This window comes from Pongo pygmaeus, chromosome 13, assembly GCF_028885625.2.
Source record: "Pongo pygmaeus isolate AG05252 chromosome 13, NHGRI_mPonPyg2-v2.0_pri, whole genome shotgun sequence".
Taxonomy (NCBI): domain Eukaryota; kingdom Metazoa; phylum Chordata; class Mammalia; order Primates; family Hominidae; genus Pongo; species Pongo pygmaeus.
In genome coordinates, this window is record NC_072386.2 from 89,261,181 (window position 1) to 89,549,538 (window position 288,358).

General features: G+C 44.4%; 2 protein-coding genes across 4 annotated transcripts; both read left to right on the forward strand.

Moving 5' to 3' along the window:
• The first annotated feature begins 28,755 nt into the window (after window positions 1–28,755).
• COL15A1 (collagen type XV alpha 1 chain) lies at window positions 28,756–156,301 on the forward strand. 2 transcript variants are annotated; one of them, XM_054501944.2, is made up of 42 exons: window positions 28,756–29,252; window positions 29,342–29,430; window positions 70,522–71,069; window positions 72,247–72,321; window positions 74,127–74,207; window positions 81,961–82,108; window positions 85,853–85,965; window positions 88,457–88,591; window positions 89,898–90,050; window positions 100,373–100,522; window positions 100,935–101,078; window positions 105,355–105,408; window positions 107,057–107,116; window positions 108,327–108,419; window positions 109,835–109,960; window positions 110,865–110,927; window positions 119,495–119,530; window positions 119,940–120,080; window positions 120,276–120,344; window positions 121,092–121,127; window positions 121,238–121,321; window positions 123,585–123,650; window positions 125,446–125,481; window positions 127,754–127,816; window positions 130,286–130,354; window positions 130,453–130,488; window positions 133,494–133,547; window positions 133,649–133,708; window positions 135,168–135,236; window positions 135,332–135,373; window positions 137,881–137,926; window positions 140,073–140,153; window positions 140,595–140,644; window positions 140,755–140,865; window positions 141,753–141,897; window positions 145,383–145,447; window positions 147,476–147,604; window positions 147,750–147,809; window positions 148,555–148,614; window positions 152,403–152,588; window positions 154,069–154,184; window positions 155,188–156,301. In XM_054501944.2, the coding sequence occupies exons 1-42, from the start codon at window positions 29,242–29,244 to the stop codon at window positions 155,399–155,401; spliced, it is 4,167 nt and encodes a 1,388-aa protein (XP_054357919.1). In that variant the 5' UTR covers window positions 28,756–29,241; the 3' UTR covers window positions 155,402–156,301. The 2 variants fall into 2 exon arrangements, with proteins under 2 accessions (XP_054357919.1, XP_063505826.1); XM_063649756.1 differs by lacking the exons at window positions 105,355–105,408; window positions 107,057–107,116.
• A 33,992-nt stretch (window positions 156,302–190,293) lies between these two features.
• Window positions 190,294–245,251, forward strand: TGFBR1 (transforming growth factor beta receptor 1). Of its 2 annotated transcripts, none has more exons than XM_054501746.2 (9): window positions 190,294–190,503; window positions 214,357–214,602; window positions 218,012–218,242; window positions 229,447–229,677; window positions 234,104–234,271; window positions 236,314–236,470; window positions 238,066–238,190; window positions 239,237–239,367; window positions 240,765–245,251. In XM_054501746.2, exons 1-9 carry the CDS (start codon window positions 190,407–190,409, stop codon window positions 240,888–240,890), a joined length of 1,512 nt encoding a protein of 503 aa, XP_054357721.1. In that variant the 5' UTR covers window positions 190,294–190,406; the 3' UTR covers window positions 240,891–245,251. The 2 variants fall into 2 exon arrangements, with proteins under 2 accessions (XP_054357721.1, XP_054357720.1); XM_054501745.2 differs by having other exon boundaries at window positions 190,306–190,503; window positions 218,000–218,242.
• Window positions 245,252–288,358: the final 43,107 nt, after the last annotated feature.

The window sequence follows — 288,358 nt, forward strand, 5'->3', positions numbered from 1 at the left end:
TTTCCATAGTGGCTGTGCTAATTCACATTCCCAGCAACAGCGTGTTAAGAGTTCCAAGGTAGTATTTGCACCACTTTGGTTTCAGCATCAAGGAGGAGTTGGTGGAAAGTCAACAGAAGGAGCCATGGTCTAGAGCTGGGATATCTTGGTTGGCAGAGGAGTCCTATTTAGGGTAGCTGGGGATAGAGGTCACTGAAGCATATGTTCGGGAGGGTAGGGCCCATGTCTGTCTGGTCCTTTGTTACATAGCATGGGATCTGGCACAGTGTGGGATCTCAATGAGTTGTTGATTAAGAGAAAGAATGAATGACATGAGAGAAGAAAGAAAAGATGGGACCTAGACATCTTTCTGGAGGTTTTCTTGGCAACTATAATGGATTTCATTGCCTCCCCTTGTCTGGAAGGAGCCTTAAGCCCCACCCCCATTACCTCCTTAGCACTCCACCAAGCGATCATCTCGCTTTGGCTAGGATGCCTCTCAGTGATGGGGTTCTCAATCCCTCCTGCACAACCGGTTCCTTTTTTATATAGATCTGATTATTAGAATAGCCATCCTTACACTCACCACAAGGAAGCAGAACGGCGGCAGGGAAAGAGCACTCAACCTGGAGTTAGAAGACCCGGGCTTGGCTCCTGAGCCTTCCACTGTCTCACCGTGTGGTTCTCGGGCAGGGGCAGGTGTAGCCAGTGATTATGAGTGTGGGCTTGGACATCTGGCAGATCTGCCTTAATTTCCTTATCTGTAAAATGGGAACAGCAATAATGCCTACCTCATAGGGCACTCGTGTGGATTAAATGAGGTAACGCATGCAAAGTTCTTAGTGCCTTACTTGGCAAATTAGTGAGTGCTCAATGAAAGTTAGCTATGGTTTTTCATATTATCATCTTCTTGGCTCTCAGTTTCTTCCTCTGTGTAATGGGAATAGAAAGCCCTGCCTTGGATGTCTCTGGGGCTTGGTGTGAGGAGCCAGACAGAGAATGGGCACGAAGGATCCACAGAGGTGAGGGATTCTGCGTCATTCCCATCACATTGGCTTTTTCTGCAGGAGACTCCACTAGTGTGTGGTTTACCCTGAGATCACTCCTACAACACCGAGATCCTGAGGTTTTTCCCTCCCTTTGATGGCTAGGTTTCTGTTCCTTGACGGCCTGAATCATGGCCTCCAAGATCTTATTTACTTACTTATTTATTTTTAGCAATAAATAAGTATTTATTTATCATCATTTGTATGATGATCGTGTTGGATTGTCACCCAGGCTGGAGTGCAGGGGTGTGATCATAGCTCACTGCAGCCTCAAACTCCTGGGCTCAAGCAATCCTTCTGCCTCAGCCTCCCAAGTAGCTGGGACTATAGGTGCATGCCACCATGCCTGCATAATTTTATTTTTAATTTTTTTTAGAGTCAAGGATCTTGCTATGGTGCCCAGGCTGGCCTTGAACTTCTGGCCTCAAGCGATCCACCCATCTCAGCCTCCCGAGTAGCTGGGATTACAGATCTACATTTAGAACAGGATTGCAAAGAAAGGAAAGGAGAAATGAAGAAAAGGAAGCAGGCAAAGTTCTGGTTTTCAGTTCCTTGGGGAGCTCAAGACTCAGACTCTCTGACCCTGTCTGCAAAGGGGGATCATCCAGCCTTTGAAATAACAATTTCCTTCCCTCCTGGCCTTTTTCAGATCAGAGAGGTGGGAGGGGGCATGGAGATTTAGCTCCCGGATGCACTGAACAGGAGGCTGTGAGCTTTCCTCTGATGTGCGACTCTTCTGCAGGGGCCCTGGCCCTGGGAGGTGGGGCTCTGGGCTGCGGCGGCTCCTCCTGTGGTCTACCTTGGCCTCACTGCAGGCCCAGCTGCTGCTGACCACGAGGGTTTCTTTTAAGAGGCACAGCTGAAATGTTCTGAGACCTTGAATGTCAGACATGGAAGCAGCTTTATGATTCTCTGGGCCAGAAGTTCCCAGGCTGGGGTCCCTGGACTTGGGGTGCTCAGACTATTCCCGGTTCTTTCAAAAGCTGAAAAGAAGCAGTATATAGCCCCTGTGTGAGGGCTCATGGGCTTCTAAAAGTATCCTGTGTCTTGACTTTTCTCTGAAATCAGCTCCAGCTGGTCCCTCTGTACCCTGGTGTTGCTGGTGACAGTGATAGCTTACCACTGAACTTAGCTGCTAGAAGCAAGGTGAAGCCCTTCATACATCATCTCACTGATCTTCAATCCTGTAAGACGGGTATGTTTATGAGTCCTATTTTGCAGATGGAGACACTAAGTGCCGGAGGGGTTAAGCACTGTGCCTGAGTTCACACACCCAGCAGCCTGACTCCACAGCTCCAACCCCCAACTACTAGCAAAAAGTAGCTCTGAAAGCTCAGTTATATAGCTTTGAATACTGCAAAACTCATCATTATTCAGGGAAGAGAATTTAGTAGAGAAAATGTTGAGATCTAAGTACTACGCATAGGAAGAATAATAAAAGGATTGGTGGAATAGTTGAGGATATGCCATTTTTAATTTTTTACTGATTTTGTTTCGTTTTGTTTTGCTTTTCTTTGCTCTTGAGAGATGGCACATGCCACTTTGTTTTGTAAAACAAAGGCCTAGAGAAGGGAGGGTCCTGCCCAGTGTCATCTTGGGAACTGGTAGCCGGGACAAGAACTTGTTTCACTTTGAGTGGACTCCTTGGGTCTGACTCCAGAGGGCCTCCAGGGCAGCAGTGGCTTGTCCCGAGCTGATGGCATATGCCTGGGGGTTCCCTGGAAGGGTCTCTGACTTCCCCCTGTCCTGGCAGGCCACTCCCCAACAAGGGTCAGACCACACATCCTGACTAGCTTTCCACCAGTCCCCACCTACCTCCCACCAGCTGCACATTGCCTTGGCCTTGCCAGACCACAGAGCCGTTTAGAGCTGGCAGGGGCCAGCAGAATTCATCTTCAGCAAACTCTTCCTTCCAATCCCATCATTGTACATGCACTTTATGATTTGCAAAGCGCTTCTACATCTTCCACATCATTCAACTTGAGACCCAGGGCTGTTCTGGGAGCTGGGTAGGGGAGGGATGGTACCCCATTTTACAAAAGGAGAAAAGGAAGTTCTAAGAGGCAAAGTACCTTGTTCAAGGTCACACACTCAGATAAGAAATGTTGGAGTCAGAAGTTGGAGCTGGGTTGACCTTTTCCATTCCAGTGCCTGTTGCACCAAACAGCCTCCCTGTTTGGAATGAGGAATTGCAGGAAGCAGCGGTAAGTCACATGCCAAGCTGGGTCGTGCCAAGAACTTTATATTTAACTAACAGCATCGCCATTAACCATATCTTTTTTCCCATAGTGGACAAATACAGGTATCTAAATTAAAACAACTTTATCTGTGTCAACCAAGATTACAGGCCTGCACTCTGAGAACTCATGATGTGATGAATAGACACAAATGTTCAAGGCAGAAGTGGTTTATATTCTAGACTCATAACTGTCTCACTGTGACCCTGAGAAAATGTTATGCTCTGGGCCCCTGTTTTCCATGTGTACAATGAAGATAATAATACCTACCTTGCTTGTTATGAAAATGATTAGGGCCATCATATACAAGCTTCTTGGTAAAATTTTAAGAAGTGTTATACAACTATTACACATGACCATGAATCTTCGTAAACACCTAAGGCAAGGGAAATTCACACACATACACAGACACACACACACACACACACACATTTATATATAATTAATGATTAATAAGTACATCCTAAGTAGTTTATATGGCTCATTCTATTAATTGGAACAACAGCCTTGTGGAGGCTAGTACCATGATCATTCCCATTTTATAGATGAGGAAACTGAGACCCAGAGATCTTAAGTAACAGGTAGCAAATGGCAGAAGCAGGATATGAAATCTGGATAACAGGTAAGCTCTTTAACAGCCAAGGTGCATCAGAATCACCTGAAGGGCTGGTTAAAATATGAAATGCTGAGTCCCACCCTGTGATTCTGATGCAATAGGTTTGGTGTGGGGCCTGAAAATTGGACGCTGATACTGCTGGATCAGGGACCACACTTTGAGAACCACTGTGTTAAGCTCTGTGCTCAAGACCACATACCCAGCAGTCTGACTCCACAGGTCCAATCCTCAACTACTAGCAAATAAATAGTCTTTTAAAAGCTCAGTTGTATAGCTTTCGATACTGCAAAACTCATTGTGATTCAGGGAAGGGAATTTGGTAGAGAAAATGTTGGGGTCTCAGTACTACATGTAAGAGGAGTAATAAAAGGGTCTCACTGCTTGTAATCCCAGCACTTTGGGAGGCCGAGGCGGGCTGATCACGAGGTCAGGAGATCGAGATCATCCTGGCCAACATGGTGAAATCCTGTCTCTACTAAAATACAAAAAATGAGCCCGGTGTGATGGTGCATGCCTATAGTCCCAGCTACTCGGGAGGCCGAGGCAGGGGAATCGCTTGAACCCAGGAGGCAGAGGTTGCAGTGAGCTGAGATCGTGCCACTGCACTCCAGCCTGGCGACAGAGCAAGGCTCTGTCTCAAAGTAAAAAAAAAGTGTCTCACTGTGTACAGAGCTCTCCTGCCCTGCCAATGGCCCAATCCAGGCCCCCTGAGGCCTGTGACACAGGTTAGCTGGACATCTGTATGCACTAGATGCTTGACTTATGTCTGGTAGATATATGTTATGCTCATGGAGAGGTGTGGAAGTGGACGGTGATGCCGGGGAGACCTTTCCTCCTTCGGAAACCAAGTGAGAGAAGTTACCCCATGCATTTGCCTGTGTTTGAAGGCCCTGCAGGTGCCTGAATCTTTGTGGCTGTGGCTACTCAGGCCCTTCCCCAGGGCCATCCAGCAGGAGGGAAGGCCATTTGTCTGGAGAAGGCACAGGAGAGAATTCACATGATGTCCCCCCCAGCTCCCATCAGTCAGGGTTTCCCTTTAAGCTCCTCACACTCCCAGATTTCAGGAAACTGTCTATGAATGGAGAGAAAAGGCACAGCCTTCAAAAACAGAAAGCACAGACCAAGAATATTTAAATTCAATAAACCTAATTTAATTTATGTTTTTGAAAAGGAATAAGAAACCAACTTCCAGAAGAACAGAAACATTTCAGAAAACAGGGGTTGAGCCAAAAGCTGTGGTCACAGATATAAGAGAGTAAAAAATCAAGGGCATATGGATATCCACTTGTTCCAGAACTATATTTGTGGAAAAGACTATGCTTTCTCTACTAAATTGCATTGATATTTTTGTCAAAAATCAGTTGTCCAGACCTAGAATAGCCACAACAATCTTGAAAAACAACCAAGTTGGAGGACTCCCACTTCATAATTTCAAAATTTACTACAAATCTGCAGCAATCAAGACTGTGTGGTACTGGTGTAAAGACAGACATATATCAATAACACAGAATTTGAGAGTCCAGAAATACAATCTCACATTTATGATAAGTTGATTTTCTGCAATGGTGCCAAGATCATTCAATGGAGGAAAAAAAAACAGGATCTTCAACAAATGGTGTTGGGGCAACTGGATATCCACATGCAAAAGAATGAAGCTGGACCCCTGACTTACACCGTGTGAAAACATTAACTCAAAATGAACCAAAGACCCAAATGTAAGGGTTAAAACTATAAAGCTTTGAGAACAAAACATAGGTATAAATCTTCATGACTTTGAATTAGGCAATGGGATATTTCCTCATTTAGTTTGGTCTTGTTTAATTTCTCTCAGCAATGTTTTGTAGTTTTCAGTATAAATCTTGCACAGCTCTGGCCAGATTTATGCCTAAGCATTTCATATTTTTGTGTTACTGTAAATGGTATTGTCTTTGAATAGCAATTTCCAATTTTTTTTGCTTGTGCATAGTAAAAAAAATTGACTTCTTTATGTTGATTTGGTATCCTGTAAACTTGCTAAGCTGACTTATTAGTTCTAGCAGCTTTAATGTAGATTTCATCAGATTTTCCCCATTGACAATTATGCCATCTGTGAATAAAGACAGTTTCTGGTCTGGATGCCTTTTCCTTTACTTGCCTTGATGAATTAACTAGAACCTCTGATACAACATAGAATAGTAGCGAATGCAGAAGGGGAGATCTTCCAGTCTTTCACATTAACTGTGATGTTAGCTGCGGGTTTTGTAGATGCTCTTTGACAGATAGAAGAATTCTCCTTCTATTCCCCTTCTAGTCTTTTTGTTTTTTTTTTTTTTTTTTGAGATAGAGTCTCACTCTGTCGCCCAGGCTGGAGTGCAATGGTACAATCTCAGCTCACTGCAACCTTTGTCTCCCAGGTTCAAGTGATTCTTCTGCCTCAGCCTCCTGAGTAGCTGGAACTACAGGCACCTGCCACCACGCCCAGCTAATTTTTGTATTTTTAGTAGAGATGGGTTTCACCATATTGGCCAGGCTGTTCTCGAGCTCCTGACCTTGTGATCCGCCCACCTCAGCCTCCCAAAGTGCTGGGATTACAGGCGTCAGGCACCACTCCCAGCCTTTTTCCCCCTCTAGTCTTAATTTGCTGAGGCTTTTAATCAGAAATTGATGTTGGAGGCTGGGCACAGTGGCTCACGCCTGTAATCCCAGCACTTTGGGAGACTGAAGCAGGTGGATCACCTGAAATCAGGAATTTGAGTGGTCTGGCCAACATAGTGAAACCCTGTCTCTACTAAAATTACAAAAATTAGCCAGGTGTGGTGGCACGTGCCTGTAATCCCAGGTACTCAGGAGGCTGAGGCAAGAGAATTCCTTGAACCTGGGAGGCGGAGGTGGCAGTGAGCCGAGATCGCACCACTGCACTACAGCCTGGGCGACAGAACACGACTGTCTCAAAAAGAAGAAGAAGAAGAAGAAGAAAAAAAAAAAAGAAATTGATGTTGGATTGTCAAATGCTTTTTGGATATCTACTACTAGAGAAAACACAGGGATCACAGACGAGAGAGAGTTCAAACTTGAGAGTGGCCTATGTTTTCTCTCAGAAAGAAGATAAGGGGAAGAAAGTGCCCTGCCCAGTGAAAGGAGCCTTTCTTAGGGAGCCACGTGGGTGTGTGGGGAGCCTCTGTTCTGTGTCTCTCTCCTTGGCCAGCCTTCCTAGGGTCCAGGTCCTGGCCTATGGACTCCAAAGGCAGTGCTCTTTCCTCTACGCCAAACTGTCTAAAGACTTTGACTCCAGAACACTGCTTGACCAAGGCCCCTAACATGAATAAAACTTTAGATTCCTCAATAATATAAAATAGTAGGTAATAATATAAAATAATATAAAATATATATTATTAATATATATATAATATATATAATAAATATAATATAAAATAATATAAAATAATATAAAAAAGTGCTGAGCACTTTTGGAATATAAGAAACAAGGCTGGAACTAGGGTGAGGTGAAGGAGCCATCCACGGATGCAAAATGTAAGGGGGTACTCGCTTGACCCTATGTGCCTCCCTGGCCTCACCCTCATCCAGGCTCTGCAAAGAGCAGTGCTAAACACTTGACCTGCATTTACTCCCTTAATCCACAAAACAACACTTTAGTGATAGGCGTGATTATCGTTTTTGTTTGTTTGTTTGTTTGTTTTCTGAGACGGAATCTCGCTTTGTCACCCAGGCTGGAGTGCAGCGGTGCAGTCTTCAGCTCACTGCAACCTCCACCTCCCGGGTTCAAGCGATTCTCCTGCCTCAGCCTCCCAAGTAGCTGGGATTACAGGTGTGTGCCACCCTACCTGGCTTTTTTTTTTTTTGGTATTTTTAGTAGAGACGGGATTTCACTGTGTTGGTCAGGCTGGTCTTGAATGCCTGACCTCAAGTTATCCACCCACTTCAGCCTCCCAAAGTACTGGGATAACAGGTGTGAGTCACGGCGCCTGGCCATGATTATCATTCTTAGTTTACAGGTGAGAAAACTGAGGTTCAGAGAGGTGAAAGTGACCTGGCCAAGTAATTAGTGGCAGAGCTGGCCTTTGGAGCAAAGTCTGTTCATGTTTTGTCTGTGTTCTTAATCAGTGGTTCTCAACTCTAGTGACCCAGAATCACCTGGAAGTTTGATTGAAACACTGCTGGCTGCCCCCCAACACCCCCTGCCCACCGCCACCGACCCAGAATTTCTGACTCAGTAGGTCTGCTATGTGGGTAGGAGAATTTGCATTTCTAACAGGCTCTGGAGGCTGTTCCTGCTGCTGGTCCAGGGACTGTCCTTGGAGAACCACTTCAGTATGCCTTACTTCTTCCCCTACGACCCCTGTTCGCTGGAGCTCAGGGGGCATGAAGATTCTCAAAGTAAAAGAGAGAAGTCTAAGAAGTGTCAGATCCTTCTGGCTTGCGAAAAAAATGAAAGCATCAATTTCCCTGGACTGGACCAAGAGTTTCCAATGTCACCCCTGCTATGCTGAAGCCCCAGCTTCATTCCAGAATGCCCCAAACAGAATCAATGAGCGGCTATGAGTTGAGTTGGGGGATGAACTGACCAGTAGTGAGAACCTCTGTGGGGACTTATTCATCTGAAAAGAATGCCTGACATTTATTCTGAAAGGCTTCTTTCTATAGACCCTCAATCCTTGTAGTACAAAATGGGCATTTTCTTCTTAAATATATTTCAAATGTTTTCTAATTTATTCTGAGACATCTGTATCAGAGGGACATGGTACACCAGATTTTTAAAGCCTTTGAAGAAAGGCCATTGCAAAATAACAGACAGCAGGGATAAAACCAACACAGAGCTATTTAACATGTGATAAGGAAAGGCAGACTTAAACTGGGCTTGCTGAAATCCCCAAGTTTTAAACATGTGACATTTCCAGAGTTGACCCTAGTGTCTGACAGGCTAAATTTTTCTTTAATCCTCCACATTTTTGGTCTCTAAGAACCCCTATCCAGCTGCACATTGCCCTAAAGTGCAATAAGAGAAAAGCTGATTTTACTCCTTCACTTGATCTTTATTGGGAGTATCACAAAGCCCCGTGGCAGGAAATCCCAGCCCTGGCTATACCTTGGACTCACTTGGGAAGCTCCTAATAATCTCTTTGTCCCAGTTACGCCCCAGACCAAGCACAGCAGAATCTCTGGGGGTTAGGACCAGGCATGCCTGCTTTTGAAGTACCCTACCCTCCACTGTGACGCCATTGCAGCCAGGGCTGAGAAGCTTTGCTTTAGACAGTGAATTCCTGGAGAATCCCCACTGCTTTCTTCTTGCTCTTCCTCCAGGAGCTACAGTTGATAATGATGCTTCACACTCTGAATATCTCCTCCTGGAGTTAAAGCCTTCCTTAGAACGTGGAGGCAGCAGCTGCCTGGGCTCTGATTTGAATGGGAAGGGAATTCCTATTTCTTAAAGATCTTCCCAGTGCCAGCCTAGTTTCATCCACCTAATCACCCTAGGAGACAGGTACTACTGTCTTCACTTGGTAGAAGACACGACTGATGTTCAGAGAGGTGAAGTGACTTATCCAAGGACACTCAGCTGTCAGGTGGCACAGCTGGGATTTAAAGCCAGGCTTGTCTCCCCTCCTCCTTGGGAAAGATGGAAGAGTCCCTGTTAGCCACAGGGAGCCCCTTCCTTCTCAAGGCAGCTCATTCCTCTTTCAGGCATCCAGGAGCCCTCATCCAGCCCCCTTTCACCCCCATCCCTGTCTCAAGCCCCAGTGTCTCCCCCGGTTCTGCAGCACGGCTCTCTCAAGCAGTCATGGTGAAGAAATGCGCTCTGGCCAGCGGGGTGGGGTGGCCCTGAACAGTTCTTATGCTTGCACTTCCCGTGTCTGTCTTTTTTCCTGATGAAGAATTGCCCTCTGGGGGAAAGGGGACCTCCGAGCTTACCTGGAGGTCAAGGCCAGCTTGCCTGGAAAGGAAGCCTAAGGAACCCCTTTAACTTTGGGGACCACTGGAGACCAATGCACTGTGCCTTTGCAATTCTGTGCTTGCTGGTCCTGCTGTTTCTGCCATAACCTACTATTAGGAAAGGAGTGGGAGGGAGGATCTGCTATTGTTTCTTAAGCCGTACTTCACAGGTAGAGAGCATCAGGAGAGGGTGCCAGGAAGCAGCATCATCCAGCAGAAATCAATAATCCTGGACCAGAAAATGGGCCCCTGGTTTCCCGTCTCAGCCTTGCCACAAACTGAGTGATTTTGCAGGTCATGACCTCTTTAGATCACAGTTACCTTATGTGCAAAGCAAAGCATTTGACCTAGAGAATTTTTTTGAGCCCTCAGGTTCTATGAGAATTGTGCTTCTCTAGTAACAACAGCAGTTAGGGTGACCCGCCCCTCCTGGTTTGCCAGTTGGAGCACTGAAGTCCTGTGTCTCAGGAAACTCCTTAGTCCTGGGCAAACCAGGATGGTTGGTCACTCTAACTGCTGTCATCTTTTCAGTATGTGGCGTGTTCGGCCTCTGGCACACGACAACAGGAGCAGAGGCAGCAGTAGGCTGTGGTCTTACTGCCATACCTTTAGATTCCTTCCCTCATCTCAGAGTGCTGAGAACAGAGGCTGCAGTTCCCTGGAGGCCCGACCTCTCTCTCTGCTTTGCCGTGGTCCTCGAGGCAAGCTCCTTTCTGTCTGCCCTACCCTGGACCGTGCGTCTGGCCTTGTAAACAGTTCCTGATTTTCTCCAGTTCTGAGGCCCCTTGTTTCTTTAGCTAAAGGTCAGGGGCAGGATGGCTCTCTTGTCACTGTGCTGTTGGGTGGGGCACGACAAGGGCTCTGCTGGGCTCCTCCCCAGCTCCCTGGCATCGAGCATCCCCTCCACAGCCCCTTGGTCACTGGCAGCCAGAGTCACTATGTGTCCACTCACAGACCCAGCCAGGCCTGGCCGAGAGTGGGTTGGCCAAGTGCAGTTCAGGGTGGAGCTTGTGCCTCATTGTTGCTCCTAATGTGTGTGCAGTGCCCAATAGCCACCCTGACTACAGCTGGTGTGAAGCAGCTTCCTGGGTGCTTCTCAGAGGAGCCTCACATCACTGTGGAAGGGGAAGGTCTTTCTCCTGGGTTAATGGCTGTGGACACTGAAGCTCTGAGAGGCACATGGGCTTGAGGTAGCCCATTCAGGGCCAGAACCAGGGTTCCAGTCTGTAAGAGCCTCTTTAGGTCTCTAAGACCCCACCGCTCAGGCCTTCCTTGTTTCCAGGCTTCTCATCCATCCTTCAATGCCACCATTGGCGTCATCACTCCACAGCACCGCCTGGCTTGTCCCTTCATTAAACAACCTGAAAGGACTTTGAAAAGCAAACAAAACCACCTTTTACTTACAGAAACTTTCAAAGAAATACGGAAGGGAACAGTGTAACAGCACCATCCCCCAATACCCCCAGCTTCGGCAGCCACCTCTCCTCTCATTCCATCTGGCCCCACATGCTCCTGCCCTCCTTGTTGTTTGAAGCAGTCCTAGATCTATCATTTGAACCACAAACATTTCTGCATCAATCTTAAAGATGAGAACTTGGAGAAATAACCACAATACCATTACCATCTTTAACAAAATAAACAATAATTCCTTAATAGCAACAAAAGCCCTGAGTTCAAACGTCTCCCAATGTTTCTTAAATGTTGTCATTAGAATTCACTTGTTTGGCTCAGGATTGAAATAATGTCTGTGTATTCCAACTGATAATATGTCTCAAGTTTCTTTTGACCTCTAGATTGCCCTCTTCTTTGCCTTTTCATTTGTAATTTATGTTTGAGGTGAGGAGTATCCCAATTACCCAGATTTGACCATTACACATTATATACATGGATCAGAATATCATATGTACCCCCAAAATATGCAAAACTATGATAAATCAATTAAAAAATACAAAAAAAAAAAGAAAAAAGAGAAACTAATCATTTGGCTGGTAGAGTTAGTGTCTCACAATCTGGATTTTGTTGTTAGTAACCCTTGTGGTATTGTTTAATATGTTTCTCTGTTCCTTGTGTTTTAAAGAAAACATAATTACCTAATGCCGTTATCTTTTTTTTTTTTTTGAGATGGAGTCTCCCAGGCTGGGGTCCAGTGGTGCGATCTCGGCTCACTGCAAGCTTCACCTCCCGGGTTCACGCCATTCTCCTGCCTCAGCCTCCCAAGTAGCTGGGACTACAGGCGCCCGCCACCACGCCCAGCTAATTTTTCTGTTGTATTTTTAGTAGAGACGGGGTTTCACCATGTTAGCCAGGATGGTCTCTATCTCCTGACCTCGTGATCCACCCGCCTCGGCCTCCCAAAGTGCTGGGAATGCCGTTATCTTAATAAAACTGTTTTTATTCCTTCCCATTCCCTTCCTTTTTTATTTTTTAGAGACAGGCTCTTGCCCTGTCACCCAGGCTGGAGTTCAGTGGTACCATCATGGCTCACTGCAGCCTCAAACTCCCGGGCTCAAGCAATCCTCCCACCTCAGCCTCCTGAGTAGCTGGGACTACAGGTAGACACCACCTAAACTGGCTAATTTTTAAAATTTTTTGTAGAGATGGGGTCTTGCTATGTTGCCCAGGCTGGTCTTGAACTCCCACCTCAGGCTCCCAAAGTGCTAGTATTACAGGTCTTACTCCCTTCTGACCACTGTTTACACTCATATAATCTTTCAGGGTTTTTCCTGTTAGTTTGATTAACACTACTCTGTAAATATGTTCTAGTTTTTATATAGAACTTTCATCATTAACATTCTTAATAGTTACCTACTAGAGTTACGTTAAGCCTTAATCATTCTTCTATTGCTGAACTTGTAAAGGTTTTGTCTAGTTTTATCACTATGATAGATAACACTAAATCTTTCATGTCTCTGGTATAATTATTTATGTATGAACTCTATATCCGTGCCTTTGTCTGTGTTGGGTCATGTGTCCACACTGCTCCCTCCCTGCAATTTTTGTTTCCAATTTAACAAATGTAAAATGATGCGTGGTAGATCCAAGATGACCAAAGATTCTTTGTTACCTCTCCCATTGAGAGGTGGAGTTTAATTCCCCTTCCCTTGAATCCGGGCTGGCCTTAGTGCCTTGCTTGACCAACGGTATGTGGCAGAAGTAATGCTCTGAGACCTCTGAGCTAGTTTGTAAGAAGCCTTGCAGCTTCTGCCCAGGTCTCTCAGAATGCTTGCTCTAGGGCATGCTGGCTACCACGTGAGAGATCCGGCCACCGAGAGGAGACCGCGTACTAGAGAGGCCCTGAATAGGAGCTGGGGTCCATATCCCAGCCAAGCCCAGCCTGCCAGCCTCCCCAGGCAGCAGCCAAGAGAGTGAATCCTTGGATTCTCTCAACTCATTGGCCAGCTGAGTATCACAGAGTGAGCCAAGCCTCGCCTCAATTCCTGACCCTGAAAATCATAAAATACAATTAAATGGTGGTTGTTTTAAGCTGTCAAATTTTAGGATACTTTATGTAGTAATAGGTAACTGGAACAGGTGCCTTTATGTGCTTCCCCTAGCTCCGTTTTTTTAAAAAAAAAATAAGAATAACTTTTTTGCTTTTGAATAAGAACTACGTTTCTTTGATTTACATTTCCAGTGTACATTTTCGTAGGTATTTGGATTTGCATTTGTGATTTTTTTTCTTTTTAAATTAATTGCCTTTGTAAATTGGCCTTGTTTTGTTCTGGGGTAGGACTCTGACTCCAAAGCATGTCTGGGACCCTGCACATCTAACTCCCACCTATGTCGCTGGTGGAACTTATGCTCTTAACAAGGAGATTTCTAACCGAATGTCCTGGGAGATGCCTTCCAATTCTTCCATGATTGCATCTCTTGGATGGTGGAGTGAGAAATGAGATTTATCTTCTGAATCCAAAACCCATATCTAACTGATCATGGCATATTTAGTGCTACAAATGAAATACAAATAGAAAGACATACTAAGCATCCTTTCAATTCTTCATGACAGGAAGACCCTTCTGCATCCATAGCAACCAGGAAACACACAAACAAGAACCTCCTTCAACCCTGAATGATTTCCGCAGTAATATCATTTCAGATTTTGTGCCTTGAACACAACTATATTTTTATGTTTGCTTTTTGCATATATTTTGTATTTATTTCATAAAACATGAAAGCATTCTAAAAACACTAAATAATTCTCATCTTACCCTCACCTCTACTAATGATGTTTCTTCCTGCTTAAAATATTCACAGCATCTATTGTTATATTTCTGAAAGATTTGAATTTTTTAAAAGTAGAGATCTAATAATGTGAGAGAAATTTGAAAACAAGGTAAAAAGCCATAAGCCTACCACTTTGACAGTGACAACCATATTTTTATGTCCCCTTGCTGTTTTTACAACTCACGTGTGTTTAAATATTTTTTCAGACTATTTCACCTAATATTTTATCAGAAGCATTTTCTACAATCCTTCATAAACTTCATACCCATCATTTTTAAGGGCTATAGAATATTTCTTCAAGGTTTATACCATAATTTACTTAACTACCCTCCTTCTCCTTTTTGCATATTTGGGATGATTCCAGTTTTTCACTAAGCAGCTCTTTGATGAGTATTTTTCTGCATATGGCTTTTTCCATATTTCAGGGTATTTTCTTAGGCTAGCTTCCCAGAAGGGGATTACTGAGTCAAAGCATATTAACATTTTTATGGCTTCAAAGTATCTTTTGAAGAAGGTAGGTGTTCCATTTCATGAGGTCCACAAACATAAAAGAGGAAATTTGGCTTCAAAAACTCCCTTGTAACACATGTACATTAAAATTTTGTCGTAGAGCTGTTCTGATACTTTTCTAAGTAATTAAAGCTTGCCCTTTTAAATTAAACAAATATAAAAAGTTATTTTTCACTTTATTTGTTTTTGAGAAGAGTTTTCTAGGATGTTCTACACTTCTGAGCTTTTCTAGAAAGAATCCACAAAGCCAGCTCTGATCTTTCCCCTTTATTCATGGACCACAGGCAACTACTGGAACTGGGGGTCTGAGAAGCTGATCCCAAGCAAACAGCCAGGCATCCACATCAGCAACGATGTGTTGGGATTTCTCTGGTCTCACCTTGCGGCTAGAAACTTTCATTTCTTAGAGAAGTCCCCCAGTACTTCCGCATGGGCTCATGCGAATGTGAAAAACCTTCAGGTGGCTTTCCCTGGATCACCCAGATAGCAAGTTTAGGTGGCTGAAGTGAATAAAGTCTGCGTGCTTTCCTGAAGTGTAGGTGAAATGGGATGTGAGGCCAGAAGACCCAAGTTCCAGCTCCAGCTCTGCCCTTTATCAACCAACTGACCTTGTGAATGTTTGCTGCTTAACCCCTGAGTCTGTTTCCACACCCCCGGGGCTGTTTTGATAATCATGTGACGTAAGTAGTGAGGGAACTTTAAAGGTCCAGACAGATGTGGGTCAGCGGCATCTTGTTTAGATTGTAAGAACAGAGGCCATTGCGCACCAAGGTTGTATTTTGTCAGCATTTTGGATGGGAAACCTACGAAATCTCATGAGTCATTAAGAACGGGAGCCCTGGTAGGGCTGGGTTCCTCAGGGCCTGGAGTGGTGGGGGTAGGGTTTGAAATGGGGTGGGGTCTGGCTCCTTGGTGACACCAGGCTGCTGGCAGAGGGAATGTGCGGCACTTTACATGAGGGCTCTACATGTGGGAACACTGAGCCACAAAATCCGAGAAGCAGAAAAAGCATAAGCCAAGCTAGGGAGGAATAACCATAGAACGGTGTGGGGAGGACCACGTTTTCTGAACATGGTGTCTTTAAACACTTTAACAATAACATGTTGATATGGTGGTTGTTAAGATCATGGTAAAACTATTAGGAGGAAGCAGCTGGAAGAAGGGATCAGAATAATTTAATTTGTGATGAAGACTTTGACATGGTCAAAGAGTGGCTGTTTCTTCCACCAACCACTGCCACAGGCTCCACCCCTTGAACCTGGTCCAGCCCTCAGCCTCCTGGGCAGCATCTATTCCTGTGCTGTTTCTGTCTCTTTAGGACCCGCATAGCTTGCCTGTGGGGTAGGGAACTTTGCAATGGGTTTGGAGAACCGGGCTGCCCATCTGGCATAAGGTGCTGTGGCTCGATGTTGCTGAGAAATACTCACTTAAGACCTTTTGGCTTAATTCAGGGTCCTCAGCCCCCACTCCCATTGTGGCTAGCTTCATCGTCCACTGTGATGCAAGAGCCTTTGAATGGGTCGGATCCATCCATTCGGGGAAACACAAAACACATGGGCCACCCGCTTCAGAGAGCAGAGCCCTGAAAGAACCACGGCCCTCAGCAATGCACGATTGTTTGTCTCTCTTTGGCCATCTGGTTGTGGGAGACAGAGCAAGTCAGATTTAGCTCATTAGAAGTCACTGGGGCTTTCACTTTAGCCCTGAGATTTTTTTAGGTCAGCTAGTGTGTGTGAGAGCAGACAAACAATTCCTATGGTGAGTTTCACTCCACATATTTCCACCCTCTCGGGCTGATGAAGAGTTTTGAAATCATCACACCCTAATATGGGTTGTGGCCTATTTGTGCATCATGAAATCTATTGAACGGGTTTTGATCAGCCTTTTAAAAAAAATATAATGGAGCACAACAGAGTAGAAAATATCTGAATGTGTTACATGTAGTATGGGCAAATATTGCTACATTAAACCTTGGTTTCAGAAGTGTGTTTTTGAGATTGTGAGACCAAGGGTCTCGGTCAAGAAAGATTAAGAGCCACAATCTGGTAGCATTTCTCAGTGGAGCACAGTTGGTATTTTTGCTGGACTAGTTCTTTGTTAGATAGCCTGCCTCTTACATTGCAGAATTTAGCATCCTTGGCCTGCTGAATGCCACTAACATCTGCATTGATTGTGACAAAAGAAACTCCCCATACCCTTATATTTCCAAGTGCCCCCTAGGAATGCTACTGACCTGTGGCAAACTCTTGAGTCTCTAGGCTTGAGGGAAGAGGAAGCTACAACCTGTGGCAGCTCTGAGTGACCACACTTCACAGTCATGTCCAACAGAGCTGTTTCTAACAGTTGATGGGCAGGAGGCAGTGAGGCAGATAAAGGGGAACAGAGAAGGGCTGTATTTTTTGTCAGCTGTACCACTGGCCACTCTCAAGAGTAGGGTGTGGCCCTGCCATTTGGGAACATGAAGACTTAATCTGTGATAAAACTCCTATCAGGGCCAGGTGCGGTGGCTCATGTCTGTTATCCCAGCACTTTGGGAGGTCAAGATAGGTGGATGGCTTGAGCCCAGGAGTTTGAGACCAACCTGGGCAACATAAGGAGGCCCCGTCTCTACAAGAAAATCTAAAAATTAGCTGGGCGTGGTGGCGTGTTCCTGTAGTCCCAGCTACTTGGGAGGCTGAGGTGGGAGGATTGCTTAAGCCCCAGCCGTTGAGGCTTTAGTGAGCTGTGATCACCCCACTGCACTCCAACCTGGGTGACAGAGTAAGACCTTGTCTCAGAAAGAAAAAAAATAAAAGCCAAAAAAACTATCACTTTGGACAGATTTTATATCCTGCCCTCTCTGGCTTATCTCAATGACACATTTATCAACTCTCATCCTCCTTGAGACAAAAATAGCAGTTAAATGTAGTGCTTTTTACATTTGCCCCATCCTTCTTTACAGATACTGTGGAAGTGGCAGCCATTGTCTGATGCGCTGATGAGGGAGCTGGGGTAGAATGGAAGGCAAGCAGCCCACACGTGTGGCGTTTTGCCCACAAACTCTTTGACAGGCCTCCTTCTGTGGTCAAATGGTACCTAGAAGATTCCTTAGTTGTCTTATTTCTTTAAATTAAATAAATTTGTACAGCAGAGCCTCTGGTTGGATTGGGCTTGGGATCAGGTACAAGGTCCCTTCTAGCTCTTGGCTGCTTTCTTTCCGAAATCTTGGATCCTAAAGGCCTTAACTCAACAGAATACATTTTTTTCTTGCTTTTCCAAGGGTGTGGCAAATGGGAAAATCCATCTAAGAGAGGTCTTGGCAGTTTGTCTGAGCTAAAAAGTGCAAATGCATCATCGTAGGAGATAGTATTAAAAACTCCAAACAGGCTGGGTGAGGTGGCTCACGCCTGTAATCCCAGCACTTTGTGAGGCTGAGGTGGGCGGATCACCTGAGGTTGGGAGTTCCAGACCAGCCTGACCAACCTGGAGAAACCCCATCTCTACTAAAAATACAAAATTAGTCAGGCGTGGTGGTGCATGCCTGTAATCCCAGCTACTCGCGAGGCTGAGGCAGGAGAATTGCTTGAACCCGGGAGGCGGAGGTTGCAGTGAGCCAAGATCGCGCCATTGCATTCCAGCCTGGGCAACAAGAGCAAAACTCCTCAAAAAAACAAAAAAACAAAAAAACAAAAAACTCCAAACAGAGCATTAGACTTCTGATGTCTCAAACGTTCTAGGGCTACCCCCAAGCTGGAATACTATTTCTTCCTAATGCAAGAAATTCCAAGATAGAATTCAGGAACCAGGTGCCATGAGAAATAGAAGTGTAAAACTTTAGGTCAATGGCAGTGAAGCTGCAGTGTGCATAAGAAAGACCAGGGAGCTTCTTAAAATTGCAATTCTCGAGCCCGCACCTATAGACATTCTGATTTGATAGGTTTTGTGTAGAGACTAGAAATCTGTACTTTTAACATGCCTTCCACAAAACGATTCTGATGCAGGCGGGCCACAGGTAAAAAACACTAGTCTGAACCGTGGCTGACCAATGCTGTTTGGTGGAGTGACACCCTCTAGGGCAGTGCTTAGCAGAGCATACAGAGACTTGAAGACACATGGTAAACATGGAATATGCATTTTCAGTTGTCCTTTTTATTTGTAATGGTCTTGACCCTGAATGCCTGGGGAAACTGAGCAGGAGGCCCAAGAGGCATAGAAAAGAGCACTGGATAGGAATCAGGACATTTGGCTCTGGCGGTGCCCTGGATTAACAGTGGCCCTGGGCAATCCCCTTCTTCTCTCTAGGCATGAGTGGAAGCTAGGCTTGAAGATCTCTGAGCACGCTTCTAGATCTGATATTCTTATATTCTTTTTTTTTTTTTTTTTTTTGAAACGGAGTCTCACTCTGTAGCTCAGGCTGGAGTGCGGTGGCACGATCTCAGCTCACTGTAATGCAACCTCCGCCTCCCAGACTCAAGTGATTCTCATGCCTCAGCCTCCTGAGTAGCTGGGATTACAGGCACATGCCACCATGCCTGGCTAATTTCTGTATTTTGTAATAGAGATGGGGTTTTACCATGTTGGCCAGGCTGGTCTTGAACTCCTGACCTCAAGTAGTCTGCCCACCTTGACCTCCCAAAGTGCTGGGATTACAGGTGTGAGCCACCATGCCCGGCCTAGATCTGATATTCTATGACTACATATTTGGGCCTTTTATTTGTATTAGACAGATATTTGTATTATTTAATGCTAATAAACATTATTATTTATTATTTAATTTATTATTATTTAATACATTTAATATTATTTTATTATTTTTATTATTAAATAATAATTAAATAATAAAATTAAAAAATGTTTAGTGACACGTTATATGCCAGAGTCATTTAATTTCACACATTCAACAATTTTCTACTATTATTACTATTTTTTAATTCATGAAACTTGAGGCACAGAGACTGAGCCATTTTCTATGTTGCCCAGGCTGGTTCTGAACTCCTGGGCTCAAGTGATCCTCCCATCTCAGCCTCCCATCACTTATTTTCTTTTTCTTTTCTTTTTTTTTTTTTTTTTTGAGACGGAGTCTTGCTCTGTTGCCCAGGCTGGAGTGTAGTGGCTCTATCTCGGCTCACTGCAAGCTCTGCCTCCTGGGTTCATGTCATTCTCCTGCCTCAGCCTCCTGAGTAGCTGGGACTATAGGCGCCCGCCACCATGCCCAGCTAATTTTTTTGTATTTTTAGTAGAGACGGGGTTTCACCGTGTTAGCCAGGATGGTCTTGATCTCCTGACCTCGTGATCCGCTCGCCTCATCCTCCCAAAGCGCTGAGATTACAGGCGTGAGCCACTGCACCTGGCCCCATCGCTGATTTTCTAAGAAGAGGGGTATAGCTGCAGCTGGTAAAGAACAGTCTGTGGATTTAAACCCGTGTTGTCTGATTTCGGATACTTTATATTGCTCATTTATCAGATGTTGGATGGGGGGGGGGGAAATCTTCTTTGTCCCTTGGGAATGGCCTCTATCTCCCCCTATTCTGTGGTTTTTGGAAGCCCATAGTCATTTTCAATATTTATGCACATTCCCAGAAAGCTTATCTTCTTATGTTCACCTCTGATGCTGGGCTCTTGTTTCTAAGTTCTGGTTATAACTCATCACAGCATCCCACGTGTGCAACCTTTGTTCTGTTCTATTGACCAAGACATTGTATTAATGTCTCAATTGATATCCACAAAACTCCATTTTTATAAAGCATTCATGTGTCAGGTAAACTTGAGTGAAGGTTGTTGTTGTTGCTGGGGGAAGGGTCATTGCAGGAGGGCTTTCCATTTGCTGGAATGCAAACAGCTGCAAACCAAGCATTAGATTTAGGATTTTGCAAACGTTCTGGGGGCACCCCCATGCTGGAAATATTTCACTGGCTGCTTCATCACACAGAACTTCTGGCCTCACACTATCTTGATGGTGCTTATCAGCTCTTGCCGCTCTGCGTTTAGCTGGGTTTCCCAAAATGCAGAGCCTGAGGCAAAGACTTCTGTGTCACTTTATGAAGTTCAGTCCCAGGAAAGAGGGAGGGGGTAAAAGAAGCAGGGAAGAAGGAAGAGCAAATAACAGGTCTTATATATAGATGAGTCCTCAGTCTTGTGGGACTTTTTTTTGAGAAGCTGCTGCTCAGGGCGGCGGATGTGTGATAGGGAGGGAGAAATAGTCATTCACTGGTTTCCATCTCTCATTGTTCAGAAGCTGGCCACATATTATTTCCTTTGCATTTCCAAATTGCTTATGTGTGGGCACTAAATGAACCCTACAGCATCTCATGTCTCAGGATTGATATAGAAGTCCCTAAGTAGGAGTTGAGAGTTTTACACTTTGTGCATAAATGAAAGCACTGCCAGGTTTACCCGTAATTGATTGGAGTCCCTGGTGAGTTGATCTCCGCAGCAATGGCTGTGGCTAGAATGAATGACCACTTGGAGGCAGGAAATTCAGAGGATTTGAAGTGGTGCATTAGAGATGTGTGGCATAGTTTACTTCCTGCACTGCTTAGGTTTGCCTTCCCAATAGATCTAGCTCCTATGCTATCATATAGGATCTTCAATTTTGAAAGAATATGATGTTCTCACTTATTTTCCTTATGTGTGGTTGGGAGGGGTTGGGGGCAGGGTCTTGCCCTGTTTGCCATGTTGCCCAGGCTGGTTTTGAACTCCTGGGCTCAAGTGATCCCATCTTGGCCTCCTATCACTTATTTTCTAAGAAGAGGGGTATAAGTCCAGTCAGTCACAGAATCCCTTTTAAGATCATAGCCAATTAAGATCTCTGAGAAGATTTTAGCCAGGAGAGTGAAACAAGCCGAAGTCCCCTCGGCTGTAGCTAGTGCCATGTCCCTCCTCCCCAACCCACTCTGATTTCCTTTATTCTCAGTCCACACTTTGGATGATCCGGCTTGCTAGCCTAGTGAGGTGACCTAGACCTTTATCCTTTAAGGGTCTGACCTCTCAGCTGCCTTGATTGCTTCATGTGCCCATTTGCTATCATTACAGGATATGCATGTACCAAGAAATACACCAGGACATTCCCTGGATTGTAAATATATCTTCTCTGCCCCATAAAGTAGGTGCTACTGTGGCTCCCAGTGGCTGTCAGGGCTCAATAGCCCCACTTATGCAGTCACTCTTTTTTTGCCCACTTGCCCACTGGCCTGAGGAGCTCAAGGTGACCAGATAGTGGTCACAGCTTCAAGTTTAGTGGCCTTATTGTATCTTTTGGAGGAGTTCTTCTGCTGAACACCAGCACCTCTACCCCACCAGAGCTTAGTTTCAGTGGATCACTGGGAGAGGAAAAGGACTTAATTCCACCACTACTCCTTGGTTTCCAGACCCAAGTATTCTAGTTTTTGGAGACACAGCAACATGTATTGGCCATTAATTCAGTGACTATCCCAACCACATTCTGGAGGAAAGTCCCACAGCTCGGCACCAGGTGGTCCCTAAGCTGGTGCCTTAGCTGAGCCTTTAACAGGCCTTTCCACCATTGTATTAATCTAGATGTTTCTGGGGTATGTGCTACATGATCAAGTCAATGGAGTCCTTGATTATTCACTCATTGTCACACTGCTTTTACCATAAAATGAGTCCCTTCATTTGAGGCAATGTTGTGCAGACACCATGCCGATAAATCCAACATTCTGCAAGTCTTTGGATGGCAGTGCTGGCAAAGGCACTTAGTCAGGGAGGGCAAACCCATTTCCATTTGGGTACTGATGCTGAAGAGGAAGACATACTCAGGACGGGGTTTGAGGGGATCAACTTATCACCAAAGGGTTGGCTGGCGTCTCTGAGGAATGGTGCCATATTGAGGGCTCAGTGTCAGTCTTTTCAGCTGGCAGGCTGGGCATTCATCAATGTCAGCAGCTATATCTGCTTTAGAGGGATGGGGCCCATGGTGCTGGGCCTGTGCTTAGCATTTACCCCTGCCATCATTGTCACTGTTTAAGGCTTCTCTGTGTCAGCCCCTTGATAGTCAAGGAGAGAGACTGGCTGACATCCACAAGATCAGTCACCCTGTCACCTGGCTGTTGAATTATCTCCTCTGTGGTGGATGGTTTCTCGTGAGCATTGAGATACAAAGACCAACACATGTGCTAATTTCTGTAGGTCAATCTACATTACATTTCCCTAGATCTCCTGGTCCCAGATCATCCAATCTTGTCTTTCAGGCCTCTGGCCAACATCGAAGACATTTGCGCACTGCTCAGGTATCTACATACATCATAATACTATACTACTTCTCTCTCTTTCAAAGAGGTTGACCAAGTGCCCCACTCATAGTTCTACGCCCTGGGAGGAGTTCTCTTCATGATTGTCCTTTGGGGCTACCCTTGAGAGGGTTGCAATGCAGCAACAGTTCATTTCAACTAGCACTGACATATCACACAGGCTTATGTGTGAAGCAACCTGGGTTCTTTCCTTAACTGATAACTGGTTGTAGGAAACCACCCATGAAGCCCTAAGTGTGAACTGAAGAAGGGGTGTTGGTGCAAAGAAGTAGGTGACCTGGGAGTCTGTGCTACCTGTTCACATAATTTACTTATGTTTTCTAGACCTTTTTAGGCCTGACCTCAAATATATAATTGGCATAGATAGTCTTAGCTTCTGGCAGAACCCTTACATTAGCAACTTGACTTGTAGAGTCTGGTAGGAAAAGTCAAGTGGAAGTCCTTGAAACTACCCCCTTTCCTCCACTTCAAGATAGTAGATCAGAAGCAAAATCACCTCTCAGAAAGTATTGCAGAGGTTAGAACCCCTATCATGACTTAAATGGTGCAGGTATGGTAGATCCCATTACATTTCCATTAATTAGCTTGTATAGGCCCCTGTGAAAGCCAAATCTATTATGGCATGTGATAGTGGATTTCCATAAACTTGGCCAGATGGTAGCATCCATTGCAGCTGCCATGCCAAATATGGTATCTTTACTGGAATATACCAACATAGCCTTTGGCACGTGGGATGCAGCGTGACCTGGCAAAGTGGAATCACAAGGAAGATAAAAACCAATTCACTTTTACATGGCAGATACAGTAGTATATAGTCACTGTTTTGCCCCAGGAGTATCGTAACAGCTCTTTGTTATAATATAGTATCATAACAGCTCTTTGTTATAATATAGTCCATAAGGACCTTGTCATTCCAACATGTCATGGACTATCCTGCTGGTCCCTTATACTGGTGACATCATGCTAACTGAAGATAGTGAGCAGGAAGGGACAATTGCCTTAGATACTCTGTTAAGATGCATGAGTACGTCAGAATCTGAGAGATAAGCTCCGTCACCTGTCTCATCCTGGGTTATTCAGATAGTAGCATCTGAGGCTAAGTCTTGTGTGCCTCTATGGCATTAGGGAGTGTGATCTTAGAGAGCAGAAGTGAAAAGGAAAGGGAGGCAAGGTAGGAGGAAGAGCCCAATAAGAGGCATTAGACATGACGGACTGCTCTGCAAGCATTGTGAGACCAACTTCTGAGATGCCTTATAAATTACTTTCTTGGCACAGTGCATCTGGAAGAGGAAGGTAGAAAAATACATCTACTGGCTTCCATTGGCTGAAATTTTGCCCCACAGGGTGTTATTTGCACTGCACTTCCAGGTTGCTCATTGCAGGCACTAAGGATAGCGCTGAGGATATCATGCCTTAGCATCGACAGGGAAGCCCTGGGATGGAAGTGAAAGGTGCTCAATGTGGACATGAGGACAGGAGCTGTGAGTTGTATCTGCCTGAAGGTGGTGAGAGTCCAGGTAGAGTTGGTCTCCACAAAGGGGACTGCTGTTAGAACAAGTGGCCAAAGACCCTGGAGACAGGTGAGACTAAAAGAATTTCAAGCAGCTGTCTTAATCTGGATTCCTGCAGCAGAAGACTTGGAGGCAAGGATTCCACTGCCAGCAGTTCACTTGGTCAGTTTTCTTAAGAAGCACTGGAAGGGGAGTGGGGAAATGAGGTGGCCAATAAAGAGTGCACAATATCCCGTGGGAAACCGGAGCTCAGTCCTGTGGAAACTCTGGATAGAAGTGTAGAATGTGTGCCTGCCTAGGTGTTCCCACCAGCTGGGTAAGGGTGCTGAGATTCTCATCCACCAGCTCCTGACCATCACTGATTGAGAGCTGCTTGGGGAAGGGGGTTGCTCCATTAATTTCCCAGCACTTCTGGTCTTCTGTGCTTGTGGGCAGAGCAGGCTCCAGGGGCCAGAGAAAGTGCTCAGGTGAAGGGATGCAGGTGCTGGCAGTTGGAAGACAGCCACCCTGCACATAAATGATCAAGATGGAGGGGATCTGGACAGGATGTTGCGGTGGCACATAAAAGGTGTCTGATACATTCTCCCTCCTTTTTCTTTTCCTCTTGGATTGTCAGATTTTCAAATCCATCATTTTCTCTTATGTTGAACCAATGACTCTTGTCTCAGCCCGTGGCCCCTCTTTGCATATCCAAACACATCAAGATGCTCAGCAGAACAAATGAGTCCTCCTTGGAAGGTAGTTGTGGGCTTAAACAGTCATTATTTTCTCTTGGTTATCCCAAAGGCAGCTGTCTCTTTAGTTATTCTGGTAAATTCTATTCTAGTTAGCTAGTAAACCTATTGCACTTTTTCTGCACATTAATTCAGATGATATGCAAGCTCTAACTACCTCCTGTAGACGTTCTCACCACAACTCCACAAGGGAGGCATTGTACCCATGTAGTGAATAAACTGAGGTCTAGAATGACACACACTATATTCTTGGTAACTTCTTCTGAAACCAAAGTTTTAGATGATTTCCACAGATTTTTGTGCCCCTTCCAGCTGCTTGAGACAGTATGGAGAATGCTTTTGGATACTGAGCTATCAGGGACATTGGGTAGATTATGGGAAAATGGAACAGCCTATTAATTTAGTCGAGTCCTGCAAGAGTTGGGACATAAGATCCCCAGTCTTCATACATCCCAGTCTCACAGATTACACTGAACGGTGGTAAACAATTTAGATCAGCTTGGGTATGACACAAAGCTTCCTCTTGGCTATTTCTACAACTTAACATTGAATGGAGGGAAATCACTTAAGCCCTAAAAACACTGTCTGGCAGGAGGTAAAATGCCTTGCTTGGCTTCCTGCCCCATCCCTCCCACACCCACAGCTGGGACCATTTGGCCCCCACTTCAGCTTGCAGGCCGGAGACCCTCCCTGTTCTTCATCTGCCTGAGTTCAGGGACAAGCTGCAAACTGAGAGCCCTTCTTGAATACGAACATGGTCTGGCTTCCCAGGAGAAATAGGTGCAAAATCAACAACCTTAACACGAGTCTATTTCCAGTCATTTGTAGAGGAGAAGTGTGCTTTGGGAACCTTCATTTTTAGATTCCAGTGAATTGGGTATCATCAGTTACACAGAACCAACAAAATATGAAATGTGCACATAGGACTTCCCTGCAAGAGTAGAAAGGAATCTGTTGCCTTATGTGTATGTATCTTGGACTGATAAATCGGATCACAATCAAGCCTTCACCCTTCAGGTTATATATGTAACTGAGCAGGCCAGGTTTGTTTCATAATGGCACCTTCATTTTCATTTTTTTCAATGTACACACTTTATTTGTATATTAAACAAGTATAAATATGTTTTTCCCCATCTTTCTTTAAACATGTTCTTCTCCCCATATATCTTCTGTTTACCCATTTTTAACAGGAACATGAGCATTCAACCTATTCCATTTTTTCTTATATGCAAAGGCAGAGTGCAACTGTGATAAGGGGCAATTGATTCTTAGCTTTGGTTTTGGGGACAATAGGGAGTGGTGGGAACTACGGCAAACTGGACAGTACTGCCTTAGCTGAAGGCAGCAGCCCCTATTCAATGCCAATCGATTGTTGGCACAGAGAATGCAGGCCCTATGTCGCCAGGTTTTCCAAAATTTCAAAAAGAATCCAGAAGTCTCAATTTTAATGTGCAATTTTCTAATTATCAAATATTGCTAGCCAATTTAATTTGGAGGTTGACACCCTGCAGACCAGATAAAACATATCTATGGGCAAAATTGAAGGCTGGGCATGGTGGCTTATGCCTTTAATCCCAGAACTTTAGAAGGCTGAGATGGGTGGATCAACTTGAGGTCAGGAGTTTGAGACCAGCCTGGCCAACATGGTGAAACCCCGTCTCTACTAAAAATACAAAAATTAGCCTAGCGTGGTGATGGGCGCCTATAGTCCCAGCTACTCGGAAGGCTGAGGAGGAGAATCACTTGAACCCGGGAGGCAGAAGTTGCAGTGAGCCACCATTGCACTCCATCCTGGGTGACAGAGCGACACTCCATCTCAAACAAAAACAAAAACCAAAATCAAAAATGAAACAAAATTAAGCCCATGGCTGCCAGTTCACAATCTCTGGTTTTAAAATTGTCAAACAGAACCCTAGATCTACTATGTAGCCATAACTGATGTGGTTTTTCTAAGCAGTACAGAAATATAGTTCTAAGAAAGTCAATTATATTCCTAGTTAATGTGGTACTTTACAAACAATAGAGAAATATAGAATTACGAAAGCAAATTCCCTACGGTTAGTGAATCAAAATAAAATAAGGTTAGGCCCATCACAGAGTGGCGGCAAGTGGGAGAGAATTTACATTCACAGGGAATGTGGACAGATTAGGAAAGAGGCCTCAAGTGGACAGTTCTGTTGGGATGCACTTTGCCTTATGTGTTAGCTCCACATGAGGCCAACCTGGCTCTCGAGCTGCTTTGGCTACTGGAAACTCAATCCCTTAAGAGGTTCATCTAAGGTCCCCCCTCTGTCTTGCCAGTTGTCCGCCTCCACAGGCTGCAGCCCTGATGAGAATATCCACAACCTCTAATAATAGAAGCCAAAATCCAATGGACAGAGAGCACTGTGGTGTACCGGTAGGTGGTCCCATCAAGGGACTCACAGCCACCATTCAAATCAAGGTAGTTGTGTCCATTAACCAGGTGGAGAAATAAAAAATCAGACCAAGGGCAAGATTTGCCCAACTTCACCCTGCAGCCAGGGCCAGCATTGGACTGGAACCCAGACTCCTGATCTCCAGGCCAACCATCTCTCCTCTGAGCCCTCACCTCCCAGGCTGGCATGAACCCTTTCATATCTGAGTGCTCTGTGTCTCCACTGCGATTTTGCTCTTGAGGGTGGAGAGTGAGTCTAACCTTCTTGCTTTTTACCGGCAGGCAGCATGGCTGAGTGGGGAGGAGCATGGGTATTGCATCTGCCATTTATTAGCCTTGGAATGTTTTGAACCTCAGCTTTCTTATCTATGAAATGGGGATCATGACAGTATCACCTTTCCATGGCTGTTGTGGGTATTAAATGAGATAACACAGCTAAAGCATTTAGCACAGGGCTTGGGACATAATCCACACCAAGTAAGCATTAGTTGCTATCTCCATTCCCATGCCATCTCCTCTGCAAGGCTAACTCCCTTGGCAAGAGGTGACCCGTCCTCTAGAGTGGAACTGAATCAAAGACAGGAACTGACCACAGAGCCACGGCCCACTGTGGCTACTTGGTGCGTCAGGAAGAGAGGTTCCTAGTGTTTGCCTGGCTTCAGAGCTGTCCAGGTCTCAGCCAACTTCAGCGGTGCCTCTTCTCACTCGAAGATCTCACACTATGTGCCTGGTGGTAATCTCAATAATAAAAAGCAACTATTGGGGTTTACCCAGTGCCCTGCGATAAGCTCTGCACAAATGGGTTAGTCTGCCCTGCACCGCCTCACTCCCATTGAGGGCTTTTGGAGGCTGAGCCTGGTTCATGACCCCCACATCTCATCACAGGGCCTGGTGTGATGCCTCACCCAAGACTGTGCTCCTTCGTTCATCCAGCGTTTATTGGCATCTCCTACTACCTGAGCTGTTTTAGGCAGGGAACAAAGCAAAGATAAGCCCTCCTGGAGCTTACATTCTGATGAAGGGGGCAGGTAAGGTATAGACAGGGAGGAAAGTACATTAAAAATTTTATTAGGACTATCTCTGCTGCATTTAGTTGTATGTATCACTTATGGCCCCCAGGCAGGTCCACTCCTGGGCATTCAAGTCGGTCCATGTGTCAGGCGTGCAGGGTGGGTCACAGCATCTCGGAGCTCAGTGCAGCTTGGGACTTTGGGACATACGCTCCACCTCTCTGAGCCTCAGTCTCCTTGTCCATCATATAAGGAAATCACTGATTCCAGCCTCCCTGAGCTGTGGAGAGGATTCCCTCGGCGGCTGTGAAAGAGTGCTTTCTTGCGGGTCAGCCCCGCCAGGACAGACTTAAGGGCGGGAGGGAGCCCATCCCGCTTGCCCCAACGAACGCGGGCGCGGGGCTTTCCTCGCAGCTTACATAAGGCAGCCGCGGGTGGAGGCAGCAGAGGGGAGCGCACGTCCGTCGAGGGGGAAAGGGGCGTGGGGAGGAGGCCGGGGCGGCCGGTATCCCCGGGGCGTGAGTGCGCCGCCGCCGCCCGAGGTGGGGCGCAGCGCGCGGGGGAGCGCAGGGAGCGGCGGAGTCGGGTTTCAGAGCGCGGGTGACTCAGGGCGCGGGCCAGGAGCCGGGATTCTGCCCGCCGCCGCCGCTGCCGAGCTCCGCCTTTGTTCCCTGCAGGAAGGGCGAGCGCGGCGGCCTGCGCTCAGCGACCCTTCGTCCTCCGCTGAGCTCCAACGCTCTGCTCGACTCGCCGCGCGCCTTCCGGGGCTCCGCGGACCCGCGAGATGGCACCAAGGTAAGACTCGCTTCTCTGCTTCCTCGCGTCCCGGGCCCCTCCAATACTCTTGCCCGCCTCACCTTTTCTCCCTCGGGCACATCTTGCAGGAGGAACAACGGGCAGTGCTGGTGTCTGCTGATGCTGCTCTCGGTCTCCACGCCCCTCCCTGCCGTCACCCAGACCCGCGCTGCTACAGGTAGGCAACCCGGTCGGAGGGTGGCACCAGCTGCCTCCGCGCCCGTGGGGGAAGTCGGTTTTGGCGGCGGACGCGGCTGCGATGCGTGCCTCATTCCTGGACATAAAAGGGAGTCTTGCCACTCCGTGCGCACTGGCGGTCCCGCGGGCGGCTACCTCCTGGCAGTGCAGGGGTTATAGCTGTGAATGGGATCCCTGGGCAGCTGGGGCGATTGGAGTGCTGTCTGGGCACCCGAGATGTCTGAGCTGGGTGCGGAGCCTCCAATCTTAGGCAGAGAGGGACTTCGGAAACAGCGCCAGCGCCAGCGCCAACGCCAACAGCCTCAGCGCACCCAGCGCCAGCGCTTAGGTTGTGCGTGCTGGCTGGTTTCTGGTAAGGGCAGGTCTGGTGCCTCTCCGCACACAGGTGCGAAGCATGAACACCGGGAGGGACATCTGGGGCTTTTGCTGCTCAAGAAATAACGGAACTGAATTGCTCGGATGCTTAACCAGCTCTGAGTTACCTAAGCGGTCACGTCTATCATGGGCAGTGGCTCTACCGGTGGTGGAAAGAGCTGTGGCCTGGAAGCCAGTGATCTGATCCCTTCCGTTCCCCGGGCCTCAGTTTCTCCAGCAGAACTCAGGCGGTTGGCTGAATAGTAAGATATAAGTTAAAGTAGACCTAAGTTAAAATGGGCCTCGGTTAAGGTCAGACTGCCTGGGTTTGAATTGTGGCTGGCTGAGTGATCTTGGGCAATGGATTTCATCGCTCTGTGCCTCAGTTTCCCCATCTAAAAAAGGCGATTAATTAGACCATTTTATCTTCCTAGAAATGCTGTGAATATTAGAGAAATTAGAAATAATGTGCTTTCCATGATTCCAGTACATACTAGGCACAAAATGAGTGATAGAAATTACTGCTTGATTCTTGCAGTAACTATGTGTTGGAAAGCAATGCAGGTATTTTTATTTTTATTTTAGATTCAGGGAGTGGTCATGTGTGGTTTTTTACAAGGGTATATTGCACGGTGCTGAGGTTTGTGCTTCTATTAATCCCATCACAATGCAGGTATTTTTATAACATTGAGATTGAGAGAAGCTTAGAAAGTGGCCAGTCCAAAAGCCAGGACTTGAATCCAGGTCTGTAGGCTCTTGCTCTTGCTCAGCTCTTTCTCCATGCAGTTTTGCAGAAGAGCCATGCTTTCTATAGCTTCTGACCCCTTCCCCTTTGAATTTGGGGGATTAGTACACAGCTTCAATTGAATAAGGGAGCAGAAAGTCTAGGAAACAACCTCTAGTCGGCCCAAAGGAAACGGGATTGAGAAGGTGGCCTTGGTTAACTCTTTGTTTGCCTGAAGAAGCCCAAGACAGCCCATTGTCTCCTGGGCAACAAGACCCAAATCCGATGATAGCTTTTCCTGCCAGAGCTTCCAGCCTGGCATTTGTTGCAGATCAAAGGGCAGCTGGAGTATAGTTTTAGCTTCTCAGCCCCATGGCTCATGTCAGAAAGTTGCAATTTTGCATATGATATAGGGCCCTGCCAACTCAGTGGCAGAGGCCAACTTTGGGTTCCATGGTCTTTTGTGAACTTTGCTGCAACTTCCAGTTTCCCAAAAGGAAGACGGATCTGGGGATAGGAACTTTGGTGTTTCTTTCTCCTCCTGTGTGTGTCGCTGGGATCCCTCAGTGTCAGGGCTGTTGTTTCTAACACAAAGGAAGTCCTATTCCCATTTATAATGTAAAAAGGGAGGGCCAGCAAACCTTCAGGAACTGAGAAGGGTCTAAGGAGGGCCATTTGCAACTGATAGGTTTTCAGTGCCCCTTTGGGGATATGAAACGATTCCTAAAAATGTAAACTATCCCTCTGCAAACTGAATTTTTAATGCAATTTAATATCCCTAATACTTATAAAACACTTTGTATATCCAGGTGGAGGTGTGAACATGTTCACATTTCATTCATCCAATCCTTACAACCACTCCAGGAGGTGGGGACTGAGAACAGTTACTATCTCTGTTTTTCAAATGAAGAAACAGAGGTCCAAAGTCACAAGACTTCTAAGTGGCTGGGGTGGGATTTGAACCACACAGTCTGACTCCAGAGTCCTTGCTCTCAACCATCCTAGTGTGCAGTTAGAGGAGCTTCATGGATGGAAAAGGCTTTAAGGGCTCCATGGTCTCCAATGAACCCCACAATCTGAATGTCACAATTGTAACGTGAGTCCATTGTGTCTGCATGGCATTGTGCAGTCTTCAAAGCACAATGTCACCTTCACCAAGTCCCTGGAATCACCACCCAGCAGTGCTGAGAACTAAATTGGGCTCTGTCCTACAGAGAGGATGTGACTTCTTCAAGGCCACATGACTGTAACTGGGTAGATCCATAATAGCCCTCTCACATCTGTGAACTTCAGGGCTGGTGCTGTTCCTTCCATAGGGCCACTGCTCAACTGGCTATAAAAAGCAATCGCCGAGACTTCATAGCACTATGAACCAGCAGTGTTCTAAGTGCCCTGCCATGAATGAGCTCTGTCAATCATCACAATAACTCCATGTCTTATCCCCTTTTACAGATGGGGAAACTGAGGCACAGTCATTTGCCCAAGGGCATGTAGCCTTCAGTAATATAAGCACAATTTGAGCCCAGAGGGTCTGACTCCAGAATCTGCACTTGTAACCACTACGCTGTATGCTTAAGTGGGGTGGCTTCTGAAAGCATGTTTGTAAGTGGGCTGTTATGGGCGGAAATACATGTTCCCAACGATTTGGCAGTTTCTTAAAATGTTAAATATGTACTTACCCTACAGTCTAGCACTTCCACTCCTAAGTATCTACTTAAGGGAAAGGAAAGCATATGTCCACCCAAAAACTCATATGTATGTTCATAGCAGCATTATTCATAATGGCCAAAACTGGAATAAAGTTAAATTCACCATTAGCTGGTGAATAGACAAAGAAATGAGGTGTATCCATTTAATGGAATACTACTCAGCAATAAAAAGGAATGAAGTATTGATCAATGCTACAACAACATGGCTAAACCTTAATACCATTAAGCTAAGTGAAAGAAGCCAGACATTAAAATGCAATACATTGTAAGAGTCCCTATATATGAGATTTCTGTAAAGGCAGAACTACAGAGACAGAAAACAGAAGCAGAGATTGACTGCAAAGGGGCATGAGGAAACTTTTTGGGGAATGTTCTAAAACTGGATTGTGGTGGTAGTTGTGCAACTCTATAAATTTACTAAAATAATCTAACTATACATTTAAAATGGGTGAATTTTATGGAATGTAAGCTATGCCTCAATAAAGCTGCTTCTTAAATAAAAGAATGCATTTTCCCAGAGCATCTAGGCCCCAGATCTGGTGGGGCTTCAAGGTGGGGTTCCTAGCCAGCCTGGTACAGAGCTGGCACACAGCTCACAACTTAAAAGCTGCCGGCCTCTTAGGGCATTGATTCTCTCAGAAAATGGGTCCAGAGTTCCGCCTGCACCTCCAGGCCTCTGGATCGACTCTCCCTACCATCCCTAAATGCCATTGTGGGCCCAGGACAGGGCTCCTCAGGTAGGGGTAGAACATAGGCATATGGCTTTTTTGCAGATAGTTGATCTGTTAAAAAGTGGGTCTTTGTAAACTTCCTGATATCCTGCATGCCCTAAAACAGCACAAGTTCAGGTATTGGAAAACCTGGGTTCCAATCACTGACTTCCTCCGTGAACTTAGATGAGTTGCTTTTCCCACTCTGAGCCTGTTTTCCCATCTATGAAGTGGAGAGGCAAGAGTCACTCATCTCTGTAGTCCTAATTTAAAATGTTGGGAAATAAAACAAAATAATATTTTTCTAGTTTGAGGTTTGATTATTTCACATAGTTTAGTTCAACAAACCCATTCTGTGCTGGCCCTCATGCTGGCTGGGTACAGAAAGGATTTGGGCACAGAGCTGCCCCAAAGGGGTCATAGTTCACAGGAAGAAAGAAAGGGCCACAGACAACTGTAAAGCCATTTTTCCTGAAGTCTTCTCATCTACCATCCAGAATGTCCTGTGTGCAGCCAATCCCATCCTTCTACACCATCCTGTTTAAGGAGACACTTGTCGGCCGGGCGCAGTGGCTCACACCTGTAATCCCAGCACTTTAGGAGGCCAGGACGGGCAGATCATGAGGTCAGGGGATCGAGACCATCCTAGCTAACACAGTGAAACCCTGTCTCTACTAAAAATACAAAAAATTAGCCAGGCGTGGTGGCAGGTGCCTGTAGTCCCAGCTACTCGGGAGGCTGAGGCAGGAGAATAGCTTGAACCTGGGAGTCAGAGGTTGCAGTGAGCTAAGATTGCGCCACTGCACTCCAGCCTGGCAACAGAGGGAGACTCCGCCTCAAAAAAAAAGAGAGACACTTGTCAGTGGGTGTCACCCACATGGCCTCTTGTACCTCCAGTGGTCAAGGTTGAGCTGGAGGACAGCACCAATCCCTCCTTTTTCTGGTAAAGTTTCAGTGTCATTGGAATACCCAATATTTTAGAAGATAAGGGGGCTATTGTCCAGGTAGGGATGGTGGTGTCACAAATAATTTGCTTTTGCTAATAAAGTGTTGATGATTGCAAATTATTTGCTTGTGTTTAAACTGTTTTATTGTGAAATACAACATCCATTCAGAAAAGTGAATGCTAAAGGTACAGTACAATCATGTATCACAGAGCAAACATGTAATCCAGATGAAGATATAGGATAATCCCCAGAAGCTCTCCTGAACCCCTTTGCTGTGGTTTTATTTTCCCTTCTTTCCCTCTGAGGTAACCATTACCTTGACATTAATAGTCATCACTTTCTTGCTTTTTAAAAATAGCTTTACTATCTAAGTGTGTATCCCGAAATTCTGAAGTTCTGTTTTACTCGATTTTGAACTTTTTAAATGCAGAATCTATTCTTTCGTGTCTGATTCTTTCAATGAATAATAAGTGTTTGAGATTTATTCATGCTGCTGTATGTGGCTGTAGTTCATTGCCATTGCTGTATAATAGTCCATTGCATTAGCATAGCATATATTACTTATCCATTCTTCTCCAACATTTGGGTTGTTTCCATTTTGGGCTAATGTAATAGTGTCACTCTGAACATTCTTGTACATTTCTGTCAGTGCACATGTGCATGAATTTCTGTTGGTTCTATACCTAGGAGTGGAGTGCTGAATCAGAGTGTGCATATCCCCCAACTGAGTAGACAATGCCAGCATGTCTTCTAAATGGTTGTACAGATCTACACAGCTACCAAGAAATGAGGGCCTCCATTTCTTCACATCCTCATCAGCACTTGGTCTTGTCACTGAGCTTAACTTTAGCATTTCTAATGGGTGCATATTTGATCTTACTGTAGCCTTAATTTCCATTTTCCTCATTGTTAAATTAATCACCTTTGCATATGTTTATTGACCATTTAGATATCCAGACTTACTTTTTATTGAGGTGAAATTTACATTATATAACATTAACCATTTTGAAGTGTACAATTCAGTGTCATTTAGTACCTTCACAATATTGTGCAATCAACGTCTCTATCAACTTCCAAAACATTTTCATCACCCCGAAAGAAATCTCTATGCCCATTAATCAATTGCTCCTCATTCCCCCCTTTTCCCAGCTTCAGGCAGTCACTAAACTACTTTCTGCCTGTATGGACTTGCCTATTCTAGATATTTCATGAAAATGGAATCATACAGTATATGACCTATTGTGTCTGACTTCTTCCATTTAACATAAAGTTTTCACGGTTCACTCATATTGTATCCTGTGTCACTACTTCATGCCTTTTTATGACTTCATGCCTTTTTCATATTCCATTGTATGTATATACCACATTTTGTTTTTCCATTCATTTGTTGATGGACATTTGGGTTATTTCTACCTTTTGGTTTTTGTGAATAGTGCTGCTCTGAACATTTGCATACAAGTGTTTGGATGTTTGATGGCCTGTTTCTACTTCTTTATACCTAGGAGCAGAATTTCTGGTCATATGATAATTCTGTGTTTCAAGTATGAGGAACCCCCAAACTGTTTTCCACAGTGGCTGCACCATGTTTTCATCCCCACCAGCAATGTATGAGGGCTTTAATTTTGTACATCATCGCCAATGCTTGTTTTCAGTTTTTAAAATTATAGCCATTTTAGTGGATATAAAATGTCATCTCATTGTGGTTTTTATTTGCAATTTTTCTCTTTCTTTCTTTCCTTCTTTCTCTCTCCTTCCTTCTTTCCTTCCTTCCTTCTTTCTTTCTTTCTTTTTTTTGACAGAGTCTCACTCTGTCGCCCAGGCTGGAGTTGGTGGCTCATCTTGGCTCACTGCAACCTCCACCTCCCAGGTTCAAACGATTCTCCTGCCTTAGCCTCCCAAGTAGCTGAGACTACAGGCATGCCCGGCTCATTTTTGTATTTTTAGTAGAGATGGAGTTTCACCATATTGGTCAGGCTGGTCTTGAACTCCTGACCTCATGATCCGCCCGCCTCGGCCTCCCAAAGTGCTGGGATTACAGGCGTGAGCCACTGTGCCTGGCCTATTTGCAATTTTCTAATGACAAATGACGTTGCGCATCTTTTCAAGTACTTCTTGGCCACTATCTTCTCTGGAGAAATCCTGATTTAATGGGAAGCATATGAATCAGAGCAGTGCAGAACTTCCCTCTAACCACCCCACTCCCTGGCAGTCTGACGTGCTTTTCTGAGTGAGAGAGATGTGGGTAGAAGTCACACCTGAAGTTTTGCCTCATTGGCCTGTAGTCTCCATCTCCCAAAGGACAATTGTCTAGAGCTAGCCACTTTGTCCAGAGCTGGACTTTAGCCATTTGTCATTATTATAAATAGTGCTGCTGGGACATCTTCAGACAAATGGCCTTTTCCTTTTGGATTATTTCCTTTGGCAATATTTGCCCCCAATGAACTCATCCTTCAAAGAACAGGACTGCTTGAACAGTTCTTACTATGTATTTAGATGGATTTTTCTTATTCAATCATGATGCTTCCTAGTTTAGTTGCCCTCACTGGGTTCTCATTGTACCTGAGATGGAGTCATGCTTCTGGCCCCAGAGGACCCTGCCTTCCTCCACTAAGTCCCTATGGACTTCAGCTCACATCAAATCACTGGCAGGCTTCTGAATGAGACATGCAATGTCCCACATCTGTGCTTTTGTGTAGGCTAGTGCCATTTTTATTTTATTATTATTTTTTGGGACAGGGTCTTCTCTGTTGCCCAGGCTGTAGTGCAGTGGTACAATCTTAGCTCACTGAAGCCTCAAAGTCCTGGGCTCAAGGGATCCTCCTTCCTCAGCCTCCTGAATAGCTGGATTACATATTCTCATACCCAGCTAATTTAAAAATTTTTTGTAGACATAGAGTTTTGCTGTGTTGCCCAGGCTGGTCTAAAACTCCTGGCTTCAAGCAATTCACCCTTCTTGACCTCCCAAAGTGCTGGGATTACAGGTGTGAGCCACTCCACCTGGCTACCAGTACCATTTTAAAAATGCCTTTCCCCCACAGTACCTGGCGACCCCCAAATCATCCTTCTAAGATTCTGCTCTGGGAAGCTGTCTCTCCTCTCCCAGGCATCATGAGCATCTCTTGGTCTCAGGGCTTCTCAGACTGTACTGTGACCACGGATTAGTTGCCTGCCTCCCTAACTGCTAAATGGGAAGTTCTACGAGGCAGGGATGGCCCTGTCCAACTCTGAATCCTGGAACAGGGATCCCAGGTGCAGGGACTGGCATGAAGTGGGTACTCAGCATACTTTTTCAATGAATCAAAGAAGGAATGAAGGGGTCAGTCTAGCCTGTGGTCTAATGCACCAACTTACTATGTTCTCTGTGGTGCATAAGTCATCCCAATTCTTCCATGGCTTTGTCAGCCGTAGGGTGACCTTGACTGAGTACTCAGGAAACATTATAGGGCTGTCGTTTTCTTCAATAGAGTAATAACTAGTTAGGCTGGAATTCACACTAATGTTAATTTTCTCTTTATCTTTCTTATTACATTAATTGGATAAAAATTTATTTTCCAGCTTCTCTCTACTCATCTTATTCCTGATTGCCTCAGTTTGTCAAAAGTTGTGCATTTATCTTTTTTCTTCTAGCTAAATATTAAGTTGATTTTCCAGTTTTCTTTTAATATCTACAGCTTGATCACTTAAAATGAACCATAGATTAGGATATAATCTCTCTTTTTTTAAGATAGGGTCTCGCTATGTTGCCCAGGCTGGTCTTGAACTCCTGGGCTCAAACAATCCTCCCAACTTGGCCTCCCAAAGTGCTGGGATTACAGGCATGAGCCACCACACCTGGCCAAATTAGGGTATAATCTAAAGCCAGTTCTTTTCCAAAGTGGTCCCCAGGTTTTCCCAAAGTACTAATTAAAGTGTGAGCTATTGCCCCATCATTGTACTGCCCATCATTGTTGTGTGATATCTTATCATATAATATTTTTTCTTTTAATGGTATACTTTTATTTCTGGTATCTCTGTACTACTGATCACTTTCTTGTGCTAACATGTGTATGTCATTTTAAATCCACACAATTTTGATGATTGTTACTTTGTGTTGTGTTTTACAGTCTGGTAAGAGAAGTTACCCCTGCCTGCCTCCTTCATTAAGCCATGAATTCTTTAGTATAGGTTGGCTTATTCCACAATTTCTGCATGATATGATTAGATAATGGGAGTACACCAGTGGTAGTGGGTAGGTGAGGTTGTAAAAAGGAGGCAATCTTACAATAAGACTCAGTTTAAGGCATTAATGTCTAGTGTGGAGAATGGATAAGCAAATAAGACCTCAAAGTCAGAACATCAGATTGTGGGGTATGACCTATTGCTGTCAACAAAGCACCCAGGGGAGCTGAGGTGGTATCAGAGGTGTTGGGAGGAGCCAGGTTTGCTGGCTGATTACCTTCTTCTGCTCTATCCAAACCACAGAGAGGAAAAGTCTAGGGTTAGAGCAGATACCGGTCAACATCTAATGAGAGAGACAGGGGGCCCTGGTCACCTAATGAATGCAGCTCACTCTTTAGCCCCATTATAACCAAACTCAACCCAACCCAACCCTATCCAACCCAACTCAACCTAATCCAATTCAACCCACCTAATCCAATACAACCTAATCAAACTCAACCAAATCGAACCCAACCCAACCCAACCTAATCCAATCCAACCCAAACCATCCCAACCCAACCAAATCCAATCCACTCCAGTTCATATTTGTTGCATGCCATGGGTGATTTAAAGGACTGAACAGGGCAAAAAACTATTCTGAGGGCCCTGGTATCTCTCTCAAGTGACCAGGACCCCTAGATGCCAGGGAACCCCTTTCTGGGTTTAGAGAGCTTGGCTGGAGTCTGGCTTGCAGGCAACAGCCTGGCCTTAAGCCTCTCTAAGAGTTACTCTTCCCATCACTGAGGGACTCAAATGTGGCCCAGCTTAAAACCCCCCTCCCATCTAGGCAGTCTTTTGTGACTAGCTTCCTCCCAAAGGGAATTTCTGTTGAAGTCTTCAAAATGGTCTGTCTGTTCTGTATTATGGCTACTCTTACAGATGTCTGTCTTCCTCCTATTATTCCTGGCTTCATGCTGTCCCAGGCACTCTCTGGAGTGGGTGGCAGGATGGCTGAAGAGCCGCATTAGACTCAGTGCCCATCCTGGAGGGACTCATAGTCCAGTAATAGAGATAGTGTGTGGAAGCTGGCTTGCATGCTAAGGAGCTTGTCCTGAGTTTCCTAACATAGTGTAAGCAAGCAGCTGCACTGCCAAAGTAGGGATGTCCATTTCCACCAGGAGATGGGAGAGGCAGAGGGATGTGAGAAGTGTTTGTAAGAGATTCATTTTTTCAATAACATTTAAAAAATTAGTAATAAAATAATACATAGTTATTATGAAAACTGGGGCCAAAAAGAGGAGTTTAAAAAGATCACATATTATCATGTGACTCAAGGATAAACCCTGCTAGCATTTGATGAACTGTGTTTCAAGTTTATTTTCCACCCCTAAGTATGTACATAGATCATAATATGAACAGAACATTCTGTACATTGCATTTAGTATTTAGTTGATGGGTTTTTCCCCCTTAACAATCATCTAGACACCTTCTCTGGAACATTAAATACTCTTCTCTGATATTTTTTGTCTTTGTAATAGTATTTCATTGTTTGGTTGTCCTGTAATTAAACTTTTAGGCTGTTTCTCATTGCTCACTATTATGAACACTATTGTGACGATCGTAGTCTTGTAGCGTTGTATTTGACTACTTCTGCAATTATTTCCTAGCACAACACAATTTCCTAAAACAAATAGTTGGGTCTAGTGCATGCCCGTTTTTAAGGCTTTTGTTGCATTGTTCAGAAAGGCAATAATAATTTATACTCCCTGCAACAGCATATGAGAACGCCAAGCCCACCCTGCCTTGTCTACTACTGCTGTGTCTCTAACCCGAAAGGAGCAAATGACAAAAGGTAAGGGAACAGTGCCAGCATCCTTCTCCAAATGGTGGCCTTACTCAAACGAGCTGAGGGCCCCTCCCACCCTCCCTCTCCACTCTTCTCCTTCATTCATCCATTTTGCACGTGTCTGTGGAAGGGCTAAAAGAGTGTTTTTCAGGAAATCAGAATGTGAGAGCTCATGTCATCAGGACCTTAGTGGTCGTCAGGCCTCCAGTACCTTGGAATCATTTTGGGGATTCCAAGGGGGCCTGGTGCCCAGTCCTCCAGCTCTTCAGGGATTCTTCATACATCTGAGATAAGGTCCAGACAGCAGCACGTTTGAAAATCTCCGGGGTGGAGTCTAAGATGCAGCCAAGGCTGAGAACAACCAATGCAGTCCAACTGCTTCCTTTCAAAGGTGGTGATGCTGAGTCCCGGAGAGGGACTTCTTGTCTTCCTTATCTGTAAATTAGGGCAATTCCTACTCTAAGGATTAGTGAGCATCAGGCCTGTCACTGGTGATCAGTTCAATGCCTCCTTAGTTCCCTGCTCCCACATCACTGTGGGTTCCTTGAGGGCAGGAAGCCGTTTTTATTTATCCATGTTTCCCCAGCATCTGACATGGCACTAAATGGACACAATGAGCATTTGAATAAGTTAATGAATGAATCATTCAAAGCCTGGGACTGTGGAGATCTTAGTGAAAACCCAGCATTATGAACCTTTGACCAGCAAAGTCTATGTGCGCCTCCAGCCACACTGAAAGACCACCCTGCAGCCATCCACTGTGCAGGATGATGGGGCTGGAGCAGGGTGAGAGTAGGCACTGCCTATAGTATATATGTCAAGAATAGAATGTTTCATGAAAGAAAAGTTAAGCTGTGCTTTTTCTGGCATAGGAAAGTTACAACCATTTCATCCCACAGAACATAGAGTAGAGATTCTAGCTGATGACGAGCTGAACCCAAGTTCTTGCAAGTTCAACAGCATTACACACAGAACTTCTGAAATAGGCCCAGCCAGCTGCTTCTCCCCTCCAACTACAATCTTAGTGGCTGGCTAGTTCTGACTTGATTGTCTAGCTCAGAGAGGGAAAGTGACTAGCTCATGGTCACAGTTCAAGTTGGCAGGAGAGCCAGATCTAGAACCAGGTATCCTTACTCTCAGGCCAGTGCTCTGATGCTTCACGTGAACCTAAGAAAATACCAAGAGTATGGCTGGGGTACGGTGGCTAACGCCTATAATCCCCGCACTTTGGGAGGCCAAGGCAGATGGATCACCTGAGGTCAGGAGTTTGAGACCAGCCCAGCCAACATGACAAAATCTCGCCTCTACTAAAAATACAAAAATTAGGCAGGCATGGTGGTGCACGCCTGTGGTCCCAGCTACTTGGGAGGCTAAGGCAGGAGAATCTCTTGAGCCCAGGAGGCAGAGGTGGCAGTGAGCCGAGATCACGCCACTACATTCCAGCCTGGGTGACAGAGAAAGGCCCCATCTCAAAAACAAAAACAAACAAAGAAAAAACAACAACAACCAAAAAACAGTATGATCTGTGCTAATAATTATATAGTGCTTTTTATGTGCCAGGTGCTGTTTTAAGTTTTAATATATAGGATATACATATATGTTATATATACACACACATATATCCACATACACACATCTCTGTGTGTGTATGTATATGTTTTATATAATATACATTTTATATATACTTTTATATATATGTATGTGTATCTGTGTGTGTATTTAATATATGAAATTCTCACCACAGCCTTGTGAAATGAAGAAATTCAATTACAACTTGACATCAGCACACAGGTCTGTCTCCCAGCCTCCATCCTCTCCACCCTAGAACCCATCCTCCACACTGCAGCCACAGTAATCTTCTAGCTTCTTGCTACTCAATCTTCTTGCTTCTAGCTTCTTGCTACGTGTGGTCCATGGACCAGCAGCATCAGCATGACCTGGGAACTTGGCAGAAATGCAGAATCTCTGGCTTCACCTCCAGAACTCATAAATCAGAATCACACCATCTAGGGGACTGAGGATCACATTTTAACAAGATCCTCGGTGATTCACGTGTACTTTTAACATTTGAGCAACACTCTAAACCAGCTCTGATTGTGTTGCTCCCTGCTTAGAACCCTTTGCCATCTTCCCACGATCACCATCTGTGGTAGGCAGGGTCATGGCCCTCTGAAGGACCCACAGCCGAACCCCCAGGATATGTGACTCCATTAGGTTCTATAGCAAAGGGAGTTAGGCTGCAGATGGAATTAAGGTTGATAATCAGCTGACTTGAAATGAGGGAGATTATCTCAGATTATCTGGTTGGGCCCAATATCATCACAAGGGTCCTCAAAAGTGGAAAAGGGAGGCAGAGGAAATCAGAGTGGTGTTGTGTGAGAGGACTTGAGCATCCTTGTTTGCTAGTTTTGAAAATAGAGGAAGGGGCCGCAAGCCAAGGAATGCAGGCAGCCTCTGGAAGCTGCAAAAGGCAAGGAAACTGATTTTCCCTTAAAGCTTCCAGAAAGAAGCATGATCTGCTGATACCTTAATTTTTATCTCAGTAAGACCTGTGTTGGACTTCTAACCTCCAGAACTGTAAGATAAAAAAACTTGTGTTGATGTAAACCACTAAGTTTGTGGTAGTTTGTTATAGCAGCATTGGAAGATAAATACAGCCTTCTACTCCTTAGTGTGGCATTTGAGGCCCTCTGAAGTTCCACCAAGTGCTGTCCTGGCCTCATCTCCCAGAATATCCCTTCCCACACCCTGATCTCAAACCAACAGAGCCTCCAGAGTAGCTAGAGTATGGGAAGGGGCACTCTGAAAAAACCAGACTAGGGTTATTTCTCTCTCTCTCTCTCTCTCTCTCTCTCTGTGTGTGTGTGTGTGTGTGAGACAGGTTCTCACTCTGTTGCCCAGCCTGGGGTGCAGTGGTGCAATCACAGCTCACTGCAGCCTTGACCTCCCTGGGCTTAAGTGGTCCTCCAGCTCAGCCTCTCAAGTAGCTGGGACTGCAGGTGTGCGCCACCATGCCTGAATAATTTTTCTACCTTCTTTTTTTTTTTTTCTTTTTTTAAGAGATGGGGTTTCACTGTGTTGCCCAGGCTGGTCTCAAACTCCTGGTACAGGCACCATCACACCTGGCTAGGGTTGTTCTCTGTACCACCAGCACCTAGCCCTGTGCCTGGCCCCTGGCCAGTAGTCAGGCAATGCCTTTTGAAGTAATAACCCAGTAGAACCCTATTACGTTCAGGTTGCCACCAGCCACGGAGGAGCCCATGACATGCCGGAGGCAACTATGGCAACAGCGCGGGACATGGTAGAGACTCTCCCAGAGCCTCAGCCTTAACAATCCTTTGCTCTTCTTCTGCTGTGGGCAAATCACTGTACCTCTCTGGGCCTCAGTTTCCCCATCTGGGAAATGAAGGGGTTGGAAAGGCAATTCTAAAAGCATCGTTAGCATGAACATTCTAGGATATCTGAGTTCAATTTGGCCACACTTCGTGGCAGTTGGTGGCAGTGATTCGGCTCAGCTCTGCTCAGCCCTGTTCATCTCACTGCTGAGCACATCCTTCACTGTCATCCCATTCACAAAGTGGGATACAAAACTGCCCAGCAACTGTGTGTATTTGGTACAAAACAGAGACTACAGCTGCTCATTCCCCCTGTCTAGTTAAAATGCCAAATTACTCACTCTCCCATGGAAAGAAAAAAAGGAGGGGTGGAAGAAACCATTTCTCACTGCAGAGTTTTTCCATGTGACATATTTTCTAATTTTATTTCAGGTCTAACTGTCTGCAGTAGATGGCTCCATTTCAGGGTCTTCCCCTCCCCTTTTAGGATGTGAGCTTTCATTAAGGAATGAAGTGGCTTTATTTGTTTAATATTTGCAAGTGTGGGCTAATATCAAATTGCAACTGAATGTCTTCATTTTCTCGGTGGAGGGAAGTTCTCTAAGATGCCCCGCACTGGTTTAGTGGCTCGGATTCCTTGGTTCTAGGCCTGGTCACAGGAGCTTTGCCAAGTCCCTTCCATTCTCTGGACTCAGATACTCAATCCGCAAAGTGAGGAAAAGGCTGGCTTATCATGGAGATAGGGTGGCTGGATTGGAAGCCGTGGCTGATGCGCCCCATTTCTAAGAGTGGTTCCATTTGAGACTGTATTGGAATGGTATGCAGCTCAGTTTATATCTGCGCTCAGCTCCTGTCATCTCTGCATTGTTGCTTTAGTTCATGGAATGGCTGAGAAATTTTTCATACCTGGAAAGAGTACTGTAGCTTTGTTTTAAAGAAATTAATTCTGGCCAGACAGGGTGGCTCACACCTGTAATCTCAGCACTTCGGGAAGCTGAGGTGGGAGGATCTCTTGAAGCCAGGAGTTCGAGACCAGCCTAGGGCAAACGAGACCCTGTCTCTACAAACAAACAAACAAACAAACAAACAAACAAAAAAAACCTAAAATGATCTGGGTGTGGTGGCATGAACCTGTAGTCCCAGCTACTCAGGAGGCTGAGGCAGGAGGATCGATCACTTGAGCCCAGGAGACCACCATGCCCAGCCAGAATTAATTTCTTTAAAACAAAGCTACAGTACTCTTTCCAAGTTATGAAAAATTTCTCAGCCATTCCATGAACTAGAGCAACAGTGCAGAGATGACAGGAGCTGAGCACAGACATAAACTGAGCTGCATACCATTCCAACACAGTCTCAAATGGAACCACTCTTAGAAATGAGGCTGCAGTGAGCTGTGATTGTGCCAGTGTACTTCAGCCTGGGCAACAGAGTGAGACCTTGCCATAAAAAAAAAAAAAAAAAATTAATTCTGCCCTTGCAATGTCTGTTGCATGCAACCTCTCCCTTCTATCTTCTTGCCCTACCTGGCTTCAGGCCTGTGCTACTTCTTTCTGATGGGTTGCTACAGCAGCTCCCTGGCCAGCAGGATCTCCCATCTCTGTCCTCTAGCATAGCTTCTCACTGTGAGTCAGAGCAGCTTGTCTAAAATACAGGTCCCATCATGTCACATCCCCTCTCAAAACCCTTCCATGCTTTCCGTGATGCACAATACATTCCACACTCCTTGGGTTGCAGTTTAAGGCCTCTTCTCCGCTCACATCCCTCCCCGTGCCCTGGCTCTACCACCCTGAACTGCTTGCTGGTCTCTGAATTGACCATGCTTGTTCCCTTCTCCAAGCCTTTGCTTGCGCTGTTCCTCAGCCTGCCCTATGGAAATCCTCCTTTGCATTTTCACCTTGATAGACTTGTTGCTTAAACTGTGGTCCCTGGACCAGCAGCATGGGCATCATCCAGGAGCTCATTAGAAACAGAGTCCCAAGGCTGGGCATAGTGGCTCACACCTGCAATCCCAGCACTTTGGGAGGCCAAGGTAGGGTGATTGCTTGAGGCCAGGAGTTTGAGACCAGCCTGGGCACCATAGTGAGATCCCATCTCTATAAAAAATGAAAAAATTAGCCAATGTGGTGACATGTGCCTGTAGTCCCAGCTACTTGGTACCCTGAGGTGGGAGGATCGCTTGAGCCCAGGAGGTTAAGGCTGCAGTGAGCCGAGGTCACACCACTGAATGAACCGCAGCCTGAGTGACAAAGGGAGACTCTGTTTCAAAAATAAAAAAGAAAAAAAAGAAAAGAAATACAGGGTCCCAAATCCTGCCTCAGACCCACAGCATCAGATCTAGACCCACAGCATCAGATCTAGACCCACAGCATCAGATCTGTACCTTAACCAGGCCCCCAGGTGATGTGTGTGGCACTCAAGTGTAAGCTGCAGTGCTGTGTAGCTTGGTGGGCAAGTGCTGAATCTGGACAGTCAGATAGAGCTGGCCTGGTTCCAGGCTCTGCATGTATCAGTTGGTGACCTTGGACAATGTACTAATCCTTTTGAAACCTCAGTTTCCTCATCTGTAGAGCAAGGAAACTATAAATAAAATAATGCCCCAAGCTCTTAGCACAGTGCCTGGCACACGGAAAGCCCTTAATGAAGGGGAGTGGCCAGTAACAAGGTTCCATCTCAGTGCTAGCTGATGTTGTGCCTAAGCTGTCCTGTGTCCTCTCTCAGCATTGCTTGTATCGGGTTTATTCCATCAGGGGTGAGAACTCATTTGTAAGTCCATCTCACTGAGCACGGGAAGGGCCAGGACCATGTCATTTGTGTTTGGAGTTTAGAATCATTGACCTTCCAGTGGAGGGAGATAAACAATCATAATCTGATGTGGGGAAAGTGAAACATAGCTAAACAAGGACTTTGCAAAGTGAGTGGGATCGAATTCATTCCAGAGTTTCTGCCCTTGATAGAAATGGCCATTCTGCCTGTTGTAACCTGGGGGCTTTCTCATTCATCCATTTGTTCACCCAGTTTTATGTAATATAAAAGTGAATACAAGCAATGTGTGACATCCTAGGCAGAAAATGAAAAGCAAGGTAGGCTTGCTGCTTGCCCTCTAGGATCCTATAGTCTAATGGGGGACATTGATGCTAAATAAAGGATTGTACAAAAAGACTCTTTATGTTTATAAATGGTAGAAAATGTTAGCGCAATGGGAGCTATGAAAGCACGTGCCAGGACCCTCTCATCTGTACCAGGGTGTCAGGAGAGTCTCCCCAAGGAATGAGATTTAAGATGAGATCTGAGGGGTGAACAGATTTAGCCAGGAAAGGAGGTGGGGCTGATGGGCTGGAAGAGGATTGGAATGTTCCAGATACAGAGAAACAGAATGAGGAGAGGATGGAAGAGACAGCCTGAGTGTGGCTCGAACATGTTGAGGGAGGAAGGCAGGGTGAAGTTTCTGGGATGAAAGCAGGACCTTCACCCAGGAGCCGCTTTTCCTAGCCTGGCCCTGGGGGAGCATCTTGGCTTCCCACCGTCCCTCAGTCCTGCAGAACTACTGCCCAGGGCCACCCGGGGTAAAGGCCTTTGGTCTAGGTAGAGTGCAGTCAAGCCCTGGATTCTACTACTTGCCTTGCTCCTGCCTCTGCTTATCAGACAGTGAATTGCTTCAGGGCGGGGGCAAAGGGTCTCTACCTTTATATAGCGTAAGAGAAGAGAATTTAGGAGACTTGCAGTAAAATGTCAGGAAGGCAGAGTCAGAAGAGAGCCCGGAGCCAGCACAAAGAGCCCCTGGTCCACCTTGGCCTCTCAGGGCCTCCTAGGCCATGGCAGCTGCCTGGCAAACAGGTGATGGAGGCAAGTGAGGAAGGTTTCTAACAATTGCTGTCAGTGGTTAGACTCCAGTCAGTCCTGGCTTTGCAAAGCTTCCTCCTGTCTATACAACGAAGAGGTCAGACCAGCGCTAAGGTCATCCAGGTCTGACATGATCTCTTTTTATTTTTTATCTCTTCTGGATCTCTGTATTGAGTACGTGCATCTGTGAATACAGGAAGAATTCTCTTGCCAGGGAACAGAAATGCGGTTTGGGGAGGAATAACTCGGGTGGGAGGTTTTTAGATGCTTTCACTCAGGGGAGCAATTCCTTTAGACATGGTTGTACCCGTGAGGCGTGGGGGATGCATTACGCCTCTCCTGTCCAAGCCATTCCTTTGGAGACCTGCTTCTCAAATGGGTGTGCTCACAGTCCTTGGCTGTGTGACAGTGGCATGCGAAGAGCCACATTGTTTATTTCCTGGAGCATTTTACTCAGTGGTTGGTAATTTGTGGTGAGGAGACCAGTAACAACTGGGGAATAATTTGGAACATTTTTATATTATTAAAACAAACACACACACATGTTTGGAGTGGAATTCAAAACTTAAGTGCTTTTAAAGATAAAGCAAGAGAATTAAATTTTCAAGGTCCTGGGGGGCTCTTTGGCTAGACTCAGGCCCTCAGGTATATCTGATGACAGAGTGCTTTAGCAGAGATGATGTTATATACAGATTTGAGGTCCCCAACTTGTGGGGGATATTTAGAATTATTGCAAAGGATACATGGACATTTTCTGTCTACAGATACCTAACACCTGTGTGGAGGGGGCTATTAATGCTTTGATATTGACAAGATGGAGATGGTCACTGCCCTCCAAAGCTTTGGATTAGAACTGTCAACTCCAAGAGGGAAGGAACTTGTCTATCACTGCTGGATCTCCGGCACTTAGAATAGTGCCTGCTATACAGCAGGTGCTCAATACATGCTTCTGGAATGAATAGAAATGTGTGTGTTGATGGCCATGAGAAGCTTTCATTTCTCCATCCACGCTTACCTTTCCAGGAATAGTGTGTGGGGCTGCTTTAGCATGGAGATCTTGGGTGGAATGTGAAGAATGCTGTCATACATATGCATGTGGGAGGCTGGTCAGCCTTGCTCTGGTTCAAGATTTCTAAGAATCACTCTTTGGAGGCAGCCTTCCACCCAGCGTGGTCCATGCTGCATAGCGTAGGCTCCTTGTGTGAGAAGGCACAGCTCACCATTTACGCACCTTGGGTAGCTAGGACCCCCTGGGCCTCACTTCTCACAAGGCCTGCAAGTCCCCCCAAACACCTTACTCCCATCAGAACCCGCTGGCAACCTGAGGCCTCAGAAAATGCTGGACTTTGGGGATCAATTATTCCAGCTCCCCCAAATTGCAGATGGGAAGATGGAGGTTCAAAGAGAACAAGGAACTTTCTGGGAGTCACACACATTTTAGCTATGTGACTCCCAACAGGTTCCTTGTTCTAGAACTGGGTCTGGAACTAGGTCTTCTGATATCCAGGTGGGTGGCATCACTCCATTTTGAAATTCCCCAGTGCTGCTTGATCATATCCGTACCATTCTCAGGGATGTGCCTGACAGTAGTGTGTGGTTAGAGCTGAGCTTTGGAAACATCACATGAACTTTAAATCCTAGTTCAGCACTTTTTTTTACTATGTAACTTGGGCACATTGCTCAGAAAGAGCGTGGGTTTCCTCATCTGGATGGTGGTGGTGGGTGGTGGGTATAGGAGTCCTACCTCCTGGGGCTATATGAGCTACACAGCAGGCAATGCCCAGGAGTGCTCAGAGCCAGGGATGGGGAACCCAGTGCTGAGCCATACATCCCACAAAGTAAAGGTCATGCCCATCCCCTTCACCCCAAATCTCCATCACTTGCAGTGCCAGGCATGTGACAGTGTGTGCTTGATTGTCATTTGTGAATGAACAAAATGGACAGAATATGCTTAGCACCTGACATTTGCCCTGTGCCACCACCCTGAGAGCTAAGTATTGCCACCTCTATTTCCAGATAAGGAAGCTAAGGCTCAGAGAAGTTAAAGAACATGCCCAAGATCACCTGACTAGTACGTGGCTGAGCAGGGACTTACACACAAGTTTCTCTGGCATCAAATTCCATGTCCTTTGCCCTGCACCATTCTGGGGGAGGATGATCTTCCTGGGGTTCCCCCGAGGTCACCTCGCCTCCCACCCCTCCATTTCTGGTCTCTAGTTAGGAGGTGTCCACTGGGTTTTCATCTTGGAAGGTCTGATTCCCTCTCCCATTATTCTGGTGGTCCACAGGCTGTTCCTCCAGCAAACATTTGGAGACTGTCAAGCTGCACTTTCATCTAAATTAAACAAGAGTCAGCCTGTTTCAAAATATGACTTCAGGGTCACCATCTGTTCTGGCTGTTCCCTTAAACTCAAATCCCAGTTTGGAGCCAAATGGGGCTCCAGCATCCCACAGAGATTGTGTCTCTTTGCACAACTGAGCAGGAAAGTCTGTAGAAAGACGCAGTGTATTTGATAACAACCCTCGGACAAATTTCTCTGGTTATTTCTTTTCCCCTACTCAGCAGCATTGACGTCATTGCATGTGGATCACAGGTCCCCACCACAGATTCAAATGCATTCCTTTCTACATTGGGTATCTAGTGTGTACCAAGCTCTGTATGAGGCCCTTTCCCATGCCATCTTCTGGGTCATGGGAGAGAGTGGCCTGGATCTTACAGTGGGGGGAATACAACATGCCAAAGCTGCTCGAGCTGGTCACACCATCAGTCTGGGCATTAGTTTTCTCATCTTGGGGACATTGGACTGGCTATTTTCTGAGGTCCTTCCCAGCTCTGAAGGTTACCCTGATTCTTCATCAGCGCCTTGGCCAATGTAGGCGAGATTTCACGGTGCCCACTGAGGCTATGAGCTCGTTTTGACTGCGCTGCTTGTCTGCCCTGGCTGAATTCACACAAGCTCATCTGTTGGGACGCCCCAGGCTGTTCCCAGGGCAGCTTGATTTTGCCCAGGGCATAACATGCCAAGTGCTGAGAGGCTGCAGAAAAGTATGTCTCCTGCTGTTGCCAAACTATCGCCTTCGCACCACATTCCAGATCGCCCACCCTCTCCTTGGCAAGAAAAAGAAAGGGGACCCAACTGCCCAGGGCAGCAGCTTGGGGTGAAATGAGGATTCCTCCTAAAATGGTCAGCTAGAACCTTCCTCAGGAATCTGCCAAGGCACCCGGTTGCCTGTTGCATAAATTTTAGTCTCCTTGGCTGGACATTCGAGGCTCTCTGACTCCAGTCTCCTAAAGGAAAAAGAATTGAGAGTAGCAAGAGCTGGGAAGTCCCAACCACTGCAGTTAGGTCTTAAGCTCCTTCAGCTTTAGTCCTGTCATCTGAAAATGGCATAGCCACAGTCCCCACCCCATCAGACTGCCTTGAGGTTAGGTGAGCTAATGCACCTAAGTGCTGAGCTCAGGGTTGGCCTGTTGTGAGATTAACATTTCTAAGTCTGAATCTCTCTGGATCCATAATTCTCTCTTTTTTACTCCAATGCTAGAAGCTATCTTGGGGTCCCATTTCTCCCATCCTTGGAATCACTCACTTGGCCCTTGTTTTCCTAATTGTGTGGGTTTGCTCATGTTCTGCTCAATCCACTGTGTTCACCTGTGTGAAGCCTCCCAGGCCTATCTCCATTGGCCGTTCCTTCAGGTCCCCTTCCCAGTGTACCCCGGTGGGCAGGGAGCGCTCCCTCTTTAAGCCCCTGCAGGACTTTCCTGTCCTTTGCTCATGGCTCCAAGCTCAGGTTACCTGTATCCGGGCCCTGTGTTGGTGTCTGGTCCTTTTTTTCCAGGGGCCCCAATTCCTTGTCCTCTTGATCCCCCAGAGCCCAGCCCAGGGCCAAGTCCAGACAGGGTTGGAAAGTGGATGCTGGTTGTGGACAAGGCCAGACTGGGCCCAGGATAGAGTGAATGATAGTAAGGTCCCTTCTGACTCTCCTTCTGGGAGGGAAGAGAGGGGACCATTCTCCCCCAGGGAGATGTAAATTATGGCTGCCTTGAGACCTGTGGATAACAACTCAAGAGATTTCACTGACCACATAGTATCAATCATGCCAAAGAAATCAAGAAACACCCCAGGCCATGTTTCACTTAGAGAAAGACTTAGAAAGCTCAGAATTAAAATACTCTTTCAAGCTCCTCCTATCATTCAGTGCTCCTCCCAACCCAATGCTGCACCCCCATGGAGGAGATGGGGGGCCTTCTCCACGCAGGAGGACCAGGGATCTTACCATCCTGCTCCTGGGATCTCCAGGGCTGGCCTGTCCCATCCTACCTTGCCTCATGGCCCCAGCTCATGCTCTGACACCCGGATAGGCCATGAGCAGCCCCCCTGAGGCCTCTAGCAAAACCTCAAGGACCCTAACAGTATATAACAGAGAAGGGGAAGCACTGTTGTTCACATTCTCCACCCAGACCATGTTGCAGGGGAGAGGAAGATGGAGGCAGCTGGAAATGAGTCTGAAGTCTGAGAAGCCAGTGTGTTTAAGAGAGTCACTCTCATCTCAGTGAAGGAGAGCCGAGGGCAGCCATTTTGCAGAAGGCTGCTCATTCAAAGCCTCCTGCTTAGGGAGAGGGGATTGCAGCCCCCAGTAAAGCTACAATCAATTCTGTGTGGTTATTAATGTTATATTATATCTCAACAGTGAGGATCAGGTGAGAGCTAAGCTATTAAGTGCATATTAAGCTAAATGGTGCTGGTGGGATTACTGTGACAACTATTGGCATTCATTAGAATTCTTTATGATTGATGATAAATGTGATGTGTTAAGACGGGCATACAACCACGATTGTCTAGAGTCCATTAAGCTCATTCATTCATGCACATGTATATTATTTGTACATTCATTCATTCATTCATTCATCAAATGCTCAATTTATGCCTACTTCAGGCAAGGTCTCACGTTAGGGAGGTGAGGGTGACACTGGGAGATATGGAGATGAAACAGAACATGCTGCCTACCTCCTGAACGGCTCACAGGCTGCTGAGGGACACAGGTGAGGAACAGATAACAGAGTAGTGAGAAATTGGAGCTTTCTGTGAAACTGGCCCTGGGGTGGAGTGGGGGTTCCTAGGGAGATAGTATGACTCATAGACCTGGTCACCGCAGGCCCCTCCTGGAAGGTGTGTGCCGACCCTTCTCTGTATTGACTTTCCCTGGGGAGCCGCAGCTCTGTTGGAGACCACAAGTTTCCCCCTGCCTGCAGAACCCTCTCCTGACAGGCCCTGCCCCAGGGGGCTGGAGTGCCCAAGCCTCTCTACATCCACTTACCTCCAGGGGCTGACTTGGACAGGCTTCCTGCTGGCCAGCCTTCTTCCCCCACAGCTGGGGCCACTTGGCTGCCTCACCCCAGGCCCTAGGACATTCCTGTTTTCCATCAGTGGGATCTAGTGATTCAGGGGACTTAGCATCCCATCAGCCTGGCTGGGAGGTGGCTTGAATGCTGTGCTATGATCACAGAAAAGCGCCATCTCTACCATCTAGTACTGGGGCCCTGCCTGGGTTGGTCCATGGTGGAAGCAGTTACAATCCTGCCCCTGCACCCTGTGCCTGTGTCTCTGGCCTCTGCACCAGACGTCTGTGCTGCTGGCTGCCTGCTCTTGTCTCCAGGTCCATGACTGCCCATGACTGGCCTCCATTCAGGTAGTAGGATGCCATCTTTGCCTCAACAGCACAGCAGTTCTCAAACTAGGGTGTGCATCAGAGACACTAGGGGGCTGGTTAAAACACAGGGTGCTGGGCCTCAGCCCAGAGTTTCTGATTTTGTAGGTCTGGAGTAAGTCTCGAGAATCTGCATCTCTAATAAGTCCCCAGATACTGCTGCTGCTGGTCCAGAAACCACACTTTGAGAACCACTGGCGTCATGGGTAAGCAGACGGGCTATGGAGTTTGAACCCAGGTTGTCTGGGTCCAAAACCTGGCCTAGCCACTTACTAGCTGTGTGACCTAATCCCTCTGCACCTCAACCTCATCTATAAAACAAAGGTAATAAGAACACCCACCTCATTGTTACTGTGAGTATTGGATGACCCAGTCCAGGTAACTCACTTGCAATCGTGCTTGGACACAGCACGCAGTAAGTAAGCATTCAGTGAATGTGTGAGTTTCCTAGGGCTGCGGTAACAAACGACCACAAACTCATTGGCTTAAAACAGCGTAACTTATCCTTGTCCAGTTCTGGAGGCCAGAAGTGTGAAGTGGAGGTGTGTGGGCTGGGTGGCACTCCTCCTGGGGCTCTAGCAGGGAATCCATTCCTTGCCACTCTCAGCTTCTGGTAGCTGCCAGCAATCCTTGGCTTGTGTCCGCTTCATTTTAATCTTTGCTTCTGTGGCCACATTGCCTCTTCCTCTTCTGTCTGTCAAACCCCCTCCATGTGTCTTATAAGAACACCCGTCATTGGATCTAGTGCCCACCCAGATAATGCAGGATGATCTCTTTATCTCAAGATCCTTAACTTAATTATATCTCAAAGACTCTAAATGTAATGAACATATTTAGAAATGAGGACATGGGCATATCTTTTCTGGAGGTCACCACTGAGCCCACTTTAGGGAACACAGGCTATTATCATTATTAAGTTGTTTCTTGCAGTTCCTGCAGTTGGGCCTGACCTATAGCTTCCTTCCCTGGGGGCAGGGGCGGTGGGAGGAGGAGTAAGCTGACTCCTAGGTTCCAGCTTCTGGTCAGCTGCACTTTATTCAAGACAACCCATTTTCAGGCTGGGGCAGAGAATTCTGCCTATTAAGCTATACTGGCTATGTTATAGCATTTCAGCATGTTCAGATTTCATTGATCTGAGAAAAAATGCCAATCCCAGCCCCCCAGACTCCTGTCTGGAGCCCTTTGTCCATGTTAATTGTTCCTCATACCCTGGCAAGTTATACTTGGCAAAGCATTTTCTCATTCAAAACCCGCTGGATCCTCACTGCAGTCTCGTGAGAAAGATTGTATCACCCTATTTTGCAGATGAGAAAACTGAGGCCCGGGGGAAAATTGCACAAAGCTGCCTTTCATGGCAATTCTAAACAGTAATTCATGGGAGAGAAAAGAAGGCTAATGTCACTGATAATACTAACTACCACCACCGCTATGCTTCATTCATCATGTGCCTTTGCTTGGCCCTCTGCTCAGTGTTTTATGTCTATTATCTCAGGTCATTCTCAAAACTCTCTCCTGAAGTAGGTAGCATTCCTCTGTTGCGGATCTAGAAACTCTGGCTCAGAGAAGTGAAGTATCTTATCCAAAGTTGCCTATCTTTTAAATGCAGAGTTGAAGTTGAGTCTTTCTCCCTAATATGAGGTTGCTCAGAGATCCATCTCCTAGCTCCGAAAAAATGTCAGGGAAGACAAGAAGAGAATAGTGGCTGCCCAGTGGCCAGCAAGACTAGAGCCTCCTGCCCTCCCAGAACTGGTCAGAAGACAAAGCCTGTGAGAGAACCCCTCTCGTTGTCAGCAGAGCCCGGTTCCTGGTAGCTGGTAGGGAGGTGCCCAGTGTTTATGCCCCCAGCCATGGGGAGAGAGTCAGGGCAATGGGAATAGAGAGGCAGATGGGCCCAAGGTCACTGAGGGCTGGGACAACAATAAGGGTGTGCTTCCTGGAGTGGGTCAGGCTTGGGTTGAAGTGACATCCCTGGAGAGCAGGAGAGACAGACTCAACGCCTCGCATCAGACAGATGAGGGCTTAAAATCTCCAGTCTGGGATTTGATAGCTGGGTGCCCTTGGGCAAGTTATTTAACTTCCCAGTGCCTCATTCCTTCATCTGTAAATTGGGAACAATAAGAGTGGGGTTGTTGTGAAGAATTCAGGGGCTATAATTAGCTTCACCTGGGAAGTTTGTACAGCCTCCCCATGCCCAAGCCACACCTGAACCAGCTCAGTCAACGTCTTTGGGAGTGAGGCATAGGCATTAGTAGTTAAAAAAAAAAAAAAAGTTTCCCCAGGTGATTCTACTGTGCGGCCAGGGTTGAGAACCACCACTATGCAAGTAAAGCACTTCGTGCCCAGAACATAGTAAGGGCTCCGTATGAAGGAACTATTGCCCATTCACTCATGCACAAAATAAACATTTATTGAGCACTTACCTATGCCAGGCTCTGGATTACATGCCAGGCATCACCTGTTCACAGCAGCTGTCTGAATTTATTTATGTACTATTTCTAGCATAGCTTCCAATAGAGGGATCATGAAGTTCAGTGCTTTGTGAAGCCAGGACCCCAAGTCCATAATTCTGGGGAGAAGGTTTCACTGACAACGAGGAAAGGAGGGAAATGCAGAAAATGTACCCAAATCAGAGAAACCAAACCCTGTGTGTGGGAAGAGCAGTCTGAGCTCTCTGAGCCCTTAAGGAGGTAGCAGGAGAAGACAGTGTGGGCTTCAGACTTTCTGTGGGCTCCTCTGTAAATATCCGCCCCTACAACACCCCAGCTTCCACAGCTGTGATGTGGAAGGGCTTTCAATGATTGGTTTGATTGTTTTTAGCCACAGAACTCTTCATTCAAATGAGACTTAATGGAACCCAAATTATTAAACAAATGAAGTCTGAATTGCTTGGGTGTGAGTATGTATATGAGTGTAGGTGAGTGTGTGTGGACGTGGGTTAGTGTGTGAGAGAGGGTCTATGAATAGATTGTGAGTGTGTAAGTAGGTAAGTGTGTGCATGTGTCAGTGTGTGAGTTTGTATGAGTTTGGGATGAGTGTGGGTGGAGGTGCATGAGTCGGTGTATATTGGAGTATATAAACGTGTGTGTATTTGTGTATCTATGTGTTAGTTTGTGTGGCGTGAACCTTCGAAAGTATGTGTATGAGTGTGTTATGAGTATGTGAACCTATGCGTGTGTATGAGAGAGTGGTAAGAATAACAGATTTGTACTGCGTATTTGTGGATGTATCCGTGTGTGCATGTGTGCCTGTGTGTTAGGGGGCCAAGGGGCAGGACTTCTCCTGCTAAGGCCTCCTCTATCCCCCTCCCTGTCTCATCCCCAGCCCTGGAAAATACTGCTTGAAACCCCCTGGTCTATGTGTCTACACTGGCACTGCCAGCAGTCCTGTGTCCCCTTGGAATGCTGGGCCTGACGGCTTCCAGGAGCCATGGGCTGTAGAGCATCCCGTGTCCAGCAGGTCACTGCAGGCTCCCATCCCATGCCCCTCACGTGCCCCTGACAGGCCCTTCTTCTCCGTGCCATTTTCCATGTGTTTTCCTCCAAGAGCCCTGAGCTGAGCCCTCTAGAGCTGCCTGCCGGGTGGGGGTGATGACTCATTTCAGTTGATGTCATCCTCAGGATTCAAGGCCCTCAATGCACTCAAAGAGTCTTTGTTCCCCAAATGGAAAAGGAAAGTCCACACACCGAGAAGAGCTGACAACGAAACTCTTCCCAGATGCCCATGGATGCTCACGCCTGCCTGCACCTGCTGGCCTTCACTGTGCCACTAGTCCACATGGTCCCTGGGGTGGCTCTGTGCCCAGGATCCAGGAACCAGCGGTTGAAGGAAGGGGGTAAAGGAAGGGATGTAAAGACTCCCACTGCAGCAAGACAGCAGGAACCACTGCTTCTTCCTGAGGTTGGATATGGCTCTTGCACTGCGGCTAACTGCTGCCCGGACTGAGGGGTCCGCGTGTGTGGGCATGCACGTGGGCATGTGTGAAGGGAGCGGGGCGAGCAGAGCCAGGTCACAGGATAGGATAGTCGCCCCATGCTCTCAGCAGAGCCGGGTCTCAGAACGGGGGAGGCACCCCACGCTCTCAGCAGAACTGGGTCACAGGATGGGGGAGCCACCCCACGCTCTCTCTCTCCAGGCTGCTCTCCTCAGTTCCTTATCCACTGGGCCTGTTCATCAATTATGTTGCTAATTCTCTCATGGCTAGCAGGTGGTTGTGAGGCTGAACGGAGGTGCTGTGCACTGACAGCTTGAGAGTGCCCGGCCCTGGTCAGCACCCAACCCAACAAGCGAGGACTCCCAGTGTTTAGCAAATGCTCACTACACACCAGGCCCTGTGTGAAGTAGGGTTCTCACTGTGTTGTCTGTTCTCACAATGTCTCTGTGAGCCAGGTCCTAGTGCTGCCCCACTTTATAGATTAGGAGGCTACAGAGGGGCGAGGTGATCTGTGGAAGGCCCATGAGTGGCAGACCCAGGACTAAGCCTAGGTCTGTCTGATGCCAAAGCCCAGGCAGTTAGCCCTTACCTGTGGCTGTCACTTGAGAGTGGGCATCAGATCAACACAGGTGAGACCCTGAAAGACTCTGATTCCATAGGCCCAAGCAGGAGGGGCAGACCTCTGACTTTTAAAAGCTCCCAGGGGTGACTCTGATATGTGGCTAGGGCAGAAACCTTCACACCAGGCTACCTTACCTAGTCCCATTTGAATCTTGACTCCAACTGCTTATTAACCTCATGGACTTGGAACAGTAATTTAAGCCTCAGTTTTCTAACCTGTAAATGGGGAAAATAATATCCATCTCATAAAGAATCAAGTGTAAGGATGACTGATTTGTGGAAAGCCCTTTGAACAGCACTTTGCATGCTGCAAGCCTGCAGAAAATTTTAGCTGCTGATGCTGTTGCTTCTTGACATTCTGTTCATTCAGAGTCCCCTTTGCCAGGCTCTGTGCTGGTGCTAAGGACCGAGAGATGAGTTGGCATGGTCCATGCCCAGGGCCCATGTCTAAGCATATGAGAGCAAGGGGAACTGGCCACTGGACTGCAGACAGATGAGGGTGTCTGGGAGGAAGGATGGAGGGGGACTGAGGGAACACAGAGGTATGCAGCTGCGCCTGGGAGAGCCACAAGGAAACCTTGAAAGGCAATGGGCTATAACAGGCAGAGCCCAGCTTCACATCTTCAGTGCTGGCTGCTGCACTGAGGATTCTGAGTGAGTGACTTCCTGTCTCTGGGGCTTGATTCCCTGCTCTGCAAAATGAGAGAACGATCCCTGCGTTGCCTCCCTCCTGGCAGAAGGAACAGGTAAGAGGATGCTTTGGAAACAGGAGAGGATACTGGACAGGTGAGGATTACTTCCTGCTGGGCTAAGTGCTTTTCAGCTGCTGGCCAAGAAAACCAAGCTTCAGCCAGGACCCCAGCTCCAGGCCTCCTCAAATTGTCTTCTCCAGTTTAGGTCAGAGGCTCGAGAAAGCAAGAACGAGAGAACAAGAGAGCAAGAGAGAAAGAGAGAGAGGGAGAGAGAGAGAGAGGGAGGAGAGCTTATACAGTAACTTCATTGAACAGGAAAATTCCTGTGCTATATATGAAAACCGGAAAAGAGAAGGAGGCGTTCTAAGTCTACATGTAGAAAAATGCTCTTCTGTAATTCAGAAAAATAGGGTCTTTGATTGTGGCCGAGCCAGGTCTCCTTTCTAAGTTGATCCAGGATTTTTTCCCTGGCAGAGAAACAGTTCTTTTTCTAAGAAATGCATCGGGTGATAGGTTTTTCTAAGAACCTCTCACATCTTTGCTGGGTGCAGATAAACCCTCGGGCACCGTGAGTTGTGTTGTGTTCATTTTCCTCAGAAAGGGAGTCAGGTGGAAACAGGAGCCCCTGGAGACTCCAGCCTGGGTGGGGCTGAGTTTCCACACAGGCAGAGAGCTGTGACATTTTCCTGAGCACAGTGCTCCTTGCCTCTGGCCAGGCCTTGCTGGCCAAAGACAAGGAAGTCTGTGGGGAGGGCTGGGTTTGTCCCGGCCCCTGTTGGAGTCATTCCTTCCAGGCCTGAAGGCTGTGGACTGAAAGAACTGGCAGTTAGGGGCAGTTAGAAAAACTGAAACACTGGCGGGAGACAAGGAGGAGGCAGACGATGAGGCTGTCAGACCTGGCAAGGGCCTTTGGAAAATATTTAGTCCAGGGCTCTAGTTTGACAGATATTGAACCTGAGGCTCAGAGAAGGGAAGGGACAGCTCAAAGTCATATGCCAAGTTGGTGGCAGAGTCCACCTTGCAGGCTGAGGCCCTTTCCACCACCCCATGCAACATCTGAGAGGTCAGGATGTAGAAGTTGAGGCCGACTTGTGTGTGGTCTCAGAGGGGTAGAGAGCTAGGCCCAGCCAGGTGGGTGGGAGTTGCAGGGGCGGTTGCCTCAGTTCAACATGAGAAAGGACTTCCGAAGACTTCAAATTGTGCAGCAATGGTCAGGCAGCCATAAGTGGAGATGAGCAGGTGGAAGCCAGGTGGCTTTGGATGGGTCAGCATTGTAGGAAGCTCCTCCCCAGATGGTGAGCTGCACTGTCCCACATAGTCTGCTGTTGCTGAACTCCTGTCCCTCCAGGCAGGTGGGAGAAAGGGAAGTCACATGCCAGAAGGTGTGATTTAGACATACCCAGGGTCCTTGGGGACCACCTCTCTGTAGGGGTGTCCAAAGGGAAGGGAAAGAACAGTCCTAGAAGATGCAAGAACCCCACCCTCCCAACTTGCTGGCAGGACAAGCTGACAAAGGGCAAGGAGGAGGGACACGTGGCTTCTCCAACGCTCTGCCCCCCATGCTGCAGGCGCAGAGGAGGGGGACTGAGCACCTCCTCTTCTCCCCAGGGGCTGAGTGCCAGGAAACTGAGGCAAGAGGAGCCCTTCTGGGGTCCCAAGGTCAGTCCCCCCACCTTACCCTACATACCCTCATCCTACTGGTCCAGCCCCAGGCCACAGGCAGTATAGGGTCATCTGGACCCTCTCAGCCCCGGCCCCCCAGTGGGAATACACCCACCCGCTTGCAGGAGTCACCGTGGCCCCGTTTAAGCTGACTTAAGTGTGGCATTGGTCTTTAGAGGCGTGCGTGGGAATGGTAGAGACCGAGGAAGGGCACCTTCGGCCTTTCTCAGCACTCGGTGCTCTCTTAGGTCCCTTACAGACCGTTGGCTTTGAGTCTGTTGTTGGGATCCCGGTTCACAGCGCAGGTGGAAAGCCTTCCTTGCAGTTGGTGGAAGCGCAGTTCCCGTAGAGACCGCCAGGGGCCGCTGCCGCGCACGGTCCCGGGGCGTCCTCAGCCTCCCTCGCGCCTCCGTCGGGACGTCTCCGCAGCGCTCCTTCACCTGGAGCGAGGAACGCTCCTTAGCCTCCTCCGGCCTCAAATGCTAACTAGCGCGAGCGCTGGGCTCAGGTCCCGGATGATCATCTGTGAGAGGGAGCTTTGCAAAGCCAGCTACAGTTCTCTAGGGAGGCAAGGCTCCAAAGCTCAGGCTAGTCCCGGGCACTGCTTCAGGACCCCACAGATGGAAGGACTGATCCAGCACGGAAGGGGAAACCGAGGCCCAGAGGGGTAGGGGAGGTGCCAGATGATGTCCCTGAGCCTGTGGCAGAAAGGAGGAGGAGAGGTGAGAGTTCGCTCCTGTTCTTCATCTCTGGCCAAATCGCTGTCATCTGTGTGGAAGGAAAACCTGAACCCTGCTCTGTTTGTTTCTTCATGGCTGGGATTCCGCCTGGTTTCCATGGAAACTGGCTTTGGACCCTTGGGAGGAAAGTCGCACCCTGCCCTGACTGCTCAGATTTTCCTCTGCCTCCTCTGTCTCTGAAACCGTCTGATTTCTCCTCTCTGCGCCCTGAGGAGGGGCCACCCCAAAACTGCACTTAGGAGTCTGAACTAGATTTGAGGGAGGGAAGCTCAGGTTGTCTCTCCCTGTGTCCGTTCCTTCACAGCATCCCCTTGGCTCTGTGGATGTTTAGAGGAGGGGGGATGACTTTGGCCCTTTTTGCAGAGTAAGAGTGGAGCCCCTGTGTGTTGGGGTGCAGCTGAAACTGACTGGAAAGATTTAGATGTAAGAAGATGGGGAAGAGGGATGTCACTAGAAGGAATAGCATGAGTGAAGGCAAAGACACGGGGGGAGAATGAGGAGATGAAGCAGACGGTGTCTCGAGTGGAATTTTGCTTTTATGCTGATGGCACTGGGGAGCCATTGAAGGCTTTGGAGCTTGTAATAGGAGCAGATGACTGCTAATGGTCACCTAGATAGTGAGCTGCTTGAGCACACATGTTCCAGGCTTAGCTCCATGTCTCCAGCGCTACACAAGGCACAATGTGGGAGCTTTAGAAATATGATCAAATTCATGAATTGGAAAAGTAAGTTGAAAAACCCCCATTGGAAATGAAGCTATCTCTAATCATTAATGAAGTGAGAGAATAAGACCGGTCAGATGTAGCCCCAGGAAGTATTTGAAGGCAGTGAAAATACATAGAATAAATCACAGTGGATGTGGCTCTGAGAGTCTATCTGGTCTAACTCTCTGATGGGGAAACTGAGATCAGGGAGGGGGAGCAGCTGGCCCAAGATCACAGACAGAGTCTTGAACCTGAGTCCTTCCTCCCCTCCCTGGGTCTCTCATTGCCCCATGGATTCATGCCTCCCAAATGGGCTCCCTGGGCCAGTGGATCCAGCATCGTGGAGGTGGGCGGGAGCCTGGACTTTCAGGTGATGGATGGGCATGCAGTGAGGTCACTGTTCGATGTCGGACTGGAGCCCGACCTCAGTGACTCTCACCAGGGCCTCAGACTGTGAGCCTGGCACCTTCAATTCTGGAATGCCTAGGATTTAGTTCAGCCAGCAAACACTTCCTGAGGACCTGCTCAGGAACAGAGCCTGGGTGTGGGGGAGACAGGGAGAAGTGGACGCCGGTTCCTACACTTAAGGAGGTTCCAAGATGGTAGGGTCCAACACCTCCGTCATATGATGCCATATATGCTACATAGAGTCAGGGCCAAGTGCAGGAGCAGGAATGCCCAGACTACTTGGTGGAGGAATCCAAGAAGACTTCATGGAGGAGGTGATGACATTGAAGTTGGGCCCTGAGATGTGTGGAGCAGTTCCTCAAGCGGAGGGAACAGCATACACAAAGGCTCGGAGGTGTAAAAGGTAGGACCCATTCAGGATACCTTGAGTTTTCCAGTATGACAATTGCATGGGAAATAGCAGGGTAATAATAATAGTGAAAGAAATGGCAGCTACCATTTATTAAGCACTCTGTGTGCTAAGCAGTGTGCCAAACATTTTAGGTATATTATTTTATTTAATCACACAATTGTCCTCTAAGAGAGGTATTATTATCTGGGGATAAGTGTGGGCTGCTTCCAAGAATCCTCAGGCTGCAGAGTTCCAACAGCATGCTCCGCGCCAGTCTCCAATCCCCTCCAAAATGGTGGGATGTCTTCCCACCAGCTGTGATTTCCACCCTCCTCCCTTCTTGCCCAGCACAGAGCCATCCGAGGTCAAGCCCATGGACCCAGTTGCTGGGCCTGTTTGTCTTGGCTCCCTGGCTTCTCCTCCCCTCCCTGGTGGCTGCCTAAGCAGGTGGCCCTCCTGCTAGAGGCCAAAGGGAAATGAGCCAGCAGGCCCAGGCGCAGCCACGAGTGAGCGTGGGTCACTCCAGGCCAGGGGTCGTCCCCTACCACACCATGCCATGGGACAGTGGATGTGGAAGGATGTGCTGGGCTTTGCTGAGAGCAGGGCTGGGCTGCTGGGGCTGACTTGGGCTTGCTCTACATTCATGGCTGGGCTCCCTCTTGGCAGACTCTGTGGAAACAAGGCCTGCGGGCCAGCACCTATCCATGCGTCCTGTCTTGAATGGCTGAGGTCTAGGGGGATGGAGGGCGGGAAGGTTAGGAAGGGATCTTTTTTGCAGACTTTGGTTTTTGTTAAGCTTATACCTTGCATTTCCCACCTGTCGTCTCATTGAATCCCCACATGGGAAGTGGGCAGGAACCTCCCCTGATCACCAGGAAGTCATCGCCTAAAGGCTTTGTGTTTCGTAAAGGGCAAAGGAGGGATCTCATCACAGCTGTGTCCAAGGAAGAGGATGTTCTCCACTGCAGGCTGCCTCCTTTGCCCCCTCTCCAGCTGACCAACCACTGGCCAGGGCCTGGAGTGGTCGGGGGCTGTGGGAGGGCACCAGCTCTGGGACTCGTGGTACAAAGACTCTGTCCACCCTTGCTTGGCTGCCCCATCTGTCGCTTCCTGGCTGTGCTTCCTGGTCATGGAAGTCTCCCTGAACATCAGTTTCCCTGTCTAGAAAACAAGGATGTTGGATAGATTCATGAGTTTTTGTTTTTAAGCAGACTCCTGGGCATAAGAATTCCCAGAATTGCCATGCGCAAGCCTGGATCTACTGGCCATGGGAAGCACTAGGCTGGTTTAAGCAATGAGCTTTCTGAGTGGGAGCCTCTCAGACCCTTCTCCCTGTGTCCCCTGAATGCTTACCTGGCCCTGGATCCCTCAGAGACACCACTTGGAAACAGGCCACAGGATGTGAAGCTCTGGCGCTTTTACTCTCTGTGGCACCAGGAATTTTCCCAGCAGAAAGAGGCTTCCCCCTCCTGTTCCCAGCAGGAAAGAGAGAGGAAGTAGAGGAAAAGCTTTTTACTGGATTGGATAAGTGAAGAAGAAAGCAGAGCTCTCAGTAGGGTGTTTGTGGTTTTGTTTTGTTTTTATCTTTAAACCGTGGAGGAAAGAAAAGAAATCTCAGTGGGATGTGTGGTTTTCTTTGTTTCTTTTCCTTCTTTTTTTCTTTCTTTCTGTACAAAGATAAGCTGTATCTGAGTGAGGAAAAGCAAGAAGAATAGGTTTTATGATTTCTATAAGTGGATGCAAGGAATTAATCTCTTTAAAACTATGTAAATGTCTTTACTTTTCATACCATGTATATGCTGTAAAATAGAAAAAAGTATAAAAAGATATCCAGTGAAAAGCAAGTCTCCCAGCCCCCAGCCAACCAGCTTCCTTCCCTGGAGACAACCTCTGCCCCCAGTTTCTTGTGTATTCTTCTAGAGATATTGTAATATACCATGTATATTTAAATATATCTTGTATATTTAATTTGTATTAGTACATACATTTCCAACTGATAGCAATTCACTTCTGCACCTTGTTATTTTGTCTGTTTTTACATAGTACATCTTGATTGTTTCATATTAGTACTTAAGGAATCACATCTTTTGAAATGCTGCCTTGGATTTCGTTGTGTGAACCTGTCATAATTTATTATATTAATCATTCTCAAAGATGGGAATTTTAGGTAAATTTAAACCATGATGCTGTGAATATTTTTGTATGTACTTTATATTTCACATATGTAACTTTATCTGTCAAAAAATTCATAGAAGTATGACTGCTGGGTCAATGAGTACATGCACATTTGCCATTTTGATAAATGTTATCAAATTGCCTCCCACCACGTTATACCAATTTATGCTCCTGCCAGCAACGCAGGAGAAGGCCTGCTGCCTTAAACCCTTGCCAACACAGCGTATTCTGATCTTTGTCAATCTGATGGGGAAAATGGTATCTCTTCGTAATCTTAACTCGTCATTCTCTCATTGTGAATGAGGTTGAGTATTTTTCATATGTTTAAGATTTTAATTTCTTTTACCGTGTCTAGAATTTTCTATTCTTTGCCCATGTTTCTTTTGGGTATTCATTTACTTTGCATATTAGAGAAATGAGTTTGTTGCTGTGATTTTTGTAGCAAATATCATTTCATGGTTTTGGGGTTTTCTTTGACATTGCTGGGATTATCTTTATTATTATTTTTTGCTCTGCAGAACTTTTTTTTTCCATGTGGTCAAATTTAACAAAATTTACCAATTCTTTAACTAAAATTAATTTCTGTTTTAAAGCAAGTTGTAAACTGGAGAGGATAAGCATTCAATTGAGAATCAAATCTGAGTTCATGGCCAGCGAACACTTCCTCTCTATTAACCTTAGTTTAGTGTTTTCTAAAATGAGGTGATTGGAGGCTGCACGCGGGGGCTCACACCTGTAATCCCAGCACTTTGGGAGGCCGAGGCAGGAGAATCACTGAGTCCAGGAGTTCGAGACCAACGTAGGCAATATAGCGAGACCTGTCTCTACAAAAAAAATGAAAAAATTAGCTGAGTGTCATGCTGCATGCCTGTAGCCCCAGACATTTGGGAGGCTGAGAGGTGGAAGGGTCATTTAAGCCTGGGAGGTGGAGACTGCAGTGAGCTGTGATCATGCCACTGCATTCCCACCTGGGCAACAGAGCAAGACTCTGTCTCAAAAAAAAATAAAAAAAAGAGGGGACTTGAGAATATGTACACATTCATTCATTTGTTCATTCATTCACTATAAGCCCTGGGTTGGTTACTGGGAACACAGATGGCCCAGTGGGAAGAGAGGCAAGTGACCCAATAGTGACATGCAGGGGCTATGATGGAGGACCCTGTGTGTACAGAGAGGGCTTCTAATGCAGCCCCCAGAGGGAAGGGTATGAGTGCAGGAGGTGAAGCGAGATTTCAGGGGAAGCGAGGCCTGGGCTGATGAGCAGGAGTCATTCAGTGAAAATAACTGGGCTGGGCTGGGGCAGATGGCACAGAGGAAAGCATTCCTGGCAGGGGTGGGAGTCCCTGGGACAGCATGGGGCACACTGGGGCTGTGTCAGGCATGTCAGGGAGTAGGGAGTGCAGCTGGGTCCTGACCACAGAGGGCCTCTTGAGCCAGGTGGCAGCAGCCTAGTCAGCCCTGGCCCTGAGGGCCATGAATAATCCTATTTCATAGAAGGCTTCTAAACAGGGCAGCAACAGGATCAGATGTGCTCTTTTGTCGAGGAGGGGTTAATCATTTTCATAAAAATTGTATGAAATATTTTCCGTGAAATTTGCTATAAAGAAAAATACAATGAATATTTCTTTTGAATACCACCTAAACAATTAACACTATCACTACAGTTGAAAAGCCCCGTGGACCTCTCCCAAATTGCATCTCTCTGCCTCCCCTAAATGTTGGCAAGAATATGCTGCTGGTGAGTGTGCGACATGACACGGTTGCTTCAGAGAACAATTTTGCAACATTCAGGGAAGTTGTAGGTGCACATACCCATATTACCCAATAATTCCACTTCCAGCTGTGGAATTACCTGCACAGGTAAGCAGGAGGAGATGTGTATAAGGGAGTCCATGGCAGTATCATTTGTAATATTGATGGAAACCTCACTTTCCACCAACAGAAATGTGAATCAACCCCTTGTAGCTTATTTATACCATAGAGTACTGTTGTGAAAATATAAGTCCAGGCCAGGCCAGTCGCGGTGGCTCACTCACGCCTATAATCCCAGCAATTTGGGAGGTCAAGGCGGGCGGATCACCTGAGGTCAGGAGTTCGAGACTAGCCCGGCCAACATGGCGAACCCCATCTCTACTAAAAGTACAAAAATTAGCCGGGCATGGTGGTGGGCACCTGAATCCCAGCTAGTCAGGAGGCTGAGGCAGGAGAATCGCTTGAACCCAGGAGTCAGAGGGTGCAGTGAGCCGAGATTGCACCACTGCACTCCAGCCTGGTCAACAAGAGCGAGACTCTGTCTCAAAAAAAAGAAAAGAAAATATAAGATCAGAGCCACATGTATCAACAGGGATAAATCTAAAAAATACAATGCTGAGTGAAAAATAAAAGCAAGTTTCAGAAGAATGTGTGCATCATGCCACCATTTATATGAGGTGTAGAATGCACACCATGGTTCTACATTCTGTTGGAAACACATATCGAGTGGACACACAAATGCGTGGGCGTGATAAACACTAAATTCACAAGAATGGCTCCTGCCAGGGAATGGGCAGAGGAAAAGGACCGAAGACAGTTCATGGGAGCTTCAGCTGAATTGATACTGTCTTTCTTAAGTGGAGTGGTGAGCACATACTTTTTCCTCATAATATTATAATTATTTTTTTAGAGACAGGTCTCACTCTGCCACCCAGGCTGGAGTGCATTGGGGTGATCATAGCTCACTGCAGCCTCAAACTCCTAGGTGCAAGTGATCCTCCTGGCCCAACTTCCAGAGTAGAAGATTACAGGCACGCACTACCACATTCTGCTAATTTTTAAATTTTTTGTAGAGATGATGTCTCTCTATGTTGCCCAAGCTGGTCTCAAACTCCTGTCCTCAAGCAATTTTCCTACCTTGGCCTCCTAAAACACTGGAATTACAAGCATGAGCCGCCATACCTAGCTCTATTTTAAAATTTTTTTTAATGATATATATAGAGAGAGACAGGGTCTTTCTTTGTCACCCAGGCTGAAGTGCAGTGGCATGATCGTAGTTCATTGCAGCCTCAAGCTGTTGGGTTCGAATGATTCTATCACCTCAGCCTCCCGAATAGCTGGGACTACAGGCACACATGACCACACCCATTAATGTATAATGTATTTTATTTATCCATTGTTTTTCAAAATGATTTCAACATATAATCAATGTAAACAGTATTGAGATATTTTTCCAAACTAAGTCTTTGAAATTTAGTTTGTAGTTTACATTTATGACACATCTCAGTTGGGAAGACCCATTTTTCAAGTGCTCAATAGCCATATGTGGCTACTGGTTATCATATCAGACAGGGCAGGGTCTGGTACGATAGAACCTTAGAGGTCACTGTTACAACCTGATACAACTTTATCAACAGATAGAGTTGTGTCAGGTGACCTCTGCGGTTCTTTTCTAAACCAGTAAGTCTAGATGACAGTGATGATGGTGATGATGATGATGATGATGATGATGATGATGATGATGATAATGATGATGGCTACCTTTTTTCTTTTCTTTTTAGACAGGGTCTCGCTCTGTCACCCAGGCTGGAGTGCAGTGGCATGATCATGGCTCACTGCAGCCTTGACCACCTGGGCTCAAGCAATCCTCCCACCTCAACCTCCTGGGTAGCGGAGACTACAGGTGCACACCACCTGGCTTTTTTGTTGTTTTGTGGAGATGAAGTCTCATTATGTTGCCCAGGCTGGCCTTGAACTCCTGGGCTCAAGTGATCTGCACTCCTTGGCCTCCCAAAGTTTTGGGATTACAGTTGTGAGCCACAGTGTGTCCAGCCATGATATCCACCACTTTTTAGGCATTTGCCATGTGCCAGAACTTTGTATTATGTCCTTTAATCCTCACAACAACCCTATAGGCTAATTACTCGCATTTTTTAAAATTGTGGTTAAGCATACATAGCATAAAATTTGGTATTTTAACCATTTAACAACCAAGTGTCTCATATTGTTCTTTATACTGTATTTTTTTTGTGTAACCTAGGTATCTCATAATAATTGAGGTTAGTACTGGCGGTGAGCAGCCTTCTCCGTGAGTGTTGCGGAGTCGAGATGGGGGCACGGCAGTCAGGGCATCTCCCTCTCCCAGCCACTGAGTATACATACCCATTCATGGGAAGTTTGAGTTCCTGGACCGCCTGGAGTCTTGACTCCATCCTTCTTGCTGCTGAAGGGTCACTGATATAGTAGGCAGACTAGGTGGAGCCCCACCCGCAACCCTGGTACAGACTCCCCCATCTCAGTGAGGCTGCAGCAGTGAATCAGCCAGAAATCACACCAGCAGTGGCTCGAAAATGTCCTGCCACTTACTAGCTGAGTAACCTCGGGCCAGTCATCTCATCTTCCCAAGGGATAAGAGCAGTTAATTCCCAGGGCTGCTGTGAGGACTAAGTAAAACTATGCATGAAAACCACATTGTTATTATTCTTTATAAGGGAGCTCAAGGGCACAGAGGCAGGCTCCCATGTCAGCCTCGCTTTCCTGGTCAGTGCTGCAGGAGTGATTATCCCTGCCCATTGACCTCTTGAGATTGTTCAGTGGATATAATAAAAATAAAGAATAGTGAATGTTTGTTGCATTGCTACCATTATTAACCAGGGGTTTCCATGGACGGTCTCATTTAGTCATTCTTTTGGAGCCCATTTTAGTGCCTGTATGATAGAGGAAGACACTCAGACTTGGAGTGGTTCAGTGACTCACTGGAGGTCACACAGCTACGTAGTTGTGTCCAATAAGACGGTTGCAAGTTGGGTAAACTGGGAATCAGGCCAATTCCTTAGGTAGGGCTTTCCTTAGAGGGCCCCTCGAGTGTTTGGGGTTTTCTCTGGAGACCAACCTGCCAAGTCCCCAGAAACCACTCAGGTTCTCAATGGCCTCTGGCTTTTGACCATACCCCAAACAGCCACCAATGAATCTGCCCTGCCCTCTGGCCTCCAGAGGAGGACACTGCTCGATTCTGATCCTCACTCATTCCAGGCCTCCTCATCTGGTTGAATCCTCAGGATCCGGCTTCACTTCCAAGGCCAAAGGGTGTTACTTGTCCATTGTCCTGGCTACAGTGGTCTTGTCCCCCTCTCCCTGGGACCTGCCTTCCTGTGTCACAGCTAGTACCTTGGATATCAACTCAGAAGTGGGTGCATGTTGCTGCAAGCCAGTCTGCAGCCTTCTCCTGGGGAAAATAGTTGGATGGGCCAACATTCTCAAGCCTGGGGTCCTTTTCAGGACACCATAATAGAGCTCCACCATTTCTCCCTGCAAGGTGTGGTGGCATAACCTCTGGGGTCAGATGCTCTGGGTTTGAAACCTGCATGCAACTTACCTTGAGCAAATTTGTTAATTTCTCTAAGCCTCAGTTTTCTCAGAAGTAAGATGGGGATAAGAGTACCTAACCTCATAGGCTTGTTTTGAGGATTACATGAGCTAATGTATGTAGAGAGCTTAGAGCAGGGCCTGGTACAGACAGAGCTTGGGGAATGTGGATGATGATGGCAGTGATGTCAAAGGCGATGACAATGACACAAATTTCAATTGCCCTGAGGCCTGGGAACACTTCACTGTGTCCCTGATTTTCCCCTCACACTCAGAGGCACTTAAACAATAGACCTCATTCAAAACAAAACAAACCTATCCAGTTTTTTTTTTTTTTTTTTTTTTTTGAGATGGACTCTCCCTCTGTCACTGAGGCTGGAGTGCAGTGGTGCGATCTCGGCTCACTACAACCACCACCTCCGGGGTTCAAGCGAGTCTCCTGCCTCAGTCTCCCAAGTAGCTGAGATTACAGGCATGTGCCAGCACCCCTGGCTAATTTTTGTATTTTTAGTAGAGATGAGATTTCACCATGTTAGCCATGCTATCCTCAAACTCCTGACCTCAAGTGATCCACCTGCCTGGGCCTCCCAAAATGCTGGGATTACAGGCATTAGCCACCATGCCTGGCCCCTATTCAATTTTATAGTGGGGAAAAAAAATCTCCAAGTTGATGGGGGAACATTATATATTCTAGAGATTACTCATAAGTGTTTTCCAAACTGCAGATCATGAACTATTAGTGGATTATAAAATCAATTTAGTAATTAATTACCAGCATGTTTTTAATAAAATGAATCAGAAAAAGAATAATTAAATGAAAAATATTTGAGTGCCTGATGAGTATTAAAAGTCAATCATGTTCTATGAAACTTCTGTTTCAGTGTTACAGATATCTGTCTACACGTGTGTATATTGGGTTGCAGTGCAAATGCATTTCTTTTTGTGGGTCGTTGTCGAAACGTTTGAAAAACAACCATTTAGGAACTATAGTTTCGGTAAGGTTCCTGAGTGATCCCGTTTCATTTGTGACTGCGTTTCTTCCTCATTTTCAAGCAAAGTGGAATATACCTGTAAAGCGTGGCCTCTCTCTCCCTCCCTGCAGAATCTGCTTCCCAGGGTCACCTCGACCTCACGCAGCTCATCGGTGTCCCGCTGCCCTCGTCCGTATCCTTTGTCACAGGCTATGGTGGCTTCCCGGCCTATAGTTTTGGGCCTGGTGCCAATGTCGGCCGCCCAGCCAGGACTCTCATCCCATCCACCTTCTTCAGGGACTTCGCCATCGGCGTCATGGTGAAGCCCAGCAGCACCCACGGCGGCGTGCTCTTTGCCATCACTGACGCATTCCAGAAGGTCATCTACCTGGGCCTGCGGCTCTCAGGTGTGGAGGACGGCCACCAGCGGATCATCCTCTACTACACGGAGCCAGGCTCCCATGTGTCCCAAGAGGCTGCTGCCTTCTCGGTGCCTGTGATGACCCACAGGTGGAACCGCTTCGCCGTCATTGTCCAGGGTGAGGAAGTGACCCTCCTCGTGAACTGTGAGGAGCACAGCCGCATCCCCTTCCAGCGGTCCTCCCAGGCTTTGGCTTTTGAGTCCAGCGCTGGAATCTTCGTGGGCAATGCAGGAGCTACAGGGCTCGAGAGATTTACTGTGAGTTAAAGTCCCACTCCAGGTAGATCAGGGAGGTAGATGAACAGACTCGCCATGCAATAAATGGAGCAACTATTATTGTTATTATTTTATTCTTACATCCTCAAAGAAGCATGCATGTTACGATGGGAAATAACACTAGGCCTGGAACCCCAAAACCTAGATTTCCATCCTCAGTTTTCAACTTACCTTGTGGATTTGAGACGGTTATCCAGATTCTCTGATCCTGTGTTTCCTTATCTGTAAGTGGAGATAAGAAAACCTACCCCACAGTCTTGTAGGTCAAATAAAATAATCTGTGTGAAAGCACTTTGTACGTTTTAAGATTTTATATAAAAGAGCCAGGTTTGTTATAGCCCTAAATGGTTTGATCTTTGGATACGGGTGGCAATTGCACGTAAGTAATTTCTGAAAAGGTGGGATACACTAGAATACCAGAGTGAGAGGTAGCTTTTCCCGCCTTCTAGGCAATGTGCACTTAAAAAAAAATTTAAACTGACTTTACTGTCAAAATGGGCTTTTATGAATAAGGCATTCTAAAGATCGCTAAGTTATTGTAGTTACTCATTTAGTCAGTACATGTATTTACTGGTGTCTCGTTGGTGAACAGGACAGCACCACGGGGTGGAGTTTGGGTTTATCTGGAGTAGAGTGAAAGACATTGGAGCATGTTAAGAAGTTAAAATCCAAAGGGCAATTTTTAAATGCTCACTTTAGGAGCCTCGTGGAGAGGAAGCTGTTAGGTGTGGGGAGAGGGGAGGAGAGTGGAGGCAGGGAGGCTGCAGTAGCCTTCTTGGGATGAGGCCTTCAAACCCAGAAGCATTGAGTTGCAGGAGAAAGAACTTTCTGGGAGAGGGAGATGTGCGTTTCAGGGCCTGCCACTGACAAGCTGGGGACCTGGAGATAGGAGGCTGCTGTGGTGTCCACACTTGAACACAATGCTCCCCAGGGACCTCTCTGGCCCAGCGGTCAGTATGATACTGGCCCAAGGAGAGTCCCCCCATAACTGAGAGTGGGCCAAGAGGTGGCCTGGCTTTGTGGTTGAGACCGCAGGCTGTACATCCTCACTCCCACGCTTTTACCTGTTCTTCTCCATTACAAAAACAATCATGTCTTCCACTGGCAGTCATGCTGTGTATGTGCAAACCGTGGCTTCTGATCCCTCTCTTTTCCCCAGGGCTCCCTCCAGCAGCTCACCGTGCACCCTGACCCCAGGACTCCCGAGGAGCTGTGTGACCCCGAAGAGTCCTCGGTGAGCTCCCCTACTATCCCACAGTGGGCCCTGCAACCCCAGCAGCCGCAGCCTGGGGAGGGCTGGATGCCCAGACAGTGGCGTGGAGTTTCTGAAACCTCTCATTTTGGCAAGTGCTGCCTCAAGTCCTATTTTGGGCTTTTGGCGTGATTTCACTTTTTAAAGAGCGTCAGCCATCTCTGGTGTGGGGAGCTGTGTTTCTTATAAGGTGTCAGGATCTTCCGTGGCTGTGGCCGTCAATGGCCTGCTTTCCCACCTTCTTGCCAAGAAATGGTGTCAAGATTCTAAAATCAAAGTTTAAACTGAGATATTCTGGGAGTAAATTTCTATAAAAAACGATCCTCAACTTAGCTTTTATGCTTGGCAAATGAATTCGTTCCTAAGCTGGGGATGGAGTGGCGGGCAGGAAAAAAAAGATGACTCCTTCTTCCCTCCCTCCTTCCCTTCCTCTAAGGATTGACTGAGCACCTGCTGGGTGCCAGCCCTGGGTAGGTGCTGGAGATAAAGGGATAACTGGGAACTGTTTAATAAGCTGCTCATATGCACTTCCATACGCACATACAGTGGCAGAGCTGAGTGTGATGGGAACACGGGGAGATCCTCAAACCCAAACTCAACGTGTCAGGTGGGAGCAGGAAGAGGAAAGAGGAGGAACCCGAAGCCAGTTAGGGAGCAGGTGATGCCTGACCAATGACAAGGGTGAGGCCTCCCAGGGAGAAGGGGTCCAGGATGCAGTCAGAGGTGAGCAGAAGGTAGCACATTCCTGCAATTCCTGTTGCCCTTTGGGTGGCGTCAACGCCACAACAGAACATAAATTGATTTTGTTAACTTTGTAAAAAACAAAATGCTGTCGATTCTGTTGGAAAGCCCCTGAGAAGTGGAATTTGGGCCCATGAGAATGCCTGTGTTCCATGAGCCAGTGGTCCCAGCCTGACAGTCATGTGATGTTGATCAGTGTAGTCACGCGTTAGTCTCTGCATTGCCATTAATACTGAAAAAGTAGAAACAACCCAAGGGTCCAAGAACAAGCGATTGGTTACAAAATCACAGCACTCGGGCTCCTTGTCTGCCTTTAGGAGGCTAATTAGAAAGATTAGGTAATGCCAGGAAGTCATGCTTCGGCTGTAATGGTTCCCAGCGCAAGATTCCAATGACAGCCTCACAAAGGTTGGGAGAGTGGTGGGGACCTGGATAGAATGAAAGTCGATATGTTAGAGAGAGTGAGAAATCATTGTGTATTCTGTTATAGCAATAGAATGTGGAAAGAAATAAAATGAACAACCAGGCTGGGCGCAGTAGCTCACGCCTGTAATCCCAGCACTTTGGGAGGCCGAGGTGGGTGGATCACTTGCGGTCAGGAGTTGGAGACCAGCCTGGCCAACATGGTGAAACCCCGTCTCTACAAAAAATACAAAAATTAGCCCGGCATGGTGGCGTGTGCCTGTAATCCCAGCTACTCGTGAGGCTGAGGCAGGAGAATCGTTTGAACCCAGGAGGCAGAGTTTGCAGTGAGCCCAGATCGCACCACTGCACTCCAGCCTGGGTGACAGAGTAAGACAGACCCTGTCTCAAAAAAATAAAAAAATAAAAATAAAAAAATAAAACAAATAACCAACCATGCACACTGCACACACGCTGTCTCCTTAACCCCACTCCGTCTCTGACACACACACACACACACACACACACACACGGTTTCTCTGTAGGAGAGTCGGTTTGTCAGTTTCTGTGACTTTCCCCGTCGTCCAACTCTTATGGGCCCTGCCCGCTCTGCCCGGTGTGTGGCACAGTTTGTCTCCACACAGGCATCTGGAGAGACCAGTGGGCTGCAGGAGGCAGACGGAGTAGCTGAGATCTTAGAAGCCGTCACCTACACTCAAGCCTCGGTGAGTACTGGGATGCTGTGCCATGTGATCTTGCTCAGCTTTTAGCAGGCTGAGACTTACTAGAGGGGGCCCAGAGTCCTGGGTCTGACCTCTTTGTTTTCAGACCTGTGAGCTTAATCGTTGACTCATCTGGGGAGGTCAGGAAAGTAACGGCCAATGGGCACTTTGCAAAATCCCCTGGTGAACCAGAACACCAGCTCCCTCAGTGCCACCCTGTGTGTGTGGCCATCAAAGGGCTGTCAAGGGCTAACACTGTGCTCTATTGCTTTGGAGCCTTGGGTAAAAAGCCTGTGGCCTTAGGTAACTTACTCAACCATTCTGAACCTCAATTCCTCTTCCAAGAATGGTGATTCTAATAGCCCTACCTCTTAGGGTTGTTTCCAGGGTTAGATGATGAAGTGCAGGGACAAGCCTCAGCCCAGCATCTGGCATGAGGGAAACGGCCCTGAACGATGGCTCTTGTTACATTTGCTCAGTGCTCCAGCTGTGAAAGCAGAGTCAGGACCCCAGTCTTGTGAGTCACAGAGTCCTCCAGGGAGCTCACTTCTGATGCATGGGAAAGGCAATCCTAACTTCCAGGGGCCTGGACCTCCTCCCTCTTGGGAATGCACCTTGTGGCTGAGACATGGAAGTGGTTTTGAAAGCACTGAGTCAGACTGTGGGGACACCCAGGAGCCCGTTTATAATGAAAACAGCAGCAGCAGCAGAGTCACTAAATACAGCAGAGCTTCAGCCATCTCCTTGCCTGGTCGGGCTACTTTGTAAACTTATCTCTTAATAGAAGAAATCAGGGAGATGGAAATAAGGCAGTGGCTGGAGATTACACACCTCGGGCAGCAGGGCTGTGGATGCAGCAGAGCTGTGGATGCAGCAGAATAGAACTAGACTCTGTTAGCACTGGAACGACCTAAAAGTCCTGTACATCTCTTTCTGTACAGAGGTGTACAGAAAACTGCCCTTTGTGTACAAACTGAGCAAACCAAGGCCCAGACAGGGGAAAACACTGACTGAAGGGTGTATGGGAAGGACTGGGGTAACAGCATGAGTCTCCTGATGCCCATCCATGGGGTCATGGCCTGAGTGGTATTGCAAAAGTCCATCCCAGGACGGCGGCCAACTCTTGGCCAGTTGGGATGAAGTCAAGGGTCCAAGTTGCCTGCCTACCTGGTGATCGGGGAGGGCAACTGCTTTGGGTGGTGTGGCTATCCTGTGTGCCCACCAGCGCTTGGCCATACCACCAGCATGTCCCAACGTGGGGCAGCAGGGCACAGAGTGGCCTTCACAGATTGATGCTGCCCTGTGCACCAGTTCACAATTCACAGCGAGGCCAACTCAGGCAGAGGTGCCAACAGCCCAAGGTGGTCCGGAGAGAGGGACAGGAAAGGAGAGTGGAGTTTGAACCTGAGATGATCACAGGGGACAGGAGTAGGGCAGAGAAGCTTGGGAGGGGGTACCGGAGCTGGGCAGCTTTGGAAAGAGATAGAAAAGTGGGAGGGGAAGGAAGAGAACTGGCATTTCTTGATACCACTGTGTACCTGGTGCTATTGTGTCTGGAATTGGGGGGTTCTTGGTTTTACCAACTTCAAGAATGAAGCCGCGGACCCTCGCGGTGAGTGTTACAGTTCTTAAAGGTAGTGTGTCCAGAGTTTGTTCCTTCTGATGTTCGGACATGTTCAGAGTTTCTTCCTTCTGGTGGGTTCCTGGTCTCGCTGGCTTCAAGAGTGAACCTGCAGACCTTTGCGGTGAGTGTTACAGCTCTTAAGGGGGCGCGTCTGAAGTTGTTTGTTCCTCCCGGTGGGTTCGTGGTCTTGCTGGCCTCAGGAGTGAAGCTGCAGACCCTCGCCATGACTGTTACAGCTCATAAAAGCAATGCCGACCCAAAGAGTGACTACCAACAATATTTATTGCAAATAGCTAAAGAACAAACCTTCCACAGTGCTAAGAAGACCCCAGTGGGTTGCCGCTGCTGGCTCAGGCAGCCTGCTTTTATTCCCTTATCTGACCCCACCCACATCCTGCTGATTGGACCATTTTACAGAGAGCTAATTGGTCCACTTTACAGAGAGCTGATTGGTCCGTTTTACAGAGAGCTGATTGGTCCATTTTGACAGGGTGCTCATTAGTGTGTTTACAATCCCTGAGCTAGACACAGAGTGCTGATTGGTGCATTTACAATCCTCTAGCTAGACATAAAAGTTCTCCAAGTCCCCACTAGATTAGCTAGACACAGAGCACTGATTGGTGCATTTACAAACCTTGAGCTAGATACGGAGTGCTGATTGGTGCATTTACAATCCTCTAGCTAGACATAAAAGTTCTCCAAGTCCCCACTAGATTAGCTAGACACAGAGCACTAATTGGTGTGTTTACAAACCTTGAGCTAGATACAGAGTGTTGATCGGCGTGTTTACAAACCTTGAGCTAGACACAGAGTGCTGATTGGTGTATTTATAATCCTTTAGCTAGACATAAAAGTTCTCCAAGTCCCCACTAGATTAGCGAGACACAGAGCACTGATTGGTGCATTTACAAACCTTGAGCTAGATACAGAGTGCTGATTGGTGCATTTACAATCCTCTAGCTAGACATAAAAGTTCTCCAAGTCCCCACTAGATTAGCTAGACACAGAGCGCTAATTGGTGTGTTTACAAACCTTGAGCTAGACACAGAGTGTTGATTGGTGCGTTTACAAACCTTGAGCTAGACACAGAGTGCTGATTGGTGCATTTACAAACCTTGAGCTAGACACAGGATGCTGATTGGTATGTTTACAATCCTTTAGCTAGACATAAAGGTTCTCCAAGTCCCCACCCAACTCGGGAGCCCAGCTGGATTTGCCTAGTGGATCCCACACCAGGGCCGCAGGCGGAGCTGCCCGCCAGTCCCACACTGCCTCCTTAGCCCTTGGGTGGTCCCATGGGAACAGCCCCCGCAGAGCAGGGGGCGGTGCCGGTCAGGGAGGCTTGAGCGCGTGGGAGCCCACTACAGGGGGGCTCGGGCGTGGCAGGCTGCAGGTCCCGAGTCTTGCCCTGTCGGGAGGCGGCTGAGCCCCAGTGAGAATTCGAGAGCGGTGTGGGCCGGTGGGCAGTGCTGGGGGACCTGGCACCGCCTCGGCAGCTGCTGGCCTGGGTGCTAAGCCCCTCACTGCCCAGGGTTGGCAGCGCCCACTGGCAGCTTCGAGTGCGGGGGCCCGCCAAGCCCACGCCCACGCCCACCTGGAACTCTCACTGGCCCGCGAGCACTGTGCGCAGCCCTGGTTCCTGCCCACACCTCTCTCTCCACACCTCCCCACAAGCAAAGGGAGCCAGCTTCAGCCTCTGCCAACCCAGAGAGGGGCTCCAACAGTGCAGTGGTGGGCTGAAGGGCTCCTCAAGCGTGGCCAGAGTGGACGCTGAGGCGAGGAGGCGCTGAGGGCGAGCGAGGGCCACCAGCACGTTGTCACCTCTCGCTATTGTATACATGATTTCACTTTTGTTTCTTGCCACCCTGCAAGGTAGGTGGCATCAGCCCCATTGTGCAGATTCAGAAATGAATGCCCAGGAGGTGGGGTGCCTCTTCCAGGGTCACAGGGTAGTGAAGTCAGGACTCAAGCCAGGCCCCACTCACTCCCCAGGCTTGGACCCTCCCCAGGACCATGGCACTGCAGGCCCCCGGGGCAGATGTGGGGCACGTGTCAGCCAAGGGGGCCTATGAAATCAATCCCCAGACTATCTGGAAAAGTGAAAAAGAAAAAGTTGTTGGTGATTTGATGGACTTGGTGGCCTCTGGGGAACCTCAAACACTTTCTTTCCATGCTTCCCCAGCCCCACTTTTCTTAGTGGTTTTATGGGAACTGGTGCAAATCAGAGTTCCACCAAGCGTAAATCCCAGCTCTGCCACTTACTAGCTCTTGACCTTGAGCAAGTGACTTAAGCTCTCCAAGGCTCAGTTTCCTCCTTGATTACAATAGAGCGGACCTGCCTCATAGGGTTAGTGTGAAAATTAGACGAATTGCCCTGTGCAAAATGCTTGGACAGTGCCTGTTGTTGCTACTGTTGACCAATGGGCTTGTGAGGATTAAGGGAGGTGATGTGATGTGTCAGAGAGCAGCTCAGTGCTGGACTCAGCACCGGGCATAATACAGATGCCTCGTTCCTCTTGGGGCCTCCTGGTTGGCCAGTGGCTTGGGCTGACAGGCATGCCAAACCCCTGTGGCTGCCTTCAGTTATTAAGGGATTGCCCTGGGCTGTGCCTCGAGGCCTGGTGGTCCTGACCTTAACCTGTCTGTTCCTGATCATCAGAATGCCTTCCCTGTGCACCCGTCTGTCTGCGCCACAGTTCACGCTCTTCCACATGCTTCTATTTCCTTTAGTCTCATTTGCAGGGAGGTGTTTGGGGTCTCTTCTACATAGGAGGGCACTGAGGCCGTGGAGATGGTTGCTGGAGGCCCCCAGCCTGGAGGTGGCAGAGCCAGGTCTCCAGCTTAGGGTCCAGAGTGCACTCAGTCATGCCACCCCTGAGCTGGGGACTTCCCCCTTTTAACATCTCCTGGAAGGGCTTTATGGCATTTTCCGGCAGCCACCCTCTAGGACGGGGAATTTCCCTCTTCATCTCAGACAGTCCCCTCCCGCCCCTTGTCTGTCTGACTTCTTTCTTGGAATGAATCTCACTTCCCCATCCTCAGCCTTTCCAGCCTGCCACCCTTTGAGACATGAGCGGTCGCCAGTGAACTGAATTGCAGACTTTCTGAGTGGTCAGGGACTACAAAGTCTGCCCCTCCTTGCCCTCTTCCCCATTTAGGATCGGGGTCCTTGCTATCCAACTCTTTGCATTTTCAGAAAGTTCTATGCTGTTCGAATTAACATCCCTGTGGTTTCAGCCCTGGCTGTGCATCAGGGTCATGTGTGTGTAAGTGTGTGTTGGGGGTGGGGTGGCATGGGGGGTTGGGGAGGCACTGTGTTGGGGGGGATTGGTCTTTAAAAGCAGATTCTTGCCTGGGCTGTAGACCTGGATGTTCAGCTTCGGTAGATCTGGAGTGAAAGATCCTAGAATCTGTATTGACAAAAAGCTCCGCAGGTGATCCTGGTCCTTAGCCAGGGCCTCTTTCCCAACCATACCCAGATGCTCACAGTTCTCTGGACAGACCGAGCACTTTCTCCCCTCCATGGCGCCTTAGTTCCTGCGGTTCTGTTTGCCTGGAGGGCCCCTCCCAGCTCCCATTTCTGCCCGGCAAGTTCCTACTTAGCCTTCAGGATCCAGTCCACATCCTCTCCTTGGAGGCCATTATTTAGCTAAGCCCCCTTCTCGCACTTGTCTCTCACTCCCGCCATCCCATGCATCACACCGAATCGTGGTTTGTTGCTTCTGGTCTAGGTCTGGGGATCCTCCATCGCCTGACAGCTTGAGGACAGACACGCTGTCTTAGTTATTCATTTCTGTGTCCCCAGGGCTCAGCCAAGGACCTAGCACACAGTAGGGCCTCTGGAAATATGTGCAGAATGAGTAAATCTGATTGTGTGGACGTGAGCCTGGGCTCAGCAAATTGCAACACTTTTAATAGCAAGTCTTCAGACTTGAGATTCCTATTTTGTCACAGGCCACACTGGATCCCCATTCACACTGACCTCTGAAAACCAAAGCCACCTATTTGAGGCAGGTCCCCTTACCCTCACTCCTGAGGGTCAACTCACTAGAACCATGCTCTGTCCTTGCAGGGGAGTTGGGATGCCTTGTTGGGAGTTTGACAAAAGAAGTTTTTGGCTGACGGGATGGATCCCAACTTCAGCCACCCTGAGTTACAGAGCGCAGCCCCCATCTCGTTGTCTTCCTATGTTTCCTGTACCCTCACCTGCCCTGCCCGCCTCATCCCAAAGTCCAAATGCCTTATAGAGCACCTTTGCTACCAGCCACCAGCAGCCTCACTCCAGCCTAGAGATGAGCATTCAGGGGCTTGAGCATTGGTTCCTGAACCAGTGATGGAGTGGCTTCTGCCTTGATCCCTCACAGGGAGAGGAGAGGAACCTCCTGGGCAGGGGTCTTTATCTACCCTGCTAGATGAACATCCATCTGGGTGAAATGGAGACATCCCACCTGGTCTTGTTTACAACCTCCCCTGGGGAGGTGCCTGCTCTCTGCTCCCACTGCTGCCCTGGTTCCTGCCTTGTGGACTTCTTTAGTGCCACCCCCCAGTCACCTGGCATAAGCCTCAGCTCCCCTAGTCCATGATCACACTGCCACCAGCGAGGACTCTCTCAAACACACAGCTGTCCCCAGCACTCCCTCGCCCGATGCTCCCCAGTGGCTGCCTGTGGCCCTTGGGTTCAAGCCCATTCTTCTCCCCATAGAACCAGCCCCTCCCTCTGCCTGCCTCCCTGGGCTCTGTTCCACTGCTTCCCTCCTCAAGCCCTAGGCTCTTGCCAATCTCAAGTTGCCAGGCCCTGACTTTCATCAACCCTCCACCCCTATGTTCTGAAACCCTGCTCATTCTCCAAGGCCCAACTCCTTAAAGCCTTTCCTCCCACCTCCACCCTGAAGATTTTACAGTACAATAGAATCCATGGTGATTGTTTCTGGGTGTTAGGACTCAAGGTGATTTCTCTTTTTGCTCATCTGCACTTACAGTGTTTTCAGTAACGAATATGGAATATTTATGTACTAAACATAAAGGTGTGCTTAGCCCTTCCATGCATTTTCTATTTCCTGCCTTCAAGTAGTTCTTTATTGTCCTCATTTTTACAGAGGAGGAAGCTGAGGTTCAGTGAAGCTCCATGACTTGCCCAACATAACTGAGCTTATAAGTGGAGAGCTGGGATTTGGTCCAGGTCTGAATGTAAGAACTGAACTATTAAATTCTAAATGATGAGGCTTCCAAGAATCCTCCTTGTTCCATGGACCAGAAATTTATTGATTTACTAGATTCTGAATTAAGGAAATAACCTTCTGTTATTTAGTCAGGAAAGGTAAGTGATGCTGCAGTAACAAATTAACCTTAAAAATCTTAGTACCTTACAAAACAAAGATTGGTTTCTTGTTCATACCACGAGTTCAACACTGATCCGCAAGATTCTTCCATGCACCCCCAGCCCCTTGAGCTTAGAAAGTGATGAGGCTATCTGAATGCTGACAAGCGCTGAGTCCCGCAAGCTGCTGCTTGGGTCCAGGGGTGATGTTGTGACTTTTGGAGCCCATGCCGGGATTTCTGCCTAGATCACTGAAGCACTCTGTGTTTCTGTTGGGTTTTTGTTTGTTTGTTTTTCTCTGGTTGGTAGCGTTGGTTAAGACACTGACTGGCTTTGGGAAAGCTATATAGATGCTAAAGCTTCCTCGGAAGGAACCATACCCATCTTTCATTTTCATAGGTGTTTTCATATCTGGCATTGAATTTATATGCAGTTTATTGAGTGCAGCCTGGTTCATTCATTTGTTCACTAATTCATTCAATCATTCCCTCATCTAACAGATCTTTACTGGCACCTCCTCTGGCTGACCTGGGATTTGGGAATCACAGAAACGTGGTCCCTGTGCTCAGAGAGCTTTGGCTGAGATGAATAGTCTCACTGTCAACTGAACAGAATCTAATGACCTCTAGTAGGCACCTCTTTCAGGCCCTGGGAGGTGCAGCCATTGCCCAGGTAGACACCAAGTGGGGCCAAGCTTTCCCCTTGGTTTATTCAGCATCTCGTGGATATATTATTTTCTCCAGTGATATTCACTGTCATTTCTTCTGCTTTACTGCCAAGTAAATCATTTTGCATCTCATTTTTCCTCCCTTCAGCCCAAAGAAGCAAAAGTTGAACCCATAAACACACCTCCAACTCCATCTTCCCCCTTTGAGGACATGGAACTTTCTGGTGAACCTGTACCCGAGGGGACCCCGGAAACCACCAACATGAGCATCATCCAGCACAGCAGCCCCGAACAAGGCAAGTCCGGATGCACATGCCTACATAGTGGCCTTTTATTGGGTGATTACTATGTGTCCAGCCGGGGCCATGTATGTAACATACAGAATCTCATTTAACCTTCCCCTCAACCCTTTAAGAAAGGGTGAGAACCACCCTCATTTTACAGACAAGATGAGGAAATTGAGCCACAGAGAAGTTAAGTAACCCAGCCAGGAGCAAACAGCTTGTGAATGGCAGAGCTGGCATTTGATCTCAGATAGCAGAGCTTCTAACCCCCAGATCTGGAGCATCTAACTCCCAGACTCTATCCCTTCTGGGGTTTAACAGAAAAGTTTGTAATAATCCTTGCTGTTTGTTGAATACCTACGGTGTGCCAAGTGTTTGGATATTTTGTCTCCAACACCGACAGCATACCGCCTACTCAGTAGCACTAGCCACTACTTTATAGGTGGAAAAACCAACACTTGGAAGAGCTAAGTCCAGAGTCCCCACCCTTTCTGACTTTTGCCACAAACTCCCCAACTCTCAGAGGATCAGCTAAACTCCTGTGTGGCACAAGTAAGAAACTGATGGCCAGAGAGGGGCCAGTTACCCAGCAAGGCAGCAGCAGTCCCTAGGAGAAGAGCTGGTCCCCTGGCTGCCCATCCAGGGCTCTGGCCCCTGCCTCTTGTCCCCCTACCCGTGCAGAGGAGCACGGGTAAAGGCCCGGCATCAAACACTATCCCCCAGGCACTAGCTTGGCATATGTCCAAGTCCTGAGATCGCTTGTGGTTTCTGTCATTTCTCAGAGGGGCCGTCACTTCAGACTGAAGATGTAAGTACAAGATCATTCCTGGCAGCGCTGTTCTTAGGAACAAAAATAACCCAAACTGCCCACAGTAGGGATTGGTCGGCCAAATTGTTTCATTCATACATACAGCACTGACATTGGTGATACAGAAGATTTAATGACCCAGGGACAAGATCGTGGTATATTCCACCAAAAAAAGCAAATTCCAAAATTATGTGTCTATGAGCCTAATTTTGAATATATGTTATTTATATCTATTTACATATAGCTATGTAGAGCGATGTGTGTGTATTAGATACATCACATATTAGACGTAATATTCATCAAAATGTTATAAGCAGTTATCTCTGAGTGGTAGGATTATGGATGGTTTTTACTTTTTTTATTGTACTTCTGTATTTTATTAATGCAAGTCTTCTACAATAATACGTATCACTATTCTTTTTGCTTCTGCCATCAGTTAATGAGTGTTATTTTAACAACTAAATTTGGGGAGTCTGTGGGTCAGAGAAAGTATAGAGAACTGGAGAGAAAAAAATGTAGGATAATTTAATAACGTCATGACAGAGCCAAGGAGGCAGGGTGTTGCTGTGGAAATACTGCCCGCTGGGGAGAGTCAGACAGCTTGGAAGGAGGCCCTGCCTAGCCCCCTATTTGCTGTCGGCCTGGGGCAAGTTGCTGATCAGTTTCCAAGCTTCAGATTCCTTAGCCGTCCTCTAGGAGCATGAACAATCCCCACTGCTGGGTGGATGAGAGGGCTGAATCTGGCCGCAGTTGTGGAAGTGGCTTCTGAATTGCGAATGCTTTTCTCAGGGGTGGAATTAGGATCTCTCAGCAAGGGGTTAAGGCGAAGGGGCTGGGGCGAGGGCTTTCCTAGACTGAGAAGATGAGGTCCACGTGGGGACTGGGCTCTGATCCCAACACAGCTGGCCTGTTCCCGGGATCAGCCACACTCCTTATCTAGCAGACAAAAGGTCAGTTGAAAACAACGGAGCTAGCCAAAGTGTCCTTTTCTTCTTGATGTGTAGACAGCCCGGATGGTGGGAGAAAGCCCTGGCTAAGCAAAGCCCCTAATATTTGCATTCGGAGCTTCCCTGACACCATCTTGGCCCGTGGAAGGGGCCACCCCACCTCCTTCTTGGCAGGGGTCAGGCCTTGGAGGACAGGCAATCGGCTGCTTGCACGGCACCCCCTGGTGGTCAGAGCAGGGAAGACGCGAGTGCTCGACCCGAGCTGGCCACTCTTCCATCACAGGATGGGACAGGAGTGGGTGGGGAGGGGGGCAGAGTCCTTTGGAGGATTTGGCATCTCTTCCAGAGTTATTGTGACCATGAGACCTGCGTGAGCACAGCGTATGTGGGAAGGGCCTGGCCCGGGGACAGGCTGACCTGGCTTCAGGGCCCTTCCCAGCCTCAGTCTCATTCCCAGGGTTAATAATACTGAGGTATTAATGTGTGGATCTGGCAGGACACACCTGTCATGGGGTGATAGTGGGATCCCTACCCAGGATCTGCCCACCTGCAGGAAGGTGATGGGAGGGGTCCCGGTGGGCAGGACAGGTGGGCCAGCAGGAGGGTTGCCGGAGGGAGTGCATGGGACAATCTTGGCATGGGCCCAGCCATAACAGGCGTGCAGTCATGGTAGTGCAACTTCTTCTTCTTCTTCTTCTTCTTTTTTTAGACTGGGTCTTGCTCTGTCACCCAGGCTGGAGCGCAGTGGCACAATCATGGCTCACTGCAGCCTTGACCTCCCAGGCATGAGCTCCCTCCTTAGGCTCCTGAGCAGCTGGGTCTACAGCCACATGCCACAATGCCTGGCTATTTTTTTTTTAATTTTTAGTAGAGATGGGGTCTCGCTATGTTGCCAAGGCTGGTCTTGAACTCCTGAGCTCAAATGATCCTCCTGCCTTGGCCTCCCAAAATACTGGGATTACAGGCATGAGCCACCATGCCCGGCCAATGAATAACTTTTCTTTGTTTCAAAACTCCATTTGCTTTTTTTTTGAGATGGAATCTCAATCTGTCACCCAGGCTGGAGTGCAGTGGCGCAATCTCAGCTTACTACAACCTCTGCCCACTGCAACCTCTGCCTCCTGGGTTCAAGTGATTCTCCTGCCTTGGCCTCCCAAGTAGCTGGGGTTACAGGCATGTGCTATCACACCTGGCTAATTTTTGTATTTTTAGTAGAGATGGGGTTTCACCATGTTGGCCAGGCTGGTCTCAAACTCCTGACCTCAAGTGATCTGCCCACCTTGGCCTCCCAAAGTGCTGGGATTCCGGGCTGCTTTTTAAATTGCAAAAGAAATATATGCATGTGGGAACAATTAAATTAATGCTTAGTTGTATAAACCAGAAAAATAATAGTTTCCTCTTCTTACACTCCTATCTTCTGGAAAATATCAGTACTAAACACTGTGGTTTAGCCAAGTATATAAATATATAAGCACATACATATACATATACATATATATGTATATATTATATATGTCATATAGTAATCATTATTACATAATATGAATATGTTATATATATAATAATGATAAGACATCTATACTTATACTTTTTTTTTCTATTTTACACACATAAAACCATATCAACAATGAACATTTATCAATTGCTTACTATATGCCAGGGGCTGTCCTCAGTGCTTTATTTGCATTAACTTACTTAGTCCTTGTGACACATAGTACTCAAAACAACCCTATGAGGTAGGAATTATTGTAATTCCCCATTTCTAGATAAGGAATTTGAGGCAGAGGTTGAGTGACTTGCCTGCAGGTGGTGCCAGAGCCTGGAATGGAAACCATACATGCTTTGCCATGTATGTTGTTCTGCAACTTGTTTTTTTTCCCCCTCTTGACCCTGTGTCATGGTATCTGAACATCTTTCCAAGTTAGTTGGTGAAGAGATACCTCATTCTTTTCCAAGACTGCAAAATGTAGTTATTGATAGCAGAATGTCTGCTTCCTGTAGGGTCTGGTGAGATCCTGAATGACACACTGGAGGGGGTTCATTCTGTGGATGGTGACCCCATTACTGACAGCGGCTCAGGGGCTGGGGCCTTCCTTGACATCGCTGAAGAAAAGGTGAGTAGATGGTAAATTTCATTTGATTAGTCAGTAGTGGGCTTGTTTTCTTATTTCAAACTTGATGATGATTTTATTGAGCACCAGAGAGAACCACACGGATTTTGGTTGAACAGCATCAAGATTGCTTCTGTCCTCATGGTACAGAGGAGGTCAGAGTCCCAGGGCCACAGAGGCTCTCCAGGGATGCACAGGACTGGTGGGGAATATGCAGTGCAAGCTTGTCCTCACACTTGCCTGTGAGGAGGGTCCAGGCCTCACCAACACACCCCCGCCCTCCTGCTCAGTTGTGAAGGCACATAGCTTTATCAGCCCTTTGAATCCCTTTCAAGACAGAATCAGATTAACTGCAGGTGCGTTCATGCTGTTGTTTGGTAATTGGCTTTTACACCTGCGAAGCCAGTTTTTGAAATGCTGGGCTCCCTAGGATGCAAAATTAAAGCATAAATAGTTTTCTCTCTATGGCCCCTGCTGAAAACCCACAACGCCAGCTCATTCCTTCCCTTCTCCTGGGATGAAAACTTAAGACAGTTCTCACAGCTCTCTCAGTCACTATCTGGTAACAGTCAATTTTCACAGATATTTAAAAGTCAAGCCCAGCATAATATCAAAAATTCAACAAAATGACAAACACAGTTTCCCCCCTCTATACTCAGGCCTACTGTAGACTAGGAAACTGCCAGGAAAGGGTGGCATGGTTAGGGGGTTCCTCTCTATTTTCTCACTTCTCTCTCCTCCTTATCCTCATGATCTCCGCATCCTCTAGAGCTATTTCTAACATCTGCAGGGGCTGACCCACCTGGAGAAATGGGCACAGTTGTACTTGGCTGGTCAAATTGTGATCTGGGCTTTTGGTGTGGAAGACAGACCTGATTGTTGGAACGCTCTCTTATGGGGGCTTTTGTGGTTCCTGGGAGGTCTTCTTGCAGGGGATCTAGGATCAAATTTCCATAGTTGGCCTTGTAACTTCTGCCCGGGCTTCCACCCCATACAGGTTGCCCAGATCTTCTGCATGGCCCTTTGAGTACAGCCCATTTCAGCCAGCTCCCTTTGGAGAGATTTTATCTTGTCTATCTCCAGCAAAGCAACTGCAGGACAAATACCCCTCCCTTCTCCATCCCCCTCCCTTCCTCCCCACTTTGCCTCTCACCTCCTCCTTCCCTCCTCTCCCCTTTTTTGTCTCCCCTCCTCTCCCCTCCCCTTTCCTCCCCTCCCCTCCTCTTCCCACTTCCCTCCTCTTCTCTTTCTCCCTCACCTCCCCCTCCTCTCCTCTCCCCTTCCCCTCTCTTCCTTTGTCCCTCTCTCCCAACTCTGAATCTAAAGGGCTCCCTCCTTTCACCTTTTGTCTCCCTGGAGAAAATCAGACACCAGACCCTGAGCCTCCCAAATTCCAGGAAATACATACCCAGCTCACCAAATGGTTTGGAGTGAGGAGAGGGGAGGAAAAGAGCCGCACTACACTGAAAATTCTTTCCAAAGGAATTCTTGCTCTCCAGGCACTGAACCCCAAAATGAGTCCTGTGTGGTTTCTTACACAGCCTAGAGGTAGGAGATGGGCACGAGCTGGTAGAACGGGTGCCATTTCCTTGTTTTAGCATGGGGAGATTACCTGATGCCTGTGAAATTGCACTTGCCCTTTGAGGCTTTAGCTGACGCTGAGTTAGAAAGAGTCTCATTTTAACATCCTGGGACCTCAACTTTCCTCTAACTGTTTTTTGGGACAGTAATTCTGCAAGGATTTAATATGTTTTATGAAAAAGGGGCTCTGTGGTCAAATGACTTTGGGAAATGCTGCACTCTACATTCCTCTTTTTATAGATTCTGAGAAATCCTGCAGCAAGGAAATCTTTTTAACTTTGATTAGCCTGGTGTGTTTTGTAACCAAAAGAACCACATTTTTGCAATAAATAAATAAACAAACTTTGGGAAATGAAGATAGGACATAGTTTGCTGTCACCAGCCCCAAAGCTGCTCTCTCTTTCCATTTCTCCCATTGCTATGAAACCTTCAGAGAATCTGCCTGTGCATTCCCAAAGGAAACTGAGTCACAGGGAGAGAGAAGAAGCAGGGATGTCTCTGTCTCCCAGCCTAGAGAAGGCTGAGGAGGACAGAGGGGCTGCCTACACATTTCTGAAGCACCTTCATGGGCAAAGACATTGTCTAATGCCTTCTGGATGGGTACGTGGGGAGGTCACAGGGAGGCGATGGGTCTCAGTAGAAGTATCTAGAGCTGGACCAGGCTGACACAGGAGCAGTGATTTCCGTGTTACTGGAGGTGCAAACCGACAATGGGAATCAAACACCAGACATAGGTGCCTGGGCAGTCTTTCCCATCCCTGGATTTATGAAACCATAGATGTGAAAGTCCTTGAGGGAAAGAAGCTACAGAAATGCAGGTGGCTGGAGGAGGATAGGCAGTCTCTTCTCTCCAGCCACAGGCATGTTGATGGGAGCCCAGAGACATGGTCTCTTGTGATGCCTTTGTTTTCAGAATTTAGCAGCGACAGCAGCGGGGCTGGCCGAGGTGCCCATCAGCACTGCTGGAGAAGCAGAGGCCAGCAGTGTGCCCACCGGGGGACCGACCCTCTCTATGTCCACCAAGAACCCAGAGGAAGGGGTCACTCCAGTAAGTAGCTCAGAGTGCAAGCTCCCCTTCACCTGTGCCTGGGGTTGGGGGTTATGTTGGGTGGGAGCAGTCACTGGCTTTCCCCATCTGTCTGTGAAACACAGTGACCGTCTCATGGGGCCAGTCTGTCAGAGTAAGCGCTAAATAGCATTGACCCATTCAGTGGCAGTGTGCAGAGTGCTACACTGTGCTGGGCACTAGGCCTGGTTTCAGGGATGGATAGTAAATAGGATAGACCTGATTCCTGAAGACAGGGTGGTAAGAGGGGTTGTGGTCAGTGGTAGGTGAAGCACAGGATGCCCTGGGAGCACTGAAAAAGGGGCCTAGAGCCCAGACTCAGGGGCACAGAAGTTTCCTGGGGAAAGGATGCTGAAGGCGGGCCTGAGAGGGTAAGTAGAAGTCGCCTAGCAGAGTGAGTGAAATAGGTGTTTCAGCAAGGTGGGCTGGCAGAAGCAAAGGCCTGGAGCCTGAGGAAGGGCAGCATACCTGCGGGGTCAAGCGTGAGCCAGGGGTCGGGGAGAAGTGGCTAGAGAGGCTCTAAGGACACAGAAGATTCAGCAGAAGTGGGGAGTCACTGAAGGGTAAGAAACAAGGAATGGATGTAGCCAGATTATAATTCCAGAAAGATCACCCTGACTACTGAGAGGAGAAAGGGTGAGGAAGCAAACTTGGAGAAAGGCCGGGCTTGGGGGCTGTGTTGGAGTTTGGGTGAGTGGTGGTGCCAGCCTGCCCTGGGATGTGGCCAACAATGTCAGATCCTCCCAGAAGTCCCAGTGAGCAAAGGAGTGAGAAACATCCATTGAATTTGTCCATTCATGGTGAGTGGCCTTGGGGAGAGCAGCTTCAGGGCTGTCGGAGCGGTGGAAGCCAGATGGCACTGGGCTAGGGAGACAGTGGGACAGGGAGTGGTCCACGAGGGTAGACTACTGCTTCAACAAGAAAGCTGTGGAGTCTGAGGACCTAGACTTTTGTTTCAACACAGTGACTTAAGCACCAGTAGAAGCTGCACTCTCTGATTAGGGGACACAGCTTGGAAGGGCTATTGGTGAGCACATGCCCCTCGGGGTTGGTAGGGAGTGGCTGATGGCACACCACATGGGTGGGATGCTGGGGTGGTCTCGCAGCATGAGTGGTGTGAGGAACCAGGCTTCTGTATTTCTGTCTGATGTGTCACTGTGGGTTTCCATGTGAAGTGAGGTCTTGGTGTGCAGGTGCTTTGAGGGGCCCTGGCCTTCTGTTCCTCACCACAGTGTGGTGGATCAGCATCATGGGGCACTGACGTGATTCCTGTTGACTTTCTATTCAGGGTCCAGATAATGAAGAGGGTTTAGCAGCAACAGCAGCAGGGGAGGCCGAGGCACTCGCCAGCACGCCTGGGGAAGTGGAGGCCAGTGGTGTGGCCCCCGGGGAGCTGGACCTCTCCATGTCTGCCCAGAGCCTCGGGGAAGAGGCCACTGTGGTAAGGATCGTACAGTGCCCAGAGGTCAAGGTCATGGTGGGAGCAGCTCCTGGCCTTCTCAGAGTGTGGGGCTCCTGCTCAGCAAACCCATGGAAGCCTGAGGCACAGGGATCTCTGACCAAATACTCACTCGGGGGTGGAGTTTGCCAAGGCCTGGGTGAGTGTGGTGAAGCCCCTGGAGGTCAGTGAGCAGCTGGGCCCTGGGGATGGGTGAGTTGGAGAGGTGGGGTATGTCCCAAGGCTGCGTGCAGGACCCTGCTGCCTCCACCCACAGGGGGTGGGAGCCAGAATGGAGGAGTGGCAGGATCCTGGAGGTTGGTGGGGTCAGGCTACAGGTAGCAGGCCCCAGCAGGGGTCAGAGGGCACGGCCAGGCCTTCCCAGCCCTCTCTCATGCAGGGCACAGACACTGTCCAGCTCCTGAAGGTAGGGCACATCATCCCAAGGCACTTGGCCAGTCTGTCCCTGTGCTGTCTCTACTATGGGTGCCCTCAAGTTCTTCCAGCTCAGCTGATTCAAACCTGAACTTCTCCTTTCCACTCCTCCTATGTTCCCACCTCAAATGAATGAGACCATCATCCTCCAGTCGCCTAAACCAGAATTTTCTTCTCTCTTCCTTAAGTTCTACATCCCATCAAGCATCAAGTCTTGCTGATTTTTCTGCGCGAACACATCATGAATCGCCAGCTCTGTCCTCCTCCAATGCTGGCCCCTGTACTGAGCTGCCGCGTCCACAGCCCAGGCAATTGCTAAGGGCCCTGTCTGGCCTCCTCCATCCTCTCACAGCTTGTCTCCAGTCTTTCAGCCACACTTCTTGGAAGCTTCCCATCGCCCTTTGCTGCAGACCCAGCTCCCGTACCTGGCCTGAGAGCCCTTGCAGGGTCTGGCCTACCTAGCCTTGCTGACCACCTCTTGGGCCCCTCCTCTCTGCCTCTCAGCAGCACTTCAGCCACACTGACCTTCTTCTAGTTTCTCCATCATGCCTCTCTTCCTCTTGCCTCATACCCTCTTCTCTCTGCTGAGAACCTTTCTCCCTTCTCTCCTCCTTTTAATTCTAGCTTATCCTTTAGAGTTCAGCTCAAGGAATTCCTCAAGAAGATGTCATTCCAGACTGTGAAATCTCCCCATTCTTGTCCTCAGAAGGCCTCATCATCATTGTAGTTGATAATAAACTTGGCAAATAGTTCATGTCTGGCTCCCTACCAGAATGTAAGCTCCGCTAGAGCAGAGATTATAGATATAGTATTTTGTTCATTGACATACCTCATTCCTGACCAATGATAGGCACTGAATGAGTATCTGCTGAGTGAGTGAATGGCTGGGGTCATCAGGACATCACAGATCAAGAATGCTGGCCTTTGATGTCATTGCACACACTTGTGCCCCTGGTCTGTCTGTGCTGGTCAGGCAGCCTTCAGCCTTTTAGCATCCATGCCGGGAGACCTTGCAGTGTGTGGGGGGGGTGGAGGTGGGGGACATGCACTGATGGTGCCTCAGGCCACTGGGCAGTTATATGGATTCTTTCAGTGAACAAAGTGGCCGTCTCCTTCTCCTTCCTCTTCCAGTTGCCCTTTCCTTTCTTCTCCTCTTCTTCTCCGCCTCCCCTCCCTTTCCCTGTCCTCCCCTTTCTTTAATGTCTAGGCACTTATGACAGAGTGGGAAAGCCAGGGATCAGGTTCTACCAAGTCCTAGCTTAATAGAAACTAGAATTTGACCAGCAGGGTTGTCTGAAAATAGAAGGGCTGTCTGTAGAGGTGGTAAGATCCTAGTTACTGGAGGTGTATAAGCTGTAAAGCAAAGAGTATTTGAAACAAGTCTCAGTCAATTTTGGAAGTTTATTTTGCCAGGGTTAAGGATGCACCCGTGACGCAGCCTCAGGAGGTCCTGACAACATGTGCCCAAGGTGGTTGGGGCACAGCTTGGTTTTATGCAATTTAGGGAGACATGAAACATCAATCAATATATGTAAGGTGGACATTGGTTCGGTCCAGAAAGGCAGGACAACTCAAAGTGGGGAGGGGGCTTCCATGTCATAGGTAGATAAGAGACAAACACTTGCATTCTTTCAAGTTTCTGATTAGCCTTTCCAAAGGAAGCAATCGGATATGCATTTATCTCAGTGAGCAGAGGGATGACTTTGAGTTCTGTCTGTCCTTTGTCTATAAGGAATTTCCTTAAGGACAAATTGTGAGGGAGGTATTTACCTTTCTTATCTTAGTAAATATCTTTTAAAGGAATAGAATGGGAGGCAGTTTTGCCCTAAGCAATTTCCATTTTCATTTTTCCCTTTGGCTTAGTGATTTTGGGGTCCGGAGATTTATTTTCCTTTCACATTTCCCCCTTTTCTTTTCAAAATCTTTCAGATAAAGCATTTTAAAGAAAATGAGTCTCTAGTCTCAGGTTTAGTTGATTTCTCATGGCTAGGAGGGTTTATTCCTAGATAGGTAGGTCCCATGTTATTAGGAAAGTTCATTTTTAGCAGGCTGTGAAGTCTCATGCCCTACAAGAGAAAATAGGGGAAGGAAGGGAGAAAAACAACAAATAAAAAAAGAACAATCCTGGAAAATTGATATAGGTCATATTACTCTGAAGTCCATACATCAGTAGGCAGGTATGAAAGTGGCTTATTATGTAAATAGGTTGCTGTTATTTTCCTCTGAAGTTTAAGTTGTCTAGCTTCAGTTTCCAGGGTTTTAAGAAAGCATGGCTTAATTTTAGTGATTTCAAAAATGGGGAAAAAATGGAAAAGAAGAAGAAAAAATTTTGAAAACATTATTTTGGAGACTTGTAGCCAGTACAAATTTTAGAATTCAGTCCAAACTGTAGACAGTAATAAAAATTGAAAAACATTAGGCAAGACCAAAATCTAACAACAGGTGTTCTATAGTTTATTTTAAAACATAAATTTTCTCTTCCAGTCCCATTTTCACTAAAGAAAAATCATAGGACAATTTCATTTGCAAATTAAGTTTTAGTCTTATTATACTTGGCCTGAGTGTTTGCATAAAGTCAGCAAGAATAGTTATTTGCCATATAGGCTCCTCTTTTTTTTTTAATTGACTTTGGTGGAGCTTTATTCCATAAAGAATCTCAGATTTGACTTTAATGCCTTAAGGACAGCCCATGCCTGCAAATACCTGTATTAATTGGGTGAAGGCCTCACCTTGAGGTCTCAAGAAAACTTGGAGCTCCTGGACCTCTCAGAAAGTGACATTCTTTACTTACCACAGGTCAGGAACCTGTACAGAGATTGTGTAGACAAGGTATGAGGCCAGCTTTCCCAAGGGGCTTTTATTGGCTCTATAAATCAACTTTGGTTCCTTAAAGGAGTCTGTATCTGATAGCATGCCATTCCAGTCAAAACCATGGTAAAATAACCAGTGTCTCCAGTTGTGCTCTGTTACAAAAGAAAACAGATTGTTATCACACTTACACAAATAACTATATTATAAGTTGAGAATACTCACAACTAATTACCAAATTTTTGGAGAGATCAGGTAGAAATATGCTCCAAATTTTGTTTATATGAGTATATTTTACTCATTTTTTTTGAGGCTGAGTTTCTCTCTTGTCTCCCAGGCTGAAGTGCAGTGGCATGATCTCGGCTCACTGCAACCTCCGCCTCCTGGGTTCAAGCGATTCTCATGGCTCAGCCTCCCAAGTAGCTGGGATTACAGGCATGTGCCACCACCCCTGGCTAATTTTTGTATTTTTAGTAGAGATGGGGTTTCACCATGTTGGTCAGGCTGGTCTCAAACTCCTGACCTCAGATGATCCACCTGCCTCACCCTCCCAAAGTGCATGAGCCACTGAGCCTGGCTACTCAATTGTTAAAAGCTGTAAATAGCTCAAAAGAAAAGTTTTCTTGGCTCTGATAAACAAACAGAAAAAGGATCAGCAATGTTTTAAGCAAAAAGTTATAAAAGGATTTTCAGTCTTCTAAAAGTCCACAGTTAACTCCTGTTCTGCATGTTATTCATGAACATTTCAGCTCTTCATGGGAGCCTTGGAAGTTTTTTTTCTATTCTAGCATTACAATCTTCAAAACTTGCATTGAAGAGCACCTATCAGAGTCCTATGCCGATTATAAAACCACCTTTTGAAAGGGATAAAAGCAAAACAACTGTAGTTGACAAAAGTGTTAAAACAGTCATAGTTAAAGACACAATTGACAAGGAAACTTGGTTACTTCTGTGGCATACAGCAATTTTACATAATAATTACTACTGATAATATATGCTAAAACATATCAGAATCACAGAAATTTCATACAGTTCTGAGCACATACTAATAACACATTTATGTAAATATAATCCAAAGAAGGTTAAACACTGTTTCATATTTGAAAATACTTCCTGTATGATTTTATTGTATCAAATAAGCCAAATATGTCTCTTTTGGACTTCAGGGGAATAATAGCTCAGAAGAAAAGTTTTCTTGGTTCTGAAAATCAAAAAATTAATGGGACCTAAGTTCAAATTTGACTTTGGAAAGTTTGTCAAATATAAAAAGTATAAAACGCTTGATATCACAAAATAGGATCACGGGTCATTGTAAAATAAGTCATTCATTTAGCCAAAGTGATACCTCAAAGATTTCAAAAAAAGAGGCAAAAATATTTATTCTTTGATTGAGGAGATTGATTTCTCAAACAATTAGCCCTAATAGAAACAACAGGCGGCCAATTAAATTTGTTTTTCAAAAATTTTTAAACAATCTATAAAATTTTAATCATCTTGACCATAAGATATAATTTCCATAAGCCTTTTTATAACCTTTATAACCTTTATTAAGGAGTGGGTTAATGCTCCAAGAAAACCTTGTTAATCTGACACAGGGGCCAATATGCTGGTCTTGCATCAGCATGCCTTTGACATTAATGGTTAATTTATAGAGAAACTAAACTTATTTTATCTCTCAAAATCTGCCCTTATAATCTCATGTGCCCACTTCTTCCACAATAGTCTTTGGACCTTGAGGAGTTGAATAGCTTTAATCTTTGGCCCTATGTCTCACGAACACAGTCTATTTTGGTTGACACCTTCTACAGGATCTGTAGGTGAGGCTTTAACTGCTGTCAGTGTTTAAGATTTAGCAGGACTTGGTGTCCTTCTTAGACCCAGGAATCAAACCCCTGTAACTTAATGGCACAGGTACTTTAAAAGCACATACAGAAATGTAGAGAACCTGATTCTGTCACTGTTCTGGGTGCTACTATGTAACCTGCCACGATCCCTGGTGGACTGAACAAATGGGGGCAAATGTGGGAATAAAAGACAAGAGACAAAAGAGTATATTTGGAAGAAGGGGTCAAGGGAAACTTGCCTCTAGTGGACAAGGGCCCTGAGCTTTACACAGCCCTCCATATTTATTAGGCAAAAGAGACAGTGAGAAGGGGAGTGGAAGAAGGGGTCAGCTGCTCAGTCCAGAGTAGGCTTGCAAGACTGCATTCCTCAAACAACAGGCTCTAAATGTTGCAGTAGATAACCTCGGCACCAGGGAGTGATTGCCTCCAGCAAAACTTCTGTCGGCAGGAACACTTGTGAGTTTGCTCATATCCTGCATTCACGATAAACAGTTTGCTGTTCAATCATATAGCCTCCGGTGGAATGCTGAGTTGGTCAGGTCCCATGGGCCTTTGGCTCCCTTCACGGAAAGTTATATGAATGTAATAACCTTAATTAAAAAAATATTCTGTTTGTTAATCTGAGTCTTTTCTAAACAAACTAAAACTTAGTAATAATGACATAGGAATTATTTAGATAAAGTGCAAGATCTGATTATTAGGCCAGTTACCCAAAGGCAAAAGAAAAGACCTTCTGCAGTGCGACTGCTGTTCTCTATGGGTAATATTATATTGGAAGAAAATATTCCTTTTAGATCTCTAAGATAAAACATTTTTTTAGTGTCAGGCTACAACATTTAGAACCAGAGGGAAAAAAATCTTACAGGAGCTGAAAATGAGTTGAAGATTAGTTATTATTTCAGGCCTTTTAAAAGGCGAGAGAAAACAGAAAAGAGCAAGATGCAATAAAAGTGGAACTTTGTGTAAAAAACTTTATAATGCCTTGTAATTTATTAAGAGTAAAGCAATACCTTAAGAAAATTTTGTAGTTCAAACCAATTCTTTAGTGTATAAGTGGTTTTTTTAAAAATTAAAACCCAGTCTCTGGAAAGACCATTTTAAATAATTTCCCTTAATTATAGACAACTTGCTCATATGAAAGTTTTTTTTTTCATCAGTCTTCTTATTATGATGTAAACAGACCATTTCTGACATGCTTGGACTTTCTAGTTTTCCTGAGCATCCGTCTTTCTTAAAAAAAAACAGTCATTTTATTCTAGGACAAAATTTACCATAAAAGATCCTTTCTTGTATAAAATTATTTTTCTTTAAGCTTTCTTACCAAAATTACCTCTTTATTTCTATAACTTCCTTTCCATCTCTCTCATTTCCTGATTCCCTTCACCTTGTTTTATACATAACCTTTAAATAAGCTTTGAATGAGACAAAAATTATTCACCTTTTAAAAAAAACACACTTTTTTTAGAAAGAATGTTTCCTTACAATATATTTTTAAATTGGAAAATACCCAACTAATGAAATATCTATATTTAATTTAACTTTAGATTCGAAATTATGACATATTTGTCTATAAGTATTTATGCCATTACATTTACCTAATTATTTTTAATACTGTACCTAGATTACTGTATTTATGAAAACTGCAATAGTCATTATTTAAAGTTATTTCCCTGCCAACCGTTTTATAGCCTGTGAATTTCAGGAGTTTACCTAAGTAGAACCTTAAGATTAAATATATGGTTGTTTTACTAAATGAAGATTTAGCTATTTTCATTAAACTAATGTTCTTGTCTTATTTATCAGACAGTACACAAGCAAAGGTTATCCTGTTTTGGGCTGAGTTTATAGTTTTGTAACCCTTATGCCAAATTTTTACACCTTATAGTATTTGGCAGGGATGAGTATGAAATTACTTGATCAATAAATGCAAACAAAAATGTATGCTGGAAATTCTTAAGACATTTCTAATATTGCTTTACCAGTAATTTTAAAGCTAGCTTATTAAAGACTTAAGTCATGTGAACTTGAAAAGCATTTGGGTTTATTATTTAATTTATGAGTACTCTTTAAGCCAATGTCATACCTTGTAGCGAAAAACACAGCAAAATATGTGTATGTACACATAAACACACACATACACACTCATACAACCAAAAATCCTATAGCTTTTACTTCAGAACTCTAGCCATGAAATATTAATACAAACGCATTGTCCTGCAGAAACAATAACAAAAATAAATGTCTGGATGCAAACAGTGGATTTTATCTCAGGAGAAATGTAACATCAGACTTAAAGCAGGCAGAGGCAGAGAAGAAAGCAGAGAGATAGAGAACTTAGGAACTTCATAGTTGCAGATCAACTTTTGGGCTCTGAATTTTTCTTGCTGTAATTGTGCATGAAAATGCCATATATGTCAATTTTACAAAAACACTTGCAAGAAGAGGCACCATAAAACCAACAGAGTGCCTGAAAGAGGGTCATTCTCCTTGTTTTTCCTTATTCTTAGATTGTTTGTTTCCCACTTTTTTTTTTTTTTTTTTTTTTTTTGAGACAGAGTCTCCCTCTATTGCCCAGGCTGGAGTGCAATGGTACAATCTCGGCTCACTGCAACCTCCACCTCCTGGGTTCAAGTGATTCTCCTGCCTCAGCCTCTTGAGTAGCTGGGACTACAGGTGCATGCCACCACGCCTGGCTAGTTTTTTTTGTATTTTTAGTAGAGACAGGGTTTCACCATATTGGCCAGGCTGGTCTCGAACTCCTGACTTCATGATCCCTCCCAAAGTGCTGAGATTACAGGCATGAACCACCGTGCCCAGCCTTTTTTATTTATTTATTTTTTATTTTAAGGGATGAACTGAGCTGTGACCTAGGATTTTAGTGGAGTGTGTCAAAGTGTGCTGGTTGTGGGTGAGACTCTACAGTGTGTCACCACTGAGCCATTTCCACCCTCTTACGTGTCTCAGTTTCTGTCTGTGTAGTTCTAGCACCTCCAAGAGGGCTCAAAATCAAAATGCAGAGTGACCAGCTCCTATATGCCCTTCCTGAATGAGGCTTTTTAAACTAATTTTGTTGGGGGTTCCCTGTAGGGTTGCTGCATGTCATGAGGGGGTCAACCCCCCAGACACTCCCACTTGGCCTCCAGTCACCCAGGGGCACCTTTCAGCTGGGAGGAGCAAAATGCCCTTTCTCTTTGAAGCTGAGGAAACTCATTCTCCCATTTATCTGTGAAAACAATAGTTCAGTTCCTCATGCAAAATGCTCACACTAGCCAATCGAGATTAATTTCAGGAGGAAAGGCAATGGAGAAGACACCCTTTAGAATGTACCTCTGAACTAGAATTAGGGTCCTAAACAATAACTTCCTAGGAGAAAAAAAAAAAAAAAAAAACAGCTAAGACCACTTCCTGTAAATTGTCCTCAGCCACCTCTAACTTTGTACTCTCATCCACCATTTTACACCCCAAGGTCAAATCCTCTCCCAGTATAAGGTAATCTCTGGTACCCCCAAAAGCCAAAGAGGTCAGGTCTTACAACACAGGAGAGCAGAGCTTTAGACCTAAGAAGAATCTGCTCGTGACTCTTGAAACTCCACAAAGAAAATGGAACTCCCCAAAAAGGGGCGGGTGGTGCCTTTGTTCTGAATACTTTAAGGGGTTTGAGTGATTAGAAGCCTCTTCTAGGTTTTTGTTGGTACTAAAGATAGTGAAGGGAGAAGGAGGTATAGGGCGGAAGAAAAGTAAACGAAAGAAAAAAATTTTTTAAGACAGGAAGCAAAGATAGCAAACATGCATGTTGTGGTTTTTTTCCCCCTCTCTTGTAGCTGTGAGAAATTTTAGCCAATTCAGAGAGGCCTTGTTACCCATAATTTAGAATTCTCATTCAGATTTGACCAAGTCAGGTAGAGCTGGTCAAATCTGATGGGAGAAAGACCAGAACAACAATCAAAAAAACCCTAACAACATGATTACTGAGCACTTTAATAGTAAGGAGAAATTAAGAACAGCTGGTTGTTAATCTTAACTTCAGCCAAGACAAAACCCCAATTCAGCTACTTACTAGAGATAGGTCTTACGCGGAAGATTGCTCTCTACCATCCTAGAAGCAGGAAAGAATTTAAACTTGCCTTCCCTGTTAGAAATGAGCTCAAACTCCAGAAAGGAGTTTCGTCTTTCCATCATCCTAGAAGCAAGAAAACTTGCATTCCTTGTTGGAAGCAAGTAAGACTCCAAAAAAAAGAATTGTACAGCAAAATAAACTTTAGATCTTGACCAAATTTTGGGAGATCAGGGATTCTCTGGAGGGGAGGCTCCTAGGCCTCGGCAAATTGTCCTATTGGTTTGAACCATAAAGAAAGCTCAAGCTGGTATCAAGCACCACTATGAGATTTGTCAAAGGTCAGCGGCACCTCCACTCAGAATCCCTTCTTGGTTGCCAAAATGTGAACCCCAAATATCTGAGACAGGTCTCAGGAAAGTTAGGAAATTTATTTTGCAAAGGTTAAGGACACGCCCGTGACACAGCCTCAGGAGATCCTCACAACATGTGCCCATGGTGGTTGGAGCACAGCTTGGTTTTATGCATTTTAGGGAGACATGAGACATCAATCAATATATATAAGGTGTACATTTGTGCTGTCCGGAAAGGCAGGACAACTCAAAGTGGGGAGGGGGCTTCTATGTCATAGGTAGATAAGAGACAAAAGGTTGCATTCTTTTGAGTTTCTGATTAGCCTTTCCAAAGGAAGCAATCGGATATGCATTTATCTCAGTGAGCAGAGGGGTGACTTTGAGTTCTGTCTGTCCTTTGTCTGCAAGGAATTTCCTTATGGACAAATTATTAGGGAGGTATGTAGCTTTTTTATCTTAGCAGCTATCTTTTTAAGGGCTAGAATGGGAGACAGGTTTGCCCTAAGTAGTTCCCAGCTTGATTTTTTTTTCCCTTTGGCTTATTGATTTGGGGATCCTGAGATTTATTTTCCTTTCACAAAGCTAAGGCCAGAGAAGCGCTTGGCAGAGATGTGCTAGAGGGGGCTCTGGGGTGGGTGGGAGGATGCCCTGAAAGGTATGTTCTAATGCTGGAGCTCCAGGCGAAGGTGTGGTCCTGGAGGAGTGAAGGAAAGGTAATCATGGAGCCTCCAGTTATCTGAGGCTCCAGCGCTTTCCACCGCCCAGCCTCACACCCACTGAACCAGGGGCATGGGCGAAGGGGCACAGCTCCTCATGCCAATTTCATTTCAGGGTCCAAGCAGTGAAGACAGTTTAACAACAGCTGCAGCTGCAACCGAAGTGTCCCTCAGTACTTTTGAGGATGAGGAAGCCAGTGGGGTCCCCACAGATGGCCTGGCTCCCCTCACAGCCACCATGGCCCCTGAGCAGGCAGTCACTTCTGTAAGTGTCGTCTGGTGTCCTCTCTGGTTCACAGGGGAGAGACAGGTCTGCATCATGCGACAACAGCCATTCTTGGCCTTGGCAGGGGCACCTGTAGCTTGGTTATGAGCACATGTCTGGGTGGGCAGCTGCTGGAGGGAGGCAGGACACAATGCCGGAGTGTAACAGAGACCACAGCCCTGCTCCCTCCTAGCCTTGCCCAAGAATTTACTCAGAGATGAGTGGTCCACAGTTGGCACTGAGGCTTAGAAGAGATGCATATTTCAGGAGGGGTGTGCTGGGGGTAATGATGGTCATAGGTAAGAACGTGCTTTGAAACTGGGCTGGCACCACAGAAACGACTGTTACCACAACTCCCCAGCAGCCTCGTGAGCGAGGTGAGGTGGTGCCTTAATGCTGGTTTTGTTTTCAGGGTCCTGGTGATGAAGAAGACTTGGCAGCAGCCACAACAGAGGAGCCCCTCATCACAGCTGGGGGTGAAGAGTCCGGCAGCCCTCCCCCTGATGGGCCACCGCTGCCCCTGCCCACAGTGGCTCCTGAAAGATGGGTCACTCCAGTAAGTGGCATAGAGCTGTAAGATTTGACTTGGCAGACCTTACAGGGGAGAGAAAGAAAGGCCAGAGTTGTGCGAGGGGCTGGCCCCCAGCTTTCTCAGAGGTAGGTTTTCACGTTGGTTTGCAAATTTGGGCATTTGAGGAGCTTTAACCTGGGGAACACTTGAGGAAACTCCAGCTCGTAGAGAAAAAGCAAGAGATTAAAATCAAGGGGACCTAGCTTTGTGTCCCATACTGATCTTTGGATTGAAATGAGATCTAACAGTCAGTGCTCTTCTGGGGACAAAGCTGACAGTAAGATGTGGCAGGTCTGTAGAGGGGATGAGAGCATCAGTGCTGTGTGTGTGTTGGGGGGTGACCTCCAAGTCCCTGCCAACATGAGTTTTTATGACTCTTGGCTGCAACTGTGTGACCTTAAGCAAATCCGTTGATTTCTTTGGCCCTCCGTTTCCTCATCTGTGAAAATGAGTGGCTGCAAGGCCAAGTCAGAGAATACAGGTTGGAGAATGTTTACAGAGCTCTGTACACACACCTGGGGTTGTCACCACTTAAGGACTATAACTGTGTCTCTTAGAAATAGGAAACCCAGACCTGGCCCTCAGCTTGGGCTTGTGTGAAGAGGGACTGCTCTTCCAATGTGAACACATTTTTAAAGGAAACTATCTCCTTGGTGACCAGCACAGGCTCGTCAGTTCCCCAAACACCACTTGGTTGTGCACACTTTGAAAGCCACCACTCAAGCTACAGTCATGTGGCCCATTGGCCACGGTGCGGCAGGACTGACCTGTGAGGGGAGGGGCTGTGGGACGGGGGATCAGGAGAGCCCCCTGAGGTCCTGAATGCCCCTTGTTCCGGGGCCTCCTCTAGCGGTTATCACGCTGCTTCCTGTCTCTTTAGAGTTGTCTTGCATTCATTTGTTGATTCACTCATTGACTGGACACATAGCGGCTCTAGGCTCTCAGTCAGGACACTTGTAAATAGAGATGAACGTGACCTCACTCCTGTCCCCAAACAAATTCACAATCAAGGGGCAGGAAATAAGCCATCTGAACTGACATTGATTAATCACTCTGTGCTCCAAGTTTATCTGATTCCCTTCACCACACTCCTCTCCAGTATAAGGTGAATGGGAGATAAGATGTGGAGAGGTAAAGTCACCTGCCACTGTTGCCTGCCTCTAAGAGGTGGAGCTGGGATTTGAACCTGCATGCTGGCCTGCAGAGCTGGAGCTCTCGAGCTTCACCCAGCTGAAGTCCTCATCCGTGAGAGTGTGGTGTGGTGGGAAGATCCTGGACTGGGGGCCAGGAGTTCGAGGTTCTGCTTCCAGAGATGCCGCTGACTTGTGGTAGGCCCTGGGCCTCCTTGTCATCATCTATAAAAGGAAAAAGGTGAACAACAACTCTGGTTTTTAACTCTGGTCACACGTTAGAGATAGCTGGGAAGCTTGAAACAATGCGGGTGTCTGAGTCCAGTGCTAAACCAAGTAACTGAGACACTGGGGCTGGGGCTTTGGGCTTGCAGAGCATCCTAGTGGGCAGCCAGCTCTGGATTGACCCGCTCACGCACTGTGACTTCCCAAACAATGTCCCCCTGCTCTTCTGTACCTCACCCCAAGGTATACACAAAGCACCAAGTTCAAATCTCCTTAGTGATGCCACATCAGGCACAGATAGAGCCGGTTCTCCTTTTTCTTTCTCTTTTTAACTTTTTATTATTGAAAACCTAAAAATGTCACAAAGGAGCTTAGAATAGTATAATTAACCCCCACATACCCATCGCTCAGTTTGGATAATTATCAACACTGACATTCTTGCTTCATCTGTTCCACCTCCTACCACCATCTTTTTTGGAGGGAAGGGGAATACTGGAGTATTCAAAAATCAACCCCAAACATCCTATCATTTATTTAACTGGTAAATAATTCAATGTGTACGGCTGATAGAGTGATCTGGTACCTTTGTTTTGGTCATAGCCACAGTATCACAATGCATCTAACAAAATTAGCAGTGGTTCCTTCATATTATCTAATGCCCTGGTTATTTTGTTTTAAAATACCTCTTTCCAGTTAGTTTGTTTGAATCTGAATCCAAACAAGGTCTGCACATTGCATTTGGTTGATACGTCTCTTAAGTGTCTCTTAATCTCTAATTGTCTCCCGCCTTCTTTTTCCCTTTTGCCGTTAATCTGTTGAAGAAACTGGGTCAGTTTCTTCCTTAGACCCTTTGTGTTTTCAGCTTTGAGAAGTCGGTCTGGTAAGGCTGGCTGTGTTCATGGGAGTGTGAGGGTTACTGCTCCTGGGAAGGTCTTTGTCCACATGTATTAACAATCATAAGAGTGCATATTGCTGACCCAGAAACTTTTCTTCTAGGAATTGATTCTAGTGGAGATAGTCTGATAGCCTTTGTTGTTGTCGTTTTTAAAAAAAAAAGGCTTTGTTTACAAGGATGCTAATCTTGGTGTTGTCCATAATAGAGAAAAATTGGGCAAATTTAATTAGCCAACAATAGAAGATTAACTGAATTAAAGTATATTCAAACAATGGAACATTATGTAGCTAATAAAATTATACTTGTTAGAAATATTTAATGATGGGGGAAATGCTTAGCATATAATGTTAAGTGAAAGAAGCTGGTTGTAAACCTGAGTATATTGTGTGGTTAACTATTTAAAAATACACACATGCAAAAACACTAGAAGGAAATACCCTCTGTAAATGTTGGCAGCTGTTGCCTCAAAATGGTGGAACTGTGGAAGGTTGTTAGGTTTTTAATACATTGTGGTTTAATACATTTTCCACTATGGTGGCTTACAATTTTTACGATAGATTTTTTAAAGCTCTGAGAAGGAAGAGAGAGAGAGAGACAGACAGACACAGAGAGAGTTAGAGATAGAATGAGAGAGAGAAAGAGAGAGAGAAACGGAGACATGGTTGATGTCTGATGAAGACAGATTCCTGCTAAGTCCCAACGTTAGGGATCTGCAATGAACTCAGATGAATGCCCCGATTCCTGAGCAGAGTCTAAAAGCACAAGATTGTCAAGAAGGCACCCACCCTGGGATATCTCTAGGATCAGTTTTTTTGTTTTTGTCTTTGTTTTCTTGAGACAGGGCCTCACTCTCTTGCCCAGACTAGAGTGCAGTGGTGTGATCTCGGCTTACTGCAACCTCCGCCTCTTAGGCTCAAGAGATTCTCCTGCCTCAGCCTGCAGAGTAGCTGGGATTACAGACAGGCATGTGCCGCTACCACCCGGCTAATTTTTTTGTTTGCTTGTTTGTTTGTTTTTAGTAGAGACAGGATTTCACCACGTTGGCCATGCTGGTCTTGAACTCCTGACCTCAGATGATTCACCTGCCCCAGCCTCCCAAAGTGCTGGGATTACAGGCGTGAGCCGCTGCACCCGTCCTCTAGGATCAGTATTGGCCCAGCCTCTAGGATCAGTATTGGCAGATATGTGACAGAGCCAGGCAAGCTATACTGCCATGGTGACTCTAGGTCAATTTGAATCTCAGAGTCACTGTGGCAGTATAGCTTGCCTGGCTCTGCCACATATCTGTTGCCAGTTTTCTTCACTTCTCTCTGTCTCAGTTGACTCATGCATAAAATGGGAATCATAATCATAGAACCTACCTCTTGATTTGTGAGGATAAAATGAGTTTATACATGGAAAACATGACCCAGCACATAGTACATGCTCAGTAAATTAGCTGTCTAGAATTATTTTGCAGATGAGGCCCAGAAAGGATTAGAGCTTTGCTCCTAGGGGTCCAGTAGGAGTGACAGCCTTTGTCTCTGGACTTTTTGGTGCTTTGGTTTTCTGCACTGTTTACAACCACTGTCTTCAGACGGGAGCCAGAAGTTGATTAGCAAAGCCCACACTGGTCACAATGATGTCATTACATTTCTAAGGACTGACTAATAGATCTTAGCAAATATATGGAGAATGTTGCCCTGGAAATGAAGTAATATATTTAAAAATCTGTGTTGTGGAACACAAGTGAGAGAGAAGACTGATTGTCAGGTGTGGGTGACTCCAAATGCCAGGCTCTTCCCACTAGTCATTTGGCAAATAGGTACTGACAGCCTATTATCTGCTGGTGCAGGGGACGCTGCAGTGATCACGCAGCGTCTCTCTTCATGGGGCTCACTGACTTCAGCCCGGTACAAGCCCTAGCTCATGCCCAGCTCACTGACCAGGACCAGGGAATGTCATCGGAACTCAGCAGCCCCATGTCCCAAATATGTTGTGGCCACGTTTTAACCAAATCTTCTTGTTTTAGGCTCAAAGAGAACATGTGGGAGTGAAAGGACAGGCTGGGCCCAAAGGAGAAAAGGTTTGTGCTGTGACCATCCTGGGGAACACTTTGGCTCCTGATCAAGTGTCCTGAACATGTTATTTAGGTTTGATTTAGTCCACTCTGATCAAGGGGATTGCAGAAGCAGCAAGAGGGCTAAGCCCAAAAGAAACAGACTTGTAGGTCTGGGAGAATCACGAAAAGGGCACCGGGCAGTTCTGACTGAGTATCTTCTCACCACCTGGTGACCGTGGCCAAGTCCCTTGACCTCCATGGGCCTTTGCTTCTGTCGAGTATCAAAGGGTCCTATGATTCCATACCTGGCTCTGCCACACATCTGCAACCAGTTTTCTTCACTTCTGTGTCTGAGCTCTGGGCTCTGCCCCTGATTTTCTTCCTGGGAAAATGTTGGGCAGAAAAGAGCTTCTGAGGACCACAGGCCTGGATTTGCCTTTTTGTAGCTGTGGGATCTCCTGAAACTTCTTCACTGTTTCTTTGCTCCAGTTTCTCCGCCTGTAAAATGGAGGTGGTGATGATGACCCTGTGGTGTGGGATGACATGAGGGGATGTTTATAGAAGTGCTTTAGATGGTGTCAGTCACCGCAGGAATAACAAATTCCTCTTACCAAAACACCTACTGGTGATAAGCTGTTCCCGGGGGGGATGTGTCCACAGTGACCCCAGTCAAGAGATCCTGCCCAGGGAGCCTGCTCTGGCCATAGGCAGGAGCTTGGCCGCCTCTGGGAGCCTTCTCATCTCCACCGTGACCCTGGTCCTCTGCCTGCCTCACCTCCCTCCGGGCTGCACAGAGGCCGTTCCTTGCAGCAGATGATGCTCCTGTCCTGGGGCCTCCTGAGTGCCCACCGGGGTGTGGGGAAGGGAGGGCCAGGGCTGGGGAGGGAGGTGTCCTGACTTCTCTCTGCCTCTGGCCACCTCAGTGGACTTCAGATGCCAGCAGGGCTCTGGGGTGCAGCAGGAGGCACACAGATTTGGGGACCTTACTGTGGACATTTCCACTCTCCTTTTGGTGGATCTGGCCATCCTGTCACCTTATTTGTCAGAGAAGCCACTTCTCTGGGCCCTTTTTGACAGCCAAAACCTCCTGGGATGCCACTCTGTCATTTTCTTTCATCTGCCTCCTTTCCAAATGTGTGCTTCTGTCATTCGGAAAGCATTTTCTGGGGCACCAGCCTTGTGCCAGGTGCTGGGACCTGGAGGTGATTCAGGCACTGTGCCTGCCCTTGAGGGGCACACGGTCCCAGAGGGGCAGACTGTGAGCAATGATGTTCCTGTAAAGGTCACAGGCCCTGGTGAGAGGAGCAGGTGGGCAGGGCAGGCTTCAGAGGAGTCCATATTGGGCCTGAGCACTGAGCACTGGTGCTCTAGCGGGGCCCAGATCAGAGGGTGGGGATAAATCCTGGAAGAAGGGAGGGTGTGTGTGATGCGTGCTCATACTGGTCAGCTCCTTCCACCACAGCCCATGCCCTCCAAGTATGGCACAGAAACAAAGGGCTTCTGAGCCCTGGGGTGGGACAAGGCATTCCCTTAAGCTGTCTCTGCAAAGGACAATGCCATTTTTCATTCCTGTGTGATCCTGATTTTAAAGATGAGCACGATTTCTACAGAAAGGTGGGGAGATGGTAGGAACAGGGTTCCAGCACTTCACTGACCATTTTGTTCTCTTTAGGGTGATGCTGGGGAGGAGCTTCCTGGCCCTCCTGAACCTTCTGGGCCTGTTGGACCCACGGTGAGGTTCCCATCTAGGCTTGTCACACACACAGGTGTAAGACCAGGGATGCAGCCAAAACAGCCACAAGCTGAGGACTCTCCTTTTTGGCTCCCAAAGTATCTTGCAGTCAGACCCCAGGGCTTTCTGCCTCTGCTAGGACTCTGCAGTGTGCAGTAGCAGAATTGATTTCTATCCAGTTTAAATCCTGCACCTTGAGCGTCCCAGAAGTTCTTTGAACTCAGCACTTCCCAAGCTGGACTCATTACCCATGCCCCAGACCTGCTTCTCCTCCTGGATTCCCCATCTCTGGGAATGGCACCCCATCTATGTGGTCACCAAGAGAGAAACATCCTTAAGTGGTCCTCTGCCTTCCCCAGCCCTGCCCAGTGTGTCCCCAAGTCCCCCTGAGTCTAGCTGTGCAGTGCCTCCTCCTCCTCTCTTGGGCAATGGCACTAGCCTCCTAACTGGTCTCTCCGCCTCCATATCACCACTTCCCTTCCCCCACACACGTGTGCCCACCACTGTGACTTTCCTAAACACAGCTGTAACCCCCAAACCCAGCTTTTCTTGGTGCCTCTCAGGGGTGCTCAGTACACACACGTTCAATGAATGAATTAGGCCCTGCCTGGTTCCTGTCTTCAGGAGTTAAGTGCCAGAAAGATGTTTTGAAGATTCCCCTTGTTCTTCGGATACATTTGATGCCATTCAAGTATGCACAGAGGGCTTTCTGGGTGCTAGGCTTCCTGCTGGACTCTGGGCACCCAGTGTGTCTCAGGTTTGGGCTGGCTCTTGAGCCCTAGTTTAGAGGAGCCGACGGACACACGCACAACTAAGCTTCAAGTCAGATGGTCCTAGCATCTCACTGAGACCTTGACAGAGGCTAGTGGGAGCACTGAAGAGGGAGAGAAGAATTCTGCCTGGAAATGGGGTAGGGAGGGCTTCATGGAGGAGGACACTACGGAACCGGGCCTTGAAGGATGAGTCCGGGAATTGAAAGGCAGGAAAGGAGGCTGAGGACATGAGTGGGCTGCACAGCTGGGAGGCAGCAAGGGAGAAGGGTAGCTGTAGAGGGGAGTGGGAGAAAAGTCAGAGAGAAAATGGGGAGCAGAAGTTTTCGGGTTACAGGTATAGGAAAAATTTCCCCATTTTGGAGAAAACTTTCAGTGACGTGGCTGTCCTTGTAGTCTGGCAGTTAAATGCAAGTTGTGGCAATTTCTTCTCTCTCCAGGCAGGAGCAGAGGCAGAGGGCTCTGGCCTGGGCTGGGGCTTGGATGTCGGCTCTGGCTCTGGTGACCTGGTGGGCAGTGAGGAGCTGCTGAGAGTGAGTGTGAAGGAGGACATGACCTGGTGTCTGGGACTGCCTTCAAAATAACCGCAGAGGGAGGGACATGGGGGCGGGGGACAGATGAAACTGGATTGGCCGCTGCTGGGGTTGCTGGCAGTAAGCTCATGGGGGTTCATTCCACTTTTCCCTGTGCTTGTATATATGTTTGAAATTGTCTACTTTGATCAGTTGCATTGTAAGTGAGTACGAGCCTACATTTATCTTCAGGACCTCCTCGCCCCACCTTCTTCCTTTCCCTGGTGGGCTTCTTGAGCAGGCTGCCCTGCAGCAGGTATGCCCAGTGCCCTTCACTTCTGCCAACTGGCTTTCGATCCTCCCTCCCCCTCCTCTCACCCTATTCATTAAAGAGACCTGCTGGCCTTGTCTCTGGGTGGCTATTCTACTTCAGCTTCCAGAACCTTCCTGAAATCTCCTTCCCTTATGCATTCCCTTCCTGCCTCCCTCTCCAGACTACTCTTTCTCTTTGGTGCCTCTTGCTCCCCTGGCCTCCTGCCAAGGCTGGGGCTCCACCAGTCCTTTCTGAAATTGCCCCCTGGGGAGCTTCTACCTTCTCCAGTTGCCCCTGGTGCCTCTGTCCAAGAGCGCCTGTGCTGAATCCCTGGTTGAAAGCTCCACTTTGCTGCTCCTCTGCCCACTCCTCATGGCCAGGGCTAGAAGGGTTCTGGACTCCGTGGTTAAATGGAATGGGAGCCAAATGAATCTCCCAGCCTGGTGGGATCAGCCAACCCAGCAATGGGCTAAAAACACTAGTGCACTTCAGAAAGAGTTTTAAAAACAAGGCTACAACACAAGCAGTTTTTTTTTTTTCTTTTTTTTTTGAGATGGAGTCTTGCTCTGTCGCCCAGGCTGGAGTGCAGTGGTGCGGTCTCGGCTCACTGCAAGCTCCACCTCCCGGGTTTACTTACGCCATTCTCGGGCCTCAGCCTCCCAAGTAGCTGGGACTACAGGTGCCCGCCACCACGCCCAGCTAATTTTTTGTATTTTTAGTAGAGACAGGGTTTCACCGTGTTAGCCAGGATGGTCTTGATCTCCTGACCTTGTGATCCGCCCTGACTGACCTCACTGTTAATCAGAAAACTAAGTTTACCAGAGCACCTCTCAGAATTCCAACTAATTGGGTCTTTCTTGTATTCAGCCTTTTGGGAGAAAACACGATATGATGGGCTCAGAAAGACCGAGATTCGAATCCCAGTTCTCCTACTAATTAGCTGTGTGTCTGAGAGCCCTTGAGTCGCATGGTCTCATTGAGCCTTAGTTTCCCCATCTGCTAAGTGTTAACACCAAACCCTACATGTAGGATTATTGTAAGAATTTGAGATTGTGTGAAGCACATATTCAGTATCTCATTCGGTATTCCCCCACTGTTTCTAACAGAGTCTCTGTGTTTTTAGGGTCCTCCAGGACCCCCAGGGCCACCTGGCTTACCTGGGATTCCAGGAAAACCAGGAACTGATGTTTTCATGGGACCCCCTGGATCTCCTGGAGAGGATGGACCTGCTGGTGAACCCGGGCCCCCGGTGAGCAACTAAAGTCTTCTCCCCATCTCTGCGGCTGTGGGGCTTCCTTTAGCTGGGGAGGGGTGTACAGATTGCAAAACCCAGCACTGTCCAAGGTTCGCAATGGGGAGAGAACAGCTAGCTGTTTGTAAACAGAAATCCTCCTCATCTGAATCATTGCTGAGATTTGAAAGAAGCAGCAGCCAAGAAAAACATCATCCTACATACTGTTTTGCTGCTTTATCATAGTCAGTACAGATGGTCCCCCACTTACAAATGGTTCCGCTTAAGATGTTTTTGACTTTACAGTGGTGCAAAGTGATGCACATTCAGTAGAGACTTTACCTTGAGTACCCATACAGCCATTCTGTTTTCACTTTCAACACTTTATTATAAAATAGGCTTTGTGTTTGATGACTTTGCCCAACTATAGGCTAATGGAAGTGTTCTGAGTATGTTTAAGTTAGGCTAGGCTAAGCTATGATGTTCAGTAGATTAAGTGTATTAAATGCATTTTGGACTTAAGATATTTTCAACTTACAATTGGTTTATCAGATGTAGCCCCACTGTAAGTCAAGAAGCGTCTATACAGGAGACACAGATACATAAAGGATCTTGGAATCATAGGCCATCAGGGCTGGGCCCGGCATAGGAGACCCTTGGAGACCATCTGGTCCAACCCTGTCTCTAACTTCCCCATAGAGGAGGAAATGTAATCCAGAGAGTGAAGGACAGTTAGCCACATGTGCACAGTCAGCAGTGACCCAGCCTGGGCCAAGGACTAGGTTCCTACCTTGCACCTGACGTGAGGCCCTGGGCCCACCAGCCTCACCTGCCTCCCAACCCTGCCCTCCTTTTCTAGCAAGCGTGTGTATGTGATTCTTAGCAGAAATGTTGTGGGTTGATTGTCACTGATGTTCCCCAGGGCCCTGAGGGACAGCCTGGAGTTGATGGAGCCACCGGCCTTCCCGGAATGAAAGGGGAGAAGGTACGGGGAACACGGGAGGGTCCCACCACATGGGAGCCACCAGGCCCACACTACTCTCTCTGACCCCTAAGCCTGACCTTGCCTCTTATGTGACTGACCCCTTGGCCTCCTGAAATCCCCTGCTGGCCACTTCTGCTGGATGTCCCCATCATGGGACTCATCATGCCCAAGCCTGAACTCAGCACCTTCCCTGCCCACTCTTGCCTGCCCCTTGCTTCAGTGAATGGTGTTGCCATCTACCTGGTCACCTGGAGCCAGAAATGGAATCTTCTCTAACTCCTCCTTCCCTCCCTTTCCTGCTATGATTGGTCAGTGCCAAGATGGCCCAGTCTGACCTCCACATCTCTCACTTTTTCTCCCCACTGAGCTGGACTCAGCTCTTCTCACTTGCACGGTAGCCTTGGGCTCCCCGTCGCTGTCCCGTTCTCTCCACCCACCCTCCAGCCTCCTGCCCAGTTCACCTTCCTGTAGCAGGCTCTCATCAGCCCCTGCCCTGGCTACTGAGAAAAGATCAAGGGCTCCACTGCCTGCAGGACACACCCTAGCTCTGTGCAGACATCTGGCCATCCCTGATTCGCACGAGCTGCCTCTCTAGCACATCCCCCAACTCCTCACACGGCCTCTTGGCCAGTGGGCTGGTTCTGCCCAAATGCTCTGGGCACGCTCTTCCCTTCTGGCCTCCTGGCCTGTGCACATGGTTTTCTCCCTGTTTGGGATGTCCTTTTCCTTTTCTCATCCTCGAAGACCCAGTTCAGATACATCCTCTGGGGAGCTCTCCCTGACTCATTATGAGTAGAAAGCACCCCTCCTTCCTCCCCTTTCTATGAGCATCATAGGAAGTTCCCATGCTACTGACAACCTCCCTAGCCAGTGACACTAAAGGTGTTAGCTTACCTGTCTGCTCCTCACCCCCACCCTGACACAGAGCATGTAGTACTGCCTCTCTCTCCTTAGAACCTAGCACAGGCCTCTATTAGTGTTTGATGCATGAGTGAAACTTCCTTCAGACACCATTAGTCTACTTTTTCCCAGAGTTTGGCCTGCCTTCATCCTCTTCATTCTCTGTCTGTAAGCTGGTCCTGCCTCCTGTCTGCAAGCCTGTGCTGGTGAAACCTGGGGTGTTTATGTGTAGGGGGTGGTTCCTGCCTCTGCAGTGTTCCCAGCTTGATGAGATAAGCCATGTCTGTCAAAGGAAGGCAATAAAGACAAGGTGAGCCCTGTGCTAGGGATGCGATCAGTGGGTTTTACTGGGGTCTAGAGGAAGAAGAGAGATCTTAGCTGGGATCGGAAGTGGGGCCTTCTGTGAACCTCTTATGGATAAAGACGTGGAAAATGCTGACTCTGTAGACACCATCATCATCACTGAACTGAATTTCTAGTTTCCGTCAGCTCTGGAGTATGTTTACTTTAATTGGAGCCATAACTCAATTTTCGTGGAAAGCTTATTTCTCAGAAAAAGATACAATTGTCAAGCTTTATAGAACTCATTTTACATGTACCAACAGTTTCACAGAAATTAAATTTTGCAGGAAGCACCACAGACCTACACTCTTCTTACCTGTTCTTTTTCCAGGCTTCCCCCCACCCACCCACACACACCCCTCCCATACTCTGTCTCGAACTTAAAGATACCCACACCCACAACTGCATACAAAACACCCTTGCACACGCACTCTGCAGCTGCTTGAAGAATCAGCAGTGCAAGGAGCAAAAGGCTTGCCTAAGGTGAATGTTGGAGATCAATCACATTTGTTTCTGAAATTTGCTATGCATCTCAATTTGTTGCACTGTGCACATATGAGGTTTTCTGATCAAGTAAAAGCAGACTTGGAAGAACTTGGAAATTTGCATCTGGAGATCTGGCAGGAAACCTTGCACATGATATTTACCTTAAAAACAAAACAAAACCAAAAAAGCCCCCAATAAACCAAGGTGCATATTCAGTATGTAAAATAACAAAAAATGTGCTAAAGGAAATGAACAGCTTCAGGGCTGTAATAGATCATAAGATCCAATGATTCATTTGATCTTTGACTCCCCATCAACAATATCTGTCCTTCAACTTGCATACCTCCAGTGACAAGGAACTCATCTCCTGCCCAGGCAGTGCCTTCCACCGTTGGATAGATCCACTTATAGGGAAGTCTTTCCATTTGCTGTGGTGAAATCAGCCTCCTTTCTCTTTAGCACAGCACATAGACCAATCTAGGCAGTTATCTAAAGTGGAGTTTTCCCTACAAAGAATAAGGTTCAGGTTATTTAGCTGGAAAAAAAATGTTTTTTATATAATAATAATTATTATAAAATATGAGATTGAGATCAAAATATGATGCTCATTAAGAATTCATCAAATATCTTAAGTATGAGCTAAGCTATGAGGACACTATGAGGACACAAAGGCATAAGAATGATATAACAGGCTGGGTGCGGTGGCTCACACCTCTAATCCCAGCACTTTGGGAGGCTGAGATGGGCGGATCATGAGGTCAGGAGTTCGAGACCAGCCTGACGAGCATAGTGGAATTTCATCTCTACTAAAAATACAAAAATTAGCCAGGCGTGGTAGCACACACCTGTAATCCCAGCTGCTTGGGAGGCTGAGGCAGGAGAATTGCTTGAACCCAGGAGCCAGAGGTTGCAGTGAGCCAAGAACGCGCCACTGCACTTCAGCCTGGGTGACAGGGTGAGACTCCATCTCCAAAAAAAATTAAAAAAAGATTGATACAACAGACTTGGGGGAAGGGTGGGAGGGGGTGAGGGATAAAAGAGTACAGATTGGATACAGTATACACTGCTCAGGTGATGGGTGCACCAAAATCTCAGAAACCACCACTAAAGAACTTACGTAACCAAACACCATCTGTTCCCCAAAAAACCTATTGAAATTACACAAATTAGAATATTTTTTAAATGATACCTCAAAAAGAATTTATCAAATAGATTATTCTATGCTGAGTTCGATGATAGAAATATTCCTTACTTTATTTTTCCCAAATCAAGATGAGCAACTAACTCTTAAGATCTTTAGCCCAAGAAGGAATAGGTGAGGAGTAGCCTGCTTTCTCAGCAGTAGAATGTTTCTAGAAAGAATGCAGAAGAACTTGCTGGAGAAGATGGATCTCTGAAAAATCATTCCTTTCTGCTTTTGCACTGCAGATTCTGCCATTCAGTTCTTCGGAACACACCTAGTATTAACAGTTGTTGTTGATTTTCTACTTTCAGAATCTAAGTCATTCATGTTATTCTGCAGTCTCAAAAGGTACTGGGACACCCGGGCAAGAAAGAGTTTGTGCTTGGAAATTTTCTTCAGTGTCCAGAATTACTGAGGAATGCTGAATTGCCAGTAATTGCCTTTGAGTAATTTCACTGAGCTGCCAAACTGTCATTGTAAAATCAGCTTCTGTCTTTTCTGTTGATGTAAGAGAAATACAATTAAATCATCATCACCTTCCCTTTCTCCAAGCAATCCCAATTGGTCTTTGAACAATTCTCTAAACCTTGTATAAGAAAGAATAGAGAAGTAAGCTGCTTTTGCCTGGGATGCAGTAATGGGTTTAGACCTTCTAATAACATGTTTAAATGAAACACTGAAATAGTTGCCTAATTTCCTATTTTATATCTTCTTTCATCATCAGAAGTGTTTGGTTCAACATCTGGATTATAGGCCTCCATAAAATCAAATAGATGGCTGAGTACAGTGGCTCACACCTGTAATCCCAGCACTTCAGTAAGCCGAGGTGGGTGGATCACCTGAGGTCAGGAGTTTGAGACCAGCCTGGTCAACATGGCAAAACCCCATCTCTACTAAAAATACAAAAAATTAGCTGGATGTGGTGGCAGGCACCTGTAATCCCAGCTACTCGGGAGGCTGAGGCAGGAGAATCACCTGAACCCCGGAGGCTGGGGTTGCAGCGAGCCGAGATCGTGCCATTGCACTCCAGCCTGGGCAACAAGAGCAAAACTCCATCTCAAAAAAAAAGAAAGTCAAGTAGACCATAGTCAATTGTAACAGAAAAGAAACTGGTTATCAGTATTACAAACAGCAGAAGGAAAACCAACAGACATCCACAAGGCAGTAAGATGTGCTGTCCGACCACACAAGCAAAAAGAATTCTCATCTCCATTAGATTCTTTGAGGTTCCTGTGTGCTGAAATTGAATAATGTCCTTAGAAAATCCAATTCACCACAGTAAGCCAACATTTTGAATCAATTCTAAACCACGATGTTGTAACATACGGCACTATTGTACCTCATTCCTTTGCAATGTTTCCATTAGTGAACTGATACCTTCATATTTCATCACTTTTAAAACCATACTTGCAGCTCTGCTATTTGGAATTCCAAGATTGCATGCATGCCGTCACTGCACAAAAATTCTCTCACTAAGAAATAATGTACAACTCCAACATCACCATTTTGGGAATAGGAGCCTTCCCTCTGCCTGTTCATTGGAGCTCCTCTTTTTCACCCTGCCTGTTCACATAAGTTCCAGTAAGGTGGACTCTTCTACCCACAAGTTAATCTACTCATGTTCCAAGCTGATGGCCATCTTATCTGTGAGTCAATGGAATGGATTTGAATACTCTCTTTTTACCATGTCTAAGCTGGATGAAATCATCTAAGACCATAAACCAAGGCCCATGATATCTTCTAAAACTTCCTTTGAAACTCTATAAGATGTCCTCTTGATTGGAAAGGAATGAGGAAGGCAACTGAAACAATTCAGTTTTTCACTTTATGGACATAATTTTCTGTAACAAGATCAGTCAGCCACGCAGCTACAAGGTTTTTAGAGGGAGGCTACTTTAGTTTCTGTTTCACAACAATCCTGATGGTAGTTTGACTTGTTACTGAAAAGAAGCACAAGACTGGCACTTTCATTGAAGACAGATTGCAATGGGCAGCCAGCAACAAGCCAATCATACCCAAGAGAAGCAGACATAGCAACTGTAGCCTCTGGGTTAGGCAGTAAAATGGGCATCCAGTTATTGGAGTAATGTTTCCACTGCAGGTGGAAGGTCACGCTTAGTTTCTCCCTGATGAGGCTGGCCAGCAGGGAGGTGACAGAGCCTAGTCACTGTCACTTCCTTCACCGAGCACACCTTCTCCTCCCACCTCCCCAGAATGGCTGGAGTGTCCCTGCTGGCTCCTTTGCCACAGAGGCACCAACTTTCCATGAAGCTGCCCCTGGAGACCTTATGGAGGGCTTCGCTTGCAGAAATTCCTTGCCACTCCAGCCTCAGAGCCTGCCTCCAGAGCCTGGTGCCTCACCTGGGAGTCCAGACCACCCTCAGCCCCTGTGATCCCCATTCCTAGGCCAAGAACTGGGTAGTGTGTCCCAATAGGAAAACACTGCAAGAGATGGGACCTTTCCCATGCCCCACGCATGCCCCCAGATGAGAGGCATTTGTCTTCCTCCAGCATCAGGTGGAAACCCTCACCTAGCAAACCCATGAACCTCACCCATGGGAGCAGCCAGTTCCATGAGGAAGGTTATCACAGCTACCAAGCAAACGGCATGGGCTCGAGTCTGTGAAGGAGAAAGGGGGAGATTGTTGCATGGTGGTTGCCTATTGTGTGCAGGCAGTTTTGCGGACACGTCATGGCCTCATCTTTCTCATCTATCCTGAGAGCTTTGCTTAGGCTCATACTCAACTAGAGTCCCAAAGATTCAGAGCTGGAAGGAACCTGGAAATTGCTTTAGTCCCTGGTTTTCTGTGCCCTGGCAGAGCCATAGGACTTTGTGGAAGTGCCTTAGGGCTGGTAGGTGAGGGACAGAACAACTCTACTTCAAGCATTTATTAAACTTAAAATTAAATTTTAATTATAAAAGTAATATATGAATATAGTTTTCATTGCCTCCTGTGTCCTATTTCCTCTTTAATTATTTTTGTTAGAGTAGGTCCTCCAGTCATATTTTCACAGACTGTAGATGGCAAACTTTCTGAGACCCTGGATTTTTTAAAATGTTCTTATTTTCTTATTTGGTTGAGTATAGAATTCTGGGTTGAAAGTCATTTGCCCTTGATGATTTGAAGATGATCACCATCATCTTCCAACATCTGGTGTTGCCAACACTCTGGTTCTCACTCTATTGGAGCTCATCTGATTTTTCTCTTTGGCAAATTTGGGGATTTATTTTTCTTTATTCTTGGTGTTTAAACATTCCTCTGCATTGTTACTAAATGTGGATTATTGTTTTTATTTTTATTTTTTAATTTATTTTTATTTATTTATTATTATTATTTTTTGGGACGGAGTCACGCAGTGGTGCGATCTTGGCTCACTGCAACCTCCTCCTGGGTTCAAACAATTCTCCTGCCTCAGCCTCCTGAGTAGCTGGGATTACAGATGCACACCACCACACCCAGCTAACTTTTGTATTTTTAGTAGAGACGGGGTTTCACCATGCTGGCCAGGCTGGTCTCAAACTCCTGACCTTGTGATCTGCCCACCTCAGCCTCCCAAAGTGCTGGGATTACAGGCCTGAGCCACCGCGCCTGGCCAATGTGAATTATTTTTTAAATGTATTCTTTCATTTATCCTTCTTGGTACTCTATGGACTTTTTTTTGGGGGGGGTGCCTTTTAATCTGGAGACTTCTGTGTTTTTTTCAGAAAATTTAAACACTGCATTCCTTCTTTCTCTTTGTTCTCTCCTCTGCCACTCCAATTAAACCGATGTTGGAACTTCTGATTGTGGCTTCTATCTCTCTTACTACTTTGTCATTCTGTCTAGGTCTTTTTACCCTCTTGTGTTGCCCTCTGGGAGAATTCTGTAGCCTGATCTCTGTATTAATTCTTTCTTCAGGTGTGTCTATTCTGTTATGCAGTCCTTCTGCAGAGTTCTGCATTTCGACAGGTTTTTATTTATAATTTCCAAGATCTCTAATTGGTTCTTTATCATAACCACTGTTTTTATTTCATAATAGCGTGTCTTTGTTTCATGGCTATGTTATCCTCCCTTTTCTCTGTGAGAACGTATGTCTTATACTCAATGTCTTGACTGGATTGTTTTCTTAACTCCATTTCCTTGGATGTAAATTCTGTAGTTGACTTAGTTGTTTCTCAAAGTATTGCCTTGCCTCAGATGTTTGTGTTTCTTTCTTGTGTGTTTACTTGTGAAATTGGGATCCTGCCTGAGTCTGTTTTCTGCCTCTGTTGGTGCAGACTGTTGGGAGGTGGGCAGTAGCCCCTTCTGAGACATGCAGGGTTCAGGAAGGGGATGGAAGGAATAAGATGTGCCATCAGGCAGGGTACCTCAGCAGCTGATCTTCCGCGTGTAGGTTGCCCTTGGACCTCACAGAGTTTCCTAGTCATCTGGGGCTCTGCCCTATGTCTTTGGCCCGATAAACAACTCTTGTTTTTCTAAAATTAAGGTACCCATATTTTCTTCTTGGCAGGAGTGAGGGTGGGAGGGGAAGGGAGATGGGCGGGGCTGGACAACTAGCCTGCTGCAGAATTTCAACCTGTCTCCCTTCTGGGACCCAGGGGCCGCATCATGCACCTGACTTCCATCACAGCTTCGCAGCAGACTTTTCTCCCTGTGGTTTCTCTTGATGGCTGAGGACCCTGTCTTCAACTTCTCTGTTTTCCCTTTGGCATTTCTATTTGGATCTAATGCCACTCCCCATCTTATTTTTGAGCATGGCTATTTTAGAACTATCCATTCTCTCATTTCCATGGATTTGATATAAGGAGGAGACTGTAGCCCAGGAACAAAAATGACTCGGGGGGAAGGACATAGTCTTTGATGGCTGATACATCAGCATCTCTCTCAGGACCTCCTGTGTGGCCATGCAGTTGCTGACTTCATCTCTTGCAGGTGCATTTGTGGTTTCCTCAGAGATTCTCCATCTGGGGGCCCCCTACCACAGTCCTCTGATGTAGGCCACTGTCCCCATTGCTGACCACTCCTGACCGCCCACGTGCTTTGGTCCTCTCCTCTGCTTGGAGCTCACAGCCAACTCCTTTCTGTGAGATCTAACCCCCCAGGAAACTGTAGTTTGGTCCCCACTGGGCGTGGACATGCAACCTGCTCTAATGCAACCTCCTCCCCAGTTCTGTCTTCTGGGGACTACTCCAGCCAGCTTTGGGTCTTTAGCTCTTTCCACAAGAGAGCCAGTCATCATCCCCCATATATCCAAAAGTCTAGGGGATACATTTCAGATCTTGAAGCCCCTTCTCTCACTTTAGAGTGGGTGAAGTACCCTCTACCTCCGTCATGGGAAGGGTGGGGAAGGGGACCAGTCCAGTCCACTGGCAGCTCTCCAAGCGAAGACTTCTATGATCTCTCCCTCATTAATCTTTAACTTCTCTGGTTTACTCCTGAGGTAGGTGATGAGCTGATGGTTGAAAAGTGGGTTTCACAAGCTTTCAGCATGAGCTGCCCAACAGACTGGCACCTATTGTAATGTGTTTGGTTTGGAGACACCAATCTGAGACAGAAAGAGTCCTATTTTAATATCCTATTACCTAAGAGTCCGTAATTGTGCATTGTCTTCAGAACATGCCTAATGAGATATGCATTAATTGGTCCTTGTTTTTGTTTTTGTTTTTTTTTTTCAGGGAGCAAGAGGGCCTAATGGCTCAGTTGGTGAAAAGGTAAAAAAAAAAGCTTTCTTCTCCCTCCTCCCCTTTCTTTGAGTTTACTATAATTGGACTGCTGGGCTGGAATATTGAACATATAAATGTCATGGAACAGAGAGGAACACATCTCAAAGGAATTGCTCAGAGAAGGCAGAACAGCTGGGGATGGTGGGGAGTAAACATCCTTCAATGTTTTCTCCTTCCTCACCCCTCCCTCCAAATGCATTCAAATGAGTGCATCAGCTCATCTCCAAGTGAAATGTCAATTAGCAAGACAGCTGTTTCTGTACCATTAAGCAGTACCGATCGGAGAATTCATCAACCTAATTAACTTCAAAGAGTGATTTTCTGATTCAGGCATGCATGTTGTTCCTTCCATGAGTGAACCCAGGGCTGGATAATCAACCTGTCCTCTTTCCTACAGGGTGACCCTGGCAACAGAGGCTTACCTGGACCCCCGGGGAAAAAGGGACAAGCTGGCCCTCCTGGGGTCATGGGACCCCCAGGGCCTCCTGGACCCCCTGGGCCCCCAGGCCCTGGATGCACAATGGGACTTGGATTCGAGGTACTTTTCCCCTTTTCTGTGGTTATAAAAATGATGTGTTCTAAGGGCTACTGGAAAGACCAGCTAGCTAAACCTTGGTCTCAGAGCAGAGGCTGTGCGGATTCCCCTGTGAGCCGCCAGCTTCCAACACCACACCTGGCACAAGTAGGTGCCCAGGGACTGGATCTGAAATTCTCATTCTTGCTCCTTCCCCAGGATACCGAAGGCTCTGGAAGCACCCAGCTATTGAATGAACCCAAACTCTCCACACCAACAGCTGCAATCGTAGGTCACCTCTGAAACCTTCATTAGGAGGGTTGTCACACTGTCACACTACAGTGAAGAAGCTGTGGGCTGCATCCCGGCTCTGCCACTTTCAATAACTCACCTTCTCTGTGCCTCCAGCCCCCAGCTGTGCAATAGGGAAATGAGATGCTCTTTACAGCTTGTGTCTTTGAGGAGCAGCACAGAAGTTTTGCAGAAAACATGATGTGGGAAGAGAACTTGAAAATCATTTTTATCTCTCTTCATCTATTTCTCTCCCTCTGCCTCTTCTGTCTCTTACCACTAAGCATCTCTACTTTATTTCCTCGCTCCGGTTGCCCCATTCAATGCACACACTTTGCCCCAGGTCAAAGCCCTGTGCTCCTGGCAGGTGCCCCTCCCTACTGCCTCCAGCCCCTGGCAGGTGTTGTCCATCTCCTGACATGAAGCGATGTGGGCTCTCAGGAGGACCAATCCCCTGGATTTCATTCTCTTTGTTAAATGGGACGCAGAGCTGAGCCCTTCAGTCTAGCACAGATTCAGGGTCAAGAGGACCCTCACCCAGGGCTGGGAGAGGGCCGCTGATTCTCTCACTCTGTGGAGTGTTGCTTCCTTCTGACTCCAGAAGGGGCATTTTTCGCTTAACCTTGGTTCCCATTGCCTGGGACAAAATAAGCATAAAAGCTTTGGGGGAGATGGTGAGACAAGAGGCTAGATGGAGGTGAGCAAAGTGACTAGAAGAATACTTATGTTTGTTTATTTTTCCAGGGTCCCAAAGGAGAGAAAGGAGACCGGGGACCCAAGGTGAGGTCACAGAGCCAAGGTGGGGGTGGGGGGGGGGGCTTTCCAGCCTGGTTCTAGGAACATTATCCCTGTACAGTGAATTTTTTCTCACTTCTTGCTGCTTTGACCAGGGAGAAAGGGGGATGGATGGAGCCAGTATTGTGGGACCCCCTGGGCCGAGAGGGCCACCTGGGCGCATCGAGGTCTTGTCTAGTGTGAGTATCATCCAGGTCAGAGCTTGTCTACATATTTTCCACCTTTGCCAAAGGGAAGAGAACGTTGTCCATGACTTCAAAGCTGCTGGCTATGCAGGGGGCATGTAGCCAGTGCCTGGTGTTAGAACTTCCACCTGCCAGCACCTGTCTGTTCCTCCCCCAGTTCCACTGTTCTCTCACGTGGTGCTTCCAGATTTGTCTCTTCTGATTAGCAGCATTTGGGGTCAATTGAAAAAACAGGCTAGGAGCATTAGAGATGTTGGGGTCTTGAGGAAGCCCCAGATAAGCAGTGCACACTTTCCCCAGCCAAGTGCAGAGCACATTGAGAAATAAAGCCAAAGATGAGGAGGTAGGCCCAGATACCACCTTGATTACTGTTGGAGGTTAGGTGGAAGGCCTTTACCCAGTGGGAGAGCCACATGTTCCTGCCAATCAGACGGACTTGCCCATGGGTTGCCGGATGTGCTTCCCGGAGGCAGGCAGATCTGAAGGAAAGAAGTGCGGCTGAGGTGGGCATGCCCCTTAGTGCTTCCCAAACTGCCTATCAGGAAGGTCCCTCCACCTCACCACCGAGGGGTTACAGGAGCCAAGAGAAGCCAAGGATTACACCCTTCATGTCACAGGAAACATCTTTGTGTGCTCCCTTTAGATGGCTCTTTGATAGTCTATTAAAACTAAAACTAAAAATACCCATTCTCCAAAATCCCACATGGGAAGATGTCCACACAAATGGAGGAAAGCATCCTCTTCCCAACTCTCCTCAACAAGGAAGGCAGTAACTTCATCCTTCAGACCCCCATCATGGTACAACAATGGCCTATTTACATGTCTGAATCCTCCACCTGCCCTCTGGGGCTTTTTTTCTTCTCTGTATCCCCACCACTGGCCTCATAGCACTGGTTTAATCAGTGTTTGCTGGATGAAATGTTGGGTGTCATTGAATTCTCCATTCCTATAATAAATACTCTGGCATAAGCACTCATGGGCATGCACTCTGCATCAGGTCCATGCTAGGCTCTGTGGGTATAAAGATAAGTAAGGCCAGGCACAGTGGCTCACACCTGTAATCTCAGCACTTTGAGAGGCTGAGGCAGGAGGATTGCTTGAGCCCAAGAGCTTAAGACCAGCCTGGGCAACATAGCCAGACCCTGTCTCTGATATTAAAAAGTTTCTATTTTAAAAAATTAAAAATAAGTAAGACAGAGTTCCTATCTTCAAGAAGCCTCCAGTGAAGTCAGGAGAAGGGCTGTAACAGAGCTGTAACTGAGAGGCAAATGAACATAAAGAGGGGAACAAGGGAGAAAAGACTGTTTGGGTTATGAAGAATCAAGGAAGACTTCCTAGAGGAAGTATCTTTGAGCAGGGTTTGGAAAGCTGAGAAGGATTTTACCAGGTAGGCACGGAGGACAGAACTTCCAAAGCTCTAGTGTCAGGGATGCCCTGAGCCAAAGCAGAGAGTAGGACAATGTGGTGTGCTCCAGGTACAGGGAGCTGACTGGCAGAGGATAATGCACGTGGGCATGTGTAGAGAATGATGGAAATTGGAGAGAAGGCTGGAATGTGGGCTGGGACCAGATTGCATCCATTTAATATTAAGACATCACATCATGAAAAATCCTGGCCCTTTAGAGAGAAATAACATCATGCTGGTAGACCACAGAAAGACAAGCCCCAAATAACTGGAAAAAGGATGACTAAAGTTAGAAGAAAAAAAACACATGATTTTTAAAAATCAAATATGTGTAAGGGTGTGGGGAAAAAGGTAATCTCATGTGCTTCTGGTGGAAGTGTAAATTGGCCCCTTTGGATGGCTCTTTGGCAGTCTTTTAAAGCTAAAAATATCCATATTCCAAAATTCCACATGGAAAGATCTCCACACAATATGGCCGAGTGAAAAAAGCAAGTTGAGGAGTAATACAGCCTGATGCCATTTATGTAAAATAACCACATGGACAAACACACACACCCCAACACTGTGCTTTCTGTGGGTGCATATAATATGTATATGTTTAAACTCTAAAAAGAGAAGACATTCGTATATTGTGTGATTTAAAAATTAAGTAAAGGAGGAAAGTGCGAAGGCGGCTCAGAGCTGTTTTATAAGAAGGGGGAGGGAGAGCTGTGTTTGGCAGTGGGCTTAGGGCGTTCTCAGTGTCTGCGGTGTTCCGCTATGCTGGGTGACTTTAATTAAAGCTTTGCTGCCAGGAACAAGGCAGAACACATGCCATCCTTTGTCCTCATTGTCTGATTTTTCTCTTTTCAGTCCTTGATCAATATCACCCATGGATTCATGAATTTCTCAGACATTCCTGAGCTGGTGGGGCCTCCGGTTGGTATCTACAGCTGCCCCAGAATGTGGCTTTTACCCAGACACCCCTGTTGAAACAAAGTTGGGTTGCTTTGGAATCCTTTTAGCTCCTGAAGCGTAAAGCTAGAATATATCAAAGTAGAATGGAAAGAAAGCTTTGCATTTTTTGAAAAGTTGCTTTCACATTAATTTGATCATGTGGAAAGTTGTGTCCAAAGCAGTGGAAGCTTCCAGTCCTGTGCACCTGCAATATGTGTCATGGAAATCAGAGAATGCTAAGTAACAAACAGATGACATCTGTTGCAAACTTTTGGCCTGCTTTTATTTACATTATCTTATTTCACAGTATGGGAAGAGCCTGGAGACACCTTTCCTTGTGCTCAAGGGAAACTGGAGCACGAGGAGGAAATGGACTCATTCTAGTCTTTATAGCCCCATTTTAGAACTCTGGAAATTATCTGTGTGTTAATTTCCAGATCTCTAAAATGGGGTTATAATGTATATAAGAAATATACGTTATTTTTCACCAGAAGTGGTGGCTCATGCCTGTAATCCCAACACTTTGGGAGGCTGAGGCAGGCAGATCATGAGATCAGGAGTTTGAGACCAGCCTGGCCAACATGTTGAAACCCTGTCTCTACTAAAAATACAAAAATTAGCTGGGCATGGTGGCGTGTGCCTGTAATCCTAGCTACTCAGGAGGCTGAGGCACGAGAATCACTTGAACCTGGGAGGCGGAGGTTGCAGTGAGCCAAGATCATACCACTGCACCCCAGGCTGGGTGACAAAGTGAGACTCTATCTCAAAAAAAAACAAACAAAAACCCCAAAATATACATTATTTCTGCAAGATGGCGGAGTTGACTCATGGCACAATGGCCCTAAGATGAAGGAAGCTTCCTCCTACAGTTTGTAGAATAAATCCTCATTGCATCTCCCAGCATCTGCTGGTCAGCAGTGGGTAAAGGAAGGAGCTCTGGCCTTAGAAGCCTTGGGGTTGCAGCCCCATCTTCTCCACACACCACTCTGAGCCCCTAATTCTCTTCTCTTATGACACCTCACCAGCCTTGGAGGCAACTTGTAAGAAGTGAGAGATGTGAAACTGCTTAGCACACTGTGACGCTCTGTGCAAGTCATTGTGGAGACAGGTTTATACCTTCACAGCTGTGCAATGCCGATGTCCCTGCCTCTCCTGCAGATCCCCATGAGGTTGCCTTGAACCCCATTCATCCAGGTCCAGGGGAAAATCTAGTGCTGCCCCAAGATTCCTGCAAATATCTGCAGACTCTTCTGGCACCAGGTTTCTCCCCTGCTGAGTGACCTCATTGTGAGCCATCTTCCTGTCTCCTCTGTACTGCATCCATTTGATTTCTATGAAAACAAATAATCCAAAATACCTCAATAATGAAACCCTAGAGCAAACCAGCTAACAAGTGAAAGTTTCTTCCCAAGAGGTCTTTGTTTTCCCCAAGCTATTGGAGGTTTCGGGTATTAGGTGGGTGGATACTGAAGCAAAACACAGACAGACTAAAACCAGAGATTGGTCATCCCTGTTCTCACAGTCCCTGGGCCTTGTCTGCCTGCGTTACCATGCCTCTACCCCTTCTCTCTCTTCCTTGCTTTCTTTCCAGTCGCTGTCCTCCCCTTGGCAAATCCAGACCCTCACAGGTCCCCTTCTTCCCTAATGCTGTGTCAATCTGTCTTCCCAGCTGTGGGAACTTGCTGAGGCCTTTGGAAGGGGCTGGGAGGGAGGGGGTCCTGCTGACTCTGGAAATGCTGCTCGTAATCCAGTGTGCTCTGTCTTTGGTGTGTCACAGGGGCCGGACGGGTTGCCTGGGCTGCCAGGATTTCCAGTAAGTACCACCCTCTCCCTCTTCTATTTGTGCCCCGTGGCTGCCATCATTCTGTTCGTTCCACGTAGAATGGCATTTCCTCCATCTCTGCATGACTGAGCTCCAGTGGCATCTTGTTCATTAACTTTTTCTTGGTGCTCCCACCTGGAAGTGTCCCCTTCTTTAAGTCCCATAAGGCTTTATTGTCACCACTCCTGTGGTTCTTTTCTGCCTCAAATAACAGTTGTTTGTGCCCTTGCCTTTTTTTTTTTTTTTTTTTTTTTTTGACCATCCTGTGAACAACTTGTGGAGGGCTGGGTCTTACTCATCTTTCTCTATCCAGGACCAATCAAAGCCTGAAACAGCAGTTGGCTTGCTATGAATGAAAGTGGATGAGTCAAGCATTTCAAGTAGATAAATCCCTAAAGAGATAGGATGATGGCGATGGAGGGGGCGCAAAGGAGGGAACCATGGAATAGACATCTAATAATTAATCGTCTGTGTGCACCCCTATGGGGCTTTCACCATGGAAGGTGAAAACATGCTTCTGTGTAGAAAGAGATTAGTTTTGTCTGAAAGTTTGAGCCTGTCTAAAAGTAAGGCCTGGCTTCAGTGTGGGACCTGGGTGATTTCTCCAAAGCACTGCAGCTCTGAAAGGCCTAATGCCAACGGGTGACATGCACTGCTTCTGGATAAATGAAGGAAATGTATCACAAATGTAATAGAAATTTGTTCTTGATGGCAGAATGATCAGTGGCCTCCTTTTCTATTTCTTTATAATATTCTGAACGTTTTATTTATTTATTTATTTTGAGACGGGGTCTCACTCTGGTTGTCCAGTCTGGAGTGCAGTGGCTCATGCAACTCTGCCCCCCGAGCTCAAGTGATCCTCCCACCTCAGCCTCCCGAGTAGCTGGGACTACAGGCATATGTGCCACCATGCCTGGCTAATTTTTTGTATTTTTGATAGATATGGGGTTTTACCATGTTGCCCAGGCTGGTCTGGAACTCCTGAGCTCAAGAAATCCATCTGCCTCAGCCTCCCACAGTGCTGGGATTACAAGCATAAACCCCTGAGCCTGGCTGATTTTCTTAACTTTTTACATTCTCTAAAGGCACTTATCATATGATAACACTAAAGATACTGCTAACTAGACATTAAAAAACAAAAGAGAGAATGGCAACCATGACCATGATTGTGACCATAACTCTGACCATGACTCTTGGTTAGCAGAAGAAAAGGCCAAACCCCTAAGCTCCAGCCCCGGCTTGGCTGTTCCAAGACCTGGGGCACATTTCAGAGCACATTTTCTTCTAAATGAGTGGTCCTGTGTTCCTGAGGGAGTCCCAGGCTCTGCAGGAGAGCGTCCAGGACCTCCACTGCAGGGAGTAAGGAGGGGGCCAAATAGGCACATTCCAGCCACTGACCTTCAATAAGGGAAGCTTCACTGGACATATTTGTATATATTAGGCTTTCATTTAAGACTTTATTTGGGGAAAAAAAGGAAAGAAATAGTTTCACTGCTAAACAATAATAACAAATAGTTGAAAGCCGCTGCTGTAATGGGTAATTCACTCTTTCATCCAGACAAGACAGGAACTTGTGAAAAGTTAAAATAGCAAGAAAGTGTTGAAATGGCTTTTTGAGGCAGATGTGGCTGTGTGAGTCATTGTCACAGGCATTCAGTGTCTGTTGGAGTTGAGAAGAGGTTGCCTCTGGCTGCATGTGTGGATTTGGCTCTGCAGAGGGGTGGGTGGGCATTCCTATGGGGGGATGGCATGAGTGCTGGTGCAGAAGCAATGCAGGAGTGCAGAGAGGCTGCGGGAAGGGAGTCAACCTGATGGTGTGGGAGATGAGATGTTGATGCCTGGCTGGGATGGGCTGGGGTGCCAGGCTAAGGTACCTGGGTCCCATCTCATAGGTAGTGGGGAGCCAGAGAAGGGGTGGGAGTCGTGGAAGGGGATAGTGGAGGAGGTGGGCTGCAGGGTGGCCTGGAGGAGCCGTGGGGCAAGCAGAGGCAGCAGGCAGTGTCCAGTTGGAGGACACCAATGTTCAAAAAAGTGTGAAGCCTCAAGGCCTCTTAACACTCTTAACACTCAGTGCTATCTTCTTTCTACCAGACCACAATTTCTGGACCACTTAAGGTTAAGAAAATGTCATAGATAATCATGACTTCCACCTGCCTGGGGGATGGCAGTGTCTATTCTACTGTTGAGAAAAAATATATTTCTGATTGCTTTATGCATTTTAATCTTAACAAACAACCAAATACTATATAACAATTCCTTCCAGGGCCCTAGAGGACCAAAAGGTGACACTGGTTTACCTGGCTTTCCAGGACTAAAAGGAGAACAGGTAAGAGGGCCCCAGGTATCTGGGTGAGATTGGGCGCTGGAATTTGCTAAACGTTTCAGATTGGCTGAAAGTAGCTATTAACTTTTTTCTTCTTTGAGATACAATTCACATACCATAAAATTCACCTCTTTAAATTGTACAATTCAGTGATTTTTGGTGGGCTCATAAGGTTGTACAACCTCATGAACCACTATGTAATTCTAGAACATTTTCATCATACCAGAAAGAAACCCCATACTTATTAGCAGTCACTCTCCAGCTGTTAACTTTTTTAATCTCCAGGTTCTCTATGAGATGAGAAGGTACGAAGTGGGTAGCGAAGTTGATTTTTACCATAATTTGGAAAGAGAACTCAACTCAACACTCCTTTGTTCTCACACACACTGTGCTTTGTCTAACCACCTGCTGGGCATCCCCGTTAGAACATGCACTGCCTGAGGACAGGCATCCTGCCAGCTTCTTTTCCATAGCTCCAATACTAATATGGGGCCTGGTATACAAATGGTACTGAATACACTTGTTGGACGAAAGCATGTATAATTAATGAATAGAACAAATGTTAATATTTATAAATTATAAGTTGAGCATTCTGCAGTTGAACAACAGTCTTGGTCCAAAATCTCTGGAATAAATACTTAGCACACAGAACACTTCCTGAGAACTCCCAGGGTACCAAACCTATTGTTGTGCTTGTATTCTTTTGTGTTTGCCTCTTAGAATTAACTTTCCAGTTGGTTTTTATAGATAAGGGGGAGAGTGACGTCCATAAACAGATTAAAGTATTCACCCGTCCATGTATATACTCATCCATCTTTCGTCCACTGACTCCTGTGGTGTGCCAGGCAGTTTCCTGTGCTAGGGAAAGGGATATAGAAATAAGATGAGGAAGAGATATGCAAAGAGCTAACAGAGCACATGCTTACAGCTGGAATGGAGCCCTGTGCAGAGCCAGAGGGAGCACTGTTCAACCTCCTGATCCTGCCATGGGGAGTCAAGGAGGTTGGGTGTGCTCTGTGGGAGGGGGGAACTTAAGCTCCTCTCGTTCTTCTCTCCCCCCACCATTCTATAATATAATGGTCTCCAAGGAGGAGAGGGCCTCCAATATCTAGTGGGCCACTGCTCCAGGTCACGGAGGGCTCGGTATGCCAGGTGAAGGTTTGGCATCACATGGCGATGTGTCTTGGGATGCTTTTGCTGCCACAGGCCTGTGGAGATGGACCAGGGCTGGCCAGCTCAGGCTTGGGAGGAGGCCCAGCGAAGCAAGAGCACCTCTTGCTTTAAACACTCTGTTTAAACACTCTGTTTCCTATGTGGTGAGGTCAGATGGACCTAGAGGGACGGACATGACATACCCGCCCTAACCTCCTGCCACCTTGAATGACTGGTCTGGGCAGCCAGGCGGTTCTGCTCTGGCCATTGCAGCGAATGCACTTTCTCTCACTCTGCCTCTAATGCTTTTGTGCTTGCTTCTTCTCCCTGCTGGCGTGCTCAGGACTACCTTTCCTCACCAGTGGAGTGGTAAGATCTAAATACCAGGTGTGGGCTTAGGGGGATGGAAGAAAGAGGCTGCTCTGTTTGCTTTGATGCCACTGTCCTAGCTACTCCCAGCCCCATTGAAAAGAGACTTCTGTGTGTGCTCAGCCCTGCTCCCCAGGGGCCAGCATTGAAGTTTAGGGCCAAAGCCTCAGAGTCAGATAGAAGGTTTTGGCACCTGGCCTTGTTCTCTGGACAAGCATCTTCTCAGCAGCCTCTAGCATAGTAGATGGCTCTGCTGAGGACAGGATTGGGGGCAGGATCCTGTGTTCTTGCCACCAGTCTACCCATCACTCATTCCCAACGTCTGGGATAGCTTTGCCTAACTAAGTAAGTGTTTACACAGGAGTTTAGAGTTTGGAGGCAACGTTGCGTATGGAGACATAAGGCCTTCATGTTGACAGAGGCCTCTAGTTTTTATACCATCATCTCTTTCCTAATTTCAGGTGTTTTAACAAGAATAAGTATTCTTGGTGGGAACAGATCTCACGTTGAGTTGCTAGGAAAGCAAGCTGTCAAATACATTGGGAGCCAGAGATTCCTTGAGGGCACCATGTGGCAGGAGATAGACAGGACCACACTGGGGCTGGATCCTGGAGGGTTGAGAGTGAGGATGCAAATCTGTTATCAGTGGGAGCCCTGAAGGGGCATGGAAGACAGGACTGTCCTGTGCCTTCGGACAGTAACTCTGATGGTGCATAGAGGGGAATGGCTGAGAGAACATTCATTCATTTAGGAGGCTGTTGCAATACTCTAGTACGAGGTAATTTTGGAGCAGTGGGGTTTCAAGTAGGATGAAGGCAAGAGAAATAAATCATGGCTGCAGGACTCAGAGGTATCTGTACAAGGTGGCAAGGAGGAGTCTCTATACAAAACTCTCTGGACAAAGTGGCAAGAAGGAGTCCTGACTTCATTGAGATGTTCTCTGAATTGCAGGGCGAGAAGGGAGAGCCGGGTGCCATCCTGACAGGGGACATTCCTCTGGAAAGGCTGATGGGGAAAAAGGTAATTAAGTCACCAGACCCTGCAGGCACATATCTGCCCCAGCTTTGCATCTTTGTTTCTGTCCCAAACAGTGACAAGTACATATCTTCCTGTTTTAGGGTGAACCTGGAATGCACGGAGCCCCAGGACCAATGGTAAGTCAGAGCGTCTCTCAGCTGGATCTGGACTGGGGTTTGAAGCATTTTTCATACTTTGATTTGGTTGGATTTAGTTGTCCCAGTTATGAAAATTCAAAGATGTGGCAAAATGTGCATATACTAGGGTAAGGCTAACTACAATTAAATAAACTTTTCAGTGATTTAACACGATAGCAGTTTATTTCTCCCTCTTGCAAAGTCCACTGTGGTTGTTCTCAGCTTGGCATCTCTCCTCCAAGAAGTGACTCAGGGATCCAGGATGCTTCCATTCTGTGACTCTGCCATCTTGTGGATTCAAGGTCGCACAGGAGCTGGCAGGCTGAAGTTGGGGAGGGGTAAGAGATTGTGGAAGATAATAACATCACTTCTGGCACATTCCGTAAGCCAAAACCCAGATGCTTGTGGCCTCAGAATGTAGTTTAGCTGTGTGTCCAGCAAAGAGAGGTGCACTTGCAGTTATACCACAGAACTTGCCAGCTAAAGATGACCAATTTCCCAGGAAACCGTCAAAGGAACCCCACAAAACCTCTCTGGGATTTTTGATTCTGATTGTGAATATGCCACTCATTTGCTGTGAGACCTTGTGCAAGCCCTCTTCTCTCTCTGGGCTCCTGTTTTCTCATCTGTGCATTGAAGAGACTGAATTAGTACTAAATGATATTAGGGCCCTTCTGGCCTTACGGCTCTGGGAATCCATAACCCATCTGGGCTTCTGAGCAGCTCTCACCATTTCTCTCAAGGGTGAACCCTAAACTTACTTCCCTGTGTAGAACATTCTCTATGGGTCAGACTGTACTGATGCTTCACATAGGTCATCTCATTTCATCTTCACAACCCCAAGAAGTGACTCTCAGAATCCCCATTTTATAGATGAGGAAACTAAGGCCCAAGGAGGTTAAGTAACCTGCCCATGTGACACAGCTTGTAAGTGGCAGAGTGGGGATTTGAGGCCAGCCAGTCAGGCTTTGGGTCCAGTCTATTCTCAAATGAACCTCACTGCCTCTAATGAACATTTGAAACATTGAACATTTAAAACATTTTGGGCTAGAGAATTGTATACAGATTTGTTTGGTTGAATTTGGATCTCAGGTGTGGGGAGAAAGGACCTCACATTTCTGTGACAGACTTGTATCCTTGAAGAATGGCCTGTAACTTTCGAGGTGAATCCTTCAAAAGACCTTCTGAAGCCTTTGGTCCCTGAAATTAGGAAGAGTGGACACCCAAAGTCAGGCGGCTAAGACAGACTGAGAGATTCTTGTGTTAACTACTGGTTAACCACCTACTAACCTCCAATACTGTGGAAAATACAAATAGTTAGTGGTGAGGGCCAGCAGGCTGCTGCAGACGCCATGGCGGTGGTTCCTACTGAAGCCCAGCTTAGACACAGCTTGCCAAACACAGGCAGTAAGTGGCACCTTCTTCTAATTTGCATGAAGGTGCTGTATGGGCTAGCTGTGGCCCTAGTGACCAGTGTAGCTTATAACTCCTTCTCAAATTCACTGGTGTCATGTTACACAAAGTGTAGACCATGCACCAGCATCACTGACATCACCTGGGAGCTTCTTAGAACTGTAGAACCTCAGGCCCCCACCCAAGACATACTGGATCTGCATTTTTAACAAGATCCAGGTGATTCTTAACACACATTGAGGTTTGGGAAGTGTATTAGTCCATTCTCATGCTGCTATGAAGAAATACCGAGACTGGATAATTTATAAAGAAAAGAGGTTTAATTGACTCCTAGTTCCTCACGGCTAGGAGGCCTCAGGAAACTTACAATTGTGGTGGGAGGCATCTCACCACAGGGCAGCAGGAGAGAGAATAAGTGCCAGCAGGGGAAATGCCAGACACTTACAAAACCATCAGATCTAGGGAGAACTCATTCACTGTTATGAGAACAGCATGGGGGAAACTGCCTCCATGATTCAATTACCTCCCACCACGTCCCTCCCATGACATGCGGGGGTTATGGAATTACAATTCAAGAAGAGATTTGGGTGGGCACACAAAGCCAAACCATACCAGGAAGTGTTGCACTAGAACATACCAACCAAGTGGCCTGTGCCCTGTCAACCCTATCTGTCTTTGCTTTTCTTTCCCTAAGAGTAATACAGACTAGGTACTTTACGTATTGACCCTGTTTCAACTCAGTTTTTATTTGCCATTTTTCAGAGCATGGCTATGTATGTTAATGGTAGGAGGAAAAGGGACTTGGAGTGCCCCAGGCTTAAACCAGTCATTCTTCTGGGAGACACAGCAGACCCAGCTACAGGGTTGGAAAGGCGCAGACCGAGGGCAGAATGTGTTCTAGGAAGACGTACATCACCAGTGGTATTGTCTGTCAACGAAGTAGTTTGCATCCCAGACACTAGAAGACAGGAGGGTTCCTGAAGGTTGCAACAGAACAGTGGCTCTAGAAGCCTGTGGTCCTGGAAAGCCAGCACTAAAATAGGGCCCATGGTCTGGAACTCAGCTGGATGACTGGGGTGTCAGACCAAGACTCTGATTCCTAGGGGCAGGTTAGAGCAAGGAAGGAACCAAATCCTAGAGTGGGTTATCAGGCCAGGCTGGCCTGAGGGGCGAGGCAGGGCTGCGTTATTCAGAATGGGGGATGCAGTAAGCCCTGGGACATAAGACCTAGGGCAGAGGTCCGTATTCTGGGCTGGCCCAGCACCTGGCTACCAGGGAGCTGAGGCCCTGAGCTACTGACCTCTTGCTCCTTAGTTAACTCTGACTGCGAGGGGCTGGGTCCAGAGTCTGGGGTGGGTTGGAGCCTGCAGGAAAGCAGGGGATGGTGTGGGTTGAGCAGGTGCTTCTAGCTGAGAGCGGAGAGGCTGGAGACAAGGAGGCCGCAGGCAGGGGCTTCTACCGGGCTCCCTGCCCTCCTTCCTCCTGTCAGTGGATCATCGTCACCACTGCCTGCAAAAGCGGGCTTGCACTCCTCATTTCCCTGAACCCAGACTTTCTGTTCTTTTCTAATCTGGCATTTGTTTTGCCTCTAGGGGCCCAAAGGACCACCAGGACATAAAGGAGAATTTGGCCTCCCCGGGCGACCTGTAGGTATCAGTGTTCATTGGACAGGCTGGAGGGGGAGGACACATGGGCCAGGCTGGTCTGTGGGTGGAGGGTTTACTGAGGTGTCTGCTGTGGGTTCCAGGGTCGCCCAGGATTGAATGGTCTCAAGGGTGCTAAAGGAGATCCAGGGGTCATTATGCAGGTGAGTCACCCTGGGGATGGAGCCGGAGGTTGGTGTCCAGAGAGGGTGAGAGAGTGCGGGGTCCACAGAGCAGGGCCTGTGGACTGAATGTTCAGGAATGTTGTTCTTCTTCCTTCACTGCCACTGCCAAAGGTCCTCCCACCCAGCCCTGTCCTTCAGCTCTCTCTCAGGAGGGTCCTGCCACCTAAAACACCTTAGTGGAGAATAGACTTTCTTGTGTGGGACGCAGAGGGAGTAGGGGAGAAGGGGATCTGGTCATGCTCAGAAAATGTGGTTCCGAATCCCAGGGCCTCTAACTCTAGGGTAGTGTCACCTCTCCCCTCCTTTACACAGTCCCAGGAATCGCTCACATCACTAGGGGCTCAGTGAGTGCTGGATGTCAGTATCAAAGGCAGATCAGCTACTTAGGTGGGGCCTCCCAGGTTGGCAAACACTGGGCAGCAGCAGGGACCCTGGTCTAGAAGAAAAAACCCAAAGTTTATTCAGCAGCTGCTATGTACCAGACACTGTGCAAAGTGCTTTTAAGGAGAGTTTCTCATTTAGTCTTGGTGATAACTGTTGCATGAGACACTATGCAGGGATCTTGTTTTACATAAGAGGATACCGGGGCCTCTAGAAGTCAAGGCACCCACCCAAGGTGACCCAGCTAATAATCCCCAAACCAAGATGTAAACACAGCTCTAAGTCTATTGCTGCTTCTGTTTGTGCCACACTGCTTTTGCTTTGTATGCCCAGAAATCCAGAAATACTATTTTCCTGAAGCATTAGGGGTTGACTCTCACTCACCAAGCCCACTGGAACTGGCAGGTAAACCAGACACTGATGCCTTCATTTAGAGTGATCAATACACTTTCCGCATGGGCTAAACTCTTCATGCCTGCCCTCAGAGCCTCACCTCTCCTGCTTCAAGCTCCTGCCTCTAGGCTTAGAGGAGAAACTGTTGCATGATATTAAGGCCAAGCTGGCCTCACTTTGAAAATGACTGTGCTATCTAACAAGAGTTTTGCATTTATGCTTGCATTTCTGAGACACATTTCCTCTGGCAATATATCACATGAGGGACCCCTGCAGTCCATTCCCACCCCTATACTGGGAATGCACTGATAGGGAGGCCTTAGGCTCAGTATCAACGGGGAGTCAGAATCTGAGTTGCAATCTCAGTTCTGCTGTAAGTTGCTGTGTGGTCTTGAGCAGGTCACCTCCCCTCTCTGGGCCTCATTAGCTGCATCTGTTAACCAGAGACAATACTTGTTGCCCTGCCATCTTCCCTATGGTTTGTTGTGAAGATACAGTGAGGCGGGGGACATAGAAGTGCTCTGTGGCTCCCTGAGCAACCTGAGAGAGAAGTTGGTTGGCTTCAGCAGACCCTCCTTTCCTTCCCCTGGAGGAAGTGTCCTGTGGCTGCCCCTGCACTCACAACAACCTGAACTAATGGAATGGCCTTTTTTTCTTCCTTCAGGGCCCACCTGGCTTACCTGGCCCTCCAGGCCCCCCTGGGCCACCTGGAGCTGTGATTAACATCAAAGGAGTAAGTTGGCATGCAGTGGGAAGACCTTCCCGATTGGCCTAAGCTGGAGTCAGGTGTCCTGTTGACCTCACCTCTCTTGTTCTCAATACCCACAGGCCATTTTCCCAATACCCATCCGACCACACTGCAAAATGCCAGTAAGTAGCAATCACTGCCTTAAAGAGCAGGCTTTGGCATAGATAGCAACTCAGAGAAAAAGGTCAGCCTTTGTCTTAGGCCCTTTCTATCCTCAAATGTCCTCTCTGATGTCTTCTATCCCCTAAGTGTAGACCCTCAAGTGACTAGAAGCTTTTAGATAACAGATCGTGGCAATGAAATATACTGGATCTTCTAAGGGTGCACACACAGTGAGGTGCTTCTTTTCATACAATCTAAAAAGCAGTGTCTTTTGTTATTGCGACCACATTAGCTTCATGCTTGGAGTAGTATAAAATTGGGAAAAATAGACCCCTTAGAAAACATAGATGAGAAGACAATCCATGCCAACCCATGATCTTTGCATTGAGAACTTTGGGCTAAAATCTGTAGCTGACTATGCTGCCCTTTCGCAGTGATCACATCACTGCACAGCACACAACACTGACAGGCAGGGCTGATCTCTCCCACTTTATGATAATGAAACAAACTGTGACTCAGAGAAGCTCACTGGCTTGTCCAAGGTCATGGGACTTGACTGAGCTGGGACCATAACTCATGTCTCCTAACCACCAGGCAGCAGGTGCAGACACTGGGATTCTGAGGGGTCAGACACTTGCCCGGCCCCCCAGCCATTGAGCAGCTCTGTCCCTGATTTCTTACCCACAGGAAGAGAGTCAGATTTCTGTGAGAAAACCCAGTGGAGAGGGTGGGCCTTGTGTACAGGCATTAGTCACAGAACCATGCATAATCATTCTCTCATTCATTCAACAAACATTTATTGAGCACTTATGCAGTGCCAAGTACTCTGCCAGGCCCTGGGGACACAAGGGTGAACTAGACGGATGTGGCCTCTGCTCTCAGGAGCTTGCAAATTACAATTTAGAAATATTCTTTGAGGTGAGTTCATAATTGATCCCTGTTGGAGGTGATGCTAAGGCTTGGGTCAGAGCCTTCAAGATGACGCAGTTTGGCTGCGTATTTGCCCAGACATCTAGCTAAGTCTAAACGTTGAGGCATCCAAGTCTGCAGCTCAGGGCCTGGGAACTCTGGCCTAGAGGGCAGGACCCACCTATGTCAGGTGACTAAGGGGCTCCAGGCTCTACATGGAGACAATAGCAACCCAGTATGTTTTTATATCCATGGCCTGAAGAGAAACATAAAATCTCAGTGCTGGAGTGACCTTCCTGGGCAGTCGCTGCATCCCACCTCCTTATCACACAGGAGAGACCACACAGCCCAGAGAAGCAAAAGGCTGGCCCCAGGTCACACAGTGAGTTAGTACAGAAGCCTTTCGCAACTAACATGATTTCAGACCTTAAATGAGCCAGCCACAGAACAGCACTTGACAAATTTTAGAGTGCTGTAAAAATGCTACTGCAATTATTATGACCTGCACCAGGACCTCTTGGAGTAACCATGGCCTTTGGGGGTCGTGGGGATACCTAAAAGAAGGAAAAGATAGGCTCAAAGCATTTTTAGTAAGATTTTTTACTTCATATTGCCTGGCTAGATACTATAGGAGCTGGGTCATGGACGTTTCTTGTCCAACTCTCAAAATGGACATTTTGAAATGGAAATGCTTCCTCTTACAGCCAGCATTTCATGAGCCCCTTCTAGTTTCGGCTCCTTCCAACACCCTAATCATTTACAGCTCATGTCTGTAGTGGAGAAACTTTATCAGCATAGCCTGCAAGATAACAGCTTGGAGCTGCAACCTTCATCCATAACTTAGAAATGTTTTTCCTGGTAGATTTCCTCCCCACTCCCATCTTTTCTCGGTGGCCCCTGAGCAGCTTGTGACCCTCCACCCATAAGCACAGAAGGATTTTGGCACCATATGGATGACTTTGATTCTACACATCAATTGGGAAGAAGCCAGGTTTCAAGTGGCTTTGTCTTAATAGAGAAGGAAATGCAGGAATCTGGGGAAAACTGGGAAGGAATATTATCCAGAACAGCCTGGACTCCAGACCCCTGAAACTTAATGAGGTGTCCAGAATAGCCACCCCCCAATCTAATGATAACCCCCTTTGCTAATTACCTGCCCATGATGCTCATCTTTGATTAGATGCAATAGCTAAGCTAATGGCTGACCCAGTTTCACGGTTGGGCACGTCACTTGCTCGGATGCTTGACCTTACACATGAGTCAATCCCAACCGATAAGAAAGGAAGACAAGAATGTTCACAGTTGGCCAAACCACCACTGCCACGATTTGTTGTCTTAAAGCTTTGGGCTTCCTTATGGCTGAGTTTTTTGGCCATTAGGCCTCAGCTCTGTCTCCCCAGCTCAACTACATTCATGGGTCTCCCAGTTTAAAGCCTGGGATGTCTGTGCATTGACAGCTCCTGGGGACTCAGGGTTTTGGGGGACTCCAGAGCCAAAGGAAGACCTGACTCTGTGGCATTGCCTCTTTTGTCACATGCCCCCGGGACAGTGGCTGCCTGTTTCTGCAAACACCAGGGCAGAGCTTGCAGTGCCTAACCTGGCCTTCCTCTCTTTCCAGGTTGATACTGCTCATCCTGGGAGTCCAGAGCTCATCACTTTTCACGGTATACACTCCCTTCTTCATCATTTGTTTCTCTGGGACATCTCCTTGAGGAAGATGATTTTCCTTTGCCCAGTGCTGGGCACAGACTAGGTGGTCAGGAAGGTCTAACTGGATGCTGTAGGGTTGGGGGTGGCAGCTGAGCCAAGGCTGTGGGGCTGTGCACCTCTCTTTGGTTTGGTCACACATGTGTCTATTCTGCTCATCTTAGCTGAGCCTCCTAGTTGACAACAAGCACTCTGTTCTTTCAGTTGTTCATTTGTTCATAAAACATTCACTGATGCCTATTCCTTACTTGGTATGATCCACACTGGGCTGAGGCAGATTCCAAGAGCCTGGGAAGCGCTGTTCCTGCCTCTCAGACTCTTGGAACCTCCTAAGTGAAACTACTTTAAAAACAATTATAGTGTAGTATACCAAGAGCCGATCAGGGAAGGGCCATGGGAGCTCAGGAGACCCTTGCCTCAGTGTCCATGCAACTTTATAAGCATCTCCTGGGAGCTTGTTAGAAATGCAGAGCTTCAGGTCCCACCCTAGACCTGCTGAATCAGAACCCGTGTTTTAACCATCTCCCGGGTAAGGTGTGTGCACAGCAAAGTGTGAGAAATGCTGGCTCAGAGGGTTTGATTAGTAAATTTCAGCATGTTCATAGCCACATGCAGGAGCTTTGCTATGGCACATCAGAGAGGGACAGGCCAGGGGACGGGGCCTGCAGGTGAGCAGTCACTCTGGTCCCCCAGTCCTCACACACCCTGTCACGCCACTTGGGGTTTAAATAGGGGAAGGTCTTTTTCCTTCAATATTTACCTTCAGCTTGGCTGCATCACCCCGGCCCACCAGGTGGTGGTCTCCCTGATGATATCTGGCCCCGTGATTTTTCTGTCACTTCTGCTTACCAAGCCCAGCCTGTTTCCAAACTCTATGCTTAGATTCAGTTCAAGGCTCCCCTTTCCCCTGGTGCAAGGTGGACCTTAGGGAGCAGGGGATGGAGCTGGATTTGTTTTCTCAGATCCCCAATTGTTCCTCTTCCCTGTGAGCCTCCCCTGGAAGGAGGGGGAGGGAACAGATCTTTCTGGATGTGACAGCTCCTAGTGAGCAATCATCCTGCTTACTGTGTGCAGCTACTACTGCTCCAGTTGGTGCTGGTGCACTTGCTGTCTTCTCTTCTGATCACTGCTGTCTGTGGGCTCAGTGTGGGTGAAGGAGGCCCCATGGGCCCCACTGCACAGGTCATTGGTCTCACACAGCATTCCCAGGGTTGGAGAGGCCTCGATAGATGTAGTTGCCGCTCCCTACTGACCCTCTATTGACACCATCATGCCTGTGATGCTCATATTCCCTCCCCTTCATTGAGAAAGCCTGAGCCCCTACCCTCATCTACACTTTGTGGCCCCATCTCTAGGCTCAAGAGCATTGGTGGGTTGATCTGTCACACCTCTTGGGAACGAGGAATTCAAAGACCTAGCGTCCACCCTACCCATCCAGGTGGGGAAAGGGAACCACTTCCCTTCCCAAGCAGTGATCTCCCAAAAGGCTTTCTTCCATACCCCCTGCCACATAAAGAGTTGAGGGGAAAGGTGGGGATGGAATGCCAGTTCTGCAGCAACGGTGTTTCTCACTAGTCCTGTGGGGATGTACAACACTGCATGGTAGGCATTCTCACAACTTTGTACGTAGAAAACTTAGTGCCCTTGTTTGTCCTGTGCGGGCACTCTTGGGAGAGCCCTCTCCTTCCCTCACACTCCCACGCTGCACAGGCCTAGATGAGATGAGTCTGGAAGATTGACATGGTGCTGAGTCTCTGTCTTCATTTGTGGCACTGTCCAAGCCAGGGTTAGCTGCAGCCTCTGCTGCACTCCCGGGATGTGCTGCTGGAACCTCAGTGAGAGCACATATTTCATCTTGCCTTGCGTTACTGTGAGCTGTGTCTGTCTCCCAGTAGACTGAGCTTTTCAAGGTTGAGAATGTGTCTGAAGCATCTACCTCTGCCCTCTTTATGATTTTACACTTGCTGATTTCTCAGGAGGGCTTTGTTTGAGTGGACTTTGCTAAATGAGCTTGGTTTGAAAACCTATCTCACTCAGAAAGGTTTTATATAGAAAGAAGGTGATTTTCCTTTTTTTTTTTAACGTGTATGTGTTTGGTGGCAGGTGTTAAAGGAGAGAAAGGATCCTGGGGTCTTCCTGGCTCAAAGGGAGAAAAAGGTGACCAGGGAGCCCAAGGACCACCAGGTATTCCAGCTCTTGTTCTCAATCTTGCCTTTCATTTTTTGCTCCTGAGAACAAATGCAACTGAGAAGTGTGACCTAGCCAGAGGGTAAGACTAATGACATTCCACCCTGACCACAGGCTCCACTGGTTTCTAGTGAAAACCAAGCATAGGCCTGGCATGTCCAATATGGAACATTGTCAAGAGAGACCAGAAAATCCAATCATTCATCTTTTATATGCAAAACAAGGTCCAAAGAAGGCCAGGGACCTACCTGGGATCCCACAGTGTCTGGGTTGATGGGCCCACAGTAGCACCTGTTTCTGCTTCCAAGCAGACTCTGTTAGCCAACCCAGTGCGGGGTCACATCCACTAAGATGTAACTGTGGTTGCCAACTTAGAGACTTTTATTTTAAAATTTCTGAAATTACAATTGTGAATTTTACGAAGCATTTCTTTTTCAGGTCCTCCACTTGATCTAGCTTACCTGAGACACTTTCTGAACAACTTGAAGGTGAGTATTTCTCTACCAATATTTGGCCTGTGTTTTTCATGTTTTGGTTTATGTCAGAGACTGAGTTCATCCCACTCTTACTGAAATATTCCTATGTTCTCTGCTTCCAGGGGGAGAATGGAGACAAGGGGTTCAAAGGTGAAAAAGGAGAAAAAGGAGACATTAATGACAGCTTCCTTATGTCTGGGCCTCCAGGCCTTCCCGGAAATCCAGGCCTGGCTGTGAGTAGAGACCCCCCAAGTCATCTTCCCCAAAGACTTACAGCTTTCCCAGAAGCCCCCAATGGGACTAGGCAGTTAGGGCTAGTCATTGTACTATAAGCTGGAGGCAGATCTTGGGGATCAGCCAGCTCTTTCCCCATCCTTGTTGATTGATGGGTGGGTTGGCTGAGGTCCCTGGAGAGAAGGTAGCTGGCCAAGGCCACATGAAGGTAGGTAACTTCCAGGCCATTAGTCACACTGCCTTATTCATGACATTGGTGGAAAATTCACTCCACACAAAGAATGATTAATGGTGAATGCATCAGAAAACAGAAGCAGAATGGAAGGTAAGGGAGATATTCTTAGAGGAGCTATTTGATTCTTCTGAAATTTTATCAAAGGAGCTCCTAGATAGATGTGGTTTTCCTAGGATGAGAGATTTTTCCAGGTGAAAGGAGAGAAAGTCAAGCTGTGCCCCCAACAAGAATATGACCAGATCATTGACTTTTGGTCCCAGAGCTCACCATGAGGGTAGAACCAGAAAAGCCAGAGATCAGAGTTCTGCCTCTAGCTCTGCCTCTAATTTGCTTCATGATCCTGGGCAAGTCCTTTCACTTCTCTGGGCTTCAGTGTCTCCATCTGTGAAATGCAAAGGCTAGACTAGATGATCTCCAAGGTCCCTTCTGCCTCCAGGGCTCTCTGGGGTTCTCTGTAGAGTCATTCAACATAATGACTGGACTGCCATCTTGGAGGCCTTACCCCACCTTGAATTGTGCCCAGGATTGAGGATGGTAATAACAATAGCTGGTGTTTATTGATTTCTTTTAAATATTCTCATAAAAAGACTAGGTGGGACTTCTAGTGATGAATGATGCTTTCTCTCTGTTATGGTGTGCTTGCCTTGACAGGGCCAGAAAGGGGAGACAGTCGTTGGGCCCCAAGGACCCCCAGGTGCTCCTGGTCTGCCTGGGCCACCTGGCTTTGGAAGACCTGGTGATCCTGGGCCACCGGGACCCCCGGGGCCACCGGGACCTCCAGCTATCCTGGGAGCAGGTTAGTGCCGTAAACAGTGCCCTTATTCACGCTGTCCCTACCATTGTGTTCAAGGTCACAGCATCTGGGTGGCTTGTCACAGCTGCACTGCCTAACAGAGGGCTTTCCTGGATACCGCCTTCTTTCTTTTTTTTTTTTTTAATTGAGATATAATTTGCACATCATAAAATTCACCCACCTAAAGTGTCTAATCCAGTAGTTTTTAATATATTCATTAAGTTATGCAGTCATCACCACTGTCTAATTCTAGACCATTTTCATCACACCAAAAAGAAATTTCATACCAATTAGCAGTTGTTCTCTTTTCTCTCTTTCCCTCTCCTCCACCAGATCTGGGCAACCATGAATCTAGTTCTGTCTCCAGATTTGCCTATTCTGGACATTTCATATAAATGGAATCATATAATATATGGCCCTTTGAGTCTGGCTTCTTTCACTTAACACAGTGTTTTCAAAGTTCACCCATGTTGCAGCACAGAGTTCATTCCTTACTGTGGCCAAATAATATTGCATTGTATAGGATGTACATTTTGTTTATTCATTAATCTGTTCATGGACATTTGGGTTGTTTCTACTTTTTGGCTATTATGAATAATGCTACTATGAACTTTTGTGTACAATTTTTTATGTGGACATGTTTTCCGTTCTCTTCAGTATATACGTAGGAGAAATTGCTGGGTCATATGGTAACTCTATGTTTAACTTTTTGAGGAACTGCCAGACTGTTTTCCAAAGGAGTCACAACATTTCGCATTCCCACCAGCAGTGGCAGTGTATGAGGGGGTTCCAATTTCTCCTCCCGTATTATGGTACCTTCATTGTATCTTTTTGATTATAGCCATCCTACTTGGTATGAAGTGATATCTCACTGTGGTTTTGGTTTGCATTTCCCTAATGACTAATGATGTTGAGTATCTTTTCACGTGTGAGTGGAAACTTCCTGGCTGCTCTGTCAATGCCTTAAGGGCATGAGAACCTGCCTTAATAACCAGCAGTGACTGGAACTCTGTATATAAAAATCTATTCATCCCTTAGAGCCTTACCTCCTCATATGCAAAACTGGCGAAATTAAAGAAAATCTCTATGTAATGAGCCAGGCATTTTGCTAATCACTTTGCTAATCACTTTGCTGTGGTATTTTATTGAAACCTCACAACAACCCTTTAAAAAAAGCATTAACATCCCCATTGTACAGGTAAGGAAAGTGCAGCCCAGAGACATTTAGGAACCTTTCCAAGGTCACACAGCTAATAAATGACACCAACAGGATTCAGACCCAGAGCAGTGTAGCTCCAAAGCCTGTGTTATTTCTACTATGTCCATTGTAGGAGGCAATAATAGCAGCAATAATCGCATGAAGGCATACTTTTTTGTTGTTTGGCTTGGCAGGAGCCAGGTATGGTGGAAGCATACCTGGAAAGAGACCTACAGAGTCCTTGGCATAAGGAGAGCTTTACACAGGAGGTGACTTTGGGGCTGGGGCTTTGACTTAGCCTTGGATCTTTTGGCTGCAATTGATAGAAACGTAACTCAAAATAGCTCAAGCAAAGGGGAAATGTACTGGGTGTGAAGGAGGGAGTGAACAGTCAACTTGTGGGAGAGGTAGATAAGCAGCTGGACCTCAGGAACAGCCAGAGCCAGGGACTCAACCCCTGCAAGGATTCTCTGGCCATCTCTTGTCTCGGCTTCTCTCTGCATGCAGTTCCGCGCTTCCTCACCACAAACCACATCCTCTGCACAGCGGGAAATATGGTTACTGACAACTTATAGCTTCCACTGTCAGCTAGAAATCTTGAACTTCTTTTACTATTTTAGTCTGAAAAGTCCTGGGATGGGGAAGTCCTAGAGAAGGGTCCTCATGGGCCTGACTTGGGTGAGGTACCCAATCTTAGACCAATCATCTATGACCAGGAGGTCGGATCACATGAGAACATGGTAGCTCTTTCTGGAACCAAAAGGTTGTAGAGGTGAAGGGAAGGTCCCAAGAGAAGGAGATGAGGACACTGGTCCTACAAAGGCAGAAGGTGCTGAGTGGATGGAACCATAGGTGCCCACACAGCCGTGAGAGAGGAGTAGGACTACAGGAGGTGGAGTCATATTACAGGGTGAGTGCAAGGTGGAGAAAATCTGTTGTCCACAGCAACACTACATTAGGGCTCCCGGGATGCCTTGCTGCATTGAGCAAGGATTGCCTCTCACATCATGTATAGCAATTCAGTTTACAAAACACTTTCATGGCCATTATCCCTTGTAGTCTTCACAGCAACCCTGGGAGGAAGATAAAACAGATATTATTATAAAATTCATCTCACGGATGAAGACACTGAAGCTCACAGAGGTGAAGAGACTTACTTGAGGTCACAAATTCTATTAGGAGGCATGGCTGGGATCCAAATCCGAGTCCACTGGCCCTCTATCCACTAGACATTTGCCACCTATGTGTGGATGTTCAAGTCCTATGTTGGAACTGAACATTTGCTTGCAACGACCTGAAGAATTGTATAATTTTACTGGGACTTGTAAAAACACCCTTAATTCTGCCAAGAGCTTGGCAGATTTGGAGGAGTTGTCAGGGGTAGGGTGAGCAGAGGATGAGAGAGGTAGAAGAACAGCCAAAGGAATAGTTGTAATTATACTACTCTATGTTTGCCTAAAGTAAGGGCTTTTCAGTTGAGGAATCATAGACTCCTAGAGAGTTCAAGGATATACCTCCAGGATTTGTCATCCCAGTAATTTTTTTTGTAGAATTGTGTGTGCATTTTTCTGGGAAAGAGGGCACTAGCCTTGATCTGATTTTTAAGGGCACTGTGACTCTTCAAAAGCTAAGAACCCCTGGCCGAATGAATGCTGTACATGTACAATTTTCAAAGCACTCAGTTCTCACCACAGCCCAGGGAAGAAGAAATGCCTATTTTACATTTTGCAGATGAGGAAACAGCTTCAGAGAGCTTGCTGTTTCCTCGAGATCACACAGCTAGGAATGGACAAACTAAGGACTTGAGTCCATGTCTCTGGCCCCAAGGCCAGGGCTACTGTCACTGCACCACCCTGGTCTCCTCCCACTCCCTAGAGCCTTCTCTTCCTCTTTCTGAGCCTGCTTCCTCTGTTCAGTGTCACATGCTTGTCTCTTGGGTGAAATAAGTTGTATGAGTCAGGACATTTTTCAATGCAAGTGACAAAATATTCAACTTAAACTGGCTTTTATAAAACAACCACAAAAGGAATTGATTCACTTATGAAACGGTAAAGCACTAGCCATGGCTTCATCCAGGGTAACAATCAAGAATCCCAGCTCTTCCCTGAACCAGTCAATGTGGCCTAAGTCACACGCTGGGGGCACAGCACCCAAGATACAGGTGGAAGTTGGGATGCTTTGTGGTGCTGTGAATGGGGTTGAACACACTTCTCTCCGGGAGTCAGCTGATACCTCAGACATTTTTCAGAGTGTGGTTTTTGTATAACTTCTCTTTTCTGTTTTGTCTTAGCTGTGGCCCTTCCAGGTCCCCCTGGCCCTCCAGGACAGCCAGGGCTTCCCGGATCCAGAAACTTGGTCAGTATTATTATCAGTGTGTAGTCATCATTCCATTTGGGATGGATTTACTTAAAACTCTGGCTACGATCTTCTGTGTCTGACATCCCTTGGGGATCAGGCCTTCATGATAGTAGGCTTGGTGCAATTCCATAAATAGTAGAAGGGATTTGTTATCTATTTGGATGACTTATTAAGTAAAAAGATGTGAAAAACAAAATCATTTATATATAAGTTCCACCATTCGAATCCTTAATTGACTAAGTTATAACAAGAACCAATCATATTACTTGTTTTTTGTTTTTTTGTTTTTTTGTTTTTTTTTGCGGGATGAGGGGTGGACAGGGTCTCCCTCTGTCACCCAAACTGGAGTACAGTGGTGAGATCATGGCTCACTGCAGCCTCAACCTCCCTGAGCTCAGGTAATCCTCTCATCTCAGCCTCCAGAGTAGCTGGGACTACAGATGCACACTACCACACCTGGCTAATTTTTTTTTTTTTTTTTTTTTTTTTTTTTTTTTTTTTTGTAGAGACAGGGTTTTTGTTACATTGCCCAGGCTGGCCTTGAACTCATGGGCCACCAAGGTGATTCTCCCACCTTGGCCTCCCAAAGTGCTGGGAGTACAGACACGAGCCACCACGCCTGGCCACCAATCATAGTATTTCAAAAAGCATAAACCTGCTCGGGTGCGGTGGCTCTCTCCTGTAATCCCAGCACTTTGAGAAGCTGAGGCAGGAGGATCGCTTGAGTCTAGGAGTTCAAGACTAGCCTGGGCAACGTAGCGAGATCCTGCCTCTACAGAAAAATGTAAAAATTAACTGGGTGTGGTGGTGCGTATCTGTAGTCCCAGCTACTTGAGAAGCTAAGGATCACTTGAGCCTGGGAAGTCGAGGCTCCAGTGAACCATGACTGTGCCACTGCACTCCAGCCTGGGTGAAAAAGCAATACCCCATCTCTAGAAAAAAAAGAAAAAATGAAACAACAAAAGCCCAAGAGCATAAACAATGTTACAACAGGTCCTGTGCTGGTCAGATTTACTTGGATAATTCAGTCTTCTCCATTCTGCCAAAGAACATCTCTGGCATATTCGTTACCCTGCAGCTCATTGGAACGAAACACAGCAGCACTCCAAGATTACTGTAATGCGCAGAAAAATGGAAAAATACTTCACAAGGATGTCAGGAGTCCAAAAATGATCTTTGATCTTTGCTGGATGTTAGTTGCAAAATTTGGCTGCCAAAAGAAAGAACTGTCCTACATATGATGGAATTCTGATATTTGGTTCCCTTGGGGGATAGCTAAGTCATTTTGATGCACAAAGCCATTATCTTCAAGGCTAGGTGAAAATTAATATTTTATCATCTTTCTCAGTTACAATGAAAAATAAAAACTCCCTTGGCTGATATTTCTTTGAGATTTGATGCTATTCAATAGATTTTTGTAGCTTCTGTATGTGCTTCTAGATATGCCAAATGGCTGTCTAATCTTTGGCACTTTTCTAGGCAGAGAAATTACAGACCTCCATTTTCTATCATGCATTTAATGTAACTACCAAGCTAGACAAAGAAGATTTAAGACCTTAAGTATAGTTGCTCACTTGCTTGCCTTTCTTATTCCAAATGAAAAATTTGAAACTCTTCAAGGACCAGCATGAAGTAACACCATTTAGCCATGTTAGTGCCACCAAGTAGCTTAAAAAAATAGAAGTGGTAAAACTTACCAGTGCTTTTGCTGATACCCAAACCAAAACAAAGATAACTCCATTGACAATTTGTAAAGGTCTTTATACTCACAGAATATTGTCATTTTTGTTTTAATTCATTTATTATAGGTTAGATTTGTGTTTCAAAGTACACGTTTTTGTTTTATCAAGAAGAATGCCCTTTAGTTATTAATGAAGGTATATGCCCCTATCTGGCACATTAACAAGCCTTTTTATTGAGTATCTGGGGACGGCTCCTAGTTGAATTTACAGAGAGGCCAGGTTATCAGATGGTGCCATTGCTTTAATGATAATGGCAGTGTTTGGAATTTAAATGATCCGACAGGTCACGGCATTCAGCAACATGGATGACATGCTGCAGAAAGCACATTTGGTTATAGAAGGAACATTCATCTACCTGAGGGACAGCACTGAGTTTTTCATTCGTGTTAGAGATGGCTGGAAAAAATTACAGGTAATTTCTAAACTTCCTTTACCACACGGCCTTCAAATACCCTCTAAAAATAATAATCTACTCCCATAAATGCCATTTTTTTCTGTTTTGAAATGGGAAAAGTTTGTAATTGATCTTTCATTTCAATGTACTGTTTTTCTTAAAGCTGGGAGAACTGATCCCCATTCCTGCCGACAGCCCTCCACCCCCTGCGCTTTCCAGCAACGTGAGTAGTTACCCTGTTGGACTGCTCATGCATTCATTTATCAGCATTTCCTGAGTCCTCCTTGGTATCTAGCACCAAGCTCTCCAAACTCTGGACAGTCAGCTGTGCATGGTTTAGTATCTGGTGAAATCCTAGAAACTAATGGGTGCTAACAGAAGGTTCCCACAGTAGAGCGGAGGAATGACTAGATCCAGAGGCTGGAGACCTGCTGTTCCCATGTAGTAGCCAAATCCTCTTGGGCAGAGGGCTTCCTCTATCTTGGTCTCAGTTTGTTCATCTGTGGAATCATTCGTTGGTATAAGCAATCTAGAAGATTCCTTTAATTTTTGGCACCATCTGCCTTATAAGAACATGGGCAACTGGCATTGTCCATCTTCTAGCCCTAGAGCAATGCTTTGAGGTGGGTACTATCATCCCCGTTTTGCAGATTATGAAACTGAGGCTCTGAAGAGGTAGCTTTCTCTATTAAGTGAAAGAGTTGGTGATGAAACATGGGTTTATCAAAAAGAATGCCCTTCCTTGATTCAGTGCTCTTTTTAAAAGTCTTGAGAACATTTTCTCCCTTTCTGAAGATGATTTCTTCAGCAGGTCATGAAACTCTTTACAGTTAAGAGTCACAGTTACAGACAATGGCAAATTATTTAAAGCATCTTCTCAAGAAACATTGCACTTGCACCTCAATACACTCTGAAGAACAGATTGAATGCGTATTCAGAACTGTTTCTTTTCCTCCTTTTCATAACAGCCACATCAGCTTCTGCCTCCACCAAACCCTATTTCAAGTGCCAATTATGAGAAGCCTGCTGTAAGTACAATTTATACATTTAATCTTCAAATACTGAGTGTGTATCTACTAGGTGCTAGGTCTCATGCTTAGTACACAGTTCCTACCATCATGATGCTTATAGACTAGTGCGAGAGGCAAACAAAAAACAGAGAATTACAATACAGTGTGGTAAGTTGTTTGGGTGAACCAAGCACAGGGTGCTGGGGGTATATGGGAGGGCAGAGACGTCTACCTGGAGGAGGTTACCTCCAAACTAAGACCCAGAGGACAGCTGAGTTCAGGGGTGAGCCAGGTGGAAGAGAGGCAAAGGGAAGATGGAACAGAGGGAGGTAAGGGGAAGGGCTGTGCATTCCTGTAATTACTAGTATTAACTTACAGGCAAAAGAGTAGAGTTCAAGGCAGAAAACGGAGACATTTAGTCTGCGGAAGTCAGCAAAACAAGTGCTAGGTTTCAAGGGTCTGCAAGCCAAGCCAAAAAGTTTGACCATTTTCTGTGGGCAATGGGGAGCTACAGAAGGGTTTAAAGCAGGAAACAGGTATGACAAGACTAGTGTTTCAGAAATTACCTTGGTTACAGTGTGCAGATTAATCAGAAGAGACAGGAGCAGGGGTCCAAAGGCCAGTTAGGTGACTCCTGTGTTATCTGAACTAGAATCACAGCAGTGAGCCCATAGACTAGTAGGCAATTGGAGAGACATGAAGGAAGCAGGAATGACTAATTGCGTCATTGATTGAATATGGCACATTAAAGATGAGAAAGGTCAAGAATGATGCCCAGTTTCTGCTTGGATGATTGAGTGGTGACAGTTTCCTTTCCAGGGATTGTTTCATTGCTGGGATTAGAAACTCTGTCTATTCCTTTGCTAGCTTAAGTAAAGATCTCGTTTAAATCAGCATAGAAACCTCATGGAACTCCATCACAGGAAGAACAGTCAGGCCTAGGACTCTTGTCTCTATTAGTCTGCTTTGCTATCTCTATAGACCACCTTCTGAAAGGGTCTTTCTTCCTCCCAATGTCACCCCAAAACACATACATAGGTGACATGAGCTTGCACACAGCTTTGGGTCACCCTGGCACTGATTCTTGCCCCAACTCTGTGTGATCTTACAGCTACTGACCCCAGTACTACTGACTCAGTTCAGAGTCTTGGGAGAGATAGTTTATATGGTCTGTCTTGGGTCAATTGCCCACTCCCAGCCCAATCAAGAGTTACCAGGAGATTGAGGTTGAAGGTCTAAGGCCATTCCTTGTAGCAAGGATTGTGGGGGCACTTTCTAACAACAGATGTGAGCATTTCCTAGTGTGCTGCCATTGACCAAGGAGGAACTAATTTGGAGCATGGTGAGTCTGAGGTGCCTGGAGGAAACCTGAGTGGAGACTACCAGGAGGGAATAGGTTCTGAAGGTCTGAAACCCCACAGTGGGATCTTGGCTGGAGATGAGCCGTGCAATTACTACAGGGCTAGTTGGATTCCCAAAAAAGAATGTATACAGTCAGAAGGGATTAGACTATGAGGAGCAAAACTGAAAAGGAACTGATGGGAGAAATATGAGAAGGAAACTGAGAAGCCATAGCCAGAGAGGAAGAAAGCAAGCCAAGCAAGGTAGTAGCCAACAGTGTCAAAGGCTGCCAGGAAATTCGTAAGAAGAACCAAAAGGTGTCCTTCAAATTTAGAAACTAGAGCAAAGCATTTAGTAGCCAAAAAGATTCTAGTTGGTTGAAGAGTCAGTGGGAAGTGAAGGAAGAGAGATGTGAGTGTCAGTAACCCTTCAAAAAGCCCCAAAGTTAGGGCAGTAGCTAAAGGATTTTTTAAATGGTATTTTATAAATTCAGAACTAATACGTATTCATTGCAGAAAATGTCAACAATGCATGAAAACGATGGAGAGGAAAATAGTAACACACCTACAATTTTATTAAAACTACAACCATCCACAAAATAGCAATTTTAACATTTTGAGTGTTGTAACATTACTGTCTTCCTAAAAGTACAATATAAAAATGTTGTCATTTCATAAAAATGGTCCAGCAATTAAAGAAATACAAACATGAGAACACAAAAACCCCCAATTTCGTCATTCAGAAACAACCGTAATTTCAGACATTTCTCTGTGTCTCTCTAAAGGACAGTAGGGCTTGGTGGGATTAGAGGTGTGGCAAGGAAGCCCTGCAGTTGCCCCCTGCCTGTGCCTTTCTTAGGTGGCCCCTGGCATTGGGGAAGCCTCATTCCATCAAGGCCTCATGTGATGCACTCTGATGTCACCCCAAAGCACACTGGTTGGAAGATGATGAGACCATAGGGCTTCTTCCCTCAGGCACCAGAGTCTCCAGATGCATGAAGAAGAAGACGGGGGTGGGGGCAGTATAGTCAGATGGCAAGGACATCAAAGGGTCAGGGTGTATATGTGGAGGTGGAAGTCTGGTGGCCTGCCTGTGATTGTGGTGGGTGGGCAGCATCCTAAAGCTCCCTCTTATCCCAGTGGCTGAGAATGTAGAGCATAAAATGCTAGCCACTGGGAGGCCTGCTGGGGAAGCCTTGGCTCAGTGCAGGGCAGGAAGGAGATGGAGATGGGGCGTGATGCTGCTTGACCTGGACCTCCATCTAGTATCGTGGTCAAGACAGAACCAGGATGAATAAAAAGAGAGAGACTGGAACAGGTGGCAGCCTTGGGGTCTGTCCTCTGCAGGAAGGAAAGTGGCGGTGAAAGGAGAAAAATATCCAGAGATGTGCTAGGGCTGCTTGGGGCAGTCTGGACACTCACTGTAGCTCATGGCCAGTTGTGGCCAACTGGCTGGAAGCTGGAGAAGCAGAAGACCACCATGGCGATCCTGGTCACTGGCACACACAGAGGCTTTGTTCAGGTCTGAGAGGCGGGGTAGAAACCAGGAGAGAAACACTGGCCGCCTCCTGCCCCACCACCTGAGCCTCATTTCATGTCCTTTGGCTTAAGATATTGAAAAATATTTTCCTTTTTGGTAACTTGGACCCAGGTCCTGCACCAGCCTCTCAGCTCTAAGGTGATGAGATAAAAGTTACCCCCAAGATGAGATTGATGGGAGGCAGGGAGATGAGTGTTCCTTGATTATGGAATGCATTCCAGAGGGTGTGGCAGAAAGGCTGAGAGAGAGGGCAGTAGTAGGAGGCTGGGTTTTGGGAGAGAACGTGTGGGAGAAACAGACTATGGATTGGTTGTTATTTTGGCTGCTGACCAAGACAGCAGGGATGTGAAGCTGGAATTACTATAAGACCCCTAGTTCCAGAATGGTCTATCTCAGCAGTCTTAGGCATAGGTGCCATGCCCTTCTTTCGATGGCTTTCCCCCAGACCCCTCATGTGATCAGCCCCAGGCCTATCCAGGAGATGGAAGAAAGGGCTGCAGGCAGATAGCTGGGAGAAGCTCTGGGATCCAGGGCCAAAGCCAGCTTAAAAACCCTGCACAGACCCAGAGGTCTCAAACTTATGGCCTGCAGGTAGATTCAGAGATTCAGACCCCTGAAGTTCTTTATTTGGTCCAAGCAATATTTTGTTCTTTTTTTTTTTTTTTTTTTCACCTAAGAAAGACATTTGTACCACTTAGAGCTGTTCAGAGAGCTGAAACAGGCTGCTTGGGAGACCATAGCTCTCCTTCCCCGGAGATGGTCAGGCAGAGACTGTAATTCCAATGTCAGGGAGGGATTGAATAAAATGACCTCCAACGTGCCTTCCAGCCTAAGAAGTCTGGAATCTTTGCAGGAATGTGAGTTGGTTCTGGGGGCTGGAGTTTGCCTTTGATTCTGACTGCTCTCTTTTGTCTCACATTTTTCAGCTGCATTTGGCTGCTCTGAACATGCCATTTTCTGGGGACATTCGAGCTGATTTTCAGTGCTTCAAGCAGGCCAGAGCTGCAGGACTGTTGTCCACCTACCGAGCATTCTTATCTTCCCATTTGCAAGATCTGTCCACCATTGTGAGGAAAGCAGAGAGATACAGCCTTCCCATAGCGAACCTCAAGGTAAAAATAAATATGGTTCCCATTGCCTTCTGCATGCATTGGTCGCTACAGGGCCTGGAGGCAGTTTTCATTCCTGACATCAACAGAAGACTGTTGACTTAAGCCTGCTCTCTCTCTTACTGGCTATGTCACTTTGGGCGGGTTCTTTGCCTTCCCTGAACCTCAGTTTTCTTTATGCTTGTGTGACCCTTGGAGCATACAGGAGAGATAACAATAACTTCTTTCATTGATACAGGGTTTTCTTGTTTGTTTACAAAGTACCTCATTATCTTAATAGGTACTTCTAATAAACATGAGAGTTATTCATGTTTTAGTTTGTCAGATGAGAAAACTGAGGCTCAGAAGAAGAAACCAGTTTCTTAAAATCACTGCAAACTAGAGCACTTTGTCCTGAACCCTGGTTTCGTGTTCTATGCGCATTTAAGCAGATATTTCTCTGCCCCATTTGTGGGTAAGACAGGGCCTTGTAGGATCCCTCGATTATTCCACAGAAATAGCAGACTCCTTCAAGGCTATGCAGAGAAAGCTCGTTGTCACTCACATATACCCTGGAGAAGCTCTGGGTCCTGATGACTGTTTCTTAAAGGTACTTCAAGACCCTTTAGTCTCTGCAACCCCAGTACTCCAATTTGAAACCTTGAGGCTAGCAAGTTCCATCCTAATCCCATACCCAGCACTTTCCACCTCCTCTCCCAGAATTCTGTTCCAGCACCTTCACCCACTGAAATTATTTTTATTCTTGGATCTCTCTACAAGGGACTAGGCTGTTTCAGGAAGAGGACTAAAAAGTTCATCTCCATCTCACCCACAGTGTAGACTGGCACAAGGCCTGCCACAAATTTGAAGCTTAGTACATATGCATAATATTTTCAAAATAACAGTAATAAAATAAAGACATAAAACACAATTTTGATTGGAAGGAGTCTTGTATACACATCTAATAAGAGAAATTCCCTCAAGAAATAAGATAGTAAAAGCAAAAGTGTTCATGGATGGACTATAAAATCAAACCACAAACATTTCTTGAGTTTTCACTCTGTCCAGGCTCTAGGATTGGGGCTGGAGACTCTAATGTGAGGTAGCATCTGAAGAGCCTTGAAGAGCGAGTAAAAATCGGCCGGGTGTGGTGGTGCATGCCTGTAATCCCAGCACTTTGGGAGGCCAAGGTGGGTGGATCACCTGAGGTCAGGAGTTCGAGACCAGCCTGACCAACATGAAGAAACCCTGTCTCTACTAAAAATACAAAATTAGCCGGGTATGGTGGTGCATGCCTGTAATCCCAGCTACTCGGGAGGCTGAGGCAGGAGAATCACTTGAACCTGGGAGGCGGAGGTTGCAGTGAGCCAAGATCCCACCATTGCACTCCAGCCCGGCTGGTTGACAAAAGCGAAACTGTCTCAAAAAAAAAAAAAGAGTAAAAATCTAATTCATTTGTAGGCTGATGGTATAATGATTCTAATGTGGTATTTTGTCTCTATAGGGCCAAGTACTTTTTAATAATTGGGACTCAATTTTTTCTGGCCATGGAGGTCAGTTCAATATGCATATTCCAATATACTCCTTTGATGGTCGAGACGTAATGACAGATCCTTCTTGGTAAGTGAGGATGGAAGTTCTCAGATATGGTGTGATAGATAGTTTTAGGGGGCATCCTAACAATGCTTCTCTAGGATATTGCTGCTTCTCTAGGATATTGCCAACATAAAGCCACAGTGAGGCAACTGAGGGCCTCAGAGAAAGCCTTGTCCTTGGAGTCAGAAGACCCAGGTCCAGTAACTCAATATGGAATCCTGGGCAAGACATTTCCATTCTCTGAGCCTCAGCTGCCTTACCTGTCAAATGGGCAACATAACCATATCTATGTCTTAGAACTGTGAGAATAAAATGAATATATGTGAAAACATATAGCACGCAGTGGGCACATAATAAGTGGTAAGCAATGCAACTCCTGGTGATCCTGTAACTCTACACTGTGATTTGTACTCTAAGTCTTGAAAATTATGTGAGTTTTTCAGAATAGAACAACTAAGCAAACCTCTCCTCAGTGCCTCCTCTATACCAGGCCTGAGGCCAGGCCTGGAAGGCACAGTAATAAACCTACACAGCTCCTACTTTTACAGGGCTCACAGTCTGCAGAGGAAATAGACACACACTAATTGTGACTCTAGACAGAATATTGTAACTGTAAGTGGAGAAACAGGTACCATAGGATATACAGGATATGTTTGTTTTCATTTTTACTTAGGGGTGAGAATCAGAGATGGCTTCCTGCAAGAGGAAGTTGTTTATTGGCCTTTGAAAGATGAGAAGGAGTCACTGGTCTGAAAATGAAAGAGAAGCCCTCCAGACCAAGGGACCCCATGAGCAAAGGTTTAGTTTCACAAAAGAAGAGGGTGTGATTTGAAAACAACTGCAAGCTGGATATGGCTGGAATCTAGTGTGTTAAGAAAGCTAGCAAGGGCAATGAGGATAGAGAGGTGATTTGGCATCAGGGTTAAGGAGTTTAACTTGATTCACTAGACTTATGCCAATTTGCTTACCAAAAAATACCACAAAGAAGTGTCATTTTGAAAAATAACATGACAAAATTACTTTGTAGGCCCCAGAAAGTCATTTGGCACGGCTCCAGCCCCCATGGCGTCCGCCTTGTGGATAACTACTGTGAAGCATGGCGAACCGCGGACACAGCGGTCACGGGACTTGCCTCCCCGCTGAGCACGGGGAAGATTCTGGACCAGAAAGCATACAGCTGTGCTAATCGGCTAATTGTCCTATGTATCGAAAACAGTTTCATGACAGACGCTAGGAAGTAGTGGCCTTCTGATGATTCTTAAAGAGTTTTCAATTTTTTCTTATGTGAAGAAGTTGACACTGAAATCTAAAATGTTTAATTGTTGTAAATATTACAGTTTTTTTTTTACTACACATTTGTTACAACAGCAACCAAAGAAAACATACCTCAATACACTCAAACTGAAGACATAGAGGACTCAGATCAAAGACAAAATCTGATCCATATATTGGTGCTAGATTCTGCAGGAAACCCCAGCAGTGTGAACGCATCCCAACATAGGTTAAGAGCAAGTTGAAAACAAAGGCCATGGCATTCTGCCACTGCATCCTTCAGACAGTTATATCCTCCTTTTAAACCATTGTTGTTGAGTGTAAGATGTCCTTCATGTTTTCTTATAAAGTCAGTGTTTAGAAACGTTACCCTTTCTAAGTTATATACAGATCAAATGCTTTTTTCTTTCACATACATCCATCATTTGCAACTGCTGTTTGTACACAGAAACAGGACTGCTCAAATGATCCTATTTGTATTTTCTGATGCTATCAGACTTTAATGTTTTTTTCCCTAAAATATTATTGCCATCATGCTTTAGGAATTTTATATTTTTACACAATCATATTTTAGTATGGTGTCTGTTTATGTAACTCTGACTTGCTGGAAAAGTTGAAACTCCAAATTATCTGAAACTAGAAAAGAAATAGCACATAATTGCTACCTTCCCCTTGGCGGCTCTCCTCCCCAACCCCCACCCCACAATTTTATGACTTCCATTTGGCAATTCTTGAATTATAACTGTGACTGAAACAAACAGGTTCATAGAGACAAATTTTCTGAGAAACATATATCTACATGTTGTATAATTGGATTTTTTTTTCCATGTAAGTGAACATAAAAACATCTTTTCCGGGTGCTTTCTTCATTTGACTTTTTCCGGCTGGTTCCTTTATTCTCCATCACTGATGTGGAAGCAGACCTGGGGTGGGTTTGCTAATCCTGCCACTTGTGCTGCCCCCAGGCGATGATCAGAGAACTGAAAGGTTTTCCCATCATGCTCATCTGCCCTGGCTGTTGTCTCCCACCTAGTGGGGCCAGTGTAGGTTGTGTAGAGCCTCAGAGTGGGAAACAGGATGAGCTGTGATTCTGCCACCATCTCAGGGCATGACTTTGGGCAAGTCAGCCTCTGTCTCTCAAGGAGACTGGGATAAGACAAGCATAGTATTGGCTACCAGTCATTAAATATCAGACTTCTGATATATTCCATTTCATTTTCATAATAACCCTACAAAGTAGTTTTTTAATCTCTACTTTACAGTGCAAAAAAAAAAAAAAAGAAGTCAAAGCTCAGGGAGTCACTTGTTCCAGGTCATACACTGGTGAAGGAATGGCGGGGCTGGTTTCAGACTCAGGGTCTGTCTCATGTTGGGGCCCATGATCTTCCCAAGGAACCCCTATGCAAGTCTGCCTCTCTGCTCCCTCCCAGCTGCAAGCATGTGATTCTCTGGCTCTTGGTCTGACCCTCTAGGAGAAACATAATCACCAGGCAAGAAGTATGCTGGGATATTTCCTCCCATTCAGCTGGGCTGGCCCAGAGGCTCAGCAAAGTGAATCCGCCCTCAGAGTCCTTGAAGTAGGAAGGAAATCAAAGAGGAAAAACAAAGAATAAAAGGCAGCCCAGAATCTCCTTGTAGGGGCTTCATAAATATATGAGCGGTGAGAATCTTCCTAATGAGTCACAGAATGAAGACAGTTTGAGGCTGGAAAGCCCCAGAGGTGGCTTGTTGAGGACCAGCCCATCCGTTGAGTGATGAGGGCTGGGAGTGCTTGGTATGGACAGGAACTGCAAGGGGAAGGCGGGCAGGAGGCTCTCGAGGCTACGAAGCGCAGACACCGTCCATTTCTGTCACAGCCCACCTGGTCCAGGGTTACAGAAGAGGCAATGTGGGTTGGGGTTTTGGGGAGGAGCCCAAAGTCAGGGAGACCTCATTTGCTAACCCTGGAAAGAGTATTGAGGCTTATGGCATTGCCATTCAGGCCTCTCCATGCACCAGAGGAGGTATAACCGGCTGACCCAGAAGGAGGCCCTGAGTCAGCCCCAGCCCCATTCAGACTCCTAGAATGAGTGTCAAAATCCTGGGCCTGACATTCACTAAACACCAGCCCTTGCCCAAGCTTTCCCGTCACATGTTGAAAACCATCAACCCAGTATCCTCAAGGTCACTCAGGCAAGCCACAGAGGCTCCTCTGCAAGCTGTGTCATCAGAGCCCCACCCCATCTCGGGAAAGCCTTAAACACTCCAGGCCTAGCCTGACCCTTCTGCCAATGGCCGGCACATCTGTGATATCCCCCAGCTCCCAAACCTGCCTGCCTTTCCTCATACTTCCTCCTCTGAACACCTGACATGTGTAGCATCCGAGTCTTGTTACACAGTTGAAACACAATGGCAGAAGGGCCTCTAAGCCTTCACTCTATCCCACGCCTGGATGTCTCAAATGTGCCTGAATGCTGAGCCAATTAACAGTCTCAGGCATGATAAGGGAGGGAAGAATTTTCACGAGTAATTCATCTTTATCGTGCTAGCAGTCTTTTGGAGACTTGCTATGAGTCCATACTGCACACCCTCAGGGTCTGAAGCCTGCAGCAGCCAAAGCCCCTATCCAGCAACAGAACCAGAGGGATAGAAATGGCTGCCAGCCCTTGTCAGGGGCCAGGCTCCATAAGGTGGCAGACTCTGGAGGGTGCAAAGGAGCAGAGGGTCTGAGCAGGTATGGGGGGAGAGCACGAAGGAGGTGGTCCAGGAGAATCCCCCTGGCAACCTGGACGTGGCCACATAGAGTAGACTGAAGAAAAACCCAGAGAACAAGGAAAATGGGCTGCAGGAGCCATCGTTGCATTTCCCGTGTCCTCCTGGACTTCATGTGGCTAGCATGGTGTCTCTTGAACCTGTAAAGGGTGTAAGTCAGAGACAGCGTGGAATTCTGGGAACCATCAGCAATCCAGTACAGCTGAATAGCAGTCAAGACACTTTCTATTAGTCCATAAAGGGAACACAACTCAAATTCACAAGTTTTTTTTTTTGGTTTTTTTTTAAAGAAATATATTGGCTCATGAAACCAGGTAGGACAGGGGATGCAGAGACTCAAGCAATGTGGCATGACAATGTGGTCACTCACTCTGTTCTCTCTCTCGAGGTGTGTGTGTGTGTGTGTGTGTGTGTGTGTGTGTGTGTGTCTATGTCTGTCTGTCTTGCTTCTCTTTTTCTGTGAATATGGTTTCTTCCATCCAAGTGAGGAGAAGATTCATGCGGCAGAGATGTCTGCAAACAGCTCTAGGCTTATATTATTCCACCACCCCAGAGAGTGGCTCCAGAGGAAAGAGAAGACTTCCTCTCCCACTGGGATGATATGAATTCCTGGAAAGGAGATTGGTTCCAATTGTGTCAAATGCCCATGACTGTGTTTGGCAGCCCCCACCCCAGAAATGAGTTGGGCAGAAGGAATAATTCTTCCATCCAAAATGCATGGGGGTTTGCAATGACCTGAAAATGAGGGATAGAAGGTTGAGAGGGCCAACAAAATAGATTCTACCACACACAGCAGCAGGGAAGATCAAGTGTGGGGGACGTTGCAGTGAAATAATAGACAGAGGTGAGATCATGCTGGCCTTGAAATCCAGGATGAGGCATTTAGACTTTATCCTGCAACTGATGTAGTAGTTAAGAAGAAAGTACTTAGGCAGATAGTGAGGGTACAGGAATCCTCAGTAAGGTTTTCCTTTTAATGAAAAGCAGCCCCAAAATCAAGTTCTTTTTTTTTTTTTTTTTGAGATGGAGTCTCACTCTGTCACCAGGCTGGAGTGCAGTGGCACAATCTCAGCTCACTGCAACCTCCGCCTCCCAGGTTCAAGTGATTCTCCTGCCTCAGCCTCCTGAGTAGCTGGGACTACAGGAGCACGCCACCATGCCCAGGTAATTTTTGTATTTTTAGTAGAGACAGGGTTTCATCATGTTGGCCAGGATGGTCTCGATCTCCTGACCTCATGATCCACCCGCCTTGGCCTCCCAAAGTGTTGAGATTACAGGTGTGAGCCACCGCACCCAGCCAATCATGTTCTTTTCTAAAAACAGCAGCCTGTAAAATTGAGCTGCAGACATAAACAAACAAGCTGGAAGCTTGCTGAATGCTGGCAGTTGTGCCAATAGGAAAAGGCTACCTGGGACTAGGCATGATCAAAATGATGGCTCCATATTCCCTTCTCTTTGCCAGCCACGTGTACAGTAAGGAGCAGACGAGGTGGTGCTGGCCAAGTGGAAGGCCCATTTGCAGAATAAGATTAGGGTGGGGTGACCAGCCTTCCCCAAGTGCTATGTAAACATCACATCTGGTCAAAGCAATCTGTGGGCCCTACTTAAGTCAGACACCGCCTCCTCAAGCCTGCATACGTATAAAATCTGCTGCAGGTTTTCCCTTTCAGTTGCCTCTCCCTCATGAGAGGGAAGGCTGCTCTCCTCTCGCCTTTCTATTGCCTATTAAACTTTCCGTTCTTTGACCCACCCACATGTGTCCCTGTCCTTAATCTTCTTGGTGCAGGATGACAAACTCCGAGACAATGATGCTGCTTCACAACTGGTAGGGCACCTTGGGGATATTTAAATGAGATAAGAGATGGTATTGGATCCATGTTTGAGAAAGATCAAGCAGGTTTTTTGTTTATTTGTGCACTCATTCAGAAATATTTCTTGAATAATAATTTGTACCCAGGATCATGTTTGGACTTGGGAATACAAAGATAAATGATGCCCCCACTTTTCAAATCTACTAAGTCCATTCTAATGCCACAAACTGTTTCAAATCTCCTGTATATTTCCTGCTGCCTGCTCTCCAACTCCTCAGAAACCCTACCAGTGGGGGACAAGCACGTGCATGCAGTCCTTGTCTATCCTAACAGCTGGAGAAGTACTTTTCTGGTTACCCCTTGAGCTCCTGGTTCATCAAAACACCACTGAGCCTCCTCAAACCTCTTTGATAGCCACTAACTTATTTTCTCCTTTTGTTTTCCACCTTGTACTCCAATTTACAGGGCAGGTAAGTAGAGAGATGCCTTGGTCTATGTCTGAATTTTGGTCCTGCCACCTACTAACCGTGTAATCATAGCCAAGCTACTGAAAACCTCCAAATTACTGAAAATAGTCCTCCACACTCAGTCCTTCCCTGCAGCTCAGTTTCTTCATCTGTAAAAGGGGGATATTCATGGAAACTACTCTCCTTTCAGTTAATTTACAGGAAGCACTGGGAACAGCATTCTGGCCCTGTGTAAGCGTCCAATCAGTGTTTGCTATCTTTGGCCTGTTCCAGTTGTCTCTTGGTAGGAGCTGTGGGGAGCTCTCTCCTTCAACCATCCTAGCTGGTGTCTTCCAATCTACCTGGCTTCTCTGCCTGTCTTCAGGCACAGGGCTGGGACTCAATGTATACATAGCAGTACAGCTCTGCCTGCTGTTGGTAAATATCCGTTGTCCCACGACCCCGAATGTCTTGACTATCCTGGCCCTCTGCTCCTGCCCTTCATAATCCAACAAGTAAAATGTTGTCATCTGGCTCACAAGGGGCTGCTGACAAGAGGGCTGAATTCCTTCTGATAGGCACACGTGCCACAGTGACTGTTAAGTCGTCTCATCATCCCCATGCATGAGCCTGCTGGGGACCCTGAGTTCCAAGAAGGACCCAGAGCACCCTGTTATCTGATATGTTTGTAGGAGGAAATTGCCTCCCTCTCCTCTCCTTCCAAACTTGTGCCTTTTCCTCTGGTCCTTCTCTTAGTGAGTGGCTCCACCATCCAGCCAGGGGCCTAGGAATCTTTTATTTATTCAACAATATTGACTAGGTGTCTCCTTAGTAATAAAAATAACAACAACAATAAACCATAAAATAAGTGCTAGGAAGCTCTGCAGAGTTGGGATATTTTTATGATGACTACTTCGATTTTTTTTTTTTTTTTTTTTTTGAGACAGGATCTCACTCTTTAACCCAGGCTAGAGTACAGTGGTGTGATCATGGCTCATTGCAGCCTTAATTTCTGGGCTCAAGTGATTCTCCCACCTCAGCCTCCTGAGTAGCTGGGACTACAGGTGTGTGCCACCAGACCTGGCTAATTTTTAGTACATATACATATATATATGTATATGTACTAATATATGTACGTTTAGTACATATATATGTATATGTACTAATATATGTATGTTTAGTACATATATATATTTGTAGAGACAAGGTCTTGCAATGTTGCTCAGGCTGGTCTTGAACTCCTGGCCTCACAACAGCCTTTCAAAGCGCTGCACTTGGTGGTCTTCCCTTGAGGCAATGTGGTGCTGGCTCTTTTCTTCTCTTCCGTAGGACTGTTGCTCACATCTCCTGGCCTCCACAGTTCCATCTCCTCCAGTTCACTCTCCACACCAGGGGAGAGAGCTTTCTAGAAAGCCTGCCATACTCAGTCAGTGTTTTGATTTGAGTTTCCCTTTAGAGGAGGATTCATTAATTTCTCTGCAAAGCGATCCCAAGAAACAAGGTAAGAGAGCAGAGAAATGAGGCAGAGATGGGAAGGAAGATTTTAAAGAGTGCATCTAGTTCCCACTGTGAGTGACTAGATCATACTGTCCTCTTAAGGGTTCTGGGAGCCAGTGCAGTCTGGCACCTCAGAGTTTCCAACCAAAGGGACAAGGATGTTATGGTCTTCATACACCAACCCCTCTCAGTCTTTGAAAAGCAGGAGGGCGAGGCACTGGATGAGATTCCTGGACTTCTGGCCTGCTGCACACAGGCAGAGTGGGCTCAGCTGCCACAGAACGCTCTCAGGCAGAGATGTGGATGCTGGCAGTGGGAACTTGGAGGTTTATGGGCGGGGCACCCCAGAGGCTGCAGTATCAGGCCCAATCTAGCAGGAAGTCACTCAGGGTTTACTTCAAGATAACACTTTGGGCTTACAATACTTTCCTCAAACCTTATTGAAATGATAAAAACAACAGAGAAAACAAAAAGCAAAAAACAAAAAAAGACCTGCAACCCCTTGTTAAAAAACGAAGAACTATATCAACTTGGCAGAAACTTTGAGGACTTTCTGGAAGATAGAAACCTGCTATGACTGGCTATCCTATAACCACAGCAACAAAGGCAGGGCCTGTGTTTGAGTCCCTCCTGAGGCTGATAGCCACAGGAAAGTGCCAGCACAGGCTGAAACAGAAATAAGCTGGGAAAAGGCTTGGGGGAAGCTCATAGAGACTTGTGCAGTTGCTGACAGCACCCAGAAGACCTATCAGTCCTTTCAATGTGGGCTTTCATATTTATGAACACCAGTACAGAACAACAAACACCAATTAGTCATTTGAGGAGATCTAGCAGCCTCCAAAAGGGAATCAACAGTTAATCAGAGCCAATGGCTTCTATTTCGAAAGAATGATTACAGAAAACAGGAGATAACTTTTAAAGATTCAAATTTGTATTTTCATCCAACTCCACTGGAAGCAAGGAAGAAAAAGAAAGCAAATTAGTATTCTCAATAAAATTTCAGAGAGGAAAAGAAGCATGAAATGAAATACTGGGAGAATAAGGAACAGTCCTTGAAAATAAAAGAACGACTGTATCACCAGAATAAAATAGAACTACAGCATATATGCTGCTGAAACTTGATTTAATGAATTGTTAGATCAAAAGAATTAATATAATTGCCCAGAGGACACAGACAAAACAATAAATTCATGAAATAAAAGATGAGGGAAGGAGATAGACATAATGTTTCAATATTTATATAACAGGAGTCACAGAATAAAAGAGAATATTAAATGGAAGAGAAGTACCAGTGAACAAAAGAAGTTTGGTGCGGTGGCTCGAGCCTGTAGTCCCAGCTACATGGGAGGCTGAGGCAGGAGGATCTCTTAAGCCTGGAAGTTTAAGACCAGCAGAGCAACATAATGAGACACTATCCCCATCAAAATGTAAATATAAATAAATAAATAAATGAAAGAAAATTTCCTGAGCTAAAGAAGGAGCATAATCTATAGATTGAAATGATTCACTGAGTCCTGGGCAGAATTGTTGCAAAATATCCACCTGTGTACATTTCTGGTAAAGTTTATGCATTTCAGTAATAATGTAAAATCCTACACACTTCTATATAGAGAGCAATTCAGATTGGCATTGGAGTTCTTGTTTGCAATATTGAAAATTAGAAGACAATGGGGTAAAGTATAAATAATCCCATGGATTAAGAATTATATTAAAATTTCACAGCCAACCAAACTTTCACATATGGGAACAAAGAGAGACATTTTCAGAAGTGTCAAAACTCAAAATTATAGCATCCAGGTACCTTTTCTGAAAAACAGACTTTGTGGAAGGATTATAACCAAATGGAAATTAACCGAGAATTAGTATTTCACAAAGCAGAGGATGTGATAATAGAAATCTAATGAGAAACAAAGTCAAGATAACTTATGGTTATATCCAAATCAATTTTCCCAATGTGTAGTATTTTTACCACATATGGATTGAGATGGTTTTTACTTTAACAGTTATATATTTATTTCAATAGCTGTTAGAAAAATATAGGTAGATACTAAATCCATAATTTCACATTTATTTGTATTGAATATAAAGTAAGTATTTAAGTTTTAAAAAGTGGGCTGGTTGAAAGGAAAGTATTAGGTAACTAATAGTACAAATGATACATTGTAGTGTAGGTGATAGACAACTGACTGAATTTTCGGAAATGTTGAGCCGAATAATTGTCAATAACGTGGTTGTAAAATACATTCCAGACTTTACCCAACTGTGATGATAAAACAGGTTTGTGTTTCTTCTAAAACTTAAATTACAGAGCTGATGCCCTACGTACAAAATTAGCACAAGTCATCTTCTTCTTTCTCAAATATTCTTCAAAAATTATTCCTTCAAATATTCTAGGCTTGCTTCTATTTGCCCAAGAATTAGTCCAGCTCATTGTTTATCTGTGGGTACTTCCTGGGAGAAGGGAATTCCAGGATGTCCCCTGTGGCTAGATTCACTTCCCTGGTGTCAACACTCCATTGGCAGTAAGTGCCCAGCTGGTGTTTTGGGGCACTCCGTTGAAGTCATGGTGATCTTGAAGAGACGTTCTGGTGGTCCTGTCACCCAAACCGTGTCAGCTGCCACTGATACAGTTCTCTGCCAATCGATTCCACATTGCTTTCTTGTAGTTCAAGAATGTTGGCCTCTTCTCACAGTGCTGTGCCCACAGTAAAACTGCCTGGTCTCAGTGTTACAGCTCTTAAATAGCACAGCATTTTCTGTTCATCTATGCACTGTAGTTTTCTTCAAGACATCTCCCCAAGCAGGAGAGAAGTCGGCTTAGAAGTTCGACAATTAATCCTATTCTGTGTTCACCTCAAACATTTCCCGGACTTTGGTGATGAGTGTTTTGGTGTCCCGCAAAGCAGAGCCCGAGACAAGGACTTAGTGCAGGCGGTCCCAGGAAGGAGGAGCAAGGAGATAGGGAGAGTAAAACAGAGAAAGAGGAAAAGTCCATGAACAGACACACTGTGAGGTCACTATTGTCAGCAACAAGAGCTCAGTTCTACCAGGACCTCTGAGAAGTATGCAGAATATTCCCCACAAGTGTCTACTCGATGGAGAGGAGGATGGAGCATTTGTTCATTGACCAACATTGTGCATTGGTTGAGGGTTGCCCACAGGGTATGAATTCCTCGGCACTTCTGAGCTGGGCCAGCCTGGAAAGCTTCTTGGCATTAGGAGAAGGCCCTAGCACAGAATGAAGAAAGACAAGAGGTGTGAGTCTTGAGGTAGAGCACCAGCAGCAGAAGGTGAGTCAGACGGTCTCTCACAGGTATGAATGAAATCAGAGATGGGCTAAATGAGTGTGACACAGACACAAGAGGCAACAACTACAATCCCACTTAGCAGTCCAGCCTTCCCACTCCTCATCATCAGTTTCAATCATGGCTCCATCTTCCACATAGTTCTATATTGCTTTTTGACTCCTGTTAGAGCAACGACAGTAGATATGACATGTTTTAACATATTTGATCCTCTGTCAGCAAGAGAAAAAGCAAAAATGAATTAACCAAAGTGTATAAAACACAGTAAACCTGATAAACTTTAAAAAGATAAATTTGGTTATTTGAAAACAAAAAGTAAGGAAACCTCTGGCAAGTCTGAGAAGCAGACTTCTGGCAAAAGAAAGAAAAACACACATATACAAAACTGTAATGAAAAAGCTAGAAACCACTGACACAGAAGATGTTTTAAAAATTAAAAGAGACTTATACAATTTGCTAATATGAATTTTAAAATATAGATATAATAGATAATGTGCTATGAAAATGTAATGACAAAAACCAATGCAAAAAAAAATTAAGAAAATATCTGAATTGCTTACTAACCACAAACGAAATTTAAAAGACTATGGAAAATCTGCTCACTTCCCCAAATTTTGCATTCTTAGATAGTTTCATGGGTGGGACGGGAACAGTTCCTGAAAGAAAGGAGAATGCTACAGAAGAAAGAAATAGTAACAGGAAAGTGAAAATAAATGATGTTCATTGCATGCTCATTGCATTCCACCCTTTGGGTAAAACAGACAACACCACGTACACTCTTCCACGTATACAATTCCAAGAAGGCAAACATAATACAATGCACTCACCTCATCCTTAAGGGTTGACAACCAAAGCAACATCCAACTATCACATCCAGCTGCAAGTCAAGGGTCGCTGGGTGAGATACATTCCATTCAATCAGACCCTGATGCTGGTCAGTTAGTAATTATGTATTGAGGACATAAGAGTACAGAAAAGGACATGTAACTGTCCTCAAATATCTTATATTCCAGTGGGAGGAGACAGATAGTAAACATGCAAACAAATAAATAGATAAGATGAATTCAGGTACTGAAAACTGCCAAAAGAAGATAAAGGTAATGGGGCGGAATGTGATTGGGAGAGGGATGTGCTGCCTTTGCTCACGTGAAGAGGCCCTTCTGAAGAGATGACACTTGGGTTGAGATGTTTGTCATTGGTTTATTAAGATGTCTTGATTGAGGTATAAATATGAAGTCATTTGATTTCTTGCCATTGCTATCCCAACTATGCTAACCCTATAGCATAGTCCCTCAGAACATAGACCTTTATAGACTCTGGTGAAGTATATGAGTTAAGGTCCATCCAAAAGACAAACAGCACTATCAGTATTTGAAATGGGGCTGGGCACACTAGCTCACACCTGTAATCCCAGCATTTTGGGGGAGTGAAGAGGGGGATCGCTTGAAGCCAGGAGTTCAAGACCAGTCTGGGCAACATTGTGAGAACTGCATCTCTACAAAAAAATTTAAAAATTTTTTTTTAAATTAACTGGGTGTGGAGGCATGTGCCTGCAGTCCTAGCTACTCAGGAGGCTCAGACAGGAGGATTGCTTGAGTACAGGAGCTCAAGGCTGCAATAAACTATGATGGCACCACTGCACTCCAGCCTGGGTGACAGAATGAGACCCTGTGTATAAGGAAAAAAAAAAGTATCTGAAACAGACAGAATTTGATGCAGACAACTAGTTACATGGGTGATGGAAAAGGTGAGAAACTGAACAGAGGACAGTAAGACTACCCAGATTTTGTCAGAAGAGGGGCAAATGGAGGAGGATGTGTGACCAGAGCCCAGAAACTATGAAAAAAGAGTGAAAGCTGGACCGTGCGAGGCCTAGAGTCATACAAGAGGAAAAGCCCACAGCCAGAAACTCCACTGGAGATAGAGAGAGTGGACAATGAATACCTTGATTATTTTCCTTCCTCTTGTTTTCCAGTCCCTCACCTGTGCCTGCCTTTGGCCACATAACCAAAAGTAACTGACCCGGGGAAGCACAGCCTGCAGGGATGAGGTCCCAGCCCCAGTACATAGCAGGGGTGGGAAAGGGTGAGGGCAAACAGGTCCAGGGCAGACACAGGAGGATTCCATAACTTTCTGATTATTAAAAGTCCAGTCTTCTTTAAGGCTTCAATCTCAAACTCCATTTAAATCTTTTTTCCCTTCTCTTGCCCTCACATGGAGCACTCTTGAGCTGGGACATTGACTTCTAGAAAAGAAAGTGGAAAAAGGGTATGATCTGGGTCTCAGATATCCGCTCCCGTTCCTTCTTCAAGGTCTAGCTCTTCCTGTGTATTTGAGGTGGGCCGAAGGAGAAGAAACTGGAAAAAAGTCTTACTCATCTGGCCACAGCTGCAGTTCTTTCTGGGTTGGCTGGTACTGCTTCTCTGGCTAATGCTGGCCACTGATACCCTCACTGTGGCAGGCATTCAAATGCCAGTCAGTCCTCTGGAGGATTCATGGGACCAAGCCCAACCACCTTCTTCAAGGTTCCCTGAGCCAGGGCAACTATAGGGCTATGTATAGGCAGCTCCCCTTCTGCCCCTATTTTCACCTTGAAATAATTCCAGTTATCTCCTACTTAACCAGATAAATCCAAGGGCAGATTAGAAAATAATATCCAACTTGAAGGGAAGAGCATATCCATTGCCCCTTCTTTTAGGGATCTCCTGCTTTATGCCTGGTTCTCTGGAGTCTCCCCAGTAGTTAGCTTAGCAGGGAGGAGTCACTTCTCATCACAAACACTGCACTTTCCACAAGACAGATGCTTCTGACACTAACTCCCCTCCTTACCCCTTTACAGTCATCTCATGAAGATTGGGAAGGAGAGCTGGGGGAAGCCTGGTAGGGATAGATCTGGTAAGGATAGCCACCTCCCATGATAAGCCCTGGGAGAGGAATCTGGCGCCATGACGGGCAGCTGTCTTGAGAAGGTGGTATGCTTAGAGCCTCTTTGTTGTCACATCTGGGCTTTAGCTGGAATTCCCAAACAGGAAAAGCCTCATCAAACATCCTGTTGCATTTGAACAATGGAAAGGAGATGAGCTTGCAAACATCTAGGGGAAGAGGGGCCTGAGAAGGAGGAACAGCAAATGTAAAAGCCTTGAATGCAAAGTAGCTTGCTGTGGCTGAGGGGCAGAAGGGCGCTGGTAGAAGCTGGAGCAAGAGTATGCGTGGGAGGAGACAGAAAAATAAGGGAGGATGGGTAGGCAGGTGCAGATACCTAGGCTTTTGTAGACTAAGGTAAGGGGCTTAGATTTTATGTCTGGTTGCTCTGAGAAGCTACTGGATGTAGCTTATATAATTGGACAGATTTTACTTTTTCAAGGCAGCAAATTCTGTAAGTGGATGGATCATTACGACATTTTCCACTGTCAAAAAAATAAAATCAACATTGACTACTTACACAAAGAGAGTCTGAGGAAGGCATATTCACCTCTTCTGGCTAACATTCATTTTATTGTTGAGATGGATACAATGATCTAGAGCTTTGCTCTCCACAGATCTATTATGTTAATAATGTATGAACTGATCATTGTTTTGGAGAGACCACTGTGACTGTTCTGTGTGTGGAGTAGACTGTGGGGACAATGCTACAGGCAAGTAGACCAGTTAATAAACTGATGCAGTGATTCAGCTGAGAGATGATCATGTCCTGGGCGCTGGTTGAAACAGTGGAGGCGATGAGAAGTGGGCAGATTTGGGATGAATTTAGGAGGAGGAGCCTTGCTGAAAGGTCTCAGTTGTGAAATAATGATTCCTGGGATTTGGACCTGGCTGGCTGACTGCCTGGAGAACGATGTTCCCTCCTGGGATGAAAATGACTCCGTAAAGGCAAGATTCATTTATAGTTGTTGTGCTTTTTTTCTTTATGATTATAGCCCCAGGGTCTATAAGAGTGTCTACCACCTTGTAGGTACCCAACAAATATATGTTGAACAAATGCAAAAGCAATCGTTGGATCAGGTAATCATTGAGAAGCCTATACTCATGCTCTTGCCACCTAGGACTAAATGATGCATGTAACCACACTATACAGATGGCCCCAATTTAGGATGGTTCAAGTTATGATTTTTGACTTTATGATGGTGTAGACCTGACACACATTAAGTAGAAAACGTATTTCAAATTTTGGATTTCGACCTTTCCTCAGGCTAGTAATGTGCAGTATGATACTCTCTTGTGATGCTGGGCAGCTGTAGTAGGCACAGCTCCCAGTCAGCCACACAATCACAATGGCAAACCACCGTGAAATATTTAATACTTTATTCTAAAATAAGCTTTGTATTAGATGATTTTGCTCAACTGTAGGCTAATGGAAGCATTCTGAGCACATTTAAGGTAGGCTAGGCTAAGCCATGTTAGGTTATGTTAGGTTAGGTATTACATGCACTTTTGACATGATATATTCAACTTGCAATGGGTTTATCAGGACATAACCCCAGTGTATGTTGAGGAACACCTATATATGTTTGCAAGATTTCCACTTAAAAAGGAGAAATGGTCTGGGCGCAGTGGCTCATGCCTGTAATCCCAGCACTTTGGGAGGCTGAGGCTGGTGGATCACCTGAAGTCAGGAGTTCAAGACCAGCCTGACCAAAATGGTGAAACCCCATTTCTACTAAATACAAAAAATTAGCTGGGCATGGTAGTGCATGCCTGTAATCCCAGCCACTTGGGAGGCTGAGGCAGGAAAATCGCTTGAACCTGGGAGGTGAAGGTTGCAGTGCGCCGAGATTGTGCCATTGCACTCTAGCCTGGGCAACAAGAGCAAAACTCTTTCTCAAAAAATAAAATAAAATAAAATAAGGAGGAATGGGGAAGCAATTCCAGTTGCCATCAGTTAAGAACCTATGTCCCATCTTTCTGGATAGGGACAGTACAGATTTACTTTGCTGCCAGAGGAGCAAGTTCTTTCTGCCCTCCTATGGGTCCTACCCCTTAGAGAACTTGGGGTTCTCTAAGGGCAGCAGTAAAATAGCCACCATTCTAGAAGGATTTCTGCTCCTCAGCACAGGCCTAGAGAAGTGTTCATTCTGCAGGGACTCAGCTTCCTGGCCTCAGCTGCCTTGATGCTCTGAGTGATGAGGGAGAGCTGAGTGATGAACACAGGCCTGAGCAGTGTTGCTATCAATGTTGCTTCAAGATGAGGTGCTCCCTCTTTACTCCAGCTCCCTCAGGGATCCCTATTCCCAGTTACAGAATTTGCTTTTGCAATTCTTTAAGGAAAAAGACCATCAAACTCTCTGCAGTCTTGGAATCTTGCTGCAAGTAGAAGGAGCCTTTCTTTTATCTGCCTGTTGTTCCTCTTCTGCTTTCAAACAGCCCAGCTTGGATGGAAACATCCTTTTTGGCAGTGCCTCATTAAAGGGCATAAGAAATAGTCAACCCATTTTGACATCTTTTGACTTTAGATCTCTTGAAGCAGCTCGTCACTACCTTGCCTCAGACAGTTCCACATTTCAGGGACCATTACCTGCAAGTCCTCATTTGCAGATATCAGTTTCTGTATTATTCAGGTCTCTTTAGTTATGGAACAAAAATCCAAGTAAAATTAGCTTAACTAATAAAGCACAGTTAATGGCTCTTGTAAAAAAAGCCAGATGGGTCTGGAATCTGGATCATTGCGTCCAGATAAACAAATAATATTGTCAAGTCTTTCTCCTCCCTTCTCCCATCCCTTTCCTTCCATAACTGGTCTCAACTTTTCTTTGTGCTTGGGCTTCATTTTATCTGACTGCAGATGGCTTCATCTTGGCAAGGGCAGGGCTTAATCTCCTGGTTCACGTTATGTAGCTCAGCTCTGCCAAAGCAAGAAGAGGGCTTCTCTCTCCTCCCCATGCTTTACTGGACATAAATTCCAGCCGATTATCCCAGCTTTGATCAGTTTCCTCATTCAATCTCAGTGGCTGGGGGATGGTCACGCCAAGGTCAGGTGATAGTCTTTGTGGCCAGGTGCTAAGAATCTGCAATCCCACCAGAATCAACCCCATGGTTGGACTAGGGGAGGAGCAGATATCTAAGGGAAGAAGGGGAGGATGGTTGCCCTCATTAAGAAAGGACAGAGAAGCTGCTCAGACAAAGACAACAGATCCCGCTTACGGTGAGTCAGATTTAATGCCAGGACCTAAAAAAAGAGCAAGCATTCAAAGGCTTGTTTTTGTTTTCTTTCCTAACTTAAACAAGAAACAAAGTTGGTGGGCAGGAATCATAATGAGGAAGTGAGCATTTCTTCCTTTGTGGAGAAGTGTACTGAGGCAGGAGGTTGTAAGAGCAGGCCCTACATTTGTTCACTGGGCTCTTGGAGGCTCTTGGAGAGGGAAGCCATTGCAGGTGATGACTCAGTGTGGTGGATCATGCCTCCCTCAATTCTGTTCTGTCCAATTCTCCAAAGCCAAATAAATAGGAAGTGTAGCAGACGGATTCTTTTTAGTAGCAGTACACTTGGGCTTATTTTCATGGGCATGAGTCCACGGGAAAGCAATTATTTTCTCTTGTTTCTTTGCTGCATCAGAGAAATGGAGCAATTTTAAAGAGGGATTTCAAAGAAACAATATTGTAATTTACAAAAAAATGGGATCATGTAGTAACCGCCAAGTCGGCTGTGCTGAAATATCATGACTTGTTCTGAACAGCGTCCGTTAGAATCTTACCATGCCAGAATCAGAAAGAATCAGAAGAGATCACAGCCAAACTTCTCACACTACAGAGAAGGAAACTGAGACCAAAAGAGGAAAATGGGGTGACTTAAAGGACCCAGTGAGTTAAAGGAAGCGCAAAACCTAATACTGAGGTTTTTTAAATCCCTGCACAAGGATCTTTCCATTAACTCATTCAAGGATGCTTAATAAAGTAAATAACGGAGTGTCTGCTACAGATTTGCTTCTAAATGTCCTTGAAAGCAGTTGATTGGAAAATTCAACCTGGTGCTGCAAGTGAAATTGCTAAATGAATTTGATTCTTGCATGCCAAAAATATCTCTACAAAGATATGAATTCGTCTTGGTTTAAACACTGCGGGCAACTGGATTCAGACATCAAGGTCATGGCTTTGCTCATAGCACCTTTGCCTTCCAGGGGCCTTTTTGGTCTCTGAATTCCATGGTCTGAAGTTTGTCTTACCGAGGACATTACTTGACCATGTTTTTGTCATCTCTGGTACCTTCCCAGTTTCCCATCTTGATGGTCAGGCTATGCTGCTCAAGTCTGATCCCCGTGGACCTTCCTCATCACAGCAAGGCTGGGTGGGGCCATTTTCTCCTCCACACCCCCCTTGCTCTGTGCCCTGCAACCTGGGCTGTCTGGAATATAACCCTGCAGCTTGCAGTTGGGTTCAGCCAACTCACCAGATGTGGAAAAGAAGAGGGCGAGGGTGAGGTTGAGGTGCTTATTGCCCGGTTCCCTCTTTGTGGGATTTCCAAGGGCTGGCAGCATCCCTCCATTAAAAACCTCAGCTCCCACCAAGTGGCTCCTCCCATCACAGGACTCCCTCTCCCAGTACCAGTAGCTCTCCTTCCACTCACCTGTTCAGGCCTGGGCAGGTAACAGCACCTGCTGTTACTCACGCTTTGATGAGCCCTTTGGGGTTCTGCATTATCTCTTGTGGTTTCCCCATACTCTGCCATCCCTTTTAAAAATAATCCCTTTATTAAACTCACCTCAAGTTACCCCATTTGAGTGTGCCACCTGTTCATCTGGGACTCTGACTGATATGCTACCTGACTCCAACCTAAGACTCCATCTCCTCCAAGTCTCTGGAACATATTCTGTCCCAAGAGGGAGAATCTTTGGACACTACTTTCAGGAGTCAGTGTGTCTGCAAGTTTCTTGAACCTGAACTCCTAAGTCTGAATTGCAAATTCTCACCTTCCTCCTGAGAACAAGCCCCCAAGAACTTACAGTAGAACCTCTCACATGGAGATGGCATGAGGCCAGGAAATCAGGACCTTGAGTGAGGAGGCTGCAGAGCTGTGCTGGCTGTCTGGGATGACATTAGGTATCTCATATAGCAGAGGGGCAAGAAGAGGGGGTCTGGGGATCTTGAGAGAGAGCCCACTCTGGCAACATTGGAAGCCAGAGTGTTCCTTACCTTTGGGCTGATGAGAAATAGGGGGAGGGCTTTGTGTCCCTGCTTAGGCCAGAGCACTAGGAGGGGAGCACCTGCCAGGGCCCAGCATGATGATGGCAGTGAGGCTCTGCTAACTGGACTGAGAGAGCCCCCAGGGAAGGTGAAGCACAGTACTCTCCTCTCAGCATTAACCACTACCCCACACCCTGCAAATAGCCCACTGCTTCAAACTCCTACACCCCCTAGCTGAGCCATCCCATGGGTCTCTTAAGCTCCGAGTCTCTGTTCTGACAATCGCAAGCTATTCAATAATAGCCAGTGTCTTCTTTATTTCGATCCCTCATTGTGCTAGACACGAAATATGTTAGCTTAAGAGTGGTTTACAGTCACTTACAACCTGCTTGCTACAGACTGCCACTTGAGCCCAAAACTGTGTGGGATGGCAGTTTCACAGAAGAAATAGTTGCAAAGATGCCCAAAGTGTTCATATTATCTCACATTTTTTCAAAGTGCTTCACAGTTTGTCATTTTCTCATGTATTATATATCAGTTAATTCTCACAATAAATCTGTTATACATATGTATATATACGTGTGTGCCTATTATATATAATATACATATTTAACATACATAAAATTTTTGTATCTCTCTATATAACGTGTCAGAAGTACAAGGCTTCAAGAAAGAAAATGACTTACCCAAGGTAATATAACAACTCAGACTGAATTGCCTCTTTAGATTTCATATGAGCTCATTGGGTAATATATTCATTCTGATTATGTCTACCTTCCACTTGAGTCTGTGAGCTCGTTAAACATAGAGTCCATGGCTTATATTTTTTGTCCTACATTCCAACAAATGTGTGCATGTGTATATGTGTGTATACAATGCATCTTTAATGTTTACTGAATACCAAAACAACCAGTCATGTATCCACCAATTAGATTAGGAAATAGAATTTTACTAGTACTGTCCAAGGCATCTCTGTGCCCCTTCCCTATATCTTAACCTCCAACCACGATTCTGAATTTCATCTTTATTATATGAATGTATCTATATTATTTAATTGTGTATGTAGTTTAAGTTTAAATAAATGGGTAAATGGTTTATTTATCCTCAGCACCATCCTCTGTCCCCACACACCCTCCATGTACACACACAGTGTCCTACATACAGTAGGTCCTTGGCCTGGCCTGGCTCTAGCATGACCAGAAAGCAACTGACTGCCCACCATCATTTCCAAGAGCTTGAAGAAGTCTGGTCAAAGTTTGGCATTGGGTTTTGGGGAAAAAAAAATCATGAGAACACAGCATCTTGGAGCACCTAGCTACAATGCATGCATGCTGCTACTCCAGTGGAGTCCTTTTGTAATGGTTCAACAGGTTCTTCTTGCCTGCTGCACAGATAAAGCCAGTTCACAGAGAGAGCATTATTGCAGTAAAGGTTTTCATGGATAATTTTGTGGGCAGGGGTCTAGGGAATGGGTGCTGCTGATTGGTTGGGGTTGAAATCCTAGGGTAATGAAAAACAGTCCTCATGCATGGAATCCTCCTCTGGGTGGGGGCCATAGGACGAGTTTACTCATGAGTCACAGATCAAGGAGGGATCAGTTGGTTGACAGAATGAAAAAGTCTAAAAATCATCTCAAAACACCAATTTTAGTTTCTGCAATAGGGATGTTACCTATAGGAGCAAGTTTGGAAGTCGCATATCTTGTGACTTCTGGCCTCATGACTCCTGAGCAGTAAGGGATTGTAGAAGCTACACCTACATTTTAGCAGAATTCAGGCCCCTCCCATAATCCTAATCTCATGGCCTTTCATTCGTTTTACAAAAGTGGCTTCGGTCCCTGAGCAAGGAGGAGGTTAGTTTTAGGGAGGAAGGATTATCATTCTTTGTTTCCAAGTTAAACTAGAAATCAATTATTCCCATGGTTAGCTTGCCCTACCCAGGAATGAGTGAGAACAGCCAGGTTGTGAGGCTAGAAGCAAGATGGAGTTGGCCATGCTAGACTTCTCTTGCTGTCATGATTTTTACAAAGACAGTTTTACTTTGTAGCCACAAGTCACATCGATTCAGGGGGAAGTCCTAGTGACTGCTGTACTTGTGGAGCTCAAAAATCTTTTCTTTCTGGCCCTTGCTTCTGAGTCGCTGGTGACAAGCACCCCCATCCCCCTCACCCTTAATGATCTACCATTAACCTAATTTCCATTTCCTTACACATTTCCCTGTCAAATTCTTGGAGAGTTTATGCCACATTTTAACAATCATTTCAACAACGCAAGCGGTTTGTGCAAGTCTTAAGAATGACATTTTTCAAACTGTAGGTCATGACCCATTGATGAGTTGTAAAGCCAACTTAGTGGGTTCAGACCAGGATTTTTAAAAAATGAAATAGAACTGGGCATTACTTCATCAAGCAGCCAGGATTACAAAAAGATCAGAATGTGCTCCCAGTAGCAAGGTAGCAAGGCGTGAATCTTATTTTGTGAAAAATGTGTGTGTGTGTGTGTGTGTGTGTCCCGGATCACAATGTAAAATGTATTTCTTTCTATAAATTATGTTCAAAAAATGTTTTTAAGCCACTCCTCAAGAGGAACCTTGCCAGGGACATTGGTTGCTTGCTCATCTACCCCCTATTCCACCTCTCCCTATGGTAGAATAATTCTGTGGTTTGGATGGGCTGTAGGAGTGGCCATGAACAGCCTGAACCAATTACCATAATTTCAACCCAGATGCTACGAGGATCGGTTCAGGGGTGGTCAGCAATCCAATGCCTAGACCAACTAGGACATGTCATTCTCTGGCCACAGTCAAGGGACACATGACCCAATTAATCCAGGGATCCATCTTCCAGGAAATCCAACCACATCCTTTGATGGGCCTGGAAATCTTACAAAGACATGCTTTGGAGAGGCCCTGTCTTGTCTGAAACACAAAAAAGCTATTCACTGTCCATCCCACCCCACCCTCAGACCAGAGCCTGCTGGGGAGGGAGAAGAAAAGACCAAAAAACAAACAAATAAGACACAGGATAATTTTAAGTGACACCATTAATAACCTACTTATAAAAGTCATGGTTTTGCTACCTTAAAGAGAGCTTTGTAGGTGACCACAGGTCCTTCTTAAGCGCTGGGTTCCCTCAAGGAGTAGTTTACACATGGAAAAGACTGGGCACTTAGGAGGCTGAATGCCTAAGGAAACAGATTTGAGAATCATTGGCATGTCCGTGCCAGGGAAGGCCAGGGGCACATTTGAGGCTGTCCAGGGAGAGGTTCTAGCCAAAGGGAGAAGAGCTTGGGCAGACCCTGGGGAGCAATAGTGCCTGGAGTGGATAAAGAAAAAAATTGATCTGAGAGAAGACAGATACTACAGCGCTTGTCCTGTTGCAGCGTGGTGGACACAGATGAAAACAGCGTTCCCTCTTGTTCCCTTCTGTTAGCCTACCAAGACCTGGTCTACACTGGCCTGCCAGACTTCCAGGGCCCTGGCAATGGAGCTCTGGGCAGTGGAGAAGTGGAGGGAGAAGGCAAACTGGATACACTTTCTAATGGGCAGATGACCTCTTGAAGGAAAGAAGACATACAGGAAAGAGGATGGGTGGCATAAACCACATTTTGAAAGAAGGTTTAAGGGTAAATCCCCTGGCATCATTAAAAATGTGCTTTTCTGCTTTTCAGCCTGGCGTGGTGGCTCACGCCTGTAATTCCAGCACTTTGGGAGGCCGAGGCGGGTGGATCACCTAAGGTCAGGAGTTCGAGGACCAGCCTGGCCAACATGGCGAAATCCCATCTCTACTAAAAATACAAAAATTAGCCGGGCCTGGTGGCATGCGCCTGTAGTTCCAGCTAGTTGGGAGGCTGAGACAGGAGAATCGCTTGAACCCAGAAGGCAGAGGCTGCAGTGAGCTGAGATCTCGCCACTGCACTCCAGCCTGGGTGAAAAAGTGAGACTCCGTCTCAAAAAAAAAAAAATGTTATTTTCAATAAAAACTTAAGTGACTTTTTGGTGTGTGGGGGGAGGAGTTACACTGTTGTTTCTTTTGATGAAGCATTATGATGAGAAGGCTCGGGATGATCAGCTATACTGGAGTTATTAATACAATGCTAGAGTAGATAATTAATTGTATGTAGCCATCTCCCTCACTAAACTGTGAGCGCCTAGAAAAAAAAAAAGTTGAGCTGAGAGCAGGGGATCCAGCAATGCTTGAGAGAGGAAGGAAGAAAGGATGAGTGGAAAGATCTCCTGCTTTATTTAGTCCAGTCCTTCCAGGGGCACCTGCCCTTCCCACCTAACCCATGTAGAAGGGCTGGGAGAGAGACAACAGTGCAGCTCCAGGGTCTGTAGAATCGAGAGGCAGGAGCCCACCTCAGAAATAACATGGAGTCCTCTGTAAATGGAACGCTAAGATCAGGCGTGAAGCAGAACCTTCCAGGAGCTCAGACACACATTCTATAAGGATGGTGGATTCCCAGCATTTTCTTCTTTCATTTCCCTTAGCTTCACAGTGAAGTTCCTTTGGAAAGTACCTCCTTGTCTCACTATCTTACCAGAAATGAGGAAGGGGTTCTGGTTTCATTCTGGGGCATGAAGGAGGAGTCAGGAGCTATACTTTGAGGGGCTAGGTATATGACTCCCGGGCAGAGTTGGAGATGCTGGCATGGTCTGCCTCATCTGAGCAGTGCTCAGCTTATGCCCAGGCTCTCTGAAATCTCTCCTAAAAATTCATCTTGGCCTCTGCTTTTGACTTGGGTGAGTTGTTTCCCAGAGTCCCGCTCCTGCAGCCACGTTCCTCCCCAGCTTGGTTCAGCTCAACTCAGCTGTGGTGCCAGGAAGACACTGGGGCTTTTCAAGAAGAAACCCCGCCTTCTTTTCTCAGAATGCAGAGATGGCCGGGGCTCTGGGCCTCTTCGGTCTTTCCTGGAAACACCATATGGCCTAGTTCTGATGGGCTCACATGGAAAATGACATTTGCCTTGGATGTGATGAGTCCACAGAACCTCCCTTCTGGCTCTTGTTTGTTCCAGCATTTCTGAGCTGACCCCCCTGCCACCCTACCCCTCCTGTTGAGCACTGGAGACATAGCGGGCCTCAACCCTCTTGGAGATATAGACCAGGGAACACGTGGAGGGGTCAAAAACAAAAGCGATCAGGAGGGCCTCAAATGCCTCAATAAGGAGGTATGGATTTGAGCTGGAGTTCCAGGATTTGGCATGTGGAGTGGCTGAAGCATGGAGGACAGCTGGTAAGAGGAGGGTGATCATCCCTTCCTCCCAGTGGGAGCACTCACTTTTGCCCTCTGGGATGGGACAATCAACAGCTGCTGGTCTTTGTGTAGCATCCCTTCTGGGAATGAGGGTTCCTTTGAAAAATGACTCCACCTCAACCACCCACGCCGTATGGGTCTGGTGGGGCTGCCAAACACAGTGTCATGTGCAACCTGACTTCCACCATGGTAGAAAACAGATGACCCAGGTTTAGCCAATCACAGTGCCTCAAGACCTGGCTTCGGTGATTGATACAAGGCAGTGCTTCGCGACATAAAGCTGCACTGAACCCCATACCTCTGCTGCTTGAAAAGCAAGGTGGCAGTTTTATTTTTGTTGTTATTAGATTGGGGAGCATGTCTGACATTTAGTGGCCAGGGTGCCAAACATCAGCAGCACCCAGGACAGTGTCTTGTAACAAAGAATTGTCCTACTCCAAAGGCCAATACACTCTGTTGAAAAACCCTCACCTAAAGGATGGGGCCTGGTCCCAACTGGACCCAAGTCTATCCCTTGGGTTTTGTCTAAGAATGTCTGGCAAGAAAAGTCCTCTTTCTCTGGGTTCCCTAGCTCAAGGTGAGCCTGAAGCACCTTGGCCCTTCCCTCTATTCTGTAATGCACACAAGAAGATGTCTGAAGGAGACAGCAAGGCCAATACAGAGAAAGGCTGGGATGAGAGATGGAGACGAGAGTGTGAGATAGCCAGTGACATCATCTACCCTTGTCCTTTTCTGTTATGACAGCCAAAACATTTTTTTTTTTCTCTTTTGAGTCAGGTTCCTTTCTCTTGCAACCCAAAGAATGGGTTAGTCCAGTCCCATGGCTGGGTGTGATGTCTCACACCTGTAATCCCCGCACTTTGGGAAACAAAGGTGGGCAGATCACTTGGGCCCAGGGGTTCGAGACCAGCCTGGACAACATGGTGAAACCCCGTCTCTACAAAGAGTACAAAAAAAAATAGCTGGATGTGGTGGCATGCACCTGTACTCAGCTACTTGGGAGGCTTACGTGGGAGGATGGCTTGAGCACAGGAGGTTGAGGCTGCAGTGAGCTGTGACTGTGCCACTGCACTCCAGTCTGGATGATAGAGAGAGATCTTGTCTCGAAATTTTAAAAAATACGTTAAAAAAATTTTTTTAAAGAATCCTAATAATTCTGAGGCTTCAGGAAGCAATGTTCCTTCTCTCTGGTGATGGATATAGGAAATACAAATTTTAGAAGGCAGCTTCAGCTCTCTATATTCTTCCAAACCTCCCTCCACACTGTCTATAAGCAGGAAACAGCTCCAGGGAAGGATTACACAGCAAACTCGTGGCAGGAATCATATTGGAAGTCAAGTCTCTTGCCTCAGAGCTTGGAACAAATGCACTACTCTTGTTTAATAAAATCAAATGTAAGCTCCTGTTATTGGGGTCGGGGTGTAACTATGTCCTTAATACCCCGTTTGGCATTCAGAGGAAGGTACACAAAAGGAAACTTTGTCTGGGTCCACTGGGAAATTTCAAGCTGGTTGGGGCCACCACTGCTGCCCAGATCCTGTTGATTTGGCTTAAAAAGTGGGATATTCAGATGAAACTGGAAACACAGGATGCTGAAACTAAAGGGCAGGGAATTTCAAGCCTGCTGCGGTTCACCCTCCTTCTCCTGGGTTTTCCAGGTGAGGAAGTGAAACTGCTCTCTGAGACCTCCCATTTCCTCCACAGAAGACCATCAGGAGATAGCTGGCATCCCTCTTTCCAGAGCATTCTTAGCGGTGCCTTGTGGCCAGGACTCTATTTTATTTATTTTTTTGGAGGCGGAGTCTCACTCTGCTGCCCAGGCTGGAGTGCAGTGGTGCGATCTCGGCACACTGCAACCTCTGACTCCCAGGTTCGAGCAATTCTCCTGCCTCAGCCTCCTGAGTAGCTGGGATTACAGGCATGTGCCACGATGCCCAGCTAAATTTTTTTTGTATTTTTAGTAGAGACGAGGTTTCCCACCATGTTGGGCAGGCTGGTCTCGATGGCCAGGACTCTATAATTAGATGAAGATGGGATCTTCTGCCCTTACCATTAAGTTGGAAGGATGTATGCAAGGCTGGTACTTGCCTGACTTAGATAGAGGGGAGGCTGTGCTGCAGAAAGCAGGGAACCTGCTCACCTTTAAGTGTTTTTCTGATACTGAACTGTCAGAGTTCCTGGATCCTCTGGCATGCCCACTATTCACCAGCCATGCCTGTCTTCCCCCTCCCCATTACACAGACAAAAGTCACTGTCAGGTATTTGTTGCAGCAGAATAAAGTCTTAATTGTTGTAGGTATGGAAGGGATTCAAACTAAAGATATTTGACAACACAGTACATAGAAATTCAGCTTCTGACATTATCTCCCGGTCTCTAAATTCCAAAATACACTCACAGGCTCTTTCCTCTCCCCTCTTTCAGTTGATTTCTCCAAATGCTTGGGTTCCTGCAGGAAATTTTTTTAGTGTTTTTGAATATTTTGTTTTGCTTTGTTTTCACTTGAACTTTTGTTATGAATGTCCAACTTTCAATGCACTAGGAACCCTGGATTTATCCTCTATTTTCTGCCTCAGAGGGACTTCTTGAGGTTTCTTAATTTATGATCAATTTTGTAAGTGTCTCATGGATACTGGAAAAAGAAGAAGATTCTGGTTTTTTGTGCATGTGAATTTGTGTGTGAAGAGTTGTGTGTATGTGTGTGTACATTTAATCTTGGTAGTTATTCTTGCTTACTTTTTTAGTGCTTGAGTTGCAGAACAGAGTTGTATTAAGCTCTCTGCAGTACTGCTGTGCTTCTGTTGAATTCTCTCATCCAATGTGAATGCTGTTGTTTGGATGTATAGTTTTAAATGTGCAAGTGAATGTGTGTGTGTATGTTTGTAGAATTAAACTTGTTCAGGTCTCCTACAAAGAGGCCACATGGCCATGTGCCCCATGTTTTATGGCCTTGTTTTTATGTTTTTGTTTTCTTTCTTTACACTTTTTCAGAACATGTGATTAAACAGAAATTTGAGCCAATAGAAAGGGGTGGTGGCAACCTATTGAAAATCCTCAATTTGTCTTGACCACAAGGGAATCTTGCTGACTGACCAAGGGAAAAGCCAGGCTCTCCCTGAGACAATGCAACTGAATAGGGCCGACAGACAGGGAGGAAGAGTAGAGGACAATAGTGAAGCCATGCACTTAGCCAGGCAGGCAGCAGACAAGGGCAGATTGACATAGGACATGTAAGCTGTCAGCTCTGAAACTCTACCAAGAAAGCAAGATATTTCAACAGACAAAAAGAGAGTGGCAGTGGGTACTTGAAAAGCACATGAGGGAGGTTGGTCTGCATGGAGCAAAAACTCCCCCACTGGGCGCAATTTGGGCCTGGGATTCCAGTCTTGGAGGGGGAATGGTAAGAGGAAGGTTGGGCCAAACTTGGTGGAATTGTGGATAACACAAGGGATCACAGCAGAAGTGTAGGAAACAGGCAGAAGCCTAGTGGAGGCTGTGTCGCAGGAAGGCAGGCAGAGACTGTTTAATGTCCAGGTGTCTGAGGACAGGACTAGTGCTGAGAACTGCTGCAAATGGAGCCACAGCCTGTGGCTGTGGCACCGCCTCTCAGGACAAGAGAGAAGATGCTCAAGCCTGCTGGCCCACAGCCCTAACTCAGGGTCCAGGAAGTCTGAATCCCATTTTAGTTCTCTGATGAGGAAGGGAGGGTGCTGAAGGCCAGAGGATGTGTCTCCAGGGAAACAGGTAAAGCAGTGGGGAGTTGGGAGAGCTTAATGCACCTCTTTCCATCTTTGGCAGATCAAGCAGTCAAAAAATTAAAAAAGATTAGCTACTAGGATTAAATAAACACATACATACACATTCACACACAAATTAAATATACAAACACACACAAGTTAATGTACACAAAAAATAGAGTCCACTTCTGTTTTCTAGTATCCATAGGAGATTTATAAAAATTAATCCTAAAATAAGAAATACACTTCCTAAAACCAAAAAAAAAAAAAAAAACAGTATTTATCCACAGGTCAAATTCTATATTCATAGTGTATTTAAAATTAGACATTCACAACAAAAATCTGTGTGAAAACAAAACAATACAAAACACAAAACAAAATAAAACAAAACATTTTCCTAAAGTAACCCAAGCATTTGGGGAAACCAGCTTGAAAGACGGGGATGGGGATAGACAGCCTGTGAGCGTATTTTTAATGTTTGAGAAGCTGCAGAGACAATGCCAGAAGTTGAATTTCTCTGATACTGTATTGGCAAAATAGCTTTTGTTTTGATTCTCTTTGATACCTATGCCAGTTACAACTGTATTCTGCTATAGCAGAGAACTTGGTAGTGATTTTTAAGTTTATCTGTGTAATGGAAGAGGTTAGGTAGTAGTAGTTTTGTTCCTGTCATTAGTTGATTGACCTTTCCATAGACAAAAAGTAAAAATACAGGGAAATGTATCTTCCTAAATGCATTTATGAGATGGCAAGAAAATAGGAGACTCTCAGGCCAAAATTCTAAGTGAAAGAAAGAACTCAGGAGCACTGCAACTGGCTGTTGTTCTTATGGCATTTACTGAACCAGATGAACTTGAGCTTCTGTTGTCTGGTCTCACAGGGCACAGGAAATGGGAGACAAAGATCAGGGGCCATCCAAGGCCCCTGGACACTTCCTCCATAAAGATGAGACCCCCCAAGGTTTACACTTCCAATGAAGGGGTGAACCAGAAACAACTACTAATCTTCAACTGCTGGGAGGGTATAAAAACCCAGGTGCCTAGCAAAAAAGGAGAAATAATGTCATCACTGAGAATTTGGAACCACAAGCTCTCTGTCCCTCATGGTGCTTAAAGCCCGAATTCATGTTACCTATATGGTCCAAACAATAAACAAATTTAAAAACTCAAGTCTGGGAGGCCGAGGCGGGTGGATCACCTCAGGTCAGGAGTTCAAGACCAGCCTAGCTAACATGGTGAAACCCCATGTCTACTAAAAAAAGAAACAAACAAACAAAAATTAGCTGGGCGTGGTGGCTCAAGACTGTAATCCCAGCTACTCAGGAGGCCGAGACATGAGAATTGCTTGAACCCGGGAGGCAGAGGTTGCAGTGTGCTGAGATAGTGCCACTGCACTCCAACCAGGGGGACATAGTGAGACTCTGTTTCAAACAACAACAACAACAACAGCAACAGCAACAACAACAATACAACTCAAGTCAATAATTTAGAGTAATAAAAGACTGGTAGTGGTCCAGGTGGCAAAAATAAATGCAAATCCTTGATAAAACTTACTTAGAAATAAATTTAACAAATGTTATGAAAGACCCCTACCAATAAAAACTACAAAACATTGTTGAGAAAAATTAAAGATTGAAATAGATGAAGAAATACCATGCTCATGGATGAGAAGACTCATATTGTAAAGAGGTCAATTCTCCACAAATTGATTTATAGTTCAGTGCCATTCCAATAAAAAGCATATCAGGGTTTTTGTACATATTGACAAACTAGCACTAAAATTTACTTGGAACTATAAATATCTTAGCATAGGCAAAACAGTATTGAAGAAGAACGAAGCTGGAGAACTTGTTCTACTTGATTTTGAGACTTACCATAAAGTATAGTAATCAAGTCAGTGATGTTGGCATTAAAATAAACAGATAGACCAATGGGGAAAAAAGAGAGTCCATAAATAGATCCACAAATATACAAATGATTTTTGACAAAGTCACCAATGCAGTTCATTGGGGAAATTTTCTTAACAAAACTTAACAAATTATCCTGGATCAACTGGATGTCAGTATAGAACAAACTGAACTTTGATTCACACCTCACATCATACATAAGATTTAATTCAAGATAGCTTAAAGACTTAGATGAAGAAGGTAAAACTATAAAATAACTAGAAGAAGAACATATAGGAGGAAATCTTTGTGATTGAGGGTGGGGCAGTGAAAATATTCTGCATGATACTCTCACTGTATATTCATCAAAACCCATAGACAATAACAGTGAATCCAAAGGTGAACTACTGACTTTGGGTGGTAATGATGTGACGGTGTAGGTTCATTGATTGTAACAAACGTACCACTCTGGTAGGAGATGTTGACAGTGGGAGAGGCTGTGAGTGTGGGTGAAGTCAGGGATTATATGAGAACTACGTAATTTCACATCAATTTTGCTGTGAACCTAAAACTGCTCTAAAAAATGAAGTCTATAAAAAAAAAAAGAGACAGAAAAGACAGATTACTTACAAAGGAGAAACCATTAGACTACCATCTAATTTCACATAAACAACAATGGAAGGCAGAGACAGTGAAATGATACGTTCAATTGCGGAGAGAAAACAATTATCAACCTAGAATGCTATGTTCAGTGAAAACATTGTTGAAAAATGAGGGTTAAATAAAAACGTTTTCAGTCGAACAACAACTAAGATTATTTGCCACTGGTAGACTCTTGCTAAAAGAAATTTTAAAATATAAACTTCAGGAATAATAACAGTGATTTGAAGTAGAAAGTCTGAGAGGTAAAAAGAAACGAAGATCAGAGAAAGTGGTTAAAAAGTGTTTGTATGTGTGAAAAAAAGCTCATCATCACTGGTCATTAGAGAAATGCAAATCAAAACCACAATGAGATACCATCTCATGCCAGTTAGAATGGCAATCATTAAAAAGTCAGGAAACAACAGATGCTGGAGAGGATGTGGAGAAAAAGGAATGCTTTTACACTGTTGGTGGGAGTGTAAATTAGTTCAACCATTGTAGAAGACACAATGTGTGTGTGGCGATTCCTCAAGGATCTAGAATTAGAAATACCATTTGACCCAGCAATCCCATTATAGGGTATATACCCAAAGGATTATAAATCATTCTACTATAAAGACACATGCACCTGTATGTTTATTGCAGCACTGCTCACAATAGCAAAGACTTGGAACCAACCCAAATGCCCACCAATGATAGATTGGATAAAGAAAATGTGGCACATATACACCATGGAATACTATGCAGCCATAAAAAAGGATGAGTTCATGTCCTTTGCAGGGACATGGATGATGCTGAAAACCATCATTCTCAGCAACTAACACAAGAACAGAAAACCAAACATCATGTGTTCTCACTCATAAATGGGACTTGAACAATGAGAACACATGGACACAGGGAGGGGAACATCACACACAGGGGCCTGTCGGGGGTGGGGAGCTAGGGGAGGGATAGCATTAGGAGAAATACCTAATGTAGATGATGGGTTGATGGATGCAGCAAACCACCATGGCACGTGTATACCTATGTAACAAACCTGCATGTTCTGCCTGTGTACTCCAGAACTTAAAGTATAATTTAAAAAGAAAGAAAGAAAGAAAGAAAGAAATGTGACCTCCAATGTTGGAGGTGGGCCTAGCAGAAGGTGTATGAGTCATGGGGGTGGAAAAAAAAAGTGTTTGTAAACATGTACACACTTATTTTCTCTTGATATCCTTGCCTCTTTGCAACGTGATTTTGCAGTTCCTTTTTATCAAAAAAATGGAGTCTTTTTCCCCACCCTTTGAATTTGGGCTCAGCCCCAGTTCATGCCCAAACCAATGGGATATGGTAGAAATGATGTTGTACCAGTGGGTGTTTTTTTGTTTTGTTTTGTTTTTGAGACAGGGTTTCACTCTGTCACCCAGGCTGGAGTACAGTGGTGTAATCATGGCTCACTGCAGCGTTGACTTTCTGGGCTCAAGTGATCCTCCAACCTCTCAGCTTCCTGAGTAGCTGGGACTGCAGGTGTGAACCACCACCCCTGGCTAATTTTTGTATTTTTTGTAGATAAGAGGTTTTGCCATGTTACCCAGGCTGGCCTCAAACTCCTGGGCTCAAGCCATCGCCCCACCTTGGCCTCTCAAAGTGTTGGGATTACAGGCATGGGCCACCATGCCTGGCCGGTGCCAGTTCTAAACCTAGACTCAAGGCTCTTGCATGTTTTCATTCATTATCTTGGACCTCTGAACTGTCATGTTAACAAGCCTAGGCTAGCCTGCTGGAGGATGAAAAACCACATGGAGGAGCTGATCTAGCTCATTACCCTCTTCCATCCCCTTCCACCTGACAGCCGACTCATAAGTGAGCTCAGTGGAAATCAGCATAAATTGGTCTAAACCTGAAAAACTGTCCAGCCTACCTACAGTCTCATGAAAGACGATATATGGTTATTATTCTAAGCCACTAAATTTTGAGGTGGTTTGTTTTTCAGTTAGGAGCACCAAGAATTAGCAATAGCTAATAATGGCAGAAGTCAATAATGTCTTGTAGGTTAGAAAATAAGATAGAAATAAAATATGCAACAATAAATAGGATGGGCAAATGAGCAGAATAGAAGCATTCTAAGGTGAATAAAAAATAGATTAATTTTTCTCATATAATAAGAAATAAGCATTATAGAGCTGGTGCAGTTATTCAAAGTGAATTAAAAAATAGATTAATTTTTCTCATATAATAAGAAACAAGCATTATAGAGCTGGTGCAGCTGTTCAGGAAATTTATCAAAAACCTAGACTCTCTCCATTCTTTCTCTCTACAGTCCTCAGTTTTGGCTATCGCCTTTATGTTTACAAAATGGCTGCTGTATCTCCAGGCATTGCAACTGTGTTCCAGGGAGAAAAAATATGATGAGTCTCTTCTTTTTTTAACTAGGAAGTATCTTTTGTACAGGCTCCACCTTGTGGAAAGTAGATTTCTGTTTACATGTCACTGGCCAGAACTCTGTCACATGGCCATACCTAGGTACAAGAAGCCTGGGAAATTGATAATATATATTTTTTCTAGGTGAACTGCTTTCCCAAAGAAAATCAGGACTCCATTATAAAGCAAATGTAAGAATGGGTGTAGTTTAGGTGACTAGCAGTCTCTGCTCTCTATTTTGGAGAAATCCTCTTACTTAAGGAAATAATCCAAAAGGAAAAGCAAACAATGTCCTTGGCATAAAGATTAAGAGACAACATTACACAGGGTACAAGGCACTGGAGTGAGATTCCTAGTCCTAGCTCTGCAGCTGACTTGCTGGGGAACTGATCCTCTGTTTCTTTCCCTTTAAATTAAGACATTGGAGTAAATAACATATAAGCCTTTTAAACAACAAGTAAGTCTGTAAAGACTGAAGGGAATTAACATTTATGACAGATTCCTTAATGTGCAATAGCTCATTTAGACCTCACAACAGTATCTCCCTTTACCCTGGGGGATGCTAAATCTCAAAGCAGTCAAATAGTGTTCCCAGACCCACATCTAGTGAGTGGCAGCCAGAATTTCAAGTAGGGTCTGTAGGCCTCCAAAGCCAGAGGCTTCTTTCTACTGCCCATCCAACCTTTCTCAAAAGGCAAATAAGGTCATGCATTTTTATTTACTGAATTTTAAGTAAAGCAGTGTCTTTTGAAGCGGGCCCAGTGCCACTTGCAGCAGAATCACCTGGGATGTCTATTACAAATGCAGATTCCTGAACCTTCTCCACATGAACTGAAGCAGACTTGCTAGGGCCGAGGGAGACCCAGGAATCTGTATTATTACAAGCTCTCCAGGTAATTGGAGAGACTTTACAATTTGGGAACCATGATTTTAAACTAATAATTTAGTGTTCCATTCTAGTGTAGTTTATTTATGGATCTGTGGCTCATGGAAATTTCCTCCTAGTATCAGGAAGATACAACTTAAAAATAGTCTGTTTTTCCTTCCTATTGAATCCACTGAATTCCATGGAAAATGTTAAGGAACTGGAGGTGTGATTAACACTGATTAATCTAGGCTCCGTACGTCAAAGGCACAGACTAACATGAACATACATGCTGATTAGAATCATACAGAGCTGGAAGGGGATGGGCAAAGAAATGGCATTAGCTAAATATTTACTATGTTTCAGACACTGTACCAGACACATTACGTCATTTAAGGGGCCCAAGACAAGTGATTCAATCCCTTTTATTTATAAACGGGGTAGGTACTATTATTATTTACATTTTAGAGATGAAGAAGCTAACGGCCAGAGAAAAACAGTCACTTTCTGAGATCATTCATTCATTCATACAATAAAAATCTCATTAGCTCTTATCTTATGAAAGACGTTGCAAGTAGAGCAGCAAAAAGGCAGTCTAGGAAGGTGGCACAAAGTCCACCAAATCTCCATTGAAGAAACTGGAACTGAGAGGGCAAATTGGGACTGGAGCCTGCCAGAAGCCGTTTCTCTGGAATCCCTCAGCCTGAGCAACAGGGGAGTTTGCTGCTGAGGCTGCTGGAGCTGCGGTGTACAGCAAGTTGCAGGCCTCTGAGCCTGCTGGAGGTTCAGAAAGGTTAGCTGACTTGCTTAAGTAAGTGTCCTAGACAGGAGGGAGAAAGCGCGCGGGTCTCAGATCCCAGCTCCAATATCCACGCCTTTTCCCTTTTCATCTCCCGGAAGGAAGCCTTCACAGGTGGGGAAAATGCTCACCCAGTGACTCTAAAGTAGTGCACAAATTGGCATTAGAAGCTGGTTCTGATTCCTGCTATCAAGGTTTATTTAATTCTAAGCTCAAATGACACAGAAAATAAAATTTCCTCCTTAAAAGGTTCTGCGGAAAAATATTCTCTGTTCTACGTAACAGCCTCCTTGGCTGTGTTTGTGTCTGAAGAAAGGACTAGTCTGACAGGAAGAATTACAAATCTGGAGCTCATTTTGGCGTCGCAGAGGGAAGGTGGGTGGAGCGTCTCGCAGTAAATTAGGAATTCAGAATGAAAACGTAGAGTTTATTTGGGTTTTTAGTGACACCTCAGGATTATTATACAGCAGTGTCAGACACAGCTCAAAGTAATGATGACTGCTCCCCCTCCGCCCCGCGGGAGCTGGGTGCTAAGAAGGGGGAACCCCTCCTTTGAGGGGTTGGGGTGGGGATCCTGCCTTTCCAACCTGGATCGGGAAGGGGTTTGAGAGGAGTGCGGCTTGGATCCCCATCCTGGATCTTTGCTGGAGGGAGGCGGGAGGCTATTTGGGGGTGTGTTTGGGCTCAGGATCTGGGTCTGACGCTGGGATCTGGGGACTTTCTAGGTTTGGAACTGGGTGGGGGAGCTGGGTTTGGGGTGACCGCTGGGAGCAGGAGGAAATAGAAGAGTGAGTCGCATGTGAAGGGCACTGAGGAGGGATCTTCGGTGGAATGCTGAAGTTGATGCGTGGACTTGGAGAGGGGAAGTTGAAGTGGATGCAGGGGCCTGGCGCTGCAGCGGATCTGGGTGGCATGTGCTGGGATTGCCAATGCGGGGCTGTGAATGGGGTCAGGGTGGGGCTGAGGCAGTACCAGATCTTCCGCGCCTAGAGGAGGTTAGAAGAAAAGAGCGTCGAACGGCCACAGCCTTTTTCCGAAAGAGACTCACACAGACACACCCACCGCTCTATCCGGCCCTCCGGGGCTAGCGGCTGAGGGGTGCTCGGGCTGGCAGACCCCGCCCCCACGCGGCCTCTCGGAGCCGGGAGCCGATCCGGCCGGGGCTGGGGTCTGGCGGCCCGGCCCCAGGGGTGCGTGGGGCGTGGCCAGAAACAGGCGCCCGCGGCTGCGGATTGGCTGCCCGGCGGGCCTGCAGGCGGGGCTCCCGGCTGGGTCCCGCTTAGCCGCCCGCGGCGGCGGGGAGGCGGGGCCGGTGGGAGCCCGGCAGCCAATGGACGCGCGTTCCCCGAGCAGTTACAAAGGGCCGGAGCGAGGCCGCCGCGGCGGCTAGGGAGGTGGGGCGAGGCGAGGCTTGCTGGGGTGAGGCAGCAGCCGGGCCGGGCCGGGCCACAGGCGGTGGCGGCGGGACCATGGAGGCGGCGGCCGCTGCTCCGCGTCCCCGGCTGCTCCTCCTCGTGCTGGCGGCGGCGGCGGCGGCGGCGGCGGCGCTGCTCCCGGGGGCGACGGGTGAGCGGCGGCGCGGCGGGCGGGCGACTGCGGGGCGCGCGGGCCGGGCCCGGCCTCTGGCTCACTCCTGCTCTTTCTCAAACATGGCGCGGGGCCGGGGGCGCAGGTGGTGGCGCCGGTGCCCGGCCTGGGCTCTCGTGGCGCCGCGCGGCTCGGCGGCCGCCGGGCGAACCGCAAGCGGGGAGCGGAGGCGGGGCAGGGGCGTGTGTCCGGGCGCGGGCGGACGTGTCCGGCTGCTCGAGGCCGCCCCGCTCGGGACTCCCTGGGGATGTGGAGTCGGGCGGAGTCGTCCGAGGTCTGGGGCTGTCCTCTGGGGTGTGAGTGGGCGAGGGCCAGGGGCGGAGAGTGCGAGGCCGGCAGGGACTGGCAGAGCCGTGGCTGCCCGCCGCCGCCCCTTGGGCACGGCGTGACCTTGTTCCGGGGACCCCCGCCCCAAGAGGGTCCGTGCCCGAGGCTGCCGGGCCCGGGGCGGGGTTTGAGGTTGGGGTGGAAGGCGGCTCCCGGGCAGGGTGTGAGCTCCGAGCCGCTAGGGCTTCGTCCAGTGGGAGTCGGGGGCGACGTGTGGTGAGACCCCTGCGTCCGCAGGCCGCCCTGACTCCCGCCCGGCTCGACCCGACCAGACCCTGCTGGAAGGGGCTGCTCTTCCAGCCAGGGGGGCTTTGTGTGAGAAGAAGGAAGCGCGGAGATGCGCGGAATGTTTCTTCTTTCGTGCGTCTGGGGAGTGTTGAAGTGAGTCCAGTAACCAGACGGCCACGGATTGTTTTCGTAGTGGAAACTTGAACGTTTGCTCATTCTGCGGGTTTTGGAAATTTTGGGAATGACTGTGAATTGATTAAACGCTTTTTATTTCCTCGAAGGAACGTCACTCGCGATGTTCCTTTTCTTGAGTGACAGTTAATAGTTTGAATCAGACATCTGTATAGCTGGTTTTCAAGAAAGAATGTTCGCTGGATTTTTCAAAAGAGTAAATCAGGTTGGGGTAGGTGGTTGGCGTCCACGAAGGGATGAGTGAAAAACTTCGTTAGCAGCTGAACTGAGACACTAGAAGCTAAAATATACAGCCTCAGTGTTAGCAACTAAAATGCAGTGAAAGTACATTTCTGTTTCTGAAACTGGACAAAAGATGTTGACATTTTTTAAAAAAATCAAGACTGACGATGACGATTATAATTAGTCCTAATAGCTACCGTCTATGTATTGTGCATTACTGCGATGTAAATGCATAAAGTACACTATTGTATAAGTACATTATTTAATCACCACAAGTAAACTCCCAGGAGTAGTGGCGTTTGCCCCACTTTACAGATGTGCAAAGTGGGGTGCAGACACATTAAGTACCCAATAACTTAAGCGCTAAAGCTAGGATTTTCACTCAGATCTCAGTTTCCAAAACCTGTATGTCATATATATATATATATATATATATATATATGTATACATCATGCTATCTGGCGTAGCCCATTTTTCTTCTTCAGTCGTCTAATGAGCAATTGGTCTTTATTATTCACTTTGGATTCTGTCCTCATGATTTGAATATCAGATAGGCTTCATTCCGACTCTTAGCACATTCCTGAGTCCCTTCACGTGGGCCTGCATTAGAGGAAACAATGGATTTTTGACATTGGCCTAGGGAGGAAGGCAAGATAACTGTGTGGACATTTGGGAGAATCAATATAGTTAGGCATGAAACACAGGTAACATTTCCACACCACTATTAACTTGAATAACACAGTGCACTCTTTTCCACCAGAAGTAGCACAAGAAGCGTTCATGTATTCAAGTAACAGTAGTGGACTTAGTTGAAGATACAGAACATTGCTCAGTCCATGTCCTGGAGGAGTTTACAGTCTCCATGGTATGCACAAAATACAAAGCTGTCCAGGTGCTTATTACTCTAAGCCCAGACTGCCTCAGCTTGTCTGCCCTTCCTGTTGGTTATGATGATGCGTCAGTCCACCCTTAAAAGACATTCTGAAAAAGGTCAAATGCTTTTTATTTCCTCTGTAACTTGGCTTCCCTTGTAAAGACTTGCACCTTTTTATGTTCTGAGTATGTTTTATTGTTCTCTGCCCAACTTCTCTCTCCAACATAGGTTTCTCTAGGAAAATTGATTCCTTGTCCCTAGTGCACAGTTTAGTACCACTATGTCTCTATGTATATCCCATCTGAGAATGCTGTTTGCTTCCTTTCTGCAATTTCATAACTTTTTTTCTTTGAAAACATGCCCCCAATCCAACTCTTCTATGAATGCCTCTTGAATGTCTCCTCCTTTCTTGGTATGCAGCCTTCAGCTTAATCCTGCCTGTTATCCTCCAAATCTAGTTGCTTTCCCGTGTTTCTCTCATCTAGGCTTTTCTATGGCTACTGCCAAACTAATCTTCCTCAGCCATCCCCATGAAGGTTTATAAGATTTCCCATTTGTATTCAGCACTTAGAACAACACTTAGCAGCTTATGATTGGGGCCATCTCTGAGTATCCTACCAGGGATCTCATTTCTCACTACTGCAGATCTTCGAGCAATTTCTCTTTCTCACTGACTCCTGACTGTTCAGCCTTTTCACTACACATTTAGTTTTGCCCCTTTTTTGGGAGTGTGAGAAGTTCTCAGCCCTGACTTCCTGTGCTGGTTTAGTTCTTGAATTCTTTGTCTTCCAGAACTCTGCAACACTTAACAGTTTGTGTTGTCCATTTCTACTGCCTGTGCTGCTACTTAACTCTACTTGAATGTGTTATAGGTACCCAGAGGACAAGATTCGTGCCATTTCTTTCTTTTATGGCCTCAGAACTTAGCACTGTGTTTTATATTCTATTCCACATAAATGCTTGTTGATTTCTATTTGAGCATTCCTTTAATATTTATACTGTTTTATGTAAGTCCAGTTTATGCAATATTAACTTGTAATTCCGTATAAATAATCAGGAAAAGTTGTATAGCGTGTTGAAAGCAATTGGTTATTTGTCCCACCTTCACCAGCAGTTATGCAGAAAATAGGGGCAATACCTACTTTTGCCTGATTCATGAGATTGTGAAGATCACATGAGAAAGTGGTATTTGAGTTTGAGGTTGCTATTCTGTGTTGTTACTAATGAGCAGGACTGATGTTCAATAAGCAGCTCCCACTGGGCTATGTGTGTTTTGGTTAAACATCCTTTCTGATTGGTTGGTACCCTTGTAGTGCCAGTTGTTAAATATTTTTAATATCATTTCTATAGGGAGGCATTAGTATTCAAAAAGGGAAATGATTAGTGTAAGCTGGAATGATTGGGGGAGGCTTCCTGGACACTTGGGAATTAAACTGACTTTGAAGGGTGGGTAGAATTCAGAGGGGGATTTGATGAGTGTGAAAGTTCTTTTAAAGTTGTGTCCCCAACTGTCCTGGGGCCTACTCCAAGGGAGGAAACAAGGCTTTTACTGACTGACTGGCAAGTTACTCTTCAGAGTTAGGTTCCTTATTCTGTACTGTGGAATTTGGATGTATTAACCTCTATCATTTTTTCCCCAATCCTAAAAGCTATAGTACACAGCTGGAAACAAAACATAAAAGTAATCACAGTGGAATGAGTGAGGAAGAATAACATTATGGGATGCCCAGTAGGGCTAGGCATTCAAATGGTGGAAGCCCTGAGTATATTATCACTTCAATTTACAGATGAAAAAACGACTCAGGTGAATTTCTTAGGGTGGCACAGGGGCAGAACAGAGACAGGAACTTTGATTTTCTGATTCCACATCTCGTGCCCTATATGGTGCTTTAAAATGTAAAGGACTTGGAGGTGGGAGTGGGACAGGGTTGGGATAGGTGGTTGGCATCCACGAAGGGATGAGTGACTTCCTTAAGTGAAGTAGGCCTTGAACTTCACAGAATTTATGAAAAGTGAATTCTAAAGGTGGAAGGGAGGGGAATGATTAAAGCCTTAAAGTCCTCAAGGGAAAGGTCAATATTTTTTTTAATTGCTGATAAAAGGACCTGGTATATACTTATTGATTGAGAAAAGTAGGCCTATAGTAGTTTGGAAGATGGTCTTGAGTAAGTACAGTTAATTGAATTGGGGTGTAATTAGAAGGCCTTGGTTTAGAATATTAGATGATCCGCTTTGTTGTTGAAATTAAGAGAGGAATTGACGTAAAAATAATCAAGAGGAAGATAAATCTTGTTCCTGTGAGGAGGGCCACTCATGTAGGGAAGACCCCTGTCGAAAGGTTCTAGGCCTTAGTTGAGCAGTTGCAGGGACTCAACACCATTCTTGTAGTGTCATTTTATTGCACCAAATATGTTCATGTGTAATAAATGGAATTTTGAAAATACTGTTATCCTATGGATGGCCCTTCTGATGTGAGAACGTGTCTCTTCAAACCACAGAGCCCCTTGCAAATGTTGACAAACCTCTTGCCTTTTGCAGTTCTTCCTTGGTCATGGCTTACGTAACACAGAGTTCTCTGAACAGATGGACTGTGGTTTGATATCATGTGATTGGGTCACATCTTTGCTTCCTGCTTCTGGAATTGAGGGCAGATGCTGGCGTATTTCTCAGGGATTTTTTTATGCTTTGTCCCATAGAACTAGCTTGAGGAAAGTTTTGGAGTCTTCTCAAAATTTATGGTCTGTTTTGACCCAGCCTAACTCCAATACTTAGGATAATATTTAATGCCATTCTTAACTGAATTTTCTCAATGTCAAATCCAGGCAGTCTCCATAAACATTAAATGTTTACCGCTCTGAATTAGATCCAATTTTATGTGTTGTTTGCTTTCCAGGTAAGTTTCCTTTTGGCTACCCTTCTTCATCATGAAGAAAATTGGTTGGTAGATTAGTAATTATTCATCTCAGACATCACTTTCTTAACTAGTGGATTAAGTCCAGTTGGTTTTATGGTCCAATTTTATAGATCAGATCAAGTCTTTTGTGAAGCTGCTCCCTCAAAGAACGATTTCTAATCTAACTTAAAAAAAAAATTGACTTGCAGAGTATACACACAGGTTGCTTTGAAATTTCTTGAAGGGTTACAAGAATATGCTACATATTCTACCTGTCTTGTCTCGTTTAATTCTCTCTTCTCTCTTTTTTTTTCTTTGACCATGGCTAATACGCCATCATTTAATTCTCATAACCAACCTTGAATGGTAGTTGTATAGAGTACCAAAACTTCTTACTTATTTGCTGGTTAATTTCCAAACTCTTAAGTCCATTTGTTCCAGATACAGGTGACCAGTGCTCAGAAGATAACTGTAGGTTTTGGTAACATCGGCTCTACCCCAAGATTCTTTTCAACTCTAAACGTTATCCAAAGGTGTTAGTATTTTTTCATCCTCTAATCGTAAATACATATATAAAAGAAAGACACTGCTTTGAATGGCACAGATGTAGACTAACAGTAGTTCAACCACTGAGACTCAAATGATTTTGTATTACCATAAACCCCATCTGCCTGGGTAGGCAGAATTGACACAATTTTGCTCAGATTGGAACCTAGTTCCTATCTATGAAAGAAGACCCGCTGTTTCCATTTTATAGGCCAGGAAACTGAAGTTATGCTGTTAATGAAAGGTGGAGCCTGCATTTGAGTACTCCAGGGTACGTGCTCTTTTTCTATACAAATGCTCCTCTACTTATGATGGGGTCACGTACGTCCATGCTGCTTTCATATAGAGTAAATACATTGTGAGAGCCGCTTCAGCAGGAAAGTTTCCTTTCTCTTTTTTGCAAACCATGAGAATTTGCTTCAGATTGCCTTGATTACAGTTTTACTGTTTCTTTGCAACTGCAGGCCATTCAGATACAGTCTTTCTTTAACATTATATTTTTAGGTAATTCGAACCTCCCTGACGAGTCCAGTGATAGTTGATCACTTACTATTTGTATTGATTTATACATATATTCATAGCAAATTCTTTTCTTCTAAAAGTTACATAAGCACAGGACTGAAAATTTGTATTAGAGAAAAGAAAAAAGCCATCACCAGCCATTAACATTTTGGCATATCCTGCACCCATGCTTTTTTTTTTTTTTTTTTTTTTGAGTATAAAAAACCATTCTTGGGCTGGGCACAGTAGCTCACAGCTGTAATCCCAGCACTTTGGGAGGCCGAAGTGGGCGAATCACGAGGTCAGGAGTTTGAGACCAGCCTGGCCAACATGATGAAACCCTGTCTCTACTAAAAATACAAAAAATTAGCTGGACGTAGTGGCAGGCACCTGTAATCCCAGCTACTTGGGAGGCTAAGGCAGGAGAGTCACTTGAACCCGGGAGGCGGAGTTTGCAGTGAGCCGAGATCGCGCCACTGCACTCCAGCCCGGGCGACAGAGTGAAACTCCATCTCAACAACAACAAAAAAAAAACAAAAAAACAGCAACAAAGCATTCTTTAATCATTGTATTTCAGCAGTTTATGAAAGCTAATAAAAGTGTTTAAATTGACAAAGAGCTTCAGTTTACAGAGGAAAGAGCTTCAGTTTACAGAGGAAATAGCTCATCTATTCTTAGCAAATATTTAGTAGTGATCAACATGGTGAGAAATATAGGAAAAGTAAGAGGCAGTCTTGCTTTTTAAAAAATTGATGCTGAGGAAATATGACTACAGACTAAGTACTAGCAACCACAAGGACTGCTTTACAGAGGAGGTAGGACTTGATCTCTGCCTTGCAGTAGGATAGGGCTTTGAGTAGATGTGTGGTGGAGAGGAGGCACTTCTTGGCTGGAGAGGATGGCATGTGTGGAGAAAGAGCATTCTAAGTTTCAGGATTTCTAAGGGGAGAAATGGAAGTTCATGGTGTAAAGGGTGGGCTCAGAGAATTATGGGCCTTGAAAATCAGGTGAGTGGTTTTAATGTGGAAAAAGAATGTCTAATTGTGCCACAGAGGGAATGGATCAGGGTGGCTACCCAGGAAGATTTTGGAGTTGGTTTGATGGCATTGAGAACGGGGTGATATGGTGACTGTATGACATTTGAAACAAAGAAATCAGAGGAATTAGTAGTAGGGCCTGTGTGTGGCTGTTCCCTTGCTTGTGTGCTCTTCCCTCACATACCTGAATGGCTTCCTCCCTCACCTCCTGCAAGTCTTTGCTCAGATGACACCTTTTTCTCAGTGAGGCTTATCCTGCCACCTTTTAAAATATTGTCATCATCCTACAGTGCTTTCCTTCTCTGTAACAATACCTTCTAACATACTGTATTTATTTACTTGTCATATATACTTATTTACTGTTTATTGTCTCCTTCCTATCATTCTAAGCTTTGTGAAAGTGGATGTCTTCGTTTTGTTCACTAACGTATCTCAAGTGTATGGAAAGTGCCTGGTGCATCCTAGGCACTCAGTAAAATTTGTTGAGTGGCAGTAGGTCTTAGCTGTAAAGAGGTGGAGTACAGAAATTAAGAGTGACTCCATGAAAGAAAAAAGAATGACTCCAAGCTTTTTTAGGCTGGATAATGCCTGTAACTTAGTGAGTAATTTGGCACGAGGATTAAGGGGAGATGAATTCTGGTTTAAGCATGTTGAGTTTGAGGTGAAGGTAGCCAAATAAAATTGCTCAGTAGTCAGCAAAGATTTAAAAAAAATGGAACCTAGTTGGAAATGGGAGAGAACCTTAACCAAAGAAATGGCTACTAGCATCTAGCATTCACCTCATATTCTCTCTCTCTCTCTGTCTTTCTCTTTTGGGGGTGGGAGGATTCTAGTGTCCTAAAACGCTACCTTAAATGGAGTTTTTATTTAGACCGTGAAGTCCTAGCTTGTATCTGGACTCCTGGTCCGTTTGCTGGGATATGGTTCTTTCCTGTTTTGCAGGTTCATGCTATTTTTCCCCCATCTCTCTTAGTAAAGATGTATATATTCAGAATTACTTGTGATCTTCTGGTTGTATTGAAATTAACCTTCAGACAGTGCTGCTTTCTCTGCAGTAATGCGTTTGATCTCTTGGGAGTGTGGTTCTTGGCTGAGATAAAAGAGAGGAAGTTTCCTGCTTGCGGCCTAGGCCTCAGGTCATGGTTGCTGATGTTACAGGTGTCAGCTTTACTATCTCCTGGAACTCCCTGATGGCTATCCTTTTAAATGCTTTTCCTGTTGTTTTTCTCAATGAACCAAACACTGGTGCAGTTGTATCCCTAGACCATCTCTCTTTTTCTACTTGGATTGATCTAACTTAAGTTTTTCTTTCAGTTTTGAAGGCGGATTAAATTCATGTGACTCGGTTGTCAGAAATTTAATGAAATCTTTGTTTATAGGAGTAGTATATAAGTGCCAACATATCTGGCTGTAATTAGAGTCTAATCAGTGTATCTGTGACTCACTTTTCAAAAGAGGATAGTTCCTAATTTACCTGATCGTTGTGAAGATAGTGTACAGTAGTATTTACACTTAGTACATAGCCTGACACCAGTAGGTGTTCAATAAAGGGGAATTATTATATATTTAAATAAGTGAAAGAATGTCTTCTGAAAGAAGAAATGTCTGTGTAATGAAGAACTAGAATTAATTGGTAGACTGAAAGGAAGAATTCAGCTCAATGTAAGGAATGACTCTCTACCATAGCTGTCAAAATGGAACATTGTAAGGTAGTATGTTCCCTGTCACACTGGAACTATTCAGGCAGAGGCTAGATAACCTTCTGTCTGAGAAATTGTAGAAGGAATTTCTTACATTAGGTGGGAGGTCGGACTTGTTTATCTCTAAGCTCTGTTTCTCCTCTAGAATTCTGTACTTTTGGGCATAATCCAAGCTTCCTTGCTTACTGGTTTTAGCCAAATATAGTCTAAGTATCCCTAGGATTCATGGCTTCAAGATGAGCAGTATCTTGTCACTCCTGTATTATACGAGAAAAGTTAGTTTGTCCATTGATTGGCTTGTATTTTGGTCATTTTCCAAAAAAGGATTTTGGAAGCTTGAAATGCAGCCATAAAAAATGATGAGTTCACGTCCTTTGTAGGGACATGGATGAAATTGGAAATCATCATTCTCAGTAAACTATCGCAAGAACAAAAAACCAAACACCCCATATTCTCACTCATAGGTGGGAATTGAACAATGAGAACACATGGACACAGGAAGGGGAACATCACACTCTGGGGACTGTTGTGGGGTGGGGGGAGGGGGGAGGGATAGCATTGGGAGATATACCTAATGCTAGATGACGAGTTGGTGGGTGCAGCGCACCAGCATGGCACATGTATACATATGTAACTTACGTGCACATTGCGCACATGTACCATAAAACCTAAAGTATAATAATAATAATAATAATAATAAAAGAAAAAAAAAATAGCAAATTCAGTAAGACCAAATCTACTGACCACAAAAGATAAGAATCAGTAAGTCAAAAAGGGAAAGTCAAAAAGAGAACAATTATCCGTAAGTTTAGCTGAGGAAAGCTTTAGAAGTTGAACACAATACTTAGCTCTGAGTTTTCTGGTAACCAAGGCAAGTAAGGAAGACTGATAATTTGCATAGATCTCATTGCCTATCGAGGATTCATGAGGAGGCTGCCACCTTCCTTAATAAAGTGGAGCCCCAAACACCAAGATTGTAATACAGGGAGAATCTCCAAGTGGTAAGGGGTTATTGCTGGATCTGGCAATAATCTGATTCTTGTTCTGAGGCTTCCCCCTTAACACGTATTGAGGGTTCAATTTAGTGCTGCTGCCACCATCTTTCTTCTCCAGTTTAAGTCTCTGATCCAAGTATGAACACATTAGTCTTTCCGTAATGACAATGGAACAGCTGATGTAAGGCTAGGACATTTAAATCAAGCTTTGCTAAAAGCTAGAGGATAATGAATAGAGAGCAACATGAAACTATTCAGTCTGGCTTACAAAGACATTTTTCTCATGCCCTTATCTTTTGGTGTGTCTCCATTTGATACACTTCATCTGAGTACTGCCACCAAAGGCAGAGCCAGACATTTACCTTCAAACAGGTGCAAATCAGTAAGATCCAGAGTGTCTTTGCTTGGGTTTCTTGTTTGAAGAACTGCTTCATTTCTGAGTAATGGACGTTGGGAATGATTACTTTAGGAGAGATCACACTTATCTGAGAGTGTGGCCCTACTATACTGGTCTCACAGTAATCCCAGTATTAATTGAAAAGGTAGGCATGTTCATTAGCATGAGGGCATTCTGTGGTTAGAAGCATTCTGATTTCATTGGGAAAAACAAGCTTCTCTCTGTTCTTGAGCAGAAGCTTTTATAGAAGTCTTTGTACATGGGCCATTGAAAAATAAAGTGAACAATTCGGGTTTATCACTCTCATGATTTGTAAGGATTCACTTTTCCTTTTTTCTGCAGTTGCTGTACTACTTCAGGTCTGTTCCAGTGTTTCCTTGTTCTCACCACCAAGACTGAACCTCCTTATTTTTGTTCATTTGCTTCAGGAAAACCATTCCATCTAGATTTCCTAGATGTAAACCTCACTGATTACATAATAGTGTGTATTTATAGTTCTAGGACACCTTGTTCAGGCATCCTGTTACATTTCTACATTATAAGATTCTTAAATATGCATTGAATTACAAATAGGTCCCCAGGGAAAAGGCAAAAACAAATGGCTTTTTCTGCGAGAAACTAGGACTAATATAGATATTTGGGAGCACTGAACATGGAGGATAGAGTTAAACTTGAAAAGACATACAGAGATAGAAATGCAGCAACTGCCCTTTCATTTGTATGCATGCACACGATATATGTATGGGATTTTTATTTTTTGCTTGATGTATTCATTTTCAAATCAAACTATAATGTGCTCTAATTGGGTCTCTTTTTGCACATGGTTGTTGATTTGAGTACTTTCTCCAATTGAGAAACTGACATTTTAATTTTGTTATTCAATGTGCGATAGATTCAAATAAAAACACCCAAGATTGTGTATTGTAGATTTCCTTCAACAATAATTATATATAATTATTTTATCAAAATAAACAAGTTAAAGTAGTTTTAGTTATTTTGTCTCATTTTACATTTGGGAAAAAAATTAGAAACCAGGGGCCAGAGTCTGGTCATGTTTGTCAATGAGGAAAGACAATTTCTGATTGCCAGTCCCACCAAAGCGCTGGCAGATTAACACAGCATTGTAGATTACTTTCCTAGGAAGAGATGCTCCTTTTTTCTCCCTTTCCATTATTTTGCTTTCCTTCTTTCCATGGTGCATTGTCCTTTTGTTTTCTTCCTTCTTATTTCAATGCATGTATAAACTTGAGCCTTTCTGCTCTCACGTTCTTTCTCCCCATGATCATAATTGTTTCTTCACTTTATTCTTAAAAAAAAAAAAAAAAGGCCACGTAAGTATTTTATCTAGATCTCATCTATCATTTAAGTTTTGTCAGATCCAGCCTGCTCTTGCCTTACCACGGGAGAAGGGAAAGGAGGGAGGAGTTTTAAGGGATTTTAGGCATCAGGCAGAAGTCTTAAGGGAAACTCTGCAAGGACCAGCAGGCTCAGAATTAGCTGTGCATTGCAAACAGATGGTGTGTCCCTGAGGAAATAGCGTAGTTGCCCTAAGAAATTGGGTGCTTCCATCTGATTTAGCTTAGTCTCTGTAACTGGGAAAAAGGAAAATCTCATGGAAGAAATGAGTATAATCACCTGTGAACCATTCTAAACTATTATCTATTGCCTAGTGATTATTGACTTATATATAGATTTCATAATTCTGCAAGATAGTCTTCGGTGTTGTATCATCAGTTATCTAAGGTATAAATAACATCAAGACCCTTACGCCCCTGAGCCTGATAGATCCTTATCTTTTAATAACCAACCCACCACTTTCTTCAGTAGCCAAGATGCTACTGTATCAATGCTACCAGCAATTGGAAACCCATATTCCTAATGCCAAGTCTCGGCATGTAGATTTTGAGGTCTGAAAACTTTATTAGCTTGGTTACAGTACATCTCAAGCCTAAGTTTTCATATACACATAGTTTAGTCTCAAAGGGCAAATGTTCACCTGAAAGGAGTTCAGTCAGCACTAGATGCTTATATCTTTAGGCTCCAAGGGAGTCCAAAATTTAATGATTAAAAATATTATAAAAATGCAAATATAGAAATAATACAAAAGGTCCTTCATTTTGGTGGGCTTTTCTGTCCTTGCTTGGTTCAATTCAGCTGTGTTCTTCTAGGAGACTGCAACCACAATTTAACTGCTTTGCTTTGGTATTTTGTTTGACAAGGGAGATGAACGTTTCAGATGAGATGGAGTCTCACTGTGTCACCCAGGCTGGAGTGCAGTTGCGTGATCTTGGCTCACTGCAACCTCTGCCTCCTGGGTTCAAGCGATTCTCCTGTCTCAGCCTCCCGTGTAGCTGGGATTACAGGCATCCACCACTACACCTGGCTAATTTATTTTGGTATTTTTAGTAGAGACAGGGTTTCACCGTGTTGGCCAGGCTGGTCTCGAATTCCTGACCTCAGGTGATCCGCCTGCCTTGGCCTCCCAAAGTATGGGGATTACAGCGTGAGCCACCGTGCCCGGCCTTCAATTTTTTTCTTTAAGGTTAAGTGCTTTTTGAATCCTGTTTGCTTACTTTTTCTGACCCAAATGTTTTAAAAATGTTTTCCTGTGTTTTCATTTAAAAGATTGGTTTTACCTCTCACATTGAGATGTATAGTCCATCTGGAGTTGGTTATTTATTATGGTATGAGATTTTTATTATTTTTAAAATAAAATATGGATATCTAGTTGACTCAGAACCATTTATTGGTAAAACCTTTTTTCCCCCAGTGTACAATAGGATCACCTTCATCATAAATCAAGAGGTTGTTTATGTGAGGGTCTGTTTCTCTGTAATCTCTGTTCTGTTTGCCCATTTGTCCTTGTGCCATTACCATACTGTCTTAATTATTATGATGTTAGGAGTCTTGATATCTAGTAGTGTAAGTCTTCCAAAGATTACTTTGGTTATTCTTGTGATGTTGTTTTTCCGTATAAATTTCAGAATCAACTTGTCAGTTCCCATTGAATAAAAAAACCCTGTGAGGATTCTGATTTGATTTTATTGAATCTACAGATCACTTTATGGAATATTGACCTCTTTACAGTATTGAATCTTCCAGTTAGGAACAAGTCACTTTTCTCCATTTATAAATACATTTTAAAATTTTATTTTATCTCCTTTGTAATTTCTATCAATGAGTAATATTTTTTAAGCTTTCTCTGCAGAGGTCTTACCTGTCTTTTGTTAGGTTTATTCCTAGTTTTTAGATTTTTAAAAAATGTTTTCTATTTATTTCTGGTTTAAGAATGATTTTTTAATTTAATTTTTTAATTTTTTTTTTGGTATAGTGAGTAACCTTATATTAGTGACCTTGCTAGATTTACTAATTGATTCTAATAGTTGATCTGTAGGTCACTTTTGGATTTTCCATGTACATAGTTGTCCTCTGCAAGTAATGATAGTTCTGTGTCTTTCCAGTCTATCTTCCTTTTGTTTATTTCTGACTTACTACACTCAGACCTCTAATACAATGTTGAGAAGTAGTGATGGATAGCCCTTTCTTATTTGTGATTTCAAGGGAAAATGACAGTCATGCAACATTAAATGTAATGCCTGCTTTTATGCCTTTTATTTAATCTGATTATTTCAGAATTTGTTTAAAATTCTGCAATTTACTGAGATTTTTAAAAATCATGACTAGCTGTTGAATTTTATCAGTTTTTTTGTTTTTGTTTACATCCCCTAAACTGCCAAACTCCCTTACTGTTTTCTTTCTTTTTTTTTTTTTTTGTGACAGGCTCTCACTCTGTTGCCCAGGCTGGAGTGCTGTGGCCTGATCATGGCTCACTGCAGCCTCAAACTCCTGGGGCTCAAGTGATCCTTCTGCCCCAGCCTCCCAAGTAGCTGGGACTACAGGTGCATGCCACCACGCTTGGCTCAAACTTTTATTTTGGCGTCTTTTGTACAATGTTTTTTGTATCCTCTACCTAAAATGACTTTCCTTTCTTCACTAGCTTTCCTTAAGTCTTAGTTTAGGTGTCATATTTCAGAGAAATCTCCCTTTTCTGTCCTCTGATCTGTGCACTTTGCATCATCATTTATCAGTGGCATGTTCTCTGCATTGTGAACTTGAGGACAGGAATCTCATCCTAATTATCTCTATCTTCCTAAAGGTTTTTTCTTTCTTCCTACACAGGTTACATTCACTGTTGTGTTCTGAGAAAAGGTGTTCAGGCCTTGCTTTCTGCTTCTAAAATTACTAACTGCCCAGGACCATCAGTTCATTTCTTCAACTGTGGCTCCAACAGATCTTTCGCTGTTTGCTGGCCCAGGTATTGCTCTCCTCTGCCCCGAGTCAATGGCAGCTGGGAGTGGTTACCACTTCCTTCTCTTACCACAGTTCCTTCTCTACCACAGTTCTGTTTTGTATGTCATTCCCCTAGCCCAGGATGATCAGCCACTTTCATTTACGTTCATTATTACACCTTATCTGTGCAGCCAAGCCAGTCTCTCCTACAGCCACTCGTGCTTTCCAAAGGGAAAGGTTGAAATTTTTCGTTTGTCCTACATGAGGGGTTGTGGGGAGTAGGGGTGGAAATCACTGTAGATTATCAAGTAATCCTTTTTTTCTTTGTGTACTTTTGGAATAAATCTAGATTATGTTGATGTAACTGTTAGGACATTTCTGTTTCTTCATCTCTAAAGGAGCTGGGATCTGATATTTCTGTTCACATTCCTTCCAGCATGAACATTTTATGGCTAATTAGATATTAACTTATTTATTAGGGATATTGCATATACACACTGGATGTGTCCCTACACTGTTAATTTGGGTTGGAACTGAAAATATACTTTCTGTGTGTGCCTAATTCTACTGTAGTGAAGTTCTTGAGCCAGGTCTGTTCAGTCATATTGTTGAAAAACTGTATGAATATTTAGGAAGGAGAAGGAGCTGATAGGTACCATGAACATTCACTGTTGTATATGCATATGGTTTATATTGTGTTCTGTGTCAGTACTGCCTACCAGAGCTTTCTCAGCATTAGCTCTGATTCTCTGTCTAGCATCTAGACCAGAGACTGGCACGTAATAGGAGCTCTAAAGAAATACTTGTTGAAAAAGTGCATAAACTAATTTTTGAACATTTTATTATGTGCTGGGTACTGTGCTAAGTATTGTGTGTATGCTATTTCATTAACCCTCAAACCTTCTGAGATTGGTGCTGTTTGTTAGTATGTTATAAATTTAGGAAGTAAGTTGAAGAAATTTAGGTTCAAATAAGTTAAGTGACTTCCTCAGGATTACTCAGTGCCTGACTGGCAAAGATAGGATTTTAACTTAAGTCTTTCTGTCTCTGAATTCCATCAACTTAACTACCATATCCTTATAATACCTACCCACTAGTCAAATTAAAATCTAATAAGAAACTGTGTAAAAGCATACTTAGATTGAGAGGAAATAAGAAATTCGGTTATTGTTTTAGCACTCACCTTTAGACATAGAAGTTTCTCCATTTCTTTTCAGGGCCTGGGATAGGGCAAAGTATACACATCTGCTCTGTATATTAAAATATCCCCTCAACTCATTGAAATGGAACAAAAACAAGGTCACTTGACAGGACTGTAATTGTAATCACACTATACAGCTTTACTTCCTGCCCTTTAGTAGTAGGACCATTTCCTTGTCCTTAAACATGCTTCTAAAATACCAGTTTTAATGGCTATATAGTCTTGCATTTATGATTGTGTAAGGATTCATTCTGTCATTGTATTGTCATTCACATAGGTTGTTTTCAATCATAAAATACTGTAATGAACATCTGCAAGTTTAGATTTTTGCTCTCACCTATTGTTTCCTCAGACAACTCTAAGTAGTAGAATTAATGGATTAAAAGATACTTTTTAAAGGCTCTGACTCTTTTAAAATGTGTTGTTAAACTCCTCAGATCTGCTAACCGGATCTTTATGCTGTACTTGTGTGATTTATTTCGAATCTAAGTGAAAGCCTTTGTATTAGTTGCCCTGTTAAATCCCATCTTGCCATTTGGGCAGCCTATTCTTAGTGTGTTTTCTCTGATATCAGTTAACATTATATTGGCTAATTCCATAAAAACTAGGAGACTGGAAAATGAAGATAATGTGGAAAAACAAGAGCTTGTGAATTTGGGAGTGCCCTGTTCTTTTAAGATGTGATGTGAGTTAAATGATAAACAATGCATCTTAAATTCTTTAAAAGTGGCAGAAGTAAATGGAATTTATCTGGAAAAAAATCAGGTGTTTATTCTGATGCCCTAAATTCAGGGGTGAAATATTATCTGGACTAGAGGAAAATTTTATGTACGTTATATGGTGTTCTCTATTTTGACAAGCTTACTTTGATATTACTGCTGCAGGGTAGCCCCAGAAGGGTTGAATTGAGAAGAACTGAGTATTTTGAGGAACAAAACCTAGGATAGTAGGCTGGAGGGAATTGGAGGTCAGGGTTTTAGTCATGTATACAGAGATAAGCAACATATTTAATAAAAAGAAAAGGAGAATCTATATAGTATGCTTTACTGCAGAGCTGGATGAGGGAGAAAAGAGGACACATCTCCTTGAGAAGGGGGCATGTGTTGAGAATGGAGAAAAGGGGTAAGGCAGATTACTCAGAAGAACTGGGGTAGAAGAATAGGTTGGATGATGAAAAGGGGCTGACGTTAGTCCCTGAAAGGTGTTTTTAAATAACTTCCAACTTTTGCCTTCACCTTTGCCAGCAGTGATGTGATCTGCTTTCAGCTGTAGTGAAGCAAACTGAATAAAGGACATTGTGCATGTTAGGTCTTTTACTTGCCTGTTGGTACATGTTTGTAATATTTGGAAATACTCTCACTGCGAAGAAAAGTATAGTTGTGCTGTAGTGGGTAGGGTGAGGAAAATAAGGGTCATCACCAGCAAAGTCAGAGTGATGAAAAAACTGGATTTTAAACCCTCTGCTTGACTTTGCATAGATAAGTAAGCCAAGCAGAGTGTTTGCTGGATGTAGTTAAAATACAAGCTTGGAGCACAGGTGAAAGGCCAAGAGGCTTGGAGATGTAGATCTGAGATGTACCAAAGGGCCAAGTGCAAAGTAAGTTTGGGAAGTATAGTGTCATATAAAAACTAATAAAGAAAGGGTGGCACTCTGTCTCATATCCTGAAACGTTTTGAAAAGAATATTGAATTTGACCAGAAGGACATTGCTAGTGAATTTCAAAGAGAGATTTCAGTTGAGCTCTGAATTGGAGGAAGAGGTGATGGAAGGCTGGAGAGGGCCAGTAATAAGGGTTGAAAAAGGAAAGAGTATTCAAGCATATGCATAAAAAGACTACGGGTAGGTTGTATAGATGATGACACACTAAGCCTGGGAAGACAAGGTTTCTGGTGCTAATTTTTATTTCTTTAACAAGGGTGATAGAAATATCTGTTCCATATATTAATACTATACACAACTGTTTACCTCTCAGCTTTTCTAGCAAGACATATGGGCTTGTGAATTAACCCTGGGTAGCCCTGGCATTAGATAGAAGTAATAGTGCTTCCATATGTGACCTCGAGATGTACTGAAATGAGGCAACCAAGGAAATCCTTTATATTGGGACCAAGAGCCAAGATCTCAACTTGGGATATGTTACCCTGAGAGTTGTTACCCCGATACTATAATACCATGAATAATAACCCCAAGGGTCCTGTTGTCTCTTTTTCCTCATGTCACTTCCTTTGGTACTAAATGTCACCATGCTAACATCTGCAAACTTTGAAAATTCTGATTTATTCTGCAATATTTGGAAATTTCACTGCTAGTAATTGTATTTCCTGGCCTGGTTCTGATATAATTTTCTGTGTACATAGTAGCTTTTCCTTTTAATGCTGAATCATACTGAAATCCTTGTTTAACCTAAGTTAAAGTATAGTTGCAAGGGAGCTATCAAGACAAATAATTACAGTGATGGTGAAGTGAATACAAGTCAAACATCCCAATCTGAAATTCAAAACCTTTTGAGCACATCAACATGATGCCACAAGTGGAAAATTCTGCACATAAGTACTTAACATGAACTTTGTTTCATGCTCAAAATTATTTCAAATATTATATTAAATTACCTTCAGGCTATATATATAAAGCATATATGAAACATTAATGAATTTTATACTTAGACTTGGGTCCCATTCCCAAGATGTCTCATTATGTATATGCAAATATTCCAGAATCTGAAAAAAATCCCAAATCCAAAACACTTCTGGTCCTGAGCATTTTGCATGAGGGATACTCAACTTGTAATATTTTCTATGTATAGCCAAGTTTGCACATACATAGGTTACAACAACCCATCATGTCTTAACCTTTCAGTCTGGAGGCCGGAGTTTTCTTTTTACTTTGATTGTAAATTGTATTCAAATTTTAGAAATGTAAAGCTTAGAGAAATGTGCATCTCAAAATTAAGAAAGCTATGCCCACTGGTAAAGATTGGGGCATGGGAACAAAGTTGGACAATGTAGTAGAAAGGTCCTAAACAGGGGATTTGGTTCTTATTTTTGCTATCAAGCAGAAGAGTCAAAACTGTAGGAGTCTAAACCAAATCAGGTCCACCTGGGAGTCTTTAAAGTTTAGGGTTACTTAGCATGGGGATAGTGGTATAGCAAATAGTTGCATAGATTTCACTCGTGGGCTGATAATAATATAGTGAGGATTCACGTCCACCTGTAATCTGGGTAGAATATTTGTATAAATCATTTTGGTTTTTTGGTTTTCTTTTTAAAATTTTTTAAATTGTTTTGCTTTTCTTAAGTTTTGGTTTCTACATTAATAAAATGACAGAACTGAATTGCCTAGATGGTATTCAAAGTTTCATGTGGTTCTATTAGTCTGGGATTCTACAGTGGAATTTTGTCACTACTTTTGGGAAGAAGTTTACCTTTAGTGGCCTACGAATAAAAACCACATTGGCACAGTGCCATTTATCATATGGGATAATTCTTTGTGTTTATATAATCATTTATGTTTGTTTCCAAATGTGTTAATAATGTACAGTATCTCATTTGATTAGCTCAATCAGATGATGAAATAGGTCAGAGAGGTATTATGTTTATTTTTCTGATGAAATAAAACATGGTGGTTAGCATCTTGAACAATTTAAATTTGATCATCTTACTTGGTATGCCAGCCACTAAGGATGAAATCCTGCCACTGAGAAAGAAAACCCAGTCAGGAAAGCTTTCTCACCCTATCTGACAAATTGTACATATTCTCCAAGTTCTGACTTGAATGCTGGTGAAGCTTTTCTTGATAATCTCTTCTACCACAGCAGAGTAGAAACACTTTGATCATTCTCCTCAGGATTTTAATTATCTGTTTAATGCCTTTCCCTTCCACCCTAGTGAACTACTCAAGTGCAAATACCTTGTCTTACTCATCTCTGCACCTCATAGCCCACACTGTACCTGGTATATAGAGATGCTTAGTGAATAATTGCAGAATTAAATGAAAGAGTCAAGGTGATGTGTTGCAGAGTGAGGAGAACTTGGGCTTTGGGCTGGCGGAAGGAGGTGTCATCGTATACATTTTTTAGATTGAAATTTTGCCATGTATATGCATTTAAAAATTTAAAACCTAGTTGAATAAAAGGTAGGGGTGGGGGGCGGGGCAGTAACCAGGGGCCAAATCTATCTATTAATAAAATAAATTTGAATTTTTTTTTAAAAAATGGCAATTAAAACTCATGTTCATGGAAAAAATTAAGCTCCTGTTTTAGTTTTTCCCTAAACGATCTTGCCATATCACATAACAGCAGTCTTGTAGTCAGTCAAGACTGACTTCAAGTGGTGAAATGGAATTTTTTAATTCCCTGAAGAGAGAAATCTTTACCTAGTTAAGCTTTGTGTTATCTTGATGTTTTTATTTGTCTAGTGACCTCTTCTGATTGAAAGAGTAGTTAAGAAAAACCCTTTAGCACTGACTTTTTCAAATTTACCATAATGTAATGACCTCTTCGAAAGGAGTACAGAGTGTATTTTTCATAATGTTACTTAAATTCTGTAGACATGAAACTAGATATAAAACCCTTATGTGCTTGGCTCATACACCACTATAAACCAAATCTGCAAATTAAATACAAAGACAACTACAAAAAAAAACAAAATTCAAATGAATACAATTATTCCATGTGACAGATGATGTTTAGGTTTTGCAGTAGAAAAAAATAGCTTTAGGTCTAATTCCATTTTAAATCTGTTTCTGTATTTTAACTTCAGTGATAATAAAAGCTGTGAGTAGTGCCTCTTCTCATCAGTAATGTTATGCAGGAGGGTATTAATAACTTCAAGGCCTTGTTGGTAAGTTCAGGATGAGACATCATACCTAACCAAAACACTTGACAGCAAGCATTCCTCAAATACAGGCTTATAAGTTTTACTGAGATGTCATCCATTTTGTTCATTGGAAGATAAGGTTAATATCTTGACATTGTTGAAATCTTCATTAAATGATTCTCTAAACCAGTTATTGCTGGAAATGAGAATGGAAAAACATTGCATACCTACAATTATATTTACTGCTAACAAATGTTTGCAAATTGTACTACACAGGTAGGACCCATATAACACTTGCATATAATAAAGTACATATATGGTATTGGCTGTTAGGCTATTGGCTTTTGAATATGCATGCCATGCCTGTATTGCCATATGGTCGATTCAAATTCCCTTTATTTTTTACTCTTTCTTTTACAATGACCATGGAACGTATGCTGTGTGTAGTGTGCCACAAGGACATTTGGCCTGAAGGGGATCTTCACACAGCTGAAGAAGCAGCAGTGAAAGCCTAGTGCCAGTGTTGAGACAGTGGCTACTCATGATTTTGAATGTTTATCCTTGTTTTTAGATTATCTTTGAAATGAAAATATGTTCTCAAACCTTGTACCCAGCTTATACATCCTTTTTTTCTCCCAGTGTATTTGGGAAACATTGTTTTAGCAAATATTTTTCTGATCACTGTCTAAGGAGCCAGGATTCAGAGATGTGAAAAACAAAACAAGCTTGGCCCTTCCTAAGGCAATGAAAGACCCTTTAACAGCAAGCTATAAATAGATTGATTTGCGCTGTTCTAAAGGTATGCAAAGAGCACTATGGAACATATTGAAAGGAGCTACCAATTATTGTGAAGGTAAGGGCGAGGTTTAGAGCACATAATGACAAAGATCCTGTTGAAATAGGGTCTTAAAGGATGAGTCAGATAAGAAGATAGGTTTAAACTAGACAGAGAGATGGTATATGTAAAGACCAAGGTCTTGAAAGACATGATTATTATAATGGTGAGAGGTATGTAGCCCTAGATAGCATTTGCCATGTGAGAAGTAAATTGGAACCCCAAGCTAAAAGTCTTGTTAGGCTAGGTGTTTAGCCCTTATCTCATCAGCATAGGGGAGCCATGGTGATCTGAGAACTGGGAGAGTATTCAAGGCAATATTTTTTATGTATAGCGATTACCACATTGTATTACAGTGTTCTCCTTCACTTGTCATTGGAGCTCTTCAAGTGCTGTGACCGTTAGTTATTAATCTTTGTGTACTAAGCTTTTGGTAGAGTAACTGATAAAAGTAATGCTTAGAAAACATGGGTTGAATGACTAATCATGAGTAAAGAGGATTTAGGAGAGAATTATGACAATGTCCTACGGTGGTAGTTTTAATGCTTTCTGGGTCACAGACTCCTTTGTGAGTGACTTTGAAAGCTTTTCCTTGAAAATGTAAATACATATAACATTTGGCTTATAGTTTTATGGGATTCATATACCTCTGAAGCCAGTCCATGAATTCGTGGTTCAGAGTTCCTCCTTAGGAAATTATACCCAGACAGCCATCACCATCACACCTTGTCAAGAATAATTACTGTCTCTTTTAGCAGTCTTTATTACAATTGTGTCTCTTTCTTTTAATTTCCTTGAGTTTTTTTCATACTTAGGAAGCAAATAGCTGACCTGTCTATGAATAAAGAAAGCATTTTTAATAATGATTAAGGTAAAACTTTACTGGTCTGTAAAGATAATAGACAAGTATGTGAATTAAGCCAGCAACCAAGAAACAGCTACTTGAGGAGAACCTGACATTCCTGAATTTGAGTTGAGCAAGTGAGTTGGGAGTCTGCAGGGCCATCCTCAGACTTGGTTTGCTAGAAGGATGCACAGGACTCAGAAAAGCTGTTACAGTCATGGTTATAGTGTATTACAGCAAAACCATACAGTTAACATCAGCAAAAGGAAAAGGCACCCGGGGTGAAGTCTAGGAGAACAGGTGTCCCATTCCAGTGGCATAGCACAGATGGCCTTAATTCTCTCAACAACAATGTGTGACAACATGCACGAAGTTGTCAATCAGGGAAGTTCGCTTGAGCCTTGGTGTCCAGGGTTTTTATTGTTGGTCAGTCACTTAGGCTTGCAGCACCTGCATGACAGGCTTCAGCCCCTCAGACTTCTCCTACCCGGCCCCCCAGCAGTAATAGGTGTTCACTGTAAATCCCATTGTTAGAATAAGCTGTCTGACAAAATTGGTACTATGCGACCCAAGGCCTCAGGCATACAGAAATATTCTTATCAGGGAGAATATTCCAAAGGTTCAGAGCTCATCTACCAGGAGCCAGCCAAGGCCAGTTTTGAAGACAAGTCTTTCTTGGGAATATGCAGGGTTTGAGCAACTCAGTCCTGCTGAGTTACCCCTTTCTTGTACAGCAAGTTAGCTGTTCAGGGAGTTAGCTCTGTCTATCCTACCCCTGTCTGCCTAGCCACTCTTCTAGATAGAGTGGATCTCGCTGCTCACGTCATAGATGGCCATTCCATGTACCTGGACTCCTTTTTATTCCCTTGCCAACAAGTAATTGGAATGTTTGGATTTAAGAACATGTCTGTGCTTTGCAGTTTCATGTGACCATGGTAAAATTATGCACACATTCTATCATTGTGATTCAACAAGTATTTTTTGAATGCTGCTGTGCATGAGGCATGGTGTTAGATGGCAGATTGACTGAAATGACTAATACAGGTATCTGGCCTCAAGGAGTTTACAGTTTCATAGGAGAAAGAAAAACAAAACTAGCAATTCTGGTAAGCAGTGTGTGTTTTGGAGAGCACTTAACTTCATCAGAGAGCATGGTTGAAGGTGTATCTGTGTGTATGAGAAGGTGTTGGTGATAATTAGAAGGCTTCCCTAAAGAGGTCACTCCTGGGGTTGAGCCATGAAGCTCAAGTAGATACAAGTGGGCACAAAGCTAGTGTTTTGCCGCCAGTCATTTCTGTAGTTAGGTTGCCTATGTGATTGGAGCATGTGTGTATTGTTACGGGTGTAGTCTGCTTGGCTTCCCTAAGAGAATGCCCCAGTCCTGGCCAGAATATACATGTCTTTTTTAGGGTTTGCACCAAGGGGAATAGAGAGTGTCTGGCTCAGTACAAATCTGTTTCCGTTACTCCATTATCCAGAAAGCCATTGAAATGGCATTAGCCTACAGTTAATGGGTGGTAGTGTTTTCACACATTGCTTCTCAAAGGAGGAGTATGTGAATGTTTAGTTTGGGGCTGGTAGAAAAAAAAAGTATAACCATTACAAATTTAAATGTACTTTGTTTCTAATGGGAAGGCAAATGCTTACCTTGCTTTGATGAAATTGAACATAACAAAATTTTTCTATACTTGGAAGCAAAAAACTTCAGGAAAAAACCTGGGTCCAAGTGTTACTACATTTCCTTAGGCTTCCACGTGTATGTGGTTCTTAATATAATTTGAAACTTCTAAGAGCAACAAATAGTTGTTTTTTGAACAGTGCATAGAAATTGTGTGATAATAGGATCAAGAATGTATTTTATTAGAGTGAATATTGGATAATTTCAAACTGTTAACCTTGAGATTTTTTTCTAATAGAATCTTTCTCTTTTTCCAGCGTTACAGTGTTTCTGCCACCTCTGTACAAAAGACAATTTTACTTGTGTGACAGATGGGCTCTGCTTTGTCTCTGTCACAGAGACCACAGACAAAGTTATACACAACAGCATGTGTATAGCTGAAATTGACTTAATTCCTCGAGATAGGCCGTTTGTATGTGCACCCTCTTCAAAAACTGGGTCTGTGACTACAACATATTGCTGCAATCAGGACCATTGCAATAAAATAGAACTTCCAACTACTGGTAAGTTGTATAAAATTTTTTTCCTAGATACTACAAGAAAAACTCTTCATACTCTGTGATTTTAGAACTGGAAGGGATCATAGAAATTGTCTAATCCAACTCATTCCGTTTAGAGGCAAGAAGTGACTTGTCCACTGTTACAGACTTATAAGAGTAGCCAAGATCCTGCCTCCTGGGTATGTGTTGTTTAAGAAGGTGGTTCCAGGGTGGACTTTCTCTGAGGTCTGTTATACCTAAAAGAATAGATAAAAGCAAACTCTGACAAAGCCCACAACAACATCTTCAGATTGTCTCTACTTTGTTCTCAGAGTGAATTTCTTCTTCCTTATATAATGCTCCTACCTTTTAAAGCAATCACAGTCTTTTAATAAGTGGGGATTCAGAGCAGCACTAAACAGTCTAGATGTTTTCATTTTGTAATTTCAGCTTGTTTTATGATCTTTTTGCGTAAATTAATTATACATGATTTCTAGATTTTTGGTCCTTCACCTGTAGTTTACATTTAAAATTTCCTGGGGCTGGGTGCGGTGGCTCATGCCTGTAATCCCAGCACTTTGGAAGGCCTGAGGTGGGCAGATCACTTGAGGCCAGAAGTTCGAGACCAGCCTGGCCAACATGGCAAAACCCTATCTCTACTAAAATAACAAAAATTAGCTGGGCATGGTGGCACATGCTTGTAATCCCAGCTACTTGGGTGGCTGAGGCACAACAATCTTTGAACCTGGGAGGCAGAGGTTGCAGTGAGCCGAGATTGTGCCACTGCACTCCAGCCTGGGTGACAGAGTGAGGCTCTGTCTCCAAAAAAAAAAAAAAAAAAAGATAATAAATAAATAAATAAAATTTCCTGGCAGAACCAGCAGTTTGAAGACTTCATAAACTTTTTAATTTTAAGATTCCGGTTTAATATGGAAGTCTGAGCACATGTATTTAACTCTTACCTCTTTCCCCAGATCCCAAAGTAATATAAAAATGAGGGCAACCTATATTAATGCTAGTGGGATTAATGGTAGAATGCCACCCACATGCCAGCACTTGTGAGGAACTTCTGCAATTTATAGTACAGATGACACCAGACTAGTAAAGAATTGACTAGCCATATAAGAAAGGTTAGTCATCGAAAAGTCCAGCCAGTAACTTAGACAAGGGATTTGGGGGTGAGGTTAGGGTACAGGGGCAAACTCTCAGTTCCCTTTTAGGAAGCACCTGGCTTCAGTGCTCAGAGGAGCAGACACAGTTGCTTACTTTCCACTCAAAGTTGGTCCAGGCCTTGTGCTGATTAAAGGAGGAAGCACTGCTGTAGCGCAGAAGGAAAAGGCCAGTCCTCCACCTGTTCAGCGTGATAATGCAGCTCCCCTGTGGTAAGGGTTGGTTGGACTACAATATCTTTGTGACTTTGATAAAGCATCTGCAGTTATAATGTGGCAAAGAAAAGGATAATTCCAGAATTCCCCATTTCCATCATTTGAGCTTCAAATATCTCAATAGATATTTACAAAACCTTGTGAAGAAGTCACCTCATTTCTCATGTTTCTAATGAACATATATAAACTTCTCATTTCCAGCTCTAGGATAAGCAAACAGCAAAAAATTACCAATGAAAAGTTAGGAATTCAAAAGAAGTAGTCTGAACTAGATAGATTAGATGTCATCCTATGAAATAGGTTTACCACATGATAGGGAAGAACTTTGAAACAGTCCAGGGTCTATTTTCAGTTATTCACTATGAAATGAGAACATTTCACAGTTAAAGGTTGTTTTCAGAAGAAAAGCCCAACTGATGAATGTTTTTAAAAATGCACTATTGAGAGCGAACAACAGACTGGATGCCATAATTTTATAGTCAAGTTTGGGACAAGCTTAAGAAACTGTGTTACAATTCAGAGAAAAGACAGTTGGTGAGCATATTAAGAAATATAGGGAACAGATTTAGATGATCCAGTATGCTTATTATCAGAATTCCAGAAAAAGGCATGAGACCAGAAAGAGGACAGAATACCAGGCAAAATTAATGAAAAAGTATTAATTCAAACACACATAATAAAAAGTATCAATTTCAAGAATAAAAGAATTACATCAGCATTTAACACACGTAAACATTGGTTACCTATAAAAGGTGAAAAGAAAAGGTTCAGATTTTCTGCTTAAATATCAAAGGGCAAATGGAACATTTTTGTGGTCACCTAAAATTCTTGAAATAGGCCAAGATTTTTCATATACAAATGCAGCAGCCTTCTTGCCACAACTAAGTTCAGCGTACAAGGACGCATGGACTCTTCCTGAAAGAAATTACTAGAAATGGGATTCTGTATGATAAGAGATTAATCTACTGAAGATCTTAAAAATGGGAAAGATGTGATATGAAAGAAATAGTGGTAAGCAGTAAACCAGTAAGACTCAGGATGAATGTCAAAATAATTGTAATTTTCTGAAACAACCAGAAAATCTTAATTATTAATAGAAGTTACAAGAAAATGATCTGGACTTAAAAGTCTAGGAGGTTAAGATAGTATAAAAAATACATATGTGCAAACTCTATTAAAAAAAAAAAAAAAGCAAAAGATATGTTCTGCCTTTAAAAAATTGGTGGAGCTATTGGCGGGCATGGCTCATGCCTGTAATCCCAGCACTTTGGGAAGCCGAGGTAGGTGGATCACTTGAGGTCAGGAGTTCGAGACCAGCCTGAGCAACATAGTGAAACCCCATCTCTACTAAGATACAAAAATTAGCCAGGTGTGGTGGCACATGTCTGTAATCCCAGCTATTTGGGAGGCTCAGGCAGGAGAACCGCTCTAACCTGGGAGGCGGAGGTTGCAGTGAGCCAACATCATACCACTGTACTCCAGCCTGGGCAACAAGAGTGAAAATCCGTCTCAAAAAAAAAAAATTGGAGAGATATATACTGAAATGTGAGTTGTTTGGAAGTGATGAAGTTGTATGTGTTTGTTTGTTTTGTTTATTTTGATTTTTTGTTGTTGTTGTTTTTCTTGCTATGAGCATGTACTGGCCTTGGAACAAGAAGACAAGCCAAACATACTTTAAAAAAAATATGATTTTTAAGGAGACGTTAATGGTTATTGTTACAGGTTATTGGTATTAGTGACCTGATGTGATAAGTGGGGAAGGTCCTATGATATTGTCAGCAGCTGGCCTTGTAATGATGGCTGAAGAATACAGAAGGAGTAAGTGGGTGCTGACAGAGCTGGTGTGCATAAAAGGAGGCCTAGTGGGAGAAGACTGAATGATTCACTTGTTCTGGGTTTGAGCCCTGTAAACTGCTGTAATGAGGCTCTTTGGCTTAGTGGTGGCAGTGGCCAGCTGCAGGAATTGTGTAGGATTAGGAAAATGGGGGTTGCCACCTACAGTGTTTTTGTTGTTGTTGATGTTTATTTCACTCAAGGCCCTTTTTCAGTAAAGTCATCACCTGGCCTTGGTCCTGTGGAACTGGCAGCTGTCATTGCTGGACCAGTGTGCTTCGTCTGCATCTCACTCATGTTGATGGTCTATATCTGCCACAACCGCACTGTCATTCACCATCGAGTGCCAAATGAAGAGGACCCTTCATTAGATCGCCCTTTTATTTCAGAGGGTACTACGTTGAAAGACTTAATTTATGATATGACAACGTCAGGTTCTGGCTCAGGTAATGTAATTGTTTCTCCTTTTTCCTAAGACGTCTTTTTAAAATTAAGCAATACTTATTTTATTAGTTTGCTAATAAGCCAACTTCCTAGAATGTGAGATAGTATAAATAATATTGCAGGTTTGAACCTAATAAAAATCTTTAAGCTTGATGTATATATGACTGTGGCTGGTTTAAAATAGATTGGAACTTACTTTAACTGTTAAAGCAAATCAGTAAGTCAGCTCCATGGCGGTATAAATTTCAAAGCGTTCTCACTTGTATAATCTAATTTGCTTTTCATCACTGTGAGGCAGAAAGGATAAGAACAATTATTCTGATATAGATGAAGCTGAAGGTCAAAGATGTTCACATGATCTGCAGCTAACCCATTCAATTCAGGATTGTTTAGCAGCTTGATGTTTATATTTGAAAACAGGCATGACAGAAATGTATTCAGAATTGTGAAGGTTATTTGCTTTTTAAACATTATATGAAATTGTCTTTCGTACAGGCCTGGTTTTTTAAAATTAAACTAATGAACTCTTATGTCATTTTCTCACTTGAGAAAAATGTCTGACCACCTTCTTATTTAATGTAGTTTTGGCCCCTCATGAGGTTTTCTTTTCTCAGTTCTATTTGTTGATATTTGTGGCATCAGAAGTAGATGAGCTAATTGTCAGAGTCATCCCAAGGTGGGTTTTGGCATAGCAGTGCTTCATGTTTAAACTGAAAGGGGGTTATCTTTTACTTTTTATTGCATGTGATTTGGAAAAATATTAAGAGAGGAACACTCCTATCCCCTGTGTTTTTAGAATTTGACACTTGGCTAAGAATAAATAGATCTAGGTTTCAAGGCAAGCTTTGTCATTGATTGGCTGTATAACCTTGGTTAGAACATGTTTCCTCTTTGGGCTTCTGTTTCCTCATCAAAAATATGGAACCCATACTGTTGATAAAAACACTTCAAGTGGTTTGTTAAGACTTTTAAATGAGATGTACTGTCCTTTGAAAAGTGTGAGTCATCTTCAAATAAGGGCTAAATTCATGAATAAAGTGAAAATTTGGAAAGTATATATAGTGAAACTTTCAGTAATTTTGGTGAAACCCCATCTCTATTAAAAATACAAAAAAATTAGCCAGGCATAGTAGCATGCGCCTGTAGTCCCAGCTACTTGGGAGGCCGAGACAGGAGAATCACCTGAACCTGGGAGGTGGAGGTTGCAGTTAGCTGAGATCACACCACTGCACTCCAGCCTGGGAAACAGAGTGAGACTCCATCTCAAAAAAAAAAAAAAATTTTTTCACTAATTTTATAATTGAGTGATATTAAAGGAATATTAAAGCAGAAGTTGTGGCTGGGTAAGAATATAATTCTGAAGCATAAAATCACATCTAATGTTGCAGAAAGCTCATATAATGACAAATGTCTGTTTATTTTAAGGAAATGAATATATATTGGTATGTATGCATATCCATTCATTTAAGAAAAAAAAAAAAAAAAAAGAATGAAGAAACTGATTTTATTACCTGAATTATTCTTCTATAGAATTTGGCCATATGTATTCAATAAGAGAGCTCTCTCCTTGACTGCTAGGACACACACAGGCTCGCACTGGAGCTCAGGTCCCAGAAGGCAAGCTTTTAGGGATTCCTGAAACAGTTGTGCAAGGAAGACTGAGAGTTTGGACTTAGATGAAGCAGTCTTAGTACTGAAGGTGTGATAGTCTTTGGGCAGGAGTGGTGGACAGAGGTTATTTTAGAGCTTTCCTGGGACTTCCCATTTATTCTCAGTTCAGATCTTCAAAAAGATTTTGCTCATTCTAGAAGTCATCCTGCTCAAAACTGTGATAATCAAGGACCAGAGTCACAGAAAATCAGGATGGCTACAGATATTTGGAATTAATCCCTCAAACCTGTTCTCTTGTTTCTGAACTTATACTCCGGAAAGACACAGCGCTCATGCCGCTTGCCACAGTGGAATAAGCCCACCTAACTGATTAAAGGAATTGGTGGGTGGGTGGCAGTTGATTACTGAATAAGAATATCTTCATTAACCTTTTAAGATATAAACATGAAAAACAGTGGAATAATTCTGTTTCATATATATATATATATATATATATATATATTTTTTTTTTTTTTTTTTCTAGATCCATGAGGAGGAGGATCATAGCTCTCTGTTCTCTTAAAGCTTCTCTCCCTCCTTTTATGCCTTACGCCGCAAAAACTTGTCTGCATTGCTTGCTAGCTCTGTGGCTTTGGGCAGTTAACCAATGTCTCATGCTTGAGTTATTTCATCTTTAAAATGAAAGTGATGGATTCTGTGCACATCATTGGATTGTTGTGAGTTCAAGCAAGACAAAATGTTTGCATGAAAGCGCTTGGTAAATTGTAAAGTTATGTCCAAATGACAAGTGTTACTCTTATTGAAAACATACTTGGAGGAAAAATCTAACATACAGTATCAGTTGACCGCATTGTACAAAACTTAGTTTAAGGCCTCCTTTGCCTGTCATAGTTCATTGTGTACTAAATTCCCTCCAAACCTATCCAGGCAGAAGCCATCTTCTGGTGAATAATAGCAGAAAATGCCATCTGTTTCCCTTCTATTCATTATAAATCCTTAATGTCACCTTAGGCATGAGACTAGTGCCTGTGAATAAGTAAACTGTATGTTTATAATACTCTGTTTTTAGTTCTTTCATTAATTGAGGAAAAGGTATAAGCATTTCACGTTCTGAATTCATATGTTTATTACTTAGTACCATGACCATAATTAAGGAAAGGCCCTGTCTCTACCTCTAAAGACTGTGCTTTTAACTTGGGAACTTCAGGGAATACAGTGAAGAGCTGGGTTCTGGCAGCTGTACGCCAAGTGTGTGAGTGTGCACATGTGCATATGTGCCAGCTTTTGAAAGTGAGTCTTCTAGGCCAGTGTTTGTTATGGCTTGTGCAGCTTATGGGCTCTTGTAATATATGCATGTTGTTCAGGTCTTATTTCCTGTTCACTGCATGTGAAGCTGTGGAGTCCCTGTTTCCCTTTTGAAGTTTTCTCTCAAACAGTTCTAAAGGCACAGAAGAGTAGAGCAGAGAATATAGAGATCTAAATTAGGCCTATTCAGTTTTGTCTTTAGAAGAAAATTGTTACTTTTTTTGGGGGGGGTCGGGGGGAGACGGAGTTTCACTCTGTTGCCCAGGCTGGAGTGCAGTGGCAGGATCTCAGCTCTCTGCAGCCTTCACCTCCCGGGTTCAAGCAATTCTCCTGCCTCAGCCTCCCGAGTAGCTGGGATTACAGGTGTGCACCACCATGCCCAGCTAATTTTTGTATATTTAGTAGAGACCAGGTTTCACCATGTTGGCCAGGCTGGTCTTGAACTCCTGATCTCTCTAGTGATCCAACCACGTCAGCCTCCTAAAGTGCTGGGATTAGAGGTGTGAGTCACTGTGCCTGGCCAATTGTGTTAACCTTTTAAAAATGCTCAACTATTCATGTGAAGTAACCCAATATAGATAATACAGTGGATCAAGATTTGCTTTTTAATTTTAATTGACATTTAGAATCCAGTGATAAAGGGGAAGACAAAAACTTTCCTCGTCCTGTTGGCCTTTCTTGACCATACCATTTACACAAGTCCTGAACCTGTCAGGTATTTTCAGAATTTGTGTTTGTGATTCCTTTTTCTGTTTTATTACTTGTCTTTGCAATTTCCAGATTAGTCTCCTGAAATTAACTCTTAAGTGTACTTTTTTTTCTTTTTTTTTTTAATATATTTTTTAATTTATTTATTTATTATTATTATACTTTAGGTTTTAGGGTACATGTGCACAATGTGCAGGTTAGTTACATATGTATACATGTGCCATGCTGGTGCACTGCACCCACTAACTCGTCATCTAGCATTAGGTATATCTCCCAATGCTATCCCTCCCCCCCTCCCCCACCCCACAACAGTCCCCGGAGTGTGATGATCCCCTTCCTGTGTCCATGTGTCCTCATTGTTCAATTCCCACCTATGAGTGAGAATATGCGGTGTTTGGTTTTTTGTTCTTGCGATAGTTTACTGAGAATGATGATTTCCAATTTCATCCATGTCCCTACAAAGGACATGAACTCATCATTTTTTGTGGCTGCATAGTATTCCATGGTGTATATGTGCCACATTTTCTTAATCCAGTCTATCATTGTTGGACATTTGGGTTGGTTCCAAGTCTTTGCTATTGTGAATAATGCCACAATAAACATACGTGTGCATGTGTCTTTATAGCAGCATGATTTATAGTCCTTTGGGTATATACCTAGTAATGGGATGGCTGGGTCAAATGGAATTTCTAGTTCTAGATCCCTGAGTAATCGCCACACTGACTTCCACAAGGGTTGAACTAGTTTACAGTCCCACCAACAGTGTAAAAGTGTTCCTATTTCTCCACATCCTCTCCAGCACCTGTTGTTTCCTGACTTTTTAATGATTGCCATTCTAACTGGTGTGAGATGGTATCTCATTGTGGTTTTGATTTGCATTTCTCTGATGGCCAGTGATGGGGTGAGCATTTTTTCATGTGTTTTTTGGCTGCATAAATGTCTTCTTTTGAGAAATGTCTGTTCATGTCCTTTGCCCACTTTTTGATGGGGTTGTTTGTTTTTTTCTTGTAAATTTGTTGGAGTTCATTGTAGATTCTGGATATTAGCCCTTTGTCAGATGAGTAGGTTGCAAAAATTTTCTTCCATTTTGTAGGTTGCCTGTTCACTCTGATGGTAGTTTCTTTTGCTGTGCAGAAGCTGTTTAGTTTAATTAGATCCCATTTGTCAATTTTGGCTTTTGTTGCCATTGCTTTTGGTGTTTTAGACATGAAGTCCTTGCCCATGCCTATGTCCTGAATGGTAATGCCTAGGTTTTCTTCTAGGGTTTTTATGGTTTTAGGTCTAACGTTTAAGTCTTTAATCCATCTTGAATTGATTTTTGTATAAGATGTAAGGAAGGGATCCAGTTTCAGCTTTCTCCATATGGCTAGCCAGTTTTCCCAGCACCATTTATTAAATAGGGAATCCTTTCCCCATTGCTTGTTTTTGTCAGGTTTGTCAAAGATCAGATAGTTGTAGATATGCGGCGTTATTTCTGAGGGCTCTGTTCTGTTCCATTGATCTATATCTCTGTTTTGGTACCAGTACCATGCTGTTTTGGTTACTGTAGCCTTGTAGTATAGTTTGAAGTCAGGTGGTGTGATGCCTCCAGCTTTGTTCTTTTGGCTTAGGATTGACTTGGCCATGCGGGCTCTTTTTTGGTTCCATATGAACTTTAAAGTAGTTTTTTCCAATTCTGTGAAGAAAGTCATTGGTAGCTTGATGGGGATGGCATTGAATCTGTAAATTACCTTGGGCAGTATGGCCATTTTCACGATATTGATTCTTCCTACCCATGAGCATGAAATGTTCTTCCATTTGTTTGTATCCTCTTTTATTTCATTGAGCAGTGGTTTGTAGTTCTCCTTGAAGAGGGCCTTCATGTCCCTTGTAAGTTGGATTCCTAGGTATTTTATTCTCTTTGAAGCAATTGTGAATGGGAGTTCACTCATGATTTGGCTCTCTGTTTGTCTGTTGTTGTGTATAAGAATGCTTGTGATTTTTGTGTATTGATTTTGTATCCTGAGACTTTGCTGAAGTTCCTTATCAGCTTAAGGAGATTTTGGGCTGAGACAGTGGGGTTTTCTATATATACAATCATGTCATCTGCAAACAGGGACAATTTGACTTCCTCTTTTCCTGATTGAATACCCTTTATTTCCTTCTCCTGCCTAATTGCCCTGGCCAGAACTTCCAACACTATGTTGAATAGGAGTGGTGAGAGAGGGCATCCCTGACTTGTGCCAGTTTTCAGAGGGAATGCTTCCAGTATTTGCCCATTCAGTATGATATTGGCTGTGGGTTTGTCATAGATAGCTCTTATTATTTTGAGATACGACCCATCAATACCTAATTTATTGAGAGTTTTTAACATGAAGAGTTGTTGAATTTTGTCAAAGGCCTTTTCTGTATCTATTGAGATAATCATGTGGTTTTTGTCTTTGGTTCTGTTTATATGCTGGATTACATTTATTGATTTGCGTATATTGAACCAGCCTTGCATCCCAGGGATGAAGCCCACTTGATCATGGTGGATAAGCTTTTTGATGTGCTGCTGGATTCTGTTTGCCAGTATTTTATTGAGGATTTTTGCATCAATGTTCATCAAGGATATTGGTCTAAAATTCTCTTTTTTGGTTGTGTCTCTGCCTGGCTTTGGTATCAGGATGATGCTGGCCTCATAAAATGAGTTAGGGAGGATTCCCTCTTTTTCTATTGATTGGAATAGTTTCAGAAGGAATGGTACCAGTTCCTCCTTGTACCTCTGGTAGAATTCGGCTGTGAATCCATCTGGTCCTGGACTTTTTTTGGTTGGTAAGCTATTGATTATTGCCACAATTTCAGCTCCTGTTATTGGTCTATTCAGAGATTCAACTTCTTCCTGGTTTAGTCTTGGGAGAGTGTATGTGTCGAGGAATTTATCCATTTCTTCTAGATTTTCTAGTTTATTTGTGTAGAGGTGTTTGTAGTATTCTCTGATGGTAGTTTGTATTTCTGTGGGATCAGTGGTGATATCCCCTTTATCATTTTTTATTGCATCTATTTGATTCTTCTCTCTTTTTTTCTTTATTAACTAGTGGTCTATCAATTTTGTTGATCCTTTCAAAAAACCAGCTCCTGGATTCATTAATTTTTTGAAGGGTTTTTTGTGTCTCTATTTCCTTCAGTTCTGCTCTGATTTTAGTTATTTCTTGCCTTCTGGTAGCTTTTGAATGTGTTTGCTCTTGCTTTTCTAGTTCTTTTAATTGTGATGTTAGAGTTTCAATTTTGGATCTTTCCTGCTTTCTCTTGTGGGCATTTAGTGCTATAAATTTCCCTCTACACACTGCTTTGAATGCATCCCAGAGATTCTGGTATGTTGTGTCTTGGTTCTCGTTGGTTTCAAAGAACATTTTTATTTCTGCCTTCATTTCGTTATGTACCCAGTAGTCATTCAGGAGCAGGTTGTTCAGTTTCCATGTAGTTGAGCGGTTTTGAGTGAGATTCTTAATCCTGAGTTCTAGCTTGATTGCACTGTGATCTGAGAGATAGTTTTTTATAATTTCTGTTCTTTTACATTTACTGAGGAGAGCTTTACTTCCAAGTATGTGGTCAATTTTGGAATAGGTGTGGTGTGGTGCTGAAAAAAATGCATATTCTGTTGATTTGGGGTGGAGAGTTCTGTGGATGTCTATTAGGTCCGCTTGGTGCAGAGCTGAGTTCAATTCCTGGGTATCCTTGTTGACTTTCTGTCTCGTTGATCTGTCTAATGTTGACAGTGGGGTGTTAAAGTCTCCTATTATTAATGTGTGGGAGTCTAAGTCTCTTTGTAGGTCACTCAGGACTTGCTTTATGAATCTGGGTGCTCCTGTATTGGGTGCATGTATATTTAGGATAGTTAGCTCTTCTTGTTGAATTGATCCCTTTACCATTATGTAATGGCCTTCTTTGTCTCTTTTGATCTTTGTTGGTTTAAAGTCTGTTTTATCAGAGACTAGGATTGCAACCCCTGCCTTTTTTTGTTTTCCATTTGCTTGGTAGATCTTCCTCCATCCTTTTATTTTGAGCCTATGTGTGTCTCTGCACGTGAGATGGGTTTCCTGAATACAGCACACTGATGGGTCTTGACTCTTTATCCAGTTTGCCGGTCTGTGTCTTTTAATTGGAGCATTTAGTCCATTTACATTTAAAGTTAATATTGTTATGTGTGAATTTGATCCTGTCATTATGATGTTAGCTGGTTATTTTGCTCGTTAGTTGATGCAGTCTCTTCCTAGTCTTGATGGTCTTTACATTTTGGCATGATTTTGCAGCAGCTGGTAACGGTTGTGCCTTTCCATGTTTAGCACTTCCTTCAGGAGCTCTTTTAGGGCAGGCCTGGTGGTGACAAAATGTCTCAGCATTTGCTTGTCTGTAAAGTATTTTATTTCTCCTTCACTTATGAAGCTTAGTTTGGCTGGATATGAAATTCTGGGTTGAAAATTCTTTTCTCTAAGAATGTTGAATATTGGCCCCCACTCTCTTTTGGCTTGTAGAGTTTCTGCTGAGAGATCCGCTGTTAGTCTGATGGGCTTCCCTTTGAGGGTAACCCGACTTTTCTCTCTGGCTGCCCTTAACATTTTTTCCTTCATTTCAACTTTGGTGAATCTCACAAGTATGTGTCTTGGAGTTGCTCTTCTTGAGGAGTATCTTTGTGGCGTTCTCTGTATTTCCTGAATCTGAATGTTGGCCTGCCTTGCTAAATTGGGAAGTTCTCCTGGATAATATCCTGCAGAGTGTTTTCCAACTTGGTTCCATTCTCCCCGTCACTTTCAGGTACACCAATCAGACGTAGATTTGGTCTTTTCACATAGTCCCATATTTCTTGGAGGCTTTGCTTGTTTCTTTTTATTCTTTTTTCTCTAAACTTCCCTTCTTGCTTCATTTCATTCATTTCATCTTCCATCACTGATACCCTTTCTTCCATTTGATCGCATCGGTTCCTGAGGCTTCTGCATTCTTCACGTAGTTCTCGAGCCTTGGTTTTCAGCTCCATCAGCTCCTTTAAGCACTTCTCTGTATTGGTTATTCTAGTTATACATTCTTCTAAATTTTTTTCAAAGTTTTCAACTTCTTTGCCTTTGGTTTGAATATCCTCCCATAGCTCGGAGTAATTTGATCGTCTGAAGCCTTCTCTCAGCTCGTCAAAGTCATTCTCTGTCCAGCTTTGATCCGTTGCTGGTGAGGAACTGCGTTCCTTTGAAGGAGGAGAGGTGCTCTGCTTTTTAGAGTTTCCAGTTTTTCTGCTCTGTTTTTTCCCCATCTTTGTGGTTTTATCTACTTTTGGTCTTTGATGATGGTGATGTACAGATGGGTTTTTGGTATGGATGTCCTTTCTGTTTGTTAGTTTTCCTTCTAACAGACAGGACCCTCAGCTGCAGGTCTGTTGGAGTACCTGGCCGGCCGTGTGAGGTGTCAGTCTGCCCCTGCTGGGGGGTGCCTCCCAGTTAGGCTGCTCGGGGGTCAGGGGTCAGGGACCCACTTGAGGAGGTAGTCTGCCCGTTCTCAGATCTCCAGCTGCGTGCTGGGAGAACCACTGCTCTCTTCAAAGCTGTCAGACAGGGACATTTAAGTCTGCAGAGGTTACTGCTGTCTTTTTGTTTGTCTGTGCCCTGCCCCCAGAGGTGGAGCCTACAGAGGCAGGCAGGCCTCCTTGAGCTGTGGTGGGCTCCACCCAGTTCGAGCTTCCCAGCTGCTTTGTTTACCTAAGCAAGCCTGGGCAATGGCGGGTGCCCCTCCCCCAGCCTCGCTGCCGCCTTGCAGTTTGATCTCAGACTGCTGTGCTAGCAATCAGCGAGACTCCGTGGGCATAGGACCCTCTGAGCCAGGTGCGGGATACAATCTCCTGGTGCGCCGTTTTTTAAGCCCGTCGGAAAAGCGCAGTATTCGGGTGGGAGTGACCCGATTTTCCAGGTGCCGTCTGTCACCCTTTCTTTGACTAGGAAAGGGAACTCCCTGACCCCTTGCGCTTCCCGAGTGAGGCAATGCCTCGCCCTTCTTCGGCTTGCGCATGGTGCGTGCACCCACTGACCTGCGCCCACTGTCTGGCACTCCCTAGTGAGATGAACCTGGTACCTCAGATGGAAATGCAGAAATCACCCGTCTTTTGCGTCGCTCACGCTGGGAGCTGTAGACCGGAGCTGTTCCTATTCGAGCATCTTGGCTCCTCCCCTTAAGTGTACTTTTAAGTCTGTGGTGTGGCCCTCTACAAGGCTTTCATAAAATGTAATAAATTACTATCTACACTAAACAACATAATTAGAATTGATTATTCATAGTGCGAAAGAGCTCTATGACTTAAATAAGGATTTCTGACAGATCTGTTTCTAACTAGCAGCCTCCTTATAAACAAACAGTTATTTATAGTTAGACTGCTAACTACTTTACAGGAGGTGGGGAGGGTAGAGCAAGAGGAAGAAAGGACCCGTTTGAGAAACTTAAGAAGAGCTTCTGATCGCTTTAAAGATTAAACGTTTGGATTTATAAACATTTCACATCAGGGAACCAAAGAGAGCAGATAATTTCATTTACTGTCATTGGGTTAATTTGATCTAGTAAGCAGCTTTGAGTATAGATTATAAATGACACCAATTTATATGTACATAGATTGTATAAATAAGATACGAGTGAGGAACATGATGTACACTGCCATTTTCTTTGTTAGTGTCAATGTAATTGAAAATGACACTTACCGGATGGGGGATAGGATATTAAGTGATAGTCTCACGTATAGTGCCACTTAAATGTTGCAGGTAAGTTAGTAAACCCTTTTAAATGAAGTAAGTATGGCAATACTTAAAAATACATATTTTGGAGAAAGCCAAGTTCCATTAGTGGAAAAACAGTGCTCCATTACCAAGGTAAGTTACTTAGCCTTGTTCTTCAAGATACTAGTGTTGCCTATGTAGCCAGTTGTTAGCTTTCCTTGAAATAGTTTCTGTGGTGATTTTTACTGATTTATTAAAAAGCCAGAATTTACTTCTGTGTTTCTGCGTTCACATCCTTTTTTCCTCCCATCAGTGAAACTGTACGAGATTCATCTTTCTAAAATAAGATTTTAAAATTATCTTGCTTCCAGCCATGGCCCTTTTTCTCAGAAATCTTTAAAGGTTCCTCTTTTACCTAAAGCTCTCATTGGGGTTATTTTGAGCTTGGTATTCAGTACTCTTCATCTTCTGGTGACAGCTTACTTTTTCTTTCACTGCTTTGCCACATATATCCTCTCTTTGATTGCCCAAGCTGCTTCCCTAAAAATGTGTCATTCATTTCCCTCTACCTTTGCCTGCACATTCTTCCTGCCTAACCACCGTACTTAAGGGATAGTCAAAATTCAACTTACTTTACAAAGCCTACCTTGACCCTCTAGCAGGAGTTTCTGGATTCTTTTATTATATTTATTATCTTATTTTCCTTTTTTAATTAGTTATTTTATTGCAAATATAATACATATCTCCCCAGTGAGACAAATTCCTAAAGGGATAGCTTAAAAGTGTCAGTTTTCTGGGTCACTCATTAGTGCCTATCATGATGTTTGAAACATGTAATATTGTTGATTGTGTTGAGTACTATTTATTTTTACCTTTAGGTTTACCATTGCTTGTTCAGAGAACAATTGCGAGAACTATTGTGTTACAAGAAAGCATTGGCAAAGGTCGATTTGGAGAAGTTTGGAGAGGAAAGTGGCGGGGAGAAGAAGTTGCTGTTAAGATATTCTCCTCTAGAGAAGAACGTTCGTGGTTCCGTGAGGCAGAGATTTATCAAACTGTAATGTTACGTCATGAAAACATCCTGGGATTTATAGCAGCAGACAATAAAGGTCTGTAACATTTGCTTTTCCTTATGTTATGTATAACAAAATCTCTTTAAGTCTTTACAGATATGGTGACTAACCATCATCAAAGTAGATGAGACATAGATGTCTGTCATGGAGATTAGACCCATTAAGTCAAATACAATATATTAGTAACTTTTAGAACTAGGAACTTCTTAAAGATTTTCTTGACTCTTGATAGCATTCCTAAAATCTCTTATTGTTTTATAAAATATAAAAGAGCTATTTTAAAAAGCCATGTACTTTGTTGGTTTAGTTTAGGGCAGTTAGTTATTGAGAGTACTCATGATATGGAAAAGATGTATAAACTTGCTCAAAATTTTGAGAATAGGGCTCAGATAGCCGTTTCCTTTTAATCTCTTCCTGACCAGTAGGATGTTTCAATGTAGACTATTGACCTTATTTATGGGGAGAGTAAAAATAACTTGTCAGTGTTCTGAGTTGCCAAGGGTTAAATAGATGAATCTTCTGGCAAACTCAAAGAGATAAATTGTTTCTTCAGCCACCCTGCCATTGGTAACTATACGGACACTTTTTTGCCTATCATGCTGGTGCCTGAGGCCCAGCATCGGGTCAGATGCTGAAGAAGGAAGGAAGCCTGTCAGCAGGGAGTCAGAATGAGTGGGGACTGCAAGCAGTGACCTTAGACTGTGCTGCTGCCACTTTCTTAGCTTCTGTTAATAACTTTATGCCCACGATTCCTACTTTTTTTTTTTTTTTTGAGATGGAATCTCGCTCTGTAGCCAGGCTGGAGTGCAGTGGTGCAATCTCGGCTCACTGCAGCCTCCGCCTCCTGGGATCAAGTGCTTCTCCTGCCTCAGCTTCCCGAGTAGCTGGGACTACAGGCGTGCACCACCATGCCCAGCTAATGTTTGTGTTTTTAGTAGAGATGGGGTTTCACCATGTTGGCCAGGATGGTCTCCATCTCTTGACCTTGTGATCCACCCACCTCGCCTCCCAGAGTGCTGGGATTACAGGCATGAGCCACTGTGCTCAGCCCCCACGATTCCTGTTTTTACTGCCTCTGTCAGAGACTTGTGTTTCAGCTCCACTGTTGTCATCCCTACCCCTGAATCAAATGTATTTCCCAGCTTTCCTATTTTAAAAAAAAAAATGCTGTCATTATCTCTTAGCTTGCAGACCTGTAGTCATCTGTTTCCTTCTTCCACCTTCCATTTACTTCAGCAATATTTATTTATTCAAATATTAACAGTGTTTAACCTCAGTTGGTAATTATGGGTGATTTTTATTATTTTTCTTTTAGCTTCTCTGGGTTTTCAAATTTATTTACAAGCATGTACTGCTTTTTTTTGTTGTTGACTTTTATTTGTAGAAAATTTCCAATATGTAGAAAAGCAGAGTAGTTACGGTGATCCCTCATTGTCCAGCTTCAGCAGTTGTCAGGTCACTGCCAATCATAATTGATGTCTGATCCCGCCTACTCTGCCCTAACTGTGTTATTTGAAGCTGGTGCCAGACAATATGTTTTCATCTGTAAACACTTATAAAATATAATTTGTATCTTCAAATGATGAGGAAATGTTTTTATGAAACAACCATACTACCATTGTCAGTTTTTTAATTGTTGTCAGATATCCAGTTAGGTTCAATTCTATAATTGTCTCCTATTAAAAAAATTATTTATTCAAATTATGATTCTAAGTCCACACATTATATTTAGTTGATATTTCTCTTATGTGTCTTAAAATCTTTAGGTCCCCCCTTCATCTTTTTTCTCCTCTCGCAGTTTATTTGTTGAAGAAATTGGATTGTTTGTCCTGAAGGGCCTATCACATTCTGGATTTTGCTAATTGCATTTCCATAGTGTCTCTTAACTTGTTCTTCTATCTTTTCTAAAAACTGGTAGTTAGATTTAGAAGCTAAACCTAATTGGAGTTTTATTGGTTTTCTCAAAATACGTACTAAGGATATTATATACATCCTATTGCATCATATGTGGAGGTATATAGTGCTTGATTAAGACAGGGGCAGTGTTGTTTATGATGGATGTAGGTAGCGATTATCAGTGGCACCTGACAATGCAATACCTCTTAAGTTAAAAACAAAACAGGCTGGGCACAGTGGCTCACGCCTGTAATCCCAGCACTTTGGAAAGCCAAGGCGGGTGGATCACGAGGTCAAGAGTTCAAGACCAGCCTGGCCAAGATGATGAAACCCCATCTCTACTAAAAATACAAAAAAATTAGCCAGGCATGGTGGCAGGTGCCTGTAATCCCAGCTACTTGGGAAGCTAAGGCGGAGAATTGCTTGAACCCGGGAGGTGGAGGTTGCAGTCAGAGCTGAGATCGCACCACTGCACTCCAGCCTGGGCGACACAGGGAGACTCTGTCTCAAAAAAACAAAATAAAATAGTAATCAGTCTGACCAAATCCTTCGTTCTCATTTTCGTTTCTGCCTCTAACACCATTTATTTCCTCCCCCAGCTCTTAAAACAACCTTTTCTTTATTTGCTATGTTTGATGACCCTAGACTTTCCTTGTTCCTTCTTACTTCTTCATAGTTGTCTTTGTTTTCTCAACTCTTACTCTTCTCACTGGTTCATATGAAGGTACTGATTTTATAAGTGGTAATTTCTTCCTTAAGAACATAGCCACATTCATGGTTTCAAACTCTACCATGTTGGCAACTCTCAAATCTCCATTTCAAAGCTTAAACCTCACCCAGGGTCTGGATTTTGTCACATTCCAAGTTACAAACACAGCAGCACAAAATGTTGGTGAGTCTGTGCCCTGAACTTCTAACCAGGCTGATGCTGTCATCTGGTGGTCACCATGGGAACTAGCTGACCCTACTGGCTCTTCCCTACTCCCCTTCTTTCTTCTTTGTCGGGGGTTAATGTACTTTCTCTGAGCCTACCCCCTCCACCCCAGTTCCTTTATCTTCTCCTGATTTAGTTAATTCCACCCCCGGCAGCCCTTTATATGTATGGCCCCTTATAACCTTCCTTCTGCCTTGTCCGTAACCTGTGGTTTCCCTTTCTTCCATCTGCCTGTCTTCCACTTTGTTTCTTGTATCTGTGAGCTTTTCAAAATTCATTAATGGTTAAGAGGCATGCAAATAAGCTAGTGTTGTGCCTATATCAAGGAAAAGCAAGGGTGCGGGTTTGGACAGAATCAGTTTATAAAGTTCATGAAGAACAAATTAATACTAAGTCCTTTTAAATGTACCCAGAAATCTCCTCCAGAATCTTCTGAAAAGTTTCTATTCCTTTCTTAATCCCTTCTAATCAGAGTTGGTTTTCTTCTTCAACCAAATACCTTCAAAATAGAAGCTGTTTCATGTCAATATGGATTTTTTCTTTTGTTTTACAACCAGCAGGGAAAGAAAGAGCACAGTTTATGTACTTCTTACCTAAAGAATCTAGTATTCTGTTTTTTAAATCTTAACAGTCTTACAAAGTAAGATGTTATTCTTGTATAAAAGGAGAAACAGAGGCTCCTTGTCAGTAACAGGCAGGCCGTGGATTCCAACCAGGTCAGAATGACTCTAAGCGTCCATCTTTTACTGGATTATGCTGTCTCCTAATGTTGTAATGCTTTTTTTCTTCATGGCTTAATTAAGTATGTGGTTTTCCAGCTACTTCTAGGTTAAATTAGATTGTCGTGGACCAGTCTAGCTTAGGAGCCTAGCTAGTATCTTTACCATTATTCCTATGAGAAAACATGTTTTAAAGTCGTGTTTTGGCTTACAGAGGAAATTTTGGAACCCACGTTCCTCGTTGTTTGAGTTTAGTCCCAGCTTTTCCAGTTTTTCTCCTGACATTTCAGTTCCTATTTCAGCTTCCCCATGTGTTAGAGGTATCACTATTTCTGTTTTTCTAAGCTAGCAACCTTGGAATCATAATCATCTTGTCTTGCGTCTTTGTGAACTGTGTACACAATCTGTCACTAAAGCTTGTCATTTCTTGTTGAAACACTTTCAGTTTTGTCCCATACTCTTCCATTCCCACTGTGGCCACACTGGGCTCCAGAGACTTCTCACCTCCTTCCTTCCCTCTCTGTTCCCCTCCTTTTTTTAACCTTCTCTCCTTCCAGGAACAGCCACTGAGCACCCCAACCCGACCCAGAGATTTTTCTAGGCACTTAAGAGTGCCAGCTCTGATACTAATTATCTGTGAAAACTCAAAAAAGTCACCATCTTTGTCTCTTAAATGGGATTAATTATACTTGCCTTATCTCAAGAAGAGGGGCTTACTCTGAGGAACTGAAGAATGTGTACATAAAAGTATAAAACAAACTGAATGTAGAAGAAAATGTGAAGGAAATACAGACTTACAGTGGCATTATATTGCAATGTGTGACTCAGGATCGAGAGTAAAAAGTAATAACCTTTGAACAAATAAATCATAAATGGTCTGCAGCCCAACCGAAATGTTAATTCTGTTTTACAGACAATGGTACTTGGACTCAGCTCTGGTTGGTGTCAGATTATCATGAGCATGGATCCCTTTTTGATTACTTAAACAGATACACAGTTACTGTGGAAGGAATGATAAAACTTGCTCTGTCTACGGCGAGCGGTCTTGCCCATCTTCACATGGAGATTGTTGGTACCCAAGGTAATTCTATAAGCAGTTCTATTATTTAAGCTTTAAATTTTCATGAATAATGTCTATGAAAATAGAAGGTGGAGGCCAGGCCTGGTGGCTCACGCCTATAATCCCAGCACTTTGGGAGGTTGAGGTGGGCAGATCGCCTGATCTCAGGAGTTCATGGCCAGCCTGAGCAACATGACAAAACCCCATCTCTACCAACATACAAAAACTTAGTCGGGCATGGTGGCATGCACCTGTAGTCCCAGCTACTCAGGGGGTGAGGTAGGAGGATTACCTGAGCCTGGGAGGTCGAAGCTGCAGTGAGCAGACATCATGCCACTGCACTCCTACCTGGGTAATGGAGAGAGACCCTGTCTCAGAAAAAAAAAAAAAAAAAAAAAAAAAAAAGAAAACAGTAGGTGGCCTAACTAACTGGAGATATTTAAAACAAATTTTTTAGATGAGAACATTTTATCTTTCAGTTCAAAATTTCAGGTAGAACTAGGAATCTGGAAATTTGTTTAGAGATTCTCTAGTCATTGTAACAAAACTGTGATTTTTTTTTTTGAGTTCTTAAAAGTAGCATTCAATCTTATGATTTTTGAGGATCTCAGTTTCAGAATTCAGGTCCAAGTGAATATATTTTTATGTGTAGTATCAAATGAAATGTGAAAATGCTTTGTAAACATCAGATGCTATGTAACTGTTATCTGGCCATCTAATAATTATGTTTGACCTTGAGATAAGGAGACTGCATGAGATAGTTTTACAGTTGAAAAATTAAATACTGACTTTTAGTTATGACATTGGTATGCTATAGTTTTTGTGCCATGTAGGATTTCAGATGCCAGTATATCTCTCTGCTCTAGCAGTTGTCCACTTGCAACCCAATGGCTCCCCCACTCCCCACTTTACATACAGCATAAGTGCTAGTTCACATCTTAGTTCCATCTTTGTAATTATTATTATTATTGATTGTAACAGTTTTATTGAGTTATAATTCACATCATACAGTTCATCCACTTAAAGTGTAAAATTCAGTGGTTTTTAGAATACTCAGAGTTGTATAGCCAACAAACACTGCAGTCAATTTTAGAATATCTTCACTCCAAAGAGAAAACCTGTAGCCACTAGCAGTCACTCCCCTTTCCTCCCAAACTCCTTAGCCCTAGGCAGCAACTGCTCCTTTTTGTCTATAGATTTGCTTATTCTGCACATTTTATATAAATGAATCATACAATATGTGGTCTTTTGTGACTGGCTTCTTTCACTTAGCATGTTTTCAAGGTTCATTTATGTTGTAGCATGTATGAGTACTTCATTTTGATGGCTAAGTAATACTTCAGTATATGGATATGCCATATGTCATGTACCCGTTCGTTGATGGACATTTGGTTTGTTTCTTCTTTGGCCATTGTAGCTAATGCTGCAGTGAACATTTGTGTACAAGTTGTATGTAGTTTCATGTTTTCAGTTATCTTGGGTATATACCTAGGAGTTGAATTACTGTATCATATGATAACTCTATTTAATGATTTGAAGAACTGCCATACTGTTTTCTTAAAGTGCCTGAACCATTTTACATCCCTGCCAGCAGTGTATGAAGGTTCCAAGTTTTCCACATTATAATTATTATTTTTTAATAACATTTTCTAGTGGTTAGCATCAAAGATAATATAATACTGAGTACATTGCAGTTGATAGGGAAGTGATGATCTACATGCTTGGTTCCTGGGCTGCTGGAATATCAGTCTGTGGCTAAGTTTCTTAAAAAGAATTCATAAGGCACCAACAGATAAACTGATAACTTTTTTTTTGCCCCAGTCTTTGAGTTGTTCATCTTTTAAAGCATGTTATTGTCCACATTTTCTTTAAAAGAAATATAATTTCAGTGACTTTTGGTGTAGTGATTCACTTGAGTTTAATAATGCCATAAGTATTGTAGGTCATGTGGGCTGAAATGCTTTGATAAATTTGGGTTGGGAGAAGAGACTTTTGAACCTAAAGATGTGAGTTGTGATTGGTATTACCTTTTAAGCAGTCATGTTTAATTTTTGATTCTTTAGGAAAGCCAGCCATTGCTCATAGAGATTTGAAATCAAAGAATATCTTGGTAAAGAAGAATGGAACTTGCTGTATTGCAGACTTAGGACTGGCAGTAAGACATGATTCAGCCACAGATACCATTGATATTGCTCCAAACCACAGAGTGGGAACAAAAAGGTATACTTTTGAACAACTATATTTAATATCTTCTGAAATCACCTTTTTTCCCTTCTCTTTCATATATACATATCATTGCTGAAACTCAGCTTAAACTTGTAATTTATTAGATTGCCAACAGGCAAGAAGATCTCATGGTCTTGCCTGCTCTGAAGCCAAAGTTACCTGATTTAAAAAGATGCCTGCTGATGAAAGGTTGCCCTTCCAGAAAATATCATTAGGCATGTTAATTATAATAACAGTAGTAACTAACGTTTATAGGGCACCTACTATGTGCCAATCGTCTAATAGGTCTTTTACATATATTACCTCATTTAATCCCTTCTCAAATACTGTGCAGTAGCTAGCCCTGCTATTTTCATATTTCAGTTCCTAAAAAAATGCCTTTCTTGCTTTCTTAGAACTTTTGCACATGCTCTCTCCTGGAGCATACTTTACCCTACTGTTTCTCAGCTTCATACCCACCTTTCCCATAGGAAGTTTTTTCTAGTCCTCAAAAATCTTAGGAGTCCCTGCCGGGGACTGTCATAGCACACTGAACTGGGACCGTTGAGGCACTTATGCATTATGTTGTAACTGTTTATTTATTTGCCTATATATTCTATTAGGTGCAAGCTGCTTGAGAGCAGCCTTGTATTCCTAGCATCCATCACAGTGCCTAATACATGGTAGATCCTCAGTAGATATTTGTTGAGTCCATGAGTCTTCAAAATAACTTAATTAGGTAGGTGTTATTACCCTTTAATTCACAGATGAGGAAACCACCTTGAGGAGGTTAAATAATATGGCCAGCTTCATGTGGATGATAAGCTGAAGAGCTGAGATTTGAACCTGGGCATTTCTGACCCAAACCCCTTATCGCATGCTGTCACAGCATTTCTTCAAACTACTGCCTTGGCCTTGGAGATAGCTGGAGAGCCGGCAGCATTAGTCTATTCAAATTGCATGTATAATTTTGAGATTTCTGGATTCCCTGGGGACTCTCAATTTTCCCATCCAAGTACTAACCAGGCCCGACCCTGCTTAGTTTCCAAGATCAGACGAGATCGGGCGCGTTTAGGGTGGTATGGCCGTAGATGACTCTCAATTCTCAACCAGCTAAGGGGTTCTTGTCAGTGGTTGCTGTAGGTCTCCGTGGGTCCTGACCCATAATTTTAGTAGGTTTTTGAAGCTTCAGCATGAGGACTGGCATTCTTTTGTATCTATTATTTTCTTCCCTGGAGTATATTCATGCCCTTCCTTTCATCCTCAGTGAGAAGACTTCTAAATTAAAACGCATGGTTTCTACCTAGTACGTGTATAGGTGGTGTACATTAGGACACCTTTAACAGTCACAATTGTTGTATATGTCTTTCATTGGAAACCAAGATCATGAGGCAGATAGCGTGAAACTGCTATTTTAGCATTTTGTGGGATTTAGCTGACATCATTAATGTGCAAACCAGTGTGGATATTTAATATTTTTCTTAGTCCAACATTTGTTATGTAATATTGTGTGCATATGTCTATGTATAGAGAAACGTCTGAAAGGATGTTCATCCAAATGTGGCAGTAAGGGGATGATTTTCAAAGTTCTTTTTGCAAATTTTTTTTAGGTACATGGCCCCTGAAGTTCTCGATGATTCCATAAATATGAAACATTTTGAATCCTTCAAACGTGCTGACATCTATGCAATGGGCTTAGTATTCTGGGAAATTGCTCGACGATGTTCCATTGGTGGTAAATTGCTCTCCTCTCCCCCAGTAGTTTGTCATGAGCAGAAGTTGTTCAAGAATTGTCTTCTTTTTTTTAATTGAATGAAATTATGTACAATTCATTATCTGAAACAGGATGTCACCGAGTGCCAGAGAAAACAAAGGCGATGAAACCTTTGGGAGGGGACAGTGCCATGGTGTGCACATGCACAGCTCTAGCCTAGTGTATTCTCTTCCTGTTTCCATTTGAATCTTGAGACTCATCAGAACCCAACCCCTTGTTATATTGGAATATAGTTCTTTAGAATGGACAGCTGCTTGAGAGGCTCACCTAGGAAGCTGTTTCTAGCATGTACCTGGGTGTCAAACTTAGTTTTTTTCTTCGAGATTGTGGTTATTTTCTCCAACCTGATAGTTACAGATTACATACACAGAATACAATTATGTTACCATTGTGTCATTTTCTAGAGTTAGTTTGTTTTAACTTCTAGCTTTTTAGATGGAGTTCTTTTAATGTTTACTCAGGAAACAGTCTCTTAGGTTTGGGGACCTAGACTTGGCTGAGACCTAGTGCCTTAGGTTTTTGAAGCAGTGAGGGACAGAGTGTTTCTCTGTATTGTAATAAATAGGTTATATTATTGACAGATGCAAGTAGAGAAAGGGACTTGGCACCTTAAACTTGCCTCATAAGATTCAAGTCTCACTGATAGGGTATATATATCCCTGTGCAAGTGAGAACCTGTGCACTTACAGAATAGAATCTCATTTGCTGCACAATAGGGTTCTAGGGGAAAATGTCAATCTGGTCATCACAGCTCATAGTTTACTGTCATTTCAAATAGGCTTTATTGATCTCATGGCAATACTTAGTTTCAAGGTGTGGGTGGAATATCAACTCAGGGAAGTGGCTTGTGAATACAGATGTGGATGAGATAGAGAAAGCTGTAATCTCTGTTCCACATACCTACTTTAGTAACGAAACACTGTAATAGGTCTCTCAGGTGATCTTTTAATGCCTTGGCATTAGCTGAAAAAATTCATCAAAATTTAATTTTTTTTAAACTGATACAGGAATTCATGAAGATTACCAACTGCCTTATTATGATCTTGTACCTTCTGACCCATCAGTTGAAGAAATGAGAAAAGTTGTTTGTGAACAGAAGTTAAGGCCAAATATCCCAAACAGATGGCAGAGCTGTGAAGTGAGTATTTCTTTTTCATATTAGGCAATTTTCTAAACTGTTTCTGCTTAGTAAGCAAAAGTTTGCTACTTTTCTTTAAGGAAAACTTTTAAGAATTTTCTTTTTCATAGCAGTCAAACCAGTGTGTAAAAACAGAATAATTTGGTTTTCATATTCAATTGTAAGCACATTGAAAGGACCATGGAACATTTGCAGTGGCCTTTAGTGTATCAGAACATAGTTTAGATCTGCCGGGCGAACTAAGGCACATATTTTTAAATGAATGCCTCCCTTCAGCCAGGGCAACCCAGAATAGTAGACAGTTACTGGACAGGAATGAGGAGACATGTGTTCTAGACCAGCCTGGCTACCATTTCAAGGGTCTGACTTTGAACAAATCACTTTAGTTCTCTGGACCTTAATATCCCTTTGTAAGGTGAGGAACTCAGATAAGGTGATTACAAAGGTGTTTCAAATGATTTTCCATTTTATTCATCTGATTGCCCAGACAACCATTAACCAGGAATTTAGGGAAAATGCTTTTTTCCAGCAGTATCTGAGCTTCTCAACCTCAGCTCTAACAAAAAGTTTTAGAAACGTTTTTGTAATTGTGAATTTAAAGATTCGTAAGATGAATTTTATTTAACCTCTCCTTAATTGCTAGCTGTTACTATTATAATATTGGTGAAGCAGGGCATATTCCTCCAGGTTTGAAGATTTGTAGCTTAAAAAGGCTATAAAAAGCTGTTCAGTTCAGTAGTTGATTTTACGTCTTAAACTATTGTAGGGCTCAGCAGAACCTCTGATAAGCAAGAGAGCTTGCTACCTCCAACAAAATCACGTCTCCAGGCCCAAATAAATAAAATGTATTTCAGCATGCTTAAGGAATTTGCATGTGACATAGTTTAACAAATGAGAGTGCTGCTAGATTTTGTCTTTTAGAAATTTGATCTACTTGGGAGGCTGAAGTGGGAGGATTGCTGGAGCCTGGGAGGTCAAGGCTGCAGTGAGCTGAGGGCATGCCATTGCATTCCACTTTGGGCGGCAGAGTGAGACTCTGTCTCAAAAAAAAAAAAAAAAAAGAAAGAAAAATTTGATCTGGATACTTCAAAGTACAAACTTAAAATTTCAGTGTGAGGTCAGATTTCTTCTTTGCTTTGCCCAACTCTGGTTTAGGATTTGGCCTTTTCAGGTTTGCTAAGTGAGTCACTCTTTGTCCACCTGCTTTCCAGCACTGGCACCAGTACCCTATTGATGGAAATTTATGTAATTTCTACTCATTTGCTATTACAAATAATGCTTAAACAACAACAACAAGTGTATATGTCATTTATAAAGAAAATTTACACGTAAAAATTCTTATCCAGACCAATGGAAAATGGTGCATGCATTAATTTTTTTTTTATATTTTCTTGTAGGCCTTGAGAGTAATGGCTAAAATTATGAGAGAATGTTGGTATGCCAATGGAGCAGCTAGGCTTACAGCATTGCGGATTAAGAAAACATTATCACAACTCAGTCAACAGGAAGGCATCAAAATGTAATTCTACAGCTTTGCCTGAACTCTACTTTTTTCTTCAGATCTGCTCCTGGGTTTTAATTTGGGAGGTCAAATTGTTCTACCTCACTGAGAGGGAACAGAAGGATGTTGCTTGCTTTCGCAGCAGTGTAATAAAGTCAACTAAAAACTTCCCAGGATTTCTTTGGACCCAGGAAACAGCCATGTGGGTCCTTTCTGTGCACTATGAACGCTTCTTTCCCAGGACAGAAAATGTTGTGTAGTCTACCTTTATTTTTTATTAACAAAACTTGTTTTTTAAAAAAGATGATTGCTGGTCTTAACTTTAGGTAACTCTGCTGTGCTGGAGATCATCTTTAAGGGCAAAGGAGTTGGATTGCTGAATTATAATGAAACATTTCTTATTACTAAAGAAAGTGATTTACTCCTGGTTAGTACATTCTCAGAGGATTCTGAACCACTAGAGTTTCCTTGATTCAGACTTTGAATGTACTGTTCTATAGTTTTTCAGGATCTTAAAACTAACACTTATAAAACTCTTATCTTGAGTCTAAAAATGACCTCATATAGTAGTGAGGAACATAATTTATGCAATTGTATTTTGTATACTATTATTGTTCTTTCACTTATTCAGAACATTACATGCCTTCAAAATGGGATTGTACTATACCAGTAAGTGCCACTTCTGTGTCTTTCTAATGGAAATGAGTAGAATTGCTGAAAGTCTCTATGTTAAAACCTATAGTGTTTGAATTCAAAAAGCTTATTTATCTGGGTAACCCAAACTTTTTCTGTTTTGTTTTTTGGAAGGGTTTTTGTGGTATGTCATTTGGTATTCTATTTTGAAAATGCCTTTCTCCTACCAAAATGTGCTTAAGCCACTAAAGAAATGAAGTGGCATTAGTTAGTAAATTGTTAGCATGGTCATGTTTGAATATTCTCACATCAAGCTTTTGCATTTTAATTGTGTTGTCTAAGTATACTTTTAAAAAATCAAGTGGCACTCTAGATGCTTATAGTACTTTAATATTTGTAGCATACAGACTAATTTTTCTAAAAGGGAAAGTTTGTCTAGCTGCTTGTGAAAAGTTATGTGGTATTCCGTAAGCCATTTTTTTGTTTATCTGTTCAGAGACAGTGTTATTTTTTTAAGACATGAATTACATTTAAAATTAGAATATGGTTAATATTAAATAATAGGCCTTTTTCTAGGAAGGCCAAGGTGGTTAATAATTTGAATAGATAACAGATGTGCAAGAAAGTCACATTTGTGTTATGTATGTAGGAGTAAACGTTCGGTGGATCCTCTGTCTTTGTAATTGAGGTTAGAGCTAGTGTGGTTTTGAGGTCTCACTACACTTTGAGGAAGGCAGCTTTTAATTCAGTGTTTCCTTATGTGTGCGTACATTGCAACTGCTTACTTTGCATGTAATTTATGTAATGCATTCAGTGCACCCTTGTTACTTGGGAGAGGTGGTAGCTAAAGAACATTCTGAGTATAGGTTTTTCTCCATTTACAGATGTTTTTGGTCAAATATTGAAAGCAAACTTGTCATGGTCTTCTCACATTAAGTTGAAACTAGCTTATAATAACTGGTTTTTACTTCCAATGCTATGAAGTCTCTGCAGGGCTTTTACAGTTTTCGAAGTCCTTTTATCACTGTGATCTTATTCTGAGGGGAGAGAAAACTATCATAGCTGTGAGGCAAGACTTCGACTTTATAGTGCTATCAGTTCCCCGATACAGGGTCAGAGTAACCCATACAGTATTTTGGTCAGGAAGAGAAAGTGGCCATTTACACTGAATGAGTTGCATTCTGATAATGTCTTATCTCTTAGACGTAGAATAAATTTGAAAGACTATTTGGTCTTAAAACCAAAGTAATTTTAGAATGAGTGACATATTACATAGGAATTTAGTGTCAATTTCATGTGTTTAAAAACATCATGGGAAAAATGCTTAGAGGTTACTATTTTGACTACAAAGTTGAGTTTTTTTCTGTAGTTACCATAATTTCATTGAAGCAAATGAATGAGTTTGAGAGGTTTGTTTTTATAGTTGTGTTGTATTACTTGTTTAATAATAATCTCTAATTCTGTGATCAGGTACTTTTTTTGTGGGGGTTTTTTTTTTGTTTGTTTGTTTGTTTTGGGCCATTTCTAAGCCTACCAGATCTGCTTTATGAAATCCAGGGGACCAATGCATTTTATCACTAAAACTATTTTTATATAATTTTAAGAATATACCAAAAGTTGTCTGATTTAAAGTTGTAATACATGATTTCTCACTTTCATGTAAGGTTATCCACTTTTGCTGAAGATATTTTTTATTGAATCAAAGATTGAGTTACAATTATACTTTTCTTACCTAAGTGGATAAAATGTACTTTTGATGAATCAGGGAATTTTTTTAAAGTTGGAGTTTAGTTCTAAATTGACTTTACATATTACTGCAGTTAATTCCTTTTTTGGCTAGGGATGGTTTGATAAACCACAATTGGCTGATACTGAAAATGAAAGTAACTTAAAAGGTGGGATGGATCATGATTACTGTTGATAACTGCAGATAAATTTGATTAGAGTAATAATTTTGTCATTTAAAAACACAGTCGTTTATACTGCCCATCCTAGGATGCTCACCTTCCAAGATTCAACTTGGCTAAAACATCTTCTGGTAAATTGTGTGTCCATACTCATTTTGTCAGTAGCCAGGAGGAATGGGGATGGGGGAAATAGGACTTAGTGGGGCATAGACATCCCTGGTCCATCGTTTCTGTCTCCAGCTGTTTCTTGCAACCTGCTGTCCTGCATGCTGGTCCCTGACACAGAGACCATTGCCTCCCCCACAGCCTTTTGACTGAAGAGTTGCTCTGGAGACCTGAAGTAAAACGGCTGATGGAAGTTGTGGGACCTACTTCCATTTCCTTCAGTCATTAGAGGTGGAAGGGTGGGGTCTCCAAGTTCGGAGATCGAGCAGATGAGGCTTGGGATGCCCCTGCTTTGACTTCAGCCATGGGTGAGGAGTGGGATGGCAGCAAGGTGGCTCCTGTGGCAGTGGAGTTGTGCCAGAAACAGTGGCCAGTTGTATCTCCTATGAGACAGGGTAAGGTCTGAAGAGCTGAGCCTGTAATTCTGCTGTAATAATGATAGTGCTCAAGAAGTGCCTTGAGTTGGTGTACAGTGCCATGGCCATCAAGAATCCCAGATTTCAGTTTTTATTACAAAACTTAAGTGGTCACTTGGTGATTTTGTAGTACATGCATGAGTTACCTTTTTTCTCTATGTCTGAGAACTGTCAGATTAAAAGAAGATGGCAAAGAGATCGTTAGACTGCACAACAAAATCACTATCCCATTGGACACATCATCAAAAGCTTATTTTTATTCTTGCACTGGAATAATCGTAAGTCAACTGTTTGTTTCTTGACCATGGCAGTGTTCTGGCTCCAAATGGTAGTGATTCCAAATAATGGTTCTGTTAACACTTTGGCAGAAAATGCCAACTCAGATATTTTGAGATACTAAGGATTATCTCTGGACATGTACTGCAGCTTCTTGTCTCTGTTTTGGATTACTGGAATATCCATGGGCCCTCTCTCTCAAAAATGCTGGACTTCTAGGACATTATGATGATTGTCAGTACATTAAACTTTTCAATCCCATTATGCAATCTTGTTTGTAAATGTAAACTTTCAAAAATATGGTTAATAACATTCAACCTGTTTATTACAACTTAAAAGGAACTTCAGTGAATTTGTTTTTATTTTTTAACAAGATTTGTGAACTGAATATCATGAACCATGTTTTGATACCCCTTTTTCACGTTGTGCCAACGGAATGGGGTGTTTGATATTTCTTCATATGTCAAGGAGATGCTTCAAAATGTCAATTGCTTTAAACTTAAATTACCTCTCAAGAGACCAAGGTACATTTACCTCATTGTGTATATAATGTTTAATATTTGTCAGAGCATTCTCCTGGTTTGCAGTTTTATTTCTATAAAGTATGGGTATTATGTTGCTCAGTTACTCAAATGGTACTGTATTGTTTATATTTGTACCCCAAATAACATCATCTGTACTTTCTGTTTTCTGTATTGTATTTGTGCAGAATTCTTTTGGCTTTATCAGTGTAATCTCTGCCCTTTAAGATATGTACAGAAAATGTCCATATAAATTTCCATTTAAGTCGAATGATACTGAGAAGCCTGTAAAGAGGAGAAAAAAACATAAGCTGCGTTTCCCTATAAGTTTTTTAAATTGTATATTGTATTTGTAGTAATATTCCAAATGAATGTAAATAGGAAATAGAAGAGTGATGCTTATGTTAAGTCCTAACACTACAGTAGAAGAATGGAAGCAGTGCAAATAAATTACATTTTTCCCAAGTGCCAGTGGCATATTTTAAAATAAAGTGTATATGTTGGAATGAGTCATGCCATACGTAGTTGCTGTAGATGGAAACTAGAACCTTTGAGTTACAAGAGTCTTCAGAAGTTTTCTAACACTGCCTAGTGCAAGTTACAGTATTATAGCATGTTTGGGGAGTGCCCTCCTGTCTGCAGGTGTGTCTCTGTGCCTGGGGGCTTTTCTCCACATGCTTAGGGGTGTGGGTCTTCCAATGGGGCATGATGGACCTGTCTCCAGGTGAACTCTGTTGCCTTTGGGTCAGCACATTTGTTAGTCTCCTGGGGGTGAAAACTTGGCTTACAAGAGAACTGGAAAAATGATGAGATGTGGTCCCCAAACCCTTGATTGACTCTGGGGAGGGGCTTTGTGAATAGGATTGCTGTCACATTAAAGATAGTTACTTCAATTTGAAGGCTGGATTTAGGGATTTTTTTTTCCTTATAATAAAGACATCACCAGGATATGAAGCTTTTGTTGAAAGTTGGAAAAAAAGTGAAATTAAAGACATTCCCAGACAAATACTAAGATAATTTGTTGCCTATGGACGTCTGCCTTACAAGAAATACTAAATCCTTCACACAGAAAATAAATGACACCAGATGGTAACCTGAATCCACAGGGTGAAATGAAAAGCACCAGAAATGGTGGATATGTGTACAACTAGAAAAGACTGTATGATTGTATAGCTGCCATAAATTACTACAAATGCCCTGGCTTAAAGCAACACCCATTTATGATCTCAGAATTCCATAATTCAGAAGTCTGGGCATAGCTCAGATGGTTCTCTGCTCCATATTTTAAAAGGTCAAAATGAAGGCATTGGCTGGGCGACATTCTTTTCTGGAGGCTCGGGATGAATAGGCTTCCAAGCTCATTGAGGTTGTTGGCAGAATTCAGCTCCATATGGTTGTAAGACAGGTTGGCCAGGGGTTGTTGTCAGTTTCTAGAAGCCACTCAAATTCCTTGGCTCGTGGTTCCCTCCATCATCAAAACCAGCAACAATGGGTTGAATCGTCCTTGCACTTCTCTCTGATCTCCCCTTTTGCCTCATCTCTCCACTGTCTCTTCCACTGCATCTCTCTAATGCTTCTGCTTCCCTCTTCTGCTTTTAAGGGGCCATGTGATTACTCAGGGCCCATCTGGGTAATCCAGGATAATACCCTATTTAGTAACCTCAGTTTTACCTGCAAAGTCCATTCACTGCAGTACCAAGATTAGTGCTTGATTAAGTAACTAGAGAATGGGAATCTTAGGGAAATATTTGCCTACCAAAATAAGTGTAAGTTATCTTTCAATAGCATAAGACTATATAGTAATTACATCACCCTACTGTTGGGTTTACAATGTAGGTGCAGTGTATATTAGTAACACAAAGGAGTGGGTAGGAGATGGAGCTCTATTGGGACAAAGCTGTATTTTATTAGAATTAATTAGTCCTAATTTGAAGACGATTGTAATAAATTGAAATGCATGCTGTAGAGCCTGGAGTAACCACTAAAGCATCAATTTAAAAATATATTAAGAAAACAAAACGGTCCACCAAGAAATATTTAATACAAAAGGCAGAAAGAAAAGCAAAATGATAGACATTTGGAAAACAAATAGCAAAATGGCAGCCATAAGTAATCATGCCAATAATTTCATTAAATGTGAATGGACTAAATAGTTAAAAGGTAGAGATGGTCAGGATGGATTTAAAAAGAAAAATCAACTATATGGTGTTCACAGAGGCACACTGTAGGTTCAAAGACCAATAGCTGTAAAGTGAAAGTATGGAAAAATATATAACATGCAAACAGTAATCGTAAGAGAGCTGGAATGTCTGTATCAAAGTGGGCTTTAAGACAAGAAATATTACTGGAAATATAGGATACTTTAAAAAGCCAATATATCAGATATAACAGTTAACATATGTATATGCACCTAACAGGACCCCAAAATAATGAGAAAAATGATAGAATTGAGAGGAGAAATGGACAATTTAATAATATTTGGAGATTTTGACACCTACAATAATTGATAGAACGACTCAATTGAGAATCACAGGCATATAAAAGAATGGTGTCAGCCAAATTGTCCATTTACCACCACCCACCACGAACAGAATGCACACTCTTTGCTAGTGCACATGGAACATTTTCCAGGGGAAACCACGTGCTATTTCATAAAAGAAGTCTCGGTGAATTAAAAGGGTTGAAATAGTAGAAAGTATGTTCTCCAACCATGTTTAACTTAGAAGTCAACAGAAAATTGCAAATCCCAAAATATTCGGAAATTGAATCACACATTTCTAAAAAACCCATGTATTGAAGAAGTCACAAAGGAAGTTAGAAAATGTTAAACAAATGAAAATCAAAGTACAGCATGTCAAAATTTATAGTGTACAGCTAACGCACTGCTTAAAGGGAAATTTACACTTTTAAATACCTATACTTTAAAAGTATTAAAGCCAGTGGGGATAGCTGCAAAAATATTTAAAACACAATATTAGGAAACTGAATCCAAAACAGATAAAAGGATTTATACACCAGGACCAAATGGGCCATATCCTAGGACTGTAAGCTTCATTTAACATCAAAAAATCAATGTATTATACCATACTAATAAAAGAAACAATAAAACCCATATTATTATAATAACTAAATAGCCAAAGGAAAGAACATTTGACAGAATTCAGCACCCATTCGTGGTGAAAACTCAGCAAACTAGAAATAGAAGGCAACTTCCTCAACCTAGTGAAGGGCATCGATAAAAAACTCACAGCCAACATACTTGATGGTGAAAGAATACTTTTCTCCTTAAATCAGAAACAAGTCGAGAACATCCTCTCATCATTTCTATTCAATGTTGTCATGGAGGTTCTATCCAGTCCCTGTTCCCTCTCCCTACAAAAAGACTAGAAAGACATTAGGTTGGGGAAAAAAGTAAAACTGTCTTTATTAAGTAATATTACCTGTCAGATTCTAAAGAATCCACCGGAAAAAAAAAAAATTTAAAGCTACGAGACCTAATAAATTCAGCAAGCAAGGTTGTAGGATACACAATCAATATTTAAAAATTGACATTATATTAGCAATGAACGATACCTTCAAAAGTAAACTCAGAATAGCGTCAAAAAGAATATAATAATACATTTATTTAATTGAAAAAATGTTGCCGAGAGAAATCAAAGGATCCAAGTAAATGAGAACTTCCATGCTCATGGATTAGAGAATTCAACAGTGTTACGATGGCAATTCTCCCCAAATTGTTCTATAGATTCAACTCAATCCCTAGCGATATTCCAGAAAGGCTTTTCTTTAAATTCACAAGCTTATCCTAAAACTTAACATGGAAATGCAAAATGTCTAAAAGATCCTAAATGATTTTGAAATGGACAAAATTAGAGGAATTGCCTTACCCAATTTCAAAACTTACTGTAAAGCTACAATAATCAAGACTGTTTATTGACACAAGGATAGTCATATACAGCAAAGGGACAGAATTAAGAGTCCAGAAATAAGCCCTCACAGACTACCAACGGACTTTCAAGATATGTGCAAAGATAATTCAACAGGAGAAAAGACAGTCGTTTCAATAAATGGTGCTGAGACAATTGGATATCTGTATTTTAAAAGGAAGGAAAAAAGGAAGAAAGTTAATTAGACCCTCAGCTCATTATGCACCTAAAGGTAAGAGCTAAAGTTATACAACTTCTAGAAGAAAACAGGAGAAAATCTTTGTGATGTTAGGTTAGGCAAAGATTTTAATAGGACTTCAAAAGCAAAATTTATTAAAAACCAGTTGATAAATTGGACTTCACCACAATTAAAATATTTGGGGCTTTAAAAAACAAGAGAATGAAAAGATGAGCCAAAGACTGGGATAAAGTATTTGCAAATCATACATCTGATAAGAGATTTGTATTCAGAATATATAAAGAACTCTTACAATTCAATAAGAATACCAATGGCCCAATTAAAAATTGGTGAACAAATTCATTGCTCAGAGATTGGGTATGGTAGAGTTAATTCTAAATTCTGTATTTGGGTATTAATGTTTAAATGGTAATTTGGCAACAGTTGATAAAGTGAAGTTCTAAATACCATGAATTATGTGTAGGACTGTGACAAAAAAAGTAAAAATAAAAACTGGTCCAAAAATTTGACATTTTCCCAAGAAGATGTATGAATGGCTAATAAACATAATTCTTTATAAAGACTTGATGAAATTAAAACCACAATGAGAAACCACTCCTCACACACTCAAATGATTATAGTTTTTAAAAAGACAGATAGCCAAGTGTCAATAAAGATGAGAAAAAGATGAATCTCACACATTGCTGGAATGTAAACAGTCCCTTTGGAAAACAGATTGCAGTATCTTAAGAGGTTAAATAGAAACCTATTATGTAACCCAGTAATATCATTTCTAGGTATCAGTAGAGGTGCGAGATAAAATACAGGAGGCTCAGTTAAATTTGTGTGTCAGATAAAAACAATTTTTTAGTATAAGTTTGTCCCAAATATTGCATGGAACATGTTTATACTAAAAAAAGTATTGTTTATCTGACATTTAAATTTAACTCGGCTTCCTGTATTTTAACTTGCTAAATCCGGCAACTCTAATCCAAGAAAAATTAAAACATATATCCACACAAAGACTTGTAGGTGAATATTCACAGCAACATAATTCCTAATAGTCAAAAATTGAAACAAGCTAAATGTCCATCATCTGGTGAATTGATATTTAAGAGGTAGAGTATTTATACCATGGTTTATAAGACTGGTTGATCCTTGTTATAATGTGGATGACCTCAAAACCCTCATGCTAAGTGAAGGAAGTGGGATGAAAAGGTTGCAAAAAGGCACAAGGGAACTTTTTCGGGTGATGGGAATTGAGGCAGGAGAATAGGGTCTGGAGGCAGGGAACTTAAGGCTCTTCACCCTGACTTCCTAGAACTAAATTGAAAGGAACATCCTAACTTTCCACGCCTAAGTAAAAAAAGGACCAGAGGCTGCAGATGGGAAATCTGTCTGCAACAAATCAGACTGAGTACCAGTGGAGTCTTCGTTTGCAACTTTGTGACTTAACTCCAGCCTCTGAACGGTTGCCGTCCACAATCAACCAGACTGATTGCGGGCTTAGTCAGTCTTCATTTGCACAGAAGTATAACTTTGTAACTTCACCGTAGCCTCTGATTGGTTGCGTTACCAATCAGATGTTTGCACAGGAGTGTGGCCTTTGTAACTTCAGCCTCTGGTTGGCTGCTTTCTGCAACCAATCAGACTGATTGAGGGCTAACACTTCATTTACATGAAGTATGCATGAAGTGGCCAATGGGCAACTTCGGGGGGGTATTTGGACCAAAGAAGATTCTGTATTGGGGGCCCTTGAGCAGCTGCTCAGGCTGCTCCCACACTGTGGAGTGTACTTTTGTTTTCAATACATCCCTGCTTTCCTTCTTTTGTTGCTTCATTCTTTCTTTGCTTTGCTGGGCGTTTTGTTCAACTCTTTGTTCAAAACGCCAGGAATCTGGACAACTTGCAGTTACGACCTTCTACTGGTGACAGAATGTTTCAAAACTTGATTTTGGTGATGGATGCAGAACTCCGTAAATTTACTAAACATCATTCATTGTGCACATGAAATGGGGAAATTTTATGGTATGTAAACTATATCTCAATAAGTCTGTTAAAGGAAAAAAAAGTAAAACTCGCCTTTGCCAGTTTTTGTTGTTGTTGTTTGTTTTTTGTTTTTTCTTTAGACAGGGACTCTCTGTCGCCCAGGCTGGAGTGCAGTGGTGCGATCACAGCTCCGGGCAACCTCGACTTCCCCGGGTTCAAGTGATTCTCCCCCATCAGCATCTCAAGTAGCTGGGTCTACAGGCACCCGCCAGCACCCCAGGCTAATTTTTGTAGTAGATACGGGGTTTCAGCATGTAGCCCAGGCTAGTCTCGAACTCCTGAGCTCAGGTGATTCGTCCGCGTCTGCCTCCCAAAGTGCTGGGATTACAGGCGTGAGCCACTTGCACCGGGTCTCACCTTGCCATTCTTGCCACCCACCATACTTCATGTGTCCGCTATGCTGCATGTCCCGACGCACCCTGCCTCCTGCCTTTCTGCTAGGCTCCGCCCTTTGCTGGAACTGCATTTTTCCCTCTCCTCTGCCTTGCTAACTTGAATCAACCCCAAGGCTCAGGTCGGAAGGCATTTCCTCCACTATTGTTGTGCATCCTGCCTGCTGGCAAATCATTGATCCCCTGCTGCATTTCCCAATCACTTGCCTCATTTCATTGCACCTCATTCCTGTTTTAATCCCCTTAGGGAGTTTAGGACTCTTGCTCTCCCTCTCTTCCCCTCGAGAGAAGCAGACGGTTTCTATGTCTTTTCCTTTCCAAGCACCTAACGTGAAAATTAACAAAATAGTTTCAGTGCTTATTTTTGGTGCTAACTCTGCTGGGTCCTTGGATGCTCCGGGAGTCTGGCATGTTTGCGGTGCTTTGTCCAAATTTTTAGGGGTCTTCCCTAAATGGCTCCCACCACACTCTGTTTCCAATGCCGCATCATTTCGTATACATGCTTCCCTCTAAGCCCTTGTATTAATTTTACGTCTCTGTGTTGTTCCAAGGCTTGCTGCTGCAACTAGCTATGAATGCCTGGAGAACAGGAACTCTGATTGATTTCTGTGAAGCTCTTGCCTAGTCCAGGGCTTGGCTCAGAGCAGGCACTAAGAGGAGCTTGTTGAACGAACGTTCAATTAAAGGAATCCCAAATGAATATGAACCAATCTAACAGAGTGTCACTGTGGAGATGGATATTTACTCATCAATAAGAAGAGTCCTTCATCCTGGGGCTCCCCAAATGCAAGGTCTACAAGTTTTTTTATAAAGGGATTTCTTACTGCCCCACCAATCTCTGGCCTCCCCTTGCTATTCTGTTTATTCATTCCATCAACTACTTCTGTTGTTTTTTATTCATTTATATTTTTCTCATATTTGATGGCATTCTTTTTAAAACAATGAGCTCTCCTTAGTCAGAACCCGGCACCTTTTAGTAAGATGAAAGTTTGGCATCTTCTGATTTGAATTATATAAAGTGAAAGAATATTTTTCATCCTTGACACTTATTCTCAATTTTGCATTCTCTTTATTGCACATTGACTGTATAATAAATCCTGTACATATTATTCATCTCTTTATATTTCTTTTCTTGTACTGTTCTCCCAAATGAAAACCAGAATTCTTATTCATAGCAATTTAGACCTCAGCCCAGTTTATGAGCAGAGTGATACAGGTCATTTTGGAAGTCTTTCCAGCTCTATTATTTTGTGATTCTCATATAGTTCTTACATGTTTTTTTAACCAATGATTGAATGAAATCTGTTTTGGTCTTATTGGGATGTTCATATTTTCAACCTTTATTCATTTATTTATTCTCTCAAGTTCCTTTTCATGTGATTTTAAAAAACATTTCAACTTTTATTTTAGATTCAGGGTGTACATGTGCAGATTTTTTACATGGTTATATTGTGTGATGCTGAGGTTTGGGGTACGATTGATTCTGTCACTCAGGTAGTGAGCATAGACCCAATGGGTAGTTTTTCAACCCCTGTTCCCTCCTACCTGCCCCGTGCAGCAGTCCCCAGTGTCAGTTGTTCCCATTTTTGTGTCCATGTGTACCCCGTGTTTAGCTCCCCCTTATAAAGTGAGAACATGCCGTATTTGGTTTTCTGTTTCTGCGTTAGTTCGCTTAGGTTAATGGCCTCCAGCTGCATCCATGTTGCTGCAAAGAACATGATTTTGTTTTTTTATGATTGTATAGTATTCCATGGTGTATATGTAACACATTTTCTTTATCCAATCCACCGTGGATGGGCACCTAGGTTGATTCCATGTCTTTGCTATTGTGAATAGTGCTGCAATAAACATGTGAGTGTCTTTTTGATAGAACAATGTATTTTCCCTTGGGTATCTGAGTAATGGAACTGCTGGATTGAATGGTAGTTCTGTTTTAAGCTCTTTGAGAAACCTCCAAACTGCTTTCCACAGTGGTGGAACTACTTTATATTTCCAGCAGCAGTGTGCAAGCATTCCCTTTTCTCTGCAGCCTCCCCACCATCTATTATTTTTTGACTTTTAATAAGAGCCATTCTGACTGGTGTGAGATGGTGTCTCATTGTCAACCTTCAAAAATAAACAAGAGTTTGGTTCATCAGATCGCATAGCCTATGTTTTTTGTTTGTTTATTTGTTTGTTTGTTTTTGAGACAGAGTTTCACTCTTTCACCCAGGCCAGAGTGCAGTGGCGAGATCTTGGCTCACTGCAACTTCTGCCTTCCAGGTTAAAGTGATTCTCCTGCCTCAGCCTCCTGAGTAGCTGGGATTACAGGTGCCTGCCACCATGCCCGGCTCATTTTCGTATTTTTAGTAGAGATGGGGTTTCACCATGTTGGCCAGGCTGGTCTCGAACTCCTGACCTTGTGATCCGCCTGCCTCGGCCTCCTAAAGTGCTGGGATTACAGGCATGAGCCACCATGCCCGGCCACTGCCTACCTTTTTAAAGAATGTGTCCTAAGCATGGTTAAGTTTGATACGGACATTCGGTGCTTGCCAAATACAGGCTGGGTTTCGGATGGATCACCAAATATATAGCTTGATTCCTCCTGGACTATCTCATGCCTTGGTTATGTTTGAGACATTCCAAAAGCCAGTCGAATGGGATCTGTGACTCTGGGTGGAAGGGGCCCTGCATAGTACTTAACACAGAGTGGGCATCAATAAGTATTTGTTGAATACACGAGTGCATGCAGATAATCTAACTGTAATGTAACTCCCTCAGAAATGCAGATGTTCTTGTGTAACTTCCAGGATGGAGGGTCACAGTGCTTCTCTATTGACACATATTCAGTGAGCAGGGTGCATTCACTGTTTTCACAGAACATTATCTTATTTTTGGAAAGTAACAATTAAAACATTCTTTCTAGCAGAGTGACATATGTTGGCCCGTATCTCCTCCCCACTCATCTGCCAGGGTCCCACACTCCCAGCCTTTGTCCTCTAGCACAGCAAGAAAGAAACTGAGACCGAGTCCCTTTGGGTGGGCTCTTTACTAGGCTGAACAGCGTCTGTTTCTTAAACTGTTACTCATACCTTCCGAAGCATCCCTCAGTATGCTCCTGATTCCTCATTTCTATGGCTAAGAATCCGTGTGCCTGGTGGAAGATAAGGTCTATGCAGATCTCAGGTCTGTGCAGATCTCAAAATATCTCAAAATTTGTTTAAAAATCAAAATTAAAAAAAAACTCAACTTAGCCTGTTCTCCAATAAATCCTCAATAGGTGGCAGTGTTGATCTTTCTTTGGTCTCTGGTCTGTGGGAGTGTTTTGGTTTGTTTGTTTTGTTTTCATATTAGAAAAGAGTTGAGGTTTCTACCTAGCTTTAGATTGAGTCCTACTAAATGTAATTCTCAGACTATTTTTCTTGAGGCCATACCAAAATCAATGACTATTTTTCTTGAGGCCTTACCAAAAGCAATATCTCCTACGCCAGCTAAAACTGTGGTAAATCTTCAGGCTAGTATTCTATTATTTAACATTTTTAATTATAACAATTATTCATGGTTGTAAAATTTCAAAAGCTACAGAAATGTAGAAAGTAAAAAGTGAATGAAAGTTTTCCAGGTGTTTTTCTATGCACATAAAAATGCATATAGCTATAAAACATATAGATATATAACATTTATATATATATAAATGCAGAACAATATGGATAATATGACTATAAAAATGTTATATATCTGTATCTTTATATATAAATGTTATACATCTGTATGTTTATATATGTAAATGTTATATATCTGTATGTTTATATATAACTGTTATTTATCTGTATGTTCATATATATGGCACATATATATATGAGGTCATATTAACCATGTTATTCTGCATCTTAACCTTTGCTTCTTTACATAGTGTTTGTTCTTCCACATCAATATATATGATCACCATTCTTGCCACTTTCACGGCTTATAACAAAATTTTTACATTCTTTTTTTTCTTTTCCTTTTTTGAGACAGGGTCTCACTCTGTTGCCCAGGCTGGAGTGCAGTGGCGGAATCTCGGCTCACTGCAACCTCCGCCTCCCAGGCTCAAGCAATTCTCCTGCCTCAGCCTCCCGAGTAGCTGAGATTACAGGTGCCCACCACCATGCTGGGCTAATTTTTGTATTTTTAGTAGAGACGGGTTTCACCATGTTGGCCAGGCTGGTCTTGAACTCCTGACCTCAAATGATCCACCCATCTAGGCCTCCCATAACATTTACATTCTGTTCCGGAACTACAGTCAAGTCTTCTAGGCTTGAATACTTAAACCAAATAAAAATAGCATTTACCATATTGTGGTTATATAAATATTGATCACTGCAGAACAAAGTGTGATAAAATCTATAGAGAAAGAAAGAATATTCCATGTATTTAATACCAGCCACACAGCTGTCAACATTCAAATCTTGGTCTTTTAATGTAGTTTTTACTTTCCTCACTTTTATTCAGGTATCACTGTTTTTTATTTGTTTCAGTCTCATTTTTTTGAAATCTCATTCTTTCATTCCCTTTGTTTTGCACAAGTACTTCCGTGAGTAATTTTTACATTTGAGTGCACACATGATAAACTTTCCTTGCATTGCTGGAGTATAATTTCAGCTCAAATTCATATTCCATTGGAGTTTTTTTTCTTTTTTCTTTTTTCTTTTCTGAGACAGAGTCTCACTCTGTCACCCAGGCTGCAGTGCAGTGGTGCAGTCTCAGCTAACTACAACCTTCACTTTCCAGGTTCAAGTGATTCTTCTGCCTCAGCCTCCTGGGTAGCTGGGATTACGAGCATGTGGTACCACACCTGGCTAATTTTTGTATTTTCAGTAGAGATGGGGTTTCACCATATTGCTCAGGCTGGTCTCGAACTCCTGGCATTAAGTGACCTGCCCGCCTTGGCCTCCCAAAGTGCTGGGATTACAGACTTGAGCCACCATACCCAGCCTCCACTGGAGTTTTAAAGGCATGATTTTTAAAACATTTCTGATGGGAAGTCTGAAATTAATTAAATTCTCATTTCTAATATTCAAGCTTTTAAGACTTTCTCATTCTTCTTGGGGTTCTGAAATTTCTAAAAATATCTAGGTATGGGTTTTGTTTTCATTTATCCTGCCTGGTACTTAGTGGCCTCTTTCAATCTGAGGACTTGTATTTTTTCCCAGCTCAGGGAAACTTTCTATTATGTCTTTGACTTTATCCCCCACCACCTCTCTGATTTTTTTTCTTGCCTTCTGAAACTCCTACTGAATTGATGGATGTTAGCCTCCTGGATCTTTCCTCTGTTTCTAGACTTTTAGTTTTTACTATGCTGACGTTTTTCTATATTTCTGGAGATTTCATTGACTTCCACACAACTGATCTGGCTTTTAGTCTTGGCCATTCTATTATTCCTATTTGCTGAATTTTTAAAGTTTTGACCCTTATTTTACATTTCTAGAAATTATTTCTTGTTCTCCGATGGCTCCTTTTTTATGGCAGCTGGCTCTTGTTTCGGAGATTTCATTCTCTCAAATCTCTCCAGAGATACTAATTAGGGTTTTATCTTTAACATTACCTAATGCATCTTGTTTTTTTTCCAGGATGACTCATTGTGTTTACTCATGTTTGTTCAACTTGGTTGTGCTATTGGTTTTCCTCAAATATTTGGGGCTCCATGGCTCTCTGTCCACTTTTCCTAAATGAAGGATTAGATTAATCTGTATGGACAGCTGGTGTGGCCTGCTTCCACAAGAGGCGTCTGCCTGGAAGGGGAGGGCCAGTTCAGGTCCCCTTGAGTGGCTGGGCCATATTGTCAGCAGGCTCACCTCTAGATTGCAACAGGCAGCCTGGGATGCCCACACCTGCCAAGGTAAGGAGGTATTTAAATAACGGACTGGAGTATTTAGCTGTAATTTCCTCTTGGACAGAGGACTTTCTACCACCCCTCCATGCCTTCTGATATGGTTTGGCTTTACGTCTCCACCCAAATCTCATCTTGAATTGTAATCCCATAATCCCCTCGTGTCCTGGGAGGTACCTGGTGGGAGGTAATTGAATCATGGGGGCGGTTTCCCTCCGTGCTGTTCTCGTGATAGTGAGTAAGTTCTCATGAGACCTGATGGTTATAGGGGCTTCCCCCTTCACTTAGCACTCATTCTCTCCCTTGCCACCAGGTGAGGAAGGACGTATTTTCTTTCCCTTCCGCCATGATTGTAAGTTTCCTGAGGCCTCCCCAGCCATGCTAAACTGTGAGTCATTTAAATCTCTTTTCTTTATAGGTTACCCAGTCTCGGGTATGTCTTTATTAGCAGCGTGAGAATGGAGTAATACACCCTCTCAACCCAAACTTGCCATATATATTTGTTGGGGAGGCCTACATAGACTTCCAACCCTGTTCTTGTTCTGCTTCTATCTTGACTTTAGACACCTATATTAGGATCCCTTCCTGGATAGATTACCCACAATTTTTAAGAATAATGATTGGGTGCTAGGTACCCAAAGGGCAAAATTACCACTAGTTGTTCCTTTACGGGTGGAGCATATGTTGAGCAGGGGAAGGGAGAAGGGAGGGGCCCCGAATGTCCCAGCCACTGTGAATGCAGCTCTTTGCTCAGTTACTCTGATGGTTATCCTATGGCCTACTCTTGCTTTCTGTCTCTCGTTTCTGAGTTTGGGGTTTCTCTAGGGCTCCCTTGAGAAGGAAAGTTCTTGGTCCTGGTGTTTGGGGCTGTGGTTTACCTTTGTACTTTCTCAGTTGATCTGATCCCATCTACTTTTTCTTTTCTTTTTTTTTTTTTTTTTGAGACAGAGTCTTGCTGTGTTGCCCAGGCTGGAGTGCAGTGGCACCATCTGGGCTCACTGCAACCTCCGCCTCCTGGGTTCAAGCAATTCTCATGCCTCAGCCTCCCAAGTAGCTGGGATTATAGGCATGCGCCACCACACCTAATTTTGTATTTTTCGTAGAGATGGGGTTTCACAATGTTGGCCAGGCTGGTCTTGAAGTCCCGACCTCAGGTGATCCGCCCATCTCGGCCTCTCAAAATGCTGGGATTACAAGTGTGGCCACCGCACCTGGCCAATCCCATCTACTTTCTAGCTTCCAGTATTTTCTCAGACTTTCTCATCTGCTGGCACCCTGTCTTGTTTTCCAACACTGATCTGATTTCACTCTTTAAAAAATACTTTATATTTTATCCCCATGGATCCATGGTGTAGTGGAGAGGTGGATGCATGTGCTCAATTTGTGACTTCCAAACTAATATATTTTTCAAACTTAATTTTTTTCCTAATTCACATGGTTCAGAAGATACTGAAAGGTCTATCAAGAGGGTACAGAAAAAAATTCTTAAAGGTACTAAAAGGATATATAAAGTGAAAATGTCCCTTTCATCCTATCCCATATAAAGACTACAGGTTGTCCTCTTATATTTATTCTGCCCTTCTTTCTTTAGAAACAAAATCTCCAATTTTAGCTATACTCATGAATGCTCAGCTAAGGAAGGCGTTTCCTAGATGTGTCCAAGTGACTGAGTTCTGGCCAGTGGGAGGTGAGTGGAGGCCATGTGCTTAACGTTCAGTGGCTCTCCTAGAGGGCGTGGATGTGCCTTTCACTTTCCTTACTCCCCCTTTCTTATTGACTGGATTGCAGAGGTGATGGTGAGCCGTCCTCCTCTGTGCAGAGGAAGGCAACACTGTAGTGATGGCAGAGCCACACAATGGAATGATCCTGGGTCCCTGACACTTCATCACCATTATACCTGCCCTGCTGTGTGAGACAGAATTGAAATGCTATCTTGTTTAAGCCTTGCATTTTGGGGTCACTTCTTGTGACAGACAGCCTAGTCTGTCTGCTAATTGATATAATCTCTGGGCTATTCAGCTCTCCTTCCTGGAGGCAACCAATATGACCATATTGCTGGATTCTTCCAGGGATATTTCATGCATAAACTAACAAATGTATACAGGCATGCATGCATAAATGCATTCATAGGTACATAAACACATATATCCAACCATGCATATAGCCCCCTCTCCATTTTCACATAAATGATGCTGTACCAAACAGCTACACTTTAAAGAGGCCAAGCTTGGTTTGGAGGAGGATTGCTAGTAATGGGCCCTCAGCTCAACTTCTCCTTTTCTTGCTGACAAGGTGAGCTCTCTCTCCAAACATACACCACCTCCTAGCAAACCACAAACCCTGCAGCTACTGAACCCGCTTTCCTCTGAGGCAGTTTATTACTCAAGCACAACCTTCAGTGCCTTCTTACCCCTTCCCCCCTAAAAAAGAGGTTTATTGAAATGTTCTAGCCACAGAATAGCCTTCCTGTAAACAATTCCAATGCATTTTCCCCCCCGTTTTTCATCTTTCTGGAGTCTCTGAGTGACAGGGGTTGGTGCTCCAGGCCGATGCCCAGGAGATCCCCCTCCTCCCCCAGGAGGGCTTGACCCAGCCCTGCCATGGCCTCTGGAAGCCCTGGATGTGGATGTCTCACTGAAGAATGAAGCTGATTGCTGACGGCCTCTGTGCTGGCCTCTTTTCTCTCTGCTCATCTTCTCCCCAACAGCCACGTTCCCATCCTGGGTCCAGTGCCCTGAACTGATCTTGTAAGAGAAAAGCACGGGAGATTGGACAGTATCTCCACCAAACTCTACTCTTTCTAAAAGGGAGGGAGAAGCCTGAAATCCACTCAGGTTGGCAGGGGAAGGAAAAGGTGTATGTGTGGGAGGGGGAATGGGGTGAGTCTTAGAGCTGGGAGATGCTACAGATGACCGTCTCCTGTGCGGCCTTGGCCATCATAATATCGCCAAATGTCCTTACTCCTCTGCCTGTCTGAATCCTGCCTAGCTCAAAACTCATACCCTCTACTCTAGATAGCCTCCCTCTCCAAGCTGGCAATGTCTATCTGTCTGTTTTTCTTTCTCTCTCTCATACACGCTCACACACACACACACACACACACACACACACACACACGCTCTTTCTGATTCATTTCTCTGTTCTTAGAGTCCATCATAGAGGTGCTTAGGAGCTTTTTGTGAAATGAATATGTTTTCAATTTTATTTTTTGAATAGATAATCACTTAATTAAAAATCATCTTGAGATCATATTGGAAGAAAAAAAGAGTATCTTTCCCTGAGAATTCTCCCTCTCACCCTTTTCCAATTCATGCCACCCCACCACCTCCATTGACAACTGTCTTTGTTAGTTTGTTTGTCCTTCCAGTGATTCTTATGTAAATATGAACATATATTTGTATTCCTCCCTCCCTTCTTACACAGAGTATCCAATGTTCTTCTTTTATTCTTCCCCATTATAACCTAGAGGTTTTAAAATTAGTAAATTTAAAATACTGATGCATTTGCGTTTTCACAATAAAGCATGTATAGGTACAATCCCATGCATGTTACAATAATTTATTTTTCTTCCAAAGAAAAATGTATGCATGGCCTTTTCCTGAGAGGAAGTTTTCAGGGGAGAAACTATCCTGGTGATTGTAGAATCCTTAGCCCAGAAGACAGCTGGGCTTGGGAAGCTCTGGGACCCAGGTGAGTGCAGGAACTTTCTTACCAGGTGGCTCTGAGGGCTGGGAGATGAGCCACCTCTCATCTGCATTTCTGAGAGAGGCAGGCAGGGAAAAGAAGCCTGGCTCAGAGCATTGTCTCTGGCCCAAGTGACTTTTGGGTTGTTTATCAATCAGAGTTCCAAAAGAACCTGAAGGGGCTATAGATTAAGAGTTTTATTGCGAGGAATTGGCTTACATCATTATGGAATCCAAGGGGCAGGCCATCAGGAAAGGCAGGCTGGGGCCTTGGGAAAGGATCTGTGGCCTCAGTCTACAGGGAGAATTTCTTCTTCAGGAAAGCCTCAGCCCTGCTCGACTGATTGAATCAGGCCTACCCTGGTTATCCAAGACAATCTTTCTTATCCAAAGTCAACTGATTTCAACCCCATCTACAATATACTTTCATAGCAATTCCTAGAGGAGCATTTGCTTGAATATGGGACTGTTCACAAGTTCACACATCAAACTGACTGTCACAGGTTGACTTGGCTGAAACAGATTGTATGAGAGCAGAGGCTAAGTGGGGGGCATTGGAGGTTTTTTTGTTGTTGTTGTTGTTGTTTTGTTATTTTTTGGAAATCAATGTTATTTCCTTAGGTGATACTACCCAGGGTAATCATGGCTGCAACGAGTTATTCCATCTATCAGTGAATGAAGCATTTTTTTTGCCAACTTGATGCTTGACTTTCCTAACTTACCTGCAAGAAGTGACCTCATTAGCCTCTTTCACAGGTGAGGAGCACACCTCAAGGTCTCTTGCTCATAAACCCAGTAGGAGTCACTGGGATTTGGCCCTCATCATGGTCACTGAGGGGTTAAACCTGCCGCGGCTCTGCTGACCCCTGAGGGTTTCAGCCAGTACTCCACAGCCATTAATCATCCTCATCTGGGACCAGGGCTGCCGGGAACAACGTTTACTAGCAATTAACCTACAGTAGAGGGACCATTGTTTCCCCTGCCTGCACTCCCCTCCTCTGCACGCCCAATTACTCTAAATTAACATTTACCAAGCAAAGTGCCTGTTAATTGGAAGGGCAGTAGAAAGAAAGGCCACACACCTACCCAGTCTAACTTAATAACCTCAAATGCAGCCATTAATTAACAGGGCAGCATTTCCATTCAGATCTTGTTTAGACAGTTCGGCAGTTAACTCTGTGTCTGTGTTTCTGAGCTCAGTCCTGCACCACACCTCCCTGCCCTCCCTTGCCAGCAGCTCAGATGAAAAACACACTCATAAAGAAATCTTCACTCTCTAGAATGTCTGCACTGGCCAGGGGACTTAGGGATTCCTGGGGACAGCCTTCTTATTGTGTAGATGGGGAAACAGGCTGAGAAAGGCCTCAGGGTCCCAGGGTCAGACACTAGCTGGAGGCCTCCTGGCTGGGGGCTCCTATCCACCCTGCCCTGTGTGTGGGGGTATGACATGCTGTCTGTCCTCTCTGGTCTCAGTGCCTGACGCCAGGCACTCAGCATGCGGACTTGCATGAAGCCAAGGAGCAGGGGTGGGGGTTGGGAGCGGGTGGGTAGAAAGGGAGATGCTTCTAAGAGGAGAGAGGGAGGGACGGAGAGGAGGGGGACTCCCTCTCACAAATGGAGAGCAGCTGCTGTGTCTCTGGGCAGCCCTGAAGGCCTTCTTCCATTGTCCCTCCCCACTTGTGCAGTTGGGTTGAGTGGCAACTGTACCCCGAGCCCAGCAAATGGAGGGTCCTGCCCATTTGACCCTGGGCATCCCTCGAGCTCAGCCTTCCTTTCCTGCACATACTTGTGGTCTCTTCCTCATTTGGCAGCCCTGGGGACCCCTGGCCAGTACCCTTCTTTCCCCAGGGCAACTGTTTCACAGCCTCCTGACTTGCCTTAATGTCCTCATCAGACAACCTCACCTCCCTCCCTGAGAAACTCAAGCCCACCAGGAGGGGCCTGCTTAGCTTCCCTTCCTCCCTCTGAGGCTCAGCCTGCCTTGTTGGTGGTAGTTGGTTGTAGAGTTGGCCTCAACCCCCAATCTGGATCTGGACTCTGGTCTCGCGCCTCTCCAGGCTCCTTCGGGCTCATTCTCTCTCTGCAGGTCTCCACTCGCTCACTTCCCCTGCATCCTCCCCACAGCACAGGGCATACTTTCAGGGGATGCCCCTCCTAAATCAGCCCTGCCATCCCCCATGGTCCTCCAGCTGGTGTTGAGCTTCTCCAAAGGGACATTCCACAGGTTGCGTTTTCTCACCTCCCACCCACTCTCAATTCTCCATAGTTGACCTTTGGCCCTCAACTGCCCCACAGAAACTGCCTTTCTCAAGTTTAAAACAACCTCCTTGTTACTAAGTCCAGGAGACACTGTGTAGGTTTCTGTTTTTGTTTTTTATATGACCTTTTTGTAGGATTTTCTGCTGTTGCCCACTCACTCACTCCCTCCCCTCTGAAACTCCTGACTTCCATGATAGCACTCTCTGTTTTCCACGTGTTTCTTTCTGCCAGTCCCCACAGGATTTTCTGTGCTGGCCCCTTCTCTTCTGGTCACATATTCTCCATGGGTGGCCTCATCCACTCTGGCTGCGTTACCAACTAGATGAGGAAGAAGGGGAAGAGGAGGAAAATGATGACATTGACAACTCCCAAATCTCTATACTGGACCAGATTTGATTCCTGAGCCTCAGACTCCATCAACCGCCTGGGAGTCCTCCTACTTGGGAGTCCTGCAGGCATCTCACGCTCGCCATGCTCAAAATGAGCTCATTAGCTTCCCCTGTACTGCTTCTACTTCAGGGCTTCTATGTCGTTGAAAGTGCTGCCATGCACAGGGGAGTCATCCCTGCTGCCACCTCTCATGTTCAATCAATCAATCAATCACTCTTCAAGTCTTGTACCTTCTTATATCTCCAACAACCCTCTGGATTCCCATTGCCACTACTGTAGCTGTGACACATTCCAGTCTTACCTCCCTACAGGCAGAGCTACCTTGCTAAACTCATATTTCATCACGTCATGCCCTTCAGTGGCATGGCGTTGCCCTCAAGATAAGGTCAAGCTCTTTAGAACATCATAGAAGCCAGATTCCTCAAGACCACTCAGAGGCATGACGCGTTGGGAAAATTCCCGCACTCTGCAAGGGTTCTAATCTTGGCCTCAACTTTTTCATTTTAACAAATAAAACAGTCCCTCAATGGTGTTGGTTCTTAGAACCACGATATCCTAATTTCCTAATTGTAGTCTTGTCATACTTCTATGAGGTAGGTGTTACTGTCCTTGTTTTATAGGTAAGAAAAATGGAATCTCAGAGGGTACAAGCTCACAAAGTAATTAAGGTAGGATCTGAACTCAGGTCTGACATTTCCTATGTTCTTGCCAGGATTCCTCAGCTGAACAATTGAACAGAGAAGAGGTGGGGGCTTCCAGTGACCCTGGGACTGGTCAGACCAGGCCACAGATCTAAGAGACCTTCTCACACTGCAAACCTCTTTTCCTGTGTGCCACCGGGGATGCATACCTGGGGCTTGAGCCCCTGCCTGAGCTCTGGATCAGAGAGAGCCTGCTTCTGCACCTTGTCTGAAATGGAACAGGAGTGACAGATGAGCAGAGAGGATCAATAGCCATCTGTCCAGGCTCCACTGACAAGCTAATCTTTTCAGTAAACATTTCATTAGCTCCTGCCAGTCTGCTGCACCTGCTGACAGGAGGGGCTGAATGGAGTAGGGGGAGGGGAACCTCTGCTTTATGGTAGGGCTCCAACGGCAGCAGGGGTCTCCTGGCCCCTGAGAGCTAGTTAAGCTCAGCTGGAATACCCCTGCCATGCACTGGAGGAATCCGGATCATCCCCAAGATTTCTGTATTTGAAGGGACTTTTAAAATCATTTAACCCAAGCTCTGCACTTTACAAAAGAGAGATCGCAGTCCTCAAAAGTGACTTGCAGAAAATCAAAGTAGCCACTTGCAGAGACATCAATGGAAATCAGACCCGGTTCTTTTCCATGTTGTGAAAACATTTGTATTCATTTTGTAATATGCAAAACATTTGAAATTATATACAGTTGTAACCAAACATCTTTGGAATGGGAGTATTTGTGAAAGAAGGGTGTTGGGTGGGTGGCAGGAATTTTCCTTTAATGTGGGTAGATTTAATTGTGTCTCCATGAAGGGGGCTGCACAGACTCCATGCAGGGTGACTTATGGCAAATTCTGGAGACTTATGTTCTTTTTGTTTCCTCTAGCTTTTCCCCAGAGAAGCTTCCATGACCACCATCTAAATATGCCCTCCTCCAGGCCCTTATAAGAACATTATAAGTTCTTACAACTACTTATGCTGTTTCTTCATCATACTATTACAACTACTGCTGCTGCTGCTGCTACTGATCATGTCAGTGATATTAATAATAACAAAGCCAACACCTACTGAGCACCCACTATGTGCTGGGCGCTGTGCTAACTGTGTTCCATACGTTATCTCTTGTAAACACCACAACAACCCGGGGAGGCAGGTGCTATTATATTACACTTTCCCATTTTGAAGATGAGCAAAGCATCTCTGAGAGGTTAGGTGGAGGAGTGGGGGATTAGAGCCTGGGTTTACCTCACTTCAAAGCCCAAGCTCTTACTCACCATATTGCATTTGCAGCTCGTGGTTCGTGGAATTATTTGGCTAACATCTGGCTCCTCCAGCCAGACTGTGAGGTCTATGAGGCTAGGAAGTACAACCAGTTGCCTCACCGCTATGTCCCCAGCACAATGGTTTTTTTGTTTTATTTTGAAGTGATGCAAGGTATAGTATGTGAGTTTGTTTAGCCTTTACTGCTCCCAAGCCAGTGGAAATAAGCTGGGTTTTTTTTATTGTTTTCTCGGGGAGTGCTGTTTGTTTTAGCCATGCAAATTCACTCTTCTGTCTGTTGCTTCCCCAAACTACTGCCTGCAAATATAGCTAGTTTGGGTGAGCTCTCATTTATAGCCCCTTTTTCCTCTGCTTTTTAGAACAAAACCATGTCCAGGAAAATCTCTTTATGCTAGGCAATAACCCCTACTATGAACTCACTGTTCTGAACAAGTGAGTAATTTTGCACATTGGGGGAATACCCCTCAGTGTAGAGAATTATGTTTGCTGGCTCTCTCAGAGGCCTGCAGCCCTTCGCAGCCTCACGTGCTCCCCTTGTTCTATCTCCTGTTTTATCTCCACTGCTTTGGGCAGCCCTTCCAAATAGTTTTCATCCTGGAGTTTAGGTTGTCTCTACATTTCAATAGAAATCGTTGCTTTTGGATGATTTCCAGAGGAGAAAATGGACATGCTGACATCTTGCCATGGGGTGACTTTATGGGAATTGGGGTGCCTCTGGGTGAAGGACAGTTTCAGCTGATGGCTGCCATGCAAGGATGCAGCTTTTCTCAGAGCTGAGACAGGACCCAGCCAGAACGCTTGGTGTCTGATTCTAACGTCCTTGATCTTCAGCTCTGCGTTAGAAGGCCTTCATTAGCCATGCTAATAGAAGAAAAATAGAAAACACTGAAAAGCTAACACAAAAAATTAAAATGGGCTGAGCGTGATGGCTCACGCCTGTAATCCCAGCACTTTGGGAGGCTGAGGCAGGTGGATCACATGAGGTCAGGAGTTTGAGATCAGCCTGGCCAACATGGTGAAAACCCATCTCTACTAAAAATACAAAAAAATTAGCAGGGCGTGATGGTGTGTGCCTGTAATCCCAGCTAGTTGGGAGGCTGAGGCAGGAGAATCACTTGAACCTGGGAGGCAGAGGTTGCAGTGAGCCGAGATCATGTCATTTCACTCCAGCCTGAGCGACAAGAGTGAGACTCCATCTCAAAAAAAAATTAAAATGACCCATAACATTTCCACCTAGTGATAACTACTGTTAAAGGTGTAACATGGTAGATAAACACCTTCAGATTTTTCTTTATACATACATATGCACATACAAAAAGATGATCCTACTAGGCATATGATTCTGAAACTAGTTATTCTCAATTAGTGCTATAGAATGAATATATTCCCATCAATAAACAGATTTATTTAATTTGTTTTGAGGCAGAGTCTCGCTCTCTCTCCCAGGCTGGAGTGTATTCAATTTTTAATGGATCTATGATGGTCTAGTGTATGCATGGCATATGATTTATTTAATTGGTAACTAGTGATGCACACTGCTTCTCATTTTTTAGCTTTCTAAACAATTCTGCACTGAATATCTTTGGCTATATACCCCTGTGAACTTGCCTGAGTTTTTTTCTCCTAAAGAATGGTTTCTCAAGAGTGACAATAATTCTTATTCTGGGGGGGCGGGCTGTCCTGTGTACCGTGAGATGGGTAACCGCCTCCCTGGGCTGCATCCCTAGATCCAGCAACACCCCTCCCGCAACACGCTGACGATCAATGTCTGCATTGCCAAATGTCCCTTGGGCAGCACAATTGCCCCTGCTTGAGAACCACTGCCCTAAGGATAAAGTTCTTAAGATAAAAGTTTAAAGAATATGCATATTTTAAGGTTTTTGTTATCTATTGCCAAATTACCTTCTCAAAATTGCACTGATTTATCACTTTATACTCCAAACAACAGTGTATAACAGTGCTCAATTTCACTACCCGTATGAATATGAACATTCGCACTAAAAAAAGCCCAGCTCAAAACATTTTACCAATCTCAGAAAACAAAATGAGTTTTTTGTTTGTTTTTGTTTTGTTTTTTGAGACAGAGTCTTGCTCCGTTGCCCAAGCAAGAGTGCAGTGGCATGATCTTGGCTCACTGCAACCTCCGCCTCCCAGGTTCAAGTGACTCTCCTGCCTCAGCCTCCTGAGTAGCTGGGACTACAGGCGTGTGCCACCATGCCCAGCTAATTTTTGTATTTGTAGTAGAGATGGAGTTTTACCATGTTGGCCAGGCTGGTCTTGAACTCCTGAGCTCAGGTGATCTGCCCACCTTGGCCTCCCAAAGTGCTGGGATTACAGGCATGATGCACTGTGCCCAGCCAGAAAACAAAATACTATCTCACTGACTTTTAAAAATTACTAGAGTGAGACTGAACAAGAAATAAAACTATGTCGATTATGTAGATTAGCTATTGTTTCCACGGTGAATTATTTTTCCTTATAATTTACTATTTTTTCCTTTGGAATATTCATTTTTGTCTTATTTTTTCATGTCAGCTTTTAATATTATGAATAGAATATACATATATTTCCTAACTTGCTGTTTGTCTTTATGTGTTGAGATGTGTGGTCTTATTTGTTCAAAAATCCTAAGAGGGTTTAAACAGGGCCAGGAAAAGAGTCCCCGCACAGGTGTCTCTCTGGGGGCCCTGAATCGTGTCCCTGCCGGTGAGCCTCCAACCGGCTGGGTCTCTGTCTAGCAGAGGATTCTGTGTGGGTCATGCTCTTTTTTATTAAAACCTGCTGAATGTTCCTTTTGTGTCTGAGTGAAAAGTTCTGGCTCTGAAAACTCAGTTGTCAGGAGGGAGCCTTGATCTGGGAAGACTGACCTGGGGCTCAACAATAATTAGTTCAGGTTAATTATTGGCAATCTGTAGATGTGCGGCATAGGAGCTTCTCTTCCCCTCGGCCTGGGCCTCTGGAGGTTTCTTTTATGAGCTCTGAACCCTGAGGGAGGACTTAAAGTAATGAATTTTCCTGTAATCAGATTTGAGGGTTTGTTCCCTGAGCCATCCAGTCAACTGGAGAATTGAGCACTGACTGGCTTATTTGGCCACGGGATGCAGAAGATGATGCACAGAGCATCTGATAAGCAACCCGGGGAGGAGAGTGAAGAAATGGCATGAAGAAACAGCATGACATATTCGAGAAGTCGACCTCTGGGCTTGGAGGGAGCCGTTCTGTTTACAAGGGCGACATAGCGTCTGGGAGCTATTCGGAAGAGTGGGGTATTTTATTTTGAGTATCAGGGAGTAAGACTTCTGCTTATCCTCGAGGGGAACCTTGTGAGATTCACCTTAAACTTGAACTTCATTCCTATGAGAGCAATGCAGTTTGTACATGTTTATAAATACTTAATTTGTTCAGGTGAGCCACAGTGGCTCACGCCTAAAATCCCAGCACTTTCGGAGGTTGAAGTGGGACAATTCCTTGAGGCCAGGGGTTTGAGACCAGCCTGGAAAACGTAGTAAGTTCCCACCTCTACATAAAAAGTAGAAACATTTGCCGGCCTTGGTGGCACGTGCCTGTAGTCTTAGCTACTCAGGAGCTGAGGTGGGAGGATTGCTTGAATACTGGAGACTAAGGCTGCAGTGAGCTAGGATTGCACCACTGCACTTCAGCCTGGATGGGAAAGCAAGACCCTGTCTCAAAAAAAAAAAATTAAATATTTAATTTATTCAGATTTATTTAGCATCCATTCATTTGTTCATTTATCCATTCAATCAACAAGGAGGCACTGGGGATATAGAAAACACCTGCCCCTGCATTATTGGAAGAAAATAGATGCTTCATGTGGATTTGTGTTATGTAAACAGGTGGTCACAATGAGAAAAGCTACAGAGGCCAAGCAGGCCAAGTTAGTGAGGCAGGGGTTGGGTCAGGGAGACGATAGGGAGTGGTGAGAACTGGGGTGAAGTGAAGAGCCCACGTCTTCTCTAAGGAACAGCCGCCTCAGCTCCAGCCAATGGTTGCCAACACTGTGGCCTACAATTGCCACGTTTTCTAGTTTTTCAAGAAAAGTCGGAAATCCAGATTTTTTGGGGGGTAAAGTATTTCTATTTTAAAATTTTGGTTCATATTTTTATTAAGCATTCTGCAGGCCAAACAAAACATGTGAGTGGGCCAGATGCAGTTTATAGGCAGCTGGATGTGACCATAAATACTTCTGCAAAGTATGTGGATACTCTGTTTAATAAACACACCTACAAAGAAGATAAGGAGATGTCATAGAGGTTAGAAACCAAATAGAGGAAGGAGGTGAAGCTGGGGGAGGGGAGAAATATTTATATCAGAAGCCTAGGGTAAGGTGACTCTGAAGCATAAGATGAGTTTAAAGCCTACTGCCAGGCAAAAAGGGAACGTGTATTGCCTAATAAAAGCACATCTACCTATGTATTTAATTTTTTCTTTTAAACATTTTTTTTTTTAATTTTTAAATTTTTTTTTTTACTTTTTTTGAGATGGAGTCTTGCTCTGTCACCCAGGCTGGAGTGCAGTGGCACGATCTCAGCTCACTGCAACCTTTGCCTCCTGGATTCAAGCAATTCTCCTGTCTCAGCCTCCCAAGTAGCTGGGATTACAGGCGCCTGCCACCATGCCCAGCTAATTTTTTTGTATTTTTAGTAGAGACAGGGTTTTGCCATGTTGGCCAGGCCGGTCTTGAACTCCTGACCTCAAGTGATCTGCCAGTCTCAGTCTCCCACAGTTCTGGGATTACAGGCGTAAGCCACTGTGCCCAGCCAGTATTTAATTTTTTCTAATGTTATCGACTAAGTAGACGTGATGAGTGCTATGCTAGATTTCTTTACCAAACGTAACTCTCAACTCTGCTGTCGGAGCACCCTCATTTTTCAGGAGAAGAAACGGAGGCCCCGGGTGGTAAAATGACTTAGGGAGCTGAGGCTTGCACCTGGACCTGGCCTTTGCAACAAGGCGTTTCTGAGAACACGAAGGTGGCAAAAGCTACTTTAGGAGGTGGTGAGCACCACATTGCTACAGATTTATAAACAGGAAATGAAAGAGTATGTGATATGGAGGGAATTCAAGCATGGAGTGAGAGTCAGGCCAGAGGAGAGTGAGACGCTAATGAGCCTAGCTTGGGGAAAGGGCACCAAAACTCCGAGGCGCCAGTCCTGCCCTTCACCACTTCTTAGAAAGTTCTTCCTTCTGTTGAGCTGAAACCTGTGTCACAGGTCGAAGCTCTGCTCCTGGGGCAGTTGGGGGTGACAATGATTGAGCATCTAACATGTGCCAGGCTCTGTACTGGGCTTCAGGGCTGCCGTGATAACTCAGACGTGGTCCATCTCCCCCAAGGAGCACACAGCCCACCTCGACACACAGGTGTGAGAACAATTGCATTTGTCTTATTGCTACCCTGCCTGGCATCCACCCTGGAGCCCCGCAGCGCTCAGTCACAGCACATCTTCCCCTCTGAATCCCTCTCATTCATATCACAGTGCTGGGCCTGCAGGGGGTTGGCAGCAGATCCTGTTGCCACCCTGTCCCACATTCTCTGGCCCTGGAGTTCTCCTGAAGCTGTGAAAGGCAGTCCCCAGCTTGTGGGATAATTCTGAGGCTGGTTTCAGTATTTCAGAGGGTCCCCAGTGGGCCTGAGCCCACAGCTGCCTTCCTTGGCTTCTGGAGGCCAATTTTCCGTCTCATTTTCCTCACTTTCTTGCTTTGCCGCCTGACATTGCCTTCTCGATTAACTCTCTGCACCCAAGTTGTTGCCTCAGTTCTGCTCTTTGGGAAACCTAAACTAAGATGGACGCCCTCCCATTTCACAGGGAGGAAAACTGAGTCCCAGAAGAAGGGCAGTGGCTTGTCTGAGCCACCCAGATGGCGAATGACAGAGAAGACCTTGATTCCAGGTCCGTGGCCCTGAGCTCAGCCTCGCCGGCTCCTTCCCCACGGTACCTCCCAGTCTTCCTTTGTCTTCCATCATCTTAGGCTCGATTTTTCTTTTTAGCAGAATTCAGTGGTAACAAAGTCAGAATTTGGGGTATTTTTTCAGATCTGGGAATTTTTTCTCCCATGATACTTCTGGTACTGCTGCTAACCTAGCCCGGTTTTTATCTGTAGCACCTTTTATTCATAGGTTGGAGATCCACAATTGATAGCCATCCCTGTTACCGCTTTCATCTTTTCTATTTCTTAATCTCATTTCTGGAAACATCTTGTAAGTTTATTATAATAAACATTTTATCAGCTTATTATCTGAAGTAAGAAATTTGTTGCTTACTGCTTTCAGTGCATTTTATCTTGAAACTATTTTCCTTTACTTTCTCTCCTTACCTCACTCAGTTCTTATTTAATAGAACTTACATATTTTGGTGTCTCATTAAGAATATGCCCGTATCTATTCCCAAATTTTCCTTCTATTTCAGGAAGTGATTGTGTTTTTAAGGAAAGGTTTCCTTTGGACCTTACTATACCTGGTTCCTATTCTCTCTGTTACACAGTTTTCACAAGGCCCCAAGTTGAGGTTTCATATGTTGGTTTTGTTATTTATCATCACATTCTTGAGCAAACAGATCTGTCTAGGCCCAGTGTTGGTATCTCCCAGAAGTGAGGATTAGCACTAATTTCTTCTTAGTTTGCTATGACTTGGCCAATCGTTGAGGAGTATGTACAGAAGCAATTGATGGGTTTTCAGTGAATTCTGGTTCCTTCCTCCAGGAAAATGTCCCATTTGAATCTCTTAGAAAATGCAACCACTTTAGTAGGTCTGAACTTGGGGAAAAAGCTCCTTGGAAATGGACTTTCCAGTCCAAGCAGAGAAGAAAAGTCTAGAGAATGTTCTAGACTGGTGCTGTTTCTGAGGACAGAGGCCACCGGGGCCTTCACAGAAGGAAACTCTAATGGATCTCCATTGGCAGGCACTTAACATGGCAGAATGTGGGTCTGCACCAGGCCAGGGGTGGCCTCTGATGGAGGGTGAGGCCTCCTGGACCAGAAGCCAGGAGAGCGAGGTGAGTGGCCAAGGGGGAGTGAGGACACAGACTGCAGCAGGGGCCCCTCTGCCCTCTGATCTCTCATTCACTGGAGGGGACCGTGTTTTTCCTCCCATCCTCAGTTGTGCTTGTTTCTCATTTTTCTTTGCAATGGCCTGGTTTTCCCTTCCTTTCGGCAAGTGTCGTGGGTGATATGAAGGGAATTCTTGAGATGGTATTTCCATTCAACCTGCCTCTTCTCAGGAGCCACTCACTGATTTCAGACAGGAATTCTATGTTGAATGTAGATTACAAAACATTTAGAAATAAAGCACGGAGATTCCAAAAGGGATTCATTCTACAGGGATGTGAGGCTCTCGAATATGTCATTCTGAGTTAATTCCATTCTGTGCTTAATTCCAGTAAAGGAGACAAAAGAGAGGCAGCCGAAGACACAGGCTGCACGGAACTGTGCTGGCCGCATGCCTCAGTGCCTCATGCTGAGGGTGGGGCAAGAAAGCACATGTGCACACACACACACACACACAAGAACATCGAGGGATGTGGTCAGGATGGAAGTCCGGAGGAGCTGAGATCTGGGAAAAATGACAAAAAGGCCCTGCTGACTCTATCCTGTGTGAGTTCAAAATTGCATTCAACTGCTAGCAACAGAGGCCTGAAAAACAGTGGCTTAAACAAAATAGGGGTATATTTTTTCTCTTAGGCAGGGCAGGACTGCTCTGGTGGCTTCACAATGCCATCAACATCTTGAGCTCCTTCTATCTTTCTGTTCTGCCATCCTTAGTGAGTGGCTTCCATCTGTAAGGTCACCTCATGGCCCAACATGGCTGCCAGCACCCCTACCCTATCTGTGTTACAGGCAGGAAGAAGAAGAAATTGAGGAAGAACAAAAAGGGTGCCTTTGAAATGCGTCAGCATCTCTAAAGGAATTCCCCAGAAATCCCCCTAGTGACTTCTGTGTACAACTGACTGACCACATCTGCAGGGGAGGCTGCAGAATGTGGTTTTGTAGCGGGGCACATTACCCCACATTCAACAATATGGGGATTCTGTTACTAAACGAAAGGAGAGAGTAGACAAGGAGAAGGCAACTAGTGATTCTGGACACAAGCTCCAGGAAGACAATAAACAGAGGAGGAAAAGTACTGCCCTCCTCACCCATCTGGGGTACACGGGACACTATCAATAAGCGATAGAAGCCCAGGACTCAAGCTGTAGTTAACTTGCTTTCCTCTCTTCTAAATATTAAAGGAAAGTTCACACTCAGGATAGTTAGGAGACACAGCAGCATTTTAAATGCTGTCAAATTCCAGCTGAATTCAGAAAATTCAGAATTTTCTGAAGGGTGTTGCACAAGATGTTTTTGAATGTTACATGAAGAAATGAGTCCCTAATCAAAAAGTTCGGGAAACTCTGGATTGAACCAAGTTATGCAGTTTATTTGATTGCAGAAAATGTTGGGGTCACTGGTGTGCTCACTTGCCTTGTGATTTTTTTTTTTATTTCGGACAGAGAACATTCCCATATTTGACCATGGACTCACTTCTTATAGAGAATCCCATGGGATAAACATTCCACATAGTAAACATTTAGGAAATAATGGTGTGGTCAGAGGCTACCTCTTTACACTGCCAGTTTTCTCAAAGCACTGCCCATGGGCCACCTGCACTAGAATCTTCTTAGCTCCATTACACAACTACTGAATCAGTCTCAGGCCTGTGGCTTGGAAATCCGCATTTTCAAAGCTCTCTGAGCTATAGTCTTATGCTTATTGAAATTTGGGATCCACCAGGTGACAGAGTTGTGCCTCCACTTTACAGACACTGTGACTTGATCAATTTACATCCAGGTACCTCCTCCTGGTTCCCTCAAAACTCATTTCTCTCATCACCATTTGGTACCTGGATAATTTTCTCAGCTCTGTTCCAAGCAGCTTGCATTTATCTTTATTGTTACTCTTTTTATTGATTTAGGTCCATCTCTGCAATTCGTTAAGCTTGGATTGCATTTTAATCTTGTCCTCCAAAGTAGCTAAGATCCCTTCCAGCTTCCTATCATCCAGAAATCTGATTAGCTGGGTCTCGATTCCATCCTTCAAGCCATTAATGAAAACATTAAATGGTCCTGGATTGGCATGAAGGTCTTCAGGGTTCTCGGTGGGTATATGGCTCCCATATCTGCCACTAGCCTCTGCTTGGCATAGTCCTGGGTTGGAGATCAGGCCCAGCATTTCAGTTGTAGGTTACTGCATCCTCATGCTTCCTCATCCATGCACGTAGTGCAAATCTGTGTAGGAAAAATACAACCTAGTAATTAATTAATTAATTCAATAGATATTAGATCAACAAATGTCTTTAAAACACTAGGTTTCTCCTCACACCAGTGGCATGTTGACCTCAGAATGAAGAAGCTAATGCCGAGTGTGTGCATTAGAAAGATCGATTTTTACGTAAAATGCAACTCAGTTCTGTCTTTGTGATACACCATTCCAGGAGGAGATGACCTCAAGACAAGCAGCTTCCATGCAATACTGCAGCAAAGGCTTACTTTCCCGAGCATTTCCCACGCTCCAATCACTGCTCTAATTCCTTTAGACGTATTAACTCACTTCCTGCTCACAATACTTCAGTGAGGTGAGTGCTATGGTTATCTCCCTTTTTTAAGATACTATGCAGATAGTGCCAGAGCTGATAAGTGTCAGAGCAAGAATTCAGGCTCAAGCAGTCTGGCTTCAGGGCCCAGGCTCTGGACCACTCTTCCACCCTGTTGCAGCAGTGGTTGAATGGATTATGTGGTGGGAACAGCCTACCCAGTGCTCAGAACCCAGAAATGATCAGAAAGACTCACCGTGGTGCTCATGGGTTTTCAGCAGTCATCTCTGTTCATGTTCCCACACCATACCAATCAATATTCTTTGCTGCTATTGGGTAGATGAGGATATAGAGGGACCAAGATAACTGCCCCAGAGCCAACCCCAGGTCCAGCAGACTCTCCTCCTCAGAGGCTTGCCCCGGGAGAGACCAGCTGAACAGGCATTGCCTGGGACTCCTTGGGGAAGTGGAGGTTGGAAAAGTGAGTGAAAGAACAAGCACTGGCGGGGGGTCAGTGTTCAGTTCATCCCTTGCTATGGCCCCATCCTCAAACCTGTCGCAAAGCCCTGCCAGCCAGGGCACCCACAAAGCCCACCTTCTCCAGAGGGTCCTGAATCTCTTGTTGGGCTTGGTGTGGGTTTCAGAGGCGATGACTGGGCTGAAGTGACCTCTCTCATTCAACAGACTCAGCCACTCAGGGCTGGGCCTGGCCTGACTCTAGGAGCACAAGATGCAGCCTCTGCCCTCAGAGAGTCAAAGGTCGAGCAGACATTGGCCACAGTCCTGGCTGGCTCGGACCATGGCAGGGGCTGAACCAGAGCAGAGGAGGAAGCAGAGGGGTGGGCCGCAAGCTCTTCTTGGAGTCGCAGGAGCTGCAGAGAGCAAGCTGGGCTTCCTGGAGGAGGAGGCGTGAGAGTTGGGCCTTGAAGTCAGGTTTCAGTGACAGCAGAGGTGCGGGGTGGGTGGGGTGGGTGTTGAGGGGGTGTGAACACTCATGTGCGGCCTCATGAGCCCTGGAGCAGCGCTGGTGGCCGGTGATTTCTCAGACAAATGCCTGCCAAAGCCTCTGACATAAATCAATTTTTCACTTCATTCCTTCTGACTCAACCCCTCCGTCAGGCACTCAGCAGCTGTTTCCTGAGCTGATGTACATCTCATTAGTCTATCAAGCTCCAACAGCCAAGGCCAAGGCCCCCAAAATGAAAAACTGACGCGGCCACCCCTTCCTGTGCCAGAGACAGGAGAAGGGAGGGAGACTGACGGCCTTTGTTCTCTGAGCAAGACCGTAAGGCACTTCGCCTATAGGCCACAAGAGGGCGATGGTGGCCCACACATAGGCTCTTCCCACAGAGCCAGCCAAAACGCCTGCTTGGAGAATCTGGAGGTTGTGAAAGGTGACTTTGTTAAGGAAGGGCGATGGCACTTCTCCCTGCCCCAGAGCTCTGAAAGCCTTTAAAGTGGCTTTAGCAGCGTGGTTTAAGAATGGCTCCTTCGGTACAAGGATGGCCATCACTGCTTCTCCTACTGTGTTTGATGCCAGAGTTCTTCCCGTCTGCAGGGAAGGACGGAGAGTGAGGAGGGCACACAGGATGTAGCTGGCTCCTGGCCATGGACGGTGGCTGCTCTGGGGCCAGCAGGACAGAGCCGCCTTCCTACATTTGGGAACTCAAGGGCGAGAGGGAGGCAGGGCAGGGGAGAGGGTTGGTCTCAGTTCACAGGGCGACCCTCTGGCCCTGGTTCTGACGGCGACTCGCTGTGTAAGCTAAGGAGTGTCTTGCTCTCTACAGCGGGCAGGTGGTGGGGCTCTGCACGTCCAGCATCTCCAGCCTTCCGTCCTCTGAGCTGTTTTGACATGGGAGGCGCTGGCAGGGAGAGAGGTCACTGATGTGGGGAGCTGGTGCAGAGCTGGGGAATAGCCTGTGATGCTCGAGAACCTGGAGATGCCTCTCCCATTCCTTGGGCCTTGACTGTCTCATCTGTGGAGTGGGCGGGTCAGACTAGATAATCTCTAACCCATTGCTTCCCTTCACTTCTGTCCCAATAAACACACACGGAGCTTTTTCGTTTGTCTTTTTTCTTTCTTTTTTTTTTTTAGAGACGAGGTCTGACTATGTTCCCCAGGTCTGAGTGCAGTGGCTGATCCCACTACTGTCCAGCACGGGAGCTCTGATTTGCTCCATTTCCATCCTGGGCCTGCTCACCCTCCCTTAGGCAACCCAGTGGTCCCCCACTCCAGAGAGGCCACCATATTAATGCCAAACTTAGCGCAGACAACTGATCAGCATAGTGCACTAAAGCCCAGAACTCCTGGGCCCAAGTGATCCTCCTGCCTTCTGAGTAGCTGGGATGACAGGTGGGTGCCACCACTGTGCCTGGCACAGAGCCTATATTGGTGCTAATACTTCTGATTCTGATTCCATTAAAAAACAAAATAAAACATGTTGCCCTTTGGCTGTTTCTGACCTCCATAGTGCCCCCAAAGTGTCCCAACTGGATAGTGGTTGGAGACGATTACTGTGAATGCACATGTGACCCTTCTCCACACGGTGCATCTGAGGGAAAATGACAGAACACTCAATCCAATTAGAGGAGGCCAGCACAGGCTGGCAGTGAGGAGCAGGTACGAGGCTGCGTTCCCTGTGCTGGCTCCTGGGCCCATATGCTAAGCTCTGCCTTCAGTTCCTGCAGGAGCTGTCGCTTGTCCAGCCTCAGATGTCCTAGCCTCCAGCCGATGGAGGCTGCGTTAGCTCTTTGGTGGCACATGGGCCTTTTGTGGCTCCCATTGGTTTTTAAATTTCAGTGCAAATACAAAGCAAACTGAAGTTTATGGAGTGTAGGAGAGTCCGTCTGAAAATTCCCTAGTGTGGCACCAGAGATTGTAACATTAGATGCACTAAGAAAGAAACAATTGCAGCACATTGCTTGGCTCAGCAGTAAATAATATTTATATAGTCATAGAATTGCAGAGCATAAGAGAGCTGATTATGGTTACTGAAATGTATGGGAGAGTTAGCAAACCTAACAAAAAATAAAAAAAGGTTTGGGGTGGGGAAAAGTAGAACTGAAAGAAGTCAGGAACCAAAGCTGGAGGAAAGATAGAAGGAAAAGAAGCTGTTAGTAACAGTAACAATGACATCTTACAAAATGAGGAGTCCGGAAATGATGCCTAACATTGAAATAACAAGAAACAGAGGTTTAACTATTTTATGTGTAGCTGCAAAAGTAACTATGTTAGTCATTAGTGCCACTTGCCAAGATATTTCTTGTTCTCCTTTGTTCTGGATAATTCCTGACCCTCTCTGGTTAGATGGGGCCATGAGATTAGTTCTGGTAACTGAGTTGTGAACCGAGGTGATGGGAATCACTTCCAGGGCTAGCATTTCATTACCAGTGGGATCAATCTTTCTTCTAGAAGGCAATTGGCATTATGTGAGATGGTGGCTCTTCCATCAGCCTTAGGTTTTGAATAATTACAGTGTACAGATTATGCCTCTTCCTGTCCCCCATGGACCTGTAATAGACAAGTCCCATGAGTGAGAAACAAACCTTTCTTGATAGAAGCCATTGGGATTTGGGGTTGTCTGTCATTGCAGCATTACCTGCTGTATCCTGAACTAGCACATAATATAACTTTACTAAAAGGACAGGAGAGGAAGTGGTCGGGGTTATAGGCGAGCTAAGTCTTCAACTATTAGAACATCAAATAAATAGGTAATACAGAATTGTTAACCCAAGAAGTAGCAAAATTAACATATTATTTGAGATGTAAAATTGTCAAAAGTGGTTACCACTGGGGAGGGGGACTAGGGATGGAGCAAAGGAATTTTGCTTTGTCATTATAAACGCTTCTCTAGTATTTGGCTTTTGAAATTAAAGTTTGTTAGTTTTTGAAATAGACTAAGTAGGTACAAAAGAGGGTACAGGAAGTCAGTCTATTTCTCACTTCTGTTTTCCAATGTGGAGGCAACACCTTGCCAGTTTCTTAGGTATTCTTACAGGAGCAGTCTAAGAATACAAAAACGTATACAGGCTTACATGCCTTTACTTTCACTTAGCATTATATCTTGGACATCATTCCTAACCACTTATTTAAAGCTGCTTTTGCTTAAAAATAGCAGGATAGTATCCCATCGTATGGGTATACTGTCACTTAGCTGGTCTGCCATTATGCGACATTTGTTTCTCATTTTTAATGTTATTAACAATGCTCTGTGAATATCTTTGTAAGATGTCATATTATGCATGGGTGAGCCTATCTAAAGGCTAACGTCCTGAAAGTGAAATTCCTGGGTATGTGTACAATACATACACCTTTTGAGAAAGTGTACAAACTGCCTACACAAGTTGTATCAATGTTCATTCCCACCAGTACTGGAGAAAGTGCCCTGAGCTAGTGTCTCACCTATAAGGTCTATTGATTTGATTTGAATAGGAGTTAAAGTGGTGGGAACTTATTTTCTAAATTACTCCCTGAATTATCCATTGAAATGAATGAAAACAAGACTGTAATACTGCACTGGCATAAAGAGTTTTAAATTAAATCTCACATTCTTCAAATCTTTTTGGCGCTCACTCTTTCCTTCATTTACCCAGCAAATATTGGTTGAGTACCTTCTATGGTCAGGGGCTGCTAAACACAGTGAGTGGATGGGTAGATGGACAGATAACCAAACCATAGTTCAGATCTATAGCTCCAGTAAAGGAACTAATGCAAACGAATACTAGGGATTCTGAATATTCTTTCTTTTCTAAAAAATTTTATACCTACACATACATCTACATATATGTATCTCTCAATGATTCTTTCTCGGTCTCTCCATCGAGTGTAGAGTTATAGAAGCAATGACTTAGTTTGAGAGTAAAATTGTGAAATCATAGCATTTGCAGCTCATTCCCATTCTCTCCAACTTCTTCCACCACTCATAACTGTGACTGCCTCTCTCCCATTCCCCCCAGGATCTCATTTTTTCCACCTCCCTCCTCTTGGCTTCCAACAGGCACAGATCTTCCCAGTTTCAGATGAGGCTTCCTTTGCCACTGTGCTTATATCAGGACAATCCAACCACCCTATTCCCTGGCTGTGACGTCAGCACAAGCCCCCTTCTCCACACCCCAGTCTTCTTTCTGAAAGGAAGACTGGATCCCATCACTCTCCTACCTAAATATATTGGTGGTTCCTGTTTGCCTTTCATAAAGTGTGGCATCAATGCCCTGAGGCTCTTACCACTTCTGTGCCAGGCCCGTTGCTAAGTGCTAGGTGCACATACTATTCCATTTCACCCTCCTGAGCACTTGCAGAGGGGGGTCATAATATTACTCACCTTGTACGGGTAGGAGCACTGGGGTACTAACGTAACTGAGGACCAGGGACACCTAGCTAGGAAAGGAAGGTGCAGGAATTTTAGTCCTGTTTTCAAAGACTGCCCCTAATCACAGCACGATGGCACCATATTGTTTTGATAAGTTTTCTGAGATAACTCCCAAGGGGCAGAATTCAAGGTTCCTACACCTTTGCTTCCAGGTTCCCTCATTGTGGTCTTCATTGTAAGACACTTTGCCATGAAGCTCTCTGCCTCTGTTCCTACAGTGGGAAAAATTGAAGCATAGGACGGAGGCAGAGATTCTCAGAAAATGTTGGTGAAGTGGAATCCCACTGCATTCTGGTAGCATCCAGTCCTGCATGCCTCTTTTCCTCACCCCTTTCTTCAACCTCTCTGCATCTGGGCTCTGCACATGCCTCTGTTCCATTCTGGCTAGGTCTCCAGGGACAGGCACCCTTGTGGCCACATGCATTGCCAGCCTGGGGCCCTGCTCTTGCCTCCTCTTGTAGCCAAAGTTGTCTTCCAGCTTGGTCTCCAGCACACTGCCCGTGAATGGCTATGACCCCTCCATAGCTTCTTGCTTTCTAGCTCCACAAGGTAGATGTGCCTTCTATCCACAACCTTCTTACCCCAAGTCACGGAGCTGTCCACAGCTTTGTCCTGCACTACCTCCCCCCCACATACAAGACCCACCCACAGTCCCTACTGGGGACGTAACAGCCATTCCATAAACAGAAGCTGGATGAATATTTAACGGGAAGTAGTATATTAACAAGTAGTATATTAACAACTTACGTGGGTGTTGTAACGATCTGCAGTGAAATATTTCCTCACCTCTTGGTGAAATTATCATTCCAAACCACGGAATACATTAGGTTTTATGATCTACTTGCTTCTTTGGGGAAATACAAATCTTAAAACATCATCTTCATATGACAGGGCAAAGAGTCCCCAGGGACACAAGATGTTTAAGGATGTTAACTGAGAATCAGAAATAGTTTGCGATTAATATTGGGGTTTTGTTTATGGGCATAAATAAATCCCAGGTCTAGGGCTGACTTATAAAAATCTGTCTGTGATGAAAACTCTGATCGCAAATGATGGAATGGGAAAACAATCTGAATTTAAAGAAGTGATTTGGGGGCAGGGTTGCAGTGTTTAGAAGCTAATATTTTCTGGCCATAAATGAATATGCTATTCAAACATTCTGAGTCATCAACTAAAATAAATAGGATAGAGACTAGGAATTTATATTGATGGTCTACAGCTGTCCAAGTTCTGTAAGTAGGTCATGTGAAATGGAGTTCCTTTTCCGGGGTCATTGAAAGGGGCCTGCTGGCCCTTCTTCCTTCCCCATGAAGGCAAGGAAGCCATGGTAATTCTCAACAGGAGGAGGGCAGAGGAGTAAGCACTGGCATTTGGAGCCTGGCATGACTGGAAGTAGGCAGGGGTCCTCATGGAAGGAGCACGGCTTTGGGAGTGGGAAGATCCCTGTTCGCCTCCTCCCCGCCTGTTAGTCATGTGACTCTCACATATCCAACCCTGTTCAGGCCTCCTCCTTGGTCCAGAACCCATCACAGACTGCCCATGGCTTCTAGAACAAAGTCCAAGCCTCCAGATCCTTAGCCTGGCTCCTAGCATCCTCTGCAATGTGCCTCTGCCACTCTCCAGGCTCGCTTCCCAGCACAGTGGGCTTCTGAGCCTCAGCACAGGCTCTCTCACTTCTTGCTCCCTTTCCATAACCTACAGCCTCTGCCCAGGATGCCCTTCCTCTTAGGGCCATTTGGTTAAAAAAACTGCTCTTCTTTTAAAACAGCTCAGAAGTCATCTCCTCTCTGAAGCCTTCTCAGAGTCCCCTGGGAAGAGGTAGCTTAACCCCCTTCTGACTTTCTAGTAAACCCTGAATATCTTGTAGTCTTGTGGCCTTGTGGTACTCAGAATGAGTAGAATATGGTTCCCTGTCTCATTGGTGTTGAATCTGGCTAGGTGGCTTGTTTAGTCCAGGGCCTTAAGGGGTAATGCACTGCTTGTGTACTTTTGTGCTTCTTTGATTTTCCAAGGGGAATGTAAGGCCATATGGAGCAAATCTGATCCCAATCCAAACCTGGAGCCAATTCCAGCTGATTTGCATCCTAAGACAGAGCTGCCCTGGGCAAACCACACAACTGGAATTGAAAAAAAAAATGCTTGTTGTTGGAAACCACTGAGTTTTGAGGTGGCTTGTTACACAGCATTCATGTGGCAATAGCTGACCAATATATTATCACCTTGGGGCTGAACCTCAGAGAGAAGTGTAAGCAGAAGAAAGTATCAGCTAAGTGTGGAGGAGCTAAAAGATATCAGGGCTGCTACTCTAAGCCTCTCAGAGAAGCCGACTTTGGTGTGAGGCCGTGTCTAACATGGAAGTGGTAGCACTAGAGAGAGGAGAGATCTGGATAGATGGGCAGAGACAGTGCTCCTGGATGGATATCCAATTCCTGGATAGAGATCCAGGAATTCCCACATGGCCTGGTGGGGGATGAGGAACCTCTAGGAGAACTACTTGACTTATGTCAATTAGGGGACAGCACAGGGGAGCTACAAAGCACAGGTTCTTGGGACCTCAGTCTATGGAAGGACTTTAGTTATCTGCTTAATACCCCCAGACCAGACCAATAGCCTTCCACACCAGAAGACCCCACCACAGGATGCCCAGGACCTCACAGGATGAGGATGCAGGAGTAGAGGCCAGTGAGGACCCAGAGGGGAACATAAGCACCCAAAGTCACTCTTCCCGTCACTATGCTGATACCATATCAGAAATTAGGAGGTGGGGAGTGGAGAACCTATGAATGGAGAAAACCTTATGACTTTATGGATGTTAACTTTAAATCAACTGAAACCATACCCAAGAGACTATTCTAAATGGGAAGAGACAGAGTTACCTTTAATTAAGAAGCTTAAGGTGCCCCTGCCCTAGGTTGAATTCCCTCATCAGAAAAAGGGTAGAGGCTTGGGTACAAGATAAGACATGTTGCAGAGAAGACAGTTATTATTATTATTATTATTATAACATCTAAGTTGTAGTGGGTAATTGTTGACTCTACTTGCTATGACCTGAAAGTTGGCGTCCCTCTAAAATTCATATATTGGAACTTAATTTCTAAGGTGATGGTATTAAGAGATGGAGCTTTTGAGAAGTGATTAGATCATAAGGACTCTGCCATAATGGGTGGGATTGGTGCCCTTATAAAAGGGTTTTAAGGAGTGAGTTTACCCTCTTCTGCCCTTCCATCTTGTAAAGATACAGAGAAGGTATCATCTGTGAAGAACAGGACCTCATCAGATGCTAGATCTGCTGGCACCTTGATCTTGGACTTCCCAGCCTCCAGAATTATGAGCAATGAATTTCTGTTGTTCATAAATTACCCCGTCTAAAGTATTTTGTTATAGCAACAGGAAAGAACTTAGATAACACTATACACACTCTGCTTGCACTGATGGTGCTTTGGAGGTTGAAGGAATTGGGTGTTCGATGTGGGCTGAAGAGTTACGGGAAAAGGGCAGTTGTTGCATGTTACTGGAATTGAAAAGTAGAAAAGCGAACATTTATGTGACTAAGAAAAATGGAAATCCCTTACCCCTGAAGATCTTCAGTGATATTAGGAAGATTCTCTCTTTCCCATCACATATGGATTTAGGGTTAAAGTCATTCCACTTAAATATTATGGCAACAGAGAGGCCCTCAGGACCTGGAGACCTCCAAGCTGCTGCTGACTTTTGAGTTTCACAACATTGAGAAGGTAGGGGGGATTATCTTCAATACATCTCTTCTAGAGAAGGATGAAATAAAATGTGTGTGTGTGTTGGGGGGTGATTCAGGAGAATCTGAAATAGGACAGCCTGATACTGAATTGATCATCATTGTTGCTGTAACAAATTAGCCACAATTAATACAATTAACTTTAGTGGCTTAAAAACAAGCCTCCACTGTGTTTGGAGGAAACTAGCAGGCAATGGGATTGATTAGTATCCAAGATCATTAAGTGTCAGAGCAGGCAAGAGCCCGTCCCTGATGGAAGCCTGAAATGTGGGGTGAGACTGACTCAAGGGAGAGTCAGTGACTCCTGCTCTGCACTTTGGGTCAAAAAGCTGTATGGTGAACCGAATAATGGTCCCCTAAGGATGCCCATGTCCTAATCCCTGGAACCTATGAATGTTTCGTTCCATGGTAAAAGTGACTTTGCAGATGCAACTAAATTAAGGATCTTGACATGGGGAGATTATCCTGAATTATTAATATCTGGGTGGGCACAATATAATCACAGGAGTATTTATAAGAGGGAGACAGGAGTTGCAGGGAGGGGAGGCGATGGAAGCAGAGAACTGAGTCATGTAGCCATAGGCCAAAGAATACAGGCGGCCTCTAGGGGCCACAAGAGGCAAGGAACAGTTTCTTTCCAGAACCTCTCTCAGAAGGAACCATCCTTGCCGACACCTTGATTTCAGCCTCAGAAGACTCATTGTAGGCATCTGACTCCCAGAACTGTAAGAGAATGCATGTTGTTTTAAGCCACTAAACTTAATTATGTTAATTGTTGCTAATTTGTTACAGCAACAATGAAAAACAAATACAAGCTGGAAGCAATATAATGAACCAACAATAGGGGACTGTGTGACAGAAGCTGTTTTTGTAGAGGAACACACTTACCGGAAGTAGCATAGAGTTTGAGCTTTTGAGGTGAGCAGATGTGGAGGTCTGAGTCCAGTTCTATCCTTTCTAGTGATGTGGTCATGAGCAAGTGACTTTTTCTCTTTCAGCCTCAATTTCTTCGTCTGTAAAATGGGGATACCCACCTCATAGTCCTGTGAGGGCTAAACTGTGCCTGGCACACAGTAGGCACTCAGTCAGTAGTAATGTCTATTACCATTATCATAGAAAAAAATCTGAAAGGACCTAAAGCAATAGGAATAAGAGAAAAGTAATAAAAGGTGCATTATAACAATTAAAGAATCTGGAAATGTTCAGAGTTTTATAAAGGTCTAATTCATTCTCAAACAATGAGCTACAGTCCATTGCTCTGCCTCTTGGGTAATGTTTTTACTACTTTTATTTTTACAAGTTACTTGCAATTAAATGTTTTATCTTGCCAGTTCTTTTAAATAATTGTTCAAAGTGTACAACATTTGTACTGTCTTCCATTAAATTGCTTTTGCCCATGTGGTTTGCTCCCAAGGTTTTGAGGCGGTAGGGACTCTGAGTGAGGGCAGAAGGCACACAGGGAAAGAAAAAGGGAGCTTGGCCTTCTGGAGTCTGGAGGGACAGCCTGGGGCATCTGGGGACAGAGAGCAAGCACCCTTTCATCTGATACTTAACTCTGGGAGGAAAAAAGCAAGGTTAAACTGTGTCTTTAAGCAAATCATGTTTACTTAAGTAATTCATTGTGGGTATTTTTTTGCAAATGGCTTAAAACCGTGTCTCTACTTAGTCATGCCGATATTAGCAGGTAAGGAGAACTTTATTTTTAATATTAATTCAACAGACATATTAAGTATCCACCATCGGCCAGGCAGACGAAAGAATGGATCTGGGAGGGAAGCAGTGAGTGGATGAGGAGAAACACAAAAGTGAGTAAATCAAGCTAACCAGTTTCCATAAGTCTATTATCTACTTTCACATTTTTCCATATCTACCTTATATCTCTATTTCTCTTTTTATTTTCAAAATAATTTGAAAGTAATTTTCAGACATCATGATTCTTCATCCCTATATGTTTCAACGGAAATCTCTGCTATGAACTGAATTGTGTCCCCCTCAAATTCACACGTTGAAGACCTAACCCCAAATGTGATATTTGGAGATGGGGCACTTGGGGGTAATTAGGTTTAGATGAGGTCACAAGGGTGGAGCCCTTACAATGGGATTAGTGCCCTTATAAGAAGAGATACCAGAGAGCTTTTGTGCTCTTTCTCTCTCTGTTGTGTGAGGACACAGTAAAAAGGCAAAGCTGTCTGCAAGCTGAGACTACAGCTTTCAGGAAGAGGGCCCTCACTCAAGTTCAACTATGCTGGCACCCTGACCTGGGACCTCCAGTTCCTAGAACTGTGAGAAATAAATATATGTTGTTTAAGCCACTCAGTCTATGGTATTTTGTTATCACAGCCCAAGTAGAGTAAGACGATTGCCTAAGAGTCAGAACATATTCCTTTATTACCATCTGCTATTATTACTAAGAAAGTTAAACATAATTCTATAAAATCATCTAATATCATCTATATTCTAATGTCCCCAAAATGGGTTTTATACCTATTTTAATCTACTCTGATTTTATTGTTGTTGTTTTACTTACCTGGAATAAAACTGACCTTTGATCAGTGTTGCCAATGGCATGTCTGTTCACCATATAGCATTTGCTTGCATTGCAGAGTCCTTTTTAAAAGAAAATCACCAGGCTCTGCCAAGCTTGCCGTCTACCTTCCTGTTAAATAACATCAAATACTATGTCTTGAAAAAGCTGGACCCTTTCATCTCCCCTTTCTAACTGTACCTGGGAGGAGCTTAGGCTCTCTTCTCATGGACCAACTGATGTTCACTCAGGTAGGATGAAATGGGGTGCAAGAAATTAGGTTCTTCAGCCCCTTCTGCAGCTGCCAATTTTGAATTGATATCATTTGATTTGGAAAATATTAAGTGTCCACTATGTGCAGGGGCCTTTCACATGAATTATCTTGTTAAATACTCACAGAAACTCTGCAGAATATAGTGGGACCATATCTCGTTTTAGGGCTCTGGGTATACAAGAAATGTTATTATTCTTTATTTCCTTTAAGTCAACTTTGGACTCTTTGAGTTCTTGTTTTACCATGATTTTTTTTTTTTTTTTACCATTCTGCTTCAGTTGTTATTGGGGTCCCCCTTCCTGTCTTCCTTCCTCCTTCCCTTTCTTTTCTCCACCTACTTCCCTTAATCCCCTCTACCTCCTTTCATTCCCCTTCCATTCTGCTCTTCCCCACCTCTTCATAAGTCCCTTCTGACTCCCTCTTCCTTCTGCTCTTCCTCCTTACACCTTTCTTTTCTCTCTGCCTTCTTAACCACACAGAGCTCCCTGTGGGTGGGGCTGTGGTCCATACTAATAACAGTAAATTCCCATTTATCGAGTGCTCACTGCATGCCAGGTGCATGGATGAGTCTAATTAGTCCTAACAGCAACCCTATGAGAAAAGTTGATTGGTTATGATGCTTAAGGCTGCAAGTAACAAAACCCAACTAACAGTGGCCTGAATCACAAGACATCTATCCTTTACTTAACATGATGGAGGAGGAGGATGCTGGCCTTATTTCAGCTGCCCAGTGGCGGCATCAAGGCCTCCAGCCTTCTGCTCTCTTCTTCTCCACTGGGCTTATTCCTGAGCGTCTGCAGTATGGCAACTGAGCCCCACATCTGCATTCAAAGGCAGGAGGCAGAGTAGAGGCTATAGTTGTGAGAAACTTTCTTTTCGTGTTGTGAAAGGAAAATATCTCGGGCCCCCAGAATCACTAAGCTAAAGGGAAAATTCAAGCTGGGAACTGCTTAGGGCAAACCTGCCTCCCATTCTTTTCAAAGTTATTCCTCTGCTCACTGAGATAAATGCACATCTGATTACCTCCTTTGGAAAAGTGAATCAGAAACTCAAAAGAATTCAACCATTTATCTCTCACCTATCTGTGACCTGGAAGCCCCCTTTCCCCTTCGAGTCTTCCTGCCTTTGCTTTGAGTTGTCCCGCCTTTCCATACTGAACCAATGTACTTCTAACACATATTGATTGACGTCTCATGTCTCCCTAAAATGTATACAACCAAGCTGTGCCCTGAACACCTTGGGCACATGTTGTCAGGACTTCCTGAGGCTGTGTCACAGGTGCACATCCTCAACCTTGGCAAAATAAACTTCCTAAATTAACTGGATTTTCTGGGACCACTCTGTGCTTATCTCTCTTTAATCTTTCCCCTCTCAACT

Excerpts from the sequence above, each read along its gene's own strand:
- TGFBR1 (XM_054501745.2), top strand. The coding sequence starts at position 190,407 with ATGGAGGCGGCGGCCGCTGCTCCGCGTCCCCGGCTGCTCCTCCTCGTG. Across the intron at positions 190,504-214,356 it reads GCTGCTCCCGGGGGCGACGG|CGTTACAGTGTTTCTGCCAC; the intron begins GTGAGCGGCGGC and ends CTCTTTTTCCAG. Across the intron at positions 239,368-240,764 it reads ACAGATGGCAGAGCTGTGAA|GCCTTGAGAGTAATGGCTAA; the intron begins GTGAGTATTTCT and ends ATTTTCTTGTAG.
- COL15A1 (XM_054501944.2), top strand. Across the intron at positions 107,117-108,326 it reads CTGGGCCTGTTGGACCCACG|GCAGGAGCAGAGGCAGAGGG; the intron begins GTGAGGTTCCCA and ends TTCTCTCTCCAG. Across the intron at positions 110,928-119,494 it reads CCGGAATGAAAGGGGAGAAG|GGAGCAAGAGGGCCTAATGG; the intron begins GTACGGGGAACA and ends TTTTTTTTTCAG.